This window comes from Oncorhynchus clarkii, chromosome 2 (assembly GCF_045791955.1).
Source record: "Oncorhynchus clarkii lewisi isolate Uvic-CL-2024 chromosome 2, UVic_Ocla_1.0, whole genome shotgun sequence".
Lineage (NCBI taxonomy): Eukaryota > Metazoa > Chordata > Actinopteri > Salmoniformes > Salmonidae > Oncorhynchus > Oncorhynchus clarkii.
Genome location: NC_092148.1, coordinates 33028699 through 33317056, shown reverse-complemented (window position 1 = coordinate 33317056; position 288358 = coordinate 33028699). Strand labels below are relative to the sequence as shown.

At 42.4% G+C, this 288358-nt stretch overlaps 3 protein-coding genes across 13 annotated transcripts; 1 reads left to right on the top strand and 2 right to left on the bottom strand.

Annotated features, from left to right (window-relative positions):
* Positions 1-86387: 86387 nt before the first annotated feature.
* LOC139381001 (galanin receptor 1a) lies at positions 86388-95955 on the bottom strand. The gene is made up of 3 exons (XM_071124230.1): positions 95266-95955; positions 94956-95021; positions 86388-86705 (listed from the first exon to the last, which is right to left on the bottom strand). The coding sequence occupies exons 1-3, from the start codon at positions 95938-95940 to the stop codon at positions 86388-86390; spliced, it is 1059 nt and encodes a 352-aa protein (XP_070980331.1). The 5' UTR covers positions 95941-95955.
* A 10933-nt stretch (positions 95956-106888) lies between these two features.
* Positions 106889-175968, top strand: LOC139366959 (myelin basic protein-like). Of its 11 annotated transcripts, none has more exons than XM_071104812.1 (7): positions 160010-160342; positions 169630-169725; positions 170137-170163; positions 170484-170513; positions 171727-171801; positions 172010-172028; positions 174407-175968. In XM_071104812.1, exons 1-6 carry the CDS (start codon positions 160229-160231, stop codon positions 172010-172012), a joined length of 345 nt encoding a protein of 114 aa, XP_070960913.1. In that variant the 5' UTR covers positions 160010-160228; the 3' UTR covers positions 172013-172028; positions 174407-175968. The 11 variants fall into 11 exon arrangements, 8 of the variants coding, with proteins under 8 accessions (XP_070960887.1, XP_070960879.1, XP_070960870.1 ...); XM_071104795.1 differs by having other exon boundaries at positions 171718-171801; XR_011626829.1 differs by lacking the exons at positions 170137-170163; positions 170484-170513; positions 171727-171801; positions 172010-172028; positions 174407-175968 and adding exons at positions 106911-107058; positions 122168-122226; positions 137098-137172; positions 140281-140362 and having other exon boundaries at positions 159818-160342; positions 169630-169724.
* Positions 175969-178217: 2249 nt separating this feature from the next.
* On the bottom strand, positions 178218-276284 carry LOC139366952 (zinc finger protein 236-like). The gene is made up of 32 exons (XM_071104751.1): positions 276210-276284; positions 272506-272639; positions 271361-271525; positions 270800-270978; positions 270427-270557; positions 264441-264613; positions 257145-257267; positions 256511-256684; positions 254947-255124; positions 252849-253121; positions 240258-240461; positions 240046-240178; positions 228521-228781; positions 227952-228208; positions 223782-223883; positions 220534-220673; positions 219563-219672; positions 211798-211949; positions 204563-204739; positions 203279-203567; positions 198590-198693; positions 197088-197486; positions 194661-194806; positions 194098-194320; positions 191728-191931; positions 188521-188664; positions 186945-187111; positions 186540-186668; positions 186241-186435; positions 184073-184202; positions 182710-182883; positions 178218-178557 (listed from the first exon to the last, which is right to left on the bottom strand). Exons 1-32 carry the CDS (start codon positions 276259-276261, stop codon positions 178415-178417), a joined length of 5565 nt encoding a protein of 1854 aa, XP_070960852.1. The 5' UTR covers positions 276262-276284; the 3' UTR covers positions 178218-178414.
* Between the last annotated feature and the right edge of the window lie 12074 nt (positions 276285-288358).

Below are 288358 nucleotides of genomic sequence, written 5' to 3'. Positions count from 1 at the left end.
TTTCAACACCTGGATTGTGCAGCATTTGCCCATTATTATTTTCAAAATTCTTCAAGCTCTGTCAAATTGGTTGTTGATCATTGCTAGACATCCATTTTCAGGTATTGCCATTGATTTTCAAGCAGATTTAAGTCAAAACTGTAACTTGGCCAGTCAGGAACATTTACTGTCTTCTTGGTAAGCAACTCCAGTGTTTTATGTTATTGTCCTGATGAAAGGTGAAATCATCTCCCATTGCCTGGTGGATAGCAGACTGAACCGTTTTTTCCTCTGGGATTTTCCATGTGCTTAGCCCCTCCCATTTATTTTTTATCCAGTCCTTATCGATTACAAGCATACCCATAACATGATGCAGCCCCCACTATGCTTAAACATATGAAGAGTGGTACTCAGTAAATGTGTTGTACTGGATTTGCCCCAAACATTACACTTTGGGCCAAAAAGTTAATTGCTTTGCCACATTTTTTTGCAGTATTACTTTAGTGCCTTGTTGCAAACAGGATGCATCTTTTGGAATACTTTCATTATGTACAGGCATCCTTCTTTTTACTCTGTCAATTAGGTTAGTATTGTTGAGTAAAAGGTCAAACCTGTTTTTTGAAATGCACTGCTGGACTGAGGGACCTTACAGATAATTGTATGTGTGGGGTACAGAGATGAGGTAGTCATTCAAAATAATGTTAAACTCTATTATTACACATAGAGTGTGTCCATGTAACTTATTATGTGACTTGACAAGCACATTTTTACTCATGCACTTATGTAGGCTTTCATTAACAAAGGGGTGAACACTTATTGACTCACTTATTGACTCAAGACACTTACTTGTGTGTAGGCCAGTGAAGAAGAAAAAAGGAAAATGTAATCTATTTTAAATTCAGGCTGCAACACAAAAATGTGGATAAAGTCCATACTTTCTGAAGGCACTGTATGTAATTGTATATGTATTTATATAAAAATAAATAATTGACAAATAAAAATCAATCAATCAATCCAAACTGTGCAGCGGCAATTTGATGAATCTGTTAAAGAAACACCAAAAAGTGTAATGACATTCAGAGATCGTCAAGCAAAGCCGTTGCTATTGGGTAGGACTACAATGTAGGGAGGAGTGGTTTTTTTGTTTGTCAAGATTGACAGTCTATTTATTGTGGTGTTGAAAATGCAAACTATGACATTGAAGCTCCCCAAAATTGGTATGCTTTGTTTTAATGGTTGTGTTTATTGGTTGGCACAGATACCTGTTGTTGGAAAATGTTTGAATATATTTTATATCATTCGAAATACGTTAAAACAACGTTAATACAACCCGTTTAATTCGAGGTGACGTGCGATGCGTAAAGGCCGTACTCGTTGAAGTCAATTACAACAATGTTCAATGTCATATTGAGGGAACACTGGATGTTTTACTGTTGCAATCACTTGTTACTGTAGCCAATGCTATTTAATAAACTGTAGCATCAATCCGCAATGGACTATGAGAATATTGTGTGCCAGCCGAATTGGAGTTGATGACAACCCAAAGACCGTCAATAACCTACATAACTTGAGACAAACACATGTAGTATTAAGCCATGGAACGCCTTGATTGGTCAGTGAGTGGCCAAGCCATCATAACTACAACTTGTTTACTAATCAAAACGCAGCCCTTTCGCACTATACCCAGCCTTTGCGCTCATAATAACTACTATAAAAATAGCTAAAAATATTTACGACACCCACCCTGACCTGTAGAGCAGTTGAGGCTTCTCAAAGGAGCACCATCCTCCTCAGTGAATTTCTTTCTTTTTTTTTTACATGAAAAAAGTCATCATTTTTAGATCAAACTTTACTCAAATGTATTTATGTCACCAAATAACTGATTAAAACACAGTTTTGCAATGAAGGTCTACAGTAGCCTCAACAGCATCCTCTATGGTGGCACAATGGAGTAGCTGGAGGACAGCTATTTTCCATCCTCCTCTGACTTTAATACAAAACCTGGGAGGCTCATGGGTCTCACCCCCGTCCATAGATTTACACAGGAATTATGACAACTTCCAGGAGAACGTCTTCCAACCTATCAGAGCTCTTGCAGCATGAACTGACATGGCGTCCATCCAATCAAAGGATCATAGAATAAATCTCGTACTGAAAGCATAAGCTACAGACAGCTAGCACTGCTAGTGGATAAAGTGTGGTGAGTTGTTGACTCAGAGAGAAAGAAAATAGTTGAACCGTTTTGAACAAATACATTTTTTCAAAAATAAAGGAGAAGCAGCAGAAAGAGTTATATTTAGTTGTATTTTCTTCTTTGTCTTAGTTTACCTTTCACTTGTAATGAATACTCAGGGAGAAAAAGGTGTAGATTCACACGCAGAGTGCGGCAGGTGTTTATTTCACCTTCGCAGAAGGCAGGAATCGCGATCACAGGCAGGCAAACGGGCAGGTGAATCAAAACTAGGACTGGAGGCTATAACTGGTTCTCGAGAACCAGCGAGGAAAAGGCTTAGTAGAGTCAAAACAAACACTACCTGACAAAGGCACAAACAGAATGAACTGAACTAAATAAGGAGATGAGACCAGCTGAGTAACTAACATAGGGGAAATCATTGAACAAAAATGAAAGACAGCGCTACATTCAAGAACACAAAGAAACAGGGCTACGTTCAAGAACCCAACGAAACAGAACACAAGGTTGACTAAGAAAATAAATACAGAAGCTTTCATCACTCACTTAGTTAATGCAGCTAATTGAGCCTACTCAACAACCTGACTTAAACAGAGAGGAAATAGCTAAGGCTATCCAGCACTGCAACTTTTCCAAGGTAAGCTTTCCATTTTATTTGTTTATTAACACCGGAGCCCACCTATGTAACCGCTAAACTGCTTGCTGTACACTGTACTGTGTGATTGGATTGTGGGTTTACTAAAGTGTTAATTCTAATTTGTTGACTATGACATTAGCAAATATGGTGACAACGATATAGGCTCTGTAGTGGTTATTAATTATGGTAGAAAGGTTTGGCTTGAAGAGGTTTTTGTGCTTGGACACAGACAGCTGTGTCCGCAAGTGAAGGGGAAAAAAGGTGAGAGAAGGAGAGCCTGTAGATGCGAGAAGGAATTTTACAATGAGCAAGGTGATGATGCTGTATGTGGCTGCAATGGAAGTGAAAGGTGTGTTTGGGTGATCAGGGTTGTTTTCATTCTGCCGATTCCGTTGCAAAATGTTTCTTAAATGGAAAGGAACAGGGATGGACCTGCATATTGTTTTGTAACTGTTTGGTCTAATGATTACACCTCAGATCAGCTAGAAGCAGGCAAAAATGTGCAAGGCGGTATTGAATGTGTCACAGTTTGTCACCTTGATTACTCACTTTTGTCTCTCTCGATTTGTGTACCTACGTTATAAACGTTCAGTTGTAGGCTAGGTTGTAGCAACCTCATGATGGGTATAGGGCAAATACGAGTAGTATGTAAGTAGCCTAGCTAATGTCAGCTATGCTAGCGATGATAGTGGTAATGATTATTAAAGTATACATAGCCAGATACATAACCAGCAGTCTATGGTCTAGCTACCAGTATACTCACCACCATTGGAGACCAACAAAATCCAACTAGCTATTCTGCATGGTAGGGTCCTTCAGCAGGGGATACAAACCATAGTTGACTGGGCATCCTGCTGGAAGCATGCATTATCGAACCGGAGCCGAAAGAATGGTCAATCTGAAAGCATGGTCAATCTGAAAGCATGGTCAATCTGAAAGCATGGTCAATCTGAAAGCATGGTCAATCTGAAAGCATGGTCAATCTGAAAGCATGGTCAATCTGAAAGCATGGTCACGACGTCTGTGATCCTTTGAACACGGTGGGGCGATGAAACAATGGAGCCCTGTTCAATGAAGGTAAACTAAAGTGGGTGGAGGGGTGATTTGCACGTAGAGTTTGGCAAAAGGGGGCATGAATTGTTGACATAATTGTAATCGAAACCTAACCTTCATTTACTTGTGAGGCACTCAGGTTCCAAACTCAATTTAGACGAGACTGACTATGACCAAAATTATCCTATTTAAACTTTGTAGTCAATTTTAATATTCGAAAAAAAATTCTGTAGACTACCTTGTTGGTTTTGTGTCGAATTTAGGCATAACTGTGACCTCTTCTGTGTTAAAGAAACCACAAAGTTTATTGCACGATAAAGACAAAGAAAGACGATTCACACACCTGTGCAGCACATAAGTTAATGTTTGAAGCAGTGACAATGATAACTCCCTTTTACTAAATTAATAATGAAGAGTCTCCTCATCCCTAAAATAAACAATGAGATATTTTATTTTTTATTTAACTAGGCAAGTCTGTTAAGAACAAATTCTTATTTATATTGACGGCCTAGGAACAGTGGGTTTATTAACTGCCTTGTTCAGAACGACATATTTTTACCTTGTCAGCTCAGGGATTCGATCTAGCAACCTTTTGGTTACTGGCCCAACGCTCTAACAACGAGGCTACCTGCCACCCCAGATATGTTAGCGATAGAGATATTACTGTGCAACGTAGACCTTCTATCTTCTCCCGAGATTGCAAAACAATTTATGTTGATGTAGAGCCCATCAGTTATGAATGTTTCAACCTCTGTGTTGAGAAGTTGTGTTTTTACCGTCAGTTGCTGGTTTCAAAGAGCACCAAAAACTACACTAACCTGTTCTAACATGTCCACCTGTGAATCTGAGGCCATGATTTTGTTTCTGTTGTAGGTGTGGTATTGAAGCAACCTTTATTGCAGCTCCCCCTAGTGGTAACGCAAAGTATATGCGTATTAATTCAAAACCATGGAGGACTAGGCTACAATAATAATGTTGTGCACAAACAAGGGGTTGTAACTACAATTATTTTCCAATTGTTTCATTCTGAAAATAACCTTTTTTTTCCATTCCATGGTTATGACCAGCAAAATAAAGTTCTGAACCGGTTCCTCTTCCTTTTAAACTTCTGAATTGGGCTTTTTTATTTTACATTTACCTCAACATTAAATTACTTCACCTATGCGGACAAAGCAGTTTGCTGTGGAGTGGGCAAGCTATTTATAAGAGTAGCATGAGATGCACATTCTTCAGGTGGGTAGAAAGCGAGAGAGGGTGTAGGAGGAGACTTGGCGCACTGGGCGTCTTGTTGTTCAGGCCTGAATTAGGCCCACGGCTTCTATGAAGGAACTTTGAATGTCTGAGAGATGGCCGTAGAACCAGAGCTTGCTAGCTACAGTAGACTATGCTTCGGAGGGGGAGAGGCAGGTAGCCTAAACACGCAACACACGCTGGCATTGGTTTTCAGCTGGCAAGCAGAGACACTGGAATACTTTTCTGAGGGATAAAGTGAGGGCTTTGCATAGGTTCCTGTTCTTTTAAAATAACGGTTCTGTATTCCGGAATAGTACAGACCACTTTCACACCTGGTTCTGATTCGGTTCCTCAAAAATTCTGTTCTCTGAACCAGTTCCAACCCCTGGCACAAACATACTTTGATTTCATTTGTATCCCAAAATATGGATTTGTTTTTACTACTTGTGCATATGAGAGTGTATAAAACGTATGAATTTTTTCCCAATATTTTTCTTGAAATTTTCAATAAATTGTGTTCTGTTTTAATTCCATGATCTAGTGAATTGATGCCATGTAGCTCTGGGCTCCATGCACCTGGGCTCCATGCAAAGAGTATAATACATTTAAAAAAACAATAAACTTGTTAAAGAACAAGTTAGGCCTGCTAGTGAGGAGGAAATAACAGTAGCACAATTGTTTTATTATACAGTCTAGTGTTCTGAATAATGTGACTTACTTGATTCAAAACAAACATATTAAAGAAGTAAGAATTGTTTGTTTTGGTGTAGGGGAGAGTGTGGTGAGTTGAGCCAAAGGGGTAAATTGAGCCGCCATTGTTTCTAGGAAACCATACACAAAACATTTGACCAAAGATTTAGGAAGAGGTCATATTTCATGGAGTCTGTGAAGGAAAAAAATGGCATGGAAGAAGTTAGGTCCAAAAAAATAGATTTCACCATGTCAAACTAATTTAGGTTTCATGATTCTTTTATCTAAACCAAAGTAGATCATTTTAAGATGTTAAGAAAAACATCAGTTGGGGTATCTATAAGCTTCAATATGAGGTCCTAAACCTAGCACGAAAGTGCATCCTTGTACCTGTGTGGGCTAACATAGTCTAAATATTTGCGCTGTTGTAAGTTGAGCCAATGGCAACTTGAGCAAATGTAATTGTTTACTTCCCAGTCATATGCAAGGTATTATCGCTGGGAAATGAGGTAACAACAGGGCCTGGCCTATGAAGTGTTTTTTTTTAAGTACAATGTGTTTGTTAGGTGTTAAGCCTGTATTAAAATATGCTTAAAATTATTAAAAAGACAAAAAAGCTACTGGGATTGTGTTGAATTGTGTTTGGGAAATAAAGATAGACATGGTTTTAAAAAAGGTAGTGGTAATGTTTTATTCAGTACAAAAAGTACAGAATTAAGCTGTGTAGGCAGCCTAATTTACCCTGTCCCGTGGCTAAACTTACCCCGTCCCCGGTATGTATGTCGCTATCTTTGATAGAAAGAATACTATATTTCCCTTGACGGAGTGATGCCGTCTGCCACTATCACTGGGATCGGTTAAACCACCTAAATGAGGAACTAAATTTAACCTTGCGTAATATCCTAGACGCAATTCGAAACTAGCTCTCTGGTATACAGAAAATATCCGAGCTCTGAAATCAAATCAAATGTATTTATATAGCCCTTCGTACATCAGCTGATATCTCAAAGTGCTGTACAGAAACCCAGCCTAAAACCCCAAACAGCAAGCAATGCAGATGTAGATGCACGGTGGCTAGGAAAAACTCCCTAGAAAGGCCAAAACCTAGGAAGAAACCTAGAGAGGAACCAGGCTATGTGGGGTGGCCAGTCCTCTTCTGGCTGTGCCGGGTGGAGATTATAACAGAACATGGCCAAGATGTTCAAATGTTCATAAATGACCAGCATGGTCCAATAATAATAAGGCAGAACAGTTGAAACTGGAGCAGCAGTACGGCCAGGTGGACTGGGGACAGCAAGGAGTCATCATGTCAGGTAGTCCTGAGGCATGGTCCTAGGGCTCAGGTCCTCCGAGAGAGAGAAAGAAAGAGAGAATTAGAGAGAGCACACTTAAAATCACACAGGACACCGAATAGGACAGGAGAAGTACTCCAGATATAACAAACTGACCCTAGCCCCCCAACACATAAACTACTGCAGCATAAATACTGGAGGCTGGGACAGGAGGGGTCAGGAGAAGCAAGCTTTCAGAAATTTTGAAAGGAAATGGCGCTCCACCAAACTGGAAGTTTTCCGATTAGCTTGGAAAGACAGTACTTTGCAATATCGAAGAGCCCTCACTGCTGCTCGATCATCCTATTTTTCCAACTTAATTAAGGAGAATAAGAACAATCCAAAATGTATTTTTGATACTGTCGCAAAGCTAACTAAAAAGCAGCATTCCCCAAGAGAGGATGGCTTTCTCTTCATGACTATTTCAAAGACAGCTTTTTTACATCTTCGTTACATTGCAAAAATCTGAAACTTTCTGTCCTAAAATGATTCAGAAAAGTTTATCCACACCTTTGTCACTCCTAGATTAGACTACTGCAATGCTCTACTTTCCGGCTACCCGGATAAATCATTAAATAAACTTCAATTAGTTCTAAACACGGCTGCTAGAATCTTGACTATAACCAAAACATGTGATCATATTACTCCAGAAGATAGGTAGGGCTGATTTCAAGGTTTTACTGCTAACCTACAAAGCATTACATGGGCTTGCTCCTACCCATCTCTCCGATTTGGTCCTGCTGTACATGCCTACACGTATGCTACAGTCAAAAGACGCAGGCCTCCTTATTGTCCCTAGAATTTCTAAGCAAACAGCTGGAGGCAGGGCTCTCCTAAAGAGCTGAATTTTTATGGAATGGTCTGCCTATTCACGTGAGAGACGCAGACACGGTCTCGACCTTTAAGTCTTTATTGAAGACTCATCTCTTCAGTATGTCCGATGATTGAGTGTAGTCTGGCCCAGGGGTGTGAAGGTAAACGGAAAAGCACTGGAGCTACGAACCACCCTTGCTCTCTTTGCCTGGCCGGTTCCCCTCTCCCGAGCTGCCTCTAACCCTATAACGGGGGCTGAGTCACTGGTTTACTGGTGCTCTTCCGTCCCATCCCTAGGAGGGGTGCGTCACTCAACTTGGTTGAGTCAATGACGTGATTTTCCTGTCTGGGTTTGGCGCCCCCCTCAGTGTCTCCCGAGCCCTCCTGTCTCAGCCTCCAGTATTTATGCTGCAATAGTTTATGTGTAGGGGGGCTAGGGTCAGTCTGTTATATGTGGAGTATTTCTCCTGTCTTATCCTGTGTCAATTTAAGTATGCTCCCTCTAATTCTCTCTCTCTCCCTCTCCCTCTCCCCTCCCAGAGGACCTGAGCCCTAGGACCATGCCTCAGGACCTCCTGGCCTGATGACTCCTTGCTGTCTCCAGTCCACCTGGTCGTGCTGCTGCTCCAGTTTCAACTGTTCTGCCTGCGGCTATGAAACCCTGACCTGTTCACCGGATGTGTTACCTTGTCCCGGACCTGCTGTTTTCGACTCTCTCTCTCTACCGCACCTGCTGTCTCGACCTCTGAATGCCCGGGTATGAAAATCCAACTGACATTTACTCCTGAGGTGCTGACCTGTTGCAACCTCTACAACCACTGTGATTATTATTATTATTATTATTATTTGACCCTGCTCGTCATCTATGAACGTTTGAACATCTTGGCCATGTACTGTTATAATCTCAACTCGGCACAGCCAGAAGAGGACTGGCCACCCCTCATAGCCTGGTTCCTATCTAGGTTTCTTCCTAGGTTCTGGCCTTTCTAGAGAGTTTTTCCAAGCCACTGTGCTTCTACATCTGCATTGATTACTATTTGGGGTTTTAGGCTGGGTTTCTGTATTGCACTTTGTGACATTGGCTAATGTAAAAAGGGCTTTTTAAATACATTTGATTGAAAGATTTGAAAAGAAATAGAAATGACTGCTTCGGTCCCCTCCAGAATGTATTATTTTTTTTTACATTTATGGTACAATCCACACAACATGTGTTACAGATCTAAGAACAATTGATTTGTGTCGTTTTCAACACATCACTTCTAAGAGTGCACGACTAAAATATGTCAAACCTCAGGGTCTCCCTAAAACTCAACTAAGGTCTTTCTATTACTTTGAAGATATTGCGCTTACTTTTTCTAAATTGCGCGAACGATCATAAATCAATATGAGACGCTGGAAAAGTTCCCAGTGGGAGTGAAGAGAAGGGGATTATAATGCCGGCCCTGCATTCACTTAACTGTCTTCAGGAAATGGATGAGGGGGGGGGGGGGGGGGGGGGGGGGAGGCTGCGTTTCCATAATCATTCACTTCCTTTTCTTTATGATGGATTTGAGATTCACAAACTCAGGCTGTATGTTTCAATGAATGATTTGAACTTCTAACTTTCCTTCTCGCAGTCGATGCAATCCCTATGCACCCACTCTCTTTGCTTTAACCAAGACATCCATCTGATTTTGTCAACGGTTGTCACATCTCCTGCTCATCGGGTAAAGACGTGAGAATAATGCAACCCACCTCCACAACCAAGGCATGTCTGACTGTGGCAAACCTCTAGGGGTCACCATAACGCAGTGCATGACCTAAAGACCAATCAGAGACTTTCCTGACTTACCCAAAGGGAGACGTTCTCACGGCCAGGAATAAATGGCTGTGTGCATGTTTCACAATAATTCAATTAAGTTTAAAATGAGGACAAAACATGACTTTGTTGGCATTTCATGACTATTCTCCAAGGATATACTTAATGAAGACAAGATGTTATTCTCCAGAAATATGTTTTTATTCATACTAAATTGATACCAATGGTGCCATACTGTAGTTTGAAATGCCTGTCTAATGTCTCAATTGGGCCTATGCTGTATGTAATGTACCAGTTTGTGAATGTGTTGATTGAAGTCATATCTTGTTGGAGGAAGTCATTTTGTAGGTCATAATATATTGGGGCATTTTTCCTCTAATGGATCCAACAAAGACAATATGTTGTCAAGTGGCTCTACACAAACAACATCTGGATCAGTGAGATCCATATTGAGTCTAAGTGTAGGCCTGGGGTGTAGCAGTGTTCAAAGACCAAAGCATTGACAGCTTATGCATAGGTGGATTCACTATAGGGGAAAGTATCTACAGCCAGATTTTGATAGAGTGGATAGAGTGGAGATAGAGTGGAAATAAATGAAATCCATAATCTAATCCTATGTATCCGTGAATCAATATAGGGAAAGAAACATTTGTGGATCCTGAGCCGGAAATAAACAAGTCATGTGGGTGTAGTAGCCACATCATAAGAACTTGTGTTCTTACTCATGGCCACGATGTTAGTGAAGGTAGTACCTCCTCGTTTCACTCCGTTTCAAAATACTATTTTCCCTGCTGAACATGACCCTGATGTTATCTAATGTGGATTATGTAAAGCTCTTACCAAAGCACATGGTCTCCATGACAACCAACATCCTGAAGAAACCACTACCTCCCAATAAACAAAGGACGGGCATGTGTGTTGCACAGCCTGTGTCTATATCACCTTGTAGTGGGCCTACAATACAATTCTCAAATGCAAATTGCCATGACATCTGAAGAGAAACATAAGGGTATGTTTTCAAATCTGCTTTCAAAAGGCCTCACAAGGATAGTAAATGAACATTTGGACAGGTGGGGACATTTTGTTGGTCCCCACAAGGAAAAAGGCTTAAATTAGCTTTAGGGTAAACGTTAGAATTATTTTTAGAATTAGGGTTAGGTTTAGGAGTTGGGGTTGGGGTTGGGTCAGGGGTTAAGGGTTGGGTTAATATAATTTTGAATGTGTGTCTGACAATGTGTGGGCGAATAAGGGTGTCTGACAACCAGGGGTGAAAGTAACCTGGAATGGTCTGATACCAAGTATCAGTAAAATAAATTGTGGGGGTACGCCATTCCATAAAATATGATCCTATCACAATAATTAAAACAGATTTCAAGAAAAGGCTATTACACTATTTATTATTACCACATGTCAGCCACATTAAACATTTACGAATAGACTTGAAAACTTGTGGAATAAGCTCCAAAGATTAAAAAAATGTAAAGCTACAAAATGCTTTGCAGTTCAGCGATAACACTGACATTTTTGCCAACCGCACAGACAGCAGTGTATGCATCAATTCAGGTTACAAAACTTGTGTAGGCCTAATGAATGATGTCATTCATAACACCTTTTGGTGTTTTGTAAGTGGTCTCTATGCATTTATCAAATGGCACTGTATGGATGCCAAAATTATTTTAGTTGAGTAGCTTAATAGTTGTAACAGTAAGCCTGGACAATAACTGTAGGCCTCACATTTAGCCTTTTATAATATTAACTCCTGCAGAATTAAAATGTTTCTCGCGGTAAAATGATCGCAGCCCAAATGCACATTTTGTTTCGGGAACAGGAGTGGAGAAATATTATTGATTTATTTAAGCATCTTGACAGAATGCGATTGCGTGCTCAGTGAGCTATTTTGTAGCCTAAACTCGCATTTTCTTTCAGCGACATAAAAGCTGACAGTATTTCATTTTCAACCACATAAAATATGCATTCAAACAAATTAAATATTATCGGAAACATGTTGGATCATTTTTACAGATTTTAATTTCCTTTAAACCGGTCCAACTGACGTCACTCAGAAAACTCCATCCCTAAATGTCCTCGCCTCGGTGAGAGAAGCACAAAAGAGAGAACTTTACCGATGTCAACTAGATTGTTGATGTTGCATTGATCATTCTATTGATTTATTTGGAATATCAGCTGTTGTGAAAGCAGCAGCTACTGTTCGGGGGGCCACACAAGACATGAAACATGACATTATACAGAACATTAATAGACAAGAACAGCTCAAGAACAAATCTACTTACGATTAAAAACGGCACACATAGCCTACAAACACTATATATACAAAAGTATGTGGACACCATTTCAAATGAGTGGATTTGGCTATTTCAGCCACACCCATTGCTGACGGGTGTATAAAATCGAGCACACCGCCATGCAATCTCCATAGACAAACATTGGCAGAAGAATGGCCTGACTGAAGAGCTCAGTGACTTTCAACATGGCACCGTTATAGGATGCCACCTTTCCAACAAGTCAGTTCATAAAATTTCTGCCCTGCTAGAGCTGCCCCGGTCAACTGTAAGTGCTGTTATTGTGAAGTGGAAACATCTAGGAGCAACAATGGCTCAGCCCCAAAGAGATAGAAAACACAAGCTCATGGAAAGGGACCACCGAGTCTGTCCTCGGTTGCAACACCTACTACCGAGTTCCAAAGCGCCTCAGGAAGCAACGTCAGCACAAGAACTGTTCGTCAAGAGCTTCATGAAAAGGATTTCCATGGCCGAGCATCCACACACAAGCCTAAGGTCACCATGCGCAATGCCAAGCGTCGGCTGGAGTGGTGTAAAGCTTGCCGCCATCGGACTCTGGAGCAGTGGAAACGAGTTCTCTGGAGTAATGAATCACGCTTCAACATCTGTCAGTCCGACGGACAAATCTGAGTTGGGGGATGCCAGGAGAACGCTCCCTGCCCCAATACATAGTGACAACTGTAAAGTTTGGTGGAGGATAAATATTGGTCTGGGTCTGCTTTGTGGCAACAGTTTGAGGAAGACATGACAATGCACCCGTGGAAAAAGCGAGGTCCATACAGAAATGATTTCTCGAGATCGGTGTGGAATAACTTGACTGGCCTACACAGAGCCTTGACCTCAACCCCAGCGAACACCTTTGGGATGAGTTGGTACACCGACTGCGAGCCATATTTTGTGCCGTGAGGTGTTGCTTTATCTGTTTTTTGTAACTAGGTATGCTGTTAATTTGAGCAATATGAGATGGGAGTTCCATGCAATAATGCTAATATGTAATACTGTATGCTTTCTTGAATTTGTTCTGGATTTGGGGACACTGAAAAGACCCCTGGTGGCATGTCTGGTGGGGTAATTGTGTGTGTCAGAGCTGTGTGTATGTTGACTGCAAGCAAAAAGAAAAAGCAATGCAGTCAGTCTCTCCACAACTCTTAGCCAAGAGAGACTGGCATACATAGTATTTACTATATTAGCCCTCTGATTACATTGAAGAGCAAGACATGCCACTCTCTTCCTGGCCAGCTGCAGCTTAACTAGGTCTTCCTTTGCAGCACTCGACCACATGACTGGACAATTATCAACATAAGACAAAACTAGAGCCTGCAGGACTTGCTTTTTGGAGTGTGGTGTCAAAAGCAGATCATCTCTTTATTATGGACAGACCTTGAATTGATATGATTTGACCATGACACTTTACAATCGAATTTAACATCAAGCAATTTAGTCTCCTCAACTTGTTCAACAGTCACACCATTCATTACCAGATTCAGCTGAGGTCTAGAGCTTAGGGAATGATTTGTACCAAATACAATGCTCTTTGTTTTTAGAGATGTTCAGGATCAGTTTAGTACTGGCCACCCATTCCAAAACTGACTGCAATTCCTTATTAAGGGTCTCAGTGACTTCATTAGTTGTGGTTGCTGACACGTACATGGTTGAATAATCAGTATACATGGACACACAGGTTTTGTTAAAACCTCTTAGATGTAACGTCCCCTGTTTAGGGGACCTTCATGGTTCTGGTACTATTTCCCACTGGCATTTTTGCTTATAAATTGATCTGTGGACAACGTAGATCAAAATGTCTTGGATTGAGCGATAGCCCTGGTTCCCACGGACACAGAGGTGAGATTTTAACCTTTGAGTATGCAGCATTACTAGTTATTGTTCATTGTCCTCTCATGATAAATCATCACTTTTGGGAATTACGTAGATTATATATAGTTACATTTAACTGGTTAATGCCAGTGGCAGGTCATTGGTAAAAATAGAAAAGAGTAGAGGGCTTAGAGAGCTGCCCTGCAGTACACCACACCCTATATGTTTGACATTAGAGAAATCCCTCTGTTCTATTAGATAGATAGTGCTTAATCCACAACATAACAGAGGTTGAAAAGCCATAAAACATGTTTTCTCAACAACAGATTGTGGTCAATAATATTTAAAGCTACACTGAACTCCACATCTGAAAGAAACATCTGTTACACAAAACAACAAAAAGTGTAATGACATTTGGCATTAAGACAGAATTTATTTCGTCCACTGCTGTCTACACGCGTCTCGGTGTCAGCAACTCATGTCTGCTTTGGCTGTGTTAGAGGCTAACCACATGCAGTTGAAGTCGGAAGTTTGGAGTCATTAAAACTCGTTTTTCAACCACTCCACACATTTCTTGTTGACAAACTAGAGTTTTGGCAAGTCGGTTAGGACATCTACTTTGTGCAATGACAAGTAATTTTTCCAACAATTGTTTACAGACAGATTATTTCATTTAAAATTCACTGTATTACAATTCCAGTGGGTCAGAAGTTTACATACACTAAGTTAACTGTGCTTTTAAATAGCTTGGAAAATTCCAGAAAAGTATGTAATGGCTTTAGAAGCTTCTGATAGGCTAATTGACATAATTTGAGTCAATTGGAGGTGTACCTTATGGTGGAAAGTTGCAAAATTATGTTATAATATTTTTATTGCATCATGGTTGTTTTATTCAACAGAACAGAGTATTCTTAACTATTGTGTGTGTGTGTGTTCTACTGAGGATGGGCCTCTGGGAGATAACACTGACAGGAGATTTACAATGTCTTTTGGGTGATTAAAACCTAAAGAGCATTCACGAGCATGAGTTAATGTTTCTGTTCTATACCATACCAGAGAGAGATGGTTCCAGTTTGGAGTCGGAGGGACAGACACTGGTCTATACAATAAAAACTGTTGACATAGCAGATGATGTATTATAGGTGTCTTTCATACAAATCTTAACCTTGTGACACTTTCAATATATCTGTTGTAGGTTGAAAGAGGTGTATCTTGGCTATAAAAGGCCTTTGTATTTCTGTCTCGGCGCTCTCAACGGATCATCAGAGACGGTGATTCGTCGACCAGCCATCGCTATTGCAAAGCACTCTCTATTAAATATTTAGTTTAAGTATAACTCTGACTTGTGTGATAACCTTGTCTCTCCTCATTTGATAGTAAAGAAATTAACCACCACAACCTGTGGATGTATTTCAAGGCCTACCTTCAAACTCAGTGCCTCACCATTGGAAAATCAAAAGAAATCAGCCAAGATCTCAGAAAAAAATTGGATACCTCCACAAGTCTGGTTCATCCTTGGGAGCAATTTCCAAACACCTGAAGGTACTACGTTCATCTGTACAAACAATAGTACCCAAATATAAACACCATGGGACCACACAGCCGCCATCCGCTCAGGAAGGAGACGCATTCTGTCTCCTAGAGATGATCGTACTTTGGTGCGAAAAGTGCAAATCAATCCCAGAACAACAGCAAAGGACCTTGTGAAGATGCTGGAGGAAACAGGTACAAAGTATCTATATCTACATATCTACATATAAATGTCCTCTGGTCTGATGAAACAAAAATAGAACTGTTTGGCCATAATGACCATATAATAACGAAGGTTATTATAGTAAGCAAAAACTGAAACTAAAATTGGAAAAGCTATTTATTAAACTGAAATAATAACTGAAACTATAAAAACTATGGTCAAAAATCTAATGGGAATTTCAATACTTTTTTTCTAATGGGTTTTTTGTGCTTCTGAATCTGGTGAGTGAATGCTGCCAGTAGATGCCAGTGTTTCAAATAGGCCTAGCTTGTGAATCACTATCACTAGCTAACATGGAAGAAATCATCGGGCGAGCACAGATTGTGACTGGGCCAACCTAGAACAATTTGTGAAGTTGCTGGAGCCGTTTGCAATCCACACTGACAAACTTGCTGACCATTGACTGGGCCAAGCCAGAGCAGCTTGTGATGTTGCTGGAGCCGTTCGCAATACACAATGACCAACTTCAAACTGACAGCCAGTCGCTATCTGATGTGGTGCCTGCTCAACCTTGAGGCACACTTGCAGTCAAATACTGTTGTAAAACATTTGGCACAGGTCCTCCTGAAGTCACTGCAAGAGCACTTTGCATGCATACGGAATCCTCTGGCAGCCAACTTCAATCCAACCCCTGCAGCAGGTGTGGCTCTGGCACGATGAATCCAGCAAGCATCTCGGGCCACAGTGCTTTTGAAATATAGCTTTCTTTCATCAAATATTTTGTCTGAGGTCAATGTCCAGCTGGAGGATCAACCTGGCATTAAGTACCCCGTGTGAGCTGTGGAAATACCTGGAAAAGGTCAAGGGGGGCATGTTTACAGAGTCAGCGCTCCAGTTCTGGCATGCAAGGATGGCTGTTTATCCAAAGCTGTGCCTTGTGGCACTGGATCTTAGAAAGATGGCACTGTACTAGACAATGGCCATTTTTATGGGCTCCTGACCATTTTGTGTATTTTTAAAATCTTTCTTTACATAATGTCTATGACCAAAAACGGCTTCTGGACATCAGAACAGTGATTACACTGCACCAGGCCTAATCCCCAGGACTCAAAAGAGGAAATGGCCGTGCAAAAGAGCCAGTCGAGGTGGTCTTCTAACGAGATTACGTCAGTGAACAAATAGACCACTGTTGGCGAGTGTGTAATCACTGGAGAACTGGATGAACTCCGTTCGAGACTATCCGGTCATCAAGAGGTATATCTATGTAAGAATAACGTGCATTGACTACAGACTACAAAACAAAGGAGATGATCGTGGACTTCAGGAAACAGCAGAAGGAGCACTCCCCTATCCACAACGACGGGACAGTAGTGGAGAAGGTGGAAAGTTAAGTTACTCTGCGTACACGTCACGGACAAACTGAAATGGTCAACCCACACAGAGAGTGTGGTGAAGAAGGCACAACAGCGCCTCTTCAACCTCAGGAGGCTTGTCACCTAAAACAGATGCACAATTGAGAGCATCCTATTGGGCTGTATCACCGCCTGGAACAGCAACTCCACTGCCCACAACTTGCAGGCCTCTGCAGAGGGTGGTGTGGTCTGCACAACGCATCACCGGGGGCAAACTACCTGCCCTCCAGGACACCTACAGCACCCGATGTCACAAGAAGGACAAAAGATCATCAAGGACAACAACCACCCAAGCCATTGCCTTTTCACCCTGTTACCATCCAGAAGGTAAGGTCAGTACAGGTGCATCAAAGCTGGGACCGAGAGACTGAAAAATAGCTTCTATCTCAAGGACATCAGACTGTTAAGCAGCCATCACTAACACAGCGAGGCTGCAGCCTACATTATTAATGCCACTTTAATAATAATGTTTACATATCTTGAATTACTCATCTCATATGTATATATTGCATTTTACACCATCTATTGCATCTTGCCTATGCCAGTCATTGATCGTCCATATATTTATAAACTTTATTAAAAAAAAAGAAACGGCCTTTTTTCAGGACCCTGTTTTTCATAGATAATTCGTAAAAATCCAAATAACTTCACAGACCTTCATTGTAAAGTGTTTAAACACTATTTCCCATGCTTGTTCAATGAACCATAAACAATTAATGAACATGCACCTGTGGAACGGTCCAGCTTACAGACGGTAGGCAATTAAAGTCAGAGTTGTGAAAACTAAAGAAGCATTTCTACTGACTCTGAAAAACACCAAAAGAAAGATGCCCAGGGTCCCGGCTTATCTGCGTGAACGTGCCTTAGGCATGCTGCAAGGAGGCATGAGGACTGCAGATGTGGCCAGGGCAATAAATTGCAATGTCCGTACTGTGAGACGCCTAAGACAGCGTTACAGGGAGACAGCACAGACAGCTGATTGTCCTCGCAGTGGCCACGTGTAACAACACATCTGCACAGGATCGGTACATCCGAACATCACACCTCCGGGACAGGTACAGGATGGCAACAACAACTGCCCGAGTTACACCAGGAAAGCACAATCCCTCCATCAGTGCTCAGACTGGCCGCAATAGGCTGCGAGAGGCTGGACTGAGGGCTTGTATGCTTGTTGTATAAGGCAGGTCCTCACAAGCCCACCGTCGCCGGACCAGACAGGACTGGCAAAAAGTGCTCTTCACTGACGAGTCGTGGTTTTGTCTCACCAGGGGTGATGGTCAGATTCGCATTTATCGTCAAAGGAATGAGCGTTACACCGAGGCCTGTACTCTGGAGCGGGATCGATTTGAAGGTGGAGGGTCCGTCATGGTCTGGGGCAGTGTGTCACAGCATAATCGGACTGAGCTTGTTGTCATTGCAGGAAATCTTAATGCTGTGCGTTACAGGGAAGACATCCTCCTCCCTCATGTGGTGCCCTTCCTGCAGGCTCATCCTGACATGACCCTCCAGCATGACAATGCCACCAGCCATACTGCTCATTCTGTGAGTGATTTTCTGCAAGACAGGAATGTCAGTGTTCTGTCATAGCCAGCGAAGAGCCCGGATCTCAATCCCAATGAGCACGTCTGGGACCTGTTGGATCAGAGGGCTAAGGCCATTCTCCCCAGAAATGTCTGGGAACTTGGTGGAGGAGTGGGGTAACATTTTACAGCAAGAACTGTCAAATCTGGTGCAGTCCATGAGGAGGAAATGCACTGCAGTACTTAAAGCAGCTGGTGGCCACACCAGATACTGAATGTTTTTTTTTTACCCCCCCCCCCCGTCCCCATCCCCGTCCTTTGTTCAGGGACACATTATTTCATTTCTGTTAGTCACATGTCTGTTGGACTTGTTCAGTTTATGTCTCAGTTGTTGAATCTTGTTATGTTCATACAAATATTTACACATTAAATTTGCTGAAAATGAACAGTTCACAGTGAGAGGACGTTTCTTTTTTTGCTGAGTTCATGTACATATTCTTATTCCATCCCTTTACTTAGATATGCGTGTATTCGGTAGTTGTTGTGGAATTGTTAGATTACTTTTTAGATATAGCTGCACTGTGGGAACTGGAAGCACAAGCATTTCGCTATACTCGCAGTAACATCAGCTTACCATGTGTATGAGACCAATAACATTTGATTTGATATGACCAACATGTCCTTGGCTGAACAAGGACATAGATAAGATACACTCAGTGGCCAGATTATTAGGTACACCATCCCATTCACGAAAATTGATTACTCCTACAGACAGTGAGTCATGTGGCCGTGGCTTGCTATATAAAGCAGGCAGAGAGGCATTCAGTTACTGTTTGGTGGACGTTAGAAGTAGCAAAACAAGTGACGTAAGCAACTTTGAGCATAGTATGATCGTCGGTGCCAGGCGTGTTGGATCCAGTATCTCAGAAACGGCCACCCTCCTGAGGTTTTCATGCACAACAGTGTCTAGGGTTAACTGAGAACGGTGCTGTGGGGGAAAATGTTATGTTTGTGTGTCAGATAAATTCTGCTTTTCTAATAACCACTTGAAAGGGTTCATGCAAGTGACTGATTGCGTAGGGAGGAATCCTCACTATCATTATAAGCAACTTGGTAGTACACCCAGAACATTGCTTTGAGAACCCGAAAGAGATATCTCAGTTTCAAGGTCTCAGCTTGGAGAGAAAAAGCCTCGTGAAGTATTGGTCGGTCACATGCAGGAACCAAACATTAATGATGAATTAATAATGAATTGTGTAAGCAGTATATAAGAGAACTAACGGGACTGCCCCAGCTGAGCTCCCAACCAACATGTGCTATGGTGCATCAAGTATGTTGGAACCTCTCCAGCTTGCTGATAATAAATAATTATTCATTTAAGTTTGACTTCAGATGTCCCCGGTGGTAATTTCCACAACAATGCGACAAACAAAAAACATCCAGTCAGCGGCAGTCCTGTGGGCAAAAAATAGCTAGTTGATGAGAGAGGTCAAAGGAGAATGGAAAGAATCGTGCAAGCCAGCAGGAGGGCCACAAAAAGACAAATAGCTGAGCAGTACAAAAAATCTAATCAAATTTGTCACATGGGCCGAATACAACACTGTAGACCTTACAGTGAAATGCTTACTTATAAGCCCTCAATCAACAATGCAGAATTTGTAAAAAAGTATGAAAATATTTGGAGAAAAAAAATCTAAGTCAATATATTAAACTGGCCACACTGTTTTTACACAGAAACATTTTGCACAAACACTGTCCTTAAGTTATGTCCTGAATGTGACAAGTTTATTTTTGGATACAATGTTCAGACATTCACAGAAGTAACGACAGCATAACACAATCATCCATCCTCAGCTGACAGAAACCATAACAGGATATAGCTAATAGCAATTACTATTTATAATTCATCACATCACGGGTGAGCTCACTATTGATTGAAATAGAGTAAAAAAAAATGGGGTAGTGTGTGTGTTCCGCCATGTTTGTTTTTTCGTGTCAACCAAAGATAATAAGAGGAGACAAGATTAGTTTGGTGTGTTTGCAGTATGCATGTTGAAGGGGGTATAATCTACAATCATTCACTTCCTTTCAATCACTTCCGGAAGTTTACTCGAAAGATGAGTGAACCTTTCCTTCATCTTTGGTCTGACAGAGATTTACATGACACCCAATGGCGCCACACATAGCTGGCAAATATAATGAGATAATGCCAAGCTAAATCAGTACAACCTTCAAAAAAGTATTTTACGCACATCATAGGTGTCCATTAATCCATGCAATAATCGGAATGCATTATTTGTCACCAGTACTTGAAAACATGTGAATAAATCTGGGAATACATTATGCTCCATATAGTGCGTTCGGAAAGTATTCAGAGCCCTTGACTTTTTCCACATTTTGTTAGGTTACAGCCTTATTCTAATACCTCATCAATCTACACACAACACCCCATAATGACAAAGCAAAAACTGTTTAGAACTTTTTGCTAATTTATTTAAAAAAAACTAAATACAAATACTCAATTTTGAGTCTCATAGCAAAGGGTCTGAATACTTATGTAAATAATGTATTTCTGTCTTATTATGTTTTTTAAGTTCTACAAATGTCTAAAAACCGGTTTTTGCTACGTCATTATGGGGTATTTTGTGTAGATTGCTGAGGATTTATTTTTTTCAATCCATTTTAGAATAAAGCTGTAATGTAACTACTACTACATCTGAGGGTTTAGAGCTTGAGGTTGTCACCTCATACAAGTACTTGGGAGTATGGCCAGACAGTACACTGTCCTTCTCTCAGCACATATCCAAGCTGCAGGCCAAGGTTAAATCTAGGCTTGGTTTTCTCTTTCGTAATCACTCCTCTTTCACCCCAGCTACCAAACGAACCCTGATTCAGATGACCATCCTACCCATGCTAGATTACGGAGACGCAATTTATAGATCGGCAGGTTAGGGTGCTCTCGAGCGGCTAGATGTTAAATTACCATTCGGCCATCAGATTTACCACCAATGTTCCTTATAGGACACATCACTGCACTATATTCTCTGTAAATTGGTAATCTCTGTATACCTGTCGCAAGACCCACTGGTTGATTCTTATTTATAAAAACCTCACTCCCTCCTTGCTGAGATATCTACTGCAGCCCTCATCCTCCACATACAACACCTGTTCTGCCAGTCACATTCTGTTAAAGGTCCCTAAAGCACACACATGCCTGGGTGGCTCCTCTTTTTAGTTCGCTGCAGCTATCCCTTCATTCAAAGACTCAATCATGGACATTCTTACTGACACTTATGGCTGGTTCGCGTGAGGTATTGATGTCTATACCTTCTTGCCCTTTGTGCAGTTGTCTGTGCTCAATAATGTTTGCACCATGTTTTGTGCTGCTACAATGTTGTTCTGCTGTCATATTGTGTTGCTATCGTGTTGTTGTGATGTGTTGCTACCATGCTGTGTTGTTGTCTTCGGTCTCTCTTTATGTAGTGTGAATCGCTAATCGTGATGTGTGTTTTGTCCCATATTTGTTTCCCTTCTATTTAACCCCAGCCCCCGTCCCCGCAGGAGGCCTTTTTCCTTCTGGTAGGTCGTCAATGTAAAGAAGAATTTGTTCTTTAACTGACTTGCTTAGTTAAATAAAGGTTAAATAAAAAAATGTAATACAAAATTGGTGAAAAAGTCAAAGGGGATGAATAATTTCCAAAGGCACTGTACATGGATTACCAGTCAAAGTTTGGATACACCTACTCAATCAAGGGTTTTTCTTTATTTTCTCTATTTTCTACATTGTAAAATAATAGTGAAGACATGAAAACTATGAAATAACACATATGGAATCATGTAGTAACCCAAAAAAGTGTTAAACAAATCAAAATATATTTATATTTTTGATTCTTCAAAGTAGCCAATCTTTGCCTTGATGACAGCTTTGCACACTCTTGACATTCTCTCAACCAGCTTCACCTGTGATGGGTTCAGATTTCCAAACATTAAATATTATTAATCATTAGAGACATATTCTAGGGTCTACATCAGAAGTTAATGGTTATCTTTCAGAAGAATGTATACCACGCTGTGTCTGTGTGGGTGGACCATTTTAGTATGTCTGTGATGTGTACGCCAAGGAACTTAAAACTTTCCACCTTCTCCACTACTGTCCCGTCGATGTGGATAGGGGGTTGCTCCCTCTGCTGTTTCCGGAAGTCCACGATCATCTCTTTTGTTTTGTTGACATTGAGTGTGAGGTTATTTTCCTGACACCACACACCTCCTCCCTGTAGGCCGTCTCGTCGTTGTTGGTAATCAAGCCTACCACTGTAGTGTCGTCTGCACACTTAATGATTGAGTTGGAGGCGTGCATGGCCACGGTGAGGGCAGAGAACGCACCTTTGTGGGTCCCCAGTGTTGAGGATAAGCGGGGTGGAGATGTTGTTTCCTACCCTCACCACCTGGAGGCGGCCCATCAAAGTCCAGGACCCAGTTGCACAGGGCGGAGTCGAGACCCAGGTTCTCGAGCTTAATGACGAGTTTGGAGGGTACTATGGTGTTAAATGCTAAGCTGTAGTCGATGAACAGCATTCTTACATAGGTATTCCTCTTGTCCAGATGGGTTAGGGCAGTTTGCAGTGTGATTGCGTCGTCTGTGGACCTATTGGGGCGGTAAGCAAATTGGAGTGGGTCTAGGGTGTCAGGTAGGGTGGAGGTGATATGATCCTTGTCTAGTCTCTCAAACTACTTCATGATGACGAAAGTGAGTGCTACGGGGCGATAGTTGTTTAGCTCAGTTACCTTATCTTTCTTGGGAACAGGAACAATGGAAGGCCCTCTTGAAGCATGAGGGAACAGCAGACTGGGATAGGGATTGATTGAATATGTCTGTAAACACACCAGCCAGCTGGTCTGCACATGCTCTGAGGACGCGGCTAGGGATGCAGTCTGGGCCGGATGCCTTGCGAGGGTTAACACATTTAATTGTTTTACTCGCGTTGGCTGTGGTGGAGGAGAGTCCGCAGGTTTTGGTGGCGGAACATGTCGGTGACACTGTATTGCCCTCAAAGCAAGCAAAGAGGTTATTTAGTTTGTCTGGGAGCAAGACATCGGGGTCCGCGACGGGGCTGGTTTTCTTTTTGTAGTCCATGATTGACTGTAGACCCTGCCACATACCTCTCGTGTCTCTATACTGACGCTTAGCTTGTTTGATTGCCTTGCGGAGGGAATAGCTACACTGTTTGTATTCGGTCATGTTTCCGGTCGCCTTGCCCTGATTAAAAGCAGTGGTTCGCGCTTTCAGTTTTGGAATGCTGCCATCAATCCACGGTTTCTGGTTGGGGAAGGTTTTAATTGTCGCTGCGGGTACAATATCACAGATGCACTTGCTAATAAACTCGCTCACCGAATCAGCGTATACATCAATGTTGTTGTTCGACGCTATCCGGAACATATCCCAGTCTACGCAATTTTGAAGTGTGGAATCAGATTGGTCGGACCAGCGTTGAACAGACCTGAGCAGCGTTGAACAGGCCTCAGCACAGGCGTTTCCTGTTTTAGTTTCTGTCTATAGGCTGGGAGCAACAAAATGGAGTCGTGGTCAGATTTGCAGAAAGGAGGGCGAGGGAGGGCTTTGTATGTGTTCCGGAAGTTAGAGTAACAATGATACAGAATTTTTCCAGCCCGGGTCACACATTCAATATGCTGATAACATTTAGGAAGCCTTGTTTTAATCCCCAGCTACAATAAATGCAGCCTCAGGATATGTGGTTTCCAGTTTACATAGAGTCCAATGATGTTCTTTCAGGGCCGTCAAGGTGTCTGCTTGGGGGGGGGGGGGGGGGGGGGGGGTACACGACTGTGATTAAAATCGAAGAGAATTCTCTTGGTAGACAATGCGGTCAGCATTTGATTGTAAGGAATTCTAGGTCAGGTGAACAAAAGGACTTGAGTTCCTGTATGTTGTTATGATCACACCTCGAGTCGTTAGTCATAAGGCATACACCTCCTCCCTTCTTCTTATCAGAGAGATGTTTGTTTCTGTCGGCGCGATGCATGTAGACATTGTTAATGTTGTAAATGACTATTTGTGACTATTTGTGTGTGCAGGTACATGCCTTGGGACTTGTATTGATGTGACTCTAACCCTATTACAGGGGCTGAGTCACTGGTTTACTGGTGCTATTCCATGCCGTCCCTAGGAGGGGTGCGTCACTTGAGTGGGTTGAGTCACTGACGTGATCTTCCTGTCTGGGTTGGCGTGCCCCTCCCCCCTTTGGTTGTGCTGTGGTGGAGATCTTTGTGGGCTATACTCGACCTTGTCTCAGGATGGTAAGTTGGTGGTTGAAGCTATCCCTCTTAGGCCTCCCGGGTGGCGCAGTGGTTAAGGGTGCTGTACTGCAGCACCAGTTGTGCCACCAGAGACTCTGGGTTCGCGCCCAGGCTCTGTCGTAACCGGCCGCGACCGGGAGGTCTGTGGGGCGACGCACAATCGGCCTAGCGTCGTTAGGGAGGGCTTGGCCAGTAGGGATATTCTTGTCTCATCGCGCACCAGCGACTCCTGTGGCGGGCCGGGTGCAGTGCTCGCTAACTTGAGCGAAGCCAGCCGCTTCTGGGTTGGCTTCCGGGTTGTGTTAAGCAGTGCTTTTTGGGTTGCAGTGGGGTAACATTTTAATTTTTTTATGTAATTTTTTTTAAAGAGTATCTAGTATCCCTCTAGTGGTGTGGGGGCTGTGCTTTTGCAAAGTGCAAAGGGCCTGTTTGACCCTGTCCGGGGGTATCATCGGATGGGGCCACAGTGTCTCCTGACCCCTCCTGTCTCAGCCTCCAGTATTTATGTTGCAGTAGTTTATGTGTCGGGGGGCTAGGGTCAGTCTGTTATATCTGGAGTACTTCTGTCTTATCCAGTGTCCTGTGTGAATTTAAGTATGCGAAATTGGAGGACCTGAGCCCTAGGACCATGCCTCAGGACTACCTGGCCTGCGGCTATGGAACCTTGACCTGTTCACCGGACGTGTGTTTTCAACTCTCTAGAGACAGCAGGAGCGGTAGAGATGCTCTTAATGATCGGCTATGAAAAGCCAACTGACATTTACTCCTGAAGTGCTGACTTGCTGAACCCTCGACAACTACTGTGATTATTATTATTTGACCATGCTTGTCATTTATGAACATTTGAACATCTTGGCCATGTTCTGTTATAATCTCCACCCGGCACAGCTAGAAGAGGACTGTCCACCCCTCATAGCCTGGTTCCTCTCTAGGTTTCTTCCTAGGTTTTGGCCTTTCTAGGGAGTTTTTCCTAGCCACCGTGCTTCTACACTTGCATTTGCTTGCTGTTTGGGGTTTTAGGCTGGGTTTCTGTACAGCACTTTGAGATATCAGCTGATGTAAGAAGAGCCATATACATTTTATTTGATTTGATGTAGCGCAAGACAGATGTGTCAAGTCTAAGGTTTGTTGTTTGACGACCATGTGTACATAGCATAGTTTATTTGGGATTTGACAAACTTTTGAATGCCAAACGAAATGCAGAGGTTTAGGGGAAAATATGTGTCAATTCTATCTCATGTGTGTACAGGAAAAATGTTTGTGGCGTGCCTGCACTGTAAAACTTTTCCCTGTAAAATGACAGCATTGTACTGCCAGCAGAGTTGCCAGCTAAATACTGTAATTTTGCTTTACAGCAACGATGGTGTCATGTTATACAGTAAGACATTTTTTACAATAGAGTTATACTGTACATGAATGAGCCTACTGGATTCATTACAGCATCACAGCTGTATTATATAATTACAGTAATTTGCAGTATAATATATTTACAAGTGTTTGTATTTTACAGTATTTTAATGTAATTGAATGGGATTGGTGCAATTAGATTGGCAATGTATTTTCATATTACAGCATATCAAATATATTGTGTATATGAATATTTCCAAACTTGTTGTGACTACAGGGCAAAACAGACCAAGATACGTCACTCTCTCATGGGCGCAACAAATGTAGCATCTTACAAGACACACCTCAAAATATGTTAATGAGACTGAAACAATACCAGTGGTCAAAAGTTTTTTGGCGCTCAGAAGATACGGTAGGGTACTGTATTCTGTGGGGTGGAATTACAGTACTATTTGAAGTAATGTACTGTTAAATCAATGTTTCAATTTTATTTCCGGTATCATTTACCAGTTATGCCTAAAATCACCAAGAGTGCATTGCGATTTACGGCTGGCTGTATGTAACCAAAGAAGCGCAGCATTACAACAGTAATTCAAAACGTATATTGTGTGTGGTGGATGTTGGTTGGGGAGAGGGAGAGATAAAGAGGGGGAGGTAGATGGATTTAAATTGTGATTCTATGATCAGGAGCAAATCTATTTGGGGTAAGGGAGCTTATAGTCTGAGCTTCATGTCTCTCACCCGACAGCATGAGGACGGCACCTGAAACTGAAAATGTATATCTAAGAAATACAGTATGTTAGAGTAATTTTTCATGAGTGTTTCAGTATTTTACCCATAATGCAGTGCACTCTACAGTATTAATTCTGTAAAACACATTTCATGTATTTTACTGTGCATTCACCAACCAAAACCACCCCACTACTATATTTTTCAGACTGACCTTTTCTGACCCTCTTTACTCATGATCTTACAACTAGATACATTGTTCCTTTCCCTCCAGACTATCTCCATGCACAAATGTAATCACACTCACACAACAGAGACACACAAACACACTTATGGATTCTGTCTCCCACCTCCTCCTCACATCTCCTTGGTAAGATAGTGAATAACCTAGAGGAAAGCCTCTGATGATAGAGTCCACACAGTCCCACTTTAATTATCAAACACAGTGGAAGAGCACATGCCGCTCTCCCTCTCCTCAGACAATTTCACTGGTAATCTCCCTCCCTCTGCACTGAAAAGAGAGGCTCCTCCATCACCCCCTCTATTGACTTAGGGAAAGAACCGGTGTTGATTCAGCTATGATTGAAACAAACAGTATTCCCTAGAGGGAACTATTTTCTCTATTGAAGCCTGGATCATTGAGTAGAATAATTATAATGGTCAGGCAGCACCAAACCCAATATAGCTGATATAAAAACAAGGGCACAAATGTAATGTACAGAATTATGCTCATTCATAAATTAATCAGCTGGCAAATGCATGGGCTCAGGGTCTGAATCACAAATGAAAATACAAAAGCAAGTCCCTGTTCTCCAGTGAAAGTAAAATTTCATTTTAGTCCCAAAATTCTGCAAAATCTAAATAATTCAGCCTTGAGAAATTAAGTAAGAATTGATTTTACCAGTTCAGTTGCTAGTCTGTGTAATCCAAAGGATAGTCCACAGAGAAACCCCAAAAATGTTTAAGTAGGCCTTAGAAATAGCCTTATAAGCAATAGTACACACAGGAAATGTACACTGAGTGTACAAAACATTAGGTCAGACTGACCAAGTGAATCCAGGTGAAAGCTATGATCCCTTATTGATGTCACCTGTTAAATCCACTTCAATCAGTGTAGATGAAGGGGAGGAAACCAGCAGGAGACAGGTTAAAGAAGGATTTTTAAGCTGCGAGACATTGATACATATATTGTGTATGTGTGCCATTCAGAAGGTGAATGGGCACGACAAAAGATTTGTGCCTTTGAACGGGGTATGGTAGTAGAGTGTGTCAAGAACTGCAACGCTGCTGTGTTTTTCACTCTTAGCAGTTTCCTGTGTGTATGAATAATGGTCCATCACCCAAACAACGTCCAGCCAACTGCAGGCCAGTGGTTGAAAACAGTTCATTGATAGAAGAGGACAAAGGATGCTGACATGAATTGTGCAGAGCAACAAACAGACTACAGTTAGTCAACTGATATTGGGAATTTTCAAGTACATGTGTGCCCATTATACATCTTAGAGTGGTCAGCAGAATAAGTGCACTCAATATGTGTGTCTAGGTCATTAGGCACCATTAGACATGCACTGTCCTGGGAGTGGCATGTCTGTTTATTTTTTATTTTTGTACCATTGCTATGGCCTAATGTTTACTCTTGCTATGGTTACGCCACCAATGGAATCTATGCCCTAATGTGAAACCAAGCTACAATTAGTGCAAGGGAATAAGATAATGGTGGCTAAATGCCAGAGGGGATGAATCATTAACATAAAGAGGAGTGTTGTGTCTTTACTATCATTAAACTGAAGACTTCGTTTTTATCAAAGATTCTCTGTAATTAGTTACTCGATTAGACTGAATAATCATGTAACTGTAATTAACTAGGAAGTTGGGGCACCAAGGAAAGTATTCAGATTACAAAGTTATACTTTCCCAATATAACCTTTCATATCTGATCAATAGTCTTCTGATTAATTAATTATTTACTTACCTCACGTTAGTCTCATTCCAAACGTCGTACATTGTTGGTTATCTGCACGAACCCATTCTTCACTATGAGTCATCCGTACATCAATTGTCTTAAATCATTTATTTATTACCAACTAAGTAATTCACAGAAATGCATAAACAAACAGTAAATATGGTTACATGAAATTATAGAATGTGCCCTAGTGGGCTGACCCGGCATGGCGGCTTGTTTGACAAAAGTGGAGTGGGGGTTTTACCAAGAAGTCACTACAGAGTTAATTATAACAATTAAAATGCTAATCCTTTACACATGAACGCTCACTCATTCGGGAACAATTGCAATCAATATATATATTTACGCTCAATGTGTTGTCTTGATCGCTGGTGAAAAGTATTTATTTTGTGGAATTGTCCGTCTCTCTCCCTCTCTCTCTCTGTCTTGGTTAGAGGGGATAGTTCGAAGTGACATTCGTTATAGAATGGATGTTTCGGCGGTTGTCGTTCTTCGCGTTCAATGATACCGAATTCCTAGCTGCAGACTAGTAATCAATATCAAAGACTTGTTCTTATTCTGTCGGTATCGATAGTCTAAGAGTTTAACCACGTGGTATGGTTAAAAGATTCTACAACCTTTAGCCATCTCGTAATTGAGGTAAGCTTGGTCTGGTGATAATTTCTCAAAGTTGGGTTTTATTCGGAATGGCAGAAAAGGGGCTGTCCCAGGAGGCCTGACCCTAACTGGGCTCAGGGGCGGTCCTCTGATTTAGTTCAAATCAAAAGGGAATTGTATTTTTCTTCATTAAACAGTCCACAACCATATTACACAATTATACAAACCGTACCATACTCACTCATTCATCTTATAGAACAATTAGATGTAAACCTCATATCTGAAGCTATTATATAAACAGCGTTATGGTAATGTGGCCACACCGTCTCTCTTGAGCTTCCCAAGTTGTGCCAAACGGACCAGTTCGTAGCTGGATTCTTCACCGATCTTTTACACTTTCTCTGGAACATGAAATTTGTTCGTACCTCAAGTTCTGTGAGGTGGAAGGATTTCCTTTGTCTCCATGAAAAACTACTCTCTATAACTGTGTGTCCATGAGGTCTTCTTAGGAATTTACGACCTCTGACCACAGCAGTCTGGTTGTAGAAGCAGAGAGCTCGCTGTACTCAAAGAGGGCAACGTCATGACAAGGAGTTACTATGTGTGTGACGTAAGGATGAAAACTGTATAAAAAGTGTGTGCCAAGGCTGGAATGACAGTTGCTTCATGAACTAGCTCGGCTTATATTACTTTGTAATAAAGTATATTTGAACTGACAGGCTCCGGTATTTGAGAAATATTATTGACTAAATATTTCCACAACATAAATGGCGAGCTTGCCAGGAGTGGTGAAAAGATACCATAAACTGCGGATGGGGCTCTTGGACAAACTGCACAAACAAATGGCCACTTGAAAACAAAGGTAAGCCAAGTTCTTGTCTATAGTATGGAGTTTGTGTGGTTCGCTCTGGGAACCTGCCTCAGCAGTAGGTCACCAAGTGGGTCTCTCCAAATTTGACGAATCAAAGAAATATTGGGAGCTTTTGGTTTCAATGAAATGCAAAATAATGAGGGGATAAAAAGCTTTGAGGGTTGCAAAAGTGAAGAAATAGTATAGTAATTGGTGTGTGACCATTTCACAGGGAGAGTTGTGTGCTTCATCTGTCTTGACTGGCTCAGTTGAATGGGGATATTCACCTGATTTGTTCGGGCAGTTCATCTGACCAGTTTGTTCAGTCTGTTTGAGTTGTGACTGTGTTGTCTGATTCAGTTTGGCCGGATTTGTTTGTTTAGACCTGTTTGAGTTGCGCACGAACGCAACCCATTCGTTTTATTCAATCAGTCCGAGTCGGGCGGGTCATTCAATTCATCACTGAGTTGCTCATCTGGGGTGGGTGTGCAGTCTCGTTCATCTGTCTGCCATGTTGACTGTTCTGTTCGATCCAGTTTGGAGTGACAGCTGTCCATCTGCATGGTCAAATAAAATTAAATAGAAATCCTATGATACTGCCTATTGTGTTGAGAAAGTGGATCAATAAGGACTGCTTGGATAGGTACACATCCTGCATAGTACTGCTTTTCTGTGTCGAAGAAGTGAATCAGAAAAAGTGCTGAATTTGCAGGTCACTAAGGAAAGTGTGACCTGGTAGGGAAGACGCACCCAGTCCCGCACTAAAGGAGGGGAGTGTGAATGGAACATGAATAACCATTGAAGTAATATGAAGTTGAAGTAATTGAAATAATTTATATCAGTAGTGTTAGAACGAAAAGGGAGATAATAAATGAAAGATTATGTGGAAATAGGAAGACAAGTGTGAATCATTTTTGTAATATGGGTATCAATAGTGATATTTGAGGCGCAATACTGGAATATTATATATTCTCAAGTAATACATTTGCAGATGCTATAGTATAGATTCTAATACAAGGTATTCAGTGCCATAACCAATTCATTATTATCCGGGGAAGTGGGTAGCGCTACCTTGGTGTCACGCCCTGGCAATAAAGAGGCTTTTATTCTCTATTTTGATTAGGCCAGGGTGTGACTAGGGTGGGCACTCTATATTCTATGTTCAGTTTCTATGTTTTGTATTTCTGTGTTGTTTGGCCGGGTGTGGTTCTCAATCAGAGGCAGCTGTCTATCATTGTCTCTGATTGAGAACCATACTTAGGTAGCTTTTTCCCACATGGGTTTTGTGGATAGTTGTTTTCTGTTTTGTGTGTCTACACGTGATAGAACTGTTTCGTTTGTGCCGCTTTGATAATATAATAAAATCATAATAAAAATCATGGACACGTACCACGCTGCACCTTGGTCCTCACCTTCTTCCACCAACAGCCGTTACACTTGGAAAATAGTTAATAGAATGTGTGTGATATAGATGGGAGTGAAGAAATCCAAAACACCCTAGACACAGTAGGGAGAGGTTTGGGAATAATAACTATTCATATGTCAACAAATGGCCCCATTTCTATCTGTAATATGGTGCTATAGGATTTTAATAAAGCCATGGAGTCGCTGAAAGAAGTGCACAAGAATTCTACCAATTCGGCTCGAATATGGGAAGAATTGAGCAAACTTGATAATATTAGGCAACATTTGCCTGCTGACGGAGAATTCAAATCATATAAAGAATTCAGGGAGACAATTATGACTTGGCACAATCACATAAAACCAGAATCAAAAGCTCGATTTACCAATTTATTGATGTTAGCATTCTATCAGCGTAATCACACTAACCTCACTATTTGAGTATGGATATTGTTAAATGGGGTACCTGGTAAAATCACTCAGGCTATTTTATTCGGATTTTAAAGCACTGGTTTGGATGTACCAGAGTGCAGAATAACTGCTGAATTAACGAATGCTCAACGCCGATGTCAGCATCGTGTGTATAGGTGGCAGGGAAGTCAGGTGCAGGAGAGTCAAAATGGAGTGTAAATGGAGTCTTTTAATAAATGTCCACAGAACATGCTCCATAACACTAAAAGTACAGACATGAACAAACATGGGTACGAGGACCCGTCGCGCACCAACACAACAATAACACTGACATGATGACTCCTTGCTGTCCCCAGTCCACCTGACCGTGCTGCTGCTCCAGTTTCAACTGTTCTGCCTTATTATTATTCGACCATGCTGGTCATTTATGAACATTTGAACATCTTGGCCATGTTCTGTTATAATCTCCACCCGGCACAGCTAGAAGAGGACTGGCCACCCCACATAGCCTGGTTCCTCTCTAGGTTTCTTCCTAGGTTTTGGCCTTTCTAGGGAGTTTTTCCTAGCCACCGTGCTTCTACACCTGCATTGCTTGCTGTTTGGGGTTTTAGGCTGGGTTTCTGTACAGCACTTTGAGATATCAGCTGATGTACGAAGGGCTATATAAATAGATTTGATTTGACAATAAAACAATCTCTGACAAAGACATGAGGGGAAACAGAGGGTTAAATACACAACAGGTAATGAATGGGATTGAAAACAGGTGTGTGGGAAGACAAGACAAAACCAATGGAAAATTAAAAATGGATCAATGATGGCTAGAAGACCGGTGACGTCGAACGCCGAGCAACGCACGAACAAGGAGAGGCAACGACTTCGGCAGACGTCTTGACAAGAGAACACTCTAAAGTTTCTAAAACTGTTGGAATAATGTCTGTGAGTATAACAGAACTGATATAGCAGGCGAAAACCCGAAGAGAGTCCATCCGGAAATGTTTTCTTGGAGGTGACACCATTTAAAATGCCTGTCTATTGGGAAATCAATGGAAATCCTCCCATATTGCAGTTCCTAGGGCTTCCAGCAGATGTCAACAGTCTTTAGAAAGAGTTGCAGGCTTGTTTTTTGAAAAATGAGCAAGAATTTGTAGTTTTTCTAGGTGGCTCCCATTTTGGCTGTAGTGTTGTGGCGCACGTCGGTGAGGGCCCGCACTTCGTTATTTATCTTTGGTAATGAACATACTATTCTCCGTCTTAAATTGTATAGTTTATTTACATATTAGGGTACCTAAAGATTGATTAAATACGTTGTTTGACTTGTTTGGACAAAGTTTGTTGGTAACTTTCGGGATTCATTTGTATGCATTTTGAACGAGGGAAACCGGTGGATTACTGAGTCAAGCGCGCCAACTAAACTGACTTTTTGGGGATATAAAGAAGGACTTTATCGAACAAAAGGACCATTTGTTATGTAGCTGGGACCCAGATTGCAACCAGAGGAAGATCTTCAAAGGTAAGTTAATTTTTTTATCGCTATTTCTGACTTTCGTGATGCCTCTGCTTGGTTGGAAAATGTTTGTAGTGCTTTTGTACGCGGGGCGCTATCCTCAGTTAACCGCATAGTGTGCTTTTGCCATAAAGCCTTTTTGAAATCTGACAAAGCGGCTGGATTAACAAGCAGTTAAGCTTTTAAACGATGTAAGACACTTGTATTTTGATGAATGTTTAATATTACAAATTTATACAATGTTGTAGTTGTGATTCGGATACAGCGAAAGAGAGAGTTGCTTTCGAACGATGAGGGATGAGGGCACTCCTCAAATTTATTGGCCAAGGGAGGCTCCAGAAAAATGATCTCTAAGTGTCCTCTGACAGAGAGGTTGTTTGTTAGAGAAATCACTGGATGATCGCTTTGGTCAACTATTAAGTTTATTAATTTTTTCTTCTTCTTTTCAAGTCTCGTGGATCATAAGAGTGATCATGGTTCCAGAGGAGGTACTGATGTATACTGACTAATTGATTGAAAATGTTTTAGTATGTTTATAACTGAAGAAGTGCATTAGGAGTAGTGACTAGTGTGTTATGGGTTATATGGAATGATATGTGTGCAAATGTATCTGTAGCAGGAGGCGAAGTATTTGAGACAGAATGTTTACATAGGGCTAAGTGGGATGGAACGTGACTGCAGTAAAGACCTGTGGGGGCTCATAAATTAAGGTAATTGTGATAGAGGAGTATCATTCCCAGAGACTGTATATTGTTACAGGAGATAGATCATAGGAGAGGGAGGACAGCTAAACGGTGCACAATATAGGGAGTTAATGAAGTTAAATTGAGCATTACACATACCCAGATCATGGTGAGAGTGGTGGCATTTCAGACAATATGATAAACTTTCAAGAAACCTGTGACTCAGAGTTTTGTTAGGTTGGATATTCTTCCAACTCGTTAATCTCTTTCCCAATTTCTAACAGCCGGCGAACGCTTGACAGATTACAAGCAGGAGTTATTCTTACGGCAGTTGCTGTAGGGACCGTAATTGAAGGACACTATAGGCATGGGCCATGTTGGTAGTAGCAGGGGTTATTTTAGTAGCATTGTTGGGATATCAGTTTATGAGGACTTCTGCCACATGGCTTGGTAACTGGGAGACCGTTGTGAGTACAGGGGGGGCTGTTATTCAAATGTCACAAATGAGTGATCTTGCCATAAGACGTTGTCAGGAAATGACCCATGTGAAATAACCCATGTGTTTCAGTGTGAAAATCCTCAGGTGAAAGCAGCACATAAGGGCGGCAGGGTAGCCTAGTGGTTAGAGCGTTGGACTAGTAACCGAAAGGTTGCAAGTTCATATCCCCGAGCTGACAAGGTACAAATCTCTCGTTCTGCCCCTGAACATCCACTGTTAATAAGAATTTGTTCTTAACTGACTTGCCTAGTTAAATAAATAAGGGCACGGGCTGAATTCTGGTGATTGAGTGTACATCAAAATACACCAGGCAGAGGGTGTTGGGACAGCCCTGGTCCACACACTCCTTACAGCACCTGCAGCGGTGAAGATTGTCATGTTCTCACGAGATGTGAGGTCCAGCTGCATAATGGGTGAGGAAGCGGAGCTAAAAAGAGAGAGACTAGATTCATAGTTATGTATAGCTTTGTTAAAACTTCTCCTATGGCCAAACAGATGTATTTTTGTTTCATCAGACCAGAGGACATTTCTCCAAAAAGTACAATCTTTGTCCCCATGTGCAGTTGCAAACCAAATGGTGTCACCTCCAAGAAAACAATTCTCCAGAATTCAGCCCGTGCCCTTATTTATTTAACTAGTCTGGCTTTTTTATGGCGGTTTTGGAGCAGTGGCTTCTTCCTTCTTCCTTTCAGGTTGTGTCGATATAAGAGTTGTTTACTGTGGATATAGATACTTTTGTACCTGTTTCCTCCAGCTTCTTCACAAGGTCACAAGGTACTGTGTCATGCACAAAGTTGATATCCTAACCGACTTGCCAAAACTATGGTTCATTAACAAGAAGTGAGTGGTTGAAAAACTAGTTTTAATGACTCCAAACTAAGTGTATGTAAATGTCCGACTTCAACTGTAGTTGACTGTATAACCAGATTACAACCAATTGTTCTCTGTTACGACCAAGAGTTGAGTAGATGAAATGTTTTTCATATAGAATGGTAAAAACTTAGTATGCTGCTTGTTATCTGATCAGATACGACTTTCTTGTTGCTAAAAAAAACAATTGCCACCATGAAAGATGTGCAATCTGTTTTACTGGGATTCAACTGAAACAAAGGTGTACTTCTTCCACTAACACCACATTCTGAGGTGAGTCACTGAATAGGTGTCTAGACAGCTGTAATTTATAGTCTTTTCTTTCATGAATATTCAGGTAAGCTTTTATAGAAAATGGTGATGCTTAATGTTGATTATTTCAGAGAAGGACACGTCCTTTTAGTTTATTTGGTTATGTCAATAAATAAATAAAAACACTGGAGAGAAGATACACTTCTGTTCTCCTACAACAACAAAACATTAACTGTAATCAAAATCAAATGGTGTTTTCATTTCATTAGTGGTACACAGACCTGCATGGATGTGTACTTGCATTCATCCACACTCACTATGATAATCAGAGTGGATATGCAGCAACAGAAAAAAATGTACTTTCATTATATGCTGGAAAAGCTGTCATAGCACTTTTACATCACCCCCTCCAGCCAATGCTTATTGGTCTGGTAGAAGCTAAGCAAACAGGACACAATGTCTAGTGTCTACAACATAATGTTAAGCTTTGAGGAAATATCGACTTCTCATCTTCAGTCTGCTTCGAGAATACTGCAAGTGAGGTTATGTACAGAAATCAGTTTTCTTTTTAGTGCAACGGGAGCTTAAAAAGATGAGAGAGAGACTGAACACATCCACATGAATAGCAGCATTTCATGCAGTTCATCCCTGGCGGGTGGGTATAATTGGTGGAACGTTCCAACACAAATCTGTTCCCAAAACTTCGTAAATAACAAGGTTGCCAACAAACAACTATTCTGCCATTAAGTATAGCGGCAGAATAAGATACTGCAGTGGGCAATTTAATCACGTTTTTCACTCACCACGTTTATTCTGAAAAATGTCTGTCCTCACTCTGGTAACCTATGGACAAACATTAAGAATAATCTACTTGGTGAGTTGATGCCTACTCGGCAGCTAGTTAGCTAGGTGAATTGATCATGCTACTTTTTTGGCAACCATGTACTTTACAAAGTTTTTGGAACAGATTCCTGTGGTAACGTTCCACAAATTATAACCAGTCCCCCTGGTTGATGTGATGACTCAGTCTGATCTGTTCTGCAGGCTCTAGTTTTGTCTAATCTTGATTACTGTCCAGCCGTGTGGTCCAGTGCTGCAAGGAAAGACCTAGTTAAGCTGCAGCTGGCCCAGAACATAGCGGCAAGTTTTGCACTTCATTGTAATCAGAGGGCTGATATAAATACTATGCATGCCAGTCTCTCTTGGCTAAGAGTTGAGGAGAGACTGATTGCATCACTTCTTTTTTATAAGAAACATTAATGTGTTGAAAATCCCATATTGTTTGCGTAGTCAACTTACACACAGCTCTGATACACACACTTATCCCACCAGACATGCCACCAGGGGTCTTTTCACAGTCCCCAAATCCAGAACAAATTCAAGAAAGCGTACAGTATTATATACAGTAGATCCATTATTGCATGGAACTTCCTTCCATCTCATATTGCTCGAATAAACAGCAAACCTGGTTTCAAAAAGCAGATAAAGCAACACCTCACGCACAACGCCTCATCCCTATTTGACCTCGATAGTTTGTGTGTATGCATTGATATGTAGGCTACATGTGCTTGTAAAAACAAAATGTTTGTAGTTCTGTCCTTGTCTATTGATGTTCTGTATTATGCCATTCTGTTTCATGTTTTGTGTCGACCCCAGGAGGAGCAGCTGCTGCTTTTGCAACAGCTAATGGGGATCCTAATAAAATACCAAATACCACAGGTGATCCCAGAAGCCATTGCAGTAGCAAGATAATGTGGTAATGGGACTATGCCAGAAATACCAACAATACCTCCCTCCACAGAACACAATGCATTATGAACGAAGAGTCTACACCAGCTCTCCGGGGAGATCAACACTCTCCTCCTCTGGCTTCTAGTTACTGTAGATGCCTCATTTCGAAAATACAAAATAAACCAACAGCAAACAAGCACAGGTCGTGTTCCTGAGATTAGAGGGGTAAACGACAGCTGGAGAAATCTGCTTGTTTGCTTTGCAATCCAATTTAAATATATTAAGGCAACCCTTTACCATAGCTCACATAAAAAAAATGTGGCTGAAGTTGAGCACTCACTCAGTGCTGTGTGTCATTTAAAATGTTCCAGTGGGCATAGAAATATATTAAATAGACATACTGTGCATGGCTTAAACACAAAGAAACGAACATGCTGTATCTGGTAGAATCATCTTTATATGGAATTTGTTGAAAGGGAATGTTCAAACAGGTGTCAGCTGCTGACCCTATGCTCTACCTTGGTATCCCAGCAAAAAGCTTCCTCTCCCCAACAGAACCTTAACATTCCAATTCTCTGCAAATCATAATTATCCTCAACTGTCAAACTGCAGTCACATCTGCTGGAAGCTCTCAATTATTCTGTCTACAATAAACAGCTATCATGTTATTTTGGTCAAACAGCAGAAACCTTAAGGTAGTTTGCAAAGTTACACCACTAACTCTTTCTCAAGTTTTCTTTTAGCTTATTTCCTTATCATGAGATGGAATTGAACCTTTATTTAACTAGGCAAGACAGTGAAGAACAATTTCTTATTTACAATGATAGCCTACTGGGGAACAGTGGGTTAACTGCCTTGTTCAGGGGCAGAACAACAGAGTTTTTTTTTACCTTGTCAGCTCATGGATTTGACCTAGCAACCTTTTGGTTACTGGCCCAATGCTCTAACCACTAGGCTACCTGCCACCTCGAAGGTGATTGCAAGAGTATAAAATTTGTTAATCTCATCAAAATTCTTATTTCCAATTTCTAATACCAGGTTTTTGGATTGAAATGTCTAGCGGAAATCTCCAATATTAATCTCTGATTAAATGTAATAACTCATTAGACACCATGCAACATCGAAAGCTAGGTTTGATAAGTTATTTATTTCCAATGTCAGTAATTAATTAGTATATGTGTGTGTCTCAGAAATGTTTGCAACAGCTTAAAAAAAACATAAAAAGCTTAGTACAAAAACCTAGTTTTCTCAAATCCATACAAATGATCAAATCAAATTGTGTTAGTTCCACCTTACAGTGGAATGCTTACTTACAAGCCCCTTACCAACAATGCAGTTTCAAAAAAAATACAGATAAGAATAAAAGTAACAATTAAAGAGCAGCAGTAAAATAACAATAGCGAGACAATATACAGGGGAGTACCGATACAGAGTCAATGTGTGGGTGCACCGGGTAGTTGAGGTAGTATGTACAGTTGAAGTCAGAAGTTTACATACACTTAGGTTGGAGTCATTAAAACTCATTTTTCAACCACTCTGAACATTTCTTGTCAACAAACTATAGTTTTGGCAAGTTGGTTAGGACATCTACTTTGTGCATGACACAAGTCATTTTTCCAACAATTGTTTACAGGCAGATTATTTCACTTATAGTTCACTGTATCACAATTCCAGTGTGTTGGAAGTTCACATACACAAAGTTGACTGTGCCTTTAAACAGCTTGGAAAATTCCAGAAAATTATGTCATGGCTTTAGAAGGTTCTGATAGGCTAATTGACATCATTTGAGTCAATTGGAGGTGTACCTGTGGATGTATTTCAAGGCCCTTCCCTTCAAACTCTTTGCTTGGCATCATGGGAAAATCTAAAGAAAAGTCAGCCAAGACCTCAGAACAAAAATTGTAGACCTCCACAAGTCTGGTTCATCATTGGGAGCAATTTCCAAACGCCTGAAGCTACCACATTCATCTGTACAAGCAATAGCACGCAAGTATAAACACCATGGAACCACGCAGCCGTCATACCGCATTTTGTCTCCTAGAGATGAACATACTTTGGTGCAAAAAGTGCAACTCAATCCCAGAACAAGAGCAAAGGACCTTGTGAAGATGCTGGAAGAAACAGGTACAAAAGTATCTATATCCACAGTAAAACGAGTATATAACAACATAACCTGAAACGCCGCTCAGCAAGGAAGACATTCTTAAAATAAAGTGGTGATCCTAACTGACCTAAGACAGGGAATTTTTACTATAATTAAATGTCAGGAATTGTGAAAAACTGAGATTAAATGTATTTGGCTAAGGTGTATGTAAACTTCAACTGTAAATAGGCATGTTTAATTTAGTCTTGCTTAGCATTCCAAATAAAATAAAATGTTTTTTGCTCATGATGTGAAATGATATATGAAAACGAGTCATTTGGAGTAGGCAGTGCTATTAGTAAGTAAGTAAACTGTGATAGGACCAAAGAGTTAATCAATGTGATTTTTCCATAAATGGACAACTACTCACCTCTGGTTGCAGAATCGTATCTATTTTTGCTAACTTTCTATTGAAATTAATTGTGGGAAGTTAATTTATATTTTTTGAGATGTGAATAGCAAGTACACAGTGGCTTGCGAAAGTATTCATCCCCCTTGACATTTTCCTTATTTTTTGCCTCACAACCTGGAATTAAAATAGATTTTTGGGGGGGTTGTATCTTTTGATGTACACAGCATACCTACCGCTTTGGAGATGCAAAATATTTTTTCTTGTGAGACAAACAAGCAATAAGACAAAAAAACTGAACTTGAGCGTGCATATCTATTCACCCACCCTCCCCCAAAAAAGTCAATGCTTTGTAGAGCCAACTTTTGCAGCAAATACAGCTGCAAGTCTCTTGGGGTATGTCTCTATAAGCTTGGCACATCTGGCCACTGGGATTTTTGGCAATACTGCTCCAGCTCCTTCAAGTTGGATGGGTTCCGCTAGTATACAGCAATCTTTAAGTCATACCACAGATTCTCAATTGAGGTCTGGGCTTTGACTAGGCCATTCCAAGACATTTAAATGTTTCCCCTTAATCCACTCGAGTGTTGCTTTAGCAGTATGCTTTAGCGTCATTGTCCTGCTGGAAGGTGAACCTCTGTCCCAGTCTCAAATCTCTGGAAGACTGAAACAGGTTTCCCTCATGAACTTCCCTGTATTTAGTGCCATCCATCATTCCTTCAATTCTGACGAGTTTCCCAGTCCCTGCCGATGAAAAACATCCCCACAGCATGATGCTGCCGCCACCACATGCTTACTGTGAGAATGGTGTTCTCGGGGTGATAAGAGGTGTTGGGCGTTTTCCTTGATGGACAAAAAGCTACATTTTAGTCTCATCTGACCAGAGTACCTTCTTCCATATGTTTGGGGAGTCTCCCACGTGTCTTTTGGCAAACACCAAATGTCTTTGGTTATTTTTTCTTGAAGCAGTGGGGTTTTCTGGACACTTTTCTGTAAATCCCAGCTCTGTATGTATGTATGACTTAAGGTGGTCCTTTGAACAGATACTCCAATCTCCACTGTAGAGCTTTGCAGCTCCTTCAGGGTTAACTTTGGTCTCTGTTGCCTCTCGGATGAAGGCCCTCCTTGCCTGGTCTGTGAGTTTTGGTGGGCGGCCCTCTCTTGGCAGGTTTGTGGTGCCATATTCTTTCAATTTATTAATAATTGATTTAATGGTGCTCTCGGATGTTCAATGTTTCAGATTTGTTTATATAACCCAACCCTGGTCTGTACTTCTCCACAACTTTGTCCCTGACCTGTTTGGAGAGCTCCTTGGTCTTCAGAGTGCCGCTGTGTGTGTGTGTGTGTGTGTATATATATATATATATATACACTGCTAAAAAAAAGTTAAGGGAACACTAAAATAACACATCCTAGATCTGAATGAAATATTCTTATTAAATACTTTTTTCTTTACATAGTTGAATGTGCTGACAACAAAATCACACAAAAAGTATCAATGGAAATCAAATTTATCAACCCGTGGTGGTCTGGATTTGGAGTCACACTCAAAATTAAAGTGGAAAACCACACTACAGGCTGATCCAACTTTGATGTAATGTCCTTAAAACAAGTCAAAATGAGGCTCAGTAGTGTGTGTGGCCTCCACGTGCCTGTGTGACCTCGCTACAATGCCTGGGCATGCTTCTGATGAGGTGGCGGATGGTCTCCTGAGGGATCTCCTCCCAGACCTGGACTAAAGCATCCGCCAACTCCTGGACAGTCTGTGGTGCAACGTGGTTGGTGGATGGAGCGAGACATGATGTCCCAGATGTGCTCAATTGGATTCAGGTCTGGGGAACGGGCGGGCCAGTCCATAGCAGCTGTTACGAATCCCTTTTGGCCCGACAGTCTAGGGGGGATGGTAATGAGACCCGTAACATATCTCATGCAAATTATAGTTGTGACAAAGTAAGTGTGAACGAAATAACCACGACAACTGAAATAATACCGTCAAACTCAGGGTTTATTTCTAAATACACGGTAATGGGGGGAGCAGGAAAAGGGGCTGAGCTGGACCCAAGGAAAGAAACAATAAATATGCAAAAACACCCCTAAGCTAGACTAGCCTACTTTAACAACAGCTAACTAACTAACCAAAAATACAGTGGGTGGTCCACCCAGTTCTAACTAGTGTATTTAACAAAGTTCACCTATGGGTAGTGTATGCCCATGGGCGACTTGTCTTGGTTTCCCCCTTTTCCCACCAGCAACAAACAAACACCATAACCAAAACAATACTCACAGGGGATGACAAAGTGCTATGGAGGTGCTCAAACAAAAGAGAGGTAAAGAGAGAGAGTCGAAAAACAGAGATCTACAAACATGGCATTTACAAAGAGATTGAGCTCTAGAGCAAACAAATGATGGGGTTTTTAAACCAAGGGAAAGGAACTGTGATTGGGTAGGAAACAGGAGGAGGTGTGTCTTCTGATTGATGGGTTGATTGTTGGCTGATTGGGGAGTAATGATTTTCACCTGTGAGGGGAGAAGGAGAGAAAAGAAACACACACACAGGATACACACACACACACACAGGATAACTGTATCCGTAACACTCCCACCCTTGAAAGAGCAACCCTAGGGGTTGCGACTACAGTATTTCAATGAATACTCACAACAACAAAGCAACAACCTTGCAAAACATACAGAAATCATTTTCACACACGAGACAAAGCATCTGCCAACACATTATCAGAACCCTTTTTGTGGCGGATCTCCAAATTATAATTCTGTACAATCAGCGCCCAACGCATAAGGCACTGGTTCTGGTTGTACATTCGGTGGAGAAAAACTAAGGGGTTATGGTCAGTATACACAATCACTGGTAGGGCACTGGAACCAATGTATACTTCAAAGTATTGCAGAGCCAACAACAAAGCAAGAGCTTCTTGTTCTATTGTCGCATAGTTTGACATTTATTAAATTTACGGGAAAAATAACAAACAGGATGATCTACTCCACTCTTGTCCTGCTGCAGTAGAACAGCACCAGCACCTCTGGCACTAGCATCTACCTCAAGCTTGAACGGTTGTTCAAAATCCGGAGCAGCAAGTACAGGGGTACTACATAAGAGTGCTTTCGCTGATTCAAAAGCTCTCTTACAATCAGGGGACCACACAAATGGTCTTGCCGGACTGAGCAAATCAGTCAATGGAGCAACTACCGCAGAGAAATTTTTACAGAAGCTACGGTAGTAGCCAACCATCCCTAAAAAGCGGCGTAGCTCTCGTCTGGTGGTAGGTGCAGGGAATGCAGTTATAGCCAAGACCTTGGCATCAACAGGGCGCACCTGTCCATGGCCAACCTCTTTACCGAGATAGGTAACAGTAGCCTTCCCAAACTCGCACTTTGCCAAATTCAGGGTTAGAGAAGCAGCTGCCAACCGTTCACATACTACCCTTAGCGAGTCTACATGATCTGACCACTCAGACGAATAAATCACTAGGTCATCAATGTATGCACTACAATTAGGAACGCCAGCTAATACGGAGTTAACCAGTCGTTGGAAAGTGGCTGGTGCATTTCGCATCCCAAAAGCCATGACTGAGTACTGTAGGAAGTTGTCTGGGGTCACAAAGGCAGAAATCTCTGAAGCACGTGAAGTTAACTGAACCTGCCAGTAACCTTTTAAGAGGTCCAACTTAGTTACATACTTAGCAGCACCAATAGTATCGATACAGTCGTCCAGTCTGGGTAACGGGAACGAATCTGGCATTGTGACAGAATTTACCTTTCGATAATCCGTACATAACCTGGACGTACCATCAGGTTTAGGAACCAGAATGCAAGGAGAACTCCAAGGGCTTGAACTTGGCTTAGCCAGGTCATTCTCCAACAAATATCTCACCTCATCCCTCATTATCTTCCTCTTGGAAGCGTTGATACGATATGGGTGTTGCTTGATAGGTGTAGCATTTCCAACATTAATGTCATGTTCCAACACATTTGTGCGAGTAGGAACGTCATTAAAGAGACATGGAAAACTGTGTAGTAGCCTCACAATATCATTGGCCTGTCCATCCGTTAAATGAACCAGACCTGACTGGATAGACAGCAGCATTTCTGAGTTGGGCAATCTAACACACTGCTGTTGAGTATTGCGCAACTCCAATCCATCATCATCATCATCAATATGACAGTCCACTATGATAGCAGTAGTAGCAGAGGAGACAGCAGTACCTTCCTCTGTTTTTGAACTATCTAACTGTGTGATGGGTCGGGTGTGGTATGCTTTCAACATGTTAATGTGACACACACGAGATTGGCGTTGTCTATCAGGAGTTTGAAGCACATAGTCAGTTTCACTTATTTTCTTTTCAATCAAATAAGGACCAGAGAAACGAGCTGACAGTGAAGATCCTGGAACAGGCAATAACACCAGTACTTGGTCACCTGGCTGTAGTGGACGAGAAACAGCCTCTTTATCATAGTGTCTTTTCATGCTCCTCTGTGAGGAAGACAGAGCTTCCTTTGCAAGAGCACAAGCTTGGTGTAGGCGCTCACGAAAGCGACTAACGTAGTCCAACACATTCTCATCTCTGGTACACAACTCTTGGGACAAGAACTGTTCTTTAAGGACTTTCATTGGTCCTCTCACTGTGTGACCAAACACTAGTTCAGCCGGGCTGAAACCTAGGGACTCCTGCACAGTTTCACGAGCAGCAAACAAAACTAGAGGAACTCCCTCATCCCAATCTTTCTCAGATTCCAAACAATATTTACGTAGCATAGACTTCAGTGTCTGATGCCATCTTTCAAGCGCACCCTGAGACTCTGGGTGATAGGCGCTTGACACACGGTGCGTAATTGATAAGGATTTCAACACCTGCTTGAAGAGCTTGGATAGGAAATTGGTACCTTGATCGCTTTGTACCACCTTAGGTAACCCGAATGTCGTGAATAATTTTATTAAGGCTTTACTCACTACCGGGGCTGTAATCCTTCGCAGAGGAATGGCCTCGGGGTATCTTGTAGCCATACACATTATCGTTAACAAAAACTGGTTACCCGATTTTGTCTTCGGTAACGGTCCGACACAATCAACGACCACATGCTCGAATGGTTCACCTATGACAGGTATGGGACAAAGAGGAGCGGGAGGAATAACCTGATTTGGTTTTCCTGTTATCTGACATGTGTGGCATGTCCGACACAACTGAGCCACATCTTGTTTTAAACCCGGCCAAAAGAAATGTCGAAGGATCCGATCATAAGTCTTTGTAATTCCTAAATGACCAGACCACTGGTGATCATGAGCAAGGGATAACACATTTTTTTCGAAAGGCTGTAGGAATCACTATTTGGTAAACAGCATTCCAATCTCCACCCGCGTCAACATGGGATTTCCATTTACGCATGAGGAGATTACCATCAATGAAGTAAGCCACATTCTTCTTCTTCACCTCTTCTAACGAGACAACACTAGAAAAACATTTAGCAAGTTTTTTGTCAACCTTTTGGTTAGCAATCAGCTGCTCACGAGTGACTGGTAACTGTATTGCATCAGCAATAAGTTCAACGTTCTTTAATTCTTTCCTGGGCTGTTTGTCAGAGGTGATCAACTTCTGAGGTATCACACAATCCATCCTCTTGATCATCCTCTTTGAACAGAACAGTGTTCGACAAATCTATCACGTCACCCTCTTGTAGTGCCTGAGCACGAGTGACAGCACAAGCGGGGAACACATGTAGATAACTCTGTGCCAACTCATTCGAGAGAGAGTGGTCACTTTTATCCAATACTTCCAATACGGGTACTACCTTTCCTCCGGCAATATCGTTACCCATTATAAAGGTCACACCTTTCACTGGCAACATAGATCGTACCCCCACTCTGAATATTCCAGTGTGTGTACTTTCTCAAAGTGCAATGGCACGGGGACAAAACCCATTTCAATAACCTGCACTAACACACTGGAACCACAGTATGTATCGTCAGATAAGGGCAACACATCAGACAATATAAATGACTGCGCCGCACCAGTATCTCGAAGGATTTTAACCGGACGCTGAGACGCTTCGTCATTCGTTAGGGACACAAACCCCTCGAAAATGAATGGTTCATAACTGCGGTCGGGGACTGGGTCTTTCAAACTACAGTTACTCTGAGGCACCTGTTTTGTTGCAGACCTCACAACCGTACGAATTAGAACAACACCTGTTGGTGGCTTGGCACGAAGAGGCATCCCTTGTTTGCGTTTAAGCAGGAAGCAATCATTAATCATATGTCTTACTTTATGACAATAGAAACAGGGACGCTCATTCTTCTGGCGTGCGTGATATACTACTGCTGGCCGACTAGGGCTAAAGGTAGGAAACTCAGTGGCTCTACTCTCAGCATGAGCCGAAAACACACTCTTGTGCGTCAACACAAACTTGTCTGCCAACACAGACGCTTCTGCCAGGGAGGATACTTTCTGTTTGTTTAGGTAAACTACAATGCGTTCGGGTAAGCAATTTTTAAACTCTTCCAACAAGATTAACTCCCGGAGAGAGTTGAAATCAGTTACCTTACTAGCAGCATGCCATTTATCAAACAGATTTCCCTTGTCTCTAGCAAATTCCACATAAGTCTTACTAGAAGACTTTCTATGAGACCTACATCTCTGTTGGTATGCCTCAGGCACAAGCTCATAGACACGAAGAACAGTAGCTTTGACCACTTCATAATTCAAACTGTCCTCCAGAGGTAGCGCTGACAAAACCTCTTGGGCTTTACCAGTTAATTTACACTGAAGTAATAGGCACCATACCTCTTCAGGCCACTTCAATGCTACGGCTATACGCTCAAATACACAAAAATAGGAGTCAACCTCCGACTCTCTGAACAAAGGTACTAAGGCAATCTGCCTACTAATGTCAAACGTGTTTGAGGACACAGCAGGTGAGGACGGCTCACTAACAGGCACAGTAGGAACGAAGGCTAGCCTCGCTGTCTCTGCCTCCAGTTCCATCTGGCGCATTTTAAACGTCATCTGCCTCCGTTCTCGTTCTCGTTCTTTTTCTGCCTCAATTTTACACATCTCCAAATCTAAATGCCGCTGTTCTTTTTCTGCCTCAATTTTACCCATCTCCAAATCTAAATGTCGCTGTTCTTGTTCTCGTTCTTTTTCTGCCTCAATTTTACACATCTCCAACTGGAGAGTCTCTCGCCTAATTTGGGCTCTCTCTTCCACCTCTAGTTGGAACTGTGCTAAACGGACATCCCTCCTGGCATCACCGTTTGACAGTGGGGAGAGTGGATCAAAATGGGACAATGTGGCTGGTGTTTTAGCCTCGCCCTCATCATCAGACACCAATGGGCTTACAGGAGCAGCAACATCCCCTACTAGGGTAGTAGGCTCAGGCAGCAGTAACACAAGCACCTGCTCTTCCAACAATACATTTAACACTAGTTGTTTAACCTCCGCCTTAACTAAACTCTGCAGAATCGATACTGGATAATGGTCAGCCAAGGTCATTAAATCAACTCTACGACATTTGTCAAAAACCTCCCACGAAGGGTTATCCAAAAAGGAGTTCAAATCAAAAGTAGCCATCTTAACTACTTCACAAGAGCCAACGAAAATAGCAAACACTAATGCTACTTCAGCTATGACGCTCAACACTAAACTACACCACTACAACAATCTACATGAGCGGCATGGGTGTCAGTAAAGACATATCCCGGATGAGCCCCCACTTATGTTACGAATCCCTTTTGGCCCGACAGTCTAGGGGGGATGGTAATGAGACCCGTAACATATCTCATGCAAATTATAGTTGTGACAAAGTAAGTGTGAACGAAATAACCACGACAACTGAAATAATACCGTCAAACTCAGGGTTTATTTCTAAACACACGGTAATGGGGGGAGCAGGAAAAGGGGCTGAGCTGGACCCAAGGAAAGAAACAATAAATATGCAAAAACACCCCTAAGCTAGACTAGCCTACTTTAACAACAGCTAACTAACTAACCAAAAATACAGTGGGTGGTCCGCCCAGTTCTAACTAGTGTATTTAACAAAGTTCACCTACGGGTAGTGTATGCCCATGGGCGACTTGTCTTGGTTTCCCCCTTTTCCCACCAGCAACAAACAAACACCATAACCAAAACAATACTCACAGGGGATAACAAAGTGCTATGGAGGTGCTCAAACAAAAGAGAGGTTAAGACACAAAGAGAGAGAGTCGAAAAACAGAGATCTACAAACATGGCATTTACAAAGAGATTGAGCTCTAGAGCAAACAAATGATGGAGTTTTTAAACCAAGGGAAAGGAAATGTGATTGGGTAGGAAACAGGAGGAGGTGTGTCTTCTGATTGATGGGTTGATTGTTGACTGATTGGGGAGTAATGATTTTCACCTGTGAGGGGAGAAGGAGAGAAAAGAAACACACACACAGGATACACACACACACAGGATAACTGTATCCGTAACAGGAGCAATGCGTTCCCCTTGCAGGAACTGCTGACACACTCCAGCCACATGAGGTCTAGCATTGTCTTGCATTAGGAGGAACCCAGGGCCAACCGCACCAGCATGTGGTCTCACAAGGGGTCTGAGGATCTCATCTTGATACCTAATGGCAGTCAGGCTACCTCTGGCGAGCATATGGAGGGCTGTGCGGCCCCCCAAAGAAATGCCACCCCACACCATGACTGACCCACCGCCAAACCGGTCATGCCGGAGGATGTTGCAGGCAGCAGAACGTTCTCCACGGCGTCTCCAGACTCTGTCACGTCTGTCACATGTGCTCAGTGGGAACCTGCTTTCATCTGTGAAGAGCACAGGGCGCCAGTGGCGAATTTGCCAATCTTGGTGTTCTCTGGCAAATGCCAAAACGTCCTGCACGGTGTTGGGCTGTAAGCACAACCCCCACCTGTGGATGTCGGGCCCTCATTACCACCCTCATGGAGTCTGTTTCTGACCGTTTGAGCAGACACATGCACATTTGTGGCCTGCTGGAAGTCATTTTGCAGGGCTCTGGCAGTGCTCCTCCTGCTCTTCCTTGCACAAAGGCGGAGGTAGCGGTCCTGCTGCTGGGTTGTTGCCCTCCTACGGCCTCCCCCACGTCTCCTGATGTACTGGCCTGTCTCCTGGTAGCCTCTCCATGCTCTGGACACTACGCTGACAGACACAGCAAACCTTCTTGCCACAGCTCGCATTGATGTGCCATCCTGGATGAGCTGCACTACCTGAGCCACTTGTGTGGGTTGTAGACTCCGTCTCATGCTACCACTAGAGTGAAAGCACCGCCAGCATTCAAAAGTGACCAAAACATCAGCCAGGAAGCATAGGAACTGAGAAGTGGTCTGTGGTCACCACCTGCAGAACCACTCCTTTATTGGGGGTGTCTTACTAATTGCCTATAATTTCGACCTGTTTGCACAACAGCATGTGAAATTTATTGTCAATCAGTGTTGCTTCCTAAGTGGACAGTTTGATTTCACAGAAGTGTGATTGACTTGGAGTTACATTGTGTTGTTTAAGTGTTCCCTTTATTTTTTTGAGCAGTATATATAATATAAAGTAAAAGTATTCTGCCCCCTTGAACTTTGCGACCTTTTGCCACATTTCAGGCTTCAAACATAAAGATATAAAACTGTATTTTTTTGTGAAGAATCAACAACAAGTGGGACACAATCATGAAGTGGAACGACATTTATTGGATATTTCAAACTTTTTTAACAAATCAAAAACTGACAAATTGGGCGTGCAAAATTATTCAGCCCCCTTAAGTTAATACTTTGTAGCGCCACCTTTTGCTGCGATTACAGCTGTAAGTCGCTTGGGGTATGTCTCTATCAGTTTTGCACATCGAGAGACTGACATTTTTTCCCATTCCTCCTTGCAAAACAGCTCGAGCTCAGTGAGATTGGATGGAGAGCATTTGTGAACAGCAGTTTTCAGTTCTTTCCACAGATTCTCGATTGGATTCAGGTCTGGACTTTGACTTGGCCATTCTAACACCTGGATATGTTTATTTTTGAACCATTCCATTGTAGATTTTGCTTTATGTATTGGATCATTGTCTTGTTGGAAGACAAATCTCCGTCCCAGTCTCAGGTCTTTTGCAGACTCCATCAGGTTCTTCCAGAATGGTCCTGTATTTGGCTCCATCCATCTTCCCATCAATTTTAACCATCTTCCCTGTCCCTGCTGAAGAAAAGCAGGCCCAAACCATGATGCTGCCACCACCATGTTTGACAGTGGGGATGGTGTGTTCAAGGTGATGAGCTGTGTTGCTTTATGCCAAACATAACGTTTTGCATTGTTGCCAAAAAGTTCAATTTTGGTTTCATCTGACCAGAGCACCTTCTTCCACATGTTTGGTGTGTCTCCCAGGTGGCTTGTGGCAAACTTTAAACAACACTTTTTATGGATATCTTTAAGAAATGGCTTTCTTCTTGCCACTCTTCCATAAAGGCCAGCTTTGTGCAATATACGACTGATTGTTGTCCTATGGACAGAGTCTCCCACCTCAGCTGTAGATCTCTGCAGTTCATCCAGAGTGATCATGGGCCTCTTGGCTGCATCTCTGATCAGTCTTCTCCTTGTATGAGCTGAAAGTTTAGAGGGACGGCCAGGTCTTGGTAGATTTGCAGTGGTCTGATACTCCTTCCATTTCAATATTATCGCTTGTACAGTGCTCCTTGGGATGTTTAAAGCTTGGGAAATATTTTTGTATCCAAATCCGGCTTTAAACTTCTTCACAACAGTATCTCGGACCTGCCTGGTGTGTTCCTTGTTCTTCATGATACTCTCTGCGCTTTTAACGGACCTCTGAGACTATCACAGTGCAGGTGCATTTATACGGAGACTTGATTACACACAGGTGGATTGTATTTATCATCATTAGTCATTTAGGTCAACATTGGATCATTCAGAGATCCTCACTGAACTTCTGGAGAGAGTTTGCTGCACTGAAAGTAAAGGGGCTGAATAATTTTGCACGCACAATTTTTCAGTTTTTGATTTGTTAAAAAAGTTTGAAATATCCAATAAATGTCGTTCCACTTCATGATTGTGTCCCACTTGTTGTTGATTCTTCACAAAAAAAAAAGTTTTATATCTTTATGTTTGAAGCCTGAAATGTGGCAAAAGGTCGCAAAGTTCAAGGGGGCCGAATACTTTTGCAAGGCACTGTATATACACACACACACACACACACCTGTTCTGAAAGGTCCCAGAGTCTGCAACACCAACAGCGGCACTCTGAAGACCAAGGAGCTATACATACATACATACAGTGGGGCAAAAAAGTATTTAGTCAGCCACCAATTGTGCAAGTTCTCCCACTTAAAAAGATGAGAGGCCTGTAATTTTCATCATAGGTACACTTCAACTATGACAGACAAAATGAGAAAAAAAATCCATAAAATCACATTGTAGGATTTTTGCAAATAAATTCATAAAAAATTACAGCTAAAAAGGGATTTAATTGAAATTTTTCAAATTTACACAACCTACTCCACATATACAAAAGTGAAAGAAAAATTATTCAATTTGTTAAAAGAAAATGATGAAGATGTCTTCATTGCATATGTCTTCACTGCCCATGGGTAATACTTGGTGGAAGCACCTTTGGCAGCCATTACATCTGTGAATCATTTAGAATAATATTCTACCAACTTCGCACAATTCTAAGAGCAACATTTATGCATTGTTTTTGCCATAATTGCTCAAGCTCATTCAATTTGGTTGGGAATCATTGATGGACAGCACTATTCAAACATGGTCTCTTTTCAATCTAATTAAAGTCAGGACAGAGACTGGACCACTCAGGACCACTCAACACCTCTTGGAAATCCATTCTGCTGTCTCTTTGGCTTTAAAATGTGTGTAATTGTCCTTCTGAAAAATTCAAGGCTATCCCAGGGTTCGTTTTTCAGAATACTGAGGCGTGTTTTCCTCTACCTTTTTACCTGTGCTTTGTTCCTTTCATATTTATTTTGATTCTGACAAACTCCCCAGTCCCTGCCATTGACAAGCATACCCATTACATGATCCTGCCACCACCAGGGTTGAGGAGTAATGGATTACATGTAGGGTTGGGTAGATTACTTTCTAAATGTAATCTGTTAGTTACTATTTACATGTCTAGCATTGTAATCAGTAATGTACATTTTGGATTACCAAGTTTAGTAAAGTAATCTGATTTAGAGGCGCATTAGAAGAAGACAAAAATGGATACAATAAATTGAACAACATCCATTGAAGGATGATTCAATGGATGTGTGAGCATGTGCAGTTTGTGTGTGTTGGAGTGGGTACATTGACTACAATACAAAACCTAGGAGGCTCATGGTTCTCACCCCCTTCCATAGACTTTCACAGTAATTATGACAACTTCCAGAGGAAATCCTCCAAACTATCAGAGCTCTTGCAGCATGAACTGACATGTTGTCCACCCAGTCAAAGGATCAGAGAATTAATCTAGTACAGAAAGCACAAGCTACAGCTAGCTAGCACTGCAGTGCATAAATGTGGTAGTTGACTCAAAGAGAGAAAGATAATAGCTGAACAGTTTTGTACAAATACGTTTCTTCCAAAGTTAAGCAAGTGAGAGCTAGCTATATTTTGTTGTATATATTTTTGTCACATTGACTTAATTAGCTAGCTCAAACAGAGAGGGATGTTATGTTAACTATCTGGCTATGGCTATCGAACACTGGAACTCTTCCAATTCAAAGCAAGCTTTTGGTTTTATGAATTCATTGCCACCGGGGCCCGCCGGTGTTACTGCTTTGCTGCTGACTGTACACTGTCCTGCATGACTGTAGCGGGTTTACTAAAGCGTTAGTTCTAGTAACTATGTTGACTGTGATGTGACAACGATGTAGGCTGTGTGTAGCGGTCATAAAATGAAGGTTTGGCATGGAACGTTTTTTTTTTTGTTGCCTGGTCACAGACAGCTGATGTGTTGTCCACAAGCGAAGGGAAAAGGTGAGAGGAGAAGAGTGCGATGTGAGCAGGAATTATATATACAATGAGCTGTTTGTATGTGGCTGCTATGAAAGTGAACTGTGTTTGTGTGTGATCAGGTTTGTGTTCATTGCGCCGATTCTGCTAAAAAAAAGTTTTTAAACGGAAGCAATCAGAACAAAACGTGGATAAACATACCTAAATTTGTCCAATAGAAACTCTTGTTTGCAACTGTTGGACTAATGATTACACCCTAGATCAGCTAGATGTAGGCAAGAGTGGGCACTGTGTCACCTTGATTACTCAAAATGATCTCGACCTGTGCACCGACGTTGTAAACTTTCATTCATAGGTTAGGTTGTGGCAACCTTCATATGGGTACATGGAACATTTGAGTATCATGTAGTAGTGTAAACCTATCAATGTTACATTCAATATGAATAACAGCCATCCAATATGCTCTAATAGAAATTTGGCAATGTTCATAAAAAAAAATGTAAACATCCTCCCTCATCTTAAAACATCACCGACCGCCAGTGTCATATGTGTGAGTGCGTGGGTCGAGAATAGTGAGTGTGCATAGAGCCAGTGCAAGGGGGTCAGTGCAAAACCATGAACAAAAATAATAAAGGGGGTCAATGTAAATTGTCCAGGTAGCCATTTGATGAACTGTCAGGCAGTCTTATGGCTTGGGGGTAGAAGCTGTTCAGGTGTCTTTTGGTCACAGACTTGACACTCCAGTACCGCTTGCCGTGCGGTAGCAGAGAGAACAGCCTACGACTTGGGTGGCTGGATAATTTGACCATTTTTATAGGGCCTTCTTCTGACACAGCCTGGTATAGACGTCCTAGATGGCAGGGAGTTTGGCCCCGTTGATGTACTGAGCCGAACACACTACCCTCTGTAGGGCCTTGAAGTCGGATGCCGAGCAGTTGCCTTATCAAGCGGTGATGCAGCCAGTCAAAATATTCTCAATGGTGCAGCTGTAAAACTGGGGAGAACTGATTGTGTTGTCATATAGGATTAATCGGGCTCCTTGCTTGGAGTTGAAAAAGAAATGCTGCTTTCATGGAATGGCATGCTTTGAGCGCTACCTAAAAGGGCAATTTGCATGTGAAAAATGTATTCCATATGCTGCATTTGCTAAAGGCCTATTGTTTACGTTTTCGTGGGGACACTTTGATGATGGGGCTTTCATTGCTCAATGCAATTTGTGCTGGTAAAAAAAAAAAAGGCCTGATGGACAAATGCTCAAACTCACACACTTTGATAGACTTAATTTTACTGCAGTAGGCTAAATCAGGGTCAGACAGAGTGTTTCTTGGTAATCTTAAACAAATCTACTTTAAAACAAAAGTATACATCTCACACACATGTTTATGGGCTTACAAAAAATAAGAAAATATATATATATGTTTATCAATTATGAAATTATGGAAAATACTAATAACATGAGGCCTGTAGGTCATTTGACAGCAGGAAAGGGCTACCGAGATATCAAAGTGTCACCCACAAAAAAATTGATAAGTAGGCCTATAGCAAGTGCAGCCTGTGGCATACATTTTCCAAAAGCAATTAGCACTTTCTTTACTCGAAGCAATGAGCCTAATCAGTCCTCCATGACACAAAACCATGAACCACAGAGTAGGCTAATAAGTTCATAGTGTTTGGCTTATGCTCAGGTAAAACCATTTGGTTAATGTACATTTCCATATTCGCATGTCCTATTCTTGAAGATCGAGGGCTATTCAATTAATTGGAATGACTGGAATCTGACAGACTTGTGTTTTTAATGTAAAGATATAGCCTAATCGTGTTATTATATATAGAGAAAGCAATGGGTTAGAGGAAGCCTCTCCACCCACCCCCATCTTGTCATGAATGTGATGGAATTACTGCAGCCTTGTATATTGCTATACTGATCAAGTCAAACATGCACACACTTAAATTGAGGATTGAGAGCAAGTACACATCAGTGGAGTCTTTCACTTTCCCTGTGTGTCTGTCTGTGTGTGTGTGTGTGGGGGGGGGGGGGATACCTAATCAGACAGTGGAGAGGAAGGCCTGCTGTGATCTCTATTGGCGTGCATGATTACTTAGATACTGGAGTGAGAGTAACCAGAATCAATGTCTGCCTCCAGGAGAGAAATGAATCGCAAAGGCAAGGAGAGAGACAGGAGAGAGACAAATCACAAAAGCATTAGTACGAGTTGAAAGTCCACAGACTGCCTTTTGTATCTTCTGCAGCCCCCAGACCTATTAGGGTTGGATCGAAATGTACAAAATGGTTACCTGGAGGAAAGTGGGGGAGGGTCGTGCTTTTTAAATTTCAAGGAGTGTTTAGTGTTTTTTAAATCTAGTTCAGGGGAGGGTCATGTAATTGATGATATTTCTCAGTGTTTTAGAATGAGTTGCTTATTAGGCAATATATCGATGAGTGCCCGATGTCGCCCCTTATCTCTGATTCTCCACTGGGCACACAATAGCAAGTGGGCCTATAGGCTATTTAGTGTGGTCTCAAGCAAATGATCCATAGCCTATAGGCTAGAGGCTATGAAGTGCATGCTCAGAGAAGCACAGAGCAAAGTTGTATTTCTAAGATAGTTGCTGGGATGGTGTAAATACAACTAGGCTGCAATACACACTGCAATGGATAATCCAACCCTGAGGCCCGGCCTGCTCTGCTCTTGCTGATCAAAAACTTTTCTGTGTGCTGCTTACTAATAGTTTTGGTGTGTAGGCCTATGTTGGCAGTTCAGGAGGAGAATCAAATGTTTTTTTTATTATGCACTATAGACTAGCCTATAGCCTATGTTCTGTTCAGTCAACTTTGATAGCTTGCTACTACTATAATTAATTTTAATAAAAACGATATGTTTCTTGCATTTATCAGTTATTCGACTAACTTACATTGTGGTGCTGAAACTTGAAGCAGCAGTAACGGCACAATCAATCGGAAATGGACAGCTCATGGTGCTGAAAGTAGGCAAATTCGAAAAGGCATAATCCATTTCAACCATATTGATTTTAAATTCACAAGAGGGCTTTGAGTTGGAGCCTATTTTTTTCCTATTTAAGAGGTAGGACTAACTGTTTGACTTACGAAATTCGGCTATAGGCAGCTATATCCATAGATTTGTTGGTCAATTCCTCCACACACCATGCACTCTTTACATAGCCTACATTTGTGTCATTGAAGTGCGGTTAAGTTAAAACCAAGACTCAAATTGAGGGAGTGTGAAAGGGTATGCCATAGGCCTACCTTTTATTTAAGAAAATGGCAAAAGGCACAAGCCTACCCCTTGTAAGCTTAAGATTTTGAAGAAAATAAAACAGATCCGATTATATTTAAGAAATAAGGCACGAGGGGGTGTGGCATATGGCCGATATACCACAGCTAAGGACTGTATCCACGTTGCATCGTGCCTAAGAACAGCCCTTAGCCGTGGTATATTGGCCACGTGCCACAAACTCTGAGGTGCTAGTTACCAACTAGTTACCAACGTAATTAGAACAGTAAAATGAATATTGGGGTTATACCCTTGTTATACAGTCTGATATACCACGGCTTTCAGACAGTCAGAATTCAGGGCTTGAACCACCTGGTTCATAAAAAGTGAACTATAACAGAGCTTTGGTCCACAATGCTTTATGATAGAAACAAGCTGTAAAATACCTGGGAAAGATGTGACTCATGCATATGGGGATATCATTGTTTAGTCTCTTTGACATTCAGAGGCTGTGCTACAACGTTCTATAGCCGAGGAGACAAAAAAAAGCCTTTGCCTGGGAAGTAATCTAATTCTGTCACTATCAATTGATTAATCTATTCACTTTCTGTTTAAACCCAGACAGCTTTTGGGAAACACTTGTGACCTTCTCCTGCTAGGTTAAGCCACGGATTAAGAATAGCCTGCAGTTAAAGCTTACATTTTTCTGTGTCAGTAGGCCTACTCTGTCTGAGGTGGAAAAGTAGACCTAACTTTTGAAAGTATCATGCTCAGATTCTAATGACTGTCAGATGCATTAATTATTTGCAAACGGGGACAGTTTCATAGCAAACAAGACACAGTGATTTGGCATTTGTACACCGTAGGTCTACACGAGATAATTTTGGTTGGTATACACAACAAGAGGTGTAGAGACCGTTACATAAACCTCAAAGTGCTGAAGAGCCATTACCAAAGCGGGTGTCTCCTTCTCGATAGTCGAGTAGTATTTTTGATATGAGTCAAATTTATTTTAAATGTATCCCACAGGGTGCTCAACACTTATCGTCTTTCTGTAGGAGCACAGCCCCTACGCCTCTGTCGTTGACATTGGTGTAAAGAGCAAACAGACAATGGGAATCCGGAGCAGCTAGCTCCGATGCAGAGAGCAAAAGGATCTTTGTCTTCTCAAAAGCCGGCTGACAGTCGGGACTTTTGGACTGATCAAATATGTGAGTGGCGCAACAAGTTCTTGCAAAAAGCATGGTGGTAACCAGCCATTCCCAAGAATCTCTGCAGTTCCTGGCGAGAGGCTGGAACTAGAAGGTTATTGATGGCCTCCACTTTTGCAAGGACTGGTCGCACTTTCCCTTGCCCCACCACCTTCCCGAGAAATTTCACTGTTGCTCGTGCAATTTCGTTCTTTGACAGGTTAACTGTAAGGTTGGCAGCTGCGAAGACTTGCTTCCATTCAGCCACATGAGCATTAATGAGTTTGGGCACCCAAATATGTTCAATCGAGTTGAGGTCAGAACTCTGTGAAGGTCAGTCAAGTTCTTCCACTTCTGATCTCGACAAACCATTTCTGTATGGATCTCACTTTGTGCACCGGAGCTTTGTCATGCTGAAACAGGAAAGAGCCTTCCCAAAACTTTGCCACAAAGTTGGAAGCACAGACTCGTCTAGAATATCATTGTATTCTGTCGCATTAAGATTTCCCTTCACTGGAGCTAAGGGGCCTAGAGAAACAGCACGAACCATGAGAAACAGCTCCAGAACATTATTCCTCCTCCATCAAACTTCACAGTTGGCACTATGCATTCGGGAAGGTAGCGTTCTCCTGGCATCTGCCAACCCCAGATTTGTCCATCAGACTGCGTTTTCACTGCTCCAAAGTCCAATGGTGGCAAGCTTTATACCACTCTAGCCGAAGCTGGCTTTGCGCATGGTGATCTTAGGCTTGTGTGTGTCTGCTCGGCCATGGAAACCCATTTCATGAAGCTCACAACGAACAGTTCTTGTGCTGACGTTGCTTCCAGCGGCAGTTTGGAACTCGGGAGTGATTGTTGCAACCGAGGAAAAATCATTTTTACACAGTACTCGCTTCAGCACTAAGTGGTCCCATTCTGTGAGCTTGTATGGCCTATCACTTCGTGGCTGAGCTTTTGTTGCTCCTAGACGTTTCTCTGATGTCGAGGAAGCAGCTGATTTCGGAACAAAGTGTCAACTGTAGGGACCTTCTCTTCCTTCAGCGGTGCTAAACTCGCTCACATTTGGAGTTTTCAAAGGAGAGGTCAACTCAGGAGGTTACCCATAAACAGATTCATTTACTTACTAGGCAAGTCAGTTAAGAACAAATTCTTATTTTCATTGACGGCCTAGTAACCGAAAGGTTGCAAGTTCATATAGGTTAAGTGCCTTTGTACCTTGTCAGCTCTGGGATATGAACTTGCAACCTTTCGGTTACTAGTCCAATGCTCTAACCACTAGGCTACCCTGCCACCCCAAAGAACAACCATGGTGGGATCGCTGACATTATTCTCAAAACTAGACTTGCTCCCAGTGACTTTCTTAGACATAGCAAACGTTGGGAACTCTCTAGGGTACTTTTCTGATAACCCATCGGGTTCCTCTACTCTGGGTTCCTTACAAACAACAGGATTTGGCACAACCTTCCCTCTAGGCAAATTGTTTCCCAAAAAGAATGAGACCCACTTCACCGGTAGGCTAGAGCTCACTCCAATTACAATGGAACCAGGAATAACACCAGACTCAAATTCCACATTATACAAAGGATCTTCCATGCAACACATCTACAAGCCTTGTACTAACATACTGTAACCAGTTGCTGAGGTGTCAGACAAAGGCAAAATGAAGGACTGGGCTGCCCCAGTGTCTCGCAGTATCTTCACCGGCTACTTAACAGCATCGCCACTCTGCAGAGACACGAACCCATCTGAAACAAAGGGTTCATACACATCTGATCCAAAATCTTGTTTAGGAGATACACCAGTCCCAACCAGAGACTTAATGGGCAGGAGTACTCCCACAAGAAGAAACTACTTTTTTCAGAAATGTTTCTGTTTCAACATAGGACACTGAGAGACAATGTGTCCTTTCTCACGACAGTAATGACAGCTGCCGTATATCATTGGGCACTGTAGGAAAAGACTGAAATCTTGCAGCAGGAGGTGATTTGTGTAGGGATTACTACTGGGTGCATTTTTTGTGGAAGTAGTTTTATGTGTCAACACAAACTCATCTGCAAGAGAGATCCTTGTGCTCATAAATTTACAGCTGAAGTCGGAAGTTTACATACACTTCGGTTGGAGTCATTAAAACTCGTTGTTCAACCACTCCACACATTTCTTGTTAACAAACTATAGTTTTGGCAAGTCAGTTAGGACATCTACTTTGTGCATGACACAAGTTATTTTTCCAACAATCATTTACAGACGGATTATTTCACATATAGTTCACTGTATCACATTTCCAGTGGGTCAGAAGTTTACTAACACTAAGTTGACTGTGCCTTTAAACAGCTTGGAAAATTCCAGAAAATTAGGTCATGGCTTTAGAAGCTTCGGATAGGCTAATTGACATCATTTGAGTCAATTGGAGGTGTACCTGTGGATGTATTTCAAGGCCTCCCTTCAAACTCAGTGCCTCTTTGCTTGACATCATGGGAAAATCAAAAGAAATCAGCCAAGACCTCAGAAAAACAATTGTAGACCTCCACAAGTCTGGTTCATCCTTGGGAGCCATTTCCAAATGCCTGAAGGTACCACGTTCATCTGTACAAACAATATTACGCAAGTATAAACACCATGGGTTCACGCAGCCATCATACCGCTCAGGAAGGAGACGCATTCTGTCTCCTAGAGATGAACGTACTTTGGTGCGAAAAGTGCAAATCAATCCCAGAACAATGTCAAAGGACCCTGTGAAGATGCTGGAGGAAGCAGGTACAAAAGTATTTGTATCCACAGTAAAACGAGTCGACATGACCTGAAAAGCTGCTCAGCAAGTAAGAAGCCACTGTTCCAAAACCGCCATAAAAAAGCCTGACGACTGTTTGCAACTGCACATGGGGAAATGTCATCTGGTCTGATGAAACAAAAATATAACTGTTTGGCCGTGATGACCATCGTTATGTTTGGAGGAAAAAGGGGGAGGCTTGCAAGCCAAAGAACACCATCCCAACCATGAAGCACGGGGGTGGCAGCATCATGTCGTTGGGGTGCTTTGCTGCAGGAGGGACTGGTGCACGTCACAAAATAGATGGCATCATGACGAGAGAGAATTATCTGGATATATTGAAGCAACATCTCAACACATCTGTCAGGAAGTTAAAGCTTGGTCGCAAATGGGTCTTCCAAATGGACAATGACCCCAAGCATACTTCCAAAGTTGTGGCAAAATGGCTTAACCTCTCTTGGGAAGGGGGCAGTATTTTCATGTCCGGATGAAAAGCGTGCTCAAAGTAAACTACCTGTTACTCAGGCCCAGAAGCTAGGATATGCATAATTGGTAGATATGGATAGAAAACACTCAAAAAATTCTAAAACTGTTACAATTATGTCCGTGAGTATAACAGAACTGATATGGCAGGCGAAACCCAGAGGACAAATCTTCAGCCTATCACTGTTTTCAATGGCTGTCACTTTTATTACAAGGCGAAATCCTCCCAGATTGCAGTTCCTAGGGCTTCCACTAGATGCCAACAGTCTTTAGAAAGAGTTTCACGCTGGTTTTTGGAAAAATGAGCCAGAAATTGTAGTTTTTCTAGGTGGCTCCCATTTTGGCTGTAGTTTTCCAAGCGCTTGGAAGAGAGCGCGTTCTTTGGTATTTTTCTCCGGTAAAGCTGATAAGGATTGTGTCTTTAAATTGTATCATTTATTTACGTATTAGGGTACCTAAGGTTTGATTATAAATTTTTTTGGACTTGTTTGGAAAAGTTTATTAGTAACGTTTGGGATTCATTTTGTATGCATTTTGATGGAGGGAAACTGGGTGAATTATTGACTGAAGCGCACCAGGTAAACTACGTTTTTATGGATATAAAGATGGACATTATCGAACAAAAGGACCATTTGGAGTGCCAACATAAGAAGATCATCAAAGGTAAGGCATTTATTATGTCGCTATTTCTGACTTTTGTGGCGCACCTGCCTGGTTGAAATATGTTTTTCATGCTTTTGTATGTGGGGCGCTGTCCTCAGATGGTGTGCTTTCGAATTTTGCGCACTGAATTTTCACCGGATGTTGGCCAGGTGGGACTCTACCGAATAAGTTAAGGACAACAAAGTCAAGGTTTTGGAGTGGCCATCACAAAGCCCTGACCTCAATCCTATATAACATTTGTGGGCAGAACTGAACAAGCGTGTGCAAGCAAGGAGGCCTAGAAACCTGACTAGGTTACACCAGCTCTGTCAGGAGGAATGGGCCAAAATTCATCCAACTTATTGTGGGAAGCTTGTGGAAGGCTATCCAAAACGATTGTCCCAAGTTAAACAATTTAAAGGCAATGCTACCAAATACTAATTGAGTATGTAAACTTTTGACCCAAATAAAAGCTGAAATAAGTAATTCTCTCTACTATTATTCTGATATTTCACATTCTTAAAATAAAGTGGTTATCCTAACTGACCTAAAACGGGGCATTTTTACTAGGATTAAATGTCAGGAATTGTGAAAAACTGAGTTTAAATGTACTTGGCTAAGGTGTATGTAAACTTCTGACTTCAACTATAGGTAACAACCCTTTTGTGAACGCAATTTTTTAACTACTCGAGAAGTATAAGTGTCTTTAAGTCCTCAAGGTCCTTGACCTCTTGAGAACCACACCAATGACCAAAAAGACATGCTTGTTAACTCAACATGACTTTGGGGTTCTGTCTTTCGTAATTTATAGAACTGTTGTCTGTATGCCTCTGGAACCAACTCATAAACTCGAAGGATAGCAGTTTTAACAGTGTCATAATCTGAACTATGGTCAAGAGTTAGTGACGTAAATTTTCTGAGCTTTTCCCATGGGAACACTTTGGAGGAGCAGTAACCAAATATCTTGCTGCCATTTTAGGAGTGTGGCAATTCGCGGTCCAAGCTCGTGAGGAACATTACAGTGCCTCACGCAGTGTGATCATGCATAGTTTTCTCTTCAGACAACTAGCTCAACTGTCGGGTGAGTCCGTAGCACAGTTTGTCTCCTCCATGAGAAAGTTAGTGGGAACATGCAGATTCGGACCAATTGGATATTACTTCATGGTCGAAACTAGAAGCACAAGCATTTCGCTACACTCGTATTAACATCTGCTAACCTTGTGTATGTGGCAAATACAATTTGATTTGATTTAAGCTGTTCTGTCAGTGGGGGTTGCCCAGCACCATTATGACAGACAATGGCCAACAGTTTGTCTCAAACAATCGTGCTGCTGCTCCAATTTCAACTGTTCTGCCTGTGTCTATGGAACCCTGACCTGTTCACTTGACGTCTACATTGTCCCGAACCTGCTGTTTTCAACTCTCTCTCTCTACCACACCTGCTGTCTCGAACTCTGAATGCTTGGCTATGAAAAGCCAACTGACATTTTCTGCTGAGGTGCTGACCTGTTGCACCCGCTACAACCACTGTGATTATTATTATTTGACCCTGCTGGACATCTATGAATGTTTGAACATCTTGGCAATGTACTGTTATAATCTCCACCCGGCACAGCCAGAAGAGGACTGGCCACACCTGAGAGCCTGGTTCCGCTCTAGGTTTCTTCCTAGGTTCCTACATTTCTATGGTGTTTTTCTTAGCTACCGTGCTTCCACATCTGCATTTCTTGCTGTTTGGGGATTTAGGCTGGGTTTCTGTATTGCACTTTGTGACATCGGCTGATGTAAAAAGGGCTTTATAAATAAATGTTATTGAACAGGACCCTGAAGGAAGGAATACGGGTCTACTTGGCTGTGGGACGACCTTTTGATGTGGCTCTGTGCCTTACACTACTCCACATCTGGGGTGTCTCCTGGCTCTCTCATGATTGACTGGAACTGAAACTCCCTTTGGACAGCCTCTCCCAAAAAAAGAACAAGCCTGCTGCAGCAACGCAAGTCTATGTTGGAGCACCACAGCAACAAATGAAACAACTTTATGATACGTCTCAGAGTGAAACAACCAAGCCTGAAGGCCCAGGACTGGGTGCGAATCAGGACTGACAACCATCGGAACAAGCTCTCCTCATTTTGGTCCAATCCCCTGAGAGTGGAATGACAGCTAGGGCCTGCAACATTCCAACTTCAGGATGGATCCCATTGGCATGCAAATTCCCTCAAAGGTCCAACTCACCTTGGGCAGGAACAAGGTCAAGGAGTTCACACACTTCCACCCCTACACCAGGCTCAGTTCAGGGCCCTTCCATCAGTCAGGCCTCAAATGCATGCATTCCCCTGCCACACCTCTGAACACTGGGAGACCCCAACGGGTCATAGCTCCTCCCTCGTGGCTTAAAGGCTATGTAAACTAAAGCGGTGAGGTTTGGGGGGGGGGTGTAATATGGTGTTGTAGCTCAGTTGAGTATAGAATACTGTTGCTTTAGAATACTGTTGCTTTAAGAATGTTTCAGACACATTGTGTGTGAATGGAGGTGTGAGGGCTCGAGTGAGTTTTGCACGAGTTGTTAACATGTTGATCTGAAGGAAAGACATTCAGTTTAATGGCACAACAAGTCTCTGTGAATCTGTAACACTCACGTTCTCTTTCCTTGTGCTCAAGTTCAAATTTCTGTTGCTCCAACTTTGCCTTTAGTTATAACTCTCGCAGTTGCATGTCTACGGGACTCACTCATTCAGTTTAATGGGACCCATGGGACCCTTTTCATCAACATCCCTCTCCGGAAGGATTTCCTCCTCCACCAAGGCAGTACAGATCAACTCTTTGACTACAGCTTTGGATCGCCAGCTGCCACCTTGATGTCAATATGCTTTGCAATGACAAGCAGATTCACCTTTGTACATTTATCAAACATCTCCCATTTGGGTTTACCACAAATGCTTCCAACTTAAAGTCCATGGTTTTAATTTGATAAAGCCTGTGTGTTTCGGCAACTTTCAACATGATTGCACTAATGTGGAAACCCCTCAGGGTGGATGTTAGTGAAAGAAACTCTAGTAAAGAACAAGAAGGCCTGTACACTCTTTACGCTCCACCACTTTATTGACTACGTTTCGATCCGAAATGGATCTCCATCAGGTCAAACAAACAAACTGAGTGCTCACTTCCCAAAGTATACATGCAGTACTTCACCTCACATGACCATAACGCGCAAGACGCATGCTGGGTGTGGAAACAATTCAATTCACTTTTGTGCATAATCAATCATAATTAATTACAGTGGGACATATGGTCATAAAGGAGTACATGCTGAGCACATGTTGGCTGCTTTTCCTTCACTCTGCAGTCAAACTCATCCCAAATCATCTCAATTGGGTTGAGGTCGAGTGATTGTGGAGACCAGGTCATCTGATGCAGCACTCCATCACCCTCCTTCTTGGTCAAATAGCCCTTACACAGCTTGTGTTTTCTGTCATTGTCCTGTTGAAAACAAATGATAGTCCCCCGTATCGCTGCAGAATGCTGAGGCAGTTTGTCTTGAATTCTAAATAAATCACTGACAGCATCACCAGCAAAGAACCCCCATACCATCACAGCTCCTCCTCCATGCTTCACGGTAGGAACCACACATGCGGAGATCATCCGTTCACCTACTCTGCGTCTCCCAAAGACCGAACCGAAAATCTCACATTTGGACTCTTCAGACCAAAGGACAGATTTCCACCGGTCTAATGTCCATTGCTTGTGTTTCTTGGCCCAAACAAATCTCTTCTTATTATTAGTGTCCTTTAATAGTGGTTTATTTGCAGCAGTCTCCTCTGAACAGTTCATGTGTCTGTTACTGCATTGATTTTGACTGCAATTTCTGAGGCTGGTAACTCTAATGAACTTATCCTCTACAGCAGAAGGTAACTCTGGGTCTTCCTTTCCTGTGGCGGTCCTCATGAGAGCTAGATTCATCATAGCACTTGATGGTTTTTGCGACTGCACTTGAAGAAACTTTCATAGTTCTTCAAATTTTCTAGATTGACTGACCTTCATGTCATAAAGTAATGATGGACTGTCGTTTCTATTTGCTTTTTTGAGCTGTTCTTGCCATAATATGGACTTGGTCTTTTACCAAATAGGGCTATCTTCTGTATACCACCCCTACCTTGTCACATCACAACTGATTGTCTCAAACGCATTAAGAAGGAAAGACATTCCACAAATGAACTTTTAACAAGGCATACCTGTTAATTGAAATGCATTCTACCTCATGAAGCTGGTTGAGAGAATGCCAAGAGTGTGCAAAGCTGTCATCAAGGCAAAGGGTGGCTATTTTGAAGAATCTCAAATATAAAATATATTTTGATTTAACACTTGTTTGGTTACTACATGATTCCATATGTGTTATTTCATAGTTTTGATGTCTTCACTACTATTCTGCAAAGTAGAACACTTAAAAAAGAAAAACCCTTGAATGAGTAGGTGTGTCCAAAATTTTGACTGGTACTGTATATGTACAAAATAACCAAGTAGGAGACAAATCAACATGACGTATTCTTGTAAGATATCAAACTCTTGGTTCAAACCTTTAGGAGTCATGATACACAAACGATAAATATAATACAATTCCCTTCTCAATAATAGATTATCAGTATCTCCCCCCTCCTAGAATTCTTAACATCTTCGATACCAATGTATGTCAGAGAGCTGTTGTGACGAGTTTCCAAGCTAGCACTCGCAGTGAAATTGACTAGAATGCCGAATTCTAAAATGTTGAAATGTTCTGAGACTGAAGCAAAGGTTTACACTGCAAAGGTATCACAGTTGTAATAACTATGCATTAATGTGAACCTACACTATGTAACTTCCAAGTACTGTAAATACTACCCAAAACAGTGGGACTTGACTCAACCCTGTCAACCCTGTCCATAATAAACAGACTATTTCAAGTGAGTGTATTCAGTTGAAGAATGAGATCTCTTCCATAAGTTATTTACATAGCTATACGTGACTCACCACCTGGATTCAGTCTTATGTAGGAAAATGTGTAATGGTGTTTTTTTTACATTGGATAAAAGTACAAATGTTTTGGTATGTAGTGAAGAGCTCTTCTTTGTCTACACACATTTACATCGTTCACACCATCTTAAACTTTAGTCCCACCCATCTCGAAGCGCTCTCAGAGCATACACTTGATGCTCTGACCTATGATTTATTTACCTCTTGATAACATGAAAACAGCCTACCCAGCTCTGCTGGCAACAATTTCATTACACTTTTTTTTGCTGACATTTACTGACCCTGAGCCTGCTTGATGTCCTGTACCATTTCCCCACTACTCTGGATTACCGACCTCAGCCTGACTTGAGCCTGCCTGCCATCCTGTACCTTTGCACCACTACTCTGGATTATCTACCCCTGCCTGCCTTGATCTGTCATTTGCCTGCCCCTGTTGCTGTAATAAACATTGTTATTTCAACACAGTCTGCATTTGTGTCTTACCTGAAACGTGATAGTACGAACTGTCCCTGTCTGATCCAACAGACTTGGACCAAATCCGCAACGCCATCTCCTTCCAAAGAGCCCTCATTGGTAGACACAAGGAGTTGCTTCGTGGTCTGATGGAAGGGTTCCAGGACATGGCTGAACGTCATGACCTAGCATTGGACGCTTTGCGGGAGAAATTCCGTGGGTTGCCTACTAGGCAGCCTACCACAGCGATAACCTCCCAGTCCCTCAGTAACATGGCTGGTAGCAGCGCCATCACCCCGGATTCCCCGAGCGCTACAATGGAGATTCCAGAACCTGCCGGGCCTTTCTCTCCCAGTGCTCCATCATTTTCGTGCTGCAGCCTTCTTCATTCCCCTCGCACCGCTCGAATATAGCGTACATTATTACGCTGATATCCAGGAGGGCACTCGCCTGGGCCACGGCGGTGTGGGAGAAACAATTCGCCATCTACCACAGTCTGGAGGTATTCGTGGCGGAGGTGAGAAAGTTTTGAGGCTCCGGTGACTGGGAGAGAGGCTGCCCGGAAGTTACTCAAGCTTCGGCAGGACTCTCTCAGTGTGGCAGACTATGCGGTGGATTTCTGCACGCTAGCAGCGGAGTGTACCTGGAACCTGGAAGCGCTGTTCGACACTTTCCTGCATGGATTATCGGAGGAAGTAAAGGACGAGCTTGCAGTCCGGGAACTATCAACAGATCTCAACTCACTCATCACCAGCTGGATTGATGGTCGGCTACGGGAACGTAGGAGGGGCAAGAGGTCTGACTTGCGGCCCCAATCACTCACTCAAGGATCCCACCTTGCATCTGATGAACTCCGGAAGTCCCCGGCGTCTTCGTCCCTGAGAGGATCTGAGCTTACCGAAGTTCCTCCAAGACCCTCCAAAGACTGCCAATTTTCCCCTTGCCAAGCCGATGCAGGGCTAGGCTGTCTCCAGCCTAACGCGTACTCAGACTTAACACCCAGAGTTCTCTGTATTGTGGTGCTGCCTGTCATTATGTGTCTACCTGTCCCATCAAGAGACCTAGCTCATTGGTAGGAATGAGAACTCTGGTGGGTCTTAATGATAATGTTGCTTCTTCCCCTACTCGCCCCCTTCTCCATACCACCCTGCTGTGGGGTGACCAGTCCAAGTCTCTCCAGATACTCATCAACTCGGGGGCCGATATGAGTCTTATGGACGTTACCCTGGTGTCTGAGCTGGGCATCCCCACTCAACCCCTCTCCATTCGCATGGATGTTAGAGCGCTGGACGGGTGCTCTATAGGCCGGGTCACCAACCATACCACCCCCATCAACCTACGAGTGTCGGAACCACAGCGAGACGATCCAATTCCTGCTAATTGAGTCTCCGCGGGTTCCTGTGGTATTGGGATTCTCTTGGCTCCAGTGACCCAATCCCTCAATTGATTGGTCTACTGGTGATATCGTGGGCTGGAGCCCGTTCTGCCACGCCCATTGCCTGAAATTCGCTCTGCCTGCCCCGGGACGTCTTCCTGGGGACTGTCACGCCTGATCTGTTTCACCTGTCCTTGTGCTTGTCTCCACCCCCCTCCAGGTTTCACCCATTTCCCCCATTATTCCCTGGGTACTTATACTGTACGTGTGTTCTCTGTTTGTCTGTTGCCAGTTAATTTTGTTTCATCAGGCCTATCAGCATTTTTCCCTCTGTTCCTGTCTAATGATTCTTCCTGTTTTGACCTTTTCTGCCCGCCCAGACCTTGAGCCTGCCAGACGTCCTTTACCATTGCCTCACTACTTTGGATTGGCAACCCCTGCCTGCCTTGATCTGTCATTTGCCTGCCCCTGTTGCTGTAATAAACATTGTTACTTCAACACAGTCTGCATTTGGGTATTACCTGAAATGTGATAATAACGTCCGCTAGGGAGCCAGCCAGCTAACATTAGCTAGCTAGGTAACAGTACACTTTACCTTAAGGCATATAGCTAGATAAACAATGAACTTAGCAAGGTAAACAATATTTAAGATCACACATGTAACGTTAGCTAAAGAGCCAGCCAGCTAACATTAGATACTTAAACAACAATGAACAAAGTGCCAACAATGCCACGGTGCTGGGAGCTAACCAACCAGGTCCATTAGCTAGCTAACATTAGGCTCTAACTAGAAAAGCAAACATCTCTGGGAAACAAATAATAATGTCAGCTAGGGAGCCAGCCAGCTAATGTTAGCTAGCAAACAGTACACTTTAACTTGAAATTAAATCATTTTCTGTCAATTAGAAACGTGTAATATCTGAAAATGTAGCTAGCTAATGCTAGGCTATGTTACCTGTATACATCATCATGCATGATGGACGTGTCTCCCTGTCAGGAATGCCATACCACGGTTGCCCTTGGTTTGAAGATGTAATCCGGAGACAGAGAAAACGCCTATCTCTTTAGCTATCATACTCCAATTCCACTCATTTCAAAACTTGATCCTCCAGAAAGTGGAGAGTAAAACGTATGCAGCTCCAAAACACAATACATTTTAAAATAAAGCTACGTTCAACAGGATTACCAACAGATTGACGAGCTCAACTAGACGGTAGCCTTCAATATCGAAGACCAATCTGAACTCCCCTCTCGGCATGTCCAGCCCAGTCATTATCTCAGCCAATCATGGCTAGTGGTAAGGTTGCTAACTTTATCTGTAGAAAGAGGAGTGGGAGGCCCCGGTGCACAACTGAGCAAGAATAACAAGTACATTAGAGTGTCTAGTTTGAGAAACAAACGCCTCACAAGTCCTTAACTGGCAGCTTCATTAAATAGTACCCGCAAAACACCACTCTCAACGTCAACAGTGAAGAGGCAACTCCGGGATGCTGGCCTTCTAGGCAGAGTTCCTCTGTCCAGTGTCTGTGTTCTTTTGCCCCTCTTAATCTTTTCTTCTTATTGGCCAGTCTGAGATATGGCTTTTTCTTTGCATCTCTGCCTAAAAGGCCAGCATCCCGGAGTCGCCTCTTCACTGTTGATGTGGAGACTGGTGTTTTGCAGGTACTATTTAATGAAGCTGCCAGTTGAGGACTTGTGAGGCGTCTGTTTCTCAAACTAGACACTCTCTAATGTAGTTGTCCTCTTGTACACAGCGTTGTACAAGATCTTCAGTTTCTTGGCAATTTATTGCATGGCATAGCCTTCATTTCTCAGAACAAGAATAGACTGATGAGTTTCAGAAGAAAGTTCTTTGTTTCTGGCCATTTGGAGCCTATAATCAAACCCACAAATGCTAAAGCCCCAGATACTCAACTAGTCTAAAGAAGGCCAGTTTTATTGCTTCTTTAATCAGAACAACAGTTTTCAGTTGTCCTAAGATAATTGCAAAGGGGTTTTCTAATGATCAATTAGCCTTTTAAAATTATAAACTTGGATTAGCTAACACAACGTGCCATTAGAACAAAGGAGTGATGGTTGCTGATAATGGGCCTCTGTATGCCTACGTAGATATTCCAGAAAAAATAGCAGTTTCCAGCTACAGTAGTCATATACAACATTAACAATGTCTACACTGTATTTCTGATCAATTTGATGATATTTTAATGGACACATTTGTTTTTGCTTTTCTTTCAGAACAAGGACATTTCTAAGTGATCCAAAACTATTGAACGTTAGTGTATATTACTCTTACAGAATTTTCCCGTGGGCGAGGATATTGGAAATGTAACCAAAGCGTACTGGATTTTTAACTAGGACAGAATCATTTATAACTGACTTTTTCCCACATAACATAGGTAAAGCAGATCCCCTTATTGTATGGGGCACTTGCCTCTAAATGTGCCTTTAGAGGCCATGCAATTCAGTACTCATCTATAAAAAAAAAAGCAATTTAGGTCAAATGAGTCCATATTACCAAAGGAAATAGAAAGACCTACAGTACAGATAGCAATAAAAAAAACTGTACCACAGAGGCTCAGAATAAGTCAGAGGAAAAACAAAAAGAAATGCAGGAACTTATTTAAGAAAGATCCAGTGTATTATATGAAGCGAACTGGATGGATTATGGGGGAAAATGCACCAAATTATTTTTCAATCTTCAACATAGAAATGCTAACAAACCATTGTTTTACTGAAACTTATTACAAATGATGGAGTCAATCATGATTCACCGAATTAGATTTTGAAAGAGGAAAGCATGTGTCTTTGTTTCTGTCTCCTCCATCTCCACTAACCGAAGCTAATTGTATGGTTTTGTTTTCCTATTAATAAAGTAAAATTAACATCTGTACAAAAAAGACTCACGTGAAGGCCAAATTACAGAGGAGGAACTTTTTTCCAATTAAATTAAAGCCGTTAAGTCTGAGAAAACTCTAAGACTAGATGGTATACCAGTGGAAGTATTCCAAACTTTTTTTGATGTACTCAGAGGACCATTATTAGCAAGTTTTAACCTCCTATATAAATGGTAGATTATCGGACACTCAAGGTCTGATTTCATTATTGCTGAAACAGGATCCATGTGGTGTCACGCCCTGACCATAGTTTACTTTGTATTTTCTATGTTTTGATTGGTCAGGGTGTGATCTGAGTGGGCATTCTATGTTTCATGTCTTGTTTGTCTATTTCTATGTTCAGCCTGATATGGTTCTCAGTCAGAGGCAGGTGTTCGTCATTGTCTCTGATTGGGAACCATATTTAGGTAGCCTGGGTTTCACTGTGTGTTTGTGGGTGATTGTTCCTGTCTATGTGTTTTTCACCAGATAGGCTGTTTAGGTTTTCGTTACGTTTTGTTTTATAGTATTGTATTGGAGATTCGTGTTTCGTATTATTAATAAACATGGATCGTAAACCACACGCTGCATTTTGGTCCGACTCTCCTTCGCATCAAGAAAACCGTTACAGAATCACCCACCACCAACGGACCAAGCAGCGTGTCAACAGGCAGGAGCAGCGCGAGGAGAAGCGCAATAAGGATTTCTGGACATGGGAGGAAATCCTCGACGGGAGAGGACCCTGGGCTAAACCAGGGGAGTGTAGCCGCACTAAGGTGCAGCGGGAGAAGAAACAACAGGAACAGCCCAAGGATGAGTACAGTATGGAGTATACTACTTGGGAGGAGATCGACAGGTGGGCGGCCGACCCAGGGAGAGTGCCGGAGCCCGCCTGAGATTCGCTGGAGCAGTGCGAGGAGGGTTACCGTAGAATGGAGGCGGTGAAAGCAGAGAGGCGCTGGTATGAGAAGGCAGCACGGCGACGCGGATGGAAGCCTGAGAGGCAGCCCCAAAAATTTCTTGGGGGGGGGCTAACAGGGAGTATGGCTATGCCAGGTAGGAGACCTGAGCAGACTCCCTGTGCTTACCGGGGGGCTAGAGAGACCGGACAGGCACCGTGTTATGCAGTGGTGCGCACGGTGTCTCCAGTGCGGGTGCATAGCCCGGTGCGGTATATTCCAGCTCCGCGTGTCTGCCGGGCTAGATTGAGCGTCGAGCCTAATGCCATGAAGCCGGCTCTACGCAGCTGGTCCCCAGTGCGTCTCCTTGGGCCGGCTTACATGGCACCAGCCTTGCGCTCGGTGTCTCCGGTTCGCCTGCATAGCCCAGTGCTGGCTATTCCACCTCGCCGCACTGGCAGGGCGACCGTGAGCATTCAACCAGGTAAGGTTGGGCAGGCTCGGTGCTCAAGAGCTCCAGTGCGCCTGCACGGTCCGGTTTTTCCAGTACCACCTCCACACCCCAGCCCTCCGGTAGCAGCTCCCCGCACCAGGCTTCCTGTGCGTGTCCTTGGCCCAGTACCACCAGTGCCAGTACCACGCATCAGGCCTACAGTGCGCCTCGCCTGTCCAGCGCTGTCGGAGCCCTCCTCCTCTCCAGCGCTGTCGGAGTCTCCCGCCTGTTTAGCGCTGTCAGTGCTTTCCGCCTCTACAGCGCTGCCGGAGTCTCCCGCCTGTTCAGAACTGCCAGTTAGCATAGAGCTGCCAGTTAGCATAGAGCTGCCAGTTAGCTTAGAGCTGCCAGTTAGCAAGGAGCTGCCAGTCTGCAAGGAGCCGCCAGAGCTGCCTTTCTGCAGGATGCCGCCAAAGCTGCCAGTCTGCAAGGAGCCGCCAGAGCTGCCAGTCTGCAAGGAGCCGCCAGAGTTGCCAGTTAGCATGGAGCAGCCAGGGCCGCCAGTCAGCATGGAGCAGCCAGGGCCGCCAGTCAGCATGGAGCAGTCAGTCAGCATGGAGCAGCCGGAGCAGCCAGTCAGCATGGAGCAGCCAGAGCAGCCAGTCAGCATGGAGCAGCCAGAGCTGCCAGTCAGCATGGAGCAGCCAGTCAGCATGGAGCAGCCAGAGCTGCCAGTCAGCATGGAGCAGCCAGTCAGCATGGAGCAGCCAGAGCTGCCAGTCAGCATGGAGCAGCCAGTCAGCACGGAGCAGCCAGAGCTGTCAGTCAACCAGACTCTTCCAGATCTGCCAGTCGACCAGACTCTTCCAGATCTGCCAGTCGACCAGACTCTTCCAGATCTGCCAGTCGACCAGACTCTTCCAGATCTGCCAGTCGTCCAGACTCTTCCAGATCTGCCAGTCGTCCAGACTCTTCCAGATCTGCCAGTCGACCAGACTCTTCCAGATCTGCCAGTCGTCCAGACTCTTCCAGATCTGCCAGTCGTCCAGACTCTTCCAGATCTGCCAGTCGACCAGACTCTTCCAGATCTGCCAGTCGACCAGACTCTTCCAGATCTGCCAGTCGACCAGACTCTCCCAGATCCGCCAGTCGACCAGATTCTCCCAGATCCGCCAGTCGACCAGATTCTCCCAGATCCGCCAGTCGACCAGATTCTCCCAGATCCGCCAGTCGACCAGATTCTCCCAGATCCGCCAGTCGACCAGATTCTCCCAGATCCGCCAGTCGACCAGATTCTCCCAGATCCGCCAGTCGACCAGATTCTCTCAGATCCGCCAGTCGACCAGATTCTCCCAGATCTGCTAGTCGACCAGGATCTGCTGAAACCGCCAGCCAGCCAGGTTCTGGTAGTTTCTACTACCTGCCTGGGCTTCCTCTCAGTGCTGAGCTTCTTCTCAGTGCTGAGCTTCCTCTCAGTGCTGAGCTACCCATCTGTCCCGAGTTACCTCTGTCCCGAGCTGTCCCTCTGTCCCATGTTATCATTGTGGTGGGTAACCTATTTAGGGACGTTTAGGAGGGGGATTAAAACTGTCATGGAGTGGGGTCCACGTCCAGCGCCAGAGCCGCCACCGCGGACAGATGCCCACCCAGACCCTCCCCTATAGGTTCAGGTTTTGCGGCCGGAGTCCGCACCTTGGGGGGGGGGGTACTGTCACGCCCTGACCATAGTTTACTTTGTATTTTCTATGTTTTGATTGGTCAGGGTGTGATCTGAGTGGGCATTCTATGTTTCATGTCTTGTTTGTCTATTTCTATGTTCAGCCTGATATGGTTCTCAGTCAGAGGCAGGTGTTCGTCATTGTCTCTGATTGGGAACCATATTTAGGTAGCCTGGGTTTCACTGTGTGTTTGTGGGTGATTGTTCCTGTCTGTGTTTTTCACCAGATAGGCTGTTTAGGTTTTCGTTACGTTCGTTACGTTTTGTTTTATAGTATTGTATTGGAGATTCGTGTTTCGTATTATTAATAAACATGGATCGTAAACCACACGCTGCATTTTGGTCCGACTCTCCTTCGCATCAAGAAAACCGTTACATGTGGTGTATATATAAAAACAATTGGAGGCCTCTTACACTTCAGTGTTGTGATGCAAAAATCATAGCTAAACGCTTAGCGCATAGAATTTAAAAGGTTTTGTCAGATATTATTCATCCAATACAAATTGGAGATAATATAAGACAAGTACTGGAAACAATAGAACGCTATGAAATATCAGGGAAGCCAGGCCTGGTTTCCATAGCTGACTTTGAAAAGGCTTTTGTTAAAGTATGACTGGAGTTTATATGTAAATGCCTGCAATACTTCAATTTTGAAGAACCTCTTTATGAAATGGGTTAAAGTTATGTATAGTAACCCTAGGTATAAAATAGTAAATAATGGCTACATCTCAGGTGTAGGCAGAACATTTTGCGTTCACAGACTGTTTGTGAGAGATGAAAGCGCCTTGGGACACAAGTCATTTTTTATATCTCTCTCGTGATTAGAAGGAGAGAGAATCAGAGCAGTAATCAGTCCATACTCTTGCCTGGCAGCAGGTGGCTAATGGGGGGCCTTAGGCACCCACATCCTGCCTGCATATAGAACATCTGATTTGCTCCAGTGCATCTGATTGTAATGCATGCTAAATGAAAAACCCTGAGGACTGCAATGTTCTGAGAAGACCAGAGATACTGTACTTGCTACCTCGAAGGAACAAACCCAACGTACTCAGGATGCAGAGTATGAAACCTATGGTGTTAATTAAAAACTGAATGCATGTAGTTCAATTGAACCACATAATATGCACAACATATCTATGCAATGTTATGCCTTGATTTAATTTAATTTCTGGTTTAGGTCTCTGAAAGGGGAAAAGGAAAGTCTAAAAAAGCAAAATGTTATGAGCAAAGGGTAGGTTCGACTGAGTGCACCATCAGGTTGGGGACACACGTTGTTTCCCAAATGTCTTTCTGGGAAATGTGGCATTGTTGGAGTAATAGTTTTTTTGCTCCGGGGGTGTTTTGGCAGAGCAAATATCTTGTACGATCACTGTGACCTCAGACATCAGACTTGAGGCCTGAAACTCTACGGTCTTATCTATTTGAAAGAATATACATGTATCTGTTGTTTCTATATCTGTGCACATACAACTGTCTACATGTTTTTTTTCTTCGCTGAAGGAGAGGGACAACAATTTTCCTGTGTACTCTGGGCAGCCCCTCTGCAGAATCCTTCCTGGATCACACATTTCAGATTCTAAAGTTCTGTTCCATGTTTTGCGGTTAGACAAGTTCTAAAGACATCAAGACAGGTTTCTGTCCAGTGTTATACAACGGGTGGGTCTAATCCTGAATGCTGATTGGTTAAAATCGCTTTCCAGCTGGTGTCTATTTCACAAATTGCCACCGGCTAAATCTATGACGTCATAATACCTATTTACTCTGTTCCATCTGGCTGCGCAATCCACTGTCTCATCGGCCCAGACAGGCACTTTATGAACTTGATCTCCACTATAAAAAGCATCTAGACATTATCTCACATTTCTTTTAGACTAACATTTTATTTTCAACAGCAGAGATTTGTATAGACGTTGATGTCTGTCTGTCCGACATTTGCAACATTGTTTCAATATTCAAATATTCGATCTTCTGCTGTCCCATAATAATGAACGAGACGAGACATACAGGCAGGCAAAGTTTCTCAGCCAGTCGAAATCATGAATCAGCTGGCATCATTTTTATATTTATATACTATATAATATACAAAAAAATCGCGCCTCATTGGCTCATGGATGTATCAAAATAAATGTCAAAAGGAAAACAGATTAAACAAATGCAAATGCGACTACTTTGATGTTATTCTCGCTGCACTTTTTGACATGATTGTAAATCAGCCGTAGTTGGCTAGCTAGCAAGCAAGGGATAAGAACGTTGCCAGTCAGTAATAGAACATTTAGAACGAACGACTGTGTCCATAGACACAGAACAAAAACACTGAAAGACTGGGTCGCGTCTCTAGCAACCCTAGATTTGTGTCGGGACTATATCTTGTGGAAGGATGAAATAGTATGAATAAATTAAACAAACTCATTTTTAAATGAAAATATGTCAATAATTATTTTAATATGTTGGTAAAAGTGATAATGCCCTCGAAGCCGGTGTTTGGAGGATATATGCCAACCCTCGACTTTATCTCTGGCCTAACAACACCTGTGCCAATATATCCTCCAAACTCCGGCTTCTCGAGCATTATCATTTAATAATTCAACAGAGTGAACAGACTGCAGCACATTGTGTGTTCAATTAAAAGTTGTTTTTTTTGCAAGAACATACATTTTTACTAATAATGCTGTTTACATGGACATCTGATAATCAAATGCACAGCAGGAACTTGAATATTCAATACCAGTCAAAAGTTTGGACACACCTACTCATTCAAGGGTTTTTATTTATTTTAATATTTTTTACATTGTAGAACAATAGTGAAGACATCAGAATTATGAAATAACAGATATGGAATCATGTAGTAACCTAAAGTTACAAATCAAAATATATTTTAGATTCTTCAAAGTAGCCACCCTTTTCCTTGATGACAGCTTTGCACATTATTGGCATTCTCTCAACCAGCTTCATGAGGAATGTTTTTCCAATAGTCTTGAAGGAGTTAGCACGTATGCTGAGCACTTGTTGGCTGCTTTTCCTTCACTCTGCAGTCCAACTCATCCCAAACCATCTCAATTGGGTTGAGGTCGGGTGATTGTGGAGGCCAGGTCATCTGATGCAGCACTCCATCACTCTCCTTCTTGGTCAAATAGCCCTTAGACAGCCTGGAGGTGTTTTTGGTCATTGTCCTGTTTGAAAAATAAATGATAGTCCCACTAAGTGCAAACCAGATGTGATGATGTATCGCTGCAGAATGCTGTGGTAGCCATGCTGGTTAAGGAGACTGCGTGAATCAGGCCTTCATGGTCAAATTTCTGTAAAGAAACCACTACTAAAGGACACCAATAATAAGAAGAGACTTGCTTGGGCCAAGAAACACACGCAATGGACAACAAACCAGTGGAAATCTGTCCTTTCGTCTGATAAATCAAAATGTGAGATTTTTGGTTCCAACCGCCGAGATGCAGAGTTGGTGAACAGATGATCTCTGCATGTGTGCTTCCCACCGTGAAGCATGGAGGAGGAGGTGTGGGGGTGCTTTGCTGGTGACACTGTCAGTGATTTATTTTGAATTCAAGGCACACTTAACACACATATATATATATATATATATTATACCCCCTGGCTTTTTCCATATTTCGTGACGTTACAGCTTTATTCTCAAATGTATTGTTTTTTTTTCTCATCAATCTATACAGAATACCCCATGATGACAAAGCAAAAACAGGTTTTTATAAAATGTGGCAGTTAAAAAAAATTACATTAAAAAAAATGTCACATTTGCTTAAGTATACAGACCCTTTACTCAGTACTTGTTGAAGCACCTATGGCAGCGATTACAGCATCGAGTCTCTTTGAGTATGACGCTACAAGCTTGGCACACCTGTATTTGGGGAGTTTCTGCCATTCTTCTCTGCAGATCCTCTCAAGCTCTGTCAGGTTGCATGGGGAGCATTGCTGCACAGCTATTTTCAGATCTCTCCAGAGATGTTCAATCAGGTTCAAGTCCGGGCTCTGGCTGGGCCACCCAAGGACAATCAGAGACTTGTCCCGAAGCCACTCTGTGTTGTCTTGGCTGTGTGCTTAAGGCCGTTTGTCTTGGCTGTGTGCTTAATCTCCCAGTCCCTGCCGCTGAAAAACATTGTCACAGCATGATGCTACCACCACCATGCTTTACCGTAGGGACGGAGCCAGGATTCCTCCAGACGTGACGTTTGGCATTCAGGCCAAAGAGTTCAATGTTGATTTCATCAGACTTGAGAATCTTGTTTCTCATGATTTGAGAGTCTTTAGGTGCCTTTTGGCAAACTCCAAGTGGGCTGTCATATGCCTTTTACTGAGGAGTGGCTTCCGTTTTGCCACTCTACCATAAAGGTGGAAACTCCCATCTCCACAGAGGAAGTCTGGAACTCTGTCAGAGTGACAATCGGGTTCTTGGTCACCTCCCTGACAAATGCCTTTCTCACCCGCTTGCTCAGTTTGACTGGGCAGCCAGCTCTAGGAAGAGTCTTGGTGGTTCCAAACTTCTTCCATTTAAGAATGATGGAGGCCACTGTGTTCTTGGGAACCTTCAATGCTGCAGACATGTTTTGGTACCCTTCTCCAGATCTGTGCCTCGACGCAATCCTGTCTCGGAGCTCTATGGACAAGTCCTTTGACCTCATGTCTTGGTTTTTACTCTGACATGTACTGTCAACTGTGGGACCTTATACAGGTGTGTGCCTTTCCAAATCATGTCCAATCAATTGAATTGACCACATGCGGCCAATGAAGTTGTAGAAACATCTCAAGGATGTTCAATGGAAACAGGATTCACCTGACATCAATTCCGAGTCTCATACCAATGGGTCTGAATACTTATGTAAATAAGGTATTTCTGTTTTTTGTAAAACCTGTTTTCGCTTTGTCATTATGGGGTGTTAGGTGTAGATTGAGGGAAAAAAATATTTAATCAATTTTAGAATAAGACTGTAACATAACAAAACGTTGAAAGAGTCAAGTCGTCTGCATACTTTCTGAATGCAGTGTGTATATATATTTATGGTGTTATGTGCCATGTTTTTCGAAACATATGCAAGACAGGTTTTAGTCCATTTTACTAATTACCATTGCCCACAACCTGATCTCAACTAAGTTTGTACAAATGTTGCATAATGAATATAATGACTGAAACAAATGATTAAAGTGACTGAAATGTAAAAATATACTGTATATATATTCTTACATGGATATCCAAATTCAACTCCATATCACCGAACGTCATAGTTACTGGGTTCATTTTTCATCCAATATGTAGTTGTAGCTGATGTGCCATCAACCCACTCCAAGTCTCCCTCTATTTTGATGTGATGCAGGCCAATCCAGACTTTCAGAAATGCTTTGAATCCATATATAAATTCCTGTTCCATCGCTGTTATGATCACCAGGTCTAACCCTCTCTTCTGACAGTCCTGTCTTCTCTCTTGCCAGGATTTCTTCTCAGTAGATAGATAGTAGATGGATTCTCCAAACGTCCTCTTTCCATTGAGCTCCAAGTCCAGTTTGTTCACCTTTCCTGTAACTGGTCTCTCTCATTCGTGAGGGTGTTGAATCTGGCCTGTTGGTGTTTCCCTGCATGATAGTACTGACCAAGGAGTCCATTTTATTGAACAGTCAGTCCTATGATCCCAACCATTAGGAGAACACGTAGCAGCCCCAGACACATAGCTCTGGAGGGCCTCTTCCACCTCTGAAGATGTAGAGAGAGTTGAGCACCAACACCACCCCCAAAATTCATAGTCTTCATTGTGCTGGATTCCTCGTTTTCAAATCCATCTTCCTTTGCAAGAAGGTCCTCTGACATCATTACAAACTTGTATGATAAAATACAGTAACTTGTGCTGTTATCGCAGCTCTAATGTGGGGCTTGTACCTGTGTCTCTGCCCATTATAATGCTCTGATTTGTGTGTGTGTGTGTGTGTGTGTGTGTGTGTGTGTGTGTGTGTGTGTGTGTGTGTGTGTGTGGCTTATGCGATTCACTGTTTTTTTTGTAACAGGACACAAAACAAAACAAAACAGCCCTGCCCTCGTTTGACTCCAAATATTCTTAGTTGGAATGCAGTGTCTGATAATACTTCCACCCTACTGCTCATTACTTTTTATACACCAAAAACATACACTTTTATTCATCACTATTGCCCAAACCTGGTCTAAACTGAGTTTGTACAAAAATACACCCTGCAGCTCACCCTTTTTTGCCAGTATTGTAAATATTGACCAAACACATTTCAGACTTTCCAGAGATAATCCTTGTTATCCATTATCCTTAGGAGAAAGCTCTCATCTGTAAGTATATTTATTGCCTGTTCAGAGTATCCCTTAGCTAATATATTTTATTCCACAGGAGACAGATTAATGATGTTATTCATATTAATTAGCTTTGGAGGGCAGCATCTCTAAAATGTTTACAGTCTCATAACATGGTGTGTACAAACCCTCCCCTACCCGGTGCATAGTCAAATATGAGTCATAATTGTGCTGGCAAAACAGTGGCAGCAGTCTTCAACCAAACAGTGCCGTGTTCAAATCAAATTGTATTGGTCACATCCAGATGGTTAGCAGATGTTAATGCGAGGCTAGCGAAATGCTTGTGCTTCTAGCTAAGACCGTGTAGTAATATCTAACAAGTAATCGAAGAAATTCACAACAACTACCTTATACACAGAAATGTAAAGGGATGAAGAAGAATATGTACATATAAATACAGTGCTCAAAAAAATAAAAGGAACACTTAAACAACACAATGTAACTCCAAGTCAATCACACTTCTGTGAAGTCAAACTGTCCACTTAGGAAGCAACACTGATTGACAATACATTTCACATGCTGTTGTGCAAATGGAATAGACAACAGGTGGAAATTATAGGCAATTAGCAAGACACCCCCAATAAAGGAGTGGTTCTGCAGGTGGGGACCACAGACCACTTCTCAGTTCCTGTGCTACCTGGCTGATGTTTTGGTCACTTTTGAATGCTGGCGGTGCTTTCACTCTAGTGGTAGCATGAGACGGAGTCTACAACCCACACAAGTGGCTCAGGTAGTGCAGCTCATCCAGGATGGCACATCAATGCGAGCTGTGGCAAGAAGGTTTGTTGTGTCTGTCAGCGTAGTGTCCAGAGCATGGAGGCGCTACCAGGAGACAGGCCAGTACATCAGGAGACGTGGAGGAGGCCGTAGGAGGGCAACAACCCAGCAGCAGGACCGCTACCTCCGTCTTTGTGCAAGGAGAAGCAGGAGGAGCACTGCCAGAGCCCTGCAAAATGACCTCCAGCAGGCCACAAATGTGCATGTGTCTGCTCAAACGGTCAGAAACAGACTCCATGAGGGTGGTATGAGGGCCGGAAGTCCACAGGTGGGGGTTGTGCTTACAGCCCAACACCGTGCAGAACGTTTTTCATTTGCCAGAGAACACCAAGATTGGCAAATTCGCCACTGGCGCCCTGTGCTCTTCACAGATGAAAGCAGGTTCACACTGAGCACCTGTGCAAGACGTGACAGTCTGGAGACGCTGTGGAGAACGTACTGCTGCCTGCAACATCCTCCAGCATGACCAGTTTGGCGGTCGGTCAGTCATGGTGTGGGGTGGCATTTCTTTGGGGGGCCGCACAGTCCGCCATGTAATCGCCAGAGGTAGCCTGACTGCCATTAGGTACCGAGATGAGATCCTCAGACCCCTTGTGAGACCATATGCTGGTGCGGTTGTCCCTGGGTTCCTCCTAATGCAAGACAATGCTAGACCTCAGTCTGAAGGCCTTGAGATAGAAGCTGTTTTTCAGTCTCTCGGTCCCAGCTTTGATGCACCTGTACTGACCTCGCCTTCTGGATGATAGAGGGGTGAACAGGCAGTGGCTTGGGTGGTTGTTGTCCTTGATTATCTTTTTGGCCTGTGACATCGGGGGCTGTAGGTGTCCTGGAGGGCAGGTAGTTTGCCCTCCAGGACAGTACAGATGCTGTTTAATCATAAGTAAATAGTCAAAGCTGTGTGGAAACATAAGTGGGTGGCTGAGATAAAAGCCCTCACATACAGCTAGCATATGTTACATGCAAGGGAGGGAGCAGATTGCTTGTTTAGTCAGCTGTTATCTACCTGCTGGGTCGATAAACTAGAATTCAAAGAGCAGATATCTTATCAACTCACAAAATACCAGCCCATCCACGAAAGCACAAAATGTGCAAAATATACTTTAACCACACATTAATATTTGTACCTCAACGTGGGTAGAAAGAACATGACCTTGTACCAAAAAACGTATCCCAAAAGCATACCCAGGATGAAACCAGGTTTGACTGGTAAAGCCCTCAACAATAGTCAATAATAGCCCTTACTTTCATCCTCTTCAGATTTAAATACATATATCTCAGTCCTCCAAAGTCAATTGTACAAGATGTGTTTGTGCTTTTGAGAAAAAGAGTGACCTTGATACAGTACTTTACGCTAGAACAATGGATGTTCTCTGCATGATTAAAGAGTTTTATTTATTGCCTAATAAATTTGGTACAGATGTAGGATCTTATTTTGTAGCAGAGAATTTTCCTGAGCCGCAGGAAATGCAGATGAGTTTCGTGATTTGCATAAATTCACTGAAAACCTGCACTAGCACACGGTTATTTTAGCAGTATTGCACTTTTCATGTAGCCTAATTTTGGTCGGCTAATAGCCTAACCACTATTCAAGCAACATTATGGACTAAAAGTTAAAATCCATTTGCTGCAGAATTATGCTGTGACAATACTGGTCAAATGAAGATCCTACATCTGTAGGGGACAGCATTATTTATTATTCTTATTGCTGAGCATGGTGACCCATGCATGATGACTCATGGTGACCTTTAAAAGTAAGAGGTAGTAAAATAGCTAGCCAAGAAGATTATGAGTAAGAATCAAGTGTATATTTGGATGGGAGCTAGTGGTGTTTATTGTCCTGAAGGGGAGCATGCTACCAACAAAATAATTCACCACAAAAAGTTTGCAAGAAAAAGTGGTTCTGGTATCAACTTCATCTCCACATTCTTGGAGGGCTATGCTTCCAGGATTAGATCGTTTTCATGTTTAATGTTTTATGTATGTTTTGTGCTCCAAGTGTGTTTACTAAGACTACTAAGTACTAGATATGGCATTTTTTACGCTTTCTGATGTGAGACATTTATTCCTGCAGAACTGGGTGGAGCTGGATGATGTGGCTGATGATTGGTTGCTTTCTAGTGCAAAAAGATAAGCACATTCTGTATTCATGCCTTGCAAACCAATCTTTTCTGAGGGATGCCAGTGGTCCATTGCCTGGGCTAAACAGTCCAATTCAGCACATTAGCCAAATGCCACATTCAGGAAATTGATTCTTCTCTCATGGGCCAGCTGGTTGTTACCTATTACCTCAATGGAAATGAAGACTTGATTGAGGGAATAAAAGTGAAATACAGATGGTGAAATTCCAAAACATCTACCTTCATCACAATACTGTATATTGTATGTTCATAGTAGACAAAAATACAACAAATTAAATCAGTGAGTCTTTTCATGAGGAAACGTATTGCTTGTCACAACATGATCAACAGTTTAATGTGATATGAACACGTATAAGCACCGCATTGGCAAATTATACAAGTGTCGATTTTTTTCCAGCATAATATGGCACAAGAAATAAGCCTTTCACATTGGCCCAAACATTTTAGAAATTCAAATACGGATAGATATTTTACAGAGTGACACGTGTCGAAAGTTTCTTCCATTTCAGAAAATTAACATTTGATTCACTGTGTTCTGGAGCAGAAACTAATTGTGGGGGATTGAAAGAATCATCAAGAGTCTTAATTCATCAAGAGAGTCTTCATTAATATTAAACACACTGATAATGAGGGATTAAAAGGAATAATTTAACATGATTATCACTTGGTAGTCTCTGGGTTGCATTAATCCGTAAATACAAAATGAAATAATTAGTAGTTCCAACGATTCTATGGGCAGCTGAGTTTGAGTGTAATTGTAAATTTGCGGACGTCCTTATGTGGTGGTGAGTGAAAATGTGACAAGAGTCACATTGCTTTGCAAGGTGGTTGGTTGGTTGGTTTTGGTTGGTTGGTTGGTTGTGGTGAATGTAAATTGCAGGATTTGCAATCTGTGAATAGCAGAAGTATCCACTCCATGCATGTTCTTGTTTTCTAACCTTACCCCAACCCGAAAACACTTACCTTAACCACTTGCTACAGTAGCATACCTAAACTTAACCTTACCCTGCCTACCACTTACCCTAACCACTTATTAGCATGCCTAAACCTAACCCATTCTAGATGTTCATTATTGATATTTGTTTATGCTAAGTAAGAGTGTGCAACAGTGCCTCGCTATGGAGAAAGCCACACACCGTACAATGAACACAAAGTGAGTTTCCCATGGCAGTACTGAAATATATACAAATCCGTATTAGATAGTTTTGTCCTGTACCATGGATAGAAATAACCAAAGTGCTGTCGCTCCCATGTTCTTAGTTTTTTACTGTTTCATTCTTGTTCTCTATCTACAACCACTGTGATTATTATTATTTGACCCTGCTGGTCATCTATGAACGTTTGAACATCTTGGCCATGTACTGTTATAACCTCCACCTGGCACAGCCAGAAGAGGACTGGCCAACCCTCAGAGCCTGGTTCCTCTCTAGGTTTCTTCCTAGGTTCCTGTCTTTCTGGGGAATAGTTCCTAACCACCGTGCTTCTACATCTGCATTGCTTGCTGTTTGGGGTTTAATGCCTGGTTTCTGTATAGTACTTTGTGACATCGGCTGATGTAAAAAGGGCTTTATAAATACATTTGATTGATTGATTGATAGAGTAGACAATCCCTGATTGGATTATGTTAACCAAACAAAATATTTAAATATTTAAAGAGTATTAGCTAGCTTTCGACACATAAAATGAGAAGTTACTTTTTCAAATCTCTCTCACATATACTAAACTATCAAACATGGATGTGGTATTAGCTGTGAAAAGGGGCAGGATATACTTTTGTGAGAATAGTTATGTTTTTTTCTGTTTACTTCTGATTGTAAGCAACAAACAAAATCTTGTCAGTCTCTGATCTTTGAAGATTTTTCTTTAGTTTACTCTGTAATGATGAGGGGAAATGGAAGTCAAAGGGTAACGAGATCCCACACAATGCCTTTGAATCAAGGTTGCTCAGTGATCCAGCACTAAGATAAAACCACATACTGTACCTGTACAAGTTGTAATGTACAAGCCAAAGTCATCACAAAACAATACGCCAGAAAACATGGACTTAAGCTTTCCATATCATACACCAATTTAATAAATAAGATAAAGTAGGCTTATATTGACTACACATTCTAGTATTTTTAAATAGTTTATACAATAGTATTATTAAAAGTCCCAACATGTGTTTTTCTCTCCATTGAAAACTCTCTATTACAGATGGCAAGACAGGTTTAAGTTATACGGACAACATGTCCCTTGTATACACATTGGCAACTCGCAAAAAGAGAATTGGCCATTACAATCAAACAACAAAATGCTTTCTCTTCAAAAAATATTAAACTTTAAAGAGAAAATTACACTGTGTGCATTTTTTATATTCTGAGCAATATCTAATAGAGCAATAGCTAATATTTTTTTAACAATTCAAAACTACTCCATGATAGGATACTATGTACAATATACAGCAGTAACCTCAGGCTTTAATGTGTAGTGAAGCTATATTATAGACGCTCATTTCAATAGCTACTTCAGACAGCCTAAATACAGCGTTAAGAAGGACCAACAATATGCACATGCACAAAATATCTGCACATATAAGAAGGCAAATTACCAAACATTCACAGTTTTGATTTATAAGAAGAGGGTCAGTGAAATATCAAAGTCCACATTCTTTCCATTCCTGAGAGTCAGACTCAGCAATCTTCCTGTGATAATGACAGAGAGAACGAGAGAGAAAGCAAGATAGAGGGAGAGAGAGGGAGCAAGAGAGAAAGGGAAAGGAAGAGAGATGCTCACTACACATATGATCGATCGTATGTCCAGTATGGCACATCGTCTGGTGTGGCGTCATTCTGATGATGGAACAGCGCTGATGTGGACCTATGTGGACCTTGAGTGCATATCCAGTTTTCTTCATATTGTCTTCATACAATCTCTGAATCGAAACATGGAATCTCATAGCATTATATGTCTCAGAAGGCCCCTTGAAAACAACCAATCATCATGGCCGTAGTTGAGCTGGCACTCGGTGTCCTCCAATCAGACGTTGGTGCAGTTGGTGGAGGGTGGTGTGTTGTCCACCTTGCTGCGGAACTCCTTGAGTTCGTTGAGAGGGGAGTTGGTAATCTGACACCTGAACACCTGCTTGTAGGCCTTTCTGAAGTTCTCAGAGAGGAAGGCATAGATGACAGGGTTGACGGAGGAGTTGCTATAGGCCAGGCAGTGGGCCGCCACCCGGAACAAGAAGGACCACTGGGTCAAGGGGAAGTTGCCAAACTCCACCCACAGGTGGACCACATGGTGAGGGAGCCATGACAGGCAGAACACCACCACCACTACAAGAACCGTCTGGGCAGTCTAGTGGGGAGAGAGAGGGGAGTGGGGGGGCACAGGGTAAGAGGTCTCCAAGTATGAAGGGTGGCATTTGTCCACTACAGTTTTATCTTTCATAAAAATAAAAATAAATCTAAATGCATCTTTTAATATCAGTACATTGTCTATTTGTTATAACGGTGTGCGTCCACTAAGCATGTGACATGTATAACCTTGTCTCTTTATGAGATTATCTTTCAGTAGAATCTGGGATGTTCTCATGTCTTTTGCCAAAACTAGCAGAGTTAACGGTGGCACCTGTCAGCTGAAATGCCAATTTCATGCTTGCTGGCCTGCTCTGCCTTTCCCCTGCATTCCTGGCTTGCAGATTGATTTACCGTTGTGTTAAATAATTATCACACAACATGGGAGATATATTAAAGAGCGGGAACATACTAAAAAGGCATTGGGGCTGGGCTGGAGATGTTTACAAATGTGTCTGCTTGCTTTCCGCTGCTTATTTGGGTAAAAGGGAGGCTTGAGTGTCTGCCTGCCACAGCAGTCCCACTAACAGGGTATCCCATGGAGCTTTACAGGAAACTGGGAAATGATGCTGAGAAAAAAGGAGGGAGGGATGGCAGGGAAAAAGATATATGGTCAAAGACCGATAGGAACGCAGACCATTAAAAACAGACCCGTGGTATAAAGACAGAACGACAGAGAGATCAGACATACAGACACAGAGGGGTAGATGTAACTAAGTAATGAATTGATGAACTGAGGTTTTCAGTAAGCTTGGTGGCATCATGAAAATGTACATGTCCAGCTCAAACGCCTACCATTTAGCACTACAACCAGCCCAAAATCAACATCAACCACATTGTTGCAAAAGGCACAGCCACATAAAAAAATCTCCCTTTCACCTGTTCCCAGGTCTCATTTGAAGACTAACAGAACTGACTGTATACTGAACTCCCAATCATTCAGAGCTGTCAAATTGGTATGTGTCGTGTTCAATTACTCATTGAACAGTCAAATCCCAAATTTAAAACGGAAATAACCTTGCACTGTTATATATGTCTAGGTGTTTGAGTCTATGTGGTGTTTCTCTTGAAAACCGATCACAGCTAATTTGACAGTGACAACTTGTGAATCTGTAAATAGTTCTTGGGCTCATATATGGAAATATAAATATATAAATTACTCTCTTAAGCTACTGTATATGGTATATAAGAGGAATCTGAATTTGTATGTATAGTACAGCACACACACATGCCCACACACACACACACAAACACGCCCACACACACACGAACACGCCCACACACACACACACAAACACGCCCACACACACACACAAACACGCCCCCCCCCCCCTCCCCCAACACATACACACACAGTCAAAGGGGCTAAAAATCCTCCAAAAGACAAAATCAATGAAGTGAAACAGTGGAGGTAGAACATTGTGACTTCCCCTCTGCCATCCTCACATTAAAGGGCTTTAGCTCCATATTTAGAGGTTTTTGGAAGAACCAGTCCAGCATTGGCATCCATAACAATTCCTGTGTGCTGTTTAAATGCCTAAATGAATGGTAAAACTGTTAAATCTGCTAATTAACTGTACCTCACACCTCCTACGTAGGGAATTCCTTAAAACATAGTGGCATGCCAATCAAAAACAAACCCGTGTCCTACTCCAGGGAACACATTTTTTTTGCAGAACAGCCTAAAGATGTTTTTTTAAGACTGCAATCGCTAACAACCGTCTGTTGACATTTAATTTCTTTGAGTATGTTTATTATGAAGTGTCAGAAAGTACTGGAATTCATATGACACATCACATTTATAACCAAGGGCATGATACAAAATTCCAGGTTCATCTGGCCTCGTGTCATGATTCCCTTTATAATAATCCAAACACATTGTCAAGATTATTTTTCAGGAGTGGATTGAAAGTACAACATTTACTCAATACGCTTGTCACAGGGGATTTACAGGAGCTTTTGAGAGATCCCTATGAGCACAAGATGTTGAAAATACATATTTCTGTCGTGCTCACTTGGATGCCACACACGGCAGTCTATAAACACCCTGTCCTCCTTCTGTGTGTACCTAGGGCTGATAAGTGGAGACGTTTTATAACAATGGCGATAGTAGCATTGTTTCCCCAGCTGCTCCTCCCAGCTGCGTCGATTCACAGCATTGGAGGAGTTGCTGAACTGATGGCTGGAGATAGAGGCCAGCCTCCTCCTACTCCTCACACATGCACACGCACACACACACACACATGCATACATACATACATACACTGAGCGTACAAAACATTATGAACACCTGCTCTTTCCATGACATAGACTGACCAGGTGAAACCAGTTGAAAGCTATGATCCCTTGTTAAATCCACTTCAATCGGTGTATATGAAGGGGAGGAGAAGGATGTTTTAGCCTTGAGACAATTGAGACATGGATTGTATATGTGTGCTATTCAGACCGTGAATAGGCAAGACAAATGTTTTTAAGTGCCTTTAAACAGGGTATGGTAGTAGTTGCCAGGCCCACCGGTTTGTGTCAAGAACTGCACCGCTGCTGGGTTTTTCACACTCAACAGTTTCCCGTGTGCATCAAGAATGGTCCACCACCCGAAGGACATCCAGCCAACTTGATACAACCGTGGGAAGCATTGGAGTCTACATGGGCCAGCATCCCCGTGGAACGCTTTTGACACCCTGTAGAGTCCACGCCCCGACGAATTGAGGACGTGCTGAGGGCAAAGGTGGGAGGTGGAACTCAATATTAGGAAGGTGTTCTTAATGTTTTGTACACACAGACACACACAAACACACAATTGATTATACCTTTAATTGAACACCTTGTCTCTTGATGTCACACCCTGACCATAGTTTACTTTGTATATTTCTATGTTTTGGTTGGTCAGGGTGTGAGCTGAGTGGGCATTCTATGTTTCATTGTCTAGTTTGTCTATTTCTATGTCTGGCCTGATATGGTTCTCAATCAGAGGCAGGTGTTAGTCATTGTCTCTGATTGGGAACCATATTTAGGTAGCCTGGGTTTCACTGTGTGTTTGTGGGTGATTGTTCCTGTCTCTGTGTTGTTCACCAGATAGGGCTGTTTTGGTTTTCGTTACATTCTTTGTTTTGTAGTGTTTGTATCGATTCGTGTTTTACGTTTGTTTTATTAAACATGGATCGCAATCTACACGCCGCATTTTGGTCCTACTCTCCTTCACATACAGAAATCCGTGACAGAATCACCCACCACAAAAGGACCAAGCAGCGTGTCAACAGGCAGGAGCAGCCCAAAGAGGAGATGCGTAATAAGGATTTCTGGACATGGGAGGAAATCCTCGATGGGAGAGGACCCTGGGCTAAACCAGGGGAGTGTAGCCGCCCAAAGGTGCAGCAGGAGAAGAGGCAACAGGAGCAGCCCAAAGAGGAGTACAGTATGGACTATACTTCTTGGGAGGAGATAGACAGGTGGGCGGTCGACCCAGGGAGAGTGCCGGAGCCCGCCTGGGATTCGATGGAGCAGTGCGCGGAAGGTTATCGGAGAATGGAGTTGGCGAAGCAAGCACGGCAGGGTGGAAGGAAGCCCGAGAGTCAGCCCCAAAAATGTATTGGGGGGGGGCTCACAGGGAGTATGGCTATGCCAGGTAGGAGACCTGCGCAAACTCCCTGTGCTTACCAGGGGGCTAGAGAGACCGGGCAGGCACCGTGTTATGCAGTGGTGCGCACGGTGTCCCCAGTGCGGGTGCATAGCCCGGTGCGGTATATTCCAGCTCCGCGTATCGGCCGGGCTAGATTGAGCATCGAGCCAAATGCCATGAAGCCGGTTCTACGCAGCTGGTCTCCAGTGCGTCTCCTTGGGCCGGCTTACATGGCACCCGCCTTGCGCTCGGTGTCTCCGGTTCGCCTGCATAGCCCAGTGCGGGCTATTCCACCTCGCCGCACTGGCAGGGCGACCGTGAGCATTCAACCAGGTAAGGTTGGGCAGGCTCGGTGCTCAAGAGCTCCAGTGCGCCTGCACGGTCCGGTCTTTCCAGTACCACCTCCACACCCCAGCCCTCCGGTAGCAGCTCCCCGCACCAGGCTTCCTGTGCGTGTCCTCGGCCCAGTACCACCAGTGCCAGCACCACGCATCAGGCCTACAGTGCGCCTCGCCTCTCCAGCGCTGCCAGAGCCTTCCTCCTCTCCAGCGCTGTCGGAGTCTCCCGCCTATCTAGCGCTGTTAGAGCCTTCCTCCTCTACAGCGCTGCCGGAGTCTCCCGTCTGTTCAGAACTGCCAGTCTGCAAGGAGCTGCCAGTCTGCAAGGAGCTGCCAGTCTGCAAGGAGCTGCCAGTCTGCAAGGAGCTGCCAGTCTGCAAGGAGCTGCCAGTCTGCAAGGAGCCGCCAGAGCTGCCAGTCTGCAGGATGCCGCCAAAGCTGCCAGTCTGCAAGGAGCCGCCAGAGCTGCCAGTCTGCAAGGAGCCGCCAGAGCTGCCAGTCTGCAAGGAGCCGCCAGAGCTGCCAGTCTGCAAGGAGCCGCCAGAGCTGCCAGTCTGCAAGGAGCCGCCAGAGCTGCCAGTCTGCAAGGAGCCGCCAGAGCTGCCAGTCTGCAAGGAGCCGCCAGAGCTGCCAGTCTGCAAGGAGCCGCCAGAGCTGCCAGTCTGCAAGGAGCCGCCAGAGCTGCCAGTCTGCAAGGAGCCGCCAGAGCAGCCAGTCAGCATGGAGCAGCCAGTCAGCATGGAGCAGCCAGAGCTGCCAGTCAGCATGGAGCAGCCAGTCAGTATGGAGCTTACAGATCTGCCAGTCAACCAGACTCTTACAGATCTGCCAGTCAGCCAGACTCTTCCAGATCTGCCAGTCAGCCAGACTCTTCCAGATCTGCCAGTCAACCAGACTCTTCCAGATATGCCAGTCAGCCAGACTCTTCCAGATCTGCCAGTCAGCCAGACTCTTCCAGATCTGCCAGTCAACCAGACTCTTCCAGATCTGCCAGTCAGCCAGACTCTTCCAGATCTGCCAGTCAGCCAGACTCTTCCAGATCTGCCAGTCAGCCAGACTCTTCCAGATCTGCCAGTCAGCCAGACTCTTCCAGATCTGCCAGTCAGCCAGACTCTTCCAGATCTGCCAGTCAGCCAGACTCTTCCAGATCTGCCAGTCAACCAGACTCTTCCAGATCTGCCAGTCAGCCAGGAGCTTCCGCCCCTCTGTCCAGAGCCGCCACCGCGGACAGATGCCCACCCAGACCCTCCCCTATAGGTTCAGGTTTTGCGGCCGGAGTCCGCACCTTGGGGGGGGGGGGGGTACTGTCACACCCTGACCATAGTTTACTCTCCTTCACATACAGAAAACCGTGACACTTGATCTGCCTATGGACACAGCCTCAGTTTACTTTACTCGTTTGACGCATTTAATTGTATCCACGGTGAAAGCTTTAAGTGTAAATAAAATGAGGCTGGTTGGGTGAGATGATTGACGACTCAAACATGCGCATCGATTTGAACCAGTCAGCAGTATCTCATCAGCTAGGTTTCCATCCAATTTGCGACATATTTACACAAGTATATTCTAAAAATCTGCATAAAAACAACATGTGCATTTTCCCACCAGAGATGTGTTCCAATCAAATTGGCTTCTTGTGGCTGTGCGTGATAACGTAGTGCACATAAAAATCACTTTTGTGGTTAAATTCCCATGTATCAGATAAAAAAATATATAAGTTAAATGGGTTTCCATCACATGTTCAACTCTACTGATGGTTTTGTCACAAAATAAATTGCGTTATATAGCGAACCCTCTGGTATTGGCACGTGCGCCTTAGCAAACAGCTTGCAGATACAATGCGGGTATAGCCTATATGATGAGAATATTATGGACAAAATAGCAAGATTGTTTTTATTTGTCAAATAGCAGCCAAGCATCGGTCATCATGTCACCAGAATAAGACCCTCGATATTTATTGGAAAGGAGCATCAAGTTCATCACCTTTCACTTTCACCACCCGGTGAAGTTCATCATAATTTATTTCATTTGTAGCCTAATAAATTGAATTGTTTCCTGAGTCGTAGTGAGAGGACCACACAACATGTAATGGAGTCACACGATTACGTGATATGATGGTTATTATTAAAAGCGTATCTCGCATAATTGATTTTACTGACACAAAAAGATCCCACCTTGTCTGAAGTATTTAGTTGTGTTGACATTTGGAAAGTTTACCGACAAATTAGCCGTTTCCATCAGGCCTGTTGTATCAGTTATCCGACATGTACTTTACTCGCATGAAAAGGTTGGATGGAACCTGATTATATTGAAGCTATTCCTGTAGACAAATATTTCAGTAATCAGAGTTTATACTTATTGAATGACATTGAAACTGTCTAGATGTGACAAAATGAGAATACATTTTTGTAAACACTTGGTTCAGACCATCATTAATATGTTATTGTTTAGTTATGTGTAAGCCATATGGACCCATGTCTGGGCATATTGTAATGGCCAACACTAATGAGCCAATGTATTAAAAAATCTGAGGACACTACTGAATCGTTTATTTGGAGCATATTGGCTAGAACAAATATAGATCTCTGAGGCCCATATTTTGGTGTGTGATACAGTTCTGACAGACGGTCAGCGCCAGGCGAGCAGCAGCAGCGGGTTGGTTTAGACAGGCAAATGGCCATTAAGAAGAGTAATGGCTGAAAGTCCAGTTTGATTGCACTTTCCCACCCTGCTGCTTCACTCAAGTGTGGTAATTGACAGACGCTTCAGGGACATTGTAAATGGAAGGTACCGCCGATACCAAGTGCCGTATATTCAACTTACAATACTGACTAAGTTGATCGGTTATTTTTCTTCGCTAGACTTCTATGTTTGCCTACAAAACTGGCAATGGGATGTTGGTTCTTCCATGGTATATGTTGCCGCTCTATGCAGGTGAATCATGCACCCCAAAAAATCTGAGCTGGCACAAAGTACGTGAGAATGGCTAGGGGGTGGTCTGGAGGGGACGGAGGTTGGAGATGTTTGCCCTTTTCAAACACCTGAAACAGCTTTTTCCTACCATCTAGAGCCATAATCATTATGATTCATTCTATGTCAATAATGTGTATATTTGGCTGCATATCTAAGCATACCTCTTGAGCTGTCTGTGGTTCTTCTTTTAAATAAACTAATATATGCTTCTCTGCATCTCTGCTAAAATCTGGGTAAAAGATTGAAAGGTGTGTGAGTTTTGTTCAGTACATGTAGTTATTGCTTGTTTTTCTAAAGTCTACCAATCTTGCCAGAAAACATGTCAGCTAAGATAGACAAGATAGCTACTCTAACTTGATTGATAGCATGAAATGGCTTCTTGGTAGCTAGTTATGAGTTTGGGAGATAAGGAACTTATCTGTGCCGGCTAAAGCCAACTTCATAACATTTCTAGGTGGCTAGTGGTATTACAGAGAAACAACAACCATTTATATTTCATGTTTTAAAACAGGACAAAACGGATATTGGGCATGACACCTCTGGCTCTATGCTTCTATACACAATGTCTCTGAAAATGGCACATTACTAAACACGGGCTTTCTCAAATGACATTGAGATTGTGTAACGACTTGAACCAAATTGATAATCAACATCATTATAAACATCATCATAAAGTGCATTGAAAAGTAAAAGGGATTGGACATTGCACATTGAACATTGCATGATATGATTATATCTTTGAAAACATCTTATCCAAACAGTGTTTTTAGACTCCTGGAGTTCTAGACAAGATGTATAGAAAAAGTATTAAAGTAAAAATGTTTTTAAAAAACAACAAAACAGGGTCTCCGTCCCTTGTTTGCCATAGAGCTGAGCTGTGATGAGGCGTAACTCCCCTCGAAATCATAGAACGCTCTTTAAATGCAAGGACTGACAGGCCAAGATAGTTAAACTCCTAGATATAGTTTAAACCATATTTTCAAGCAATACAATGTTTCTTTACGTTCTTTGTGTTTGTAAACACGTAATAAAACCTTATATTTTGGGTTATGATAAAGCCATAGTGGGTCATAGTGCTAAGCTCGTGAGACATGTATAAATTATATTCTTCAAGAATCATTAAGTAAATATTAAGAATTGAAATTACCATGCACAGCTTCCTCAATCCCAGACTGTAGTTTTAAATCCTAGACTGCGCCTGGACAACTGGTGTGGGAGACTGTAATACTCCAACATACTGCATGTGTGGGGCTGTACGTTATACAACGAATGATCACCATCAACAGTAATTATGTAAACGTGATGAATGGTTTTTACATACCTTTTTTTTCGACGCCTCTGACTTTTTGGACATGTTTCTGAGTTTTTTGTGCAGGTGATTTAAAACCTGAAAATGCATAAAGAATTGTGTGATGACATACCAAACGATTCTTTAAAGCCTATACTCAATTTTTTAAAATTTAATAACATTATACTGAAATAATTTATTTTCAAAAGCCATCTAATTTATGTCTTAGTTATCCCCATTTTAGATTACCCAAACTCAGAAATGGACATATGTAAAGGCATTCATAACTCATTGCGAATACAATTATCTATCAATAATAAATAAATCAGGATTGCTTGCTTACCTTTGCGTAGCAGAACGAAATCAGCAACAGGGGCAATACATAACCAAAAACAAACGTGCAAACAACATAGACTTTCTTTTGGTTTTGATCCGGCCACACTTCCCAGCAATAGGTGTGATTCTCGTCTCTCTGGTATATGTTGTGTATGACCGCGACTGGTGCTGCCATGGCCAAAGAGAGTATCCAAATGACCACCACTCCGATCAAAGCGTGCTTTGACACACGGATGGAGGACGATTTTCTGGAGTGAACAATGGCAATGTAGCGGTCCACCGACATTGCGGACAAGGTGAAAATACTGACCAGCATAGAAACGGTGAAGAAATAATGAATAAACTTGCAGATGAAGGCACCTAGAACCCATGTCGGCATCATGTAAATAGTTGACTGAAAGGGGATGCAGAAAAGCAGGTAGGACAGGTCGGCGATGCTAAGGTTGAGGATGAATATGTTGGTGGTGCTCCGTGGTTTTCCGGGTTTACTATGGGCTAGCACCGTGATAACCATGGAGTTTCCCAACACTCCAAGTGTAAAGATGAGTCCGAAAACCAAAAGCGTAATGAAGTTGTCCATGCCAATCCCGAACAAAAGTTTCGGATTTTCCTCCTCGACATCCGTTCTGTTGACATACCATGGTGCAAATTCGGTTAGGTTGTCCAAACCTGACGAGTTCATCACTTTTTCTAGTGCTAAAATATTTTCAAATGTAAGTGAAGGGGGTACAAATGCCTTCTTATGTCTTCCAGGGGCGTTTGACACTAGCTGGCAGGCGTTTTTGTCTATTCAGATAATTAAAGCATAATTTGTTTCAAAGTCTCTTGAGTCTCTTGAATGCAGCCATCACACAATATTGTATCTCAATTCGTTGCAATGTTCCTCATTGTTTTTCGATACAATGTAAGTGAAGATACTTTTTATGAGACATTTTGTCAATATGTTTGAAGTTAGCTGCCCAGAGTGTACTGTTCTATATATTCTTGGTGCGTAATGCAGTTGTTGTCTCCACCTGATGCGTCCTCAGTCGCTGGATGGCTTCGCTCAAATCCCTCCTCGCCCTATTTCCCCCTACATATTATAGAAGGGGCTGGGCTGCGCGTCTCACGTCAGCTTTCAGTACCACCGCCCAAGATGTACTAAAAAGCACTCCAAAATTAAATTAGGCCTGTCCACGTTCTCGTGGCCATAATTATGCACAATGCGATGTATAAGACATCGAATGACATCATTCTCTTCTAGGCTAACATGTGGGGTGATTGCAATTGTTAACAGCAGTCTAATATACACTGAGTGTACAAAATATTCGGAACACCGTCCTAATATTGAGTTGCACCCCCTTTTGGCCTAAGAACATCCTAAATTTGTCGGGGCATGGACACTTCAAGGTGTCAAAAACATTTCACAGGGATGCTGGCCGATGTTGACTCCAAAGATTCCCACAGTTGGCTGCATGTCCCTCGGGTGGTGAACCATACTTGATACACATGGAACATGTTTGAGCGTGAAACCCCAGCAACGTTGCAGTCCTTGACACACTCAAACCGGTGAGCCTGGCACCTACTACTATACCCCGTTCAAAGGCACTTAAATATTTTGTCTTGCCCATTCACCCTCTGAATAGCACACATACACAATCCAAGTCTCAATCCATGGCTCAATGCAAATAGTCCCGGTGGCCATTTGATTAATTGTTCAGCATTAATTGTTCTCTTGATAATGTTGTGTACACTCAGTGTAGTTGGCGTTCATCATTTATATGAAATGGGCTGTTGGCTTATGAAACAAGGTGCTGGATTTGTGCTTAGGTTTAGTGGGCCAGGCCCGACAAACATTATCTCATCCCAAAGTATTATTTTTTTAAAACAACAAGCATTAGCTCCTATCTGATAATGGCAAATGGTTGTGCCTGGCTCTTGTTCTGGCCGTAGGCCTAGAGCTTGTATTTAGGGACAGGCTACTTTATGAGATAGAGGCATTTACAGAAAAAAGATACAGAATCCATAATAGCCCATTAGTATATCCCCCAATGTTCTCCCCACTGGATGGCCACATCTTGGTGCCATTCCTCCTCTGCTGAACAGCATCAGGACAAAGAAAAGTGTGCTCTCTAGAACAAATAATTTCAGTTGTCTTTGATATCCTTCAATTTGCTTCCATTCGCCATATAATTTACTAATTGATGTTACAGCCCTCTGGTTAATGTCATTTTTCAGTTGGGAACTCCCTTCATTCTCACATATGTGCAGGACTAAACAGCACAGATGAGATTTATGACTGGTGGATCATGTTTAAAACACACACACACACACACACACACCCATACACGCACGCACGGACACACACACACACACACACACACACACACGGACACACACACACACACGGACACACACACACATGCACACACATGCATGCAAACAAACACACTATATGTGGGACTTGTACAGTTCCTTGATAGCGTATGGGACTCTATAGTACTCTGTGAGTTATGACTTATTGTTCAAGATTGTGGCTGTTGATTAAGATTAGGCAGTGTGACACAAAAACCCTGCTGTAGCCTATTGTTGAGGTGTCATATAGCTCTGGGGTATGTTTTACCAGTATACATGAGGATATCAAAGAACAACAATAACCATGCTATAACTGGAATTGAGATGGAACTGACCACCATCTCTTCTCAGCACATCCAGGAATTCTGAACGTTCCTTTTCCTATACCTGTGTTAGTGCAACGGCGCTGGCCTAAGCTGGGAGATGAAGTAGAATGGACCTAGAAGTTCAGCGAGCGCTGCCCTAGAAGCTATGGCAACAGAGGCACGATGCAAGGTAGAGTGTATTTCCCTCATTGTCCTGGGTCAGAGTCGAGTGGCTTTTCTCAGTCCAGCTAGCGACCAAACTATCAGTGCATACCCAAACACACATTTCCACACAGCACCCATATCATCCCAATCATGGCAGCTGTGTTAACCCACATCAGCAAAGAGTCATCAACCACAAAGGCAGAAAGAAGTAAACCTGCCACTTGAGTCAGAACTTCAAGACCTTTTGCTTCACAGACAACGAAGGCATTGTGTCTGACATGGTTCCACAAATACAGGCACCTGGACCACTTTATTGCGTTGTCCGATACTTCTGGACAAGGGAGAGTAGATTTATAAACTATAGCTTATTCTTCATTTAGCTGAATGTCATTGTTTACTGCACTCTTTCATTCAATGAACACAAGGAAAATGTACTTTAGACAGCCCTAGTATTTTCATAAGAAATGATCAATAACATGCAGGTTTTATTCACAGGGCTTAATGTGATTGAGATTAAAATGGAATGATGTTAACAGATTGACACCAAACAAATGAGAGCAATCATAAAGATTATTTCCCAAGTAAATCTATTCTAATTCTAATTCTAAATGAGAGTAAAAAGTAAGGTTTATATAGTTAATGGATTTTAGATCTGGTTTATGTGAAGCCTTTATGACTCCAGATGTTGTTCATGGTTCGGAAAGAAACAGCAGCATTGAGACAGGATGTACAGCATCATTAACACACGCACCAAAATGCCTACAAACACAATACATTTAAGAATATTCTTCAATGTACTTAGAACAGATTGATGAATACAACAACATCCATTTACAGTATCAACTTATCGGCATCAACCATTTCAGAATCTTTCATATTGGCAAACAAATAACTGAGATTATAGGCTGTAGAAAAATAGACTACGTGGTTAATATGAAATTTTACTTCCACTAGATGGGGATATTCTATATTGAAGAGAGAGGGTTGTCTAAAGCAGCTGTGACTGTACTTTTTTAGCTGATTAACTGAACTACTTAATTGAACGCTTAATACAGGCCAACTAAATAGGTGTGAAATAAATGATGTGTTTTCATCAAGGCTAGTGCACCAAAATGTCAAATTGGTGCTGTCTGTTTAAGATGTGAGCTTTCTCTGTACTTACAGGAGCAAACATGCAATGAGAATAAAAGCAAACATTTACAATCGAATAAGTACGTAGAATGTATATGCAAATATTTGGTTTGGACAACCAACAGATACTGTTTCCTAGACTGTGAGCACTAAAAGCTGTATTGTGAACACCCCATGTTGCTGCAACGCAATACAAATAAGACTGTCCCCTTTGTGATTGGTCCGTCATTTTGTCAGATATCAGAGCTTTGTGTTGTGCCTCTATTTTATGCTATTTCATCCTTGTCACCTAGCTACAGATATAATGCCCATTACAGGCTTTCTGAGCACTAGGTGGAAAACCCCCAGAATGGCCTGTCAATTTTCTTCCGGCGTTGTTGCAGTGGACATTGCCTGAGTGTTCTGAGGGAGACTCACTATCCAGAGCACCTTAATCACTGCTTCTGATGTGAAGGTGCCTCCGACTCCAATGATATGGCAATTAACTGCTTGTTGTTGTCCAGGAAAGGAAGCTAGCTGGCTAGCAGCATGCAGGAAACGTTTTGGGAATTATAGGCTACCAGTATACAGTTCTGGTATCAGCACATACTCCTAAGTGGCAGACATAGAGGAAACAGAACAGCAGCTCACTTGTAAAGCCCACTTATTGAGGTTTTAGCCATATGCAAATGTGTAATAGTTAGGACAATGACAATAGCCAGCTGAACACATATTGATGCTACAATCTGATTGAGATGGATAACACAGTGACAATTAACAAATCAACGTGATGCCCTAAAATGGAAATTTCACCGTCAGCACCCCCCCCCCCCCCCTCCCACAAAAAAAAACACTCTAGATGATTGCCTTCTTGATAATGATCAGAGTTTTACGAGGACGCCATTTACTGATTTTCAACGTGGAGACATTTCATGTGAAAAGGGTGGAAAACAACAATAAAACTGAGTAACATGAGATGGAACATCTCTATTTGCAATCTCTATATTTCCTGCTCCTAGGTTATCTGAATGGAAAACACATCATCTGTGTCCAAAAGTCTCCAATCAGCATAATTGCATTGGTCATTATTGATGAGAGACAAACACGGATTCCTGTAATAACCATAAAGAGGTTGTTCAGGGTCGTATTCACTGGGCACCAAACGAAAGAAAACGGACTGACATCGAGAGGGACTACTGTACCTCAACTTGTTCAATTTGAATCACTCGCTTTTGTTTGTTTTGCAATGGTGTGCACTAATGAATACGACCCATGATTGTATGGATTGCTGTATGGTCTATTGCAAATGAATTCTACAGTATGTGACATTTCCAAACAACAGTTGGTCATTTCTTACATGCAAAATAAAACCAGAGATCTGTGGACTGAGCTCTGGACCTGGAACTCAGAAAGACTATGAGTTATCACAACCCATTTCTACCATACCTTGCTTTTTTTTACTTAATATTTACTGTGTAATTTGATTTCATCTGACAACTATAACGGGGCAGAAAATCACAAACTTTCAAGGAAATTGAAAGTGAATGGCGAAATTGTTTTGTATTTGCCTCTGAACACCTGGTCCTGTGGGTCTACTGCGTTATATGCTTTGATACAGCCACCAAACAGATTTAAAATGGGGCAGAGTGGGAATAGCAATTTGATCAAATATTTGCATGAGCAATTTCAATCCTGGGTTTGATTAGAATTCAGGTATAGTCTTTTGAGAAATTGGAAAAATAAATACTTTTTTTTTTTAAATATTTTTTTGTACAAGACCTTGATGTGACATGGTCATTTTACAATAAGGGTGCAGGGGTTGTCACAGGACGACATAAATTACCAATAATCAAAATGGACAATATTGCAATATTCATTTGCAATCTTTCCCCCCAAAAATTAGTTTTTAAATATAGCAACAATTATTGTTAAAAGTGAAAGTGATATTTTCTATTTGTCTTGTCGATTTAGCCGTCTATAGTTCAAGAGCTCTCCAGAGCTGACAATGTTATTGGCCTTACTTTGTGCACCTCATTTTAAACAATGTAGAACATAAAACAGGTGTGTGCACTTATTGCCAACACCTACCTAATATGGCGTGGCTTTCTTGCTCTTTTTGTTTGCATGAAGTTGAGCAAGTTGTGGAAGTTTGACCATGGATACTACCAGTGACTGTGTCAAAACAGGCAAAAAGGGCATGATTGGTTACCCTGGGATCCAATGATACTGCTTACCCTGGGGTCCAAATTACTGCTTACCCTGGGGTCCAATGATACTGCTTACCCTGGGATCCAATGATACTGCTTACCCTGGGATCCAATGATACTGCTTACCCTGGGGTCCAATGATACTGCTTACCCTGGGATCCAATGATACTGCTTACCCTGGGATCCAATGATACTGCTTACCCTGGGGTCCAATGATACTGCTTACCCTGGGATCCAATGATACTGCTTACCCTGGGATCCAATGATACTGCTTACCCTGGGGTCCAATGATACTGCTTACCCTGGGATCCAATGATACTGCTTACCCTGGGATCCAATGATACTGCTTACCCTGGGATCCAATGATACTGCTTACCCTGGGGTCCAATGATACTGTTGTTTTACTAGTGAAACAATGAGTACAGTGTTCAGTCTGGTTTAATAAGGTTGATGTCTGCGCCTGCGCAGAAATTCAATTAGCACAATGAAAATCCACATAAAAAATCTGTCATTTTAAACTAGAGATAGCTGTTCACACAATACCGCATAACGACAAAGCAAAAACAGGTTTTTAGACATTTTTGCTAATTTATATAAAAAAATATATATATATTTTCATAAGTATTCAGACCCTTTACGCAGTACTTTGTTGAAGCACCTTTGGCAGTGATTACAGCCTCAAGTCTTCTTGGGTATGACACTACAAGCGCACACCTGTATTTAGGGATTTTCTCACATTATTTTCTGCAGATCCTCTCAAGCTCTGTCAGGTTGGAAGTGCAGTGTTGCTATTTTCAGGTCTCTCCAGAGATGTTTGATCGGGTTCAAGTCCGGGCTCTGGCTGGGCCACTCAAGGACATTTAGAGACTTGTCCCAAAGCCACTCCTGCATTGTCTTGCTGTGTGCTTAAGGTCGTTGTCCTGTTGGAAGGTGAACCTTCGCCCCAGTCTGTTCCTGAGCGCTCTGGAGCAGGTTTTCATCAAGGATCTTTCTGTACTTTGCTCCATTCATCTTTGCCTCGATTCTGACTAGTCTCCCAGTCTCTGCCGCTGAAAAACATCCCCACAGCATGATGCTGCCACCCATGCTTCACCGTAGGGATGGTGCCAAATTTCCTCCAGATGTGACGCTTGGCATTCAGGCCAAATAGTTCAATCTTGGTTTCATCAGACTTGAGAATCTTGTTTCTCATAGTCTGAGAGTCTTTAGGTGTCTTTTGGCAAACTCCAAGCGGGCTGTCATGTGCCTTTTACTGAGGAGTGGCTACCGTCTGGCCACTACCATAAAAGCCTGATTGATGGAGTGCTGCAGAGATGGTTGTCCTTCTGGAATGTTCTCCCATCTCCACAGAGGAACTCTAGAGCTCTGTCAGAGGGACCATTGGGTTCTTGGTCACCTCCCTGACCAAGGCCTCCCCCGATTGCTCAGATTGGCCAGGGGGCAGCTCTAGGAAGAGTCTTGGTGGTTCCACATTTTCTCCATTTAAGAATGTTGGAGGCCACTGTGTTCTTGGGAACCTTCAATGCTGCAGACATGTTTTGGTACCCTTCCCCAGATCTGTGCCTCGACACAATTCTGTCTCGGAGCTCTACGGACAATTCCTTCGGCCTCATGGCTTGGTTTTTGCCCTGACATGCACTGTCAACTGTGGGACCTTATATAGACAGGTGTTTTCCTTTTCCAAATCATGTCCAATCAATTGAATTTAACACAGGTGGACTCCAATCAAGTTGTAGAAACATCGCAAGGATAATCAATGGAAACAGGATGCACCTGAGCTCAATTTCGAGTCTCATAGCAAATGGTCTGAATACTTATGTAAATAAGGTATTTCTGTTTTTTATTTGTAATACATTTGCAAAAAATGTCGCTTTGTCATTATAGAGTTAGTATGTATATTGCTGAGGATTTAAAAAAAAATGTAATCAATTTTATAAGGGGTCTGAATACTTTCCGAAGGCACTGTATATGTCAGTTGTTTTGCTTTATGACGCCCACAGGCCTCGCAAGACTCCTGGTACCAGTCAAAAAAATGAATGGAAGTCTACAGTATGTAGACTGTTTAATGCCCAAAATGTGTGGTTAAATACATGTAAAAAAAAATGAAGAACAAATCTATCCTGATCTTTCTTATATCTCTCAGATATAGGAGAGACACTTCAGAACAAACTTCCTTTTGATATGTTTTTGGTACTATCTATTGTTTTTTTGTTTACCTTTATTTAACTAGGCAAGTCAGTTAAGAACAAATTCTTATTTACAATGACAGCCTACCCCAGCCAAACACTAACAAAGCTGGGCCGGCCAATTGTGCACCGCCCTATGGAACTCCCAATCACGGCCTGTTGTGATACAGCCTGGAATCAAACCAGGGTCTGTAGTGACGCCTCTAGCACTGAGATGCAATGCCTTAGACGGCTGTGCCACTCGGGAGCCACTCGTTGTTCCATGTAGTGAATCTGTTATTCAACACATTTGTATGGGCAGTGAGACCAAAAATAATTTTTCATCAAATTATTTTATTTATATTTTTTATACTGCAAGGGGTCATACAATTCTAAATCCAATAGCTAAATGATCCTTGGTATGACCTTCTTAGAACAATTCCATATAGCTTAGTAGAAACCCCCACCCCACTTTTTAAACGTCTTGGAATAATGGCCACTATTCTTCAGCCTGCAGTATGGTGTTTTGTAACATTGCAATTAGGGTAACAAAGTTACCGGTAATTTACCAACGTTACCAGAATCTCCAGTAACTTTGGTATTTAACAGAAAATTCATGGAAGTCTGTTGTAACTTTGTTAATTTATACTTGAATAACAAAACAAAAAAACATATTCAAATATAGTATTAATTTGTTCTGTGTCCATATTGTCCATGGGTTTCTAGTAGATAGGCCATATGATTAAAGAGAAAATAGCCCAATTAATGAAGAAAGACACATTTTCAATTAACTCTTACAACACTACTGCCACCAGTTTGACACCAAGACATTGACAACAAATACATTTTGTTGACATAGGCAATTTCCATGCAATTCCCATGAGCACCAACATGTGAAGTTCACAGGAGCATGTGAAATTGGGTTTCCAATGAAAGCGAAGAGTCTATATTTTTGAGAAATTAAGTAATATAAAGTACCAGTCAAATGTTTGGACACGCCTACTCATTCAAGGGTTTTTCTTTATTTTACTATTTTTTACATTGTACAATAGTAGTGAAGACATCAGAGCTATGGAATTATGTATTAACCAAAAAAGTGTCAAACAAATCAAAATATAATTTATATTTGAGATTCTTCAAAGTAGCCACTCTTTGCCTTGATGACAGTTTTGCACACTCTTGGCATTCTCTCAACCAGCTTCACCTGGAATGCTTTTCCAACAGTCTTGAAGGAGTTCCCACAAATGCTGAGCACATGTTGGCTGCTTTTCCTTCACTCTACCTTCCAACTCATCCCAAACCATCTCAATTTGGTTGAGATCGGGTGATTGTGGAGGCCAGGTCATTTGATGCAGCATTCCATCACTCTCCTTCTTAAATAGCCCTTACACAGCCTGGAGGTGTCATTGTCCTGTTGAAAAACAAATGATAGTCCCAATAAGCACACACCAGATGGGATGGCGTATCGCTGCAGAATGCTGTGGTAGCCATGCTGGTTAAGTGTGCCTTGAATTCTAAATACATCACCAACAGTGTCACCAGCAAAGCACCACAACACCTCCATGCTTCATGGTGGGAACCACACATGCAGAGATCATCCGTTCACCTACTCTGCGTCTTATAAAGACACGGCAGTTGGAACCCAAAATCTCATATTTGGACTCATCAGACCAAAGGACAGATTCCCACCAGTCTAATGTCCATTGCTCGTGTTTCTTGGCCCAAGCAAGTCTCTTCTTATTATTGGTGTCCTTTAGTAGTGGTTTATTTGCAGCAATTTGACCATGAAGGCCTGATTCACAGTCTTCTCTGAAAAGTTAATGTTGAGATGTGTCTGTTAGTTGAACTCTGTCAAGCATTTATTTTGGCTGCAATTTCTGAGGCTGATAACTCTAAAGAACTTATTCTCTGCAGCACAGGTAACTCCAGGTCTTCCTTTCCTGTGGTGGTTCTCATGAGAGCCAGTTTCATCATAGTGCTTGATGATTTTTGCGACTGCACTTGAAGAATCGTTCAAAGTTATTGACATTTTCCGGATTGACTGACCTTCATGTCTTAATGTAATGATGGACTCTCAGTTCTCTTAACTTATGTGAAGCTGTTCTTGTCATAATATGGACTTGGTCTTTTTCCAAATAGGGCTATCTTCAGTATACCACCCCTACCTTGTCACAAAACAACTGATTGGCTCAAATGCAATAAGAAGGAAAGAACTTCAATTGTGTTGGTTGTCTGTAGCTTATGCCTGCCCATACCATAACCCCACTGCCACCATGGGAAAGTCTGTTCACAGCTTTGACATCAGCAAACAGCTCGCCCACACAACGTCATACACAAGGTCTGTGGTTGTGAAGCAGGTTGGACGTACTGCCAAATTCTCTAAAGCGACGTTGGAGGTGGCTCATGGCAGAGAAATGTACATTCAATTCTCTGGCAACAGCTCTGGCGGACATTCCTGCACTCAGCATGCCAATTGCATGCCCTCTCAGAACTTGAGACATCTGTGGCATTGTGTTGTGTGATAAAACTGCACATTTTAGAGTGGTCTTTTACTGTCCCCAGCACAAGATGCACCTATTTAAGGATCATGCTGTTTAATCAGCTTCTTGATATGCCACACCTGTCAGGTGGATTATCTTGGCAAAGGAAACATTTTCACTAGCATGGATGTAAACAAATGTGTGCACATATTTTGAGAGAAAAAAGCTTTTAGTGTCAATTGAACATTTCTGGGGTCTTTTAATTCATCTCATTAAACATGGGAGGAACACTTTACATGTTGCATTCTTATTTTTGTTCAGTGTACAAAATATTGTAGCAAACTTTAGGGCAGGGAAGTGAACCTGAGTTGCTAGCATTGCAGGCAAACACCCTACTCATCCGTCAAAAGGCAAACAGCCCACAGATCGTACCAATAGGATTAACTCACTTGTAGAGAATTGTAACGTGGCTCAAATAGCGAGGATCAGCACGTATTTTAATTCCTGTGCAATCAATACTGTGTAATTAGTGGCCCTAACTGATTTGAATAAGAAACAGAATTCACCATGTCCAATTCCATTTAATTCAAAGCCTGTGTATGAATCGTATCCTATCTGCATGCTTAGCCTTCTAAAGCAATAGAGTACATTGCCGCAGTTTATGTGTTGCCCGATATACCTCGTTTTACAACAAAATACATTTTCTTCACAAACTCACAAGGGCAGCAACCACTCTATCGCATACTTCGAACGAACGTGTCTCGTGACACAGATGTTACAGTAACGTGTGCGGGCATGCTCGGGACTTTTGCCCACATTTCTCTGCGTTGCATCAACATACCGCCCCACCCCGAAGAAACAACCATCACTGTACGTAAAACAGGAAGCAAACGAGCCGTACATGTTTACGAAGAAGGTGAAAACAACGCCGAACCGTGGAAGATAAAACGTTATGGTCCACGAGAAGAGAAACGTCACATCAAAATCACAGCCTCTTATGGTGGATGCCTTTGATTCGATCTAAACGGAGAAGGGTATGTAAAAGACAGCCGAAAAAGAAACTCAAACGATAGTAAATTGTGGTTGTAGCAGCGCCCGTCCATGTGACTGATACATTGGAGCTCTATTGACAGCTGTTTTGTTGCGCGGCATCAACCGATTTAGTATACATGTATGTTGTCTTTAGCCTATAAGAGCTTGTTAAGTTTCGACCTGCGTAAGAATGTCGAGGAATGTCGTGTTATGCATGAATTAAGTTGAATGTTTGACAAAGCGACACATCATGCCTATTGTCAATACGAATATTTCCATAGCCTCACATAAGGCCTACAGAACAAAATGGGCTAGACTGTCACTGTCGGTCGAATATCACGTTTTCCTCCAAGCAGTGCTCACACCAACTCTCAGTTGAATGTTATACTAGGACTAGGCATCTTGGCCAGAACTATCTCATATTGGAATGGATGGAGAGAGCAGCTCACTCTGCGTAAAACAATACAATTATAAACAGGTCGCTGAGGAAGATGTAAACAATACTAACACCATATAACCTACCTGTAGTCCACAATGAGATGCACTGTCTGGACTTGCTGTGTTATAATCGAAAGCCTATTTTATTATAGTTGGTGAGAGGTTAGTCACCTAACCAGGCTATTGTGGATCAGAAGAAAACATTTGACCCCAAAGCCATCCTCTCTTGATGTGCTGAGTTCTATAAATAAAAACACTTGCACACGAGTGGGTTCAAACTGGCTACAGATGGGCGCACAGTGCACTTTTGGGACTATTTCCAAAATATATTTCAAATACTATTTGAGGCCAGGTCTAAACAGACAGATGTATGTCATCGACATGTATCCTCTTCTATGTGCTGTTTTCAAAGAAGGCATCTGGTAGTAGCAAATTAACAAAACAATAACCCCCAACTTAATCGTGAAAACAAGGAATCTGTAAGATCAATGTATTGTGCTCAATGTACGTTGCACACTCTGTTGTAGTTTTGAACAGAATCGACAGGAAAGTGATAGTTCTAGATTTTCTACTGAATTACAAGGTTATTGGAAGAGATTCCATAATATATTAGAGGTGTTGACTCAGTCAGACACAAATGCTCAGCTGTTTGTTTAACAGTCACATGTCTTGGCGCTTTAACGTTCCTTCATTTGCCTTTCGCAAAGCACTCCTTGCACCTGACACACTGCGTGAACACGGTTTTGAGTGTGTCTATTGGCAATCAATCAAATGTATTTATAAAGCCCTTTATATTGGCTATAACCCTCAGCTTGTGCTGATATAAGTTGGGGTGTTTTGTGACTATTCATAATATTTTGGTTTGCTGCTGTAGAGACCCAGGGGAATGGCGTTGATACACAGGAAACCAGCTCAACAGTAAAGTCTTCTAGTTCTTTCCACAAGCTGGTCCATATTAGACATGAATATATCGGGGAATGAAGTAGCTTACAGATGCAATGAAAGACTTGAAATGTGTGTTAATGTGTGTGTGTTTATGTTGTCCTGTGTGGGAAACAACACGGAAGTGTATTTGTGTGTGTATGTTAGAGAGACTCCTGTTTGCATGTCTAATGTGTATGCGTACGCATCTGCATGTGCATGCCTGTGCAAGTAGATGAATCACCAAGGTAACTTCTGTCCTCCCACTCTCACCAACTTCCTCCCTTCTGTCTATCTCACTTCCTCTCATGTTTGCACCAGTTGGTGTTGCTTTCGGGCAGGTTGATTCATATCACCTTGAACTTCGTCATGTGAAGCAAGAGAGTTTTCTAAAGGCGTGGTGCAACCAGACTGCATGGTGCAACCAGACTGTTTGTGCTCCCAGAAATCCACGATGATGACGGCATAGTCGTCTGATGTGTTGAGTTCACCCAGCGTGGTAGGCCTGTGCGTAGCGTCGACAACATGCAGTAGAAACAGATGGCAGGGATCATTTTCATTCCACCCATGCCAAGATTAGAATTCACAGCTTTTAGTGGTGAACCCGTGGTGGCTGTGGGTTGTGTAAGCTGTGGCAGACAGTATCAACATACCCTCCAGAAACGCTGCTCTCAGCTAACACAATAGATGCATATCACGGGATTTAGGCATGTCTATAAATAAGAAAATAAACACAAACATCGACACCGGCTTTTAGGGCTGAGATTTATATTGCTGCACTCTTACTTATTCTGATGAGAAGACTAGCGATGCACCACTTGATACAATCTCTCTCTCTCTCTTCAAAAGCATCAGGGTGGTTTTTGATCCCCGATTTGTTCTGTAGGATTCTACTGAACATAACCCAAGGATACTACAAACCCCAAATGCATTTCTCTGCTGTGAAGGTCCTCCAGAAATCACATTTTATAGTCTTCAGTGTTTGGTTCTTCTGCCCAGGGTCTGGGAGAGACTGTGTGGCAGTATGAGAGCTAAGTGATGGACGTGCTGCTGCCAGGAACTGGAAATATCACAGGTCAAATGGAGTATCAAGACCAGATGTTATGGACCTGAGAAGAACTGCCCAAAACTTCCAACTGTAAAAGACACAGCTGTCCGCATCAATGATTCAGTGCTGACGGAATGGGCCTAAAGCAAAGCTTGGTTCTGCCACTAATGATGGGCTTGCTGTGTCGAACAGGACCACAGTGATGCTGCAATGGGGTCTATACTGGCATTTCTGCTAATCTTGGACCGTGGTGCGACCATGGCGTTTAATGGTCATCCTTTCTGTGAACTTCTAAAATGACAAAAACGTCTTGAAGCCCAGTGAACAGGGGAGTAGGACAGTGCCTTGCCCACAAACATGACATTCAAAACACTCACACAGGCATTCAAACACTCCCAAATCTCTCTTCCCAGAGCTTGAGGGAGCAGTGGGTAGAGAGCAAAGGAAGGATGGAGAGATATTTAAACAATATCCTTTCTCTTCCCAGAGATTGAGAGAGATGAGTATAGAGGGAAAAGGAAGAAGTGAAATGGGGAGAACATAAATTGATAGGGATAGAGAAACCTGAGCCTCTCTTCCTAGTAAAGTTTTCTTCCATCCAACTCTGTGTCCAGGTTCATGTTCACTAGACACTAAACGCAATAAAAATTTACTGAAACAAGGAAGGGATAACATGGACTTGTCCAATAAGAAAAAAAAAAAAAAATGGTTTTCTGTTGCAAAAAAACGTTTTGTGTGCCCTCACGAACATAACCCTGATTGCTGTACACCAGATGCTCTCTCCAAGGACAGTAGTTGACCTCTGACTAGAGGTCGACCGATTTATCGGAATGGCCGATTTTAATTAGGGCCGATTTTCAAGTTTTCATAAAACAATCGGAAATCGGTATTTTTGGATGACGATTTTGCAGAATCAGATTTCTTTTTTTTTACACCTTTATTTAACTAGGCAAGTCAGTTAAGAACACATTCTTATGTTCAATGACGGCCTAGGAACGGTGGGTAAACTGCCTTGTTCAGGGGCAGAACGATTTTTACCTTGTCAGCTCTGGGATTCAATCTTGCAACCTTACGGTTAACTAGTCCAATGCTCTAACAACCTGCCTCTCAATGCACTCCATGAGGAGCCTGTTACGCAAATGCAGTAGAATCCAAGTTAAGTAGCTAGCTAACATTAAACGTATCTTATAAAAAACAATCAATCATAATCACTAGTTAACTACACATGGTTGATGATATTACTAGCTTATCTAGCGTGTCCTGCGTTGCATATAATCGATGCAACGCTGGGGGATAATTTAACAAAAGCGCATTTGCGAAAAAAGCACAATCATTGCACGACTGTACCTAACCATAAACACCAATGCCTTTCTTAAAATCAATACACAGAAGTATATATTTTTAAACCTGCATATATAGCTAAAAGAAATCCTGGTTAGCAGGCAATATATTAACCAGGTGAAATTGTGTCACTTCTCTTGCGTTCATTGCACGCAGAGTCAGGGTATTTGCAACAGTTTGGGCCGCCTGCCTCATTGCGAACTAATTTGCCAGAATTTACGTAATTATGACATAACATTGAAGGTTGTACAATGTAACAAGAATATTTACACTTAGGGATGCCACCCGTTAGATAAAATACCGTACGGTTCCGTATTTCACTGAAATAATAAACGTTTTGTTTTCGAAATTATAGTTTCTGGATTCGACCATATTAATGACCTAAAGCTCGTATTTCTGTGTGTCATTATGTTATAATTAAGTCTATGATTTGATAGAGCAGTCTGACTGAGCGATGGTAGGCGACAGCAGGCTCGTAAGCATTCATTCAAACATCACTTTCGTGCATTTTGCCAGCAGCTCTTCGCAAGCACAGTGTTGTTTATGACTTCAAGCCTATCAGCCTAATGGCTGGTGTAACCGATGTGAAATGGCTAGCTAGTTAGCAGGGTGTGCGCTAATAGCGTTTCAAAAGTCACTCGCTCTGTGACTTGGCGTAGTTATTCCCCTTGCTCTGCAAGGGCCACGGCTTTTATGGAGCGATGGGTAACGCTGCTTCGAGTGTGGCTGTTGTCGATGTGTTCCTGGTTCGAGGCCAGGTAGGGGCGAGGAGAGAGACGGAAGCTATACAGTTACACTGGCAATACTAAAGTGCCTATAAAAACATCCAATAGTCAAAGGTTAATGAAATACAAATGTTATAGAGAGAAATAGTCCTATAAATACTATATTAACTAAAACCTAAAACCTCTTACCTTGGAATTTAAGTCTCATGTTAAAAAGAACCACCAACTTTCAAATGTTCTCATGTTCTGAGCAAGGAACTCAAATGGCACATATTGCACTTTTACTTCTCCAACACTTTGTTTTTGCATTATTTAAACCAAATTGAACATATTTCATTATTTACTTTAGGCTAAATTTATTTTTATTGATGTATTATATAGAGGTCAACCGATTTTATTATTTTTTTTTTTAATGATTTTTCAACGCCGATACCGATTATTGGAGGACCCAAAAAGCCGATACCGATTAATCGGCCGTTTTCATTTTTGTTTGTTTTTGTAATAATGACAATTACAACAATACTGAATGAACACTTATTTTAACTTAATATAATACATAAATAAAATCAATTTAGCCTCAAGTAAATAATGAAACATGTTCAATTTGGTTTAAATAATGCAAAAACAAAGTGTTGGAGAAGAAAGTAAAAGTGCAATATGTGCCATGTAAGAAAGCTAACGTTTCAGTTCCTTGCTCAGAACATGAGAACAGATGAAAGCTGGTGGTTCCTTTTAACATGAGTCTTCAATATTCCCAGGTAAGAAGTTTTAGGTTGTAGTAATTATATGAATTATAGGACTATTTCCCTCTATACTATTTGTATTTCATTAACCTTTGACTATTGGATGTTCTTATAGGCACTTTAGTATTGCCAGAGTAACAGTATAGCCTCCGTCCCTCTCCTCACTCCTCCCTGGGCTCGAACCAGCAACACAACAACAACAGCCACCATCAAAGCAGCGTTACTCATGCAGAGCAAGGGGAACAACTACTAGAAGGCTCAGAGTGAGTGACGTTTGAAACGCTATTAGCGCGCGCTAACTAGCTAGCCATTTCACTTCGGTTACACCAGCCTCATCTCGGGAGTTGATAGGCTTGAAGTCATAAACCGCGCAATACTTGATGCACAACGAAGAGCTGCTGGCAAAATGCATGAAAGTGCTGATTGAATGAATATTTACGTGCCTGCTTCTGCCTACCATCGCTCAGTCAGATACTTGTATGCTTGTATGCTCAGTCAGATTATATGCAACGCAGGACACGCTAGAGAATATCTAGTAATATCATCAACCATGTGTAGTTAACTAGTGATTATGATTGATTGTTTTTTATAAGATAAGTTTAATGCTAGCTAGCAACTTACCTTGGCTTACTGCATTCGCGTAACAGGCAGTCTCTTTGTGGAGTGCAACGAGAGAGGGGCAGGTCGTTATTGCGTTGGACTAGTTAATTGTAAGGTTGCAAGTTTGGATCCCCCGAGCTGACAATGAAAATCTGTCGTTCTGCCCCTGGACGAGGCAGTTAACCCACCGTTCCTAGGCCGTCATTGAAAATAAGAATGTGTTCTTAACTGACTTACCTAGTGAAATAAAGGTATATAAAAAATAAAAAAAATTTGGCGCCCAAAAATACAGATTTCCGATTTGTTATGAAAACATGAAGTCGGCCCTAATTAATCGGCCATTCCGATTAATCGGTCGACCTCTAGTATTATATTAAGTTAAAATAAGTGCTCATTCAGTATTGTTTTAATTGTCATTATTACAAACAAAAACAATTGGCCGATTTAATCGTTATCAGCTTTTTTTTGGTCCCCCAATAATCGGTATCGGCGTTGAAAAATAATAATCGGTCGACCTCTACCTCTGACCCTGGCTCTAGTGTCACTACCAGGGACTTAGTATCACTGAGTATCTCCAAGTGGGTTACATAAGCCCTTGGGCAACCAAGGGCACCTGGAGGGTTAAATTAAGCACTTGTCCACCATCCACAAGGATGTCTGTATATTATCTCATTTTCCATGGATACATACACACCAGCCCCACACGTTCCTGGCACATATGGATCCATTATCTGATATAATGACAGGAAGTCTGTGTGTGTGTGTGAGAGAGAACGAGATGATGAGTGAGTGTATTGGTCTGCATTCAGCACCATGGAGAGGGCAGTGTTTCTCGCCCCTACTAAGACCACACACAGCTGGGAGATGCTACTGGCACTCCTTCTGGGAGTTTATCATTGTGGCTAGTTAACACTGATGATATGAGGACTTAGAGGGAGCGAGTCATGGGACACTTATACCCTGATATCTTAGTCTCATGGAAAAACTGCTCAGCACCACTGTGAATTGTTTGCTTGTCTTTCCCAATCTCCGGGGCTAACTCCAAATAGTGTCTACTTCACTCAGTGTGCTCGCTGACCTTGTGTTTGGTACAGTGACCAGAATAACGTGTCAAAGAGGAGGATTCCCATGCAGGCTAAATAGAAACTTAAATGTTTAGAATACCATTTTAGGTTTGTTGTTCTCTGAGCCTGTAAAGTGTATACACCCAATGATGTGAACAAGAATATGTGTTCGTTCTGTCAAACTTGAGAAGTGTATCGCATTGTGTCTTGGATTTATTGTGCCCGCTGTTTGTATTACAGGGTAATCCATAGTTCCTTCTGTCAGCAATCATAAATAACTGTTTATCCCTAAAGGGCAATTTATGTTGCAGGAAAGTGATATCTGTTTCAGTCTTGCAGGTTGGGAAGCAGAATAAATGAATACTTATTTATCCATTTCTCACTGTAGAGAAGGAAGATAGCTTTTTCTGTTCATACTTAAAACCATCACTCTCGGATGGAGATATGGAGGTATGGCTCATGAATTGAGCTGTGATGCCTTTTATCTCCAAGTTGGTACATGTTAAAAATGATGGGCTCTCCTCTCTTACGCTATGGGTGAGCAGTCATTTACATCCTCCCTGGATAGAGCATGAATATAATTTAAACAAACCCCCAGTTTCTTATGGGACTAGTATTACATAAATAAAAACATTAACTACTAGCTATAAAACGAAATACCAGCTGACAGTAGATGGGCAACCAAGTCAGAAGGCAGTATGTTGATATGAGGGAAAGTGTATGAGGTATTTTGTTATGAATTAAGCCTCTCAGCCAGACCAAATCAATATATTTTTATTTGATTTTCACAGTATTTGAGTCTCATGGTCCTAGGTAACAGACAGCAGCAGAGCAATCACACAAGCAGAAGTTAGTCAGAGGGAATATAGATAATTGCTCAGTGCTGGCCTATGTGAGGAAGGTCGTCCTATAATTAGCATGCCTCCCTGGTGCTGTATCTCCCATACAACCTTCAAATAGAATAGGCAAGGTTCATATCCCCAGAGGGGTGTGTGTGTGTGTGTGTGTGTGTGTGAGAGAGTAAGACCTATATGGTTCTCCCTTATCATTCTCATCCACTGTCTCTCAGTCTCTGTATGTTCTCTTCCCCTGCCTGTAGTCTACCCCCCCCCCCCCCCCCCCCCCCCCCCCAGTTGATTTGCAAAGTGTTTGAGTCATAGAATCTTAGAGGCCTATGTGCAAAAAGGCAAGGAACGGAGCTTCTTTTGTTGGATTGGAGGCGGCTGTGTAGAAGTTTAATTACAGCATGGATTTTTCTTTCAGTTTTCTGCAACGCCCATGGTATGCAAGTCCTCGCAGGCTCCAGCGCATGGTTATGTAATATTTTTTTTGTGAGGGGAAACCTCGTCTCATCTGTATCCTCTCACCACTCTTTGTGACATAGATATTCTCTGAATGTTATTTTGGTTTCCCAGAGTCTTGCGGATAATACGTTCAGAGTTTCTCACACTCACAACCTTGGGAAGAATGTTAACACATTGTCAGTGTGGTTACTGGAAAAGTGGTCTTGTTCACAGGCAAAGCCATGAACACATTTGAAATATTTCTAGTCTGGAGAAAGATGGCAAAGCGTATTGAAGGGTCGGCGTCTTACTTTGGTTTGCTAGTCTTTGTCAATTCGTTTTCCGCTTTCACGTATTCATCTAGCCTAGTTGTTTGTTTTTCTTGGTTATACAGTGGGGCAAGAAAATATTTAGTCAGCCACCAATTGTGCAAGTTCTCCCACTTAAAAAGATGAGAGAGGCCTGTAATTTATCATAGCTACACTTCAACTATGACAGACAAAATGAGAAGGAAAAAAAATCCAGAAAATCACATTGTAGGATTTTTAATGAATTAATTTGCAAATTATGGTGGAAAATAAGTATTTGGTCACCTACAAACAAACAAGATTTCTGGCTCTCACAGACCTGTAACTTCTTCTTTAAGAGGCTCCTCTGTCCTCCACTCGTTACCTGTATTAATGGCACCTGTTTAAACTTGTTATCAGTATAAAAGACACCTGTCCACAACCTCAGTCACATTCCAAACTCCACTATGATCGCCCTCGATCTGGGGCTCCACGCAAGATCTCACCCCATGGGGTCAAAATGATCACAAGAACGGTGAGCAAAAATCCCAGAACCACACGGGGGGACCTCGTGAATGACCTGCAGAGAGCTGGGACCAAAGTACCAAAGCCTACCATCAGTAACACACTACGCCGCCAGGGACTCAAATCCTGCAGTCCCATTCAAATCAAATCCCATTCCTCCTTGTTTGTTTGTAGGTGACCAAATACTTATTTTCCACCATAATTTGCAAATGAATTCATTAAAAATCCTACAATGTGATTTTCTGGATTTTTTTTTTCTTCTCATTTTGTCTGTCATAGTTGAAGTGTACCTATGATGAAAATTACAGGCCTCATCTTTTTAAGTGGGAGAGCTTGCACAATTGGTGGCTGACTAAATACTTTTTTGCCCCACTGTAGCTACTGAAGTACGTAACCATGCTTACATGATTGAGCCCTCTCAAACCAGAGAATGTTGCTTTAAGAAAGGATTAGAACTTGTTTCAGGACCTTGCTCCATAAGAGAGTTGAGCTACCCAAAGCTTAGGCGATATGGCAGTTGTACAAACTATGTCATTTTCTGTTAGTACCAGTAAATTAATTCCCAAAGCATTCCGTTTTGTAGTTAGCTGATGTCGTGGCTGTGGTTGACTACCATAGTTCTTAGGAATCAGAAAATACCATGCTCATGTGTTTGGGAGCCTACTGTAAACAAGCCTACTTGCCAACTATTGTGATGATATATTTTTCGCCCTTTTAAAGGGACTGGCTACTACTCTGATGTGCTAAGACCTCTTTTTGTTTTGAAGGGAAAAGTTGAATTCACAGAGCAACTCGCATACACTCCTTTCTTTGCTTTCAGCAGTCTTCCATAAAGGCCCGTAGCAACAAAGCTGGAGTTTTTGGCTCTGGATCTGAAAGATCATTTGAATGCCTATAAAGATGCTGCTTTGTTCTCTGTTTATAATCTTAAGCCATATGCAGTAATATACTGTGTGAGACGTCAAGGGCTACATTTGGCCTCTACAAAAATGCACTAATTTGCTCTATACTGTATATGCTGTAGGTAATACTCACTATATTGTGGAGGTAATCATTCTGAGACTGTACATGCTGTAGGTAATACTCACTATATTGTGGAGGTAATCATCCTGAGACTGTACATGCTGTAGGTAATACTCACTATATTGCGGAGGTAATCATCCTGAGACTACATGCTGTAGGTAATACTCACTATATTGTGGAGGTAATCATCCTGAGACTGTACATGCTGTAGGTAATACTCACTATATTGCACATGTAATCATCCTGAGATTGTACATGCTGTAGGTAATAGTCACTATATTGCAGAGGTAATCATCCTGAGACTGTACATGCTGTAGGTAATACTCACTATATTGTGGAGGTAATCATCCTGAGACTGTACATGCTGTAGGTAATACTCACTATATTGTGGAGGTAATCATCCTGAGATTTACATGCTGTAGGTAATACTCACTATATTGTGGAGGTAATCATCCTGAGACTGTACATGCTGTAGGTAATACTCACTATATTGTGGAGGTAATAATCCTGAGACTGTACATGCTGTAGGTAATACTCACTATATTGCGGAGGTAATAATCCTGAGACTGTACATGCTGTAGGTAATACTCACTATATTGCGGAGGTAATCATCCTGAGACTTACACGCTGTAGGTAATACTCACTATATTGCGGAGGTAGTCATCTTGTAACTTTCTTTTATGATGTCCATGAGAAAAGGTTGTTCCCGCATCTTACTTTAAACTCACATTTAAAATCACATCGCTACGCGGTAATCGTCACAGAAAAGTTATTAGATTGTTGCCGCTGCAATCTTGCAAATATTAAAGGGGCAGTCTGCAGTTCAAATAATAATAAGGCTTCTCTCCCCCACTGTTTTGGGAAAAAGCTGAAGGATGGTGCTGGAGAAAAGTAACCTCTCAAATTCATAGACAGAGCTCTGGTTTCAAGGACCATCCATTTTAATAAAAAAGATACTTGTTATGAGGCCGTACAGTGTTTGTTTGTTTACGTTTACAAACATTGTAGTAAAACAAGCTTATATTTTGCGTTCTGATGCGGTATGACAGTTGAACTAAGCTCATTAGGTATTTTTAAGTTATTTTCTTCAATAATCAAGGAGTATACTATATATAATTAATTTAAAAGTCCCAAAATTGCCCCGTAGGCCTATTTCTTTTTTGTTTTTGAATTTTTACCCCTTTTTCTCCCCAATTTCGTGGTATCCAATTGTTGTAGTAGCTACTATCTTGTCTCATAGCTACAACTCCCGTACGGGCTCGGGAGAGACGAAGGTTGAAAGTCATGCGTCCTGCGATACACAACCCAACCAAGCCGCACTGCTTCTTAACACAGCACGCATCCAACCCGGAAGCCAGCCGCACCAATGCGCCGGAGGAAACACCGTGCACCTGGCCACCTTGGTTAGCGCACACTGCGCCCAGCCCGCCACAGGAGTCGCTGGTGCGCGATAAGACAAGGACACCCCTACCGACCAAGCCCTCCCTAACCCGGGCGACGCTAGGCCAATTGTGCGTCGCCCCACGGACCTCCCGGTCGCGGCCGGTTACGACAGAGCCTGGGCGCGAACCCAGGAACTCTGATGGCACAGCTGGCGCTGCAGTACAGCGCCCTTAACAACTGCGCCACCCGGGAGGCCCCAGGTAGGCCTATTTCTAGTGAGACCCATGCATTTATGCAGAGGTAAAATCAAAATCAAATCAAATTTATTTATATAGCCCTTCGTACATCAGCTGATATCTCAAAGTGCTGTACAGAAACCCAGCCTAAAACCCCAAACAGCAAGCAATGCAGGTGTAGAAGCACGGTGGCTAGGAAAAACTCCCTAGAAAGGCCAAAACCTAGGAAGAAACCTAGAGAGGAACCAGGCTATGTGGGGTGGCCAGTCTTCTTCTGGCTGTGCCGGGTGGAGATTATAACAGAACATGGCCAAGATGTTCAAATGTTCATAAATTACCAGCATGGTCGAATAATAATAAGGCAGAACAGTTGAAACTGGAGCAGCAGCACGGTCAGGTGGACTGGGGACAGCAAGGAGTCATCATGTCAGGTAGTCCTGGGGCATGGTCCTAGGGCTCAGGTCCTCCGAGAGAGAGAAAGAAAGAGAGAATTAGAGAGCATATGTGGGGTGGCCAGTCCTCTTCTGGCTGTGCCGGGTGGAGATTATAACAGAACATGGCCAAGATGTTCCAATGTTCATAAATTACCAGCATGGTCGAATAATAATAAGGCATAACAGTTGAAACTGGAGCAGCAGCACGGCCAGGTGGACTGGGGACAGCAAGGAGTCATCATGTCAGGTAGTCCTGGGGCATGGTCCTCCGAGAGAGAGAGAGAGAAAGAAAGAGAGAAGGAGAGAATTAGAGAACGCACTCTTAGATTCAAAATAAAGCCTGTTTCCCCCCTACTGTGAATGCTAAAGCTTATTGAAACAGCTCCCTATTACAGCATGATATCGGGACCCATTTGAAGCCTCATGTGACATAAAATATAACCATTTCACCTCTCGTACTGTAAAGGCTACTGTCACACCTAATTAGGGCCGAGTTCAGTCCCAACAAAAGACAATAACAAAACACGCTCATTCTTTCTCATTATTTCATTGTCCAAAAGTATCCTTCAGTTGTTAGGAACAGTGTATAGTCCTGTGCAAACCCCCTTGGGTAACAGGCCCTGAGATTTGGGATATATTCAAATGCTATATCAAGCATAGTTTGTGCACCACGCTGAGTGCTTTAAAAAAAAATCATGATCTCACTCTCTGAGACACTGGAAGTGTATTATCTGAATTTGAAATGTACGGTAAACAGCGCTCCGCTGCTGCCAGAACAATGAGAGAAGTTTCATCAGCCGCACAGTCCATGGCTTTGTCTCCATTTCCAGACTGTTCTGCTCAATGTTTCATGTGGTTATTTGCTTCGGGCATGAGGAAGGATGTGTTCTTTTCAGATATTGACCTTTTGTTAAGGTAAAGATGAGATTGGGACATTGATGCGGGGTTAATCCTTCATTACCTTGTCAATTGGATCAATGTTATTCTAGGACACATCCAATTGATTTAATTCTTCCTTATTTTCTGGCCTCTCTGAACTAAAAGCTAATTTTGACAAGACAAAGCGTGCCTATTTCTATAATGAATGTGAACTGGGTGGGTTGATGTTAAGTAGAAAAGCACTAATCCTCTCTCTAAAAGCTTAATTTCTACAAAAGTTTTACCTGAACCCAAACTGTTTCTCAAGTAGATTACTAAGACAAGCTTGTTGTTGTTTAAAAATTTCCTTTTTGCTTTTGTGCAGATTGCCCTGTCTAATTTTCAATTAATTAAGTGAAACTTTGTTCAAAGTATCTCTTTTTCAAACTAGCATTGCAGAGTTGGTTTCAATTTCATAACCCAGAAAAGAGAGAACAAATATTTACAACAAATATTATGGTTGAACTCAAATGTGCTGGTTGATAAAAGACCTGTATTTATGGAAAATATGTTTTGAAAACGGTATTTTGTTTTTAAATTATATTGGAATGGTTGAGTTATCGGAAATGCATAGGAAGGTCTGCTCAATCCAAGATTACAACCAACTGATTAAAGCATTACCCCATACCGAGGAGGCAGGTGGCAGCGGGAGGAGGTAGGGAACTGGTCTGTCTGCCCAAGATAAAGGATCAAAACTGGCAGAGGAACAAAAAATAGGATAAATTGGAAAGCATACCAGTTTCATTTGAGGACCATGATGTTGACAGCTGTGTCATACAGATTGCAAAATAGCTGGGAAGTGATTGTTGATGTACTAATTACATGGCACTGGGTGTATGAGTGGATATATAAAACAATGCAAGATTCAAGACTTCGTGCCTTTCAGCTTAAATGATTGTAAGGGAATTCTTGCCACCAACAAAATGTTGAATATGTGGGGCATACAATCATCACAGCTCTGTAGATTTCGTTGTGAAGATACAGAATCAAAAGACCATTTGTTCTGGTATTGCCCTCAGGTAGCTTTTTTCTGGTCTCAGGTTCAGGAATGGCTGAAAATGCGTAACATTAATCTAAAATTGACCCTAGAAGTAGCATTGTTTGGAGATCTGGAGAGACTTGGTCAGTCAGTTACTAGTATACTAATACTCTCTTATTAGTGAATGTATTTATCTTCAACTCGCAATCTGTGGATTCTATTCGATTACATTACAATTGAATGTTAAACATCACAGCATAGTTGAAAGATATATATATTTTATATACACACACACACACACACAATGGGGCAAAAAAGTATTTAGTCAGCCACCAATTGTGCAAGTTCTTCCACTTAAAAAGATGAGAGGCCTGTAATTTTCATCATAGGTACACTTCAACTATGACAGACAAAATGAGAAAGAAAAATCCAGAAAATCACATTGTAGGATTTTCTTATGAATTTATTTGCAAATTATGGTGGAAAATAAGTATTTGGTCACCTACAAACAAGCAAGATTTCTGGCTCTCACAGACCTGTAACTTATTTTTAAGAGGCTCCTCTGTCCTCCACTCGTTACCTGTATTAATGGCACCAGTTTGAACTTATCAGTATAAAAGACACCTGTCCACAACCTCAAACAGTCACACTCAAAACTGCACTATGGCCAAGACCAAAGAGCTGTCAAAGGACACCAGAAACAAAATTGTAGACCTGCACCAGGCTGGGAAGACTGAATCTGCAATAGGTAAGCAGCTTGGTTTGAAGAAATCAACTGTGGGAGCAATTATTAGGAAATGGAAGACATACAAGACCACTGATAATCTCCCTCGATCTGGGGCTCCACGCAAGATCTCACCCCGTGGGGTCAATAGTGCCACACATGCACTGAAACGTATACAGTTTGCCTTGCTGTTTGTTTTTTTGTATTTGCATTGTTTTCTGTCTTTGTTTTTCTCTTTTTTTTCCTATTTTTCTGTTAATTTTGTTGGTTGTTGGTTCATTGGGGGATGGTGGGGAATGGAGGGAGAGTGATTTATGAAGTCGTGTTTTTCTTACTTTAATGTCAGCTCTGCTGCCACTGAAACCGACAGTCTCAGATTTTTTAAGGGAGTGTTGTAATTCCAGATGGGTCTGATACCATTCTTCTCTTTTCTCCACAGTCTCTGTTGACAACATGGGACAGCATCTAGGTAAACACGAGCCACAGCCGCAGAGCAAGGTAAGCATCTCAGTTGGAAGTGTATGAATGCATGCTTTTGTGCAAGTATACAGGACATTAGTGCTCAGCGATTAACTGAAATGTTGGTTAAAATTTTTTTTTTAAAGTAAATGAACAACATTAGGTCAATTATTTTAATTACATTACCTAAAAATGTTTTCTGTGCACTCACCGTGCCATTTGCGATTTCTCTAGAGAGATTACTCGCTGGGACATGTTGTCCAACCCATCTAAGTGAAGTAAATGTGGTAATTAACTACAATGACCAGAATCCATTACGCCTATTTTCCTGTTTTCATTGGTTCAAGCCTGCCTGTGGGGCCGGCAGACTGAAGCTGAGAGCGATAGAGAGACACGAGTGGGATGGAGAGCAGTTGCTTAGGTATCTCTACCCGACAATGCATCTAATAGAGTGACAGGTGTTATTTAGCAGTCTTAAAATCTACTTTGAAGATCTGCTGAAATAGTGATTTTGTCAGACAGCAGGCAGCTAGCCAGCTAAGCTAGCCTGCTAGCCTGAAGTACATATATTTTGGAAACAGAGGTAGATGGCTGGCTGGCTGCTACTGCCTGAGCAGAGATTAGATAATGCCTCTAAATAAAATGTTGAAATATATATATATATATATAGATTTTATATGTACATAACAACTGAAATATTTTATTAAAGGAATATGAATGAAGGATGGTTTATTAATAAGTGATGTGCAGATATGGGCAGTCATTGGAGTTGTATTAATGAAATAACATCATACTAAAATCAAATGTGTAATATAAACAACCACAATATTTTATATAAGTAAAGTCATGTGAATAAATTATGTTTAGAGCCTAATAAGTGATAGTAATGGGCAGTCACTACCATCAATTATTTTATTCTGTGTTGTTGCAGCAGTGAACCCACATAATGCATTTGTTTTAAAGAAATCTAAACCGATATTGAAAATGTCAAAAAGCACTAATTGCTCAGCACTACAGGACATACACAGTATACGCTTTTAGTGCACAAACAATTGAAGTCGGAAGTTTACATACACTTAGGTTGGAGTCATTAAAACTTGTTTTTCAACCACTCCACGCATTTCTTGTTAACAAACTATAGTTTTGGCAAGTCTGTTAGGATATCTACTTTGTGCATGACACAAGTCATTTTTCCAACAATTGTTTACAGACAGATTGTTTCACTTATAACTCACTGTATCACAATTCCAGTGGGTCAGAAGTTTATATACACTAAGTTGACTGTGCCTTTAAACAGCTTGTAAAATTCCAGAAAATGATGTCATGGCTTTAGAAGCTTCTAATAGGCTAATTGAAATCATTTGAGTCAATTTGAGAAGTACCTGTGGATGTATTTTAAGGCCTACCTTCAAACTCAGTGCCTCTTTGCTTGACATCATGGGAAAATCAAAAGAAATCAGCAAAGACCTCAGAAGAACAATTGTAGACCTCCAAAAGTCTGGTTCATCCTTGGGAGCAATTTCCAAACGCCTGAAGGTACCACATTCATCTGTACAAACAATAGTACACAAGTATAAACACCATGGGACCATGCAGCTGTCATACTACTGAGGAAGGAGACACGTTCTGTCTCTTAGAGATGATCGCACTTTGGTGCGAAAAGTGAAAATCAATCCCAGAACAACAGCAAAGGACATTGTGAAGATGCTGGAGGAAACAGGTACAAATTATCTATATCCACAGTATAACGAGCCCTATATCGACATAACCTGAAAGGCCACTCAGCAAGGAAGAATCCACTGCTCCAAAACCGCCATAAAAAAGCCAGACTATCGTTTGCAACTGCACATGGAAACAAAGATCATACTTTTTAGAGAAATGTCCTCTGGTCTGATGATACAAAAATATAACTGTTTGGCCATAATTACCATCATTATGTTTGGTGGAAAAAGGGGGGTGCTTGCAAGGCGAAGACCACCATCCCAACCGTGAAGCATGGGGGTGGCAGCATCATGTTTTGGGGGTGCTTTGCTGCAGGAGGGACTGGTGCACTTCACAAAATAGATGACGACATGAGGAGGAAAAGTACGTGGATATATTGAAGCAACATCTCAAGACATCAGTCAGGAAGTTAAAGCTTGGTCGCAAATGGGTCTTCCAAATGGACAATGACCCCAAGCATACTTCCAAAGTTGTGGCAAAATGGCTTAGGGACAACAAAGTCAAGGTGTTGGAGTGGCCATCACAAAGCCCTGACCTCAATCCTATAGAAAATTTGTGGGAAAGAACTGAAAAAGCACGTGCGAGCAAGGAGGCCTACCAACCTGACTCGGTTACACCAGCTCTGTCAGGAGGAATGGGACAAAATTCACACAACTTATTGTGGGAAGGCTACCCGAAACGTTTGACACAAGTTAAACAATTTAAAGACAATGCTACCAAATACTAATTTAATGTATGTAAACCTCTGACCCACTGGGAATGTGATGAAAGAAATAAAAGCTGAAATAAATCATTATCTCTACTATTATTCTGACATCATATTGATTTCACATTCTTAAAATAAAGTGGTGATCCTAACTGACCTAAGACAGGGAATTTTTGAACTGCCGACTTCCACTGTGGATGTGTAAGATAAGTTTGATCCTTTTGTTTTCATGGGAATAATACTGACACTGGTGAAGTTCAATGTGATTGTAGACTGTAGAGCCTCTTATATCATTCACAGCTTAAGCCTTTATCAGGGAAGTGAGGCAAACCTTTGGACCCTGCTGTAGTTTATTCATGCAGTCCTCCGTCAGAACAATGGAGTTATGACCATAAAGAAGCTCTCAATCAAATCTGAAGCACAGAAAAATACAAATGGCTTCAAAACGAGTCTGGCGGGGACTTGAATAATATAACCCTCAAATGAATGCCAGACAAAGAGTGCATTCCAAGTGACAACCTTTTCCCTTATGTAGTGCACTTTCATTTTTGGAGCTGAGTGGTGTTTTCAGTTATAGCACAAGGAAAGGGGAATGGGGTTGTGTTCTGCTGTAGGGGCCAGCTTGTTAACCACTGAGTAAGGATGTGGTGTTTGGTAAATAAGCAAGTCATTTAAGGTCTTTGTAGCCTTATATTTTTTCCATGAATTGGTGTTTTTGGAAGAATGTGAAAGTTTTTGTTTTTATGATTTTTGTATGTTAATACTGAAACGGTCCCCTCTTGAAATGTGTTGATGTTTGTAGTCATATAGGTAACTGGCAAAATAAAGGAAACACCAACATAGTTTCTTAATAGGGCCACCAAGAGCCAGAACAGCTTCAATGCACCTTTGCATAGATTCTACAAGTGTCTGGAACTCTATTGGAGGGATGCAACCGTTTTGTTGATGGTGGTGGAAAACGCTGTCACAGGCACCACTCCAGAATCTCCCATAAGTGTTCAATTGGGTTGAGATCTGGTGACTGAAACAGCCATGGCATATGGTTTACATCATTTTTAATACTCATCAAACCATTCAGTGACCACTCGTGCACTGTGGTAAGGCATAGCCACGGTGGCCAAAATAATGGCCTGCTCAGCATTTTTATTTATGACCCTAAGCATGATGGGCTGTTTATTGCTTAATTAACTCAGGAATCTCGCCTGTGTGGAAAATCCTGCTTTCAATATACTTTTTATCCCACATTTACTGAAGAGTTTCCATTACTTTAGAAGTTACCTGTCACTATACTGTAGCTATAGACCAGGTGTGTCAAACATACGACCCGAGCCCATTCAATCTGGCCCACGGTGGTTTGAGTAAATAAATAAACATATATTTGTTCTCATTTAAATAAATAAAAAAATAATATTCGACATTGAAATAACTCAACTGTATAGTGGACCTACAATTATAAACTTTTCACCCTGTCAAGCTTGCTAAAAAGCTAGACAGTCAGGGACCATTGCAAATTCCAAAATTGATGGCTAGAGGACCATTTTTTTTATAACGTTTGACGGCGTGGAAATATACTAAATTGTAAGTGCAGACCTCCAGACCTTAGTGAAGTCCGATTGCGGCACGCAGGGCAAAATGAGCTTGACACCCTTGCTATAGACAGAACTATCTTCTCCATTTTTTTTTAAATCACTCCCTCTCTTTTACCCTACTCCTTCTCTCTCTCCATGCTTCTGGGGAGATGATTTTCTTCATGGGCAGTCCAGTCCTGAGAGAGGTGCTTCTTTTTTTTCTGTGGGAGTGTTGCGACTCAGAGCCACTGAGTCTTCTTATCGACTTGCCGGATCATAGAGTGGCGTACTGGTGTTGCCAGGCAGTGGTTGATTAGCGACCATCAGAGTGTGCCTGGGTGGTCAGGACACTGGGATTTCAGTAAGTGATGACAAAGCTCGCCTGCTACTTCTGCAGGTCAGCCCAGAGACCCAGGGAGAGGAGGAAAGGTTATGTCAGGTCTCAGGAGCTAGCCTGGTTATAAAACTAGGCCGTTTCAGGTTAATGTTGGATGTGATGTACAGTATCTTTTGATTCATCATTTTCAGTAGATTCATAGCCCTTTCTTGTTCGGGTCACAGAATCAGAAGGAGGCATTTCAAATGACACACTGATGACTGTTAGAACACTTCTGGTGATGGAGTGATTCCCAACTCACATTTCATTTTAAATATTACTCTGTTACACCTCAGAAAGATTACATTTCCTTGCTTGTCATTGCCATGGGTGGGACCCCTATGCAAGCTAAACTGCTCGCTCAAAATCATAAAATAATCATAAAATAGAACTCATTAAACTGTAATGAGTGTAGCTGTGGAGGGCACAGTGTTGTTACTTACTCAAGAAGAGTCATTTGTGTGTTATGTTCATTAAAATGGGAAGGACAAAGCAGTATCTGCATGGCACAATGCGTTTTTTGACAGATGGTCGTTTAGACATCCCACCAATGAAATTCTCACTCTTGGTAGGCATATACAGTGGGGAGAACAAGTATTTGATACACTGCCGATTTTGCAGGTTTTCCTACTTACAAAGCATGTAGAGGTCTAATTTTTATCACAGGTACACTTCAACTGTGAGAGACGGAATCTAAAACAAAATCCAGAAAATCACATTGTATGATTTTTAAGTAATTAATTTACATTATATTGCATGACATAAGTATTATGATATAAGTAAGATACATCAAATACAGTGCCTTGCGAAAGTATTCGGCCCCCTTGAACTTTGCGACCTTTTGCCACATTTCAGGCTTCAAACATAAAGATATAAAACTGTATTTTTTTGTGAAGAATCAACAACAAGTGGGACACAATCATGAAGTGGAACGACATTTAATGGATATTTCAAACTTTTTTAACAAATCAAAAACTGAAAAATTGGGCGTGTAAAATTATTCAGCCCCTTTAAGTTAATACTTTGTAGCGCCACCTTTTGCTGCGATTACAGCTGTAAGTCGCTTGGGGTATGTCTCTATCAGTTTTGCACATCGGGAGACTGACATTTTTTCCCATTCCTCCTTGCAAAACAGCTCGAGCTCAGTGAGGTTGGATGGAGAGCATTTGTGAACAGCAGTTTTCAGTTCTTTCCACAGATTCTCGATTGGATTCAGGTCTGGACTTTGACTTGGCCATTCTAACACCTGGATATGTTTATTTTTGAACCATTCCATTGTAGATTTTGCTTTATGTTTTGGATCATTGTCTTGTTGGAAGACAAATCTCCGTCCCAGTCTCAGGTCTTTTGCAGACTCCATCAGGTTTTCTTCCAGAATGGTCCTGTATTTGGCTCCATCCATCTTCCCATCAATTTTAACCATCTTCCCTGTCCCTGCTGAAGAAAAGCAGGCCCAAACCATGATGCTGCCACCCCCATGTTTGACAGTGGGGATGGTGTGTTCAGCTGTGTTGCTTTTACGCCAAACATAACGTTTTGCATTGTTGCCAAAAAGTTCAATTTTGGTTTCATCTGACCAGAGCACCTTCTTCCACATGTTTGGTGTGTCTCCCAGGTGGCTTGTGGCAAACTTTAAACAGCACTTTTTATGGATATCTTTAAGAAATGGCTTTCTTCTTGCCACTCTTCCATAAAGGCCAGATTTGTGCAATATACGACTGATTGTTGTCCTATGGACAGAGTCTCCCACCTCAGCTGTAGATCTCTGCAGTTCATCCAGAGTGATCATGGGCCTCTTGGCTGCATCTCTGATCAGTCTTCTCCTTGTATGAGCTGAAAGTTTAGAGGGACGGCCAGGTCTTGGTAGATTTGCAGTGGTCTGATACTCCTTCCATTTCAATATTATCGCTTGCACAGTGCTCCTTGGGATGTTTAAAGCTTGGGAAATCTTTTTGTATCCAAATCCGGCTTTAAACTTCTTCACAACAGTATCTCGGACCTGCCTGGTGTGTTCCTTGTTCTTCATGATGCTCTCTGCGCTTTTAACGGACCTCTGAGACTATCACAGTGCAGGTGCATTTATACGGAGACTTGATTACACACAGGTGGATTGCATTTATCATCATTAGTCATTTAGGTCAACATTTGATCATTCAGAGATCCTCACTGAACTTCTGGAGAGAGTTTGCTGCACTGAAAGTAAAGGGGCTGAATAATTTTGCACGCCCAATTTTTCAGTTTTTGATTTGTTAAAAAAGTTTGAAATATCCAATAAATGTCGTTCCACTTCATGATTGTGTCCCACTTGCTGTTGATTCTTCACAAAAAAATACAGTTTTATATCTTTGTTTGAAGCCTGAAATGTGGCAAAAGGTCGCAAAGTTCAAGGGGGCCGAATACTTTCGCAAGGCACTGTACTAATGTTACTAATCGTCAGTGTACCAAATACTTGTTCTCCCCACTGTATGTTGCCGTGGTGATATCTGATGCGTTATGTTAGGCCATTCAATGTCAGCGGCTACTTTCATCATCGCGTCACCCACATCCATCCACCCACCCACCTCACACAATACACAGAGACGAAAAAAACATCAGTGACCCATTTCCTTCTGTAAGGATGAATGGACTATCGGGCAGATTATTATGAATTACATTTGACATTTTAGTCATTTATCAGATGCTCTTATCAAGAGGGACTTACAGTAGGGAGTGCCTACATTTTCGTATTTTTTTCGTATGAATCAGCTTATGGTCAATTTCATACTATCATTAGCTCAGGGCCAACAGTCCACGAGAGCCTATTCAGCAGTCCCACCCAAAGAGCCCAGCTGTCCAATAACGTTGAGCTCATCTCAACCTTCCTACCTAGTGAGTGATGTCATGTTTGATATCATGTCTCAAACACGGGTGCTTTTACCCTTTTGGGAAAAAATTGTCAGTTCCATCATCAGTTAATTTATGTTTTTCTGTTGAACGAGCCTACATGAATGATTTAAATTAAAGAGCTTTTAAAAGTCAAAAGTATTCAGTCAATGAGGGTGTTTGGTAGGGATGGGGGGGATAAATCGATACAGTTGAGTGTCGCAATATTATTTTTTTACCATATTATATAGACTCTGACTCCAACTATGAATTCTCTAAAAGAATGAAGGTTAAATTAAGCTACTGCTAGTCAGCTTTTCCTGCGCAAGAACTCCAGTGTTTCTCCTTCTATAGCTTTTTCTCCATCTTCCTTTTAAAAGGTAAGCCAACATTTTCAGCATTTTTATTACCATGACTGGAAAAAATCTCTCGTCACTCTGCCTCAGACATATAGTGAGCAGTATGTTTGGGACATTAAATTGCAATAAAATTGCAGTATCAAATTGCAATACATGATGGAACTTCCATCAGGAGCTAGCCCCGAGCAAGGCCCATATACCAGCTAATTCTGAGGCTACAATACCTCCTTTGCCAATTGGCCTAGACCTTTTATTGTCGACACGGAGCCCCGCCGATCCATCACGACTGGACTGCCGATGTGATTGCCCGATGTGATCTCAACAGGCTATTCTGTCACGATGTCGCCAGAGAACCATCTACTAGCCCCGGGCCTGCTAGCTTTTCTGAACGCTGTGTCCCCTGCTCGCCTAGCGTAGTAGTGACTACCGAACGGCACCCTGACTCACCTATTGCTGCTCTTTTGACCCTATGATCACTCGGCTACATAGTTGATGCCCCCTGGACTGTTTCAATAACACAGTACCTCATTTTGTTTACCTGTCGGCCCAGCCTCGAATTCAGGTCCTATATGTACCGAACTGACCCACTCTGCCCATTCATCACCATTTACCCGTTGTCTTAGCTCTCCTGATCAACAGCTGTGATTGCTCATTCTCTCTAATGTCAATATGCCTTGTCTACTGCTGCCGTGGCTAGTTATTATTGTTTTATTACACTGTAGAGCCCTCAGTCCTGTTCAAAATGCCTTAAATAGCTCTTTTGTCCCACCCCACACACATGCGGAGACCTCACCTGGCTTAACTGGTGCCTCCAGAGACAAAACCTCACATCGCCACTCAACGCCTAGGTTTACCTCCACTGTACTCACATCCTACCATACCCTTGTCTGTACATTATGCCTTGAATCTATTCTACCATGCCCAGAAATCTGCTCCTTTTATTCTCTGTCCTCAACGCACCAGACGACCAGTTCTTGTAGCCTTTAGCCGTACCCTTATCCTACTCCTCCTGTTCCTCTGATGGTGTAGAGGTTAACCCAGGACCTGTAGCCCCCAGATCCAGTCCTATTCCCTAGGTGCTTTCATTTGTTGACTTCTGATACCATAAAAGCCTTGGTTTCATGCATGTTAACATCAGAAGCCTCCTCCCTAAGTTTACTTTATTCACTGCTTTAGCACACTCCACCAACCCTGATGTCCTAGCCGCGTCTGAATCCTGGCTTAGGAAGGCCACCAAAAATTCGGAAATTTCTATCCCCAACTACAACATTTTCCGCCAAGATAGAACTGCCAAAGGGGGTGGAGTACTTTCCTCACCATCTTAAATGTAAGCATGCCCCATTCAAAAAATGTAGAACTAAGAGCAGATATAGCCCTTAGTTCCCCCCAGACTTGACTGTCCTTGACTAGCACAAAAACATCCTGTGGCACACTGCATTAGCACAGAATAGCCCCCCGCGCTATGCACAATTTTCAGGGAAGTTAGGAACCAATATACACGGCCAGTTAAGAAAGCAAAGGCTAGCTTTTTCAAACATACGTTTTTCATCCTGTAGAACAAACTCCTAAAGGTTTTGGGACACTGTAAAGTCCATGGAGAATAAGAGTGCCTCCTCCCAGCTGCCCACTGCACTGAGACTAGGAAACACCGTCACCACCGATAAATCTACGATAGTCGAGAATTTCAATAAGCATTTTTCTATGGCTGGCCATGCTTTCCTCCTGGCTACCCCTACCCCGGTCAACAGCTCTGCACCCCCCACAACAACTTGCCCAAGCCTCCCCCTATTTCTCCTTCCCCCAAATCCAGATAGCTGATGTTCTGAAAGAGCTGCAAAATCTGGACCCCTAAAAATCAGCTGGGCTAGACAATCTGGACCCTCTCTTTCTAAAATGATCCACCGCAATTGTTGCAAGCCCTATTACTAGCCTGTTCAACCTCTTTCGTACGGTCTGAGATCCCTAGGCAATCTGGTTTCCGAGCTGGTCATGGGTGCACCTTAGCCATGCTCAAGGTCCTAAACAATTTAACTGCCATCGATAAAAGACAATACTGTGCAGCCGTCTTCATCGACCTTGCCAAGGCTTTCGACCCACCCATAGCACGCTCTCCAGCAGGTATATTTCACTGGTCATCCCCAAAGCCAACTCCTACTTTGGCCACCTTTCCTTCCAGTTCTCTGCTGCCAATGACTGGAACAAATTGCAAAAATCACTGAAGCTGGAGTCTTATCTCCCTCACTAACTTTAAGCATCAGCTGTCAGAGCAGCTTACTGATCATTGCACCTGTACACAGCCCATCTGTAAAGATCCCACCCAACTACCTCATCCCCATATTGTTATTTATTTTTTGTTCCTTTGCACCCCAGTATCTCTACTTGCACATTCATCTTCTGCACATCTATCACTCCAGTGTTTAATTGCTACATTGTAATTATTTCACCACTATGGCCTATTTATTGCCTTACCTCCCTAATCTTACTACATTTGCACACACTGTATATATACTTTTCTATTGTGTTATTGACTGTACGTTTGTTTATCCCATGTGTTGTTTGTGTTGTTTGTGTCGCACTGCTTTGCTTTATCTTGGCCAGGTCACAGTTGTAACTGAGAACTTGTTCTCAACTGGCCTACCTGGTTAAATAAAGGTGAAATAAAAAATAAAACATATAGAATTGTGATACATATAGAATGGCAATACATACTGTATCATATCGACACCTAAGTAACGTGATAATGTCGTGTTGTGAGATCCTGGCAATTCCATGCCCTAGTGTTTGGGTGGTCATTCTGATGCTGGTTAGCCCTCTGTAGTTTGTCCTGTCCACTCAGTAGAATAAACCGGATTAAGCCAAAGCCTTAGAGAGCCTCTGTGCTCGCTGATGGATGACATTTGTTTGACGTAGCCATTTTAACTTCTAACCGTTGGCTGTATAACACACCTAATCAAAAATGGGACCGTGTCAAACACTTGCTCTCAAAGACACTGGACATTATATCAGTGTTGATGTCTACTGTGTATGAAGTCATTCATCTTAGCCTATAGGCTGGCGTGTTGTTTTATAAACATGAAGATAAAACCTTTGGCTCTGACGTTGCTTGACTCATAGAAAGAGAATAGTAATTCTTCTATTTCTATGGCTTGATGTCTGTAAGGCCTTGGGTGGCTTTGTACTGTGGGTAGTGAATACAACACGTAAGATAAAAACAACGTTCTCACCTTTTTGTTTGATTCATTTGAGTTTCATGTTTATCTCAAGAATTGTCCATATGACCTATGTTTAAAAGCCTAACTTAAAGGCCTACATTTTATAGTTTTGAGGTCCATGCTCAAACAAAGTGTTTTGTCTTTTCATAGATGGTAGACCTTTACCTGAAACAGTTTTCAGAAGAGGTTTAATCTGCTGTTATTCCATTTGCTCTATACATAAGGTCAGAGATCATGGGGGATAGCATAAGGACGTCATCATTGGCACCATAAAATAAAAAAAAAACGGATCTAACAAAGTGGATATTTGTCCAATCCGTAGTTATTTTTGTGTCCTAACAGGCCCACAATGTGGTTACTAAAATCTGATCGACATATACTGTATATTTGATTGTTTTCGATGCATAATATTTAGAAGTTGTCCTTTTCAGGTTTCATTTCTTTATTTTTTGCTAATGGTTAGCGCTCGCTTGGATAAGGTGGTAGCTAGCCAAATAGAAATCGTTGGTGGAAGTTGAAGTAATTTTTACTGTAATGTCGTTAATTGGTGATTAATTGGTGAAATTAACATATATTGAGGTTGACATCCAAACAAGCCTCATACTTAGATGTGTACCCCAACATAGTGTTGAATACACATAAATAAATGTAGGCTAATTATACGGGCTGCACTGAGAGATATTCTGGATCTATCCCCGATGGTGGGGGATGTGTGCATGGTGTTTCCATGGTTTTCGTTGAACTCTTACCTGTGTTTTGCATATACAGTTGCTGCCTCAATGCTGTGTGGTCCACCGATAAGGACAAGTAGAGGCTCATTTAACAATAACACACCACTGTTTTCAGTCAGGTTGGGTTTGAGAGCTACTGAAAAAAAAAGCAGAATGCGATGCCGCCGCAATTGAACAGAACAAAGATGATTAAGAGGTGAGTTGTTTTCTCTGTGTCTCGCTCTCCGAATCTCGAAATTGCACCCCACCTATTGTTCCTGTCTGTTGCGGTGTGGGTGGGGAGGAAAGAGGGGGCTTTAAATGGCGAGTAATGTACTTTAACGACATCAGGTAATTAACCTCCGCCTTGCCGAAGTCAATTTGTCACAGATTTTGAAATTACAGCAGAGAAAATAGGCGCGCCATTAAAAGTCAGCTGCGGCTGCAATCAACTTTTGCCCGACTCTTCTCCTCCTCCACCGCATAATGGAATTAGAAAAGATAGAGGGAGAAAAAAAAGGGAAGAAAGACTTTTTTTGAACGGTGTCAGAAGCACAGAATAACGAGGATTTAACGTTCCTGGCGTGGGCTTACCTAGACAACAGGACAGTGATGGGGAAACCCAGGCTAGGGCCTGCCTGTCCAGGCCACCTGCCCCGGGGTTGATGAGGATGTATGGGGCTCTGTCAGACTCAGCCGGCCTGCTGGGTACCAGAAAAAAATAACACGAGAGCCCAGCCCAGGCAGGCTCACAGTGGTAAGGCAGGCAACCAAATACAGGTTTCAATTGGTTCGCGTTTCTGCAAGGCACACTCTATGAGAGAGCTGAGACCAGAGTGGGGAGGAGGAAAGTGGATAAAGAGTTAGCAATTGCTAGATAAGGTGTCAAATCAAAGACTGATGTCATATTTTTAAATATGTATTTGTGTTGCTGTCTTTGTTTTACCTTAGGTCAGTATGTGCTTAGAGACAATATCCGGGTTTCCGTCCAACCTTTTTATGTGAGTAAAACACATTGGATAATAAAAACATGTCATGACAGGCCTAATGGAAACAGCAAATTTGTCGAAAAAATGAAATATGCTAGACAAGGTGGGATCTTTTTTTTATTTATAAAATGTATTGTGTGTGAAATGTAGGTAGAAATGCCATCATATTGAAGTAAACTTGGAGTCACTCGATGATATGTTGTGTGGTCCTCCCATTTACTGAAGCATGTAGATTACTAGGCTACAGATGAAATAAGTTACGGTGAACTTCACCGGGTGGTGAAAGTGCAAGGTGATGGATGACCTTGATGCTCATTTCCAATACATTTAGATGTATTTAGTCTTATTCTGGGTACATGATGATCGACGCTTGGTTGCCATTTGACAAATTCAAATAATCTTGCTATTTGGTTCATGAAAATCTCATCATGTAGGCTGTGCCCGCAAGTAGTCTATGTATCTGCAAGCTGTTGGCTGAGGTGTACGTGCCAGTACCAGAGGGGGCACATTCGCTATGTAACACATTGTTAGTGACAAAACCGTCAGTAGAGTTGAAAATGCGATGGAAACCCATTTTTATTCAGTACATGGGGATTTAACCTCAAAAGTTATTTTTATGTGGACTCTGTCATCACGCACAGACTTTTTATCTACAACAAGTTAATTTGATGGAAACACATCTCTGGTGGGAAAATGCGCGTATTTTATTTGTACAGATTTTTGAATATTCACATGATAATCTGTCAATTGGATGGAAACCTAGATAAAAATGAATGGCACAAGATAATTATCATCTTTTTTAATTACATTTTCAGTGGAGTGGATGGACTAAACACAAAAATTATTCAATATAAACAATACATTTAGAGTATTACACTCATGTGATTTAGTAGTATGCATTTAGTATTATGCATGCTCATTTGACGGCGGTCTTTCTCTCTGGCAGTGTCATCTTCACATTAATCAGAGCGTCGACTTGGTGTTTTATCAACACAGCATTGTAGCAGTGCTGAGTGGAAGCGAGAGGACCACATCATGTTTCGAGAAGTCAGTGGAGGTCACATGTTGAATCCAATGCTTCCCATTGGATATCCAATGCTGGATATTCTTTGGGTGGTGACACACTCAAACTGGTGCGCCTGGCACCTACTACCATACCCTGTTCAATGGCACTTAAATATAAAGAGATCAAAACTTTCACCTGGTCAGTCTATGGCATGGAAAGATCAGGTGTTCCTAATGTTCTGTATATTGAGTTGTAATATTCTTCACCAGGTGATCCAACCAGGGGAGGGTGTGGTAGGGGGGAAAAAAAGAAAAGGGATCAAAAATGATGCAAGTACTGTTATTTGATAGACTAATCTGCCTGCTTGTATCACAGCTGATATATCCCCCCCCCCCCATTATGGTGCTGGCTATAAGGCCTTATGCATACACTGAGACACACGTACATCGGGGATAGGACTATTTATCCATCCTCGCAAAGCCGATTTGGGAGACGTGGTTGTGTCTGAGGAAAATGTAATGCATTATCAGGCCTGTGGTAGAATCCAATCTCCTGTCTGATAAGCCTGCATTGTGAACTGTTGTGGAGGCCCTAATCCATGTCCAACTTCCAGAGCTGTTGATCACGTTCTGCCATTTTGAAAGCCACCTTATTGGCTTTTTCTCAGTTTCAAGAGAGTCATGTTGTATTGAGTAAATGCATTGTGGATTAAGAGGAGAGGCAGCGTGTGAATCCAGTCTCCAGTGGAGGGAGCCTGAGGCTCAGTTAGTGATCCTGAAGTTAGGCTATTGTCCACGCATTCCCGCCCTGAGAGGAGTTTCTTTTTGTGTTGTACTGTAACTTACACACTCTCATGTTCCTGCCTGACTGGAATTGTGTTCAGTAGCAGATATGGGTTGAAATACTATTTGAGAGGTTTCAAATACTTTGAGTGTTTGCTTTATCCTGCCTGGGAGTGCCAAATGGGCAGGGTTTGCAGTTTTGGGCCTTTTTTTATTGGTTCATTAAGCCAGGTTAGTGCACAGATAAAGTATCTGAAATTATCTCAAATAGTATTGAACCCAGGTTTGTTCAGTATCTTTCCATAATGTTAAGGGGGTTGTAAATAGCTCCTTCTCATTTGTTCCAAACCTGTTTGTTCATGCTTGGGTAGCCGCAGAAGCGCTACCCTTCCTGTACTTGCTCTCCCCCTTGTTACGCAATCATTCCCCATAGTAACATTCATGTACACTGCTCTCCGAAACAAGGAAGTAAAACTCCCCACAACATTCCTTTAAGGTAAAAAGAGTATCTCCGGATATTACTGTTAGAACGCAAATACATTCCACATTTGGAGACCTACGCAGGGACAAATGCAGCAGATATATTTATTTCGTATTTAACTTTTAATTTTTTTACAGAGAAGAACGGATTCTTATTTGCAATGACGACCTGTCGAACACAGCAGACAAGCACAGCAGAAAGTCTTTGACTAGGTAATATTCATGAGACTAGGATGCCTTGCAGTTGTACAGATGAGTGTTTGATGCTGATACTTGTTTTCACCATTAATGTCACAGCACCACTGACATTTATCCTATTACATTTTGTGCATGAATATACTTTTGAACACTAATTTGTTTTGCTCATAATTAAAGTGGGATACATGCTGTTAAATTACCAGCTCTTTGTATAATTTCTAATTGTAATATTAAATTGTCAATTCGCTGAGGGCTATCATTTTCCCTGATCTCAAGTAATTGCATGTTGGTACTCTGAAAAAAACATCCTTACAGTTTAAGTTCAATGTGATCCTCCTTCTTTTCAAATTCCTAGGTGACCACATTATTTGCCATGTCATGGGTGCTTAAGACTTTTGGCTGATTACCCTATACACTAGTTTGTTTGCAGGTGGTTTGAAATAAGTCTATTTTTCAAGTTAGAGGCTTTGAGGAGCCTGAGGCGGGGGACTTGTGAGCAATCATACTTAATGTGAGTAGGTCGTGCGATTATTGTGAACATTTGCAGTGTGAGCACATCCTGCTGTTTGAGTAGAAATCTGTGGGATGGAGTCTCCAAGTCCCCGTTCACCATTCCTCTCAGGGATGAACACAAACGCTTAAGGGCACAGCTATCAGAGAGGAAACGGATAAGACCGTGACCTTTGACTCTCTAAGAAATTTCTCCAAGTCAGGAGAGGTTCCAATAACTACACTCCAAATCCCCCCCCCAGACTATAAGAGCTTAGAAAGCTTTCGGAAACTACAAATGGAAAAAAGGAGAACCAGCTCATCTTTTCCATTCGAACGCCCATCCAATTGATATTAGATAAAGACATTTTCAAAAGGTAGCATTTCAAGAAATATCAGACTGATAGGCCTAACCTTGGAGAAATAGATTGGCATGCTTTATATGAAGAACCTCTTTGAATATAGAGAACAGACCGATTCCGGTTGAGATTGCATTCTCTCCCAGTCGACCTGTTTCTGCAGCAAGAGTAGGTATTATGCTGCTAGATTTAGCATTAACCTCCGCCTCGGCCCTCCTCAAAAAGGTGAATTTTATTCCCCCGCCATTGTGGTGCGAGTGGCTGGTCTTATCTCGTGCTGTGTAGCAGAGGCAGCGAAGCCCCAGGGGCCCATACTGCTGTGCTGCTACCCTCCATCTGTCCTCTCCCCCTGGGATGCTCTTCTCAACAAGATGAAAATATTATCCCTCTATTATGATAAGCAGGTGCAAAGTCACGTCGTCAGCTTCTGCCTGCGGATGGTGACAAGAAGGCTAGGCCGCCGCTCATGTGGCTGCATAGCCCACTTTGTAGAAATAAAATGGTTTTCAAAGTCCTCCACGGTTTGTGATAAAAAGCAGTCCGAGAAGCGAGGAGGGGTGTTATCTTTTTGGGAGGAGATTGGGGGGGGGAAATGTGACTGGAAAGGGGATTTCAAAATGTTTTGAATGGTGAGTAATGGGAAATTAACACAGTATATTGTAAAGTTAATGTACCACCAGTGCTCAGATAATGGTACATTTTAATAGGAATTCATGGAACGGGATGCGTAAGACACTATTGACTTCAAGGTATACTTAAAAAGAACATCATTTCAGTCCAGTCACCATAATATCTTGAACACTCCATGAGCTTGGTTCCCGGAAACAGCTTCTTTAGAGGGCCAATTTTCTATATTTCTAATGTATATTTGTTGTTGACGTTTGTGCATGTGCGCTTGTGTGTGTTTGCACGTGCTTTTTTGTGTTTTGTGTGCGCATTTACACTGAGTGTACAAACATTAAGGACACCTGCTCTTTCCATGACGTCGACTTACCAGGTGAATCCAGGTGAAAGCTATTTCTGTTCCCTTATTGATGCCACTTGTTAAATCCACTTCAATCAGTGTAGATGAAAGGGAGGAGACAGGTTAAATAAGGATTTTTAAGCTTTGAGACAATTGAGGCATTGATTGTGTATGTGTGCCATTCAGAGGGTGAATGGGCATGACACAATATTTAAGTGCCTTTGAATGGGGTATAGTAGTAGGTGCCGGCCAACTTGACACAACTGTGAGAAGCATTGGTGTCAACATCGACCAGCATCCCTGTGGAGTGCTTTCGACACCTTGTAGAGTCCACGCCCCAATGAAATAAGGCTGTTCTGAGGGCAAAAGTGGGGGGTGCAACTCAATATTAGGAAGGTGTCCTTAATGTTTTGCGATCACTTAGAAAGGTCCTTGTTTTTGAAAGAAAAACACTTTTTTTTGTCCATTAAAATAACATGAAATTGATCAGAAATACAGTGTAGACATTAATGTTGTAAATGACTATTGTAGCTGGAAACGGCAGATTTGTTTTGGAATATCTACATAGGTGTACAGAGGCTCATTATCAGCAACCATCACTTCTGTGTTCAAATGGCACGTTCAGTTAGCTAATCCAAGTTTATCATTTTAAAAGGCTAATTGATCATTAGAAAACCCTTTTGCTAAGCCCTTTCTTCTGAATCTCGTCAGTCTATTCTTGTTCTGAAAAATGAAGACTATTCCATGTGAGAAATTGCCAAGAAATGTAATATCTTGTACAACGCTGTGTGCTACTCCCTTCACAGAACAGCACAACTGGGTCTAATCAGAATAGAAAGAGTGGGAGGCCCCGGTGCACAACTGAACATTAGTGTGCGTGATGGCGTGTGGGTGTGTAAGTGTTTAGAGGAGAGGGAGGTTAATGCATTTAGCAGTGTTTTTTTGCTAATATGTACGTCCCCAAAATTCTGCAAATGTGCCTGACTTTTGTGTGCTGCGATAATTCAGGTAAGGCTCTAAACAAATATCAGATTTGGCTCCATGTGGCTGATAATGAAAGACCTCTGTTCTGTTGCCATGGTATCTCCGCTCACCTCTTTCTGTTTTGCTCTCTCTTTCTCTCTTTCTCCTTTTTCTCTCTCTCTCTCTCTCTTTTTTCTCTCTCTCTCCTTTTTCTCTCTCTTTTTTCTCTCTCTCCTTTTTTTCTCTCTCTCTCTCTTTTTTCTCTCTCTCTCTTTTTTCTCTCTCTCTCTTCTTCTCTTCTTCTCTCTCTTCTTCTTCTCTCTCTCTCTCTCTCTCTCTCTTTTAAAGCCTTTGTCCGCAGAACAGACCATAGAACCAGCACCCATTGGTGAGACCATGGCAGAACCCGAATCACAAGACGAGGTCTTCGGTAAGGAGTTTCTTTTTATTTGTCGTTTTTGTGATTTTTGGTGAAGAACATAAGCAGACACAAAGCAAATTCTGCCATAATACATACAGTTACAAAAGATGGAAAGGGTTATCGTGATTAAATAATACTTTTTTTCCCCTATGCTACAATGCTGTTGCATCATAATGATTTAAATGTTGTAATAAAAGGTGTTCCCTAAATGCCTTATCTGAAAGCCCCTCACCCGAAAGATCTCTGAAACATTGCTTCAAGTGGAATAAAATAGGTGCCGGTACCCTAGGGTGCCAATATTTTGCATGGGTTTCTGGTACTAAAGTGGAACATTTGAGTTGCTGTATATGGTACTCTATACCAGTCAGTAACGGCCCACTTCAAGCAGTTACCTTTAAAGGATTTAGACAGTGTGAACCTTTTTCAGCGGCAAGAAAAAAAAAACAGTGCTTCTTAACACAAATGCAGACCATCTCTCAATGCGGAGTATCTTTCAGTTCAGGGTCCGGGTGATGACAAGGTATCCGTGGCCCAGGGATTCATTGCTAATGGTGATGGGTGTGACCCAACCTGGTAATGGAAAGAGTGCTACATCCCCTGTTCCCTCCCTCCGCACACTGTCAACCTGTAAAATGAGGTTGTTTTTCATCTACCTCTACTCCTCTAGGCTACTGGGACTGTCTGATCTAATATTAAATTGGTGGCTTTGCACATTTTGTATTCACTGTGGATGCATCCCAGGGTATGACTCGACAAATAAATGTAGAAATACAAGAAATGTATAAAAAGATGATTGTGCCCTAAATGTAATACTCCAACCTAACAGGTGAGGGCAGAATCCATTGTGTTATAGCAGAGCCACAGAAAGCTGACTGAGAGTCCTAGCTGGTTGACCACACTGATTTCTCTACATGGTGGTGATGGCTACCAGTAAGGAGGCAAACGGTGCACTTTAGAAATGCTGATGTGAGTTAGTTTCATATTTTACATGCAGTTGAGGTTTCCCATGAAGTGTTCTAAATCAAATTATTTGGACATACAGTACCAGTCAAAATTTTGGACACACCTACTTATTCAAGGGTTTTTCTTTATTTGTACTATTTTCTACATTGTATAATAATAATGAAGACATCAAAACTATGAAATAACACATGAAATCATGAGGTACTTTAAAAAAAAAACAAATTAAAATATATTTTAGAGTTTAGATTCTTCAAAGTAGCCACCCTTTTCCTCTGACAGCTTTACACACTCTTGGTATTCTCTCAACCAGCTTCAACTGGAATACTTGAAGGATTTCCCATATATGCTGAGCACTTTTTGGCTGCTTTTCCTTTGCTCTGTGATCCAACTCATCCCAAGCCACCTCAATTTGGATGAGCTCGGGTGATTGTGGAGGCCAGGTCATCTGATGCATCACTCCATCACTCTCCTTCTTGGTCAAATAGCCCTTTCACAGCCTGGAGGTGTGTTGGGTCATTGTCCTGTTGAAAAACAAATGATAGTCCCACTAAGCGCAAACATCGCATCGATGGCGTATCACTGCAGAATAATGCGGTAGCCATGCTGGTTAAGTGTGCCTTGAAATTCTAAATGGATCTCTGACAGTGTTACCAGCAAAGCACCATCACAGCTGCTCCTCCATGCTTCATGGTGGGAACCACACATATGGAGATCATCCGTTCACCTACAAGACACGGCGGTTGCAACCAAAAATCTCACATTTGGACTGATCAGACCAAAGGACAGATTTCCACCGATCTAATGTCCATTGCTCATGTTTCTTGGTCCAAGCAAGTATCTTCTTCTTATTGGTGTCTTTTAGTAGTGGTTTCTTTCAAGCAATTAGACCATGAAGGCCTGATTCACGCATTCTCCTCTGAACAGTTGATGCTGAGATGTGTCTGTTACTTGAACTTATTTTTATTTGCGGTGCAGTTTCTGAGGCTGGTAACTGTAATGAACGTATCCTTACTTTGGCTCCCGAGTGGCGCAGTGGTCTAAGGCACTGCATCTCAGTGCTAGAGCCATCACTACAGACACCCTGGTTCGATTCGAGCTGTATCACAACCGGCCGTGATTGGGAATACCATAGGACGGCGCACAATTGGCCCAGTTTCGTCCGGGTTTAGTCGGTGTAGGGCGTCATTGTAAATAAGAATTTGTTCTTAACTGACTTGCCTAGTTAAATAAAGGTTACATTTTTATTATCCTCTGCAGCAGAGGTAACGCTGGGCCTTCTTTACCTGTAGTGGTCCACATATGTGCCAGTTTCATCATAGCGATTGTTTTTGCGACTGCACTAGAAGAAACTTTCAAAGTTCTTGACATTTTCCGGATTGACTGACTTTCCTGTCTTAAAGTAATGATTGACTGTCGTTTCTCTTTGCTTGTTTGAGCTGTTCTTGCCATAATATGGACTTGGTCTTTTTCCAAATAGGGCTGTCTTCTGTATACCACCCTACATTGCAACAACACAACTGAATGGCTCAAACGCATTAAGAAGGAAGAAATTCCACAAATTAACTTTTAATGCACACCTGTTAATTGAAATGCAGTCCAGGTCACTACCTCATGAAGGTGGTTGAGAGAATACCAACAGTGTGCAAAGCTGTCATCAAGGCAAAGAATGGCTATTTTGAACAATCTCAAATATAAAATATATTTTGATTTGTTAACACTTTTTTGGAACCCCCTGCATCCCTCGTACAATGGCTGCGCCTAACGATCAAAGCAAAAATGCGAATTTAAGGTATCTACACCGTATTTGAGCATATGTTTAACCAGACATATAAAATATCAACATCTAATTGATAATCTCACCAATCCTAAATCAAAAGCCTCAGCCACACCAGAGACCCTGTGGATTGAACAGCAAACGGTCATTCTCTCCCCTTTTCACCTATATCAGTTCTGATTAAAAGAGCTGAGGTCTGGCTGTTGCACCCGGGGCGTTGGAGTAATGTTCTTTGTGTTCCTGCACATGAGCACAACCCTGGAACACAGTATCGACTGGGAGCCGAACAACAAACAAGCAGCTCATTGCCGACCCCTGTGGCGCACCACTGCCTCTGATCACTATAGACATGGAGGCACATGGAGACACAAAGACAACACTAATTAATGTGGAGCGGTGTGAAGGAGGCAGGGGACGGAGAAGGCCGCTGCCTGTTATTCCTTAATGGTAATGATGACCCTAGTACTTGTCATGTGGCACAGAGCAAAGAAAGGCCTTAGGACTTTCGTCACTTCTGCATTGAGAGAGGGAAGGGAAGATAAGGGAGGGAGGGGAGACAGGGGGAAGTGAGAGAGGAAAGGTAGAGAACACTGAAAGAGAATCAGGTACGTTAGAGAGGGAAGGGAGATGGGGCAGGGAGACCGAGGGAGGGAAGAGAGAGAGGGGCTAGGAATGAGGGAAGGGAAGGAAGAGTGGGGAGACTGAGAGAGGGGGGATTGAATGGGGAGAGGGGGAGAGGGGGAAGGTAGAGAGTGCCCCCAAGTAGCAGAACAAGAGATGAAAGCTCAGTGTGCCTTGGTTACCATGAGCACCAGATCAATAGAAAATACATTTTCTCTGCGTCTCTCACAGCCTGTTTGCACGATGTAGTGATCTGGTCGGGGTGTGTGTGGAGGAGAGGTAATGGACAGAGGGAGGTATTCAGGGTTGGGGAACAAGGTTAACTACAGGTCAAGAAGCATGAGATGTAGCATGTAACTGGGATTATTGACTGATCTAGTGTGTGTTTGTGTGTGTGTTTGTGTGTGTGCGTGTGCATGCACGTTCTTGCTTACATGTGTACATTTTGTGCGTGTGCATGCGGGTGAGTCTGTGTGCCGTTACGGGCAGGTATTCTTTCATCCTCAATAATGCACCTTGTTATCAGCAGTGGATGTTACCGTGCAGAGAATTTAGATTGATCCATAACTAGATTTCCTCCTGCAGCCAATCCATGTCCCACGAGTTAAACACTTGCCATTGAGCAATGCTGAGTGGTCCTAGGCTCTCCAATTGAAAATCAGTTGTTTCAAACCCCCACCTAAAGGAAACCCTGTTTTTAACCTGGCGAGATCAGATATAATATCACCTGATCCTAGAATAACATGCAAACAACCTATACACAACTTGTAATTTATTAAACATAAATGTTTGTCTGTCGGTGTACCTTGCTGATTCTGAGATAGAGGGAAACATATTTTGGAAGGCACAAAATGGTCACCGGTGACGTTCGGCAAGGTACGCCAGTGACAAATTATGATTTTATGAAGGTGGTGCATGAGGTGGCAGAAGGGATTAGGTGGGGATGATACCCTTTTGTTTATACTGTACAAAGTTGAAAATGGAGAAACTCTTCCTTTAGCTGGAACGTTAGCCTGGCTCAGGTTCTGCTATAAAGTGTTAAGGGATTTGAGAGAGTTCCGATGCAGGTGAAAGTCGTTGATCTCATTAAGAAGAGAGCCACTTACCTGGCACATCGAATACAATTATTATCCCTGCAGCCCATATCAGAATTTTATAGGGATGTAATTTCAAAGTTGTTCTTATACAACCCATCTGGCTGCAACCTAACATAGAGAAAATCACTGGATTGGCTTTTTGATTCATTAAGATGAGCACAACCGGCCGAAGGACAGAGGAAGAACTTTTGAGGCTTGATCTATTTTTGTTGTTGCACTGACAGCTCTTTTTGAGATTTTATGTCAATTAAATAAATTATTATTACTGTTGTTGTTTATTATTATTCTTAGAAGTGTGGGCTTTTATTAGGGCATGATGCAACAGGTATGTAACATTCAGGGTTGGTGGCTGCTGATCTCGAGTCAGTCTGTAGTCCAGGCTCTTTTACTGTGTGCTATTTTATCAGGCGTTGTTAATATTAAACCATTCTTAACAGGCTGTTAGCACGCTGTTATTTTGTGAAATACTTCTTTCTAGAACTCTCATCAACTTCGAGAGAGGAAAGAACATTCATTATTGCTCTCAACTTCCTGTGAGGTAAGCACGCTGACCGAAACCATTGCTTGGAACAGACAGTAAAAAAATATGGAATTTCCCACCAAATTGCCACAGTTAAAGTGGTTTATGAGAGCCAGCTTAGTGGTCTGTTCTGTTTGAGTTGTCATCAGCGAACCGCTCTGATCGCCGAGGCCTCTCGAGCGTTAAAGGTCTCCAATGTATCCACGCTGCACTTTCTGTTAACAGACTTTGCACTCGTTTTCCAGTCCCGAGCAAACACACCCGGTCAGCATTGTCTGCTGTTAAAAGGCCATTATGCCTCCATTACCTTGGTCTGCTCCGGGGCCTACACTCATGCTGCAGCCACCGTCCCCTTGGTATGTCTGTGTCCGCCCTGGCTCCAGATCCTCCTGACCTGTCTGGCTACCTTAGCTGACCCTCTCCCCTGCCTTTCAGTCTGTCACCCCTCCCCCCTTTCCCCGGAATAGAATTAAACAAACAGCAACTGGGACATTCTAATCAGGATGTCTCGTGGTGCTGTCACTGTGGTTCTCTTCCACTGTCTAGGCTCTCTGAGCACATCCCATTGCAGGTTAAATGTTTTCTCATGCTGGAGAAGGTTTCAGACCATGTGGGTGTATTTTTCTATCAACTTGAACTTGCCCTTTAGGAAAGTGTGGCCAAAGTTTGTGGGACCGCCATTATGAAACCACAACTGTGTTCTCAAGCAGTCAACCTTTTTAAAGTCAAAATAGCTAAAAATGACTCGATTCAGACATTCAATTTGAATTCAAACGCAACTGGAAGGAATTGCTGAAGGTCTTGGATATAAAAGATTATACCGAGGAAAAAACAAATCTAAAGGGGAAAAAAAGAGAGGAAGAGACTTCTACCTTTTTTTTTTAATGAACGACCAATCCTGTTCAAGATCTCCACCGTCTTGCCTCTTTCAAGAAAATGTCATGATTTCACCATAAGTCAATTATTACCTTTTTCATGTTCGCGTCTTGGTTATGATTGCATTTGGGACCTGGCCCGTCCTCTGCCTTTCTAATGGGTGTGTTGCTGCCTTGCCTATGCTACAGCAGACTGCATTAGTCTGTCTCAGGGCTGATTGTGTTAGAGTTCTATGCTCTTCTGTTCTGGCTGAAGGAGAAGAGGATATGGGGGGGTGCTGCTGTTTTTCAACCTGGCTCCCTTCCCTCCATCGCTCCATCCGCCGTTCGCTCGTTTGTCTGTTCGTTACTAACTCCATTGAAAAGCTCCAAGGGTCAGGATGTAAAATGGAGAGTGAATCACAACATGCCGGGGAATTTGATTTTCTTCTGGGCCTGTTAAAAGTTGTATTTTCTTGTCTATCAGACAAGACTGCGAGGAATGTGTACTTTAGTAGTTTGTTTGCTGCTTGCACTTTAACAACAGACTGAGAGAGAATACCTCAGTTTTGTCTCGCTCTCTTTCTCTCTCCCGTCCTTTTTTCCTCTCTCTCTTTATATCTACCGTTAACTGACAAAATGTAATGGAAACACTTGAGTGAATGAGTTATACAAACTACAGTATATTGAAAGCAGGTGCTTCCACACAGTTGTGGTTCCTGAGTGAATGAATCAATTAACATCCCATCATACTTAGGGTCATGTATAGAAATGCTTGACAGACCATTATTTTGACTACCATGGCTATGCCCCCCATAGGATGCCAATGCCCCCATCCACACGGCATGAGTGGTGGTCACTGAATGGTTTGATGAGCATGGAAACGATGTAAGCCATATGCCTTGGCCATCTCAGTCACCAGATCTCAACCCAATTGAACACTTCTGGGAGATTCTGGAGGGACGTCTGAGACGGCGTTTTCCACCATCATCAACAAAACCCCAAATTATGGAATTTCTCATGGATGAATGGTGTCGAATCCCTACAATGGAGTTCCAGACACTGCAATGTGCATTCATCCCCCCCCATCCTCTCTCCTGTAACTATTCTCCACGTCTTTGCTGTAAATGAGAATGTGTTCTCCGTCATTTTATCTTAAAATAAGGGTAAAATAAAACAATTCCTTTTTTTTGTTTTAACTATTGTGTATCATGGTGGCCCAACACCCTATTATGAAACTATGTTGGTGTTTCCTTTATTTTGATTGGTGTTTCCTTTTATTTATTTTACATGTATCTATCCATCTTACTCTATCTATATACAGTACCAGTCAAAAGTTTGGACACACCTACTCATTTCAAGGGTTTTTCATTGATTTGTACTATTTTCAACATTGTAGAATAATAGTAAAGACATCAAAACTATGAAATAACACATACGGAATCATGTAGTAACCAAAAAGGTGTTAAAGAAATCAAATATATATTTTAGATTCTTCAAAATAGCCACCCTTTGCCTTGATGACATCTTTGCACGCTCTTGGCATTCCCTCAACCAGCTTCAAGTGGAATACTTTTCCAACAGTTTTGAAGCAGTTCCCACATATGCTTGGCACCTGTTGGCTGCTTTTCCTTCACTCTGCGGTCCAACTCATCCCAAACCATCTCAATTGGGTTGAGGTCGGGTTATTGTGGAGGCCATGTCATCTGATGCAGCCCTCCATCACACTCCTTCTAGATCAAATAGCCCTTACACAGCCTGGAGGTGTGTTGGGTCATTATCCTGTTGAAAAACAAATGATAGTCACACTAAGCGCAAACCAGATGGGATGGTGTATCGCTGCAGAATGCTGTGGTAACCATGCTGGTTAAGTGTTCCTTGAATTCTAAATAAATCACTGACACTGTCACCAGCAAAGCACCATCACACCTCCGCCTCCATGCTTCACGGTGGGAACCAAACATGCAGAGATCATCCTTTCACCTTCTGTGCATCTCACAAAGACAAGGCAGGTTGGAACCAAAAATCTCATATTTGGACAGATTTCCACCAGATCACATGTCCATTGTTTGTGTTTCTTGGCCCAAGCAAGTCTCTTCTTCTTATTGGTGTCCTTTAGAAGTGGTTTCTTTGCAGCAATTTGACCATGAAGGACTGATTCACTCAGTCTCCTCTGAACAATTGGTGTTGAGATATGTCTGTTACTTGAACTCTGATTAATTTATTTTGGCTGATAACTCTAATGAAGTTATCCTCTGCAGTAACGGTAACTCTGGGTCTTCCTTTCCTTTCCTGGGTCTTTTACCAAATAGGGATATCTTCTGTATACCACCCTTCCTTGTTACAACACAACTGATTGGCTCAAACGCATTAAGAGGGAAAGAAATTCCAACTTTTAGCAAGGCACACCTGTTAATTGAAATGCATTCCAGGTGACTACCTCATGAAGCTTGTTGAGAGAATGTCAAGAGTGTGCAAAGCTGTCATCAAGGCAAAGGGTGGCTACTTTGAAGAATCTGAAATGTAAATATATTTGGATTTGTTTCACACTGTTTTGGTTACTACATGATTCCATATGTGTTATTTCATAGTTTTGATGTCTTCACTACTATTCTACAATGTAGAAAATAGTAAAAGTAAAGAAAAATCCTTGAATGAGTAGGTGTGTCAACTTTTGATTAGTACTGTATATAAGACTCACCCTCATCCCTATTCCTCCCCTTTTTCTTTCATTTCTCTTGCTTTTCTGCCCTTCCTCCCTCCCCCTCTCTCGCTCTCTGGAGTGACAGAGTATCAGTACTTATAGGATTGTGTTACCAGAGTAGCTGGTAGATGCATACATTACTATAATTATTACAATAGTAGATCCATGGCATATTTATTTATTTTCATTTACGCAGCTGCGGCGGAAATTAGATATGGCAAATGATATGGTGTGTGGATCTACACCCATTTACGTGGCTATTGTGGGGGTTGTTGAAGCTTGCGAGGTCTGGACTTAAACCTCAGGCTGGGTCAGTCTGCTGTGTATGTAATCTTAGTTAAATCCGTCACTTCCCATTTGACTGCTGAAGGATTCTCAACCTCTATCTGAAACAAGACTAGAATACAAGTGTGATTTATGAAAGCATTTTCACCTCCAGAAGTGTTCACCTGAAAAAAAAGGAACACTTTAAAACAATTAAGTACCTTACTTTGATTGTTTTCAATTAAAATCATCAAAAAGAAGAAAAAAATCACTTTTTAGCAAAAAAGCCATTTCTGGGAGTGGTCTGAGTGAGAGTCCTTATTGGAGGAGCCTAATGGGAGGGATGTGTGACCCGAAAACTAACTATTATTAGCAGAGAGGTTTGAAACTCTCTTTGTTATTGGTCTATTAACTTATACCTCCTGGTGATATCGCCAGACAGGCCAAAACTCCACCCATGCCAAACAAGCTGAGATTTCAGGGGGTCTTTTCAAACAGCTCTTACACTGAAAATGCATTATCATCATGTTCACAATTTCACAGTATTGTTCCAACCTCATAGTGTGGAAATGTAAACACAGGAAAATTACATTTTTGACTGCACTGGGCCTTAGTGGCGAGCTTTTTGAGGTCTGTTCGGTTTCTGTTCGATTTATAAAAAATAATCATGGATTTCGGTTTCGATTATGTGGTTTGAATGCTGTAACAACACAGAATAAAACAATTAATACATGATAGTAGTGACTGCCCATTACTGCTTATCACTTATTAACCATCATTTATTCACTTAGAAAATCACAGAATAAAACAATGAATACATGATAGTAGTGACTGCCCATTACTGCTTATCACTTATTAACCATCACTTAGAAAATCACTATTTTGTAGCTCTTTAAAGTAAATAAGGCATACATTCGAATACCATCTATCAATCACTTAGACCATGTCCTTTCAGGTAGAGATGCATCACGAAGCATCAGCTGCTCTATATCCCCTCGTAATTACAGGTTCTTTTGCCTCTTCCATAGCAGGTGTAAAAGAAACACAGACCGGACAGGTGGATGCGCAATGGATTCAAGTCATTGTAGTTATTTACCATGTTTTAAGCACTAAACTATGTTGAACATTGGCCTGTTGGAAACTACAACTCCCTACTACATTGCACAGTTCAGGCTGGATCTGATTTATCTCTAGAGAAACAGTGCGAAGTGCGCATTGAGCTTACTGAAAAAAACTGAATGAAATGGAGTTCAAATAATTGAACCGATTTTATAGGTCAATTAGTTAAAAAATGTAATTAAAAAAACGATATTCCGGTAAATTGCTCAGCTCTACTGGGCCTTTAATCAGGCTGTCTGTTTTCTAAGGTAAGTTTTTTTTAATTTATTTTTTTTACCTTCAAATGTGTTGGACATAACATTTGGCTCCTAGACATCCATTGTGTTTCACCTCAAACTGTAGATAAAGGAAATAATAACTGTAATTACATTTTATTTTCAGTTCAAACCACAGAGGAAAGGTCAGTTAACAGATTATTAACAGGTTTCCATTTATTTTGTGATATTATTATTTTGAAACGGAAGAACTGTTGAATTGGATATAAAACCATTTAAATGATAAGGATTCCTTTAGGCTCTGTGCTTTATATGGTCTTTGTTGTACTTACCGAATATATTTTCTTTCTTAGTCCAATGTCTATTCGGCAGGAATAATTTATACTTCATGCCTTTATTGGGAACAAATACAAAAATATGTCATCTGTCTATCTTTGTACAGCTATATGGTAGATTAGCTATAGCTATCTCAAGCATTTTTTTCATCAGTAGAAGTAGATCATCCATTTACTGTACATCTGTGTGCATGTGTATTGTCTCCCTATGTGCATTTAGCTACAGTCTTTCGCTGTGCCTTATGTCAGGCCGTATATAAAAGATGCTGATGGCTCAGGCATTTGTCTCGGTGGCTGGGCCTACCACTAGCTGGTACAGCGGGCACTAGACCCTGGCACTGCCACAGCAGAGCTCCTGGCCACTCAAAAGCATTGATTGTTGAGAGCCACCATTCATCACTGGGCCAGTGTTCTCTGCTTTGACACCATTGTTCAGATTCTCTCACTGTCTCTGTCTTTATCTCTCTTGTCTTTTCTCTCTCTTTTTTTCTCACTCTCCCTCTCTCTCATTCTCACTCCCTCTCTCATTCTCACTCCCTCTCTCATTCTCACTCCCTCTCTCATTCTCACTCCCTCTCTGTGTGCGTGTGAGAGTGGCTGAAGCAAATGTGAGAAGTGGTTCGACAGTGAACTTGCTAACCCCTATAGTTGGTTCACTACTTTTGGCCAGAGTCTCCTATCAGGCAATAGAGTACCATTATGAGCACCTACTAGGTTGATATCCATCTGACCAACCGTGTGCTTCACTGGAGGGACTGGTCAATAGGCACTGTATAGGACCTGGGTCCACATAATGCTTCCACAGAGTGAGAGAGTGGCCAATAGAGAGATGTACACTATACATGAGAATGGTCAGCAATGTCTCGTGGGGTCATTATTTCTGTGATTGGACTACATGCACTGGGTGGGAGTTTGTGTGTGTGTGAGTTAGTGGGTTCAGAGTCCCAGGGTCCACGTCATCTTGCCTTGACCATCTGGCTGGACAATCGGGGAGTGTGTGTGAACAGCTGGTGATGGATAGACGATGGTTATTGTGGAGGAAAGAATGGACATCCATCACTCTGGGAAAGCATTTGGACCTAGTGTAGCCCACTGCTTCCCCAGTCCCAAAATTGATTCAAATGATTGACGTACAAATAGAACTGTAAATGCCTCCCAAGAACATGTACAGTTTTCTGATGCTTCTTTCCTAACAAACTTGCCAGAGTGAGTCACAAATGGCTTTTTACGATTTGCTTTTTGAACTTTCCCTGAACCTGTGTGATAGGAAAGTGTCTTCTGGAAATTGAGTGAGCAGTGTTTTGCTGTCCTGTCGATACCAGTGCAGATGGTAGAGATAGATGTGTCTAGATGGTCTGTTTTGATGGTGTTTTTTTTCTGACTCTCCACTTGATACAAGCACTCAGGATGATGAGTTAATTATGCCAGTGGTCAGGTAGCGTATTGAACAACGTAAGGAAGCTTTGTTGCACCTTGCTAAATCAGGCAAGGCATTGTAGCAAACAAGTCTTTGGTTGTCTAGGCAACGCCCCCCCCTCCCTCCCTGCAACAGCAGCACACATAGAAATATAATGAATAGGACAGACTTGGCACCTCTTACCCTGGCAATTTGACTACTAAACTCATGGGTATATTCGTAATGTCTACCTGGTATGGTAATGCAACAATTTCCATGGTAATGTAGAATATAAATTCTAATTATGTAAACTGATGTGGCTCATACAATGAAATGTATTTTTTGTAATGTTGAGTTTAAAAAAAGACCAAGTCATATCAAGCCATATTTGATATATATTAACACCAATTTGCACCAATTTGTGAGTTAGCATGGACAAGTTGCAGTATGAGATATCCCCAAGGTATGTTTGAGCAAAACACTCACTTGGTAACACCTCTATCTGTAAAACCTGTAAGCGAAATCAGTACAGGAATCCAATTAACCCCTAGAGTCGATTGACACACCGGTGCGTCAATCTAAGTTAAGTTAATTCAATAAATAAAAATCCCCATCAAAATCCTTCTATTTGGTAGTCTCCGAACACAAACTAATGAAACCTCACTGTGGAAAGGGGAGAATCTAACGAATTGTCACGGGATGCACAATTGTCACGGGATGCACAATCCCGTGACAATTGCCACAATTGTCACGGGATGCATCTGAAGGTAACCGGTCCGGATTTTTTTTTAACTAATGGAAGTATATTTCTTATATACACTTCCATTCATTTTTGAAAATGTATATAAAGAAATATACTTCCATTAGTTTTTAAAAAATCCGTACCGGTTGCCTTCAGATGTTCTTTGTTGCTGACGCTCCAGATACTCATCTAGTCTAAAGAAGGCCAGTTCTATTGCTTCTTTAATCAGCACAGCAGTTTTAAGCTGTGCTAGCATAATTGCAAAAGGGTTTTCTAATTATTAATTTGACTTTTAAAATGATCAACTTGGATTAGCTAACACAACATGCCATTGGAACACAGGAGTGATGGTTGCTGATAATGGGCCTCTGTACGCCTATGTAGATATTCCATAAAAAATCTGCCGTTTTCAGCGACATTAGTAAATTTCAACATTAACAATGTCTACACTGTATTTTTGATCAATTTGATGTTACTTTAATGGACAAAAAATGTGCTTTTGTTTTAAAAAACAAGGACATTTCTAAGTGACCCCAAACTTTTGAATGGTAGTGTATATACAGTACCATTCAAAAGTTTAGACACACCTACTCATTCAAGGGTTTTTCTTTAGTTTTACTATTTTCTACATTGTAGAATAGTGAAGACATCAAAACTATGAAATAACATATGGAATCATGTAGTTACCAAAAAAGTGTTCAACAAATCAAAATATATGTTATATCGGAGATTCTTCAAAGTAGCCACGCTTTGCCTTGATGACAGCTTTGCACACTCCTAGATTTAGGACAGACACTTCAAAACCTTGTTTCTTATGATACATTTTTTGGCTGTCCTTTTTGCCATTCATGAATATGTTACTCAATGCTTTTCTATGGGCTTTAGTAGTAAAGAACAAAATATAGATTTTTTTTTCAAATCATTTTTTTTTATCAAATAAAAATATATACCCAAAGAGGTCCTAAAATTGAAAAATGTAATTTGACCATCTTAAAACAATTCCATATGTCAGCTTAGCACCCCCTCCTCCCCCAATGTCTTAGACTTTAAAGAATTAAACATAATGTAAAGAGGAAATGTCATGAAACAAGAAGAAATGAAGCAATTAGACGAAAGCCCACAGTACATGTTCATCTAAAGCCGAATAATGGTGCGTTGTGCTCGGGGCGTAAACAAACGCCATTGTCACCGACTGGATTTGCTCCTTTTCTGTTTAAATGTGCCAGTGATCCAGGACAGTGGTGGTGGGAGAGGAAACTAACTAGTGTATTCTCTGGGCATACTGTGAAATGTAGGCTGCGTTAGCTCACGTTCACACAGCTCACGGCTGTTTTGTCGAGGAGATGGCAAGGCAATTGCCCTTCCCCATTAGAGACAAAGTCCCTGTATTCACGCCCGCATGCATGCACACAGACACACACACTGTGGATTGATCAATAGCAACCTGTTGATGCCGTATCTGCCTGTTCTGTGCTGTTGTTACCTAACACCTTTTACCTGAGAGAGGAGAGATCATAGGCTAGAAACCCCATGGGAGAGAGAAATGGAGAGAGAGAAAGTGAGAAAGTAGAAGAGTAAAATACATAAGGAAAGAGAATCAGAGAGAGAGAGAATGCTCTGAGTGAGATGTTTTTGGCCAGTAAACAGATTATTGCGAAAAGCATTGGGTGGTGTTGACGGAACAGAGTTGAGGTTCCATCAACGCTGGTAGTGGTGCCAGCCTCACTGGGACTAGATCAGCTTACGATGTAAACCTCAACACTGATTCTAAACAAGAACAGGAAGTGTAACCCAGCAAAGTGGATTTTGTTTTGCATGAGTGCATGCTGAAATTGTGAAGATTGGCACTACCACTGACACATTTTTCTAGATTTTTGTCCTGGGTAAAAGTTGATATCACATACACACTTAGGGAGAAAAAAGTTCCAGAAGGGTTCTATCACTGTCCCCATAGGAGAACCATTTTTGGTTCCAAGTATAACCCTTTTTGGTTCCAGGTAGAACCCTCTGTGGGAAAGGTTCTACATGGAACCCAAAGGGGTTGTACCTCGAACCAAAAAGGGTTCTTCATAGGGTTCCTCTAAGAGTGTACACAGGTTTGGTTGAACTGTTATTTCTGACATACACATGATTCCCCATTTGGATTGAGCAGTTGTAGGAAGTGAAGGTCACAGAGGTCATGCAAGGGGCTTGGGGTTTCAAGGACAGAGGCGAAAAATAAGGGGTTTAGCTGTAGCGTCTGTAGCGTCTTCTCTATCTGCCGCTGAAAAATCTCCAGAGGACGGCCTGACCATGAATGCCTGATAAGTCTGAAGACAGAGGGTCATTCTACCCGGGGCCTGTGGGTGGAGGTCCTTGAGCCATGATGAATGCTGTGGCAGTGGGCAGTGACAGTTTTTTACTTCTGGGTGGGAGGTCTGGTCAAGGGCCACATAACTGCGCTGCTTCTTAGAGGAATACTTCCCGTGCCTGGTTCCCACCACTGTAGGTGGATCCTGGCTGGCTTCTTGTTGTTGTTCCAGACGCTGGTCCACCAGAAGGCCAAACGTCCTCTGCTCTACAGGGGCCTTGAGGAGAGAGGAGAGCGATTTGAGAGAGCCAAGGCCCACTCGCTGCATTCCTCTTCTCCTCGTCTTATCTGTTTGTCAAGAGTTTGTCACTGTGGGTTGTCGCTTCTCCTTCTCCTCATCTCTCTCTCGGCACTACAGAGCTTCTTTTTATGGAACGGTCATAGCTTGGTAAATAAACATCTTTAAAGTACATTCTAAGAAAAAAAGGGTTCCAAAAGGGTTCAGCGGCCGTCCCCAAAGGAGAACACTTTTTGGTTCCAGGTAGAACCCTCTGTGGAAAGGGTTCTACATGGAACCAAATGGGATTCTTTAAGGCTTCTCCTACTTCAAAGGGTTCTTCTATGGAGACCGCCGAATAACCCTTTTTGGTTTTAGACAGCACCTTTTTTCTAAGAGTGGAGATCATTAACGGGCCTGATTGAAGTGGTCCGTCTCCACAGGGAATATGTGCTGTATCATGATGAGTGGCTGTGTGCTTTTCATCCATTCACCAAGGCCTATCATCTGTCTCCAGCCAGGCCCTGTGCCTGCCTCAGCCTGCCCTGTGACGGACACGTTGCCGTGAGAGCCTCATTAAATGATCTCATCGTAAAAGCACATGAATAATACGAAATTGATGAGAGGGACCAAGAGATCAAGAAAAGTGAGCGCAGTGTGCTACATTGCAAACCCTGAAGCAGCTCTGTAGAGACCCTTCTACCTCCTACCCCCTCCTCAGTGTCATGCATCAGCCCGCACATTAATTTCCCCGAATGTTGTTGACAAGCACCAGAGTTTTATCATCCCCCGCTATCTCTGCTACTGCATCTTTGTTTGGGGTAGAGGGGTAAGCATGATTTTGTTCATGTAATAAAGGAGCACACTGGGGATAAATCGCCTCTTTCTCTCTTTCGATCCCTGTATCTCACTTTTTCATCTCTTTTTTTCCCCCAAAGATGACGCAAATGTTTATTTGCTTTGGACCTGCTTCTGCCTGATTTTCTTCGACATTCCAGTACCACTTCATTAGGGCTTAAAATATACCGTATATTATGTTTAAAGTGGGGCCGACGTTTCTGACACAACTCAGTGTCTCACAGCAATATAGGGAGCGTTAATGAAATGCAATCGTCCACAGTTTTTAAAGGCGTCGTAGCCGTGCTCCACGCTCCTCTGAGCATATGACTAACAGCATTTCCTAGTAGAATATGGAGTTATATTAAGCTCCGTTATCTATGGAGGGAGCAGTGCGCTTAACTTATTTGGCAGGGAGAGTGTGTGAGGGAGACTATTTAATCAGCATTTAGCCCTGTTGATTGAAAGACTGATGATATGTGATTAAAGTGGAGACGGTGGCCCGGTGCAGACGTATTCTGAGTGCATCTGCAAGTAGTGGCTGAGCCTAATGGAGACAGAGTCCTGTTCAGGTCTCGGTCACAGTATTGCTGTCAGGGAACCAAAGACACAGCATTAAAGGGGTATTCCACTTCAAAATCAAAGTCAGTCAGGTGTTTTTAGATCTCTTTTTTTTTAAAGCAGTCTAATGTCAAGATGACTATCTTTCTAAACTTTATTCATAACTATATTTTCTAACAATGCACACGTGAAATATATGGGCAATGCAAAACTATACAATTGTACATTTGTTGGTGTTTAATTTTCAGAGGTGTTTCAATGTCAAAACACTCTGGGTTGTGCACACACATAGGTATACAGTTTCTTTCCCAGAGTCCCAAAGAGAGGGAGAAGGAAAGGGGGTTAGACAGATTATTCAGTGTTTTTGTGTTTGCCAAGCATACAAGATGCAAAGTGACTTGTAATACTGTAAGTGCAGTGGAAAGTGCTAATCAGAACAATGCTATTTGATGGCAGTTGATGATGGAGGTGATGGTGTGAGATGACTTTAACATAACAGGGCCACTGCCGGGAGGAAATAAGTCTGGACAGTTTGCTCATATTGTGGAGCTGCTGGAGCACCGGAGCACAGGCACGGCTTTCATCATTTTCTAACATCAAATCACTGTGTCTTTTATAGCACCGTCACAACGGCACACACCTCAATCACATCTACTGGGAAAATATCTCTCTCCCTCATCCTCTCTCTCATTCTATCTCTCCCTCCTTTTCATACTATTTCCATGTATCCCTCTCCATTGTCTCTCTCTTTCTCCTGATCTGTCTTTTCTCTTTCCTGCTCTTCTGGTCTCTCATATTTCATGTTGTGAGGTGTAGGGTCACAATTACAGTTGCCTTTCACCACGGTGACAAGGGATGTTTGGTTCTGTGATTTTGTTCACTGGGAAAGTATCAAGGTCTTAGTGACTCCTAGAGAAATAAGAAATAATGTGCTGGTGGAGTGTGGTTCCCCAATTGGTTCCCCAATGGGCTTTGAGCTTCGGTTGAGACCAGCCGTCCTTCAATCCCTTCACAATCATATCTAAGAGCAATTTGCTTTAATAAGTAAATAGCTTCCGCTACAGAAAACCTGCTTTCATCTTAGATATTTCATTTCAGTGTCGCCCGTTCAAGTGCCTGTGATTTTTGGCGTTGTAGCGGACTCGAGTAGTATGGCTCTACCTCCATGTACATCATTCACACAACTGTAACAGTTTCAGCTTATGTGCTTTAATTGTACTCAGATCCATGATGGCCCTTTGGAAGATCGCTGATCCGGAATGTAATGCGTCTCTTTGATCATAGAATCAGAACATCTGTCAGTAGATCCAGAACTTTGGTTCTCCAAGTTTTAGTTTTTTAAATTCTAAATGCAGTGATATTCTTCCATCTGAACGCCTTGTTGATCCATTTTGAGTTACTGGGGCGGCAGGTAGCTTAGTGGTTAGAGCGTTGGGTCAGTAACTGAAAGGTTGCTGGATCGAATCCCTGAGCTGACAAGGAAAAATCTGTCATTCTGCCCCCTGAACAAGGCAGTTAACCCACTGTTCCCCGGTAGGTCGTCATTGTAAATAAGAATTTGTTCGTAGCTGACTTGCCTAGTTAAAGGTTAATTATAAAAAATAAATAGTGTTGAGGTCTTTCTCAAACCCAATGATCTGCTCAAACCGGATCAAACCAACGCCTGCCTTGCAGTTGCTCAGGCATCAGATAAGTGTCACTGTGAATCGGGTTGAAAATCTATACTTATAGGAGTTATTTTAGTGACACTGGCCTCCTTGTCCCACATAAACAACTATGCGGCTCTGACAATAGACCACTGTTGAGGAAATATTAGCATGCAGATTCCACTGTTGTTTTTTTCTTCACCATTTCGTCCAGTATAGTGTTTGCATTGTTCTTCAGGGAGCGCTGCACTCCATGCCCTGTGCTCCGGGAGCTAGCTAGCATGGTGGCTTCTGTCAGAGGGGATACGTTACAGTTAATGCCGTAGATCTCAGCATCACCCTAATGGCCATAGTGTCCATTTGCACATGTGGAAAGCAAATGGAGAAAGTTGTGAATTAGCGCATCAGCATTGGACATTAAATGACAAATGACTGACCTAGGGATATGAGTACCACCCTGCATCCCACTGCTGGCCAGAAGCTAGGCAGGGTTGTTCCTGGTCGGTCCCATGAATGGGGAGACCAGATGCTGCTGGAAGTGGTGTTGGAGGGCCAGTAGGAGGCACTCCTTTCTCTGGTCTAAAAAAAATATATTTCCCATTGCACCAGGGCAGTGATTGGGGACATTGCCCTGTGTAGGGGGCCGTCTTTCGAGTGGGATGTTAACCGCGGTGTCCTGACTAAATTCCCAATCTGGCCCTCATACCATCGTGGCCACCTAATCATCCCAAGCCTCCAGTTGGCTCATTCATCCCCCTTCCTCTCCCCTGTAACTATTCCCCAGTCATTGCTGGAAATGAGAATGTGTGTCTCAGTCAACATACCTGGTAAAATGATTCCCGTACTAGTACAGGAATGTGGAAAGTATGCCATTATCATTCCAAGAGAGTTATTGTGCTTGTGGTGGGGGTTTAGGGGATGATATGTGTGAGCTGTGTTACTTTTATACAGTATTATAACTGTAAGGAACTTTTGCCATGGACTGAGGAGGAGACATTGTGAAACCGTTTTGATAGTCGGTAATGACCCTTGCTAACCATGTATGGTTTTCCCAGTTGCAGTAATCTCCTAGCTATGTATTTGATCTGTGTTCTAGATCTATTACAGGGCATGTCACTCAGGCATGTCACTCTGTTGAGTTTCTCTGGCAGAAAGGGCAGGGTCTTGTCAAAGGGACTCATTGTGCAGGGCCCTTGTGCGCCATGCAGGCCCATGGTCCAATAGATAACCCTTGTTTGTTTCTGCGCAGGCCTGGATGAGGCAGATGTGAACCCGAACAATGGCTGTCCCTCTGAGAAGGCGGCAGCGGTGACTGACTCCACGGGCACTGAGGGGCCCAGCAGCACCTGGAACGAGGCCAGCACAGCTGATGCTGACGATAGCGCCGTGCCACGCCCCCACCTGGTCCGCCTCTTCTCCCGAGATGCCCCGGGCCGCGAGGACAACACCTTCAAAGACCGCCCTTCTGAATCAGATGAGCTACAGACCATCCAAGAGCACAGCGGAGCGGGATCAGAGTGCGGTTCAGAGGATCAGGATCTAGACTAAGTTTGTTTCTTTGCTCTCCTTTCTCTCTCTTAATACCCTCTTCGCTCTAACCTGAGAGACAGAACCCCACTTACAGAGATACTAGCTGCGCTACCCAACCCAAACCACTGACATGGCAACTGCAAGCTCCTCTGGACTGTCTAGCCTGGGAAGGAAAAAGAAGGCCCCTGGCCTTATGGATCAAATTGGGAACTTCTTTGGAGGGGACAAGAAGAGGAAGAGCAAGGTGAGGAAAGGAGAGAGTTTGATTTGTTTGAAAAATACACCTCTAATGTACCATGGTTCATTTTTGTGTTCAGCCTTAAGTTGAGTGAGTGACTGTCTGATTTGTGGTTTTGGCAGATTGTGAGCTGCAAGAAATGTGTCACAAGTTTTTGTTTCAATTTGCTACGATTTTACGTCTTTAAGAAAATAAAAATCATGTGATCTACCAAAGTTTAAGACATTCACCTGAAATGTGCTTATTTGCGATTTAATGGCATTGAAAACTTCATTTAGACACTGGATAACTGATATGGGTGTGGTTTGAGATTGGTGTAGTCTTTTGAATACTTGTTTTGTAATTGTTATTTTATCGTGGTACTATCATTAAAATTGTACATTTTATTTCAGTTAGAGCTTCAAAGCATCTGCGGTACTTATATGGTCATAAATATAAAACTGGAGCCATTTTAAAGTTGTGTATCAGGTATTGTTAAGAGAGAATAATGATTCTGCTGATTTCATGGGGAAATTTGAATAAATGTCAGCACCCTTACGAAGATGTATTTTGGGAGAGACTGTTATGATTGTTAGGCTACCAATTTTCCTGATTTATTAGCTGTTTGCCATTTTAACTGTGGATGGTCCATGGTGGAGAACTATAACCTAAATGCCTTGCATGGACCTCCATCGGGTACCTCCATCGGGTACCTCCATCGGGTACCTCCATCGGGTACCTCCATCGGGTACCTCCATCGGGTACCTCCATCGGGTGTCTTCGACTAGGATTCTCTCACTCCTTCTTTACAAAGACAACTCTTGATCATAATATTGTACATAATCCAACATAAATAATATAATATACCATAGAATAGGAAAAAACATTTATCTACGCTAAACCTTATCCTATATGGGTTTGTGTAGAATTCAAGATGCTGCGTTGTGTAGTTGGAGAGCAGGTTCAGATAATATATGTAATTTAGCAGACGCTTTCATCCAAAGCGATTTACTCTGTTATGCGTGCATACATTTTAAGTATGGGTGGTCCCGGGAATTGAACCCACTATCCTGCCGTAGCAAGCACCGCCTGGACCCAGATGTGTGTGGATAACTGTTGCGGTACAGTGAGAATAATTGTGCCCACATTGCCTTGTTTGTCTCGCTCTCTTTCTCTCTCGCTCTCTCTCTCTGTGATGTGCTAATGCTAAATCCCAAAGCCTCTCCTTGAGCTGGTGACAAGGGATGTACTGTAGATATAAATTGATATAACAACCCAGTGCACATTTCAGTCAGCTTGCCACTGTTTGTATCAGTTGTCAACTTTGGAAGCAGAGGAAAGTCTAACACACAACTTACTGTATATTACTACAGTTATGTGTTGAAGTTGGTACAGTGTATTGAAGAGAGAGTCCAACGCTGTTATGTTTTCCAGCTCTGTTTCAGACCACTCTGGGGATTTGGAGTTAGTTCCTCATTGGTTCAGAGAGGAGAATGGTAGTTTCAGATGATCATCCAATAGGTTGCAGAATGTGGTCTGACAGTCGAGCCTTATAACAACTTCAGAGAGGACAAAAATCTTATGACTTTTGCATATAATTAAATCCCAGCTCAAAGTAATTTTAGTAGTATTTTTTTTCAGTTTCAGAATGATTTGGTTGTGGGCATTGTAGATCAGATTTTTTAAATATTTTAAACAACATTGAAATGTACTGCTGAAACATATGTGCGAGTGAAAATGTCAGCGTTTTTGCCTGTCAAAATTTAATGAACAGAATTATTGTAAAAAGAGGCAGTATTAGCTTTTTTTTGTTTTTTAAATCAATTTGTTTTAATGTCATTGTCACCGCTCTGCTCTTTCAGCAAGTCGTTTTCTACATCAGAGAAGTTAGTTTATGATTAAAAGAAACATGGAAAATATTTTTTTACCAAGGGGGTTGCCTTCAGATTTGTGATAAGTATTTTTTTAATTTCAAATATATGATACCTAACTCTCTGTTGCCTCGAGCATCATTTGTTTTTTCCTGCACTGATCAAAGTTTGAAAAAGGATTAAGCAGGTTAAACATGTTTATTTATTCTTAAAGGTCCAATGTAGCCGTTTAAAAAAAAAAAATGTAATATCAAATCATTTCTGGGTAACAATCAAGTACATTTACTGTGATTGTATTCATTTAAAATGGTAAAAAGAAACAAAAATAGCTTATTTTCAAAGAGTAATTTCTCAAGCAAGAATTTAGCTAAGACTGTGTGGGAGTGGTTTGAGTTGGGCGGAGCAAACTAGCTGTTATTGGCAGAGGTTTGGAATGCTCTTTCTTAATGGTCTAACTAATTGCGGTCAATTAGTAATTAGTAAGTCTGGTAATCCCACCAAAACAGGCTTAAATTTCAGGCTGTCATTTCAAACAGCTTTTAAACTAAAAGGGAATTGTCATAATTTTCACAATTTCACAGTATTATTCCAAACTCGTGGAAATATACACTGAGTGTACAAAACATTAGGAACACATCCTTTGGGGGGGTGGACTATTCTTGATACACACGGGAAGCTGTTGAACGTGAAAAACCCATTACAGTTCCTGACATACTCAAACCGGTGTGCCTAGGCACCTACTTCCATATCCCGTTCAAATGCATTTCAATTTGTCTTGTCCATTCACCCTCTGAATGGCACACAATACTACAATCCACGTCTCAAGGCTTTAAAATCCTTCTTTAACCTGTCTCCTCCCCTTCAATTGACACAAATAAGAGCAGGTGTGCCTAATGTTTTGTACACTTTGTGTATATAAAACACAGGGACATCACATTTTTGACTGCACTGGGAATTACATTTTATAAACAATAGTTTGTAACAAAACATCTAATAGGGCTGACGTTTTCAATGCATATTTTCCATAGGAACTCAGCATTAGTGGCCATGTCCATTACAGTGTTGAAAGAATGCCATGTAGAGCACTGTATCAAATGTCGCTGTGTACTCTTGAGCATGTTCGAGTCATACATTTATAGTTGCTTTCAACTGGTATGGGAACCTCATATTCATTATCTCCAGCACCAAACCAGTCTACACATGTAAAAACGGTGTGCTTCTATGATCTGTGGTTAAAAAAAAATAAGACGATAGGTCCTAAAAATATACAACTCTTCTCATGGTCACAGGGTAGGATTTAAAAAAAATAAAAGTGATTATCGAAACCTGCAACGAGTCCCCATGTCACCGCGAATCTCATGCTGTTTGAAAATCACTGTTTTTAAAACGTTTGTCATTGGGTAGAACTTATTGACTTTATATTTGTTCCTTAATCAACGTTGAAATGAGCGGTTTTCACATATGTAGACACTGGTAGTGTGCTGGAGATAATGAAAATGAAGTTGAAAAGTGGTAGAATTTTTTACTGCAGTGGCTAAACCAGGGTCACAGTGTTTGTTGGTAGTCTTAAACACATTTTCTTTGACACAAAAGTATACACCTCACATGGTTATGGTCTTTAAAAAAACAAACCGAAGACATCTGTCCCACGTCAGATATAGAGTTGAAATGTATTACATTTTGAGTTTGCGTCCCAATATTACATTTTATATACATCACTAAAGACTGAAATATAATAAAACCGTTTGACATAGACACACCAGATTTGCCTCGTAATTTTATTTATTATTAATTCTGAAATTCTGAAAATATGGATAACATTCCACCCATGACGCCACTACTGTAGGTCCTTTGACTGCAGGAAAGGGCTACTGTTATTGACAGATATGAACGTTCACTATTGAGCCATTGATCCTTTTACAAACTGGAATTTGCTCTTTCTGTTCTTGTCTTCGTTTCAACTTTTTTTTTGTCTTTTCATGAGTTTATTCTGGTTTGAAACTAGTTCATGGGAATTTGCATGGTGATGTTATATTTTTCTTTATAAGGTATCACCAAAAAACGAAGACAAAACTGGTTTAACCTCAGGAACTGAAGCCAATTTGTTACCTGTCAAAGCTGATTGATAATCCCTATTATTCAAAAAGGGGAAGACCTTATGAGACCAAATTGATGGATAAATGAGTGTCTATGTGCAGTCACCATGGAACTGAAACCCATGACAGGAAAATAAGCTCATTTAAATATGGGGTCTATTGGGTAACTTTGTGAGAACGAGTTTTGCACTCGTCCTTGGACTGAGTACCAATCTGTTTGTGCCATCATGCCCAAAAAATGTTTGCTTGACAAGGAGTGGCATGATAGCAGAAGCAGACTGATACCCGGGCGAACTCAAACCCAGTGTCTTGGCCAAAAGCGTCTTAGAGCTGATCTCCTCTCGGGTTCACTGGTGTCTTTTACTGAGACCTGGTTCAAATACTATTTCAAATCATTTCAAATACTTCAGCTGCGCTTGATTGTGCTTGCCTGGCGCAATGGAACCAATAGAATAGTCGCCAATGTGCAAAACCTGGCCACCTGGAACTCTTGGCAGACTAAAGCAATTGTTTTAAAGTGTTTGAACCCAGGCTTTCCTTTACCCTGTCAGGAACGGTGTGTGTTGCGTGTGTGTGGGAGTATGTTTGATCCCAGGGTGGATCCATGGATCCCATTCGCTGATCTCTTTTGTAATGCTTTGAGATATCCAACCGATGCTTGTATTTCCTGTGAATTGTAATGACCGACATCTGCTCCTGACCTGATCCTGTTCTCAGCTTTTGGATAAATGGTATGATTAAACTCTCTTAACAACACCCACCCTGAGCAGCGTTTTTTTGGGGGGGCTTTTGTATTGTTGTTTTTATTATGTAATGTCACTTTTTTTAACAACCCTCCTCTGATGCAACAGGCGCAGTCACACCACAGAATGTTTGGAACGAAAGCATAACTGGACACGATCACACTGATTTGAGCGTAGTGGTTATTGCTGATTTTCACATTGTATTATCTCAATCGGTGACGTTGACTGACAATTCCGTTTCGATACGGTCTAGCTTGAGGAGAAACCTCTCCTGCTGGGATGAGGTGGTCTATGCTAGGAATAGGCAATGGAGAATCTGGCCCAGTTGAAGAGGGAATGGAATGTTCATCGTCAAAACTATTCCCAATTGATTTGTCCTTTCACAGGTTTATCAAGATCTAGTAAATCAGGATAAAACAACAGTTTTTATTTCTTGTTTTCATTTTGTATTCTGTTTAGCAAAGGGACAAATGACAGCTATTTTCAAAATCAACCTGAATACAAAATGAAAACAAGAAAGTCTGTCTCACTTTGTCCATCTCACTTTTTGGAGACCTCCTCCAGTGAAGTATTTTCATGCAAAACTGAATATGAATAAGGACTGGAATCACCAATGAGATGCGACTTGTCATTGAATTCATTAGATGTGCCTCATGGTCAAAAATGAAAGAGTCAATCCTTCCTTGTTCTTAATTTTTTTTAAATGTGTATATTTTACAAAATGTAAGACATTTATAGTGATAGCCAGAGTCAAGTTAGTGCAGTCTCATTTGCATTTCTTCTAAAGTGTTTGTACTTGAAAGTGAAACCAGGGACAATGGAAAAATAACCTGGACTTCCTCTGAGCCCTACATTTATTTGACATATAGTTGCCATTTTATTTATTCAGAGTTGATGAGAACTGAGGAGTGTAGACCATACCTACTATTAACTTACTTTCACCTGGCACTATTAACTTACTTTCACCTGGCACTGTAAGACAAGCAGGGTCAAATGTCAAGAGCTAGGTCTTACTAGACATTTGGTCCCGTACCCTGGTTTTGGATGGTAAAGAACCAGTTCAGCTATGGTTTAGTAGATTGTAGTCCACAACTTTGTCTTACTGTTGTCAGTGTTAGGGAATGACCTAGAGCGCCACTGCTTTCTAATATGACACTTTTGTTGTAAACGGTCAACCCCTTTGAGGTAGTTGTCCAATTCCTGCTAGCTTCTCCTAAATAGTTGGAGAAGTTGCAGCACAGAGACAACTGAAGAGGTTATCTGGCAGAAAGACTGTCCTCCTGAGACTACCAACTGTCAAGTGGATTTCACTCCAAAGGAGTCAGTCGGTGGCTAGTGGATCTGCAACCCGGTGAGTCTTATTAATTAATCGCCAAGACCCAAGTCAAATGTAAAGCTGTGATTGGATGAAGAAGGAGCATGCACTGTATATGAATAATTGTAACGTATGGTGCGTGGATCTTTCACCTATTGTGGGTAAGACCTATTCATTTGACAGTGGGCGGTTTGTGATTTGTGTGTGTCCACAATGACTCACACACTGTCTCGATAGGATGTAGTGATCACTATGTGGCCCTCCTATCCTCCTGCTCCTTCATAAATAATACATTATTACAATTAATTTATTCCGGAATAAATTATTGACCGTGGTCCATTTTTGAAGGAGTCAGCATCTGTCAAGGTTTGACCTGCACCTCTGAGGAGAGAGGTTTAACACTAATTAAATCCTCAGGGAGGTGTCCTATGAGTCCTGAATACTCTCTCGACCTGGGTTTAGGTGACCTTGTTCTTCACTGCAGGAAACTTTTGGTTACACTTTATTTGACACGTCACTATGACATAAACATGAAGGTGTAAATCTGGTGTCAAACCCATTCACGACTGCGGTTATAACGTATGACTGTTGTCATGATAGAGGTAACGTCTGGCTTTATGACTGTACTGGCCTAACACCCCTGGATAACAGCCTCTATGTCAGAGGTGAAACGAAGTGTCAAATTAAGTGTTACCAAACTTTCTCTACGCCGGCTGGGCTGCCACGCTAGCAGCTAGCTGAGTTTAGAAATGATGAACGGACGTCCACCGCTATGTAAATCCAATCACGTATGTTGAGGATGAAATGGGCAAAGCTTTATGAAAGTTGTATGACAGTGAGGCATTTTTATTGTTTTTATTTTCCGCTGTGGAACGAGCACAGCTCCTTTGTGAAATCTGAATTGTGGGTAAATAACAATGCACTTCCGTGCCAGGAACACACACTTATCTCTCATACTCTTCAAACATCAAACAGAGAGAGAACATTCCCTTTATCCATTCCTCCCTCCCGACACAATAATCCCCCGCTCGGCTCTATCCTGAAAGGACCCTCCTTGCGTCAGAATGCCGTTATCCTTTGAACACTCCTAGTGTTGGAAAATCAAAACCGATACTGACAACATCCATTGCAAGATGATTCAGTAAAGTACATGTGAAGATCATAACTGAATATTGTGATCCTTCTTTACAAATATTTCAAACGGATTCTAAATTCAGAATGTAATCGTTCAATGTCTCTCTAGCTCTAACTTCTCTCGCTCCAATTTCGGACTCAACTTTCTCTTCCTAACTCTCTCTCAGGCTACTCGATCTCTTGAACTGTATTTAAGGGGAACATAAGTGGAATGTCTGTGTGTAGTACCTAACTTTGATGGGAATATGTGACCTCAAGTCAATGTTCAAAATAAATCATTCCTAATCAACTGCAGGACCGGGTTCTGCAATGGCAATCAGTACTGAACCCCTAGATGTGCATCCCAAACGACACCCTATTCCCTATACAGTACACTACTTTTGATGGGCGTTGGTCAAAAGTAGCGCACTATATAGGGTTTGGTGACAGAGCTGCTGGAATACACAAAGAATAACCGTTGAGTCATCCAGTCGCAGCTGTGAGGCAGATCAGTTCTTCACAACAACCACAAGTGGTGAGATTAATTCACCTGTACCAGCTCCAGCACAAACACAATGAGCATTTGGTTTGGTTGAAAACAACTTATTTTCCACGTCTTTTCAACTTCTTTTGCTCATAGGGAACAAACTGACCGACCAACAACCATGCTACCTGGCTATTCTACTGAGCATCTTCTGTATTCATAAATGTGTTGGATATTATCATCCAATTCCAATAGTTTGATAGGGCTAGAGGACCCGGGGCTAAGAACAAACACATTTTCTATGTTAATGTGTTTATTTCCTGAGGTCATTGTCTGCTTGAGTCTGCATCCATCCAGCCATCTATCCATCCATATATGGGCAGAAAAGACAGTGAATTAAATGCAATTGGAAGCACTAATGAGTGTATTATATTGTGAACGATGTACAGGGGTGAAAGTTTGCCTTCTCATTTTGGTAAAGTTCTTTCATGGGGATAATCGCAGTGATTCAGTGAGCGCCTCAGCCTCTCCAGTCTCTTCACTCGCTGACATGAATGGGGGCATAAAGGTCCCCTCGCTCTCACTCTACAAAATACCACAGAGATAGAGAGGCACTCATTAGGATGAAATGGGTTTCGCTATATCAAAGGATGTTATTCACAAACATACCTCTAAATAGCCGACTGGGAATAATCAGGGTTATTATTGAGAAAATGACAATGAATCATTGCAGATTCACACCATTTTAATTAAGGTCCCAGTTGTGTGTGTCTAGAAAGTACATGTTAGAGCCTATTGTGAGAGGGGGGGGGGGGGTGCTATTTATTCAAGTTCAGGAGAATGAGACAGAGCTAATTTTGCATTCATCCCTATCCAATCCTCTAAAGGTTTATTTGTCTGAAGTACTTAATTGTATTGATTTCTACTTAACTTCCCCTTCAACAGCATTTAGTGTTGATATTTATCACACTTTGCAAAGATCCAAAACATTTCTTACTGACTTTATTAATTAATTTATAATTCCTTCATCCAGTTAGTTTTTAATCACTTGTTTTCAGTTTGAATGAGTTTTGGACGGGCGTTATCTGTGTACGCCTACGTGAGTCTGCTGTGAATGACTCGGAGAGCTTGTCTCAGGTCCTCTGTGATGTAAGAGCTCCCCAGGTAGTCCATCCAGCTGAAGAAGAAGCCGTTCTACAGCCCCAGAAAATATGCTCCAGCATCCCTGGTGTTTGGCAATATGCCACCAGCTGTTTCCAATTCTAACACCTTTCAGGAGCTGGAGAGTGGAGGCAGAGTAGAGCCTGGTCTGGTTCAGGGAGCACACTTTCTTGTTAGGTTGTGTTGGGCTATATGTATTCCCGCAGTGCCTTTATAATGTTCTTCCATCCCTCCCTCCTTTCCTTCTTCCATCCCTCCCTCCTTTCCTTCCATCCCTCCCTCCTTTCCTCCTTCCATCCCTCCCTCCTTTCCTTCTTCCATCCCTCCCTCCTTTCCTCCTTCCATCCTTCCCTCCTTTCCTCCTTCCATCCCTCCCTCCTTTCCTCCTTCCATCCCTCCCTCCTTTCCTCCTTCCATCCCTCCCTCCTTTCCTTCTTCCATCCCTCCCTCCTTTCCTTCCATCACTCCCTCCTTTCCTCCTTCCATCCCTCCCACCTTTCCTTCTTCCATCCCTCCCTCCATTTCTTCCAGGGTTCCTTCCGTGGCCTGTCCTCCTCTCCTGCCAGACCTGCCAAGGCAGCCCCTAAGGGAGGGGAGAACGCTGTTGTACGCCTCTTCAGAACGATCGTGAGTCACCCCATTTGCATAGTTTGCCTACTATTGTTGATGTTTGACTTGTTGATATGAGGGCGGCAGGTAGTCTACCAGTCAAGAGCAGGTAGCCTAGTGGTTAAGAGCAGGTAGCCTAGTGGTTAAGAGCAGGTAGCCTAGTGGTTAAGAGCAGGTAGCCTAGTGGTTAAGAGCAGGTAGCCTAGTGGTTAAGAGCAGGTAGCCTAGTGGTATAAATAACTTTAGGCCAGTTAACGAAAGGTCACTGGTTCGAATCCCTGAGCCAACTAGGTGAAAAATCTGTTGATGTGCCCTTGAGCAAGGAACTTAACCCTAATTGATCCTGTAAATCACTCTGGATAAGAGTGTCTGCTAAATGACTCAAATGTAATTGTGTTTCTAAAGGTCTGTGTCACTCTCTCCCCTCAGGTGTCCCCTGCCCCTCCTAAGTCTAGGGTGAGCCCCATTTACCTTACTCTTTGTCATTATTGTCCAATTGAGGAGTTGGTTGTTTTAGTCTTTGGATGTGATTGTGTATTTGGCTTTGTTAACATATGATGTCACTGAATGTCATGTACTGTATGTCATGTACTGAATCTGTGCTCTCTCTGATGACGCGAGCGTCTGCCTTATTCTGCTATGCTCGACCCTGGATGTGGACTCCTTCTTGCTGCCTTTGCTCTGAGTAAGACCTGAGTGTTTAACTTTCCTTCCCTCACCCCTGTGTCTCACCCCTGTCTGTTCCCTGTCTCTGTCTCTTACATGTCCTTGTCCAGTGGACGACAATGACTGCGAAACTAGGCCTGGTACGTGGTTAAACGCTACAGCTAAAGAAAGCTAAGAGAGAAATCCCAGGCCGTTCCTTAAACAGTATATTCTGTAGCTATTTTAAGGCTTGAGAGCTTGTTCTAATCCAAGTGTACATGCATAACGCCCTCATCAGTTTTTCTCTTTTATTAAATAATGTTTTGAGTGGTTTTGTTTGGCAAGCTCTCTGCCTCCGGCTCAATTGAATATCCAGTTCTTTATTTGCTGAAGTCGTTTTTCCCTTTTCGGTATGATAACCAGCAACTTAATCCTGCTTTTTCTTATTCGCCCTGCTGAATTTGAAGTCTTGTCCTCTTATCTTGTGCGTGTGTGTGTGTGTGTGTGTGTCAGTGGTGGCTGCTGAGGGGAGGACGGCTCATAGTAATGCCTGGAATGGATTCAATGGAATTGTATCAACTGCATGGAAACCACGTTTGATACCATTCCATTGACTCCTTTCCAGCTATTATTATGAGCCGTCCTCCCCTCAGAAGCCTCCACTGGTGTGTGTGTGTGTGTATGTTGTGGATGTTATGAGTCACACATAACAGCTAACACTGTGTGGGGGTAAAATAAGAGTGATAAGGGATGAGACCTTTTTAAAGCTCTTCTCTGAGGTAAGGGATCTTTAAATAACCCTTTGAAGTGTCCCTCCCCACCTTTAATTCACCCTCATGCATGTTTATTGTGAACAGTTCTCAGTCTATTCCCCCTGTGAGAGTCAGAGCAGCCACCGCTCCGCTGTTACTGAGATTGCATTTTCCCACATTTGATTTAGAAAGCGAAACGCTTCCACTTTGATGTGCTCCACTGCTTCAACGCCACCGCAAAAAGGAGACACTTTTTGATCTAGGCTGGTTCCAATACTGCATGTAAAATTTCACTCTGTGATGCGCGTCACTGACTCAATAGCCATCTCTTCTATAACCTCGTCACCTGCTGGCTTTCAATTGAGCTCGGGGACGAGGCTATTTGCTTCTGTTGTTTTCACACAACATGGTGTTATCAGAGAACCTGGTTTTGTACTAAACGGCCGTGCAATACCCACGTAAGATATGTACATATGATGACGCTTTTTAGCCTGGAATTAGTCAATCATTTAGATGAACAAAGACAGAGATGCAAAAGCACACACTGGGCCACCATGCTAGGTGACAACAACAGTGTCTCCTGGTGTCTTACCTCACTCCTGCTCTCTTCCAGGGGTCTCAGAAGTCAACAGGATCCGCTAAGGCAAAGAAGGCCGGTGCAGGAGACAGCGGAACCCTGTCCAAGATCTTCAAAATGGTAAACTAAAAAAACGAAACCCATTTTTAAGTGACAAAAACGCTCTAATCTGCCTTTGACATGAACATGAAAAAGGGAATATCCCATTATATAATTCCCTTTGTATGTTATTGAAACTAATTCCAGAATGTGCGCTTGATTAAACAGATGGGATCTCTTTCTCTTTTATTCCTCCCTCCTGTCTCTCTCTCTTCTTCTTTCACCTCAGTGATGATACCCAGCACTCAGTGAGTAACAGATGAGTCACGAGCGGCAATATATATGTACTCTTAATTGCTATGAATTTATTCAACGTTGATACGCTAAGGTGACACCTTCCATTGCCTATCATACCACCAGCAGAATAACTGCAGCTTGAGACAGCCTCTAGACAGTGATAATTACAGTGTCTGGCTGATGCTACAGGCTTCATGCATTAAAGAGTGCAGTTTGATGTCAAAGGTAGTGCTATTTTTGGCTTGGATACGGACATGTAGCGCCTAACATAATTGGCTGCTTACTCGCAGACAGTGACCTTGCACCTGTGGGCCTACACCTGGCTGTGTAATGAATGGATTAGAAACAAGCTTTCGGAATAGTAGTCCTGCTTACTCTTAATGGCTGTTCTAGGAACTGTGCTAACTGCAATGGGATATGCTTAGCAATTACAATTGTGGCATGTGGTAGCTTTGCTTACTTTGCCGATGGCTTACGCGACTGCATAAGGTAAGCCAAGCTATTATGGAAGCAGTGCCGTTCATTCCTTCTACAACTAGGATATTGCCCTTTTCATTACATTGACCATCTGGTTCATGCATGTGTGTACCAAGTACACTCTATACGATACTGGGATGTATTACTACACAGGCAGACTTATACAAGAGGTTTCTCTCCGACCTAGTAGGCCACACACAAAGGCAAGGCAGACACACTTATGTGCACTTGAGTGAACATTTCCTGACTTTTCAAGGAGCAGCATAGTACCCCGATGTGTTCCTCTCAAACAGATGACTGAGGTGTTTGAACAGAGAGTATATCTCAAATCTATATATGAGATTTGAGATATTTGTTGCTACAATCGGCAGCATCCACTATTGACAGACTCTCCCTGTTTATTCCAGGCCACGTTTCTCCCTCTGCTCCCGCTGTAACGCGACAGGCTCTGAACTGGAGCACATACTTAAGCAGTGCATCCACTTACTGTAATAAGCTGTCAACAACAGCTGACACGCTCCCTAACAGTAGAGAGGGAACATGTGCATTGTTGAGCAATGGCACGCTGCCCGTCTCTCTCCTTCTCTCTCTATCTCAGTCTCTGCCTGTCTTTGTCTCTTTTTGTCCATCTTCTGTCTCTACTGTGTCTCTCTTTTGGTCTCTGCCTCTCTTTCTCTCTGTCTGTCTCTCTCCTTCTCTCACGCTCTCCGCTTATCTTTCTCACCTCTCCCTCTGCCGATAGACTCACGTTCTCCTGTGAGTATTGACTCAGAGAGCTCCTGCATTCTGAGAGGCTGTTGTTTGTCTCTCCTTGCGTTATCCATGGCATGGTGAATGCTAATCTCTAGGACATGCTCTGGAGGTCTCTGGCAGTTTTAATTATCCAGTCTGGCCCAAGCTTCAGATACAGTTATTTTAATTAGGCAGAATAGGCACAGGGAGCATATGTTCCCGTAGGTACAGTCAGCGCACTCACAGTGGGTGTGTTGATTAGCAAGGCAACCAAGCACAGTCATCTTCAGCATACCCTACAGTAGGCCTACTTTTAAAAATGTTTAGAGTATCTGTATATGTTCACGTGCTCCCTGCATGGTGTCTTTGCTAGCTGGACTATGTGGCATTACGATAACTAAAAGATGACGAAGACGATCAAAATCTACAAATGTGTGGGTAAATAGACCACCAAATCTTCTCTTCTTCGTTTCCCCACAATCTCTCTGCCTAATTGGCGTTAAGCTAAAGCCACCATCTCTAGCGCTTCTGATTCCTCTATCTTGAATCATTATCTGGGGACGGACTTTTATTTCAAATGTTCATTTGTGTGGTGTTTTCCATTCTCAAGTTCTGTTACTGCTTTCTAATTAGTCTGTTTCGAACCGATAATGATTTTAAGCTCAAATTGCTGTAAGAATGGCTCAGAGCTTGGCCCGTTTTCTCCCATCTCCTTTTGTTTTAGGAGATTTAAAGGCTTTGTACGTTATGGATTATATTCATTCCAATAGTTCTCCGTGAAGAATTGTCTCATTTGTATAATCTTTGTTCCGTTCCAATCCTCCCCTCTTTCTCCTACTTTTATATCCCCACGAGAAAATGCACAATCTATTCTTAGGGAATGAGCTTGGTACAACACGTCATTGATCAGTTTTGGCAACATGCACATTTGAACTGGGAGATGTTTCTTTTTAAGGCATAGCCGAGAATTCACAAAATAAACAATTCTGATAATACCTAGAACTCACCCACTTATTCTAACCAAACAAAAGTACACAATGCTCAAGGCCACATAGACTGTACGACAATATACAGCTGGACATGTGTGTCCTAATGAGCACGTCCTTTTAGTGAGCATCGTTAGCGAATGACAAAAACAGTCCATTTCCTGATTGTTATTTCGTCTCTCACTCTCTTGCAGGGCACAAGCCGGACTGGGTCTCTACCCAAAAAATGAGGTCCCCTTTCAAGAGCACAAAGGCAGATGTCAAGAAAAGGGACGCAAGTGGGGGGAAACAAAGAAGATACAAGAACAGATCTTTGTCGACTCACACACCTCTTCTCCCTGCTTTTCTAACACTTTCATTTTATAACTCAAATGCCTCCCCCACCGCACCCGGCTGGTAGATATAGCGACACAATCTGTGCCTCCCCCCCACCCCCCACCCCGCACCCTGCTCCACCCTCCTGTGCAACCATCTTGGATGTGAACTGTTGCTGAAGTCATCCGGACCCCCTCTTACAGCCTAAAGGACTCCTGTCATATCTTTACAGTATCTGTGTCTTCATTTCTATTTCTTTGTCTGTCTGTATAGTCGTTTAACAAGGCTGGCTAACTGGACCAGACCTGGCTGAAGTAGCTTAGGTCCAATTGACCTGGCCCTGACCGCTTGTGGTTGTGAAAGTATGACCAGGTCTGGTTCTGGTTCAGAAACGAGGGATTATCTGTCTTGTCATGCTCGTCTTTGCCCACCCCCACCCCCAAACCCCACACACTCTCCCATTTCTGTACACCCTGACATGAATTCATAGCTAAGCATCATCTTACTCAGTTGGTCATGTGTTTGTATGTCTCCCCTTCTGTATCATCAGTGTAAGTGTCCTGTCTTAAGTGTTGCTGTCTTTCCATGTTTTTACATTAGGGCTGGCTGTGATCTTCGGTGGTAAAATGACATCGAGCTACTGAAAGCTGTTAACCTACTAAAAGTCTCTTGTCTGTAGTATCCACTGAATTGTAGACGTCAATGGATGATATCATTTCTAATGTTGTTTTCATTTGATTTCCAGTACATGTAGATTGATTAAGACACTAATGGGAGTTTCCCCATCCAGACACAACTGGGATTCGTCTAAAGTGCACTGTTTTGACCGTTGAAAAGCCAGACACTGACTGCTCTGAAACCAAGCATGGCATTTCCAACGGGGGGACAGACCCTTCCCCCATTTAGTGTAGTCTATATTCTGTAGTCTTCTCTGTCTTAAGTATCTCTTGCTTTATATATCTATCAAAGCACTGCACACAATATGAATACAAAAACAGCTAGCTAAGCAATGCCATTTCTGACTGCCAAAAACAATGTGGTGTGTTTACTCTGTGTGGATATTAAAAGACCAACACTGTTATTTAACCGTGTAAAAGCATAAACGTTATTAAAAAAACAAGAAATGGATATAGAGGACGTGGAGTTTGTCGACCAAGGCACAAGTTGCATAAACTGCTTATTACTGTCCAATACCCCCACACACCAGTGTCTTTCCTCAATTTGTTTAAAAACAAACGTGTCATCTGTAGCATTACTCTGCCTGCCCCCGTCGCCCCTCCCCCATGTCTTAAAAGTGTGCTCACGTTTTTGTATGGGTCCTGTGAATGAATGTAAATTAAACTCTTGAGACCCTCATTGTATCTGTAATAAAAAAAAGATGTACGACCAGCCACTTACCTAGAAAAAATAAATAAAGCAATTAAAAATCATAAAACCGTTATGGGTCTCCGGTTGTGTTGTTTGATAGAAGTTTAAAAGTAGTGTACACAGATGCAAGGTACAAGAAGTGATGAAACATTCAACACTATCTTTATTAAGGTCAGGTCATTTGAAGCAGACTCATAACAGAGCTGCATCTCACTCCTGGTTCCCGAGAGTAATTGTGTTTGCATAATCAAGGAAAGGAATGTAATAATGCCTCTGTGGGGGAAGCGACATTTGAATTTATAGAAGTTGAAAGAAGTCATGCTTTTTCCATATGCTGTGAAAGATAGAGGGACAGAAATGGGTTTTGACAATAGATTTTTCATGTGCTAAACACTTGCCTTTTCTAGAGACACGGTATTGACGCAAAGACATACTGAGATCTTCAAGTATTACAGAAAATCAAACAGATGAAATGCAATCAACTTCACACATGATTTCTAAAACAATTGGCACACATTAAATCTGTAAAAAAATGAATGGTTTTATTAATTAAATACTTTTCAACATTACAAAATACATTCCTGACAAAAAAACAAAAACACTTAACAGCTTATAGTCTGTAAACTGGTTCAGCAATTGACAAAAAAATTAATTCTTGTTCACAACCAATTTGATACGGAATCCAAAAATATATGCAATCTTTCATACACTATTTACATTGCAAAATAAAATATCAGATTACAAAATGGCTGTGCATAAGCTTACAACTAAATTACAATTTCATGCAACACATTGTGAATGTGGAGAGTCAACCCCTGAAGCCCTCATACAGCAGCCAATAACAGTGGTATCACAGGTCATCATCATTGTCAAAATTACAGGCATAACATTGAAGAAGAGAGGGATCAAATCCACACCAAAACCAAGGTTTAAATACTATTCAAAATCATTATGCTTGATCGAGCTTGCCAGGCACAATGAAACCTATAGAGTAGTCATGTGCAAAATTGCATTCTGCAAACCCACCCATCTGGCACACCAGGCAGACTAAAGCGAATGATTTCAAAGAGTAGCGTATTTGAACCCAGGTCTGATCCATATTAATGACCCTTAGCACTTTATAGTCTCACCATTCAAGGCTACCTTTAACTTTATGGCCAAAAAAAATCACCAAAAACAAAACCTTTAGCTTGCCTTTTAGAAAAGGGTATAGGAGAAATATGCAAAAAAAATGTGATTTTAAAAATAAATGTATTTTTCTGGTAAACTGCACTCCAATGTGTGTGCTTGTTAAAGCACAGCTCAATTGTCAAAAAGTTAATAGTGGGCCTGTTTGTGGAGCAGCCCCAGGAGCACGGGGGAGATGGAGTTCCCCGTCTAGAAACAACCCCTGCACCCAGCCCGTTATATGCTAAGTGTAGATCTGAAATGATTGGATAGGAATAAGCAATAAGGCTAACGTTTCATCCAGCCTTTCAGCGGGCAAGGTGAAGTTCTCACACTTGCTTATACCTAGTCCGTAATAGGTAATATGAGGCAGTTTGTGACTGACTACTGCTGACGTAAAAAAAAGGCTTTAAAAAAAGACATTATATTGATTGACTTATGGACTGCGGATCTACAGGGGTGCCTAGAGAGGGTAGGATCTGTTTGTTGATGGAGCTTGTGAGTGGTTGTACTACTCTACAGGGAGACATGAACCAGTACCGCAGGACTGACAGTGCAGCCATGCAGATCTATAGTGTTTGCTCCTCTTATTGGCAAACAGAGTAAACAACAGTCTAGGAACAAACCGCCGGTAGCCTACCTCAGCTTGCTACAGCCCCGACCGGTGAACTGTACTGGGAGGTCAGCGTCTTGATTACCAAATGGCTTATTGACTAAAACGTCTCATAAGGAACTCGTACTAATGAGATTCAGAGCGCAGGCTGATTCAGCAATTTAAGTACCAGTTCTCTGCCTTTAAAGGGACAATCCGCAGTTCAAACAATAACAAAAGAGGGCACCCCGCCACTGATTTGGTAAATAGCTGAGGGATGGGGGCAGGAAAAATGTAACCACTCTCAAATTCATGAGACAGAGCTATGGATGCCAGGACTAAACAACCATGATATTAAAAGGAGTTTTAACCATGTTGAGACTATAAAATGCTTATTTATTTTAATTTTATTTTTGTAGCAATCACAGATTGCCCCTTTAATGCATATCTGAGGACAAGAGAAAAAGGCAGAAATAGCTGCTGCTAAGCTAATGTGTGTAGGTACAGCCGCACCCGCTTTCTGTTTTCAGTATTTGATTGGCAACATCACCGTGGGTATGCTTTAGAAAAAGTGCAGAACTGTCCAACTCAATTAAAAAGCTGTTGGTGGTGGTGGTGGTGGGGGGGTGATCTGAGTGCTATGTTTTTCCACACCTACTAAGTAGTAAAATCAGTGCTTTGTATCATCAGTGCACAGACTCCTGGTAAAGAGTCTATGCTGGGATGAACCGGGATAGTAAATTCAATTCTGAGTTGGGATCTAAGGGAAGACGTTGGGAATGCCACAGTGCCAGTCTCCAGAAGACTCCTGGACAACCTCTTCCATGTCATTCAACTCAGGAGGGACATCCACTTCCGTCTCTGTCCCCTGCTCCAAAGTCATCTCCTGGGTCCGATCGAGACCTGTGTCCAAGAGAAAGACGGAGAGACAGACAGACAGAGACACACAGAAAGAGAGAAGGAGAGAGAGAGGAAGAAAGAGAAGAGAATGAAAGAGAGAGGACAGAGTGAGAGGGACAAAGTTACTCATGAACATTGCTGTTAGACTGGAGAGAGAGTGTCAAGGGAGTCTCAGAGTTTAAGAATGGAAAAAAATACAGTACAACACACAATACATTTATCACCTGTGAAGTAAGTTAGAGGAAGGGGTGAGTGACAGGTGAAAGTTTACCAGAGCTCTTTCTCAATTGTCAAAAGAAAATCCTCTCCTTTTGATGCATTGATCTGGAAGAATTGACAAGGTGACAATGAGTCAGCCTGAGGAGGACGAGTTGCCTTCAGCCATATTGTTTTCCCCAAACTGTGCAGATGAGGAGGTGGTGAGGACAGCCGTTTTAAGAAGTCGAGACAGAGCCTTTGTGTCCGGGATCCATCAATAGACATGAGAGTTAGTTCAGCAGAGGACATTTCCTTTGTACTAACCATCAAACGTTTAAATGGAGGTATACAAAACCAAATAGGCACAAACGGGAGAGTGCGTCACAGCAAGGGTCCATAATTAAGCCCATTCTATCTATTGAAAGAACTCACTTAATTTTACTGTCTCTCTCTTAGACGCTCTCAATAAAAGAGCTATTGTGAATCATCCAACACATGTCTGCAGGTGAACGTTTGTTAGATATCGCCTTGGTATTTTTTGTTGCTGCTAGCCTTCTCCTATAAAGACTGATGCTCGCACTCACCCCCCACATACACAGACAGTGCCTGGATACAGCCCTTAGCCGTGGTAGATTGGCCATATACCACAAACCCCCAAGGTGCCTTATTGCCATTAAAAACTCTTAACCAACTTAATTAGAGCAGTAAAAATACATATTTTGTCGTACCTGTTGTACACGGACTGGTAAACCAGCCAATCAGCATTCAGGGCTCGAACCACCCAGTTTATAATGAGGATTAATCAATTAGCATGTCAAATGAAATGCACAATAATCCTGTGTTAAAGAGCCCTGTTCACATATTTACCATGGAATAGGAAGTGCTATATATATCACAAAAAGTTAGTGACAGGGTTGCAATATTTCAGATAGATCTAACACCAACACAATAATGAAATGAAAATGCCAAATTATTTTCAAACGTTTGCCACCACAATATGCTTCACAGTGGGGATGAGGTACTTTTCTGCATGGCTATCTTTCTGTCTACGCCAAACCCACTTCCGGTGATTGTTTCCAAAAAGCTATATTTTGGTCTCATCTGACCATAGAACCCGGTCCCATTGAAAGTTCCAGTAACGTTTGGCAAACTCTAGGCGCTTGAGTTTGTTGTTTGATGACAGCAAGGCTTTTTTTATGGCAACCCTCCCACACAACTTGTGGTTATGTAGGTGGCGTCTGATCGTAGTTTTGGAGACTTTCTGACCCCAAGACCCAAATAACGTCTGCAATTCTCCAGCCGTGATCCTTAGAGATTTTTTGGCCACTCGAACCATCCTCCTCACTGTGCGTGGAGTCAAAATAAACACACGTCCATTTTCCAGGCCGATTGTTAACATCTCCAGTTGCTTTAAACTTCTTAATTTTTGCCCGGATAGTGGAAATGGGCATTTTCAAACATTGAGCTACATTCTTATAGCCATTTCCTGATTTGTGCAGCTCAACAACCTTTTGTCGCACATCATTACTGTATTCTCGGGTCTTTCCCATAGTGATGGATGACTATGGGAACTTGGCCTGTGTGTCACATCGTATTTATACCCCAGTGAAACAGGAAGTCATGGCTTACCACTTAAGTGGTAAGAATACATTTTCACAGCCTGTTTTGCACATATTTACCAAGGGTGCCAATATTAGTGGAGGGCTCTGTACATATGAGATGAGTAAAACAGTATGTGAACATTATTAAAGTGGCCAGAGATTCCATGTCTATGTACATAGGGCAGCAGCCTCTAAGGTGCAGGGTTGAGTAACCGGGTGGTAGCAGGCTAGTGATGGCTATTTAACAGTCTGATGGCCTTGAGATAGAAGCTGTTTTTCAGTCTCTCGGTCCCAGCTTTGATGCACCTGTACGGATGATAGTGGGGTGAACAGGCCGGTGATTGTCAAGCAAATAACTGTAAAATTAGTATCTCCTGGCTTCTACACATAACCTACAAGCCATTTTAAAATCAATCCATGTAATATAGCCTACACCTTCACAATAAATACATTATTAATTTTAGACAGGTCGAAAGAAGCATGATATGTAGTCTATTTCAGAAGAAAATAATAGCATACTCTGAGTTAGGTCCTGATGTGGCTATGCCAAATGGCTGTGGGCTACACGAGTTCATTTAGCTTAGAATTCCGTGGCATTATTTTATAGCATGAAGAATACAATTGAACAAAGCTGAATAAAATATACAGTACCAGTCAAGAGTTTGGACACACCTATCCATTCAAGAGTTTTTCTTTAGTTTTTCTATTTTCTACATTGAGAATAATAGTGAGGACATCAAAACTATGAAATAACATACATCCTGTAGTAATCAAAAAAGTGTTAAACAAATCAAAATATATTTGATATTTTTTGATTCTTCAAAGTAGCCACCGTTTGCCTTTATGACAGCTTTGCACACTCTTGGCATTCTGTCAACCAGCTTCACCTGGAATGCATTTCCAACAGTCTTGAAGGAGTTTCCACATATATCGTGCACGTGTTGGCTATTTTTCCTTCACTCCGCGGTCCAACTCATCCCAAACCATCTCAATTGGGTTGATGTCGGGTGATTGTTGAGGCCAGGTCATCTGAAGGTGTGTTGGGTCATTGTCCTGTTGAAAAACAAATGATAGTCCCACTAAGCGCAAACCAGATGGGATGACGTATCGCTGCGGAATGCTGTGGTATCCATGCTGGTTAAGTGTGCCTTGAATTCTAAATAAATCAGTGTCACTAGAAAAGCACCGCCACACCCCCTCCTCCATGCTTCACGGTGGGAACCACACATGCCGAGATCATCTGTTCACCTATTCTGCGTCTCACAAAGACACGGCGGTTGGAAGCAAAAATCTCAAATTTGGACTCAGCAGACCAAAGGACAGATTTCCACACGTCTGTTGTCCATTGCTCGTATTTCTTGGCTTTAAAAGACTCTACAGATGCACCATCGAGAGCATCCTGACCGGTTGCATCACCGCCTGGTATGGCAACTGCTCGGCATCCGACCGTAAGGCACTACAGAGGGTAGTATGTACGGCCCATTTAAATCACTGGTTGCCAAGCTTCCTGCCATCCAGGACCTATAAACTAGGCGGTGTCAGAGGAAGGTTCCAGTCACCCAAGTCATAGACTGTTCTTTCTGCTATTGCTCGGCTAGCGGAACCGGAGCGCCAAGTCTAGGTCCAAAAGGCTCCTTAACAGCTTCTACCCCAAATCCAAAAGACTGCTGAAAAATGTATCAAATTGCCACCCAGACTATTTACAATAATGACACCCCCCCACCCTTCGTTTTAACACCGCTGTAACTCGCTGTTTATTATCTATGCAGTCACTTACCTACCCCTACCTACATGTACAAATTACCTCGGCTAACCAGTACCACCGCACATTGACTCGGTACCGGTACCCTCTGCATATAGCCTCGTTATTGTTATTTGTTACTTTTTATTTAAACAATTATTTTAGTTTATTTAATAAATATATATTTTTAGCTCTATTTCTTATACTGTATTGTTGGTGGAGGTCTTGTAAGTAAGAATTTCACTGTAAGGTCTACACCTGTTTTATTAGGCACATGACCAATAAAATTAGATTTGATCCTTGCTTCAGGTCCTAAGCTACAGGCAGTTAGATTTGTGTATGTCATTTTAGACGGAAATTGACATGAAGGGTCCTATCCAGAAGAGGCTAATAGTCACCGTGGGAACAACACCCGCCCTTTACACTTCCTGATAAACTCAGTCACCGTGTCAATGTTATTCTCTAAGGCTACCCAGAACATATCTCAGTCCGTAAAAGAATTTAGAGAAATGGGTGAGAATTTGGGCTGCGGTCCCCATCAATAATGGACTAGCCTCGTCAGAGAGAGAGAGCAAAAGTATTGCGCGTGTTTGAGTGTGTGTGTCCGTGACTCACCGTAGCCGTGTGACCTCTTCATGTGCAGCTTCATGTTGCTCTTCTGTGTGAAGCTGATGCTGCAGATTTCACACTTGTAGGGCTTCTCCCCTGTGTGTTTGACCGTGTGTACCTGTAGGGCACTCTTTTGGTTGAAGGCCTTGTCACACTGGGAACACTTAAAGGGACGCTCACCTGCACAAACACAGACAGACACCTTCTCAAGACTTTAAATGAGTACAAAGGTTACTTGCTTGCAAATGGCGGTGCAATTCGCCGGATGAATACAAAACACACATTCTAATTCAATCTTGTGTGCGGAGAAGGCAACAAAACGTCTCGCACTAAGATACGTTTGAAATACGGAACAGAAGTACTTCTAAAAAGTGATTGCGCCTACAGTAATGGATGAGTTGCAGTATATTACTGCAAGCATTAGCAATTTACATCCAATTGAATAAATATGTTATAAAAAATGAAAAGGCCTTGTCAGCTTACATTATCTGCTGAAAGATGTGAACCCCTGGCAAAGCGTAAATCAGATTTCCCAATATAACTTGTAGCCTACTGTGCCAATCAGAATAATAGCGTTGCCAGGAGATGCCTCCCATTTAAAAATTATATGGCCTTTAGAATAATCTCGGAACATAACGACCTGCCATAATTGGTACCATTACAGTGAAAATACACTGACTTATTTGACTGAAATTAAGGAGACCTGTTATGTCTGCAACTAAGTCCATGGCCATTATTTAAGTACCTCTGCCTCAATCTAAACCATGAAAACTGCACTGTGAGAAAACAGCCACACAATTTGTTGAAGACGATGGAGAGTAAAACCAATTTCCAGTTCGAAGAGGCCCCCACCCGTTAGCTTAAAGATGGACTAAAAGCAACGGTTGTGATTGTGATGCTTTTCTCTTGCTGATGTAACACTAGCAAGCTAGGCTGTCATTACATGTCGTGTGTACGAGCTCCCTTATAGTCTCTCCTGCTGGGGACGATAAGAGGTAAGACAGGACCCCCCCTCTACAGAACAAAAGGTTCCAATTCAAAAGAAGCAAAAGGCACATCCTACTTTGTCGTGTCGGGTTGTGTTAAATTCACATTAGGAGAGAACATGATTGATGTGCTCTGAAGAAGTGCATTTGGTCATTTTGCCATTGAGGCACATTAAATCATTTTCCTAAGGTCTTTGAAGTGTCCCAAATGCCTGATGGAAGGTCACTCTAGACGAGGACTCGGATGGCAACTTCATTCATATGCTACGTTTTCACTTTCGCTCCGTCGAGGCTGGGATGTACAATAGTTCTAAATAGAATACTAGTCAAAGATTTATTTGAGTGAACGTTGTGTGCGCGCGCAGGTGCGTGTGTGGGATTACCTGTGTGTGTGCGGTTGTGTCTCTCTAGTTGGCTGGGCTTGGCGAAGGCTTTATCACAGGAGGAGCATTTGAAGAACTTGGGCCTTTGGGAGCCCAGTGAGGGTCCTTGCTGGTGGACACGCTCGTGCTCCTGTAGGAGAAAGAGGTCAGAGGTCCCAGGGACAGAAAATGTGAAACAGAGCAAATATGTTACAAAAGACAATTCTGCAATTTGCACGAGAACTGGCCTGCCAATTGCGCCAGCGTACACTTAAAACCATTGGAAAACCCAAAGTCTGATGACAAACCATCCCAAAAAATTCTAATTCTAATGCAGGAACCATCCAGAAACCACCGATTCCAATGATGAACCATCCAGAAACCCCAAAGTCTACTGACAAACCATCAAAAACTCCTGTCTAGTCATGAACAAAGAAACAAGGAGGCCAGTCTCGTCATAGGATAGTGTGATAAGTGAAAAGGATAGTATAGTAGCCCCGATTGCTTTTAACATCAAGGAAAAACTATCAGCAACTGAACGTTTCTAAAATAACTTCCTCTACATGTCCCCAGAGTCATAGGAAAGTCTGAGCAAGCAAACCAACTACACAGACAAATGAGTGTGAGCGTGTGAACATGCGCCCAAACTTTTGGTCTGGTGGGCCAAATGTTGTCCAGGGTGAAGTTTGGCCTGCGGGCCTCACTTTCAGCAGCCTTGGTATTTACCTTTAAATAAAAGCTACTCAACTCCTTAACATTATTGCTAAAAGTACTGGCTTCTCCCACTTAACTATTGCTGAAACTCCATCGCTAAATTACATCATGAAGTTAATGAACCCAGCAACAGTTAAGTGGAGAAAAAAAACAAAAACATGAATTAATCATTCTCTAATCTCGGACACCCAGAACTAAAATCTGTTGCGTAATTGCATCAAATGCTTAATAAGCTTAATGTACTAACAAAGTATCCACCCCTCTAAACAGAAACTCAAGCCAGTTTCAGGGAAGTCTATGGGCCAAATGTCCCCTCTGGGGTTACATGGGGCTGCTGATTAGCATGGGACAGGCTTTGATACCGTTCTAGCCGCGCTCCACCTACCCAAAGGAGCATTTAATTCCATGAATGAGATGAGGAAAGCATTTGGGAGCAGGATGAGCAAGGAATGAGGGGGGTGTCACTGAGCCAGAGAAGATGTATAAGTATCTTAACACACACGAACGCTCTCTGAATGACTCACAATCAAACACACATGTAATATGCTCTCTCTCTTGTTCATACACATGGACACAGACACACCATCAGGGGATCACACGTGTCATATTAGGTAAAGACGGACACACACTCAGTACACACACACACAGACAGTACACACACACACAGACAGTACACACACACACAGCCCACACACACACACAGAGCACACAGCCAAGGACAGAGGAGGACATTGAGGAGTTGCAGAACAGCATGGCTCTCAGACTGGACGAGAGCAGCTTGTAGGGGGCTGACCTCTGCATATTGACCTACAAATTAGGTCAAGCTCTTGCCTCTCCTCAATGCTTCCCACTGTTTACGTGCTGGAGTGGAGCTATTAAATGGAGAGCCTCTCTTCCTTGGGCAGCCGTATCGTCATGAGTAGATTACGACAGCATTGTCAGAGGTGACAAAGTGTGCACTCAGCTGTTAACTTTTACCTCTCGCTCCTCCCGGGGCTTATTACTCTGTCAGGAGGCAGGAGGCGTTTGGGACACAGAGGGAAGAATGACAGTTGGTGTATCGTTCTTAAGAGACCACGTCAGAAACTGAAGCAGCAGAAGAGAAGGCTTCAGTCATTGTGCTCAGGTCCTCTAAGGTGATTGTGTTTAAACTCCCCTGAATGCTGAGAAACTCTCAGCTGTTTGACTTCTGTAACCCACTCCTAATCCCGTCCTCCGCCCAGAATACACTCAAGAGTACTCAGAGCTGGCCCCATAGGAAACAATTATCCAGAGTTTAACTCTGCTCTGAGGGCAAGGCAGGACAACTACTATCAGGGAATGGAAGGAATACATATAAACGTGCTGTAGTGTGTGTCTGCCCAGACCTACGGTGCTTTATTTTGCCACACACTCCGCAAACTTGACAGTGTTCCAAGCTATATAGTCCAGTCTCCAGTGTGTTTGTTGGTGACTGTGTGTCTGTCCCTGCTTACCTTTAAGTGAGTAGCTCTTTTGAAGGCCTTGCCACACACTCTGCAGACGTGGCACCGGTCCTTGCCGTGGGCCTGCCTGCAGTGGCGTCGCAGCGTGTTGGCACTCTGACACACCTGATCGCAGTAGAAACACTGGTTCTGCTTCTGGTTATGCCCCTGGTCCTCCTTCCCCACCGCCTGGCCCTCCTCTGATAGCTGGTTTCAACACAACACACACATTATCATACCCACCACCCTGTCCATCTGTTAACAACACAACACACGTACATGCGCACACACACGCACAGTGGCTGACTGACCCTGTATACATTGTCAGGTTGTCCCTCAGTGGCCTGGGGGTGATGACTGATCAGTATGACCTGCTGGGTGGAGCCGGCCTGTTGTCCTGAGAGATCCTGGTCACTGAGCACAGTTTGGTACTGCTGACTCTATAGAGAGAAGATACTCACTGTTACTGTGTGCGTGTAACACGTTCAACTATACTTGTGAGTACCAGAAGTCCTCGCAAGAATAGTAAACCAACCAAAATTCAGAGAAATGGTCCTCACTTGTAAAAAAGTACATTTTAGGCTTAGGTTTAGGGTTAAGGTTAAGGTTTAGGGAAAATGTGATTTTGAATGGGAATATATTGTTTTTCAGAGTGGTTACCTGTGTGTGTGTGTGTGTGTGTGTGTGTGTGTGTGTGTGTGTTTCAGAGTGGTTACCTGTGCGTTGAAGTTGAGCGTGAATTGAGGTTGAGCGTCCAGCATACCCTGTGTGTCTGCCAGTGTGAGAGTCACGCTGCCGTCGCTGGCCATGCTCGATGATGACATCACCAGGCTCTGGGAGCCAGCCGTCTGCGATAGGGAGGTGCTAGGCGGCAGGCTGGTGACTGACAGGAGAGACAGGAAGTAGGTGAGAATTTATCTTGACAGAAATACTTGCGAGATTTTAAAAAGCCATTTTTGTGCCATGCCATTGAAAATGAATTGGCTATGCATTTTCAAATGGGTAGAATGATGCACTGTGGCATATGATAATCGCAAGGAGAGCAAGCCAGCGGAAATTGACTGGGAGTGGATTGGGCAGATACCTGAAAACGCCACATGAACAGCAAATACGTGAAAAAAAAAACATTTTATGAGAAGTTATCAGATAATTTACTTGTTCTCTGTGGCCTCATTTAAAATTGTGATGTGACAGTGTCAAGGGAAATTAGGCCTAGCAGCTTGCCATCACTCACCACTACAAGGAATCTTGGCAACTATGTTCCACAGCGTAAAAATGTGAAAGGCCAAGAACCCCTTAGGCCTAAACCTCAACTAAATCTTGTAATGAATGACGTGGAAATTGAGCAAGTTGAGGTGACTAAACTGCTTGGAGTAACTCTGGATTGTAAAACTGCCGTGGTCAAAACATGTTGATACAAAAGTAGCTAAGATGGGGAGAAGTCTGTCCATAATCTTAACAACACTATCGACAAGGCAGGTCCTACAGGCCCTGGTTTTGTCGCACCTGGACTACTGTTCAGTCGTGTGGTCAAGTGCCACAAAGAGGGATGTTGGAAAATTACAATTGGCTCTGAACAGGGCAGCATGTCTGGCCCTTAAATGTACATGGAGAGCCAACAATTATATGCATTTCAATCTCTCATGGCTCAAAGTAGAGGAGAGATTGACATCATCACTACTTATTTTTGTAAGAAATGTTGACATGCTGATTGCGCCGAGGTGTCTGTTTAAACTGCTGGCACACAGCTCGGACACCCGTGCATACCCCACAAGACATGCCACCGGAGGTCTCTTCACAATCCTCAGGTCCAGAACAGACTATGGGAGGCACACAGTCCTACATTGAGCCATGGCTACATGGAACTCTATTCCACATCAGGTAACTGACGCAAGCAGTAGAATCCAATTTTTTTTTTAACGATAAAAATACACCCTATGGGATAGCGGGGACTGTGAAGATACAAACACACATGAACAGACACGCATACCAAAACGACCAAACTCCTCTCAACGCCTATTCATTGTTTGTAACAGAATGTTGTCCACTTGAGTTGAGAGGAGATCGATGACGATGGCTCCGAGAAGTAGACAAAACTCCACAAGTGATGAGCGTTGAGAGGTACTGCAATCAGAGTGTTAATTGACCCATCTCTCCATCTCTCCCGCTGAACGAATCACTCAACACACTTTACGTCACAGGCCTTTCACTGTGCGCTCCAAGCGGGCTGCACAATGGGTGAGTAGATGCAAACATACACACACAGCAGTCAGTGCTGCTGCCTGCCCTTACCAGTCATGCCCGCGTTGCTCTGAGGTAGAAGGTGGTCATTGCCAATGGTGAGGGTGGCACCTGTGGTTTGGTGGGATGCCAGCCTGATCCCGCCAATCATCTCTCCGCCACCATGGGTGCCGTGCTGCTGGAGGAGGTCTTGACCTTCAGGATGAGAGAAAATACATTTGATCTCCAGCCCACAGTGACGTGACTAAATGATCTTCCCCCGCCCCTTTTTGCTCTTTCTACATCTGCAGTCTTCATCTCTCCGTTATTGGCTTTGTTTACATTCATGCAAAGTTTGGTCACAGAATGACGGCACAAGAAGCACAAACCAGCATTCTGTTATCAAAATTGGCATCTGCACTGTTCGTCAAGTAAATGTGTTTTTGCACATTTTTCTGTGGAAATTGTTAAAAGTCGCAATTGTGCATAGAGTTGTATGTTTAACTTTGAAATCATTGGTTTTTGTTTGGCATAAAACCGTTTTTAGTCTCAGCATCACTCCGTTAAATTGCTACCGTGAAATTGCCTCTCTGTGATGAAGCACTTTAAATGACATTTTATGACTTAAATTTAATTCCCGGGCAGAGTGGAGGGGAACTGATTCTGAGCTGGATATAGGTATACCGGATTAAGTTTGTACTATTGTAGGAGGATGTTTGACTGTGTATGCATCAGAGTGAATCAAACTTGTGCCTGTAAGTGTGTGTGTGTGTGTGACTGTGTCCAGTATGTCAATTGACACACAAACACCTAACTTACATTTCTGTGGAATATGAGTGCCACAATGACATATTTAGGAGAATAGGAGAGGAGAATTCTATTCATACATACAGTGGGGCAAAAAAATATTTTGTCGGGGCCTCCCGGGTGGCGCAGTGGTTAAGGGCGCTGTACTGCAGCGCCAGCTGTGCCATCAGAGTCCTGGGTTCGCGCCCAGGCTCTGTCGTAACCGGCCGCGACCGGGAGGTCCGTGGGGCGACGCACAATTGGCCTAGCGTCGCCCGGGTTAGGGAGGGCTTGGTCGGTAGGGGTGTCCTTGTCTCATCGCGCACCAGCGACTCCTGTGGCGGGCTGGGCGCAGTGTACGCTAGCCAAGGTGGCCAGGTGCACGGTGTTTCCTCCGGCGCATTGGTGCGGCTGGCTTCCGGGTTGGATGTGCGCTGTGTTAAAGAAGCAGCGGCTTGGCTGGTTGTGTATCGGAGGACGCATGACTTTCAACCTTCGTCTCTCCCGAGCCCGTACGGGAGTTGTAGCGATGAGACAAGATAGTAGCTACTACAACAATTGGATACTACGAAATTGGGGAGAAAAAGGGGTAAAATTCAAAAAAAATAAAATAAAAAAATATATATATATTTTGTCAGCCACCAATTGTGCAAGTTCTCCCACTTAAAAAGATGAGAGGCCTGTAGTTTTCATCATAGGTACTCTTCAACTATGATAGACAAAATGAGAAAAAAAATCCAGAATATCACATTGTAGGATTTTTAATGAATTTATTTGCAAATTATGTTGGAAAATAAGTATTTGGTCACCTACAAACAAGCAAGATTTCTGGCTCTCACAGACCTGTAACTTCTTTTTAAGAGGCTCCTCTGTCCTCCATTCGTTACCTGTATTAATGGCACCTGTTTGAACTTGTTATCAGTATAAAATACACCTGTCCACAACCTCAAACAGTCACACTCCAAACTCCACTATGGCCAAGACCAAAGAGCTGTCAAAGGACACCAGAAACAAAATTGTAGACCTGCACCAGGCTGGGAGTACTGAATCTGCAATAGGTAAGCAGCTTGGTTTGAAGAAATCAACGGTGGGAGCAATTATTAGGAAATGGAAGACATACAAGACCACTGATAATCTCCCTCGATCTGGGGCTCCACGCAAGATCTCACCCCGTGGGGTCAAAATGATCACAAGAACGGCGAGCAAAAATCCCAGAACCACACGGGGGGACCTAGTGAATGACCTGCAGAGAGCTGGGACCAAAGTAACAAAGCCTACCATCAGTAACACACTACGCCGCCAGGGACTCAAATCCTGCAGTGCCAGACGTGTCCCCCTGCTTAAGCCAGTACATGTCCAGGCCCGTCTGAAGTTTGCTAGAGAGCATTTGGATGATCCAGAAGAAAATTGGGAGAATGTCATATGGTCAGATGAAACCAAAATATAACTTTTTGGTAAAAACTCAACTCGTTGTGTTTGGAGGACAAAGAATGCTGAGTTGCATCCAAAGAACACCATGCCTACTGTGAAGCATGGGGGTAGAAACATCATGCTTTGGGGCTGTTTTTCTGCAAAAGGGACCAGGACGACTGATCTGTGTAAAGGAACGAATGAATGGGGCCATGTATTGTGAGATTTTGAGTGAAAACCTCCTTCCATCAGCAAGGGCATTGAAGATGAAACGTGGCTGGGTCTTTCAGCATGACAATGATCCCAAACACACCGCCCGGGCAACGAAGGAGTGGCTTCGTAAGAAGCATTTCAAGGTCCTGGAGTGACCTAGCCAGTCTCCAGATCTCAACCCCATAGAAAATCTTTGGAGGGAGTTAAAAGTCCGTGTTGCCCAGCAACAGCCCCAAAACATCACTGCTCTAGAGGAGATCTGCATGGAGGAATGGGCCAAAATACCAGCAACAGTGTGTGAAAACCTTGAAGACTTACAGAAAACGTTTGACCTCTGTCATTGCCAACAAAGGGTATATAACAAAGTATTGAGATAAACTTTTGTTATTGACCAAATACTTACAGTGCCTTGCGAAAGTATTCGGCCCCCTTGAACTTTGCGACCTTTTGCCACATTTCAGGTTTCAAACATAAAGATATAAAACTGTATTTTTTTGTGAAGAATCAACAACAAGTGGGACACAATCATGAAGTGGAACGACGTTTATTGGATATTTCAAACTTTTTTAACAAATCAAAAACTGAAAAATTGGGCGAAAAATGTGGTTATGGGAAATATATTTCTCAGCGTTTTAGATGATACAATGATTTGCTACACTATACTTGCTTGTTTTGTCGCATAAACTGAAATGAAGTCAACCAGGAAATGGCAGAGCAATTCCTGCATAGTGCATCTTTAAAAGCATATTGGATTGGTGCAAGCATTAGCTGGAGAGTTTCCTTCTTTGTCAAATCCATGATGGGGAGCGTGCAAGTGTACACTTTGGGAGAAGTATGGAGAATAGGGACAGATCATTTGTGTGTGTCTACCTGATATGGTGAGTGTGATCTCCTGGGGGTGGTTGCCTGCAGCAGTGTTGCCCCCAGCAGCAGCGTTGGCCTGGGCCTGGACATGAGCTAGAGCCTGGGTGAGGCTGGAGTTGTTGATGGTCAGGGTGATCTCCTGAGCACCATGAGCCCCACTGGACACCAGGCCTGGAGCATTCATCACATGGCTCAGGTCCTGATGAGAACCTAAAGGGGGAAGGAGAGAAAACAGGGAGATACAGAAGCCATCATTAACTAATTGACTCTCTTCACTTCTATCCTTCCTCAATTCCTTTCTCTCTTTTTTCTCTCTCCTATCCTCTCCCCTTTTCATCCCTCTTCTCCTTATCCCCATTTTACTCCCTCCCTCCATCTCTCCTCTCCTCTCCCGCCGTCTCCCATGGCTTAGGCTGACACCCTATGCTGTCAAAGTAGGTCCAGCTGGTGTGAAAGCATGGCTGTGGAACAAACTCATTGTGACAGTTTCCTCAAGGTGTGGCCACACATCACATACCACTCATATCAACAAAATAAAGCTGTGGAGCTCAAAAGAGAGCTGTGGAGCTCATTTTGAGTTTGGCTGCAAGGAAGCAAAAAGGATTCGGCGTCGTCGAGGAAAATCCAGAATTGTATTAATTATTGATAATGACCACGTTTACATGCACACCAATATCCTGTTATTATTCACAATACTCAAGTATTCTGTTTTTGAGTTGATGCATATAAACATCATATCCCGTTTACAATAACCCAAAAAAGCTTGCATCCCGGTTATGAGAAACCCGGAAAAAGATGCCTGGGATATGCAGATCGAAGACGGGATACTGTGGCATGTAAAAATCTTATCCCCCTTAATGTTCTTTTTGCGGTCTGCGGAGGCTGAGTTTAGCTTTTCATGGGTGTTGTGTGATGTTTTCATCTGATTGTCAAACAAATCACTTCAAAAAGTAGGCTCCCTGCGCAGTTCCATCCACCATAATATATATATATATATATATATTTTTTTTTATTCTGCTTATAATTTCCAACATTTGGTAGTCCATTTGTCAAGTAAAGTTTGATACATGCAGCTTCTCTTCTGTCATAACTTGGTGCCCCAGAAGACGAAATAAAGTAATGCTCACCAGAATAATTTCTTACATCGATAGAACGAATGCAGTAGTAATCTAGTAAACACCTGTAAAGTTGTCGGTTTCGTTTAGGGACCGGGCAGAAAACGCAACAACTCCAAAACAGTCCTATGCAAAATGTCAAAATGTTCAGTTTGACCAGTTTTAAGGGAATTAAAAGCTGAGAAAATGACGAAACACATTTATGAAAAGACTTCTGTTTGTCCTGCTTGCATAACAGTGTCAAATATAGCACATTACACGCGCAGTCACGTCTTCTCAAGAGATGCTGAAAGAAAGAATTCAAATTTCTCCACTCCTGTTCGAGACAAAATTAACACGTGTTGTATAATTTCATTGCCAGAAACGCAACATTCTGCAGCATTTAAAATGATATTATGCTACATGTGAAAGGTTAGAAGCCAAAGTCAAGAGTCCATATTTCAGCTACTATTCGATTTAACCCATATGACCTTAAATGAGGAACATTCTGTTTATTCATGGTTACAGGGATAAGACTTTAAAAGCGGGATATGAACTACTACCTGGAACACAGTGCGCATGTAAACGTGGTCAATGTTAGTATAGGAATGCATATGAGAGGTATGGGGGAGAAGACGGGAGCACCATGCACCTGCGTTGTCAAATTAAATGTATGCATCTGTTGAGGGAACAGGTAAATTGAGGAGAAGAAAATGTGTACATCATCGAAAAGGCACCACAGTTTCTGTTTTGAACAGAAAATGCTCCATCTTGAAAAACGTGAATGCTGACATGCACAATGCTTTGGGATTGTAATGGACTAATAAACGAATAAACATAACCAACTGACATTTACTCTTGAGGTGCTGACTTGTTGCACCCTCGACAACTACTGTGATTATTATTATTTGACCCTGCTGGTCATTTATGAACGTTTAAACATCTTGGCCATGTTCTGTTATAATCTCCACCCGGCACAGCCAGAAGAGGACTGGTCAACCCTCATAGTCTGGTTCCTCTTTAGGGTTCTTCCTAGGTTTTGGCCTTTCTAGGGAGTTTTTCCTAGCCACCATGCTTCTACACCAGCATTGCTTGCTATTTGGGGTTTTAGGCTGGGTTTCTGTACAGCACTTTGATATATCAGCTGATGTAAGAAGGGCTATATAAATACATTTGATTTGAATTTGATTTGATAACACAAGTGAACTTTCCGAGGGAACTACCCCTTCAATTCTCCTGAGGGATCATGTTAGTATAGGAACAGAACGGGACCACCATGCACCTGTGATGTCGTGCTCGCCAAGGCTGCCCATGGTGACGTGGCCGGGGCCGATAGCGGGGGGGTGCAGAGCCAGGCTGGTGAGCGGGTGCAGGACCACATTGGAGCCGGACGCAGAGGGGTCTCCCGTGGCCATGAGGTGGGCACCAGGGTGGCTGGTCAGGCTTCCGTCTCCTGTCAGGGCGTGGGAGAGGAGACCTCCCTGCTGGAGGATGGCTGGGTCAATCTGGAGGGGATGGGAGAATACCAATGAGTCAACACAAGAGGGGTGGGAGGGAGGGAGAGAGAGAGAGAGAGAGAGAGATGAAAGAGAGATGAAAAGTGAAAGAGAGAAAGAGAGATGGAGAAAGAGAGATAGAGAAAGAGAGATAGAGAAAGAGAGATAGAGAAAGAGAGATAGAGAAAGAGAGATAGAGAAAGAGAGAGAGGTGAAAGAGAGAGAGAGAGCGCGATAGGGGAGCAGAGGAGAGTTAGGACAGATGATGAAAAAGAGGGAACAAAGGGAGAAGGAGAGGTGGAGCAAAGGAGAGGAAAGAGAGGGTGAGAAGTAGGTGACACCTGATTACCTGCAGTGTGATGTTGTTGATATTGCTGGAGTCGATGCCAGAGATCTGGACGTTGGGACACACTAGGTTGGCAGAGGTGAGCTGGAGGTGGATGCCTTCCAGAGTAGCCAGACCCTCCGACAGAGACACTGTCAGGTCACCACCCGCTACAATAGAATCACAAACCACACCATTATATTAGAAGACCTTTATTGTCCAAGCTTGGATAATTCGACTTACATTTTAAGGCATCAAGTTTGTACACAACACATAACGAACGGGCTGTTATAAAAAGCAGACTCCCATTCTGTGATATTTATAGAAATGTTCTATCGTTTAAATGAATCACAAAACACCCATCTATTCTGGAAGAATGGCACTTAGAAATGCATGATGAGCCCAGTTCAACTGTCTAGACTCTAAACCCACCATAAACCAAAATATAAGGTGTGGGACTTTGAGAAATAACTTCAATTATGTAATTTAATGCAGATTCACATAATAAAAAAATGAATGGTAATAATTCCGATTTTTCTGTGTTTGCTCAATGTGCCTTCCGTCTGCTCGAACAGATAAGGAGTGGCTCAGAGCAACTTATCATCCAACGGGGGATCTTCGAGGGAACTAGGGGCCTACATGCGAGCGAGCGAGAGCGAGAGGATGCCAGTAGCACCCTGAGTTGTGTGCCAGCAATGAGCACGGTGCGTGGAAGCCATTTCTAAGTCATTTCGAAGCCCTACTAGATTCTCGAACAGCGCTGTGAGGGGAATTCATTTCATGGCTGCTTTTTTGGATGGCTTCCCCCTCGCTGCCAGTTTGAACAAACGACAGATTATAGGTGAAGTGAGCCAGAGTTCAGTCAAAACATTTTAACTCTTAAGTGTTGATGCTTTTCAGACTCCACAAATGTTGCTTCAGACTCCTTATTTCATCCTAGTCTGTAGATCTAACTAACAGATACGTCATACCGTAGTTGAAGCTGAGAATGTCTTAATAAATTGGATTGAACAAATATTTATTTTCCATGAGATGGGAAACTTGTCTTTGACATGAGGCTCATGTAACAGTATAACTTTAGACCATCCCCTCGCCCAAAGCCGGGCGCGAACCAGGGACCCTCTGCACACACCAACAACAGTCACCCTCGAAGCATCGTTACCCATCGCTCCACAAAAGCCGTGGCCCTTGCAGAGCAAGGGGAACTACTACTTCAAGGTCTCAGAGCAAGTGACGTCACTGATTGAAACGCTATTTAGCGCGCACCGCTAACTAGCTAGCCATTTCACATCCGTTACACTCACCCCCCTTTTGACCTCCTCCTTTTCCGCAGCAACCAGTGATCCGGGTCAACAGCATCAATGTAACAGTATAACTTTAGACCGTCCCCTCGCCCATACCCGGGCGCGAACCAGGGACCCTCTGCACACATCAACAACAGTCACCCACGAAGCATCGTTACCCATCGCTCCACAAAAGCCGCGGCCCTTGCAGAGCAAGGGGAACTACTACTTCAAGGTCTCAGAGCAAGTGACGTCACTGATTGAAACGCTATTTAGCGGGCACCGCTAACTAAGCTAGCCGTTTCACATCCGTTACACTCACACGAGGAAAACTACAGGAAAAGTGCTTTTAAATATTTGCAGAACATTGGTCTTGCTTTTGAACCAGGCGTGAAAGACGTTGCCTGGCTACCCAGACTCCTTGCTCCAGCCAAATACTATACCACGCCCATGGACCTTAGTATCTTCTCCACAATGAGTCTGGATCGGAGTGCTTCCTCGACCCCTCATGAATTGAAACACATTCGGGGCTGTCTTATTGGTCCAGAAACCAATGGGTTGGGCCAGAGTCAGAACACAAGTGGGTAAAGCGTCAGTTTGGAAAATTGCCATTGGCGTTGATACTCTGATTGGTTAGAGATGATCCAATCGCTGATGACTTTGTTTTGTACAACACTCCTCGTGCCCCTCTTCACCACAAACAATTTCAATGATGGCAGTCTCAGACACCAGTCATCAGCTCTTCCTTGGCTGGCTACTGAGAACAGACTGTACTTGGACTCAGGCTTCTAACCTCTCCTCTCAGTCTCAAACTATGGTTTGAATGTAGACTAGGTTAGGGCGGACTGTTCAGGTGAAATATGGTTGCTGTGCTGAGCAGCACTTGGGTGCATGCTTCATGTCAATAGTGGAAAGGGTGAGCTAGGCTTGCATAGGGTAATAAGTATTGGCAATAAGAATGAAATAATTATGTGTTTGTGGCAACGGACGGTTGTGCGAATGTGTGTGTGTGTGCTAGGGTTGCGGTGAATTCAACCTAAACTCAAGTCAGGAATTGAATTGTATTAATGCATTTTATGGAGAGGAACCCATGTTCAATTCAATATATTCATTGAATTGGAATTGACCCCCAACCCTGATGTGAGTGAGTGAGTGAGTTGGCCCTTACCGGACATGGAGGTAGGCAGGATAGCCTGGCCCACCAGGCCTTGCTGCAGCAGGTTCTGGTCAAACTGGCCTGCGAGGACCTGGTTTGCTGGGAGGTAGATGTTATGGTCTGTGGTGGTAGCCTGGAGCAGGCCCACAGGGTGGAGGGTCTCTGGGTTAGCCGGGTGCTGCTGGTTCTGGTTACTTCTGGATGATGCCGCTCGCTTGGCCTTCCGACCCTCTGAGCTGGGCCGGTAGTGACACTGGATGTGGGTCTTGCGGTGGCCTGAGGTGCGGAAGCGGAGCTCGCAGAAGGGGCATTTGAAGGGCTTGGAGCCCGTGTGGAGACGCATGTGGACTTTCAGACTCCCTTTGGTGGAAAAGGATGTGTTGCACATGTGACAGTTGAACAGCTTCTGACCTGCAGGGGGAGAACAACAGAATGATAGCATTGTTAACGGTAGGTTTCTTCTTGTTTTCCCCTATAGTATGTAGCCCTAACAGGGATTTACTGTGTACCACTGATTCTCATTATTTAACATAGTGGTAGGTTTGGCAACAATGTGACTGAGGTCTGGGATTGAGTGAGGGCCACCAGGGGTTTGTTTGGAGTGGGGGTTGGGTGTTAGGTCCAAAATGTGTATTGTGACTCTAGATTGATGTGAACCAATAAAAAAATATATATTCTCAAAAAACTTTTGCCAATAATGTCCTGAAACAGAGTTTGAATGTCATTGTTCCATTGATGAACGTTTGGCACCTCCGTTCTGACAAGACGCCTTTTCCTCGATTTCTCCCCTAGAGTACCATTGAAACGAGTTACTTTTCTAATCACTGCAGTTCCAAAAGTTAATTCAGACGTCCCTACAGAGAATACTGATCCACAGCTCTTCAACAATAACTTGGGACTATTAGGCCTGCTTAGCAAATGTCTGGGCCTTCTCATTAATCAGGGAGAATGAGTGTGTCTGCTCCAGGGTCAGAGTGTCAAACCACAGTAATTACCAAAAGAGAACAAGGTGTGAGGAGATATCTCCTAATATCCCTTGAATAACAAAACTTTTCTGCTGCCATCTTGCGCCGGCGATCAAACCTACAACTCCGTCCCATAAATCATCGGGCACAATTACTCCCCACAGCGCCGTTAGACGATAAGACATGCAAATGAGGCCGATTTAAATATTGTTTATAACAAATTAGGACTACGTGTCCAAGAATTTGTAAACTCTTGTTTTTGAGTACGGACCCGCTTTCACTACATTTACTGATTGATTTACATAATGTAACTCTTATATCATGGATCAAAGTGCACTCTACACCCACAGAGTTGGACCATACTGAGAACATATTGCAGCTAATGTAGCAGCAACCCTAACATTACTTAAACTAATTAACAGGGACAGATCAGCCTACGCTACTCCCACGGTGGCATTTGAACTAACGTTCCCCTCCTACAGTGTTTCCTCTGATCCCCCCCATCTGATCAGATGGAGTGGAAGTACACGCTGTGCACTGAACGCTGACCTGTGTGGGTCTTTATGTGGCAGTCCAGGGTGGATTTCACGGTGAAGTTCTTCCCACACTCGTCACACTTGTAAGGACGCTCTCCTGTGTGGATCCGGATATGTCTAGAGAGAGCGAGGAGGGAGGGAGAGAAAGAGCGAGCGAGAAAGTTACTCATGAACATTCCTGTCAAGGGAACGCTTTAGGTTAAGTTTCAGAGTCTAAGAATTAATTAAAAGAAGTTAAATTAAAAGAAGATGAATTAAAAGAAGATGAATTAAAAGAAGGTTCACATTCTTTTCATAAAAAAATACAGTTTAACACACAATGCATTTATCACCTGTGGCCATTCTGATGTTTTCCTATTTTAATTTGGCATGCTTTGCGCTTACCAAGGCTCCCAGGAAATTAAATAACACCTGGATGTCATCTCTCCTGAATTTGAATCTGCAAGTTTCAGGCACAAGGCCACTGACTCAGCAAAATTGTTAGTTTACTCCCTCTCATAACCTGAGCAGGGATACGTTTATTTTTATATTATGACATTTTTTTTTGCTGACAAAGCAGAACGTTTTCTATTAGAATGGGTAGCTTGTCAGGGTAACTTGTCTTTGTCAAAAACACGTCAGCTTTATTGTTTTGATAAAAGAGCACCATGAAATGAAGTGAATACATCTTTGTTGCAGCCATCCCCGGGGTGTTGCTGTCATTTCTCCTTGTTTTCGGGTAGGCTTAGTGACTCGATAATTATATTAGGCTACTTTTGAAGAGCTTCCGAAATGAAAAGCTAAGTTATGTTATGGCTGGGAGGAGGGGGGGGGGGGGGGGTGTTTGACGAAGCCATAATGATCATTACTTAAGATTTGACAAGCTCATTACTTAATATCTTAATAACCCAATCTAATATTCCTCGCCATTATAACCTATTCTCTTGTTAGCAGAACATTTTATGCTCGGATTGCAATGGACCGAAATTTCACTAACTAAAAGTTACTGCTCGAAAACACTGCACTAAAGAAATGAGCCGTTGATATGGCTGTCCATTTCATAGCAGTATTTTCTCTTCTTCTTACAAGATGACTCCATAAACTGATGGGACAATTCCAGCTGTCAAACTAGATCCTGCCTCTCCTCACTCAGCTCCGCTCATGTTAAGCGGAAGCATGCTTCCTTAAAGGGGCAATCTGCGATGCCTCATTGATTTTTGAAGAACATCACATGCTTCATGAGCTTAGTTCAACTGTCGAACCCCAACAGAAAGCAACATCTAACATTGTTTTATTCCAATGTTTGTAAACAATGTAGTTGTAAAAAAAAAAAAAAAAAACACTATAGCCTCAAAACATGATTTCAAATATACATTTGCAATATACATGGCCAGTCCTTGCATCCAAACATCTTTCTTTCTTTGAATTTACATTTCTCCAGCCCCATCGCTCAGCAGTTTTACCCAAACAGCGAAGGGGGACCGCTGTGTTATTGTTTCAACTGCAGATTGACGCTTTAAGAAACATTTTGCCTGTCACGCACTGTTCACACACCGGTGCAACACTAGTGCCAAACAAGAGGGAAATGAAGAGGGGAAACAATTCATTTCTCCAGTGCCTGACGATGACAATCGTTCAAAAAAATTAAATTGGCTGTTTAGCAGCTTGTTTGGCGGTGATCTGATGAATGAACTCCCCAGTAAACACGTGTGTGTGTATTGGCAGGTGATAAGCACCCCAATGCACGAACCCTGTCAGCCAACCTGTGAGTGCTGTGGGCTGTGTTAATAACTTCAGATAGGGTCTATTGTGGAGCCCCTCTCAGAGCAGAGGTCTGCAGTAGAAATTGTTGTAGTGACTGGGAGGAGGGCTCTTCTTCTGGGAGAGAGGTTGGGTCAGGGCTGCAGTTTGGAGCCTGTTCAGGGCCCTGTAATTGGGATCTCTGTAGTGGAGGGCTCTTCTGGGATATAGGATGGGCGTGGGGGGGTGGGAGACAATGAGCTGGGCATTGCTCTTTGAAAGGTCCAGGAGAAGAGGGCGGCTGGAACGACAAGGTAACTCTTCAACCGCTGGGAAAGACAATCATGACAGAATAATGAGAAGGAGAGAGAGAGAGTGAGAGAGAGAGGTGGAGATGGACGTAGAGGTGGACTCACGGGCTGGACTGCACCTGAACATGAGAGGAGCCCCTCTCAAAGAGCTCAGAGAGGTGGGGGAAACATCAACCCCAAGAGCAAGATATTCAGAGACACAGAGAGAGTCTGAGTCGCTCAGAGTCAGAGCATGAGGGGGAATAGGACCAGGGCCTAAACGAACACCTGCCATGTCTATTTCAGCAGCCACGTTGTCGGTTGGTCAGGGCTCCATAGTGCAAGCATTTTTCAATGCTAGAGTTTGCTTCAACTGCTAGCGAAGACACATTTTAAAAAAATATATAAAAAAATTATATATATGCACATACACACTGCTCAAAAAAATAAAGGGAACATTTAAACAACACAATGTAACTTCAAGTCATTCACACTTCTGTGAAATCAAACTGTGAGTGAAGGAGGCTTTTTTTGCGAAATAGGAAGCTGATTCTAGATTTAATTTTGGATTGGAGATGTTTAATGAGTCTGGAAGGAGAGTTTACAGTCTAGCCAGACACCTAGGTATTTGTAGTTGTCCACATACTCTAATTCAGAACAGTTCAGAGCAGTGATGCTAGTCGGGCGGGCGTGTGCAGGCAGCGAACGGTTGAAAAGCATGCATTTGGTTTTCCTAGCATTTAAGAGCAGTTGGAGGCCACGGAAGGAGTGTTGTATGGCATTGAAGCTTGTTTGGAGGTTAGTTAACACAGTGTTCAAAGAAGGGCCAGATGTAGACAGAATGGTGTCGTCTGCATAGAGGTTTATCAGGGAATTACCCGCAGCAAGAGCGACATCAGTGATGTATACAGAGAAAAGAGTCGGCCCGTGAATTGAACCCTGTGGTACCCCCATAGAGACTGCTAGAGGTCCGGACAACAGGCCCTCCGATTTGACACACTGAACTCTGTCAAGAAGTAGTTGGTGAACCAGGTGAGGCAGTCATTTGAGAAACCAAGGCTGTTGAGTCTGCCGACAAGAATATGGTGATTGACAGAATCGAAAGCCTTGGCCAGGTCGATGAAGATGGCTGCACAGTACTGTCTTTTATCGATGGCGGTTATGATATCGTTTAGTACCTTGAGCGTGGCTGAGGTGCACCCGTGACCAGCTCGAAAACCGGATTGCACAGCGGAGAAGGTAAAGAACGAAATGGTCAGTGATCTGTTTATTAACTTGGCTTTCGAAGACTATAGAAAGGCAGGGTAGGATGGATATAGGTCTATAATAGTTAGGGTCTAGTGTGTCACCCCCTTTGAAGAGGGGGATGACTGCGGCAGATTTCCAATATTTAGGGATCTCGGACGATACGAAAGAGGTTGAACAGACTGGTAATAGGGGTTCCTGGCTGACTGCGTGTATTGGTTCCTGGCTTCCCTGAAAAGTTGCACATCGCGGGGACTATTCGATGCTAGTGCAGTACGCCACAGGATGTTTTTGTGCTGGTCGAGGGCAGTCAGGTCTGGAGTGAACCAAGGGCTATATCTGTTCTTAGGTCTACTTTTTTGAATGGGGCATGCTTATTTAAGATGTTGAGGAAATTACTTTTAAAGAACAACTAGAGCGGCATGACTGCCCTGGTTGCCATGGTAACCTACCTCCCTTAAAGGAAAAATCCACCCAAAACCACTAATTCCTATTAATTTACAGTGTTAATTAACAATATTATGTGAGAACAATATTTTTGTGAACAAATGTTTTATTTTATCGTTATAATAAGGTTGGTACCAACATGTGAAAATGGATGTGGAAACATGGAAATGTGTTCAGCATGTGAAGTAGCTAGTTAGTGCAGTTTGTTTTGGCAAATTTACAGCTATCAATTTAGAAGTCTACAATCTTACCATGTTCGACCTGCAGTCTGACATTCACAACAGCACCATGCAATGCACCCTGTACTGAAGAGGCAGACAAACAGGAGAAATGTGCTAGACCCTCTCTTCAATTTCACATTTCTCCAGGTAGGAATATGGCAAAAATATGATCAATGGCTCAATCGAAGACAACCTCTCGCGTTATGACATCGGACAGTATTTAAATCTGACATGTATGACAGATGTTTTTGTGATCTAAAAGTCATATTCCTATTAACTTCCAGTGTAGTGAGATGCTTCATACCAGCCAAATTTCTGCCTGCTTGAACAGCGATAGCTCAGATACACATGAAAACATGAAATTACCCAGGGAATCGATAGAACATCGCTCAAAATGGGTGAATCTTTCCTTTAAAGGGGCAGCTGAATTTTTTGTCTCATCAGTGATATTTTGATTAAAAGACTAAGGTCACAAAACATGAAATAGCATTGGGCAATATACCACATTACTTCTTACTAGTAAAACATTTCTTATTTTAGAGGCATGCTCCTCTGTTTTGGGGGGGAAGGTTTTGGTGTAATTATGGAGAAAAAACATTTTGGCTAGTTAAAATGAGTGGCTGGTCAATTTTTAAATCTACCTGCCACAGAATGGCTGGCGGAACAAAACGTTAGTTTCAGGCCCTGAATAGGACAGAGAAAGTAGATGAAGAGAGAGTGAGAAAGAGCATATAAGAGAGTACAGGACAGAGGGAGACAGTTCTCCGACACTCAGCTCACCTGACGAGGTCGCTGGGCTTCTTGAAGCTCTTGGGGCAGAAGTTACAGCAGTTGGCGAACTTGGGCTCCGTCTCCAGCTCCACCGCCTTGTCCTTGATCTCGCTGATGCGGTCGCGCTCCGCCGCCGACTGGGCCAGCACCTTCTCCGACACTGACGCCTCGTCACCAGGGTCATTCTTGGCCAGCTCCTCCGCCTGCTCCTCGGTGAAGGTTATGATGTTGGCCCGGTTCCTTTTCATCACGGTCTGCTCACCCTCCTCTTCCTCCTCGCCATCCTCATCCTCCAGCCCTGCGAGGGGAGAGACACATAGGAGGAAATTATTCACATGCTTCTTGAGTGTCAATCAACATCACGCCCACAACTCGAACTCAGACCTGGGTCCATTTCAGATGCATTTCAAATAATTGCTGCTTGTCAATTGTGCATGGTGATCTTAGGCTTGTGCGCGGCTGTTCGGCCTTGGAAACCCATCTCATGAAGCACCCGACAAACAGTTATTGTGCGGATGTTGCGTTCAGAGGCAGTTTGGAACTCGGTAGTGAGGACAGACTATTTTTACGCGCTTCAGCGGTCCCGTTCTGTGAGCAGATGTGGCCTACCACTTCGCGGCTGAGCCGTTGTTGCTCCTAGACATTTCCACTTCACAATAACAGCACTTCCAGTTCACCGGGGCAGCTCCAGCAGCACAGAAATTTGACAAACTGACTTGTTGGAAAGGTGGCATCCTATGACAGCGCCACGTTGAAAGTAACTGAACTCTTCAGTAAGGCCCCTCTAATGATAATGTTTATCTATGGAGATTGTATACACCTGTCAACAACGGGTGTGGCTGAAATAGTCAAATCCCCTAATTTGAAGGATTTTTTTGAAGGATTTTGTAAATACTACATCTCTGTACTTATATAATTAAATGGGACATTGACCAATATGGCTGCCATTATCAACAAAATCTAGAGCTAAACAGATCTATGACACTAGCCACTCTAATATTAAAATTGTATTGGTCACATACACATATTTAGCAGATGTTGTGGTGGGTGTAGTGAAATGCTTGTATAGTGTATATCTCTATGGCTATGTCCCAAATTCCTCTCATTCCTTCCTAAGTGTGCACTTGTTCACTTCCCTTCACTGATTTGGAAGGAAATGACTGGTATAAGAAATATCATAGAAACTCCTACTAGCCTCCACCAATCCAATGCTTTTAGATTTGTGGGAAGTAGTGAACGAATGCATACTTTAGGAGAAAGGATATATTATTGGGACGCAGCCTATGTCTGTACCTCTGTCCACTTCGGCGTGGTCCTTCTTCAAGTGCTTCCTATACAGCACGTTGTTGCGGAAGCTTTCCTCACACATGTGACACTTGTAGGGCTTCAGGTGGACAACCATGTGGCGGTTCAGACTGCCGTTGGTGGTGAAGGATGTGTCACACATGTTACACTTATAGGCCTTCACTCCTAGGAGTGAGAGCAAAGGAGAGGGAGATATAAATAACCATATGTTTCATCAGTGTATTGGCCAATAAGGTTTAGGTTTCCCCAGAGGTGGAAAAAGTACTCCAATGTCATACTTGAGTAAAAGTAAAGATACCTTCACAGTAAAATACTCCTTGAGTAATAGTCTAAAAGTATTTGGTTTTAAATATAAGCATCAAAAGTCAACGTAGTTGCAAAAATATACTTATGTATCAAAAGTATTCCTTATATTAAGCAAACGGCACAATTGGCCCAGCGTCGTCCCGGTTCGGGGAGGGATTGGCCGAGGGGGCTTAATTGTGCTCATTGAGCTTTAGTGACTCCTTGTGGTGGGCCGGGCACCTGAAGGCTGACCTCTGTCGTAAGTTGAAAGTTGTTTCCTCTGACACATCGGTGCGACTGGATTCCGGGTTAAGCGGGCGGGTGTTAAGAAGCGCGGTTTGGGGGGTCATGTTTTGGAGGACGCATGACTCAACCTTCGCATCCCGAGCCCTTTGGGGAGTTGCAGCAATGAGAAAAGATCGAAATTGTGGAAAAAAAGTACAGATCCCCCCCCCAAAAACTACTTAACCACTCTAGGCTAGGGGGCGGTATTTTCACATCCGGATGAAAAGCGTGCCCAAAGTAAACTGCCTGCTACTCAGGCCCAGAAGCTAGGATATGCATATTAGTAGATTTGGATAGAAATCACTCTGAAGCTTCTAAAATTGTTTGAATGATGTCTGTGAGTATAACAGAACTTATTTGGCAGGCGACACCCCGAGAACAAACCATCCACTCTCTTTTCAATGAGTTTTCTATGGGGATCTGGATTTCTAAGTCACTTGCTTGCAGTTCCTATCGCTTCCACTGGATGTCAACAGTCTTTAGAAATTGGTTGATGTTTTTCCTTTGTGTAATGAAAAAGTAGCCCTGTCCAGAACAAGGGTCGAGTGAAATGTACTGTTTGATAGAGGCGTGTGACCTAAAAGCACCCCCTACTTTGTTTTCGTCCAGTATTGAACACAGTTTATCCCATCTTAAATTTTATCGATTATTTACGTTACAAAATACCTAAAGTTGTATTTGGAAAGTTGTTTGAAATGTTTGGACAAAGATTACCGGTAACTTATGAGATATTTTGTAGCCATGTTGCGCGAGTTGGAACAGGTGTTTTTCCTCGATGAAACGCACCAAATAAATTGACATTTTGGATATATAACGACGGAATTAATCGAACAAAAGAACCATTTGTGATATTTATGGGACATACAGTGGGGCAAAAAAGTATTTAGTCAGCCACCAATTGTGCAAGTTCTCCCACTTAAAAAGATGAGGCCTGTAATTTTCATCATAGGTACACTTCAACTATGACAGACAAAATGAGAAGAAAAAAAATCCAGAAAATCATATTGTAGGATTTTTAATGAATTTATTGCAAATTATGGTGGAAAATAAGTATTTGGTCAATAACAAAAGTTTCTCAATACTTTGTTATATACCCTTTATTGGCAATGACAGAGGTCAAGCGTTATCTGTAAGTCTTCACAAGGTTTTCACACACTGTTGCTGGTATTTTGGCCCATTCCTCCATGCAGATCTCCTCTAGAGCAGTGATGTTTTGGGGCTGTTGCTGGGCAACACGGACTTTCAACTCCCTTCAAAGATTTTCTATGGGGTTGAGATCTGAAGACTGGCTAGGCCACTCCAGGAGCTTGAAATGCTTCTTACGAAGCCACTCCTTCATTGCCCGGGTGGTGTGTTTGGGATCATTGTCATGCTGAAAGACCCAGCCACGTTTCATCTTCAATGCCCTTGCTGATGGAAGGAGGTTTTCACTCAAAATCTCACGATACATGGCCCCATTCATTCTTTCCTTTACACGGATCAGTCATCCTGGTTCCTTTGCAGAAAAACAGCCCCAAAGCATGATGTTTCCACCCCCAGGCTTCACAGTAGGTATGGTGTTCTTTGGATGCAACTCAGCATTCTTTGTCCTCCAAACACGACGAGTTGAGTTTTTACGTGTGGTTCTGTGATTTTTGCTCACCGTTCACCGTTCTGATCATTTTGACCCCACGGGGTGAGATCTTGCGTGGAGCCCCAGATCGAGGGAGATTATCAGTGGTCTTGTATGTCTTCCATTTCCTAATAATTGCTCCCACAGTTGATATCTTCAAACCAAGTTGCTTACCTATTGCAGATTCAGGCTTCCCAGCCTGGTGCAGGTCTACAATTTTGTTTCTGGTGTCCTTTGACAGCTCTTTGGTCTTGGCCATAGTGGAGTTTGAAGTGTGACTGTTTGAGGTTGTGGACAGGTGTCTTTTATACTGATAACAAGTTCAAACAGGTGCCATTAATACAGGTAACGAATGGAGGACAGAGGAGCCTCTTAAAAAGAAGTTACAGGTCTGTGAGAGCCAGAAATCTTGCTTGTTTGTAGGTGACCAAATACTTATTTTCCACCATAATTTGCAAATAAATTCATAAAAAATCCTACAGTGTGATTTTCTTGTCTCATTTTGCCTGTCATAGTTGAAGTGTACCTATGATGAAAATTACAGGCCTCTCTCATCTTTTTAAGAGGGAGAACTTGCACAATTGGTGGCTGACTAAATACTTTTTTGCCCCCACTGTATTGGGAGTGCCAACAGAAGAAGCTCGTCAAAGGTAAGGCATGAATTATATTATTATTTCTGAGTTTCGTGTCGCGCCAGGTGGGTTGAATTATGATTGTCTGTGTTTGTTTGGTGGGGTGCTATCCTCAGAAATTCGCATGGATTGCTTTCGCTGTAAAGCCTTTCTGACACGTTGGCTGGATTAACAATAAGTGTAGCTTTTATTTGGTGTATTGCATGTGTGATTTCATGAAAGTTTAATATTTATAGTAATTTAATTTGAATTTGGCGCTCTGCCATTTCACCGGATGTTGTCAAATCGATTCCGATAAAGGGATTTGATCCCTAAGACGTTTTAATTGCAAAGTCCCTCTTTGCCATGCAAAAATGCTGAATCCCCCAAAAAACATTTACACTGCATTTCAGCCCTGCCTCAAAAGCACCAGCTGACATGTCAGTAATTCTCTCGTTAACACAGGTGTGAGTGTTGACGAGGACAAGGCTGGAGATCACTGTCATGCTGACCGAGTTCGAATAACAGACTAGAAGCTTCAAAAGGAGGATGGTGCTGGGAATCATTGTTCTTCCTCTGTCAATCATGGTTACCTGAAAGGAAACACAAGCCGTCATCATTGCTTTGCACAAAAAGGGCTTCACAGGCAAGGATATTGCTGGCAGTAAGATAGCACCTAAATCAACCATTTATCGGATCACCAAGAACTTCAAGGAGAGCGGTTCAATTGTTGTGAAGAAGGCTTTAGGGCACCCAAGAAAGTCCAGCAAGCGCCAGGACCGTCTCCTAAAGTTTATTCAGCTGCGGGATCGGTGCACCACCAGTACAGAGCTTGCTCAGGAATAGCAGCAGGCAGGTGTGAGTGCATCTGCACTCGAGGTCGACCAATTACTCGGAATGGCCAATTAATTAGGGCCGATTTCAAGTTTTCATAAAAATCGAAAATCGGTATTTTTGGACACCGATTCGGCAGATTTTTTTTACACACCTTTATTTAATCTTTATTTAACTAGGCAAGTCAGTTAAGAACACATTCTTATTTGCAATGACGGCCTAGGAACGGTGGGTTAACTGCCTCGTTCAGGGGCAGAACGACAGATTTTCACCTTGTCAGCTCAGGGATTCAATCTTGCAACCTTTCAGTTAACTAGTCCAACGCTCTAACCACCTGCCTCTCATTGCACTCCACGAGGAGACTGCCTGTTACGCGAATGCAGTAAGCCAAGGTAAGTTGCTAGCTAGCATTAAACTTATCTTATAAAAATCAATCAATCATAATCACTAGTTAACTATACATGGTTGATGATATTACTAGTTTATCTAGCGTGTCCTGCGTTGCATGTAATCGATGTGAATCGTTGCACCAATGTGTACCTAACCATGAACATCAATGCCTTTCTTAAAATCAATACACAGAAGTATATATTTTTAAACCTGTATATTTAGCTAAAAAAAATCCAGGTTAGCAGGCAATATTAACCAGGTGAAATTGTGCCACTTATCTTGTGTTCATTGCACGCAGAGTCAGTGTATATGCAACAGTTTGGGTTGCCTAATTTGCCAGAATTTTACGTAATTTTAACATAACATTGAAGGTTGTGCAATGTAACAGGAATATTTAGACTAATGGATGCCACCCCTTAGATAAAATACGGAACGGTTCCGTATTTCACAGAAAGAATAAACATTTTGTTTTCGAGATGATAGTTTCTGGATTCTACCATATTAATGACCTAAGGCTCCTATTTCTGTGTGTTATTATGCTATAACTAAGTCTATGATTTGATAGAGCAGTCTGACTGAGCGGTGGTAGGCAGCAGCAGGCTCGTAAGCATTCATTCAAACAGCACATTCGTGTGTTTTGCCAGCAGCTCTTCGTTGTGCGTCAAGCATTGCACTGTTTATGACTTCAAGCCTATCAACTCCCGAGATTAGGCTGGTGTAACCGATGTGAAATGGCTAGCTAGTTAGCGGGGTGCACGCTAATAGCGTTTCAAACGTCACTCGCTCTGGGACTCTGCATGGGTAACGCTGCTTCGAGGGTGGCCGTTGTGTTCCTGGTTCGAGCGTAGGGAGGAGCGAGGAGAGGGACGGAAGCTATACTGTTACACTGGCAATACTAAAGTGCCTATAAGAACATCCAATAGTCAAAGGTTAACGAAATACAAATGGTATAGAGAGAAATAGTCCTATAATTCCTATAATAACTACAACCTAAAACTTCTTACCTGGGAATATTGAAGACTCGTGTTAAAGGAACAACCAGCTTTCATATGTTCTCATGTTCTGGAGTTTCAGGAACTGAAACGTTAGCTTTCTTACATGGCACATATTGCACTTTTACTTTCTTCTCCAACACTTTGTTTTTGCATTATTTAAACCAAATTGAACATGTTTCATTATTTATTTGAGGCTAAATAGATTTTTATTGATGTATTATATTAAGTTAAAATAAGTGTTCATTCAGTATTGTTGTAATTGTCATTATTACAAATACATTATTTCTTTTTTTATATATATATATATATATATTATTTTTTTTAAATCAGCCGATTAATCAGTATCGGATTTTTTTGGTCCTCCAATAATCGGTATCGGTGTTGAACAATTATAATCGGTCGACCTCTAATCTGCACGCACAGTGAGGCGGAGACTTTTGGAGGATGGCCTGGTGTCAAGCAAGGCAGCAAAGAAGCGACTTCTCTCCAGGAAAAACATCAGGGACAGACTGACATTCTGCAAACGGAACAGGGATTGGACTGCTGAGGACTGGGGTAAAGTCATTTTCTCTGATGAATCCCCTGTCTGATTGTTTGGGGCATCTGGAAAAAAGCTTGTACGAAGAAGACAAGGTGAGCGCTACCATCAGTCCTGTGTCATGCCAACAGTAAAGCATCCTGAGACAATTCATGTGTGGGGTTGCTTCTCAGCCAAGGGAGTGGGCTCACTCACAATTTTGCCTAAGAACACAGCCATGAATAAAGAATGGTACCAACACATCCCCCGAGAGCAACTTCTCCCAACCATCCAGGAACAGTTTGGTGACGAACAATGCCTTTTCCAGCATGATGGAGCACCTTGCCATAAGGCAAAAGTGATAACTAAGTAGCTCGGGGAACAAAACATCGATATTTTGGGTCCATGGCCATGAAACTCCCCAGACCTTAATCCCATTGAGAACTTGTGGTCAATCCTCAAGAGGCGGGTGGACAAACAAAAACACACAAATTCTGACAAACTCCAAGCACGGGCTGCCATCAGTCAGGATGTGGCCCAGAAGTTAATTGACAGCATGCCAAGGCGGATTGCAGAGGTCTTGAAAAAGAAGAGTCAACACTGCAAATATTGACTCTTTGCATCAACTGCATGTAATTGTCAATAAAAGCCTTTGACACTTATGAAATGCTTGTAATTATACTTCAGTATTCCATAGTGACATCTGAAAAAAATATCTAAAGACACTGAAGCAGCAAATTTTGTGAAAATTAATATTTGTGTCATTCTCAAAACTTTTGGCCACGACTGTACAATCATTGAGATGAAATTGGAGATGTTGGTTAGAGCTGCCCTGCCCTATAAAAAAACCAACATTTGAGTTTGCTATTCAACAAGAAGCATTGCCTGATGCGAACCATGCCTCAAACAAGAAGAGATCTCAGAAGACCTAGGATAAAGAATTGTTGACTTGCATAAAGCTGGAAAGGGTTACAAAAGTATCTCTAAAAGCCTTGATGTTCATCACTCCACGGTAAGACAAATTGTCTATCAATGGAGAAAGTTCAGGGCCTGGACACCTTGCAATCATCGACGGAAAAATGTATTCTTAAGTGTATCAAAATATTTTGGCTATGTCCGCCAATTGAAGTTCAAGAGAAGTTGGGTGATGCAACAGGACAACAACCCAAAACACAGAGGTAAATCAACAACAAAATGGCTTCAACAGAAGAAAATAAGCCTTCTGGAGGGGCCCAGAAGTCCTGACCTCAACCCGATTGAGATGCTGTGGGATGACCTCAAGAGAGCGGTTCACACCAGACATCCCAAGAATATTGCTGAACTGAAACAGTTTTGTAAAGAGGAATGGTCCAAAATTCCTAATGACCGTTGTGCAGGTATAGAAAACATTGGCAACTACAGAAAACATTTGGTTGAGGTTATTGCTGTCAAAGGAGGCTCAACTAGTTATTAAATCCAAGGGTTGACATACTTTTACCACCCTGTACTATGAATGTTTAGAAGGGTGTTCAATAAATAAAGAATTGTTTGTGCATTATTAGTTTAAGCAGACTGTGTCTGTCTACTGTTGTGACTTAGAATAAGATCAGATCAAATGTTATGACCAATCTATGCAGAAGTCCAGGTAATTGCAAAGGGTTCACATACTTTTTCTTGCCACTGTATGCAGGCGTGCTGAGGTACACTGTTCTTACCTGTGTGTGTGTTGAGGTGGGACTTGAGGACCCCTGCTGAGACGAAGCATCGGCCACAAATATTGCAGCAGTAGGGTTTCTCTCCGGTGTGGGAGCGCACGTGTTGCTTCAGATGGCTGGACTTCTTAAAAGGTTTATTACACATGGTGCACCTGGGGGGAATCAAACACACAGGTCGTGTTCATTAGGAATCAAACTCAAGAAAACAGACTAAAACAGGGAGGGACTAACTGACCACCAAAAGGAAACACTTATTTGGTCTGTTGCAAAACCTTCTCCATCGCATGCCCTAATGAACACAACCATTATATAATAGAGACTGTCTGTTTCTGTCAATGAGATGTGTATCAATAAAGCTCCTATGAAGTCACAAATCATCAGTTAACAATACTGACAACAGGAATCATTTCAAAATTCCACCACCAATTCACAAAGCAAGTTGGGGTTTATAAAAGTACATCAGACTTTTTGTGAAGTGGGATAATTGAAAACCAAACCTTTCTTTGGAAAGGTCACTAACTCAGGCCTATGGCATCTGTTTGTGTTTTCTGTTTGGAAGGTGTGAGTTATGGGTTGAAGCTTTAAAAATTGCAGCGTACTGCGGCGCAGCATGCATGGTGCAGCAGAATTATATGGCAAGTGTGAACCACTGGTACCATTGATTCTAGTTAGTGCTAGTTTGACTACCAGAGAGCATCTTTGAGAAGCATTTGATAGCCTTCAAGTGTCTGTACTAGAGAATGCAGGCACGCGGGAGACCGGGGTTCAATTCCCTGATGGGGAGGAAGGAGTAGGCTGTCCTTGTAACTAATAATTTGTTCATAACTGATTCCATGTGTGTTATTTCATAGTTGTTTCATAAATGTCTTCTATAATGTAGAAAATAGTCCAAATAAAGAAAAACCCTGTAATAAGAAGGCGTGTCTAAACTTTTGACTGGTACTTGCTTATTTAATTTGATTAATATTATGTTGTTTCTAGTCCAAGAAAAATTAAAAACACTCTGGGTTTCCATTAGGATGGAACAGAAATATCGCAATGTACAACGTAACGGTCGGGAGTACATTACTGGGCTATTTAGCTAAAGAATCCCAGTGTTGTGCAGGAAGGAGTAGGCTGTCCTTGTATATAAGAATTTGTTCTTAACTGACTTGCCTAGTTAAATAAAGGTAACACTAAGAGCATAACATTTCTTCACCCTAATTTTCGAATTCTAGTCTTAACCAACACCCAAACAGAGATTCAGTGAAAATAAAAATAATCTCCTTGATTTATCAAGACCAGTCCTCATCTCAGAGCAGCGCGAAACGTGCTAAAACAGTTGTAGGCTATTGCTTCTAAATTAATAATAATAATCAAATTGTTTAAAAATAACAATATTTTGGAGATTATTTTGTTTTCAAATAACGTAAAATGAGCGAGAAAAAGGCCAATCTTGAACATGGGGTGAGACAATGTTACTAATTTGTAAATAAAGCCAGTTTATTATTTAGCATTATTTATTTCTGTTTTTAGAGGGAGAGAAAACAAAAACCCACAATCATCTCACGGGTCTCCCAGTAGAGGGCGGCGCGGGTATTGAACCAGCATCTGTAGCAACACAGCTAATAATCCTGTTTTATACAGCGCCTGAGTGGTGCAACGGTCTAACGTGACCGGTCGGGAGTGGCCTACAGTACAACAGTAAGAGCAAAATAATCCTAACAAAATAAAAACCTTAGCGTAACAACAGTTTTAGTAAGTAATACTGAAGTCGTCCACAATTATCAGTTTCTATTTAGGTTTATGTCACCCATTCATTGTCAGTTAGAGACACAGTAGGACTCAAAAGCATAATCAGTGCTCTAACTCCCCCCTTGTGCTGGTCTGGAGCAATGAAGTGGTGACGCAGGGTACTGTACTAAACCACAAATGACCTCTAAGCCCAGCAGCATAAATCACAAAACTTTAAGTGGAGCAACCACTGTCTGCACAGCCTTTACAATGAGACAGAGAGAGATAATCAACCCATATACAGTGGGGAGAACAAGTATTTGATACACTGCTGATTTTGCAGGTTATCATACAATGTGATTTTCTGGATTTTTGTTTTAGATTCCGTCTCTCACAGGTGAAGTGTACCTATGATAAAAATTACAGACCTCTAAATGCTTTGTAAGTTGGAAAAACTGCAAAATCAGCAGTGTATCAAATACTTGTTCTCCCCACTGTATGAGAGGTGTATGTGTGTACTTATCTAAACAGGATGTGGATTCTAATTTTGATACATATATAGGACTCCATACAGAGCATTACACCCAAACTGAAGTCGCACTATACCACACACTATACTCTTTTCTCACTGTTAAAACCTTGGTCTTGATTACATCTGTGTCGTATCTGAAGGAGACAGTTCAGTAGTTTACAATGTCAAATATATATTCCCTTTATCCATCTACGTCTTCCTTTCTCTTGTTTTGTCTATACCGCTAGTCGTTTCATCCTAGACATGCATTAATAACGCATTGTGCGCTGACATGGTAGGGGATTTTGTAAGTCTTTTTTTTGCATCTGTTCTGAGTGCCAATGGGGAACAACTGAGGGAACAACTGAATAAAAGCATGACGCATTACTCAGTCCCCTTCCCGACCCACTCTCTGTTTCCACAACGCAACAACATCAGTGGCTAGTGTCCTCTGCTACATCTGACGCACAAGTTAGTTGGAAAACTAAGAGCTTGGAGCAACACAAGCTGGCACAGTCAAATTTACAGATAGGAAGCTAGCAGAGTTAACTCATTGTCTGATTTCCAAATGGCAACATATGGGCCATGGTCAAAAGTAGTGCACTAGATAGGGAATAGGGTGCCATTTGGGACAGTTATTTAGTTGAACATTGTGTCATATACACACAAGATGGCGCAAGAGAACAAGGATGACGTTTGACATATTCCTAACCAGATTGTGTCTCTTTGCGTTTTTTTTGTAACTTATTTTGTACAATGTTGCTGCTACTTTCTCCGATGACCAAAAATAACTTCTGGAACTCAGAACTGCGATTACTCACGACGGACTGGCAGAATCCTTTTTTTCCTATAACGAGCCCGATGTGAATGACATACTGCTTTCCTGGGAACAGGCCCAGATCATTGTCATTTGCGTGAAGAGAATGCGAAGAAAAGGGGTCCAGACGGCAGCCTGCCTTCTGAAAATTCATAGGCGATCGACTAAAACCCCACTTCTTTCCATTCTGCTAGCAAATGTGCAATCTTTGGAAAATAAAATAAAATGACCTACGCGGAAGATGAAACTACCATCGGGACTATGTCTTTTTGTAAATAACAGCTGGTGCACGATATCGAAAGAAGTCTTGAGCTATTGCCTGCCTGAGGTAGAGTATTTCATGATAAGCTGTAGACCACACTATTTACCTAGAGGGTTTTCATCTGTATATTTCGTAGCTGTCTACATTCCACCACAGACCGGTGATGGCACTAAGACCGCACTGAATGAGCTGTATTCCGCCATAAGTAAACAAACAGGAGCAAACAAGCTCACCCAGAGGAGGCGCTCCGAGTAGCCGGGGACTTTAATGCAGGGAAACTTAAATCCATCTTACCAAATTTCTATCATCATGTTAAATGTGCAACCAGAGGGGAAAAAACCCTGGATCACCTATAATCACACAGAGATGCATACAAAGCTCTCCATAGCCCTCCATTTGGCAAATCTGACCATAATTATATCCTGCTGATTCCTGCTTAAAAGCAAAAATTAAAGCAGAAAGCACCAGTGACTCGATCAATAAAAAAAGAGGTCAGATGAAGCAGATGCTAAGCTACAGGACTGCTTTGCTAGCACAGACTGGAATATGTTCAGGGATTCCAGCGATGGCATTGAGGAGTACACTACACCAGTTATTGGCTTCATCAATAAGTGTACCGATGACGTCATCCTCACATTGACCGTACGTACATACCCCTACCAGAAGCTATGGATTACAGGCAACATCTGCACTGAGAGAAAAGCTAGAGCTGCTGCTTTCAAGGAGCGGGACTCTAACCCGGAAGCTTATAAGAAATCCCGCTATGCCCTCCAACGAACCATCAAACAGGCAAAGAGTCAATACAGGACTAAGATCAAATTGTACTACACCGGCTCTGACGCTCGTCGCATGTGGCAGGGCTTGCAAACAAAACAGACTACAGCTGAGAGCTGCCCAGTGACACGAGCCTACCAGACGAGCTAAACTACATCTATGCTCACTTCGAGGCAAACAATACTAAAACATGCATGAGAGCACCAGCTGTTCTGGGAAGCAGCCGATGTGAGTAAGACCTTTAACTTCTTCGATATAGGGGGCGCTCTTTTAATTTTTGGATAAAAAAACGTTCTCGTTTTAAACAAGATATTTTGTCACGAAAAGATGCTCGACTATGCATATAATTGACAGCTTTGGAAAGAAAACACTCTGACGTTTCCAAAACTGCAAAGATATTGTCTGTGAGTGCCACAGAACTAATGCTACAGGTGAAACCACGATGAAATTTCATACAGGAAGTGCCCCAGATTTTGAATGCGCTGTGTTCCAATGTCTCCTTATATGGCTGTGAATGCGCCAGGAATGAGCCTACACTTTCTGTCGTTTCCCCAAGGTGTCTGCAGCATTGTGACGTATTTGTAGGCATATCATTGGAAGATTGACCATAAGAGACTACATTTACCAGGTGCCCGCTTGGTGTCCTCCGTCGAAATTATTGCGTAATCTCCAGCTGCGTGCATTTTTCCATTTGGTTCAGAGGAGAAACCAAACTGCCACGAATGATTTATCATCGAATAGATATGTGAAAAACACCTTGAGGTTTGATTCTAAACAACGTTTGCCATGTTTCTGTCGATATTATGGAGTTAATTTGGAAAAAAGTTTGGCGTTGTAATGACTGAATATTCAGGTTTTTTTCTTAGCCAAACGTGATGAACAAAACGGAGCGATTTCTCCTACACAAATAATCTTTTTGGAAAAACTGAACATTTGCTATCTAACTGAGAGTCTCCTCATTGAAAACATCTGAAGTTCTTCAAAGGTAAATTATTTTATTTGAATGCTTTTCTTGTTTTTGTGAAAATGTTGCCTGCTGAATGCTAGGCTTAATGCTATGCTAGCTATCAATACTCTTACACAAATGCTTGTGTAGCTATTGTTGAAAAGCATATTTTGAAAATCTGAGATGACAGTGTTGTTAACAAAAGGCTAAGCTTGTGAGCCAATATATTTATTTCATTTCATTTGCGATTTTCATGAATAGTTAACGTTGCATTATGCTAATGAGCTTGAGGCTATGATTACGCTCCCGGATATGGGATTGCTCGACGCTAGAGGTTAAACAGGTCAACATTCACAAGGCCACAGGGCCAGACGGTTTACCAGGACGTGTACTGCGACCATGCGCTGATCGACTGGCAAGTGTCTTCATCGACACTTTAAACCTCTCCCTGTCCGAGTCTGTAATACCAACATGTTTTAAGCAGACCACCTGTGCCCAGTCCCTGTGCCCAAAAACACTAAGGTAACCTGCCTAAATGACTACCGCCTCGTAGCACTCATGTCTGTAGCCATGAAGTTCTTTGAAAGGCTGGTCATGGCTCACATCAACACCCTTATTCCAGAAACCCTAGACCCACTCCAATTTGCATACTACCCTAACAGAGCCACAGATGATGCCATCTCTATTGCACTCCACACTGCTCTTTCCCACCAGGACAAAAGGTGTTCATTGACTACAGCTCAGCGTTCAATACCAGAGTGCCTTCAAAGCTCATCAATAAGCTAAGGACCCTGGGACTAAACATCTCCCTTGCAACTGGATCCTGGACTTCGTGACTGGCCACCCCCAGGTGGTAAGGGTAGGTAACAACACATCCGCCACGCTGATCCTCAACACAGGGGCCCCTGAGGGTGCGTGCTGAGTCCCCTCCTGTACTCCCTGTTCACTCATGACTGCACGCCAGGTACGACTCCAATACTATCCTACGTTTACAGATGACACAGTAGTAGGCCTGATCACCGACATCGACGAGACAGCCTATAGGGAGGAGGTCAGGGACATGGCCGTGTGGTGCCAGGAGAACAATCTCTCCCTCAACGTGATCAAGACAAAGGAGATGATTGTGGACTACAGAAAAAAGAGGACCAAGCAAGCCCCCATTCTCATCGACGGGGCTGGAGTAGATCACATCACCAAAAAACTAACATGGTCCAAGCACACCAAGACAGTTGTGAAGAGGGCACGACAAAGCCTATTCCCCCTCAGGAAACAAAAAAGATTTTGCATGGGTCCTCAGATCCTCAAAAGGTTCTACAGCAGCACCATCACTGGTTGCATCACTGCCTACTATGGCAACTGCTCGGCCTCCGACCGCAAGTCACTACAGAGGGTAGTGCGTAAGGCCCAGTACATCACTGGGGCCAAGCTTCCTGCCCCCCAGGACCTCTATACCAGGCGGTGACAGAGGAAGGCCCAAAAATGGTCAAAGACTCTAGCCACACTAGTCATAGACTGTTCTCTCTGCTACCGAATAGCAAGCGTTACCGGAGCGCCAAGTCTAGGTCCATGAGGCTTCTAAACAGCTTCTACCCACAAGCCATAAGACTCTTGAACATCTAATCAATTGTCTACCCAGACTATTTGCATTGCCCCCCCCACCCCATCGTTTACACCATCGCTACTCTCTGTTGTTATCATCTATGCATAGTCACTTTAATAACTACCTAAAACCCTTGCCAACAAGGGTTTTGCCACCAAGTACTAAGTCAATACTTATTTCCCTCATTTAAATGCAAATCAATTTATAACATTTTTGACATGCGTTTTTCTGGATTCTTTTGTTGTTATTCTGTCTCTCACTGTTCAAATAAACCTACCATTAAAATTATAGACTGATGATTTCTTTGTCAGTTGGCAAACGTACAAAATCAGCAGGGGATCAAATACTTTTTCCCCCTCACTGTACATGTATATATTACCTCAACTAACCGGTGCCCCCGCACATTGACTCCGGTACCGTTACCCTCCTGTATATAGTCTCGCTATTGTTTTTACTGCTGCTCTTTAATTACTAGTTACTTTTATTAATTATTTAATTTTTAAAACTGCATTGTTGGTTAGGGGCTTGTAAGTAAGCATTTCACTCTAAGGTCTACACCTGTTTTTTGCAGCACATGTGACTAATAAAATTTGATTTGACATGTCTCGCACTCAAAATGGTCACTTTATCAGGAGACAATAACAGCAACGGGGGAGCGATTCTGATAGTGTTATCTTTGTTTTGCATTCCTCCATGTCGACTGCTAATGCTGTTACAGCACTAGAGCACAACTTTTGATAAAAGGTGCATAACAGTGTTATCTGCTGACGAGCTGGGAACAATGACAGAAAGTAAAAGCATCCACTTGCCGAAAATTATAGGCTCGCTGTCGCTTACAGACATTTACATTTTAGTCATTTATAGCAGAGGCTCTTATCCAAAACGACAGCAGTGAGTGCATACATTTTTCTAACTTTTTATTTTTGTACTGGTCCCTGTGGGAATCGAACCCACAACCATTGCAAGCGCCATGAACTACCAACTGAGCCACACAGACATACACACCGCAGACACACACACACGCAGACACACACACACACTGGACAAACACACACTGGACAAACACACACACTGGACAAACACACACACTGGACAAACACACACACTGGACAAACACACACACTGGACAAACACACACACACCTGTAAGCCCTCTTGCTGTTGTCCTCGCTGTCTTCTGGGTCTTGGTAGTCTTGCGTCTGGTCAGACAGCTGGAGGTCTCCTTGGCTAGTATCCTGGAGCAGGCCACTTGTCTAAACAGAAGTATATGCAACCATTAATTAACTACATCGTGATTAAATCACTGAATACTGAATATTTGAACTGACTGCTTAAGGCTACATTTAATTTAGTCGTTTTTGGCTTGATAGAACACCCGTTAAGTTAGGGTGGCAAACAGGTTCTGAGATGGCTTCTACCCCCAAGCCATATGACTGCTAATAGCCAGAATGCTAAATAGTTCATTAATGTTACCCAAACTATCTGCACTGACTTTATCTTGCACTGACCCTACGCACATTCACTAAACTTTATATACACACACCGTATACACAAATCACACACTACACTGTCACTCCCCCACACATCCCTCACTCAAACACTACATACGCACACACATAACACAGACTTTTAGACACACAATTTGCTGCTGCTACGCTGTTTATTATTTTATGCTCATTATTATCTATCTGGATGCGTAGTCACTATACCCTGCCTTCATGTACATATCTACCTCAAGTATCTCTGCATATTGATCTGGTACTGGTACTCCCTGTATACAGCTCCATTCTTGTGTATTTTATTTATTTTGAGTTAGTTCATATTTGATTTATTATTATAATTTTTTTAAACTCTGCATCGTTGGGAAAAGTTTGTAAGCAAGCATTCCACTGTAAAGTCTACACTAGTTGTATTCGACAGGTGATGAAAAAAATGTGAATTGAAATTTCCCAAAGACCCTGAGTTTTTCAGAAATCCCTACGGAAGGGTTTACTGAGAACTTGGGGAAATTTTGCAACCCTACTCTACATAGAGCCAATGCCACGCTATGATGGTGAGATGGAAGCCCCCTGTGAAGGTGTGGAGGTAGAGGCTGACGGTGCTGGATTCACCACCTCTTGGCTGGGCACATGGAGCAGGTTCTGGGGGTGGTAGCTGGAGGAGAGGGCCTGAGACTCCAGTGTGCTGGAGTCCTGTAGCTGCTGCACAGTAGAGAACTGGGCCTGGGGATAGCCCTCTGCGGTGATGGTGAAACCTGCAGGAGGACACAAAGGGGTACAGTCAGCACTACAGCATACAATGGGTTAACCCCGTATGAGAACTTAAGGGACCCTAGCAACTCCAAAGGAGGATGTACAGTGCATTCGGAAAGTATTCAAGCTACTTGAATTTTTTCACACCTTATTCCAATGTATGTAATGACAGAGAAAATGTTTTTTTTATTCAGACCCTTTGCTATGAGACTCATAGCAAAATTGACTCAAAATTTAGCTCAGTTGCATCCTGTTACCATTGATCATCCTTGAGATGTTTCTACAACTTTATTGGAGTACACCTGTGGTAAATTCAATTGATTGGATCTATCTATATAAAGGTCCCACAGTTGACAGTGCATGTCAGAGCAAAAACCAAGCCATGAGGTCGAAGGAATTGTCTGTAGAGCTCAGAGACATACTTTTTCGAGACACAGATCTGGGGAAGGGTACCCAAAAAATTCTGCAGCATCGAAGGTCCCCAAGAACACAGTGGCCTCCATCATTCTTAAATGGAAGAAGTTTAGAACCACCAAGACTCTTATTTTGGGGATCTAGTGGCGCAGCGGTCTAAGACGCTGCATCGCAGTGCTAGAGGCGTCACTACAGACCCGGATTCGATCCATGGCTGTTCTCATAACTGGCCATGATCAGGAGTCCCATAGGGTGGCGCACAATTGGCCTAGCGTCATCCGGGTTATGGGAGGGTTCGGCCAGGGGAGGGCGTCATTGTAAAATAGAATTTGTTCTTAACTGACTTGCGCAGTTAAATAAAGACTCAATTAAAAATGCAATCAAATTAGAGCTGGCCGCCCGGCCAAACTGAGCAATCGGGGGAGGGGGGCTAGTCAGTTGTACAACTGAATGCCTTCAACTGAAATGTGTCTTCCGCACTTAACCCAACTCTACTGAATCGACTAGGTGCGGGGGACTGCCTTGTTTGACATTCACGTCTTCGGAGCCCGGGGAACAGAAGGGCCTTGGTCAGGGAGGTGACCAAGAACCCCATGGTCAATCTGACAGAGCACCAGAGTTCCTCTGTGGAGATGGAAAAAAACTTCCAGAAGGAAAATCATCTTTGCAGCTTTATGGTAGAGTGGCCAAACTGAAGCCACTCCCCAGTAAAAGTTACATGACAGCCTGCTTGGAGTTTGCCAAAAGGCAACTAAAGGACTCTCAGACCACAAGATTCTTTGGTCTGATGAAATCATGACTACTTTGCCTGAATGCCAAGCATCACGTCTGGAAGAAACCTGGCACCATCCCAACAGTGAAGCATGGTGGTGACAGCATCATGCTGTGAGAATGTTTTTCAGAGGCAGGGAGTGGGAGACTAGTCAGGATCGAGGGAAAAATTAACAGAGCACAATACAGAGAGATCCTTCATAGAAACCTGCTCCTGTTGGAAGGAGAAACTTCACCCCAGTCTGAGGTCCTGAGCGCTCTCTCAGGACCTCCGACTGGGGTGAAGGTTCTCCTTCCAATAGGACAACAACCCTAAGCACAAGTCTTTGAATGTCCTTGAGTGGCCCAGCCAGAGCCCAGACTTGAACCCAATCGAACATCTCTGGAAAGACCTGAAAATAGCTGTGCAGGGACGCTCCCCATCCAACCTGACAGAGCTTGAGAGGATCTGCAGAGAAGAATGGGAAGGGTCTGAATATTATGTAAATGTGATATCAGTTTTTATTGTTAATACATTTGCAAAAATGTCTAAAAGCCTGTTTTTGCTTTGTCATTATGGGGTATTGTGTGTAGATTGATGAGGGGAAAAAACAATTTAATCAATTTTAGAATACGGCTGTAACGTAACAAAATATGGAAAAAGTCAAGGGGTCTGAATACTTTCCAAATGCACTGTATACACATGTGGAGGCTTGAAATAGAAGGACGGGCTCACTGTCATGGCTGTAAGGGAATGAATGTGTTTGATACCGTTCCATTCATTTTAATTCCAGGAATCTGTCCTCTGATTTCTCCCCCCACTGCTACACACATTGTACCTTAGAATAGATTAATTGATTACACAGATAGAAGTGGATTTGAAAAGCCTATTATGGATAAACCTCACATTCAGCACCACAGCACAAAATGAGTTAACCCTGTATATCTGGCTAGAGGCTAGAGCCTTTGCCAAATTAGAAGAGTCGGAGGAGGACATGAATTAATTACTGCAAACATGACATGGCTAAAAGTGTGATTGGAAAAGTTAAACAAAAGCTAATTAAGGATTGCTACGGCTCACCCTCCTACAACGCGCCATTAACAGACTGATGCTTCCAGAGCCCATGCCGCCAGTCTGCATGTGTGCGTGCGTGTGTGTGTGTGTGGACAAAGACTGTGCAGGAAACTTCCTGTGCCTACGCCACCAGTCGGATTGTCTTAGGGTGTAAATTAGGGGACTCTGTACCACACAGTCATTCATTAAAGCTCCACTCACTGATATTAACGAATGGCCACGATTCATTAACAATACTAGCAGACGGCAGAGAGAAGTTCTAGGAATGTTCAAATAATTCCTTACTTTCCTTCTTGAAAAGAACAAGAGAGGAGAGGAAATGTATAGAAGTCCATCTCGTGGAGTGCCACACACATGCTAATAAGAAACACAGACATGCATTCAGACACACACATCAATATCCTCCCTGCTGTTGGTCTCTGGTTTATTTATGACATCAAACTTTTTACTTTAGCAAAACTGTACAGAGAGTATAGGAGGCCTAGGATGAGGCGGGAAACCTGCCGCAAGACACAGTGTTCTACTGAGTAATGCACCTCTGTAGGAGAGCATACTTGCTGTGGTCGATAGAGGCTGGATGCAATCATCACGGAGACAAAAGGTTAAGCTACCCATTGTGAAAATTAAATATGTGATGTGTCAAGCAGATGCTTTCTGACAGTCCTCGCTGTAAATGGGCTCTTCTCATTCAGAGGTCAGAGACAACAATGGCGTTATCCATTACACTGGAGTCAGACAGTCGCGGGCTGCCAACGTGCGCGCGTGTAATTTACCCCAGGTTAACTCACGGACATTGTTAAATGTACTGAGAGAAAGGTTTGTGTGCCACCACCATGCAGGGGGTGTTTTTGTGTGTACGTGCATGAGTTACCTTGAGTAAGTGCTTGCTGGTCAAAGCCAGGCTGTGGGAGTGTCTGCGTCTCAAAGTGGCTAATATTCTGAGGCAGAGCATGCTGGGTAGTCACAAAGGTGTCTGGAGTCAGAGGGGGAGAGATAAGAGGAGAGAGGAACAAAGTCGGTTAGTCTGGCTAAACTAAGGCCAAAGTATTACGATTCAATTAAAAAGGTCCAATGCAGCTGGGATTTTTGTCAAATTAAAATGGTCAAAAAGAAACAAAACCAACAATATTGTAGCTTCATGGCAAAGAAAAATGTCTCAAGCAAGAAAAAACAACAACATTTTGTTAGGACTTGTATGGGAGTGATTTGAGTGGGGAGGGGAAAACAAACAAATGTGCAGTTATAGGCAGAGAGGTTTGGAAATCTTTCTTATTGGTCTATTAACTAATTTACTGTATGGTGATGTCATGATGGATGATGATGGTCTTTTCAAACAGCTCTTACACTAAAAGGGCATTATCTTCATTTTCACACTACTACACCAACCTCAGAGTGGAAATATACGCTACCATTCAAAAGCTTGGGGTCACATAGGGGAGGCAGGGTAGCCTTGTGGTTAGGGCGTTGGACGAGTAAACGAAAGGTTGCTAGTTCATATCCCCGAGCTGACAAGGTACAAATCAGTCGTTCTGCCCCTGAACAGGCAGTTAACCCACTGTTCCTAGGCCGTCATTGAAGATAAGAATTTGTTCTTAACGGACTTGCCTAGTAAAATAAAGGTAAAATAAAACAACTTAGACATGTCCTTGTTTTTGAAAGAGCACATTCTTTGTCTATTAAATTAACATAAAATTGATCAGTTGGACATTGTTAACGTCAGGAAAAAATATATATCTGTTAAATATTACATATATATACACATTTTACCTTTATTTAGCTAGACAAGTCAGTTAAAAACAAATACTTATTTTCAATGACGGCCTAGGAACAGTGGATTAACTGCCTTGTTCAGGGGCAGAACAACAGATTTTTACCTTGTCGGCTAAGGGATTTGATCTTGCAACCTTTCAGTTACAAGTCCAATGCTCTAACCACTAGGCTACCTGCCGCCCCAATGACTATTGTAGCTGGAAACGGCAGATTTTTTATGGAATATCTACAGAGGTCCATTATCAGCAACCATCACTCCTGTGTTCCAATGGCACGTTGTGTTAGCTAATTTTTTTTCATTTTTATTTCACCTTTATTTAACCAGGTAGGCTAGTTGAGAACAAGTTCTCATTTGCAACTGCGACCTGGCCAAGATAAGGCATAGCAGTGTGAACAGACAACACAGAGTTACACATAGAGTAAACAATTAATAAGTCAATAACACAGTAGAAAAAAGGGGAGTCTATATATACATTGTGTGCAAAAGGCATGAGAAGGTAGGCAAATAATTACAATTATGCAGATTAACACTGGAGTGATAAATGATCAGATGGTTATGTACAGGTAGAGATATTGGTGTGCAAAAGAGCAGAAAAATAAATAAATAAAAACAGTATGGGGATGAGGTAGGTGAAAATGGGTGGGCTATTTACCAATAGACTATGTACAGCTGCAGCGATCGGTTAGCTGCTCAGATAGCAGATGTTTGAAGTTGGTGAGGGAGATAAAAGTCTCCAACTTCAGCGATTTTTGCAATTCGTTCCAGTCACAGGCAGCAGAGAACTGGAACGAAAGGCGGCCAAATGAGGTGTTGGCTTTAGGGATGATCAGTGAGATACACCTGCTGGAGCGTGTGCTACGGATGGGTGTTGCCATCGTAACCAGTGAACTGAGATAAGGCGGAGCTTTACCTAGCATGGACTTGTAGATGACCTGGAGCCAGTGGGTCTGGCGACGAATATGTAGCGAGGGCCAGCCGACTAGAGCATACAAGTCGCAGTGGTGGGTGGTATAAGGTGCTTTAGTGACAAAACGGATGGCACTGTGATAATCCAAGTTTATTATTTTAAAAGGCTAATTGATCATTAGAAAAACATTTTGCAATGTTAGCACAGTGTTAGCACAGCTAAAAACTGTCAGCTTCATTAAATAGTACCAGCAAAACACCAGTCTCAACGTCAACAGTGAAGAGGCGACTCCGGGATGCTGGCCTTCTAGGCAGAGTTGCAAAGACAAAGCCATCTCTCAGACTAGGCAATAAAAATAAAAGATTAAGATGGGCAAAATAACACAGACACTGGACAGAGGAACTCTGCCTAGAAGGCCAGCATCCCGGAGTCGCCTCTTCACTGTTGACGTTGAGACTGGTGTTCTGTGGGTACTATTTAATGAAGCTGCCAGTTGAGGACTTGTGAGGCGTCTGTTTCTCAAACTAGACACTAATGTACTTGTCCTCTTGCTCAGTTGTGCTCCGGGGCCTCCCACTCCTCTTTCTATTCTGGTTAGAGCCAGTTTGCGCTGTTCTGTGAAGGGAGTAGTACACAGTGTTGCACGAGATCTTCAGTTTCTTGGTAATTTTTCGCATGGAATAGCCTTCATTTCTCAGAACAAGAATAGACTGACGAGTTTCAGAAGAAAGTAATTTGTTTCTGGCCATTTTGAGCCTGTAATTGAACCCACAAATGCTGATGCTCCAGATACTCAATTAGTCTAAAGGCCAGTTTTACTGCTTCTTTAATCAGGACAGTTTTCAGCTGTGCTAACATAATTGAAAAAATGTTTTCTAATGATCAATTAGCCTTTTAAAATAATAAACTTGGATTAGCTAGCACAACATGCCATTGGAACACAGAAGTGATGGTTGCTGATAATGGGCCTCTGTACACCAATGTAGACATTGCATTTGTTTTTTTTTTTACTGCCGTTTCCAGCTACAATAGTCATTTACAACATTATCAATGTCTACACTGTATTTCTGATCAATTTGAAATTATTTTAATGGACAAAAACAAAAAAAATGCGCTTTTCTTTCAAAAACAAGTACATTTCTAAGTGACCCCAAACTTTTGAACAGTAGTGTATATATATATATTTATTCACTCCACAGGCATAAGTGAATCAAGTCAAGAGGTTATCTGTTCTCTCTGTGAATGGGTCGGGGGTTACCTCATGCATTTAAGCCATTTTTTTAAACTGTTAAAGGACTTTACCGAAGGCTGAGAGGACGAATACTAATCTAAATCACATACAACCGTAAAGCTTCTTTCCTTTTTTTCCCCTTTTTCAGTTCTCTTTTAATCACTGTGAACTCTTGAGGTTGAAAGGGTAGTGTAGCAATTTTAATGAGGATTGAAGCTTGACCTCTGGCCCGGTTTCATTTGTTGTGCTATGCTCTTCTCTTTTTGTTCTGAGGTTAAATATAGTATACATTGGAACTGTTTTAAATATTAAAGCTACAAGGTCAAGGAGGGGGGTTCTGTCAGTCACACACCATGAATCCTAATGAGATGTATCCAAAAACCCATTGAAATAACAATTCCAAGAAAGCCATCAATAAGAAAATATAAGGTTTTTGAAGATCCAGCATTGGGATGGAAATAGCGTTTGAGTAATGGACAGATAAAAAGTCTTGAGAGTGAAATAAATGGACACACAATAGTGGAGGAAAGAATAGAGATGGAGGAGTTATACAGACGGGCAAGATGAGAAACCCAGATTTTTGCCCTTTGTTATCTTAAAGGAGTGTCGTTTAGAAAGATTTGATATTCAAAATATTAACAAGATTCCATATTCAACAGTTCCTTGCTTTATTTGCTAACACAGTTGTAGCCAACTATTGTCCCTGAAAACGAAACACCTTGCAGCGTAGACTGGCCAACTGAAAAATACAATCTAAGATCAAGAGAGATGGGTGGAGAGCAAGACTGTATCTCTGTAGAAATGTCTGTTGATGTTGGGAAGGGTTCAGACACCTTCTAGGGGTGGATCACTTTGTTCACATCATCCTTTGTACATCCAACATAGAACTACGTGGATCCCCCATTGAAAGTTAGAGGGCTGTGGCAGCAGGTCTATAACGTTATGGCATGATTGTCATCGACATTAAAAGACTATGTTCGAGATCAACTACAAAATATATTGCCGTCAGACTGCACAGAATCACTGATCCTCGAATCCCCATGCGTCCCTAATAACTACGTATTACGTGTTCAAGACCAGTGAGTCTGTGCCTTGTCCAAACTGATGCCCTCTAACATGCTGACACTCTTACCCTCTTCCTGTCCCAGGGGCTGGTCACTTAGCTGGGTCTCCAGCGACACCTGTTGGCCGCCGTCCACCACCTGCGCCTGGTCCAGTCCCAGCATGCCCTGCCGCTCTGAGCCCACCGTGGGAGGAGCCTCCTGCTGTAGGGTGCCGTCCTCCAGCTCCACCTGCAGGTTGTGGGTCACGGTGGTGCCGTTCATGGGGTCGTCCAGCGTTGAGGGCTCCGGGTTCAGCTGTTGGTGGAGCTGCTGGGCCAACTCATACCTGGGAGGGGGAATGGGGAGGTGAATTCAGGTTGTTTACTACTTTAATCTACAAAACCAACAGAAATCAGCCATTTTTTATGGAAAGATTTGACATCTAGAGATTTAGAGTTGAAAGTTTCAATTTCACACACATTTCAGCAACATGACAATAACCAAATTGGGAGAGCGACGCTCTCGCTAGCCACTTAGCTAGACAGCATTCCCGATGACACGACCTGAATTACGGCTTGTAGTTTTTCGCTTTTTCCACCTGGTCAGATCACATGACCTGAAACAACTCTGTGCCTGACAACACATGAGCATTACTAACCTGTGGGTCTTCATGTGCTTCCTGCAGTTGGGTGAGGACTTGAAGGTCTTCTGGCAGTAAGGGCACATGTAGGGCCGCATGTCGCTGTGGGTGGTCATATGGCGGCGCAGGCTGCCGCTGGTGGTGAATGTGGTGTCACAAATCAGGCACTTGTAGGCCTTGAGGCCCGAGTGGGTCCGGATGTGAGCCTTCAGCACCCCCGAGGAGGCAAAGCCCTTACTGCACTGGACACACTTGTACGGCCTCTCTCCCGTGTGAGACCTGATGGAAGATGACCTAACAATGTTAACATCATGAGACATTAAGAAAGTATTCAGACTGACAAAGCGAAAACAGGTTACAGATATTTTTGCAAAGTTATTACAAATAAAAAAACTGAAAAACCTTATTTACTCAAGTACTCAGACCCTTTGTTAGGTGACTTGAAATTGAGCTCAGGTGCATCCTGTTTCCATTGATCATCCTGGAGAAGTTTCTACAACTTTATTGGAGATCACCTGCGGTAAATGAAATTGATTGGACATGATTTGGAAAGGCACACACCTGTCTATATAAGGTCCCACAGTTGACAGTGCAATGTCAGAGCAAATAGCAAGCCATGAGGTCGAAGGAATTGTCAGTAGAGCTCAGAGACACAGATCTGGGGAAGGGTACCAAAACATTTCTGCAGCACTGAAGGTCACCAAGAACACAGAGGCCTCCATCATTCTTTAATGGAAGAAGTTTGGAACACCAAGATCTTCCTAGAGCTGGCCGCCCGGCCAAATTGAGAGGGGCCTTGGTCAGCGAGGTGACCAATAACTTGATGGTCACTGACAGAATTGCTCTGTGGAGATGGGAGAACATTCCAGGACAACCATCTCTGCAGTAGAGTTCGACCGATTAATCGGAATGGCCGATTAATTAGGGCCGATTTCAAGTTTTCATAACAATCGGAAATCTATATTTTTGGACACCGATTTGGCAGATTCTTTTTTTTTTTACACCTTTTTAACTAGGAAAGTCAGTTAAGAACACATTCTTATTTTCAATGACAGACTAGGAACGGTGGGTTAACTGCCTTGTTCAGGGGCAGAAAGACAGATTGTTACCTTGTTAGCTCGGGGATTCAATCTTGCAACATTACAGTTAACTAGTCCAACACTCTAACCACCTGCTTTACATTGCACTCCACGAGGAGCCTGCCTGTTACGCGAATGCAGTAAGAAGCGAAGGTAAGTTGCTAGCTAGCATTAAACTTATCTTATAAAAAACAATCAATCAATCAATCATAATCACTAGTTAACTACACATGGTTGATGATATTACTAGTTTATCTAGCGTGTCCTGCGTTGCATATAATCGATGCAGTGCGGAAAAAGGACTGTCGTTGCTCCAGCGTGTACCTAACCATAAACATCAATGCCTTGTTCAATGCCTTGTTGATGCTACCCATCCCGGTAGTGGGATAATTGTCATCAGAAACCGCTGAATAGCATAGCGCCACAGTCAAATAATATTACCAAAAAATATTAATATTTATGAAATCACAAGTGCAATATAGGAAAACACAGCTTAGCCTTTTGTAAATCCACCTGTCGTCTCAGATTTTGAAATGATGCTTTACAGCGAAAGCAATCCAAGCGTGTGTAAGTTTATCGATAGCATAACATAACATTATGTACACTAAGCATTAAGTAGCTAGGTCACGAAAATAAGAAAAGCAATCAAAAAAAATAGTTTACCTTTGATGATCTTCGGATGTTTTCACTCACGAGACTCCCAGTTACTCAACAAATGTTCCTTTTGTTCCATAAAGACTTTTTTTATACCCAAAATACCGATGTTTGTTTGTCGCGTTATGTTCAAATATCCACAGGAAAGAGCGGTCACGACAAAGCAGACGTATATTCCCAAAAATATTCCAAATAATGTTTTTAAAATATATATTAGATAATATATCAACCAAGTGTGTAGGCTTTTCAGTACCAGCGGGAGGAACAATGGCGGCTTTACTCAGTTGCGCAAAAACTCACTCTGAGAGCCCCCACCTATCCACTTACGCAATGTAAACCTTCACGCTCATTTTTAAAATAAAAGCCTGAAACTGTCTAAATACTGTTGACACCTTAGGGAAGCCATAGAAAAAGGAATCTGGTTGAAATCCCTTTAAATAGAGGATAGGCATGCATAGGAACAGAGAGATTTCAAAATAAGAGGCACTTTCTGATTGGATTTTCCTCAGGCTTTCGCCTGCAATATCAGTTCTGTTATACTCACAGACAATATTTGTTTTCTATCCTAATCTGACAATTATATGCATATTCTAGTTTCTGGGGCTGAGAAATAGGCAGTTTCAAATGGGTACGTTTTTTAGCCAAAAACAAATAATACATGCAAAAGGTTAAAATCAATACACAGAAGTATATATTTTTAAACCTGCATATTTAGCTAAAAGAAATCCAGGTTACCAGGCAATATTAACCAGGTGAAATTGTGTCACTTCTCCTCTCATTGCGTTCAAGGTATTTTTTATTTTTTTTTACCTTTATTTAACAAGGCAAGTCAGTTAAGAACAAATTCTTATTTTCAATGACGGCCTAGGAACAGTGGGTTGGGGCAGAACGACAGATTTGTACCTTGTCAGCACGGGGGCTTGAACTTGCAACCTTCCGGTTTAGTCCAACACTAACCACTAGGCTACCCTGCCGCCCCAATATATATGTATATGCGTATATGTATATGCGATAATAATAAACGTTTTGTTTTCGAAATTATAGTTTCTGGATTCGACCATATTAATGACCAAAGGCTCGTATTTCTGTGTATTATTATGTTATAATTAAGTCTATGATTTGATATTTGATAGAGCAGTCTGACTGAGCGATGGTAGGCAGCAGCAGGCTCGTAAGCATTCATTCAACAGCACTTTCGTGCGTTTTGCCAGCAGCTCTTAGTAATGCTTCAAGCATTGCGCTGTTTAACTTCAAGCCTATCAACTCCCGAGATTAGGCTGGTGTAACCGATATGAAATGGCTAGCTAGTTAGCGGGGTGCGCTCTACTAGCGTTTCAAACGTCACTTGCTCTGAGACTTGGAGAAGTTGTTCTGCAAGGGACGCAGATTTTGTGGAGCGATGGGTAACGCTGCTTCGGTGGCTGTTGTCGATGTGTTCCTGGTTCGAGTCCTCGTAAAAGAGGCAAACGAAGCGGTCTTCTGGTCAGGCTCCGGAGACGGGCACATCGCGCACCACTCCCTAGCATACTACTCGCCAATGTCCAGTCTCTTGACAACAAGGTTGATGAAATCCAAGCAAGGGTAGCATTCCAGAGACACATCCTAGACTGTAACGTTCTTTGCTTTTCGGAAACATGGCTCACTCGAGAGACGCTAACGGAATCGGTGCAGCCCGCTGGTTTCTTCACGCATCACGCCGACAGAAACAAACATCTTTCTGGTAAGAAGAGGGGCGGGGGCGTATGCCTTATGATTAACAAGACGTGGTGTGATCACAACAACATACCGGAACTCAAGTCCTTCTGTTCACCTGACTTAGAATTCCTCAAAATCAAATGTTAACCGCATATCTACCAATGGAATTCTCATCGATTATAATCACAGCCGTATATATTCCCCCTCAAGTAGACACATCGATGGCCCTGAACAAACTTTATAAGACTCTTTGCAAACTGGAAACCACATATCCTGAGGCTGCATTCATTGTAGCTGCGGATTTTAACAAGGCTAATCTGAAAACAAGACTCCCTAAATTGTATCAGCATATCGATTGCGCAACCAGGGCTGGTAAAACCTTGGATCATTGCTATTCTAACTTCCGCGACGCATATAAGGCTCTCCCCCGCTCTTCTTTCGGAAAAGCTGACCACGACTCCATTTTGTTGCTCCCTGCCTACAGACAGAAACTAAAACAAGAAGCTCCCGCGCTCAGGTCTGTTCAACGCTGGTCCGACCATCTGATTCCACGCTTCAAGACTGCTTCGGTCACGTGGACTGGGATATGTTCCACATTGCTTCCAACAACAACAACATTGACGAATACGCTGATTCGGTGAGCAAGTTCATTAGAAAGTGCATTGACGATGTCGTTCCCATAGCAACGATTAAAACATTCCCAAACCAGAAACCGTGGATTGATGGCAGAATTCGCGTGAAACTGAAAGCGCGAACCACTGCTTTTAACCAGGCAAAGGTAACCGGAAACATGACCGAATACAAACAGTGTAGCTATTCCCTCTGCAAGGCAATCAATCAAGCTAAGCGTCAGTATAGAGATAAAGTAGAGTCACAATTCAACGGCTCAGACACAAGAGGTATGTGGCAGGGTCTACAGTCAATCACGGATTACAAAAAGAAAACCAGCCCCGTCACGGACCAGGATATCTTGCTCCCAGGCAGACTAAATAACTTTTTTGCCCGCTTTGAGGACAATACAGTGCCACTGACACGGCCGGCAACCAAAACCTGCGGACTCTCCTTCACTGCAGCCGATGTGAGTAAAACAATTAAACGTGTTAACCCTCGCAAGGCTGCAGGCCCAGAAGGCATCCCCAGCCGCGTCCTCAGAGCATGCGCAGACCAGCTGGCTGGTGTGTTTACGGACATATTCAATCAATCCTTATCCCCAGTCTGCTGTTCCACATACTTCTAGAGGGCCACCATTGTCCCTGTTCCCAGGAAAGCTAAGGTAACTGAGCTAAACAACTACTACTAGTGCTCTGAGAGACTAGTCAATATAATAATTTTGCACGCCCAATTTTTCAGTTTTTGATTTGTTAAAAAAGTTTGAAATATCCAATAAATGTCGTTCCACTTCATGATTGTGTCCCACTTGTTGTTGATTCTTCACAAAAAAATACAGTTTTATATCTTTATGTTTGAAGCCTGAAATGTGGCAAAAGGTCGCAAAGTTCAAGGGGGGCGAATACTTTCGCAAGGCACTGTAACCTCACACTCAACATCAACAAAACAAAGGAGATGATTGTGGACTTCAGGAAACAGCAGAGGGAGCACCCCCCTATCCACATCGATGGGACAGTAGTGGAGAGGGTAGTAAGTTTTAAGTTCCTCGGCGTACACATCACGGACAAACTGAATTGGTCCACCCACACAGACAGCGTTGAGAAGGTGCAGCAGCGCCTCTTCAACCTCAGGACGCTGAAGAAATTCAGCTTGTCACCAAAAGCACTCACAAACTTCTACAGATGCACAATCGAGAGCATCTTGTCGGGCTGTATCACCCATGGTATGGCAACTGCTCCGCCCACAACCGTAAGGCTCTCCAGAGGGTAGTGAGGTCTGCACAACGCATCACCGGGGGCAAACTACCTGCCCTCCAGGACACCTACACCACCCGATGTCACAGGAAGGCCATAAAGATCATCAAGGACAACAACCACCCGAGCCACTGCCTGTTCACCCCGCTATCATCCAGAAGGCGAGGTCAGTACAGGTGCATCAAAGCTGGGACCGAGAGACTGAAAAACAGCTTCTATCTCAAGGCCATCAGACTGTTAAACAGCCACCACTAACATTGAGTGGCTGCTGCCAACACACTGACTCAACTCCAGCCACTTTAATAATGGAAATTGATGTAAAATATATCACTAGCCACTTTAAACAATGCTACTTAATATGTTTACATACCCTACATTACTCATCTCATATGTATATATAGTACTCTGTATCATCTACTGCATCTTTATGTAACACATGTATCACTAGCCACTTTAAACTATGCCACTTTGTTTACATACCCTACATTACTCATATCATATGTATATACTGTACTCGATACCATCTACTGCATCTTGCCTATGCCGTTCTGTACCATCACTCATTCATATATCTTTATGTACATATTCTTTATCCCTTTACACTTGTGTGTATAAGGTAGTAGTTTTGGAATTGTTAGGTTAGATTACTCGTTGGCTATTACTGCATTGTCAGAACTAGAAGCACAAGCATTTCGCTACACTCGCATTAACATCTGCTAACCATGTGTATGTGACAAATACATTTGATTTGGAGAGGGACGGAAGCTATACTGTTACACTGGCAATACTAAATTACCTATAAGAACATCCAATAGTCAAAGGTATATGGAATACAAATGGTATATAGAAATAGTCCTATGAATACTATATTAACTACAACCTAAAACCTCTTACTTTGGAATATCACGTTCTGAGCAAGAAACTTAAACGGTAGCTTTTTTACATGGCACATATTGCACTTTTACTTTCTTCTTCAACACTTGTTTTTGCATTATTTAAAACAAATTGAACGTTTCATTATTTATGAGGCTAAATTGATTTTTATTGATAAATTATATTAAGTTAAAATAAGTGTTCATTCAGTATTGTTGTAATTGTCATTATTACAAATAAATAAACATTTGTAAAAAATATATATATATATATATATATATATATATATATATATATATATATATATATATATATACATACATATTTATTTTTTTATTTTTTTTAAATCGGCCGATTAATCGATATCGGATTTTTTTGGTCCTCTAATAATCGGTATCTGCGTTGGAAAATCGTAAATCGGTCGACCTCTACTCTGCAGCACTCCACCAATCAGGCTTTATGGTAGAATGGCCAAATGGAAGCCACTCCTCAGTAAAAGGCACATGACAGCCCATTTGGAGTTTGCCAAAAAGCACCTAAAGGACTCTGACCACGAGAAACAAGATTCTCTGGTCTGATGAAACCAAGATTGTAGTCTTTGGCCTGAATGCCAAGCATCACATCTGGAGGAAACCTGGCACCATACCTACAGTGAAGCATGGTGGCGACAGCATCATGCTGTGGGGATGTTTTTCAGCTGAGGGCGCTGGGAGACTAGTCAGGATCGAGGGAAAGATGAACAGCAAAAGTACAGAGAGATCCTTGGCGAAAAACTGCTCCAGAGCGCTCAGGACCTCAGACTAGAGCATAGGTTCGTCTTCCAACAGGCACACAGTCAAGACAACGCAGGAGCGGCTTCGAGTCTCTGAATGTAAATGAGTGGCCCAGCCAGAGCCTGGGCTTAAACCCAATCTAACATCTCTAGAGACACCTGAAAATATTTATTTATTTTGCAAACACTTTGCATATCAACCCTGGGTGTAGTAGAATGTTATGAATGTAATGTAATGTTATGACAGGTGAAGTTATGACTGGGTGTGTTATGGTCTGAGTCAAATGGCTCAAATTAGGAAAAATAAATGTCAAGGGTCTCTAATTTGCAAATCCTAAAAAAACAGTAAGCATTATACGTTGTGCATGGTGTATGCAGTAAATTCCCTCTGACTGAGGAACAAGTATAATGTGACAGAGTTTTGACTTGGGCTCTGTCATAGTGTGAGGTAAACAGACACTAGGGAATACAGAACATCAATCTCAGATATCCTGAGTGGAGCAGCGAAGGCAACGTTGTTATTAAGGTTAACTTTTGTTTCCTCGTTTATCGACACTGTGACCTTTATTATATAGGCTGTTACTTTTCTTTTCCTCACAGTAGTAAAATGAAGAAACATTTTAGTAAAAGGGAAGATTCGATGTGTCAGCCCAAAGGGCAAAAAGACATCTTGAGAGAATCAATGAATATTGCTCTGGAAATTACTCCTTGGAGCCCTAAACTTCAATCTCCCATTTTTCTCATCCTTAGAAAAAAGGCAGAAACTGAATACAATACTCATTTTAGAGGGATTTTTTCTTGTGGTAAATGGCAGGGTGACATTTTCCAAATACATTTGCTAGTTAATGGACCTTTAATGACTTAGGCTACTGAAAACAAAAATAAGACTTATCCACCACTGTGACATTACACGTTATTCCTGACAACAACCTGGAGATTAAACCAGACGAAAATAAAATGGCCCGGCACACATTTTAGTCATTTAGCAGAAGCTCTTATCCAGAGTGACTTACAGGGGCAATTACTGTTATGGTTACTGGCTCTTATCCACTAGGCTACCTGCCGCCCCACACTATATCTGAATATTTTCTCTCCCCCTCTCTGTACCTAAATCCCCTCAGATCTCTTCCCTCTGTACATTTTTTCCTCTCTACCTGGCCTGTCTTATCATAAACCAGGCCCACAAGGCATAGACAGCACAGACGTTAGCCAGACCTGGGCTCAAATAGTATTTGTTTTCTATTCTTGAACTACACTACGTGACTAAAAGTATGTGGACACCTGTTCGTTTAACATCGAATTGCAAAACAATAGGCATTCATATGGAGTTGGTCCCCCCTTTGCTGCTATAACATACTCTACTCTTCTGGGAAGGCTTTCCATTAGATGTTGGAACATTGCTGCGGGGGACTTGCTTCCATTCAGCCACAGGAGCATAAGTGAGGTCGGGCACTGATGTTAGGCGATTAGGCCTGGCTCGCAGTCGGCATTCTAATTCATCCCAAAGGTGTTTGATGGGGTTGAGGTAAGGGCTCTGTGCAGGCCAGTCAAGTTCTTCCACACTGATCTCGACAAACCATTTCTGTACGGACCTCGCTTTGTGCACAAGGGAATTGTCAAACAAAAACAGGAAAGGGCCTTCCCCAAACTGTTGACACAAAGTTGGAAGCACAGAATCGTCTAGAATGTCATTGTATGCTGTAGCGTTAAGATTTCCCTTTACAGGAACTAAGGGGCCTAGCCCAGACCATTATTCCTCATCCACCAAACTTTATAGTTGGCACTATGCATTGGGGCAGGTAGTGTTCTCCTGGCATCCGCTAAACCCAGATTTGTCCGTCGGACTTCAAGATTGCGAAGCGCGATTCATCACTCCAGAGAACGCGTTTCCACTGCTCTAGTCCAGTGGCGGAGAGCTTTACGCCGCACCAGCCGATGCTTGGCTTTTTGCGCAAGGATCCACAGATTTGAAGGGGTGTCTAAGTACTTATGTACAGTTGAAGTCAGAAGTTTACATACACTTTAGCCAAATGCATTTAAACTCAGTTTTTCACAATTCCTGATACTTAATCCTTGTAAAAAAAAGTCCATGTCTTAGGTCAGTTAGGATCAACACTTTATTTTCAGAATGTGAAATGTCAGAATAATAGTAGAGAGAATTATTTATTTCAGCTTTTACTTATTTCGTCATATTCCCATTGGGTCAGAAGTTCACATACACTCAATCCGTATTTGGTAGCATTGCCTTTAAATTGCTTAACTTGGGTCAAACGTTTCAGGTAGCCTTCCACAAGCTTCCCACAATAAGTGGATTTTGTGGGAAGTGAATTTTGGCACATTCCTCCTGAGTGTAAAGGTGTAACTGAGTCAGGTTTGTAGGCATCCATGCTCGCACATGCTTTTTCAGTTCTTGCCACAAATCTTCTATAGGATTGAGGTCAGGGCTTTGTGATGGCGACTCCAATACCTTGACTTTGTTGTCCTTAAGCCATTTTGCCACAACTTTGGAAGTATGCTTGGGGTCATTGTCCATTTGAAAGACCGATTTGAGACCAAGCTTGAACTTCCTGACTGATGTCTTGAAATGTTGCTTCAATATATATCCACGTAATTTTCCTCTTCATGATGCCATCTATTTTGTGAAGTACACCAGTCCCTCTTGTAGCAAAGCACCCCCACAACATGATGCTGTCACCCCCGTGATTCGGCTTGCAAGCATCCCCCTTTTCCCTCCAAACATAACGATGGTCATTATGGCCAAACAGCTCTATTTATTTTTCAACAGACCAGAGGACATTTCTCAAAAAAGTATAATCTTTGTCCCCCCCATGTGCAGTTGCAAACTGTAGTCTGTCTTTTGTCTTTTTTTATGGTGGTTTCGGAGCAGTTGCTTCTTCCTTGCTGAGCGGCCTTTCAGGTTATGTCGATATTCGACTCATTTTACTGTGGATATAGGTACTTTTGTACCCGTTTTCTCCAGCATCTTCACAAGGTCCTTTGCTGTTGTTCTGGGATTGATTTGCACTTTTCGCATCAAAGTACGTTAATCTCTAGGAGACAGAATGTGTCTCCTTCATGAGCGCTATGACGGCTGCGTGGTCCCGTGGTGTTTATACTTGCGTACTATTGTTTGTACAGATGAACGTGGTACCTTCAGGCATTTGGAAATTGCTCCCAAGGATGAACCAGACTTGTGGAGGTCAACACATTTTTTTCTGAGGTCTTGGCTGATTTCTTTTGATTTTCCCATGATGTCAAGCAAAGAGGCACTGAGTTTGAAGGTAGGCCTTGAAATACATCCACAGGTACACCTCCAATTGACTCAAATGATCTCAATTAGCCTATCAGAAGCTTCTAAAGCCATGACATCATTTTCTGGAATTTTTCAAGCTGTTTAAAGGTACAGTCAAATTAGTGTATGTAAACTTCTGACCCACTAGAATTGTGATACAGTGAAGTGAAATAATCTGTCTGTAAACAATTGTTTGAAAATGGCTTGTGTCATGCACAAAGTAGATGTCCTAACTGACTTGCCAAAACTATAGAAATTTGTGGAGTGGTTGAAAAACAAGAGTTTTAACGTCTCCAACCTAAGTGTATGTAAACTTCCGCCTCAACTGTATATCTAGTTTACTTTAGCTGTGCTTGATCGAGTTTGCCTCGCAGGCTCAATAAAACCCTCAAAGTATTTGAAAGAAAACAAATACTACTCTAACCCAGCCATCTGCCAGTGACTGAAACCCTCTGCCATGTGCTGAGCCTTCCTCCCCCTGCCTCCTTGTCCATCCCCATGCTCTGCTCAGCCCAGATCATCCCTCTAGCATCAAATGAGGAGCTAATGCCACTAAGCCACAGGGGTGGACTCTAACTCCACTGATAACAGCAGCTCAGCAGCTGTCTGACAGGCTTATCCCACTTTTCTTTTTAAATGTCTATTTTATTTAACTAGGCAAGTCAGTTTAGAACAAATTCTTAGTTACTATGACGGCCTAGGAACACTGTCTTGTTCAGGTACAGAACAACAGATTTTTACCTTGTCAGCTCAGGGATTCGATCTAGCAACCTTTCGGTTACTGGCCCAATGCTTTAACCACTACGCTACCTGCCACCCCAATGACAAAGTACAAGAGGATCTAAACTGAGGCTAAATATATAACTTCCTCTCACAACTATATATCCATGCACTCAATCAGAAATACATTCACTGGTATATGTCGGCAATTCCAGCTGCTTCAGAGAGGATGATATTTCGAAAGGAATACATGTGAAAACAAACTAAGTGTGTGTGTGTGCTTGTATTACTATCCTTGTGGGTACCAGAGATCCCCAAAAGTCCCCACTAGGATAGTAAAACAAGTAAATTCTCCCTCGTGGGGACATTTCCGTCGAAGACAAAGGCTATTTTAGGCTTAGGGGTTAGATTTAGGGTTATGGTTAGACCAGGATTTTCAATGGAAATCAATTTTAGGCCCCCACAAGGACAGTAAAACATATGCTGTGTGCGTCAAATCTAATGTTATTGGTCACATACGCATGGTTAGCAGATGTTATTGCAAGTGTAGCGAAATGCTTGTGGGAGTGTGTGACACGTGTAGCGGATAGCTGTACCTAACGTGCTGCTTGAGGTGGCTGGATTTCTTATAGGCCTTGTTACAGCAGGGGCACTTGTATGGCCGATCATTGTCCACCATCTCCAGGTACGTCTGAAAGGCCAGGCGAGGGTTCTGGGATTGGATGAGACCTGGGGAGGAGGGGACAATATGAACAAAGTGCGTGTGTGTGCGTGCTTGTGAGGGAGCGAGTGAGCATGCATGCGTTACCAAGGTCCGTGATAAGTATGGGCTCTTGCAGGGGGATATCAGGCAGAGGTATGTTGCTCTTGGACACCTTGGTTTTATGGGATTTGCGTGGGAACTTGTGCTTCTTCTGCTGCAGGCTCTTGAAGTGGGAGGCGATGTGTGTTTTTCTGTGGCCCGATGTACGGAAGATCTTGTCACAGTGAGGGCACGGGAACGGACGCACACCTGACAACAAGAACATAAACCTCAGTTAGCATGTAGAATTAAATTCAGACAATAACGAGAACAAACTGCATCAGTTTTGAAATGTAAATGTATTCATGTCAGTTTAATCAAGAGACAAGCTAGAGAAAATACAAACTTAAATAGTGTCGTATTGAGTAGGCCGAAATTGATTTAACGTACCAATGTCTCATGAGAGATTAGATAAAATCAAAAGAAACCTGTGGAACGCCGACCCCTAAAGTTGTCAGCATACTTCAGTTCGGCTAGCCGAACCAAACTAGCGTGCTGGCATTCTCCCTTAAAAGACCTTTTGAAAAAGAATACATAATTTGTACTGTTTGTCCATTTTGAAATGCCATAGCTAGTATACGATTCATCAAAAAAGGTCTGAATTAATCTAACAAGAAATCGGTAATTCATTTTTGTTTTTGCCGAAAAGATCTTAGTCGCGAATTTACATCAAGCTAAGATGTTTGGTGCAGTATTTTCCAATAATTTGATTTTGCATGAAAACAAGTCGTCTATCTTTGAATGACAAAGACTTTATTGAAGAATCCCTACTGTTGACCAATCACAGACGAAGGGGCGTAGACTCGGCTTGACTCCAGCTGCCAAAACTAACAAAATGTTGTCATAATATATGCACAAACTCGGAAGCATGACTAAACCACAGTAACCTAAATGTTGCATTGTTGTTGTTTTTTCTTAAATTAATATCCTTTTTTTATATCATGCATTACGTAATTCAGAATCTAATCGTATGACATGTGAATAAATGAAATAAACTTGAATTTGAACTAAATCACAAAACACTCATAACAGCTCAGCTACACATGAAAACAAGTGTGTTTTCATGACCCGTTCCGTATAGACCTGGTCGGATCCAGACACGGTCTGATCCGAGTGATGGAAGCAGCAGAAAAGTCATTTTTAAGCTACTTGATTAACCCTAGCTGATAAAGCGCAAAAGAGGTGCAGCTCTAGCAGGAGGGGAAGGGCCATACTGTGAATGAGTGACACAGGGAGCAGGGAGGGAGAGACAAGAGACAGCAACCAACCAACAAGCCGACTCGCACTATAGTAGACTAATAGCTGCCATAGCTAGGTTATTAATTATCAAATATGATTACGTAGTACCTGTCTTGACGTTAGCTAGTGTTAACAATTTATGTTATTCTTTAACACAGACCCCAAACCAAACCAGGGGGAGGTCTTTCTCCCCTGTCCTCAGTGATGCTCTCTCCAGTGATTATCTCCAATGGTTCTCTCACCAGAAAAAAGGACAGCATGTAGTTTTATAACCCAGCCCTAGCCTGTGGTTGACAAACTAGAATTCCTTGCAATAAAACTCACCAATGGCCAAATAACAAGTATCCTATTTCAGAAGACATATTCCCCCCATGTCTAGACTTCTAAATAACAACAACTACATGAGGAATATTAAGCAGCACCCTACCGGTTGGCTCTTGGTCATTGTAGCCTATCCTTCTCCTTTAACTTTTAATTCTGTCATTTTCATTCCATCTTCTTTTGTATCGCCTAACTTTTGCCACTCACGGAGGGTCTATGACTGTAGCGGATTGCGGCTTTAATGACTTATGATTGCCTACAACAACAAGCTACACGCGCCAAAATCCTCTCTCGTGAAAAGCAAGAGCAGCAGCATAAATTATATAATGTCTCTCTCAACTGCAGCAGTTGCGCTCGGATCGGTACGGGCCCTTTCGGACACGTCAGTTAACATTACACATACCCGAGACTTGTGACAATCATATTAGATCCGACCCAGACCTGTGTCATTATTTAGAATTCTGGATCCAGACTTTGCATCAATCAACTCTAACACCAACAGACGGGTACGTGGCTACGTTAAGGGCAACATTCTAAAAGACGAAGCCATACCAGTAATCAAATCTTCATGCAAATGAGAGATGAGGCCATGGGTTTAGAGGCATCTGGGTTAATTGTGTGTGTGTGTGTTAATTAAATAATTGTGGAAGGCCAAGCGTTACATAGCACCACATAATTCACCCAGACATCTTAATCTTGGCTGTGAAACGAAATGCCAACCACTGCAATCAGTGAAAGGGGACCACGAACATCGCCTCTGTAAACAACCGCGTATCAAAAGCTTTACATCACACTATCTGTTCACCGGCAACACTAGGCTGATTAACGCTAATCATAGCTTGGGTGCACCACTGTGCATTCAATCTAAAACAGGGGTGCTCAACTACTATTTGAAAAGGTCTGGTCTTCCTAGGTGGCAAAGGTCCGGATGGATATTTATCAGCGTAGTAATAAACTTCTACCTCGCAACCCATACGACCCGAAACAGTTTAAACAGTTTAAACACACCTCGTTAGCGTAGAGAAATTATTTCCATTTTAAATTTGCTGTAATCTTACACCTTTCACAATGGGGCGCGCGAGAAAATGTTGCAGTTTTAAAGCTAATTTAAAAGTAATTCTACACCTTTTGCCATGGCTTGTATGTTCATAGGAGTGACTCAACAAAATAAAAAAAATATAAAAGATTGGGCCCCCCCCCGGGGATCGAGGCCTCTAGGAATGTAATCTGGCCATGATAACTACAGGATTTTGATAACTGGTTAGCCTAACTGACCTATCTAGCTAGCTAACATGGGCTAGTAGTTGATCAACTGGATATTTCTGACAGGTTATACAATGCTATCACTGTATTCCCTTGACTAATTCCACATTTTGTTGTGTTAGAGAATGAATTCAAAATTGATTAAAAAAAAAAAATCCCCTCACCCATCTACACACAATATCCCATAATTTTTTACACATTTATTAAAAATAAAATACAAAAATATCTAATTTACATAAGTATTCACACACCTGAGTCAATACACGTTACAGTCACCTTAGGCAGCGTTTACAGCTGTGAGTCTTTCTGGCTGAGTCTCTAAGTTTTGCACACCTGAATTGTAGAATATTTGCATTCTATATGTATTCTTTTGAAATTCGTCAAGAGCTGTCAAGTTGGTTGTTGATCATTGCTAGACATTTTCAAATCTTGCCATAGATTTTCAAGCCCAATTAAGTCAAAACTGTAACTAGGCCACTCAGGAACATTCAATGTCGTCTTGGTAAGCAACTCCCGTGTATATTTAATATTGTGTTTTAGGTGACAGTTGGAAAGCTGACTAAACCAGGTTTTCCTCGAGGAAATGTTGCCTGTGCTTAGATCTATTTTGTTTCTTTTTATCCTGAAAAAAAACTCCCTAGTCCTTGCCGATGACAAGCATACCCATAACATGATGCAGCCACCACCATGCTTGAAAATATGAAGAGTGCTACTAAGTAATGTGTTGTGTTGGATTTGCCCAAACATAACGCTTTGTATTCAGGACATAAAGTTCATTTCTTTGCCAAATTTCTTGCAGTTTTACTTTAGTGCCTTATACAGGATGTGTTTATTCTGTACAGTCTTCCTTCTTTTCACTCTGTAATTTAGGTTAGTATTGTGGAGTAACTACAATGTTGATCCATCCTCAGTTTTCTCCTATCACAGCCATTAAACTCTAACTGTTTTAGTCAACTATTGACCTTATGGTGAAAACCCTGAGCAGTTTCCTTCCTCTCCTGCATCTGAGTTAGGAAGGATCCTGGATGACTGTGTGATGACACTCTCGGTAGCCGATGTGAGCAAGACCTTTAAACAGGTCAACATTCACAAAGCCGCGGGGCCAGACGGATTACCAGGACGTGTTCACAAACCACGCGCTGACCAACTGGCAAGTGTCTTGATTTACATTTTCACCTTCTCCCAGACCGAGTCTGTAATACCTAAATGTTTCAAGCAGACCACCAAAGTCCCTGTGCCCAAAGAAGCAAAGGTAAATTATTACCGCCCCGTAGCACTCACGTCGGTAGCCATGAAGTGCTTTGAAAGGCTGGTCATGGCTCACATCAACACCATTATCACGGACACCCTAGACCCACGCCAATTCCCATAACGCCCCAACAGATCCACAGATTTCGCAATCTCAATCGCACTTCACAGTGCCCTTTCCCACCTGGATAAAAGGAACACCTATGTGAGAATAATGTTAATTGACTACAGCTCAGAGTTCAACACCATAGTGCCCACGAAGCTCATCACTAAGCTAAGGACCTGGGGACTAAACACCTCCCTCTGCAACTGGATCCTGGACTTCCTGACGGGCCACCCCCAGGTTAATCCACAAAACTGGGGCCCCTCAGGGGTATGTACTCAGTCCCCTCCTGTACTCCCTGTTCACCCATGACTGCGTGGCCAAACACGACTCCGACACCATCATTAAGTTTGTTGAGGCCTGATCACTGACAACGATGAGACATCCTATAGGGAGGAAGTCAGAGAACTGGCAGTGTGGTGCCAGGACAACAACCTCTCCCTCAACTTGAGCAAGACAAAGTAGCTGATTGTGTACTACGGGCTGGCTGAACAGGCCCCCATTAACATTGAAGGGGCTGTAGTGAAGCGAGTCGAGAGTTTCAACTCCCTTGGTGTCCACATCACCAACGAACTATCATGGTCCAAACACACCAAGACAGCCATGAAGAGGGCACGACAAAACCTATTCCCCCTTAGGAGTGAAAAGATTTGGCATGGGTCCCCAGATCCTCAAAAAGTTCTACAGCTGCACCATCGAGAGCATCCAGACCAGTTGCATCACCGCCTGGTATGGCAACTGCTCTGCCTCCGACCGTAAGGAGCTACAGAAGGTAGTGCGTACGGCCCAGTAAATCACTGTGGCCAAGCTTCCTGCCATACAGGACCAACATGCAGTTGAAGTCGAAAGTTTACATACACTTAGGTTGCAGTCATTAAAACTTGTTTTTCAACCACTCCACAAATTTCTTGTTTACAAACTATAGTTTTGGCAAGTCGGTTAGGACATCTACTTTGTGCATGACAAGTCATTTTTCCAACAATTGTTTACAGACAGATTATTTCACTTATAATTCACTGTATCACAATTCCAGTGGGTCAGACGTTTGCATACACTAAGTTGACTGTGCCTTAAAACAGCTTGGAAAATTCCAGAAAATGATGTCATGGCTTTAGAAGCTTCTTATAGGCTGATTGACATAATTTGAGTCAATTGGAGGTGTACCTGTGGATTTATCTCAAGGCCGACCTTCAGTGTCTCTTTGCTTGACATCATGGGAAAATCAAAAGAAATCAGCCAAGACCTCAGAAAAAAAATTGTAGACCTCCAAAAGTCTGGTTCATCCTTGGGAGCAATTTCCAAATGCCTGAAGGTACCACGTTCATCTGTACAAACAATAGTACACAAGTATAAACACCATGGGACCACGCAGCCGTCACACCGCTCAGGAAGGAGACAAGTTCTGTCTCCTAGAGATTAAGGTAATTTGGTGCGAAAAGTGCAAATCAATCCCAGAACAACAGCAAAATGCCTTGTGAAGATGCTGGAGGAAAGGAAAGTATTTATATGAAAGTATAGATACAGTGGGGCAAAAAATTATTTAGTCAGCCACCAATTGTGCAAGTTCTCCCACTTAAAAAGATGAGAGAGGCCTGTAATTGTCATCATAGGTACACTTCAACTATGACAGACAAAATGAGAAAGAAAAAAAATCCAGAAAATCACATTGTAGGATTTTAATGAATTGGGTGGCAGCATCATGTTGTGGGGGTGCTTTGCTGCAGGAGGGACTGGTGCACTTCACAAAATAGATGGCATCATGACGGAGGGAAAATAATGTGGATATATTGAAGCAACATCTCAAGACATCAGTCAAGTTCAAGCTTGGTCGCAAATGGGTCTTCCAAATGGACAATGACCCCAAGCATACTTCCAAAGTTGTGGCAAAATGGCTCAAGGACAACAATGTCAAGGTATTGGAGTGGCCATCACAAAGCCCTGACCGACCTCAATCCTATAGAAAATTTGTGGGCAGAACTGAAAAAGCGTGTGCGAGCAAGGATGCCTACAAACCTCAGTTACACCAGCTCTGTCAGGAGGAATGGGCCAAAATTCACCCAACTTATTGTGGGAAGCTTGTGGAAGGCTACCTGAAACGTAAACAATTTAAAGGCAATGCTACCAAATACTGAATGAGTATGTAAAATTCTGACCCACTGGGAATGTGATGAAATAAATAAAAGCTGAAATAAATAATTCTCTCTACTATTATTCTGACATTTATTCTTAAAATAAAGTGGTGATCCTAACTGACCAAAGACAGGGAAGTTTTACTAGGATTAAATGTCAGGAATTGTGAAAAACTGAGTTTAAATGTATTTTGCTAAGGTGTATGTAAACTTCCAACTTCAACTGTCAGAGGAAAGCCCATAAAATTGTCAGAGACTCCAGTCACCCAAGTCATAGACTGTTTTCTCTGATACCGTATGGCAAGCGGTACCAGAGCGTCAAGTCTAGGACCAAAAGGCTCCTAAAAGCTTCTACCCCCAAGCCATAAGACTGCTGAACAATTAATCAAATGGCCACCAGACTATTTACATTGACATCCCCCCTTCCCCTCCATTTGTTTTGTACACTGCTGCTACTCGCTGTTTATTATCTATGCATAGTCACTTCACCCCTACATGTACAAATGACCTCAACTAACCTGTACCCCCGCACACTGGCACGGTATCGGTACCCCCTGTATATAGCCTCGTTATTGTTATTTTATTCTGTTACTTTTTATTTTTTACTTTAGTTTATTTGGTAAATATTTTCTTAACTCTTCTTGAACTGCACTGTTGGTTAAGGGCTTGTAAGTAATCATTTCACGGTAAGGTCTACACTTGTTGAATTCAGCGCAAATAAAGTTTGATTTGATCCCTTTATCCTTGTAGTGACTGGGTGTATTGACACACCATTCAACATGTAATTAATAACTTCAACATGCTCAAAGGGTTATATAATCAAATGCTTTTTTGTTTTTACCCATCGACCAATACGTGCCCTTCTTTGCAAGGCATTGAAAAACTTCCCTCGTCTTTGTGGCTGAATCTGTTTTTCAAATCATATTTATTTGTCACATACACATGGTTAGCAGATGTTAATGCGAGTGTAGAGAAATGCTAGTGCTTCTAGTTCCGACAATGCAGTAATAACCAACAAGTAATCTAACCTAACAATTCCAAAACTACTACCTTATACACACAAGTGTAAAGGGATAAAGAATATGTACATAAAGATAAATGAATGAGTGATGGTACAGAACAGCATAGGCAAGATGCAGTAGATGGTATCGAGTACAGTATATACATATGAGATGAGTAATGTAGGGTATGTAGACAAAGTGGCATCGTTTAAAGTGGCTAGTGATACGTATTACATAAAGATGCAGTCGATGATATAGGGTACAGTATATACATATACATATGAGATGAGTAATGTAGGGTATGTAAACATTAAGTAGCATTGTTTAAAGTGGCTAGTGATATATTTTACATAAATTTCCATCAATTCCCATTATTAAAGTGGCTGGAGTTGAGTCAGTGTGTTGGCAGCAGCCACTCAATGTTAGTGGTGGCTGTTTAACAGTCTGATGGCCTTGAGATATAAGCTGTTTTTCAGTCTCTCCTGCTTTGATGCACCTGTACTGACCTCGCCTTCTGGATGATAGCGGGGTGAACAGGCAGTGGCTCGGGTGGTTGTTGTCCTTGATGATCTTTACGGCCTTCCTGTGACATCGGGTGGTGTAGGTGTCCTGGAGGGCAGGTAGTTTGCCCCCAGTGATGCGTTGTGCAGACATCACTACCCTCTGGAGAGCCTTATGGTTGTGGGCGGAGCAGTTGCCGTATCAGGCGGTGATACAGCCCGACAGGATGCTCTCGATTGTGCATCTGTAGAAGTTTGTGAGTGCTTTTGGTGACAAGCCAAATTTCTTCAGCGTCCTGAGGTTGAAGAGGCGCTGCTGCGCCTTCTTCACGACTGTGTGTGTGGGTGGACCATTTCAGTTTGTCCGTGATGTTTACGCCGAGACACTTAAAACTTATTTTCCTGACACCACACTCCGAGAGCCCTCACCTCCTCCCTGTAGGCCGTCTCGGCGTTGTTGGTAATCAAGCCTACCACTGTAGTATCGTCCGCAAACTTGATGATTGAGTTGGAGGCGTGCATGGCCACTGATCGACTAAGAGTAGGGCTGTTGCGGTGACCGTATTATCTCCACACCGGTGGTCACGAGTCATGAAGGCAGTCAAATCCCACATAACCATTTAGTCACGGTAATTAGGCTTCTCCAAGCTCTGATGCTGCTGATGGTCATTAGCAGCCTGCCAAACTTGCTAACTGACTGGTACTCAAGCACTCTATTGTCCCTCTAATCACTCTGACATCAATGCAAATTTAATCGAAAATCTAAACAAACGCTTCATGAGAGCCCATGAGCTCATGTTGCGAAACAGTTCTGTAGGCTATGGAATTGCGTGAGAAAACAGAGTAATGGCCTATATTAAAAGAGGAGGATCTCATCAGCTTTCTATAGGCTAGGCCTACTATTTTAATTTCTCAACTTTCCTAATATTAAGCAAATATAAGGCACATTGCTTATCTTTACAACAGGAGTATAGTCTACCTGGCTGGCATGAAAATTAACCACAAGAAAATCCTCCATTCGTTATTTAACTGTAGAGATATTTTTTCCCATGCCCCTGTTTTGAGACAGGGGCATGATAATGGTCCATTCTAAATCAAATTCCACACACATATTATTTAGTATATGTAAATACAAGACTAAATCAAGAATAGTCTGATGGGTGCCAATATTAGCATATCACATGTGAATTATATATTATCACTTGTGAATGATGCCCCAGCGTAAGGCAATGCCTTTTTTTTGTGCAACTTTTTCTAATCAAAATCGCACACCTCATGTAGCCTAGCCCATAGGCCTATATGTTTTGATAAGGTTTGTATCACAACTAAAGTGGCCAAATAACTTAGGTGACTTAAAATGAAGCACATTAATCTGCTTGGCATGGGGTGTAGAACCTTACATAAGCAATGCAAGTTTCAACTTTGGGGAAGATCATTTTCACCACAAAAAAATGTTACCTTTATAATAAAAGGCATTACATGCATATTTGCATTTGCGGTCACTTTTGATAATGGTGATGTCCCCGCTAATGGAAGATTTGCGCATATAGCCTACAACTGTGTGCGTATTGCTGAGTTTATAATGTGAAGAAATAGCCAAATAGCTTATCAACATTTTAAGCTAAACGTTCTGATCTGTTGCTTCAGCCTCATTGAGTAAAACAGTTTTTTTTATGCTAGTGGTTGTATTAATTTGGGATCTATTGTGTCCCAAAACTGTCCCAGACTATGTATGGAATATCTACTTCTCGCACAGAATAGGTCAACTTGTCTTATAGGGGATAGTAGATTGACATAGGCTAGTGCTTTTGCTGTTCGTTAGGTCTACTCATCTTGTTGACAGACAAAAGTTTGGACACAGCTACTCATTCAAGGGTTTTTCTTTTCTTTTTTTACTATTGTGTACATGGTAGAAACTATGAAACTATGAAATAACACATATGGAATCATGTAGTAACCAAAAAAAAGTGTTTGCACATTCCTGGCATTCTCTCAACCAGCTTCATGCATTGTAAAAATGCATTTGTGGAATTTCAGTTGTGTTGTGACAAGGTAGGGGTGGTATACCGAATATAGCCCTATTTGATGAAAGACCAAGTCCATATTATGGCAAAAACAGCTCAAATAAGCAAAGAGAAACGACAGTCCATCCTTTAAGAAATGAAGGTCAGTCAATCCGGAAAATCTAAGAACTTTGAACGTTTCTTCGCAAAAACCATCAAGCTATGATGAAACTGGCTTTCATGAGGACCGCCACAGGAAAGAAAGACCCAGCGTTACCTCTGCTGCAGAGGATAAGTTCATTAAAGTTACCAGCCTCAGAAATTGCAGCCCAATTAAATGCTTCACAGAGTTCAAGTAACAGACATCTCAACATCAACTGTTCAGAGGAGACCGCGTTAAACCCTTCATGATCGAATTGGTGCAAAGAAACCACTATTAAAGGACACCAATAAGAGGAAGAGACTTGCTTGGGCCAAGAAACACAATCAATGGACATTAGACCAGTGGAAATATGTCCTTTGGTCTTACGAGCACAAATTCGATTTTTGGTTCCAACCCCCATGTCGTTGTGAGACACAGAGTAGGTGAACGGATGATCTCCGCATGTGTGGTTCCCACCGTGAAGCGTGGAGAAGGTGGTGTGGGGGTGCTTTGCTGGTGACAATGTCCGTGATTTATTTAAAAATCATGGCACACTTAACCAGCATGGCTACCACAGCATTCTGCAGCGATACGCCATCCCAGCTGGTTTGCGCTTAGTGGGACTATCATTTGTTTTTCAACAGGACAATGACCCAAAACACACTTCCAGGCTGTGTAAGGGCTATTTGACCAATAAAAGGGATGGAGTGCTGCATCAGATGACTTGGCCTCCACAATCACCTGACCTCAATCTAATTGAGATGGTTTGGGAGAAGTTGGACTGCAGAGTGAAGGAAAAGCTGCCAACACGTGCTCAGCATATGTAGGAACTCCTTCAAGACTGTTGGAAAAACAATCCAGATGAAGCTGGTTGAGAGAATGCCAAACGTGTGCAATGCTGTCATCAAGGCAAAGTTTGGCTACTTTGAAGAAGCTAAAATCTCAAAACTATTTTGATTTAACACTTTTTTGGTTACAACATGATTCCATGTGTAATTTCATAGTTTTGATGTCTTCACTATTATTATACAATGTTGAAAATAGTAAAAACAAAAGAAAAACCCTTGGATGTGTCAACTTTTGACTGGTACTGTAAATGTGGACAGTTCTTCCAATATCTTCAATATGCATCTCGGAATTGGATAAGAACGTGCGCAGTTGCGTCCCCGATGTGTCTGTCTTCACTTGTAGTCTGTGAGAACGACCCGATCACGTGATGGAGAGCCGTGTGAGTGAGAGGTGATTCGGAGCAGGCAGCACTCAGGGAGAAGGGCCGCAAAGTGCAGGGATTTTTTTAGGGTGCATTATGGCCACACAAAGACATTATCAAGTGCTTCTCAAATTTTGAATGAGAGACTGAGGGCGTGTACGGCCTGCGCAAAACAAACAAAGAAGAGCTCATTCCTTTCAAACTACTTTTTTCAAATCATCATTAGAGTCGCATCATGCAGCCTTACAATGTATTAAAATCAACACATATAGCCCAACGTCTGTAGAACAACTAAAGTTAAATTAATAACTCTAAATTAAGTATATAGGAGTGCCTACCGTATCTCTTTGTTAACTGCTCAACACAGAATAGCTATTTTATTCAGCTTTGTTTAATTGGATTCTTCACACTATAAAATAATGACAAAGAATTCAAAGCAAATCTTGTCTGCTAAATTAACGAGTGTAGCCCACAGCCACATGGCATAGCCAGATCAGGATCTAACATAAGGACATCTCAAAGTATGCCGTCCTTTTCTTTTGAAATAAACTATATTTTAGACCTGTCTAAAATAAATAATGTATTTATTGTGAAGGTGTAGGCTATATTACATGGATTTATTAGACTTTTTAAAATATAGATGTTCAAAAGGTCTGCATCAGTGGCTTGTAGGCTGTGTGGAAGCCAGAAGATGCTGAATGTGTTTATGTTAATTAACGGTCAATTACCGTCAGACCGACAGTTATTTGCTTGACAATCACCGGCTGACAAAATTTCGGCGCCTCCACAGCCCTAACTAAGAAACCTGATAATTGTATGTGTGGGGTACACAGATTAGGTAGTCATTCAAAAATCATGTCAATCACTATTATTGCACACAGAGGGAGTCCATGCAACTTATTATGTACTATTTTTACTCCTGAACTTATTTAGGCTTTCCATAACAAAGGGGTTGAATAGTTATTGAATGAAGACATTTCAGCTTTTAATGAATGTATAAACATCTCTAAATATTATTCAACTTTGATATTATGGGATATATTGTTTGTAGGCCAGTGAAACAAAATCTCAATTTAATCAATGTTAAATTCAGGCTGTGTCTGTGAATATTTTCTGAAGGCACTGTAATTAATACACAAAAAAACAAGAGGACAAATAGGACAAATGAATGAAAGAAAATAGGACTTTGTCCCCCTTATAAGTCTAATAAATCGATGTAATCAAGTTAAATCATCAAAACCAGATTATGACACCAACGTTAATAAATCTTAATCACAAATTCAGAATTATGTACAAAAGCAACCTTCCTGCAAACCTGAAAACACAGTCACATGCATGACCATTATGGAGTGATATAGGTGCCAACAGGAACTAAATGTGTATCTACGAATACAATCAAAATATCACTCCATAATAACAACACAATAATATCACTCACCTGTATGTAGGCGCATGTGGACTTTCCTGCTTCCTGACGTGGAGAAGCACTTCATGCAGCACTGGCACTCGAAGGCCTTGATGCCTGTGTGCGTCTTCATGTGGGCAGTAAGGGTGCTCTTGACGGCAAAGGCGCGAAAGCACTGCTTGCACTTGAAGGGCTTCTCGTGTGTATGGATGCGGATGTGGCGCACCAGGTCGCTGGGCTTCTTGAACTCCTTGTTGCAGTAAGGGCAGCTGTGCCACCGCACGCCGTTCTCCTCCCTGATGGAGCCTAGGGGAAGAGGGGACAGAAAGAGGTGACATGGGTTGTGTTCTACTAGGCATCAAACGGAAGAAAATGGACTGAAACAGGGAGAGACTACCTGGATCTGTCCAATAACAACCATTCATTTTTGTGTTATGTTTCAAAACGTTTTGTTATAGGGTGCCCTAATGGATACGACACTGGTCCCACATGAGATGAGCAGGCACAGAGCTGAGACCAAATACACTTAAATTCAGGGAATCAATTGAAACTCTCAATATATAGCGCATTTGGAAAGTATTCAGACCCCTTGACTTTTTCCACATTTTGTTATGTTACAGCCTTATTCAACAATGATTTAAATTGTTTGTACCCCATAATGACAAAGCAAATGTTTGCACATTTATTGAAAAAAAAAATGTCAAACTGAAATATCACATTTACTTAAGTATTTAGACCCTTTACTCCGTTCTTTGTTGAAGCACATTTGGCAGCAATTACAGCCTTGATTCTTCTTGGGTATGACGCTACAAGCTTGGCACACCTGTTTTCTGGGGAGGTCCTCCCAATCTTCTCTGCAGATCGTCTCAAGCTCGGTCAGGTTGGATGGGGAGCGTCGTTGCATAGCTATTTTCAGGTGCCTCCAGAGATGTTAGATTGGGTTCAAGTCCGGCTGGGCCACTCAAGGACATTCAGAGACTTGTCCCGAAGCCACTCCTGCGTTGTCTTGGCTGTGTGCTTAGGGTCGTTGTCCTGTTTGAAGGTGAACCTTCACCCCAATCTGAGGTCGTGAGTGCTCTGGAGCCGGTTTTCATCAAGGACCTCTGTACTTTGCACTGTTCATCTTCCCCTTGATCCCGCAGGGATAGTTTCAGGTTTCCTTTAGACGTGACGTTTGGTATTCAGGCCAAGTAGTTCAATCATGGTTTCATCAGACCAGAGAATCTTGTTTCTCATGGTCAGAGTCGTTTAGGTGCCTTTTGGCAAACTAAGTGGGCTGTCATTTGCCTTTTAATGAGGAATGGCTTCCATCTGGCCACTCCACCACTAAGCCCTGATTGGTGGAGTGCTGCAGAGATTGTCCTTCTGGAAGGTTATCCCTACTCCACAGAGGAACTCTGTCAGAGTTACCAAGTTCTTGGTCACCTCCCTGACCAAGGCCCTTTTCCCCCGATTTCTCAGTCTGGCCAGGTGGCCAGCTCTAGGAAGAGTCTTGGTGGTTCCAAACTTCTCCTATTGAAGAATGAAGGCCACTGTGTTCTTGGGGACCTTCAATGCTGTAGACATTTTTTTGACAGACCTTCCCCAGATCTGTGCCTCGACACAATCCTGTCTTTATGTACAATTCCTTCGGCCTCATGGCTTGGTTTTTGCTCTGACGTGCACTGTCAACTGTGGGACCTTACATAGACAGGTGTGTGCCTTTCCAAATCATGTCCAATCAATTTAATTTACCACAGGTGGACTCCAATCAAGTTGTAGAAACATCTCAAGGATGACCAATGGAAACAGCATGCACCTGAGCTCAATTTCAAGTCTACTAGCAAAGGGTCTGAATACATGTAAACAAAGTATTTATGGTTTTTAATTTTTAATACTTAAAAAAATGAAACTCGTTATTGGGTATTGATGGGGAAAAACATTTATTTAACGCATTTTAGAATAAGGCTGTAACGTCACAAAATGTGGAAAAAGGGAAGGGGTCTGAATACTTTCCGAATGCACTGTGTGCAATATACCTGTTTATGGTCAATGGACATTTAACGAGCAAGTAAATTGATGGAGTTGAAATGGAACTGAGAGACGGTGAAATACACAAGCACACATGGACGTTATTTGGGGTATGCCCTACCTGGCATCTGTACAGGTTTTCTGAATATACTTTTTTTCTCCTTCTGGGTGGTTTTGTCCTGGCCTGGTAACTTCTTACTGTCAGGTAAAGCCCCCTCGGCGGCATGGCTCTGAGTCTGTCTGGCCACTCCGTTGGTCTGGGACTGAACCACGCTCAACCCACTGTTCTCCAGGGCTTGCTGTGTGGGTTCAGGGGTGACAGGGTTTAACAAAAACTGTGACTAATACTATGTATCAGTATATTTTCCCATCCATAGTATTGGGCAATACTGTGCTGTATGCCGAGCTAGGCTTCATGACACTAGGGATTAACATCGGTAACCGGGATCCCGGGACTGTCCTGGGCCCACTCTTTACATTTCCCAAAAAAAGGGAAATTACAACACTTTCCCCCAATGTCGCACTAATGCAATTCCCCGAAATACACAACAGTCAGGATTTTTCATACGAGACAGGAGTGATGATTTTGGGTTTCAGTGGAATTGGGACGATAGGAAGATAGCCTAGGCTCTATATAAAGGCTACTACGTAAGACAATAGATAACTAATACACTTGATTTAGGCTACATTATTTCATGCTAAATGTTTCTGATCAGTGAACGAATAAAAATGAGCTTCCGCTTCCACTTGTCCAGCCAGAGATCAATTAACCAAATATACAGACAGACAAACAAAATCACATTGATTGATTATGAGACAAGTCCCAGGCTTTTGGATGGGAGTAAGACAGGCTACTACGCAAGTGAAGAGCAAAATCCACTTGTATAACATGCTAGCAAAATGTTCAGATCAGCTAATATAATGAGCAAACTAGTATAAAGATGATCATTAGCACTCACCTCAATTTAGCTAACATTTCCCCAGCTTAATTGTTACCAAATATGCAAATGGAGATTCAGTGAGAAAGAAAAAAATCCCCCACGCTTGTCCCAATCAAAACAGTGCCGAAATGATCACCTAGGTGACCACACACACACACGACTATTGCTTTAAATGAGTATAAAAAGGTTGGATATTTTCATCATTCAGTCCAAGCAAGAATTTGATACATGCCTTCAATTGCATTAGCCTACTTTATTTTAATTTTTTCATCATTCAGTTGATCATAACTAAGGTGAGTTTTTCTCTCTGTGCTTTTTCTAGGGCCAATGGCTGTTTCCCTGTCTCCTCACTCCGCTGCCGTCCACCTCTGCCGCGTTGTTCTCAACACCAGTTTAAATCAATATAACCTACTGTTTTCTAGAAATCAGTACCAGAAGTCCTCACAAGAATAGTAGACTAAAATTAGTAGATTCAGAGAAATTCTAACATTTTGCCGGTCCTCACTTGTAAAAAGGCTATTTTAGGCTTAGGGGTTAAGTTTAAGGTAAGGGTTACAATTAGGGTTAAGGTTAGGGTAAGGTTTAGGGACAATAGGACTTTGAATTGGTCCCCAAAAAGTTCTCTCAAGTATAGTAAGACAGCTGTGTATGTACATGTACGCGTGAGTGAGTGCTTTCGGGTGTCAGTGCGTGCACACTTTTGCGCATGTGTATCTACGTGTATTCCTGTGTTATGGTTCCCACCTGTAGGATGTCCTGGTTGATGGCTGTCTCCAAGGTGATGGTCTGTTCTTGGGGCTGTGACTGGGTCCCCTCCCCTGTCACCTGCTCCGACAGCTCTAGGAGCTGCTGGATCACGTCAGTCACCACCTCGCTGCCCTCTGACCCCGCCACTCCCTGACCCGACTCCTCCACCTCCTACGGGACAGCGAGGGAGGGTGAAGGTGGAGAGAATAAGAGGAGAAAAGGGAATACTGAGAATGTCAGAGGTGAGCTGATCTGAGCAGCGTAGAGCATTTTCTATCTTGTTTTGTTTTTTGCAGTGCATCAGAGATGAGCGAATTTGTATGGAAGCCTAGTTCACCTAATTAATAGTGTATCTGAACACCTGATTTTCAAGGTTCCATTTACTTACAAAAACACGATGACATATTATGAAAATGAGAGGCTTTTTTATATTGAAACCACTCTGAAATAATCACATAAAAATCTGCATGTAGTGGTAGAGCTACAGGGAGGTTCCAGTGTGGGTGTGTGTGTGTCTGATCCCTCAGCATCAAGCTAGCCGCAGTGTGAGGCAGCAAACTGAATGCAGAGGTCAGAAACCGAATCAGGAGAAACTTCTAGAAGTTCATATCATCTGCATGCACTCACTCACCTGTGTGTTGGCCGATTCCTCGATGAGCAAGATGTGCATCTTGCTGATGTGGGCATTGAGACTGCCCAGCTTTTTGAACACACAGCTACAGTCCATGCACGGGAACAGTGGCACTCCCGTAAGCTGAAGAGACACATATACAGGAAACAAAGTCAGTACACATACAACTGTGATTATCAATTAATATTAGAGTGCTGTTAAAGGCCTAAATGCTTTCATTGGATATGATGCCATTGGGAATTAGCTGAAGTCTGCATTCTTAGTACATTTTTATATTAAAAATAAATGATTTTGCATTAGGTAAAAACAATACAAAATGACCTAATACCATGTCATTATAATTTAATACCAACTACAATATACAGTACACTGAGTGTACAAAACATTAGGAACACCTTCCTAATATTGAGTTGCTCCTCCCACTTTTGCCCTCAGAATAGCCTCAATTCATTGGGGCATAGGTGTCAAAAGCATTTCACAGGGATGCTGGCCTATGTTGACTCCAATGCTTCCCACAGTTGTGTCAAGTTGCCTGTATTTCCTTTGGGTGGGTTCTTGATACACACAGGAAACTGTGAAAATAACTGCAACGCTGCTGGGTTTGACACTCAAACCAGTGCGTGCGCCTGGCACCTTTTTATTTTATTTTTTTATTTATCCGTTACTTTACCAGGTAAGTTGACTGAGAACACGTTCTCATTTGCAGCAACGACCTGGGGAATAGTTACAGGGGAGAGGAGGGGGATGAATGAGCCAATTATTAACTGGGGATTATTAGGTGACCGCAATGGTTTGAGGGCCAGATTGGGAATTTAGCCAGGACACCAGGGTTAACACCCCTACTCTAAACGATAAGTGCCATGGGATCTTTAATGACCTCAGAGAGTCAGGACACCCGTTTAACGTCCCATCCGAAAGACGGCACCCTACACAGGGCAGTGTCCCCAATCTGGGGCATTGGGATATTTTTTTTTAGACCAGAGGAAAGAGTGCCTCCTACTGGCCCTCCAACACCACTTCCAGCAGCATCTGGTCTTCCACCCAGGAACTGACCAGGACCAACCCTGCTTAGCTTCAGAAGCAAGCCAGCAGTGGTATGCAGGGTGGTAATGCTGCTGGCTCAATTACCTATTAAAAAAACCCATTCAAAAGGCACAGAAGTATTTTTTTTTATTTAACCTTTATTTAACTAACTAAAAAAAATCCCAATGCCCCAGGACACTGCCCTGTGTAGGGTGCCATCTTTCGGATGGGACGTTAAACGGGTGTCCTGACTCTTTGAGGTCATTAAAGATCCCATGGCACTTATTGTAAGTTTGTAAGTGTAGGTGTGCCCCGGTGTCCTGGCTAAATTCCCAATCTGGCCCTTAAACCATCATGGTCACCTAATAATCCCCAGTTTACAATTGGCTCATTCATCCCCCTCCTCTCCCCTGTAACTATTCCCCAGGTCGTTGCTGTAAATGAGAACGTGTTCTCAGTCAACTTAACTGGTTAAATAACGGATAAATAAATAAATAATAAATAAACTAGGCAAGTCAGTTAAGAACAAATTCTTATTTACAATGACGGCCTAGAAACAGTGGGTTAACTGCCTTGTTCAGGGGCAGAACGACAGATTTGTACCCAACGCTCTAACCACTAGGCTACCTGCCACCCATTTTGTCCTGCCCATTCACCCTCTGAATGGCACACATACACAACCAATTGTTACAAGACTTAAAAATCCTTCTTTAACCCGTCTCCTCCCCTTCATCTACAATGATTGAAGTGGATTTAACAAGTGACAATAAGGGATCATAGCCTTCACCTGGATTCACCTGGTCAGTCCATGCCATGGAAAGAGCAGGTGTTCCTAACTGTATATATTATACATATTGTATCTTCAGCCAAGAGGGATATTACAAATATTCATCTTCTGATTATTTTAAAGGGCAATCTAATATAAGGCAGCGTTTAGGATAGAGAACAATTTCATGCAAAAACTTTGGGGTAATCTAAAAACAGTCCCACTTCCCTGTCCATATTCCAGATGCTTCTGCTTATGAAATGTATTCCCACTCACATTTGACTTTAATATATTCATAAAGTCCGTTCATAAAGCCGAGGTCCTGACTGCCAGAGTATGTGGAGGAACACTCGTGAGAATCACATGCATTATTCAAATATGTTGAACAGCTGCGGTTTGGGGCTTCAGGGGAGATTCAATCAACTCACTGCATCATTGCCAGTTAGCGTTTTTTGTCCGTCAGTGCTACGGACACTCTTTAAAATCTCTTCCCCATTTGTTAAAAAAATAATAATAATTTCACGGGCTCCGTAAAAAATGTTTGGTTGATATAATTATCACATGTATTTGTTGTGAGGGGTGGGGAAAATTGAAAGGCTAGCTGATTAAGTTGGCCACTCAATAAAAAGGACAAAGCCTCACATTTGCATGTCCTCATTTGCACAGATGTAAATAATGGTGACTAGCGGACACAAATACTATGAAAGTAGCACTCAGGTCCAGAAGAGTGTACAGTCAGTCACTCACTCAAAACATCTGCCTATAAACAACTCCTAGACTGCAATCATCAACCAGAATTACCCTGAGACTGCTTTCCATTTAAGCTCATTATTTTCCCATGGAACGTCAAATACAGTGGGGCAAAAAAAGTATTTAGTCAGCCACCAATTGTGCAAGTTCTCCCACTTAAAAAGATGAGAGAGGCCTGTAAATTTCATCATAGGTACACTTCAACTATGACAGACAAAATGAGAAGAAAAAAAATCCAGAAAATCACATTGTAGGATTCTTTATGAATTTATTTGCAAATTATGGTGGAAAATAAGTATTTGTTCAATAACAAAAGTTTCTCAATACTTTGTTATATACCCTTTGTTGGCAATGACAGAGGTCAAATGCAGATCTCCTCTAGAGCAGTGATGTTTTGGGGCTGTTGCTGGGCAACACGGACTTTCAACTCCCTCCAAAGATTTTCTATGGGGTTGAGATCTGGAGACTGGCTAGGCCACTCCAGGACCTTGAAATGCTTCTTACGAAGCCAATTCTTCGTTGCCCGGGCGGTGTGTTTGAGATCATTGTCATGCTGAAAGACCCAGCCACGTTTCATCTTCAATGCCCTTGCTGATGGAAGGAGGTTTTCACTCAAAATCTCACGATACATGACCCCATTCATTCTTTCCTTTACACGGATCAGTCGGCCTGGTCCCTTTGCATAAAAACAGCCCCAAAGCATGATGTTTCCACCCCCATGCTTCACAGTAGGTATGGTGTTCTTTGGATGCAACGCAGCATTCTTTGTCCTACAAACACGACAAGTTGAGTTTTTACCAAAAAGTTATATTTTGGTTTCATCTGACCATATGACATTTTCCCAATCTTCTTCTGGATCATCCAAATGCTCTCTAGCAAACTTCAGAAGGGCCTGGACATGTACTGGCTTAAGCAGGGGGACACGTCTGGCACTGCAGGATTTGAATCCCTGGCGGCGTAGTGTGTTACTGATGGTAGGCTTTGTTACTTTGGTCCCAGCTCTCTGTAGGTCATTCACTAGGCCCCCCGTGTGGTTCTGGGATTTTTGCTCACCGTTCTTGTGATCATTTTGACCCGACGGGGTGACATCTTGCGTGGAGCCCCAGATCGAGGGAGATTATCAGTGGTCTTGTATGTCTTCCATTTCCTAATAATTGCTCCCACAGTTGATTTCTTCAAACCAAGCTGCTTACCTATTGCAGATTCAGTCTTCCCAGCCTGGTGCAGGTCTACAATTTTGTTTCTGGTGTCCTTTGACAGCTCTTTGGTCTTGGCCATAGTGGAGTTTGGAGTGTGACTGTTTGAGGTTGTGGACAGGTGTCTTTTATACTGATAACAAGTTCAAACAGGTGCCATTAATACAGGTAACGAGTGGAGGACAGAGGAGCCTCTTAAAGAAGAAATTACAGGTCTGTCAGAGCCAGAAATCTTCCTTGTTTGTAGGTGACCAAATACTTATTTTCCACCATATTTTGCAAATAAATTCATTAAAAATCCTACAATGTGATTTTCTGGATTTTTTTTCTCTCATTTTGTCTGTATTAGTTGAAGTGTACCTATGATGAAAATTATAGTTCTCTCTCATCTTTTTAAGTGGGAGAACTTGCACAATTGGTGGCTGACTAAATACTTTTTTGCCCCACTGTATGTGACAATATCACAGATGTGTGCAATGTTGCTACATCAGTAATAGAAGCTTCTGTTTCATAATAATGTTCTATATTATTTCTGTATATCTAACTGATTAAAGACAAAGGGGGGGGGGGGGGGGGGGGTCAAAGGTCTGAAGACACAAGACCCTCCCCATTTCAAATCCATTTCTTACTAATGACAATGTATGATTTGTCTGTCATCTGAATGCATGCAGAGGCTTTTTTTTAAATGAACAAGCTCTGTTGCAGACAGTGTAATAGAATGGAAGCCTTCTTTTCTGAGTGGTAAAGTCAGTCCAGAGAGCCTTAGACTCTACCCTAAATGGCATATACAGTGGGGTCCGAAATTATGGACACCCTTGATTAAGATCAGTGGTGGAAAAAGTACCCAATTATCATACTTGAGTAAAAGATAACTTAATAGAAAATGACTCAAGTAAAAGTGAAAGTAACTCAGTAAAATACCAATCGAGTAAAAATGTACTTATAATGTACTTAAGTATCAAAAGTAAATATAATTGCTCAAATATACAGCACCAGTCAAAAGTTAGGACACGCCTACTCATTCCAGAGTGTTTCGTTATTTTTTACTATTTTCTACATGGTAGTAGAACAGTGAAGACATCAAAACTATGAAATAACACATATGGAATCATGTAGTAACCAAAAACAAGTGTCAAACAAATCAAAATATATTTTAGATTCGTCAAAGAAGCCACCATTTGTCTTGATGACAGCTTTGCACACTCTTGGCATTCTCTCAACCAGCTTCATGAGGTAGTCACCTGGAATGCATTAAATTAACCTCTCTAGGGTAGAGGGCAGCATTCGGAATTTTGGATGAAAAGCATGCCCAAATTAAACGGCCTGCAACTCGGGCCAAGAAGATATATGCATATAACTGGTAGATTTGGATAGAAAACACTGTAAAGTTTCCAAAACTGTTATAATAGTGTCTGTGAGTATAATAGAACTGATTTGGCAGGCTAAAACCTGAGAAAAATCCATTCAGGAAGTTATGGGGTGGGGTTGTAGTTTTCTATTCAATGCCATTACAGTATTCATTGACTTAGGAACTGCAAATTGAGTCCTATGCCACTAGATGTCAACAGTCTTTAGAAATTGTTTCATGCTTGTATTCTTATAAATGAGGGAGTAAGACCAGTCTGAATGAGTGGACCCTTGTCGTGTCACAGAGCTTTTTCATGCTCAATCCCGAGAGAGTGCATTTCTTGTTTACCTTTTATATTGATGGCGTCATTGTCCGGTTCAAATATTATAGATCATTTAGGCTAAAAACAACCTGAGGATTGAATATAAACATAGTTTGACATGTTTCTATGAACTTTACAGATACAATTTTGATTTTTTTTGTCTGCTTGTTTTGACTGTGTCTGAGCCTGTGGAATAATGAAGAAAACGAAGGAACAAAACTGAGGTGTTTGGATATAAAGAGACTATCGAACAAAAGGAATATTTATTGAGTAAATTAATGTCTTCTGAGTGCCACCATATGAAGATCATCAAAGGTAAGGGATTCATTTTCTCTCTATTTCTGGGTTTTGTAACACTTCTGCTTGGCTGGTTACTGTTTGTAATAATTTGTCAACTGGGCTATGTTCTCAAATAATCGTAAGGTATGCTTTCGCCGTAAAGCATTTAAAAAATCTGACACCGTGGTTCGATTCACAAGAAGTTAATCTTTAAACCTATGTAAAATATGTTTTGTTTTCTGAATTTTTATAAATGAGTATTTCTGTATTTGAATTTGGCGCCCTGTAATCTCACTGGATGTTGGCCAGCGTCCCACATACCCTAGAGAGGTTAACAGGTGTGCCTTGTTAAAAGTTCATTTGTGGAATGTCTTTCCTTCTTAATGCGTTTGAGCCAATCAGTTGTGTTGTGACAAGGTAGGAGTGGTATACAAAAGATAGCCCTATTTGGGAAAAGACCAAGTCCATATTATGGCAAGAACAGCTCAAATAAACAAAGAGAAATGAGAGTCCATCATTACTTTAAGACATAAAGGTCAGTCAATCCGGAAAATTTGAACATTTCTTAAAGTGAAGTCGCAAAAAGCATCAAGCGCTATGATGAAACTGGCTCTCATGAGGACTGCCACAGGAAAGGAAGACCCAGAGTTACCTCTGCTGCAGAGGACAACTTCATTAGAGCTAACTGCACCTCAGATTGCAGCCCAAATAAATGCTTCACATTGTTACTTGAACTGACACATCTCAACATCAACTGTTCAGAGGAGACTGTGTGAATCAGGCTTTCATGTTCAAATTGCTACAAAGAAACCACTACTAAAGGACACCAATAAGAAGAGACTTCCTTGGGCCAAGAAACACGAGCAATGGATATTAAATCGGTGGAAATCTATCCTTTGGTCTGATGAGTCCAAATTTGAGAGTTTTGGTGAGTAGGTGAACGGATGATTATTTAGAATTCAAGGCACACTTAACCAGCATGGCTACCACAGCATTCTGCAGCGATACACCATCCCATCTGGTTTGCGCTTAGTGGGACTATCACTTGTTTTTCAACAGGACAATGGCCAAAAACACATCAAGGCTGTGTAAGGGCTATTTGACCAATGAGAGTAATGGAGTGCTGCATCAGATGACATGGCGTCCACAATCCCCCAACCTCAACCCAATTGAGATGGATTGGGATGAGTTGGACCACAGAGTGAAGGCCAACAAGTGCTCAGCATATGTGGGAACTCCTTCAAGACTGTTGGAAAAACATTCCTCGTGAAGCTGGTTGAGAAAATGCCAAGAGTGGGAAAAGGGTGGCTATTTTGAAGAATATAAAATATACTTGGATTTGTTTAACACTTTTTTTTTGGTTACTACACAATTCCATATGATTTATTTCATAGTTTTGATGTCTTCACTATTATTCAACAATGTAAAACACTAAAATGAGTAGTTGTGTCCAAACTTCTGAATGGTACTGTATATACACATTACCTGTAGACACTAGCGGACAACTTTGGAGGATCAGACCGGTGAAAGTAACAAGAATTCCATCCAGCCTACTGATTAAAGACAAGGGCAACATAGATGTGCAAGGTGATGTAGTTAGTTGGTTGTTTACCTCAGAGTGCACTCTCTGGACGTGCGAGTGCAGGTTGCCCTTCTGCGAGAAGGAAGCGGGGCAAAAGATGCAGAGGTGGGGCTTCTCTCCCGTGTGCCTCACCATATGGGTCTGCAGCACCACTTTCTGGTTGAAGGCCTTGCTACAGTGGCTGCACTTGTACGGCCGCTCGCCTGGGTGGGAGAGGAGAGAGGATAGATGGGAGAGAGAACACAACTCAATACACCTGGGTGGTATAGATCAGTGGTTCTCAAATTGTAGGTCGGCAGGTGGGGGAGGGGGGGGCTGAATTGTTAAGAAACTTAGTCAGGCTTTCAACTTACTCTTGAAAGTTGTAATAGTAGAATCCACAAGATGCAATTGGGTATTGCATCATCAGTTTTCCTGTTGTCATGTCAGTTATTGCATACTTCAGAGAGCTATTTATTTATTTATAAGAAATTTCAAGATCAACTAGCCCATGTCAGCTAATGTGTTTTGCCCAGAGATTTTGTTGTAATGTTTGAGTCACTTAAATAACACATGAATACACATTAGACATTGCAAAATGTATAGAATTGCAAGAAAATGTGCTTTTAAACTGAAAAATGTTCTCTGTACCCCATGACAAAATGTGAGAGGGAGAGAGAGGAAGGCAGAGAAAGAACTCGAAAGGGATAATCAATGAGGGGCTGTGCGTTCTCTGGAAAATAAAGCATGACGTGGAAGGTGTGTTCCACAACACTTCCGCGGAGTTGCAATATTTGACAGAGAATGCATAGGGCCCTGAGGTGATTATCTAAATTTATACCATGGCTATAAGTTTACTAGCTAGCTAGAGTAGTTGCCTTGGTAAGCAAACAAATAGACTTGCTAGCTTAGCTAACTAAACCAATATCCTAGCTTGCTATTATGAAAATCGAATTGAACATTGCCAATGATATTTTCAATTGAGCTTTTGCTTTCAAAAGCAGCAAAAGAAATGTAAGAATGAACTTCATTGCCATTGAATTATACCGTGCAATTATACTGTGCATTATAGGGAAATAATGCAAGCCCTAGAATGCCATTCAAGCCAATCAGAAACAAGTCTTCAACCATCAGATGAGCCCTGAATTCTGATAGACCATATACCACAAGTATGGCAAAACATTTAGTTTTACTACTCTAATTACATTAGTAACCAGTTTATAATAGCAACAAGGCTCCTTGTAGGGGGGTTTGTGATATGGCCAATTTCCCACGGCTAAGGGCTGCACTCCACGTTGCGTCATGCATAAGAACAGCCCTTAACCGTGGTCATATACCACACCTCCTCTGACCTTATTGCTTAAGTATACCTCGTTGGTATGGAGAGAAAGAGAGGGAGAGAATGGTAAAGAGCTAACGCACACTACTCAATACACCTGGGGGAGGTAGAGATACACCTGAGGGGTACAAAGGGAAAGGAGAGAGAGGACGGACACACCAGTAAATATACCCTTTCCCAGCATACAACACATTTTACTGGTTGAAGTTGAAGTGTTAATATAATGCATTTGATTTGCAAGGACACAAACATTATATTAAGCAGGAAATTCATAAGAGCCTTAAATATCCAATTATAATCCAAAAGTACTGTGAAATGCACTCATAAGCAACATGTAAATAGAGGCTTTTTTTTGCAGGCATTCTATTAGAACTCCCCCTTATTCTGCCACCAACTTGCACACATCGCCCTCGTGTGGCAATGTTTGCAAACACAGAAAAGGTGTCTATATCCCACAGGAAAACCACCACTTACATTTACATTTTAGTCCCAAGATGAGGAAGAGAATCATTTAAGATACTGTTTGAAGAGGTAGAGTTTCAGATGTTTTCTGAAGTTGGGCAGGGACTCTGATGTCCTGGCTTCAGGTGGAAAGCTGGTTCCACCATTGGGGTGCCAGGACAGAGAAGAGCTTGACTGGGCTGTGTGGGAGCTGCCCTCCCGTAGGGGTGGAAGGGCCAAGAGTCCTGAGGTGGCAGAACAGAGTGCTCGCTCGGGTTGGAGTGTATGGCTTGAGCATAGCCTGAAGGTAGGGAAGGGCAGTTCCTCTTGCTGTTCTGTAGGTAAGCACCATGGTCTCGTAGTGGATGCGAGCTTCGACTGGAAGCCAGTGGAGTGTGTGGAGGAGCGAGGTGACATGAGATAACTTGGGAAGGTAAAAACCAGGCAGGCTGTAGAATTCTGGATATGTTGCAGGGATTTGATGGCACAAGCGGAAGCCAGCCAACAGCGAGTTGAAGTAATCCAGAAGGGAGAGGACAGTGCCTGGATTAGGACCTGCGCCGCTTCCTGTGTAAAGAGCAGCTCCATCTTGAGGTGGTGGGCCGACATCCAAGTTGAGATATCTGCCAGGCACACAGATGTCGTCACCTGGGTGTCAGAAATGGTGAAGGGGAAAAGTAGTTGAGTGTCATTCGCATAGCAATGATAGGAGAGACCATGTGAGGATATAATGGAGCCGAGTGACTTGGTATATAGAGAGAAGAGGAGAGGGCTGGGAGACACCAGTAGAGTACATGGTGCAGCCACAGATCCTCTCCACGTCACCTGGTAAGAGCGGCCTACCAGGTAGGTTGCAATCCAAGAGTGTGTAGAACATGAGACGCCCAGCCCTGAGAGGGTGGAGAGGAGGATATGATGGTTCACTGTGTCGAAGGCAGGAGATTGTTCTTAACCTCCTAGACCTGAGGAGAGAGAGTCAGCTTTGTCAGTGAAGAGCCTCTGTGACACAGAGAAGAGCAGTCTTGGTTGAGTGAACCGTTGTGAAGCCTGACTGCTCAGGGAGATCTGAGTTTAGCTAAGCTGAGAAGCCCACAGGGACTAACCTGCCTTGCTTTAGACAATGAGGATGTGGAATCAGAGCAGATGAGGATACTTAGCTGACGATACCGGCTTTAGTTTCAGATAGCTGACTGGAGCTGACCCCATAGTTCCCCTTCAGCACGTCCGCTTAACGTGCTGTTTGAGATTCAGAGCACAGGCAAACCATCTCCAGCACAGCATTAGTCATCCATCTAGCCCACAAATTAACATTAAGATGAGGTGGCATGGAGGGGCTCAGTGAGGAAGGATAGCTGAAGCTCTGAATGAACTGAGAGGAGTCTGGGTTGGGAGTCTGCTCTTAATGTGCACTTATCTCAGGTGATATGTCCGAAAGGAAAGCAGTAGGTGTATTGGCAAAGAATGGCAACTTCTGAAAATGTTAAGATTATTTCAAATCAAATTTATTGGTCACATACACATGGTTAGCAGATATTTATGAGAGTGTGGCGAAATGCTTGTGGTTCTAGTTGACAGGGCAGTAATATCTGACAAGTAATCTAACAATTCCCCAACAACTACCTAATGCACACAAATCTAAAAGGGAGGAATGGATATGTACACTACCGTTCAAAAGTTTGGGGTCACTTAGAAATGTCCTCGTTTTTGAAAGAAAAACTATTTTTTTGTCCATTAATATAACATCAAATTGATCAGAAATACAGTGTAGACATTGATAATGTTGTAAATGACTATTGTAGCTGGAAACGGCTGATTTATGGAATATCTACACAGGCGTACAGATGCCCATTATCAGCAACCATCACTCCTGTGTTCCAATGGCACGTTGTGTTAGCTAATCCAAGTTTATAATTTTAAAATGTTAAATGATCATTAGAAAACCCTTTTGCAATTATGTTAGCACAGCTGAAAACTGTTGTACTGATTAAAGCAGCAATAAAACTGGCCGCCTTTAGACTAGTTGAATATCTGGAACATCAGCATTTCTGGTTTTGATTAAAGGCTAAAAATGGCCAGAAACAAAGAACTTTCTTCTGAAACTCATCAGTCTATTCTAGTTCTGAGAAATGAAGGCTATTCTATGCGAGAAATTGCCAAGAAACTGAAGATCTCGTACAACTCCCTTCACAGAACAGCGCAAACCAGAATAGAAGGAGTGGGAGGCCCCGGTGCACAACTGAGCAAGAGGACAAGTACATTAGTGTCTAGTTTGAGAAACAGACGCCTCACAAGTCCTCAACTGGCAGCTTCATTAAATAGTACCCGCAACACAGTCCCAACGTCAACAGTAAAGAAACGACTCTGGGATGCTGGCCTTCTAGCCATGCTGGCTGGCGGGGTGAACAGACAGTGGCTTGGGAGGTTGTTGTCCTTGAATATCTTTTTGGCCTTCCTGTGACATCAGGTGCTGTAAGTGTCTTGGAGGGCAGGTAGTTTGTTCCCAGTGATGCGTTGTGCAGACCGCACAACCCTCTGGAGAGCCCTGCTGTTGAGGGGGGTGCAGTTGCCGTACCAGGCGGTGATACAGCCCGACAGGATGCTCTCAATTGCGCATCTGTACAAGTCTGTCAAGGTGTTAGGTGACAAAACAAAATTATTCAGCCTCCTGAGGTTGAAGAGGCACTGTTGCCCCTTCACCACACTGTCTGTGTGGGTAGACCATTTCAGTTGGTCTGTGATGTGTACGCCGAGAAACTTAAAACTTTCCACCTTCTCCACTATTGTCCCGTCGATGTGGATAGGGGGTTGCTGTTTCCTGAAATCCACGATCATCTCCTTTGTTTTGTTGACGTTGAGTGGGAAGTTGTTTTGCTGACACCACACTCCAAGTGCCCTCACCTCTTCCCTGTAGGCAGTCTCGCCGTTGTTGGTAATCAAGCCCAATAAGCCCAATACTGTGTCGTCTGCAAACTTGATGATTGTGTTGGAGGTGTGCATGCCCACGCAGTCATGGGTGAACAGGGAGTACATAAGGGTGAGTGAGCACCCTTGTGGAGCCCCAGTGTTGAGGAGCAGCGAAGCAGAAATGTTTCCTAGCTTTTTCGCCAGCGACCGGAAGCACGCACCCCATCCTTTTTATTTTGTATTGAGTACGCGATTGTCCGGTTGAAATATTATTGATTATAAAGACAATAGACACCCTGAGGATTAATAAAAACAAAACGAAGTACTGTATTAATGAACAGTCCAGCAGGCATCGGCTGTGTAGCCGAGTGAGGGACCAATGAGCAGCAATAGATGGAACAGGGAGCCGTTCAGTAGTCGTTACTACGCTAGGCGAGCGTAGAAAAGCTAGCGGCCAGGGCTAGCAGATGGGTCTTCACCGACATCCACGACACAGAGGCCGGTTGAGAGCACATTGGCCGAATTACGTCAGCAGACAAGCAAACCAGTCGTGATGGATCGGCGGGCTGCCGTGTCGACAAAGGGTCCAGGCCGAATGGCAAGAGAGGTTCGGTAGTTGGTGTTCTTCGTTTGCTAGCCAAGAGATGGGCCTAGCTCGAGGCTAACTGGTGCTTGCTCCTGGACAAGGGCGATAGCCAAAATAGCCACTCGGTAGCAGCTAGCTAGCTGCGATGATCCGGTGTAATGGTCCAGAGCTTGCGACAAGAATCCAGTGATGTAGTGGGAAAAAAAGCAGTCCGATATGCTCAGGGCTGATATCGCGCTGTGCAGACTGGCAGGTATTATCCAGGCTAAAGCGGCTGGTGTCTGAGCTAAAGGTAAATGCTATTAGCAGTGGCTAACAATGACTAAATAACTAGTAGCTAATTATCTGTCTTGCTTCTTATGGAGGTTCCAGTTATAAGGTCTAAAAAAAATAGCAGATCTGTACCACATTGGGTGAGGCAGGTTGCAGGAAGGTATATTTAATCAGAAAATGGAGGAAAAAAAGAGATTGAAATGTATACAAAAAATGAAGAAAAAAAACAGAATTTTTACACGAGACAAAAACAAACAAGTCTTTCCATCTTGGATATCTTGATGAGAGGCCATTATTTTATTTCATGCTCTCCATTTAATTCCCTTTCAAAATCAACAAATCCAAATATTGTATAAAGCAGAACAAGCCTTGGTCGTGTTCATTAGGCATGAAACAGAAGAATACCAATTGAAACAGGGAGGGACTCATTTTAATTTGCAAAATGTTTTTTGATGCGTGCCATAATGAACATGACCCAGCTGTCTTTTGCTTACCTGTGTGTATTCGTGTGTGTCGAACAAGCTGGCTGGGCTTTTTAAACGTCTTGCCACAGTGCTGACAGCTGTTGGTGAATCCACTCCGATCGATATTCTTCTTGTAGTTTCTGGAATTCGAACTGAGTGGCCTGACGGAAAAAACAAGTGCAGAGAAACAGAAATCAACCCAATGTGGAAACAGTCTTTGGTCAGGTTGTTCTTTTGAAACACAATTTAACTGCTGGTCCTCCAAATGAAAAATAGCAAACAGAAAGACACAGGGAGATAAGAGCACTCAATACACTTAGTAATGTGTTGCTAAACAAGCACTTTGGACAACAGTATCAATCAACCCGAGACCCTCTGTGCTACTGTCCCCTCGCTCTCTAACCTCATCTTGACGTGGGTCTTGGTGTGCTCCTTGAGCTGGCCCGCCATCTTGAACTCCTTGCTGCAGGTCTTGCAGGTGTACACCTTGGCCCCAGACAGCTCTTTGCGATGCTCCTCCAGATGCAGCATGAGCTGACTGTGGAGAATGAACTCGTCGCCACACTCTGTACAGATCAGATTCTAGAGGACAAAGGGAAAGAACAGAGGGGGGGAAAGAAATTAGAAGATGAGGTCACAGACAAGAGGAGGATGGAGAAGGACCACAATTCAGAAGACACGCATGAGTCGAGCATACAAACGTCTTTGCGGTTTAGAAAGTTGTCACCTATATAAATGATATGTATTATCATTATTATTATGAGGATGGTTGTGACCTGATGTGAAAAAGTCCACAGATGTTTATTGATTAATTGAATTAATAAGATAATTAATAGTAGGCTAATCCACCAGCTACAAATTACATTTTTAGCTTCGATAAAAAACATATTTCCCAGCAGATTCAAGACAATCACATTTTTAAAATATGTTTCAATGGGTTCAATCATATCACTGATTGACAAACCTCCTCCTTCTCATGCAGCATGATATGGGACTTGAGACTGGCCACGCGGGAGAACTTCTTGTGGCACACCGGGCAGGTGGGGTTCGAGGTGGCGTGTGTGGACTTGTGGAGCATGAGGTTGAACTCCACGTTAAACGTCTGAGCACACTGGTCGCACCGGTGAAGCTGGAAGGGAGGAAGAGAGAAAAGACAGTTCATGAGTGAGTAAGTGAGCGAGTGTGCACAAGTGAGTGACTGTGTGGGCTGCAGGTAGCCTAGTGGTTAAGAGTGTTAGGCCAGTAACCGAAATCACCAAGCAGAGTGGGTGAAAAATCTTCCGATGTGCCCTTGCAAGGCACTTAACCCTTATTGATCCTGTAAGTCAACCTGGATAGGACAGTCTGCTAAATGACTTAAAAGTTTAAAAAATTGTGAATGAGTAAATGAGTCCTACATTAACAGTCAAGCCAGTACATTTTCTCTTATATTATAATTTTCAGGTAAATGCCAGTTGGTCTGTTTGGCTGAAGGTCTTATTTCCTGGGTATATTTCTAATATATTTATTTATTCAATAACTCTGTGTCAGTTGCATTTGCTTTCTAGTGCCACTACATTTCCCTCATACACTGGGCTATTTGTCTTAAGAGGATGTTCCCTCAGTCTGTCTGACTGTTTGCTCACTGCCCTGCAAAGAGGCTCTCCCACTCTGGCAGCTGAATAATGAATAGTAAACACAAACTTAAATCCACTCATACTGTATCTCTGTGGACAAGCTACAACTGTCATCTGAGGACAACTCATCCGTGTGTCAGGCAGAAACATCAGTAAAAGGACTAGGCCTATATGCTGGTACTTTTTGGTTCTTCACCTTAATCAACAATGTAACGTATATCTAATGTTTTCACATCCGGCACACCATTCATACATATACAAAATCAATCATGTGAATGAAGGACATTTCTATCCATATCAAATGAGATCATTAAGGTAGGTCTGTACTAGCCCGGTCCCAGATGGGTTTATGCTTTTGCTTACTCCATTGTCAAGCTAAACATTGGCATGACAATTCCATAAGGAGTTGGCGAAAGAGACAGGCTGGAAAGACCTAGCCTGGGTGCCAATGTTGTGTCAGACAGCCTCGTCTGGCCCTTTGCACTATGCTTGCCTTGTCGTTGGCCTCATGGTCGCGCTGGTGCCTCTGTAGCTGGCTCTCAGTGGTGAAGCTCTGGGAGCAGACAGTGCACTTGTTGTCCTTGGAATCCCCATGGCTGTTGTCCTGCTTGGCTCCAGATATACCCTCTGTTGGCAAAAAGAGAGAGGGAGACAGACACTCATATTACCAAGGTGTTCATAATTAGGTTACTTAAAATGGTACCTGCAATTTCCCTAATGTTTTGGTCCACCAGCCTATTTCCCAGCAGATTCCAGATAGTAAAATATTAGGTAAAGGATTTGCAGGGTTCTCTCCAGGATTTGTTTTAACAGGGTGGTGCTGATATGTATGGAAACGGGGAGACCCGGAGGGGGGCAGCTTTTGAACAACTGCAACTGCCATTTCATGTAATCTAGAGAAAATAATGGCCTTATATGATAACACAGTTTAAAAATATATTTATATATATATTTACATAGTGATGCAGCCAGTCCACAAGGTGGCACAGCGCCTCTTACAGTCTTTGGGGAAATATGTTTGTATGCATTTTTCAGTCTGATTGATGTGTGGAAAGGAGATATTTCAAACTAAACTAATCCAAATAACAAACAGACAAGCAAAGTAATAGCCTAATAATCACATTTATTGTAATTTTCATACCTAAACTAAAAAGAAGGTTAAGACAAGATCGTAGGAGCGACAGGTAGGCTAGTGGTTAGAGCGTTGGACTAGTAACCGAAAGGTTGCAAGATCAAATCTCCGAGCCGACAAGGTAAAAATCTGTCATTCTGCCCCGGAACAAGGCAGTTACTGGCCGTCATTGAAAATACGAATTTGTTCTTAACCAACTTGCCTAGTTAAATAATGGTAAAAAAAATAAACAGAGCATCCACCAATATGTTTTGGTCTATCTGGTAGCAAAATCAGGTAATGGGCAGGCCTACATAGGGTAACAGATATGGGCCTGTCCCAAATCACTACCAACCCCTTCCCCTTGGTACTAGCCTAATCTTTCAATGTTTGCAAATCTGAAGGGTCTGGATAGGTAGCCTACGCAGTGCAGTGGTGATGCTACCACCATATTGATACGTCAGACTGACCTTACAGATCTGCAAACATTGAAGGATTAGGGCGAGGGGCACAGGCTAGAGAGCAAATATGGAGTTCAGTTTCAACAGTATGCACAACGCTCAAATTTTTGGTTATTTAAGTCTATGAAATTAGTAGGGGCCACATGAAATGTCAGGGGCCGAATTTGAATATCAGGGGGACGAGGAGTTCTTTCTGGATTGGGCCTACTTTTAATGACAACTGTTGCACTCAACTTGGTAATTTTGTATATATATATATATATATATATATATATATATATATAGGCCTGTATATTTTCTGGAACTACTACATGTGCCCAGCTCATTGATATAAAATTAGAGGTACACAAGTTGTTTTTGAAAGAGGTCACTGTAATTATATCTACAGACATTGCGCATGTTGCATGTAATGATCATATGAGCAGGTCATATGTCGTGGTGGTAGTAGGCTACAACATCAACACCAAGTTTACTGTGACATTATGGTTTTTCTATCAATATTTGCACATAAAAGGGTTTCCACCACAATTGACCAAAAAAATATCCCACCTTGTCTAGCGTATTTTGTTTTGTCAACATTGATTTTGAACCATTTCATGTGTCTGAAGGTATTAACTCTGCCTTCCTGGCGTGCCCGGAGAGCAAATCAAGTGCACTATTGGCCTAACTCTGACCAATCGGATGGCTAAGATTACAGTGTCTGTAGTAACATAGCAGGCGTAAAAGTAAGCTACAGAAAAGTCAATACTGTGAGATTTCAAAACTTTTAAAGACTTACTTGAGACTGTCAACGAATACATCACAGAGCTGATGTTTTTGAGTGAGTCCTTATTTTTAACTACGCACTGTCAACACCTTCTATTCAACACTTTTATAAGACATAAAATGTGGGTTCTTCCTTACTTCCACTACAACCAGCACTAAGTTGTAATGAATGACTAGGAAAGTGTATCGATAGGCTTGCATTATTATTAGCGGCTTGGGTCTTTATTTTTTATATCATGGAATATTTCACTCTTGTTCATAGGAGTAACATGAATTTGTGCATGAAGCGGACATAATGCAGTGTGACTCAAGTTTCAGCATCAACTGGAAGACTGTCACTTTTTGGTCAGTGTCATAGGAGGAAAGGGAGTGTAGGGACGTTGAAAGGCAGACCCTCAGTCTTCTGCCCTCTCTCTCTCCACTGAGACCGACCAGATGCAGGCACCATCAGCCCAGTAAAATAAAAAATACAATTATTGAAATGTATGCTCACTGGTGTGATCCTATAACTTACCTCAAATGTTGAAATATATATACTTTTTTTTTTTAATGGTCCAAACAACAATGCATTGGCAGGGCAATTCAAGCAATGCGGTGAAAATATATTGGGCCTATAGGCTAGTGCACGAACCTCATTACTACAGTACTGTTTTTAAAACGTTAATGTTGCATAGGCTTACTTTTAAGTCATGTTCAAAACAAATCTGAGCGATAGATCTCACCTTGCATTTTGACACAGAAATGGTTGGTGACCACTGCACCAAACAAACCTACTGAATATTACTGGCGTGTAATCATCAAACTGTTGAACGAAAACTAGCGTTTCTATTGGACCGGTCAGCAAATAGGGATGGACCTACCTGAATCTGACCAATAGAAACGCTAATTTTCTAGGAGTAATGATTACACCTGATGGCCTAGCTGGTTGGCGATAGTTTTTTTTATTTAATTAGGCAAGTCATTTTTACGCTAACTAGTTACCTTGGACGAGTTAGTAGGCTGTCAAAACTAAACATGACAAAATACCCTAACCTGTACTATAGCTAGCTCTTGTCTAACTAACGTTATTACTCTTACGATACTAGCTAACTACCAATTGACTTAATTCTGGCATAGAGATATTCTTCGTTGTTTTTTTTATTACACCTAGCCAAGACAATTTGCAGCTGGAGTGCATTGTTTCTCTGTGCTGTTAGCTTGCTAGCTCAGGTGTATCTAGCTAGCAACGCGTTAGCTAGCTATAGGATAGCAACAAACTTAGCCACATGCAGAAAACCCATTCTCTTCTGATCACTCGACTTGGACGTTAACTAGCTAAACTAATGTTAGTTAGCTAGTTAACGGTTGCAGCTATAAGTCGCAAATGTGGATATTGTATCGAGCTGCAGCGAACCGAGAGAGACTGGATGGTGAAACACTACTTTCCTGATGGTTTGGCTAGCTGAGTGACATATAGTTAGCGGTCTTCTCGCATACACAAATTAAAAACAAAGGCTAGCCTGTTAGCCAACTGCCAAGCACCAACATGCTAACACATGAGTCAGAAAACCACTAACTGACGTTACCTAGCCAAATGCCCTATATTTGACAGGACACTACGAGAGCTGTTGCCTCACCGAAGAGTAAATTAGACTGAATCGGGATAAGTAGAGCCACCGAAATGTTATTAATATCATTCCGCCTCAATCACCACTTTACAGCACAAAGCAATGGACACCCGCAATACTATATCCGGGGACTATATACACTATATTCAAGTGAGTTTATCTCAGCTACGCAACAGCTTGTCCATTCATTATGAACTTGTGTAAACAGCATGGTCGCTGCCTTTTTTATTCGTGACATTTTGGAACTGATTACCTGTTCCGTCGTTGGTTTTATCCCTCAGTTTGCGAGGCCGGCCCCGCGGCATAGTTCCAGGTTTCAGGGCGGGTGTACTGTGAACGATTTGGGTTTCAAAATGGCGACTGCCTCACGACGAGCACCTCGCGGACACAGAAATCAGCGAACACATGAACACTTCAGTGCGGTAGTAGTGCACGTCGAGCTAGGCTACTTGTTGTGAGGCTCTGATGCATGGAGGAGGGAGACATCTAGCGTATATGTATGTGCATTGTCTCAAGGAGGAGCATGAGTGTCATCAAATTCTTTATAAGAATAGGGAATGAAGTCTATTTGATTTTTTGTCCAATGACAGCATACAATTACGACTTTTATAAAGGAGCCACAATTCCTTTTCAAAATCATGCAAGAAAAAGCAATATTGGGCTACTATAGGATGGGGGAAGGCAACATTGAAGTATTAATGCATGTATTGAGATGTAAACTCAGCAAAAAAAGAAACGTCTTGAGTTTATTTTCAGCGAACGTACACGTGTAAATATTTGTATGGACATAAGATTCAACAACTGAGACATAAACTGAACAAGTTCCACAGACATGTGACTAACAGAAATTGATTAATAAGTCCCTGAACAAAATCAAAATAAATAGTCAATATCTGGTGTGGCCACCAGCTGCATTAAGTACTGCAGTGCATCTCCTCCTCATGGAATGCACCAGAGTTGCCAGTTCTTGTTATGAGATGTTACCCCACCCATGCTGGAGGGTCATGTCAGGATGAGCCTGCAGGAAGGGTACCACATGAGGGAGGAGGGTGTCTTCCCTGTAACGCACAGCGTTGAGATCGCCTGCAATGACAACAAGCTCAGTCCGATGATGCTGTGACACACCGCCCCAGATCATGACTGATCCTCCACCTCCTAATCGATCCCGCTCCAGAGTACAGGCCTCGGTGTAACGCTCATTCCTTCGACGATAAACGCAAATCCGACCATCACCCCCGGTGAGACAAAACCGCTACTCGCCAGAGAAGAGCACTTTTTGCCAGTCCTGTCTGGTCCAGTGACGGTGGGTTTGTGCCCATAGGCGACGTTGTTGCCGGTGATGTCTGGTGAGGACCTGCCTTACAACAAGGCCTACAAGCCCTCAGTCCAGCCTCTCTCAGCCTATTGTGGACAGTCTGAGCACTGATGGAGGGATTGTGCGTTCCTGGTGTAATTCGGGCAGTTGTTGTTGCCATCCTGTACCTGTCCCGCAGGTGTGATGTTCGGATGTACCGATCCTGTGCAGGTGTTGTTACACGTGGTCTGCCACTGCGAGGATGATCAGCTGTCCGTCCTGTCTCCCTTAGGCGTCTCACAGTAAGGACATTGCAATTTATTGCCCTGCCCATATCTGCAGTCGTCATGCCTCCTTGCAGCATGCCTAAGGCACGTTCACGCAGATGAGCAGGGACCCTGGGCATCTTTCCCGCAGGTGTGATGTTCGGATGTACCGATCCTGTGCAGGTGTTGTTACACGTGGTCTGCCACTGCAAGGATGATCAGCTGTCCGTCCTGTCTCCCTTAGGCGTCTCACAGTAAGGACATTGCAATTTATTGCCCTGGCCATATCTGCAGTCGTCATGCCTCCTTGCAGCATGCCTAAGGCACGTTCACGCAGATGAGCAGGGACCCTGGGCATCTTTCTTTTGGTGTTTTTCAGAGTCAGTTGGAAGGCCTTTTTAGTGTCCTAAGTTGTCATAACTGTGACCATAATTGCATACCGTCTGTAAGCTTTTAGTGTCTTACAGGTGCATGTTCATTAATTGTTTATGGTTCTTTGAAGCATCGGAAACAGTGTTTAAACCCTTTACAATGAAGATCTGTGAAGTTATTTGGATTTTTACGAATTACCTTTGAAAGACAGGGTCCTGAAAAAGGGACATTTCTTTTTTTGCGGAGTTTATATAGGGATTGATTGTATATATATACAAGGAATATGTACCTGTTCATAGTTGTTTATTAGGAACAGAAACTATATTAATTATCGGATGCTGTGAAACAAAAAAAAATGTCTGTCATTGAATGTTGTCATTACGATCGCCGCCTAACCTTGTTGTATTCCCCCTTTCCATCTTCAAAGGGACCACAATGGAAATAAGCTGTTAAGCTTTATTGTGTTATCCTTGGTAATTTTCTTAAATTGTATGTGGAGGCGGCACCAGCTGGAGCGCCCTTATGTATGGATCTTTCAAAATGTCAAATAAATTCAATCAATCAATCAACGGTCTCTGTGACCTGGCACAGTAAAATAGGTTTCAAAAGTTACTGGCTAGAGAGGTATACTTCGAAAGAAGCTAGATTTCCTCAGGCGTTTATAAAGCTAGCCATCTTCATGTAGCTTCACATTCCCGCTCAGGCTTCATCTGTTCTACGACGGTGAATATTGCTCGTCAGCCTGCGGCTTGCAACTGGGCGCTTGTCGCACGTGGCTGGTCGAACTCTGTCCTACACAATATAAATATAATTACTATTGTGATGCATAATTGCCATGGTTTACTATTGTGATGCATAGTTGGCATGGTAATTGTCAATGTCCAGTCAATGAACGTTATGGACAATGTACTAATACTACAGATTCAAAATTGGCCAACAAATGCTTACAGCGTTCTCATTATGACAGCATGATCTTCAAAGCAACTATGGCATTCCAAACACACAAAAAATTGAAATAATTGTTTTTATTATTTAACCTTCATTTTATCAGGGAGTCATACTGAGATCAAAGGTCTCTTTTACAGATGAGCCCTGAATTAAATAGATTACAGAAAATACACACATCAAAATATCAATACAAAATGCAAGCAGAAAGAAAAACATGGTCATGAAAAAAAAACACATTAATCAGTAACAAGGTCCTCAAATTTAAAAACACTTTGAAGATTGTTCCATAGATAAGGTGCAAGAAAACTAAAAGCGGATGTTCCTAACTCAGTAGAGACCAAAGGAATATCCAGAATTAGCCATCCCTGAGACCTTGTGTGGTAACTCCTACTGTATGTCCAAAGTTTAGTAATGACGTTAGGTACAGTGGGATTTTATAAAATGGCTTTATAAATTAAAACACAGCAAGGTATCAACCTAAGTGACTTCAATGAGGGCCAACCAACTTTTTGTTAGAGAATGCAGTGATGAGTACTAAAATTGTTGCCCGTAATAAAGTGCAGTGCGCTATGATAAACTGCATCTAGCGGCTTTAATGAAGTGGCAGCTGCGTTCATATAGATGATGTCGCCGTAGTCTAGGACTGATAGGAACGTCGACTGAATAATCTCCTTTCTACTATTTAGCAAGAGGCAGGACCTATTTGTTTAGAAGAAGCCCATTTGTGTTCTCAGCTTCTTAACTAACTTATCAATATGCTTTTTAAAAGACAGCTTTTCATCTATCCAGATGCCCAGATATTTGTAATCACGGACACAATCCATATGGACACCATCCAAAGTACTTATGCTTAAATCATCAGACTTATTTTTTTGGTGCTCTAGAGAACAACATATACTTAGTTTTACCTGCACTCAGTACAAGTCCAGATTTCAATTTTTTACAGAAAAGTCAAAATTGTTAATGTGAACAGTAAAAAGTACAGGACTGAGAATCAACCCATGAGGGACACCTTTCGTAAAGCTGATTTAATACCATCAGTAGCAATACATTGAGTTCTGTCTGTCAAAAACCTCTGAATTAGCAGTGAATGATCAACAGTATCAAAAGCCTTTGACAGGTCAATGAAGAGGGCAGCACAATGGTGCCTTTTATCCATACAGTTAAACACGTCATGTATAACCAGGAAAGCAGCAGAGGTAGTACTTAGATCTGGTCTAAAACCTGTCTAATGTACATTTAGAATACATTTCAAAGATAAGAAAGATCTTAGCTGATAATTAATCAGGGATTCTAATATTTTAGCTAGGCAAGTTTAGAAATAGGCCGATAATTATTTAGGTCACAAGGGTCACCGCCTTTGTGAAGGGGGAGTACATGGGTCGCCTTCCAAACCTTGAAGATAGCACCAGATATAATCAACAGATTAAAAAAATTGGTTAATGATTCAGCAATCGGGGTGCAAATCATCACTTATCCCAATCTTCTCAGTTATGATGTCAGAGACAGACAGGACTAGCTTAGGCAGGGAAAATGAGGAATCTACACTTCGGTACATTTACTGTTATTAAAATTTAGAAGGATCACCAGCAGAGTGAGAGATTAAAAAGTAGCTTAATTTAGCTTTCTTAATCGAGACAGTACAGTTGAAGTCGGAATTTTACATGCACTTAGGTTGGAGCCATTAAAACTCGTTTTTCAACCACCCCTCAAATTTCTTGTTAACAAACTATAGTTTTGGCAAGTCGGTTAGGACATCTACTTTGTGCATGACACAAGTAATTTTTCCAACAATTGTTTACAGACAGATTATTTTACTTATAATTCACTGTATCACAAGTCCGGTGGATCAGAAGTTCACATACACTAAGTTTACTGTGCCTTTAAACAGCTTGGAAAATTCCAGAAAATTATGTCATGGCTTTAGAAGCTTCTGATAGGCTAATTGACATCATTTGAGTCAATTTTAGGTGTACCTGTGGATGTATTTCAAGGCCTGCCTACAAACTCAGTGCCTCTTTGCTTGACATCATATGAAAATCAAAATATATCAGCAAAGACCTCAGAAAACAAATTGGAGACCTCCACAAGTCTGGTTCATCCTTTCCAAACGCCTGAAGGTACCACGTTCATCTGTACAAACAAAAGTGCGCAAGTATAAACACCATGGGACCACGCAGCTGTCATACCGTTCAGGAAGGAGACACGTTCTGTCTCCTAGAGATGAACGTACTTTGGTGTGAAAAGTGCAAATCAATCTCAGAACAACAGCAAAGGTCCTTGTGAAGATGCTGGAGAAAACAGGTACAAAAGTATCTATATCCACAGTAAAACGAGTCCTATATCGACATAACCTGAATGGCCGCTCAGCAAGGAAGAAGCCACTGCTCCAAAACCGCCATAAAAAAGCCAGACTACGGTTTGCAACTGCACATGGGGACAAAGATCGTACTTTTTTGAGAAATGTCCTCTAGTTTGTTGAAACAAAAATAGAACTGTTTGGCCATAATGACCATTGTTATGTTTGGAGGAAAAAGGGGGAAGCTTGCAAGCCGAAGAACACCATTGTCACGAATATTACCGAAGGTGGCTCCCCTTCTTGTTCGGGTGGCGCTCGGCGGTTGTCGTCGCCGGTCTACTAGCTGCCACCGATCCTTTGTTCCGTGTTTGTTTGGTTTGTCTAATTGGTTTCACCTGTTCATTGTTTGGTTGTTAGGGTGGTGTTATTTAAGTTTGTTTAGCCCGCTTCTGTTTGTGCGGGCTTGTTCTTCTGTATTTGTGAGAGGTGTTAGTGTTTTGTTGGGTTTTCTCGCTGTCCTGGTATTTTACCTAAGGGTACTATTTGTTTTATAGTTACGCCTGTGTTGGGTAATACTATTTTGTTCCTTTGATTTTGGACATTAAAGCGTGTTTTTTTCCCGCATCCTTTGCTCTCTGCGCCTGACTCCACACCCATTCACTCATTGAGTGTTACAGAAGCCCGCACCAACCTTATGGAGTCAGCAGGAGCAGCGACCACCCCTCTCCACCCCTGGTCTCCCTACTACCCCATCTACCCTCCCACCAGCAACTCTACCATATCTTCCAGTGTGATCCGGTGCCAGCGCTCTGCGCATTACGCCTCCGAGGGAGTACGATGGAGCGGCGGGGGGGTGCCAGGGATTTCTGCTTACAACTAGATCTCTACCTGGCCACCGTTCGGCCGGCTCCCTCGGACAAGGAGAGCGTGAGTGTCCTCGTTTTTTGCCTGACGGGTAGAGCCCTGGAGTGGGCCAATGCTGTCTGGAACGGGCCCGACTCAGCGTGGGGCGACTACCCGGAGTTCACCCGCCGTTTCCAGGCCGTGTTCGATCACCCTCCGGAGGGCCGAGCGGCACGAGGAGCGCGCAGGACTTCGCGCTGGATTTCCGGACCTTGGCTGCTGGAGCAGGGTGGAACGACAGGGCCCTGATAGACCATTACAGGTGTAGCCTGAGAGAGGACGTCCGCAGGGAGCTGGCTTGTCGGGACACTACGCTCAGCCTGGATGAACTGATAGACGTGTCGATCCGGTTAGACCATCTGCTAGCTGCTCGCGGACGTTCTGAAAGGGTCCTGTTAGTTCCACCTCCTGACCCTCCCGCTCCTATCCCGATGGAGCTAGGAGGGGCCGCATCTAGGGAGATTGGAGGAGGAGGCTCCTCCTGTACCAGTTGTGGTCGGAGAGGGCACACTTCAGGTCGGTGCTGGAGGAGTTCATCTGGGAGTCGAGAGGGCAGGCAGAACACTCCTCGGTTACCCCAGGTGAGTCAGCACCACACTCTCCCAGAGTTTCCTGTTGGTCACATGTTTTTATTAATTTGTTTCCTTAAATTTGTTCCCTCTCTCCAGCATAAGGCGCAAGTTGATTCAGGCGTAGCTTGGAACTTTATAGATCGCGGACTCGCTAAGAGGTTGAGGATTCCGTTAGTTAAGGTAGAACCCCCTTTTCCCGTGCCCTCTTTAGATAGTCGACCGTTAGGGTCAGGGCTGGTCAGGGAGGCCACAATTCCTTTGGAGATGATTACGCAGGGGAATCATAAGGAGCAGATTAGTCTGTTCCTTATCAATTCACCTGCGTTTCTGGTGGTGCTGGGGATTCCCTGGCTGGCTATTTACAATCCGACGATTTCGTGGAAACAGGGAACTCTCCAGGGGTGGTCTGATGAGTGTTCAGGCAGGTGTGTAGGAGTTTCCATCGGTGCGACAACGGTGGAGAGTCCAGACCAGGGTTCCACCGTGTGCATTCCCGCTGACTATGCCGATTTGGCTATCGCTTTCAGTAAAAAGAAAGCGACCCAATTACCACCCCATCGACAGGGGGATTGCGTGATAAACCTCCAGGTAAACGCTGCACTCCCCAGGAGTCATGTGTATCCTTTATCCCAGGAGGAGACGTTGGCTATGGAGACATATGTCACGGAAGCTCTGGGACAGGGGTACATTCGGCCCTCCATGTCACCCGTCTCCTCAAGTTTATTTTTTGTGAAGAAAAAGGATGGTGGTTTGCGTCCGTGTATTGATTATTGAGGTCTCAATTCCATCATGGTGGGTTTTAGTTACCCACTACCTTTCATCGCTACTGCAGTGGAATCATTTCACGGAGCGCAGTTCTTCACGAAACTGGATCTCAGGAGCGCGTATAATCTGGTGCGTATTCGGGAGGGAGATGAGTGGAAAACCGCATTTAGTACCACATCTGGCCATTATGAGTACCTCGTCATGCCGTACGGGTTAAAGAATGCTCCAGCTATCTTTCAATCCTTCGCTGACGAGATTCTCAGAGACCTGCACGGACAGGGTGTGGTGGTGTATATTGACGATATTTTGATCTACTCCGCTACACGCACCGCGCATGTGTCTCTGGTGCGCAAGGTTCTTGGGCGACTGCTGGAGCATGACCTGTACGTGAAGGCGGAGAAATGTGAGTTTTCCAAACGAGCCGTTTCCTTCCTTGGTTATCGAATTTCCAGCTCAGGGGTGGTAATGGAGGGTGACCACGTCAAGGCCGTGCGTAATTGGCCGACTCCGACCACGGTAAAGGAGGTGCAGCAGTTCTTAGGGTTTGCCAATTACTACCGGAGGTTTATCCAAGGTTTTGGTCGGGTAGCAGCTCCTATTACCTCACTGCTGAAAGGGGGGCCGGTGCGTTTGCTGTGGTCAGGCGGACAGAGCTTTCCGTAGGTTGAAGGCGCTGTTCACCGAGGCGCCGGTTTTGGCGCATCCGGACCCTTCTTTGGCGTTCATAGTAGAGGTGGACGCATCCGAGGCTGGGGTTGGAGCGGTGCTCTCACAGCGCTCGGGTACGCCACCGAAGCTCCGCTCCTGTGCTTTTTTTTCGAAGAAGCTCGGGCCAGCGGAGCGGAATTATGATGTGGGGGTGTTGTATGACAGGGAGTTGTTGGCTATGGTTAAGGCCCTGAAGGTGTGGAGACACTGGCTTGAGGTGGCTAAGCACACTTTCCTCATCTGGACTGACCACCATAACCTGGAGTATATCCGATCAGCTAGGAGACTGAATCAGGCAAGGTGGGCCATGTATTTCACCAGATCGTTTTACGATCTCGTGTCGACCAGGTTCCCTCAACACTAAGGCCGCCTCGCTGTCCCGCCTCTATGACACTGAGGACCGGTCCATCGATCCTACTCCCATCATTCCGGCGGCTAAGCTGGTGGCACCAGTAGTATGGGAGGTGGACACGGACATCGAGCGGGCGCTAAGGGAGGAACCTGCGCCTCCACAGTGTCCGGAGGGTCGTAGGTGCCGCTCGCTGTTCATGATCAATTGATTCGATGGGCTCATAGTCTACCCTCGTCGTGTCACCCGGGTATTTCAAGGACAGTGCGAGGTCTTAGGGGGAAGTACTGGTGGCCCACCAGTGGACCCATTTATCTGTGGATTTTCTTACTGATCTTCCCCCCTCTCAGGGAAACACGATGATCCTGGTCGTTATGGATCGGTTCTCTAAGTCCTGCCGTCTTATCCCGTTGCCCGGTCTCCCTACGGCCCTGCAGACTGCGGAGGCTCTTTTCACCCATGTCTTCCGGCACTACGGGGTGCCCGAGGATATTGTTTCTGATCGGGGTCCCCAGTTTACCTCCCGAGTGTGGAGGGCATTTATGGAACGTCTGGGGGTCTCGGTCAGCCTGACCTCAGGGTATCACCCGGAGAGTAATGGGCAGGTGGAGAGAGTGAACCAGGAGGTGGGTAGGTTTCTGCGGTCGTATTGCCAGGACCGGCCAGGGGAGTGGGCGAGATACATCCCCTTGGCTGAAATGGCCCAGAATTCACTAAGCCACTTGTTTTTTTCCCGCATCCTTTGCTCTCTGCGTCTGACTCCACACCCATTCACTCATTGAGTGTTACAACCATCCCAACCGTGAAGTATGGGGGTGGCAGCATCATGTTGTGGGGGTGCTTTGCTCCATGAGGGACCGGTGCACTTCACAAAATAAATGGTGTCATGAGGAAGGAAAATTATGTGGATATATTGAAGCAACATCTCAAGACATCAGTCAGGAAGTTCAAGCTTGGTCTCAAATGGGTCTTCCAAATGGACAATGACCCCAAGCATACTTCCAAAGTGGTGGCAAAATTGCTTGAGGACAACGAAGTCAAGGTATTGGAGTGGCCATCACAAAGCCCGGACCTCAATCCTATAGAAAATGTATGGGCAGAACTCAAAAAGCATGTTTGAGCAAGGAGGCCTACAAAACCTGACTTACACCAGCTCTGCCAGGGGGAATGGGCCAAAATTCACCAAATTTATTGTGGGAAGCTTGTGGAAGGCTACCTGAAATGTTTGACCCAAGTTAAACAATTTAAAGGCAATGCTAACAAATACTAATTGAGTGTATGTAAACTTCTGTCCCACTGGGAATGTCATGAAAGAAATAAAAGCTGAAATAAATCATTCTCTCTACTATTATTCTGACATTTCACATTCTTTAAATAAAGTGGTGATCCTAACTGACCTAAGACAGGGAATTTTACTTAATATCAGGAATTGTGAAAAACTGAATTTAAATGTCTAATGCTAAGGTGTATGTAATCTTCCGACTTCAACTGTACATCTGTTTTTCAATTGTCTTTAAGATTTGCTAGTCCACTAAAGAGTCAGTTGTCTTTGCTTTGGCCCAGACCTGATTTCTACTCTGAATGAGCTCAGATATTTCAGAAAACCAAAGGTTTGATCTATCTTTGACTCTGATTTGTTTAAATGGGGCGTGTTTATCTGCCAGAGAAATAAATATGGAGGATACATTTTCTAGAGACAACTCATGGTCAGGAATACTGGAGACAGTGGCTAAATCAGAGTAGAACATGTCATGTAAAAACCATTAAGCTAAAAAAAAAAATTAAATGTCTCATTTTAATTTAAACAAATATTAGTATTTTGCTGTTTCCTATCTCTAATACATACTATGGGACAATGATCACTGAGATCATATGCAAATTCAACACTAGATAAATATTTATGGGGGTTATTAGTAAGAATTAAATCAATCAATGAAGAGTTAACAAGGTTTTTCACATATAGTCGTGTAGGTTTTGATATCCATTGAGTCAGATAGCGTCCACCATGGCAGTAGGGGGGAGGTAAAAGCTCAGCAACAAATACATGTGTATTCTTGTTTATGGACACATCTACAACCAGGGGCTCAAAGTTCTTGGGAACAGAAATATTTAAAGATTGGGATGCCACAAAATTTGACTTTACATTTTTTTCTCATTTTTGGTGGTTTAACCTTTATTTAACTAAGCAAGTCAGTTAAGAACACATTTTTATTAACAATGACGGCCTTCCAGAAGGGAAAAGACCTCCTGCAGGAACGGGGGATGAGATTCAAAAGAAACAAATAAAAAAAATATAGGACAAAACACACATCACGACAAGAGAGACACCACGACACTACATAAAGGGAGGCCTATGGCAGCAACACATGAAAACACAGCAAGGTAGCAACACAACATGGCAGCAGCACAACATGGTAGCAGCACAAAACATGATACGAACATTATTGGGCACAGACAACAGCACAAAAGGCAAGAAGGTAGAGACAACAATACATCATGCGAAGCAGCCACAACTGTCTGTAAGAGTGTCCATGATTGAGTCTTTGAATGAAGAGATGGAGATAAAACAGTCCACAGTCATTCCAGTCGCTAGCTGCAGTCAACTGAAAAGAGGAGCAACCCAGGGATGTGTGTGCTTTGGGAACCTTTAACAGAATGTGACTGGCAGAACGGGTGTTGTATGTGGAGGATGAGGACTGCAGTATGTGTGTCAGATAGGGTGGAGTGAGGCGTAAGAGGGTTTTATAAATGAGCATCAACCAGTGGGTCTTGTGACGGGTATACAGAGATTACCAGTTTACAGAGGAGTATAGAGTGCGGTGATGTGTCCTATAGGGAGCATTGGTGCAAATCTGATGGCGAATGGTAAAGAACATCTAGCCGCTCGAGAGCACCCTCACCTGCTGATCTATAAATTATGTCTCATAATCTAGTATGGGTAGGATTGTCATCTGAATCAGGGTTAGTTTGGCAGCTGTGGTGAAAGAGGAGCGATTACAATAGAGGAAACCAAGTCTAGATTTAACCTTAGCCTGCAGCTTTGATATGTGCTGAGAGAAGGACAGTGCACCATCTAGCCATACTCCTAAGTACTTCAGAGGTACTAATCACACCGGTGGGGAGAGGGGCATTCTTCTTACCAAACCACATTACCTTTGTTTTGGAGGTGTTCCGAACAAGGTTAAGGGCAGAGAAAGCTTGTTGGACACTAAGAAAGATTTGTTGTTTAACACAAAATCTGGGGAGAGTTGAGTATAAGACTGTATCATCTGCATATAAATGGATGAGAAAGCTTTCTACTGCTTGAGTTATGTTGTTGATGTAAATTGAGATGAGCGTGGGGCCAAGGATCGAGCCTTGGTGTACTCACTCGGTGACAGGCAGTGGCTGAGACAGCAGATGTTCTAATTTATACACTGCACTCTTTGAGAGAGGAATTAGCAAACCAGGCCAAATACCCCTCAGAGACACCAATACTCCTTAGCCGGCCCAGAAGAATGGAATTGTCTACCATATCAAAAACTTTGGCCAAGTCAATAAAAAAAGCAGCGCAACATTACTTAGAATAAATACAGCACCAGTCAAAAGTTGGGACACACCTACTCATTCAAGGGTTTTTCTTTATTTTTACTATTTTCTATTTGTATAATAATAGTTAAAACTTCAAATCTATGAAATAACACATAAGGAATCATGTAGTAACCAAAAAAGTGTTAAACATATCAAAATATGTTTTATATTTGAGATTCTTCAAAGTAGCCACCCTTTGCCTTGATGACAGCTATGCACACTCTTGGCATTCCTTCAACCAGCTTCATGAGGTAGTCACCTGGAATGCATTTCAATTAACAGGTGTGCCTTGTTAAAAGTTCATTTGTGGAATGTCTTTCCTTCTTAATGTGTTGTGACAAAGTAAGGGTGGTATA

Coding starts and splice junctions, on each gene's coding strand:
- LOC139366952 (XM_071104751.1), bottom strand. CDS start 276,261: ATGCCGCGGGGCCGGCCTCGCAAACTGAGGGATAAAACCAACGACGGA. Junction 253,122..254,946: donor AAAACCTGTACAGATGCCAG/GTAGGGCATACC, acceptor CTCTTCCCCTAG/GCTCCATCAGGGAGGAGAAC. Junction 228,209..228,520: donor AAGCACATGAAGACCCACAG/GTTAGTAATGCT, acceptor TCCCCCTCCCAG/GTATGAGTTGGCCCAGCAGC.
- LOC139381001 (XM_071124230.1), bottom strand. CDS start 95,940: ATGAACTCGTCAGGTTTGGACAACCTAACCGAATTTGCACCATGGTAT. Junction 95,022..95,265: donor TTTCGTTCTGCTACGCAAAG/GTAAGCAAGCAA, acceptor ATGCATTTTCAG/GTTTTAAATCACCTGCACAA. Junction 86,706..94,955: donor CAGAGGCGTCGAAAAAAAAG/GTATGTAAAAAC, acceptor TCTCCCCACTAG/ACTGCCCAGACGGTTCTTGT.
- LOC139366959 (XM_071104769.1), top strand. CDS start 160,229: ATGGCAACTGCAAGCTCCTCTGGACTGTCTAGCCTGGGAAGGAAAAAG. Junction 170,164..170,483: donor CTGCCCCTCCTAAGTCTAGG/GTGAGCCCCATT, acceptor GTCCTTGTCCAG/TGGACGACAATGACTGCGAA. Junction 171,802..174,406: donor TGTCCAAGATCTTCAAAATG/GTAAACTAAAAA, acceptor ACTCTCTTGCAG/GGCACAAGCCGGACTGGGTC.